The sequence below is a fragment of the Rana temporaria genome, chromosome 7 (genome assembly GCF_905171775.1).
Source record: "Rana temporaria chromosome 7, aRanTem1.1, whole genome shotgun sequence".
Taxonomy (NCBI): Eukaryota; Metazoa; Chordata; class Amphibia; order Anura; family Ranidae; genus Rana; species Rana temporaria.
Genome location: NC_053495.1, coordinates 202,091,674 through 202,380,031, shown reverse-complemented (window position 1 = coordinate 202,380,031; position 288,358 = coordinate 202,091,674). Strand labels below are relative to the sequence as shown.

The 288,358-nt window shown below is 46.5% G+C and overlaps 3 protein-coding genes across 6 annotated transcripts; 1 reads left to right on the top strand and 2 right to left on the bottom strand.

The window, feature by feature from the left end:
- Positions 1-133,047: 133,047 nt before the first annotated feature.
- On the bottom strand, positions 133,048-220,674 carry OMA1 (OMA1 zinc metallopeptidase). 4 transcript variants are annotated; one of them, XM_040360833.1, is made up of 9 exons: positions 220,395-220,672; positions 214,725-215,167; positions 211,878-212,106; positions 194,392-194,565; positions 181,817-181,924; positions 176,655-176,783; positions 174,376-174,450; positions 159,496-159,645; positions 133,048-133,444 (listed from the first exon to the last, which is right to left on the bottom strand). In XM_040360833.1, exons 2-9 carry the CDS (start codon positions 215,147-215,149, stop codon positions 133,253-133,255), a joined length of 1,482 nt encoding a protein of 493 aa, XP_040216767.1. In that variant the 5' UTR covers positions 215,150-215,167; positions 220,395-220,672; the 3' UTR covers positions 133,048-133,252. The 4 variants fall into 4 exon arrangements, with proteins under 4 accessions (XP_040216767.1, XP_040216768.1, XP_040216769.1 ...); XM_040360834.1 differs by having other exon boundaries at positions 214,725-215,163; XM_040360835.1 differs by lacking the exon at positions 220,395-220,672 and adding an exon at positions 220,289-220,366.
- Positions 220,675-221,016: 342 nt separating this feature from the next.
- MYSM1 (Myb like, SWIRM and MPN domains 1) lies at positions 221,017-270,397 on the top strand. Its single transcript, XM_040360832.1, has 20 exons — positions 221,017-221,308; positions 225,878-225,956; positions 230,428-230,498; positions 231,933-232,010; positions 235,965-235,994; positions 237,104-237,182; positions 238,485-238,583; positions 240,194-240,879; positions 242,758-242,888; positions 243,404-243,507; positions 244,574-244,651; positions 244,935-245,017; positions 246,543-246,597; positions 246,766-246,816; positions 246,895-246,969; positions 249,828-250,016; positions 252,304-252,436; positions 257,054-257,159; positions 264,719-264,776; positions 270,163-270,397. Exons 1-20 carry the CDS (start codon positions 221,250-221,252, stop codon positions 270,346-270,348), a joined length of 2,430 nt encoding a protein of 809 aa, XP_040216766.1. The 5' UTR covers positions 221,017-221,249; the 3' UTR covers positions 270,349-270,397.
- Positions 270,398-278,330: 7,933 nt separating this feature from the next.
- Positions 278,331-284,873, bottom strand: LOC120946093. Its single transcript, XM_040360831.1, has 5 exons — positions 284,723-284,873; positions 283,362-283,402; positions 283,205-283,279; positions 281,171-281,369; positions 278,331-278,852 (listed from the first exon to the last, which is right to left on the bottom strand). The coding sequence occupies exons 1-5, from the start codon at positions 284,787-284,789 to the stop codon at positions 278,437-278,439; spliced, it is 798 nt and encodes a 265-aa protein (XP_040216765.1). The 5' UTR covers positions 284,790-284,873; the 3' UTR covers positions 278,331-278,436.
- Between the last annotated feature and the right edge of the window lie 3,485 nt (positions 284,874-288,358).

Sequence of the window (288,358 nt, the reverse complement as noted above, 5' to 3'; positions counted from 1 at the left end):
CTGATTAAATGAGCGCAGCTTCAACCTTTTCATCCTGGGAGATTTTTAACCGAATTGGAAATATATGTAATTATGTGAATTTTATTTTCTAGGTATCTCTCTCTTTTTATTGAGCGTTGTTTCTTGTTAGTGCTCCCCTGATTGCATAAGTCATTAAGGCCTCGGCGCGGCAATCGTACATATTTTTCACAGAAAAGGAGCATAATTGGCCGTACACAGGGAGGCGTGGGGGGGGCCGGGGAGACGAAAAGGGACTGGCTGCAAAAAACAAACCTCTAATTTATCCCAATTCCTTATTTCGCCGCTCTGGAACATGTACACAGTTTGTAATTGTTTCAGCCTATGGGGGATTGAGAGAAATATAGACCTGAATTTGCAAAGTAATCCGCAAGGAGATCCAGAATCACTTAAGCTTCAAACAACACATCTGTTCCTCAGAAATAGATTGGAGAATTTTATAACAAATGTTTCCCTTTTGCAAAAAACAAACAAAAAAAAATGATAATAATAAATATTAAAATTCTTATTTTTATTTTTTTTCAAAATTTTAAATACTTAATTCCCCTTTTAGCAGGGCTTTATAATAACATAATAATCAATATAACTATTATTTTAAACATTAAAAAAAAAAAATGTTAAAAGGTGCCTTAAGATAGCAAACATTTTAATTAGGGTATAATATTACACTATTGTTTTTTTTTTTTCAAAATTGAAATATAAAGGTGCACTTTTTAACCTTTTAAAAATACTTAATTAAGACCCGCCGCATGACTATATACGTCCTCTTTTTGAAGAGGGATATCTCGGTAACGGCAGCAGCTGCTGCCACAACCGAGATATCTATCTTTTCAGGCGGCGGTGCTGTAAACTATAATGGTGGTCTCCGCGGCGGATTCGCCGCAAGATCACTGTTATCGGCGGCGGGAGGGGGTGCCCTCTCTTCCGGCGCTCTCCTGCACCCTCCGCCACTTACCGGAGTGGTCGGTAGCGGCGGAGGCAATCGGGTCCTTCTTCCTCTGTGGTATGGATACGAGTGAGGGCAAGATGGCCCCCCACCCATCTCCATACCATAGCAGGGCGGAAGCGACGTCAAAACGTGACTTCCGCCCATACGTCTTAGGCCCTGTACAGTCCGCTCGGAGATTTCTGTCTGATGGTTGTACACACAACAAACACATCAAACAGAAATCCCCTCGGACAGGATACGCGGTGAAGTGCCGCTCCGTGGCCGCGACAATGACACGGCGACGTGCGCGGCCCTGGAAGGTCAATGCTTCCACGCATGCATCGAATCACTTCGACGCATGCGAGGGCTTTGGGCCGAGCAGACATGTCCGGTGAGTCTGTACAGACGACCGAACATGTCCGACGGACAGGCTTCCAGCGGACATGTTTCTTAGCATGCTAAGAAACATTTGTCCGCTGGAAACTGTCCGATCCGCCGGACCACTTTCAGCAGACATGTTCGGTCGTGTGTACGGGGCCTTAAAGGCACATTTTTTTGTTGTCATTTTTTCAAATGACAATTTATTTTTATTTTTTTATTGCATTTTAGTGTAAATATGAGATGTGATGTCTTTTAGACCCCAGATCTCATATTTAAGAGGACCTATCATGCTTTTTTCTATTACAAGGGATGTTTACATGCCGGGGGCCCCAAGGCCAGTAGGGGGGCCCCATGAGCTGGGACAGTCACACTGTATGAACACTAATGATTTAGAGAATCATCTATGTTTATGGAGAAAGGGACTGTGGAATCTCTGTCCTCAATACCTGTCTCTGTCTCAAAGTGAGACTTCAGGGGGTCAGAGTTGTGAAAAAAAATTGAATAAATAAAAAGAAATCTAAAATATTGTAAAAAAAATCTGACTTAAAGTGGTAGTAAACTCTGTATTACCACTTGTACCTACAGTTAAGCCTATATAACGAAGTCTCCTGCCACTCTGCATGTCGCCAAGCTAGGTGCCCCTCCACGAGGCCCTGCCGCATTAATGTTGCATCAGAAAGATGGCTGCCATGTGGTGGCCATCTTTAAACCTGGGGGCCCCATTAATTCCCTAGTGCCCGGAGGTCCCATGAGTTGTCAGTCCACCCCTGCCTGTTAGATTCTCCATAATATAATCTAAAGGGGAAGTCCCTTGATAAGTAATATTTTAGATATGGGCTGAGTGAGTCCTCAGCTACTTGTCTTGGATATACCAACAGTCTCTGATCTTGCCCTACTGTGAGGTTCAGGTGTTGCTGCTCCTCTTGTTATATTTTCCATCATATAAAATAAATAAAAACCCTACAGGGAGAGTGGAAATCTCTCTTAATGGTCAGGGGAAATTAAGTAAAAGCATCTGGAGGGGCAGCCATTAGAATCCATTTATTTGCCCTACATGGCAAATTGATGACTTGTAAGGGCTTCTAAGTCATTGCCTTTGGGCAATTGCGTACCGAAGTTTGTCACAGTTTGGCGGGTACATGCGATCCTAAGGCTTGACATGTTTGGTATGTAATTACTCAACGCACTCTTATATTTTGTATTCTACCAAAAATTTGGGTATATTGGGCCAGATTCACAGAAAAAGTACGCCGGAGTAATTCTCTTATGTCGTCGCTAGTCGGTTTTTCCCGTCGCAAACTTAAGCCTGCTATTTCATGGCTTAGATTTAGACCAGCCATGTTAAAGTATGGCCATCGTTCCCGCATCGAATTTCAAATTTTTTTTTTGCGTAAGACGTCCGGGAATACGAAAGGACGTAACGCACGTCGTCGTTCAAAACATTACGTCGGGGCGACGTCATTTCGCGCAAAGCACGGCGGAAAATTTCAAAACGGAGCATGCGCAGTACGTTCGGAATTTAAATGGTACACGCCCCATTTGAATTAGGCGGGGTTGCGCCGGACGGCTTTACGCTACGCCGCCGCAAGTTTACAGGCAAGTGCTTTGTGAATCAAGCACTTACGCTGAAAACTTGCGACAGAGTAACGTAAAGGACATACGTTACGCCGCCGCAAATGTATGCGAATCTGGCCCATTGTGTTTTTGTGCGCTAAATTAACTTTACATGGACTGAAAAAAGACACAAGTCCAACTAGTTCAACCAATAGAAAAAAATAAGTAAATAATACATAAATAGAAACCTCCATATACAGCGCCTTGAAAAAGTATTCATACCCCTTGAAATGTTCCACATGTTGTCATGTTACAGCCAAGAACGTAAATGCATTTTATTGGGATTTTATGTGATAGACCAACACAAAGTGGCACATAATTGTGAAGTGTAAGAAAAACGATAAATAATATATTTTTTTTTTTTTACAAATAAATATGTGAAAAGTGTGGGGGGGGGCATTTGTATTCAGCCCCCTTTACTCTGATACCCCTAACTAAAATCTAGTGGGACCAATTGCCTTCAGAAGTCATGAAATCAGTAAATAGAGTCCACCTGTGTGTAATTTAATTTCAGTATAAATACAGCTGTTCTGTGAAGCCCTCAGAGGTTTGTTAGAGAACCTTAGTGAACAAACAGCATCATGAAGGCCAAGGAACGCCCCAGACAGGTCAGGGATAAAGTTGTGGAGAAGTATAAAGCAGGGTTAGGTTATGATAAAATATCCCAAGCTTTGAACGAAGAACTGTTCAATCCATCATTCGAAAATGGAAAGAGTATGGCACAACTGAAAACCTACCAAGACATGGCCGTCCACCTAAACTGACCAGGCCGGGCAAGGAGAGCATTCATCAGAGAAGCAGCCAAGAGGTCCATGGTAACTCTGGAGGAGCTGCAGAGATCCACAGCTCAGGGGGGAGAATCTGTCCACAGGACAACTATTAGTGGTCTCTCCACAAATCTGCCCTTTATGGAAGAGTGACAAGAAGAAAGACATTGGTGAAAGAAAGTCATAAGAAGTCCTGTTTGCAGTTTGTGAGAAGCCATGTGGGGGAGGGGACACAGCAAACATGTGGAAGAAGGGGCTCTGGTCAGATGACACCAAAATTTTAATTTTTGGCCTAAAAGAAAAACCCTATGTGTGGCGGAAAACTAACACTGCACATCACCCTGAACACACCATCCCCACTGTGAAACATGGTGGTGGCAGCATCATGTGGTGGGGATGCTTTTCTTCAGCAGGGACAGGGAAGCTGGTCAGAGTTGATGGGAAGATGGATGGAGACAAATACAGGACAATCTTAGAAGAAAACCTGTTAAGAGTCTGCAAAAGACTTGAGACTGGGGGAGGGGGGGGAGGTTCACCTTCCAGCAGGACAACGGCCTTAACATACAGCCAGAGCTACAATGGAATGGTTTGGATCAAAGCATATTCATGTGTTAGAATGGCCCAGTCACAGTCCAGACCTAAATCACATTGAGAATCTGTGGCAAGACATGAAAATTGCTGATCACAGACGCTCTCCATCCAATCTGACAGAACTTGAGATATTTTACAAAGAAGAAGAATGGGCAGAAATGTTCCTCTCTAGATGGGCAAAGCTGGTAGAGACACCCCCAAAAAGACTTGCAGCTGTAATTGCAGAGAAAGGGGGTTCTACAAAGTATTGACTCCGGGGGGCGCCATACAAATGCCCCTCCCCCCACACTTTTCACATATTTATTTGTAAAAAGTTTTGAAAACCATTTATCATTTTCCTTCCACTTCACAATTATGTGACACTTTGTGTTGGTCCATCACATAAAATCCCAATAAAATACATTTATGTTTTTGGTTGTAACATGACAACATGTGGAAAATTCCATGGGGTATGAATACATTTTCGAGGCACTTTACAGAACCCTATACCCACAGTTGACCCAGAGGAGGGCAAACAAACCCTATTTGGGGTCCATTTTGCTTGGGGCCCCCCCAAATTTCTTCAAACGGCCCTGCCTACAAATATTCTGGGCCAGATTCACAAAGAGTTACGCCGGCGTATCAGTAGATACGCCGACAAAACTCGGAATCTAAGCCCGTCGTATGTTTAAGTGTATTCTCAAACTGAGATACACTTAAACATGCCTTACCTGCGCCGTCGTATCTTAGGGTGCAATATTTACGCTGGCCGCTAGGTGGCGCTTCCATTGCGGTCGGCTTAGAATATGCAAATGAGTCGTTACGCCGATTCACGAACGTACGCTTGCCCGTCGCAGGAAAATTTACGCCGTTTCCGTAACAGATACGCGGTATAAAGATAAACATGCCCCCTATGTGGCGTATCCAATGTTAAGTATGACCGTCGTTCCCGCGTCGCAATTTGAAAATTTTACGTCGTTTGCGTAAGTCGTCTGTGAATGGCGCGTTCACGTCGAAACCAATGACGTCCTTGAAACGTCATTTACCGCAATGCACGTCGGGAAATTTTAGGGACGGCGCGTGCGCAGTACGTTCGGCGGCGGGAACGCTCCTAATTTAAATGATCCACGCCCCCTATCCAGATCATTTGAATAAGGCGGGCTTGCGCCGGAGGATTTACGTTACGCCGCCGCAACTTTACAGGCAAGTGCTTTGTGAACCAAGCACTTGCCCGTAAAACTTGCGGCGGCGTAACGTAAATGCGATACGTTACGCCGCCGCAGATCTACGTGAATCTGCCCCTCTGATAACAGAACCCGTTACATCTGCAAAAGACACAAAAAATACGCACATCTTGTTTGGCACAGCAAGATTTCAAGACTAACAAATGCGCCGTTGTGTTATTTACTGGTGACAACGCTGCATAAATATATAATACGTCTTTTTATGTTTGTTTTTTGTTTTTTTTGCAGGAGCAGTTGGACGGCAGAGCTGGATGGAGTACAGGGTTGTGCATGAATTATCGCAGTGCAGCCGGGGATTAGGAGTTGTGTTCAGAGCCTGCAGCCCAGTCACCAACAGGTTCAATATGTCAGCGCTCCAGACAGCCGGGATTGTACATGTCAGGGCACAGCGCGCAGGGGAAGTCTGTACAGCACTTGTATACCGCTGGGATAACATTGCAGAGGTTCTGTGAGGTCAGCTGTCTAGAAAATAATACTGTAGCAGAGAACGCTACATAGATTTGATGCCAATGTATATATATATAGAGAGAGATTTATATACAGTATATAGATATACAGTAGATATAGAGATATATATATTATATACAGTATCTCACCCCTCACATTTCTGTAAATCTTCTCATGTGACAACACTGAAGAAATGACACTTTGGCCCGGATTCACGTAGAACCGCGTATCTTTGTGCGGGCGTAACGTATCCTATTTACGTTACGCCTCCGCAACTTTGTCAGGCAAGTGCCGTATTCTCAAACCAAAGTTGCGGCGGCGCAGCGTAAATAGGCCGGCGTAAGCCCGCCTAATTCAAATGTGGTAGATGTGGGCGTGTGTTATGTAAATTTAATGTGACCCCACGTAAATGACGCTTTTTACGAACGGCGCATGCGCCGTCCGTGAAAGTATCCCAGTGCGCATGCTCCAAATTAACCCGCAAGAGACCAATGCTTTCTACGTGAACGTAAATGACGCCCAGCCCCATTCGCGAACGACTTATGCAAACGACGTAAAATTTTCTAAATTCGACGCAGGAACGACGTCCATACTTAACATTGGTACGCCGCATCTACGCCTCATATAGCAGGGGTAACTTTACGCCGGGAAAAGCCTAACGTAAACGGCGTATCTGTACTGCGTCGGCCGGGCGTACGTTCGTGAATTCGCGTATCTAGCTGATTTACATATTCTATGCGTAAATCAGCGTACACGCCCCTAGCGGCCAGCGTAAATATGCAGTTAAGATCCGACGGCGTAAGAGACTTACGCCGGTCGGATCTAATACGAATCTATGCGTAACTGATTCTAAGAATCAGGCGCATAAATACGAGGGCTCAGACTCAGAGATACGACGGCGTATCTGGAGATACACCGGCGTAACTCGTACGAGAATCCGGGCCTTTGTATCTACAATGTTGTGTAGTGAGTGTACAGCTTGTATAACGGTGTAAATTTGCCGTCCCCTCAAAATAACTCAACACACAGCCATTAATGTCCAAACCGCTGGCAACAAAAGTGAGTACACCCCTTAACCACTTAACCACTTCATTACTGGGCACTTAAACCCCCTTCCTGCCCAGACCAATTTTCAGCTTTCAGCGCTGACGCATTTTGAATGACAATTGCGCGGTTGTATAACGCTGTACCCAAATTATATTTTTATCCTTTTTTTTCCCACAAATAGAGATTTCTTTTGGTGGTATTTGATCATCTCTGCGATTTATTTATTTTTTTGCGCTATAAACAAAAATAGACAGAAAATGTTGAAAAAAAAACCCCCACAATCAGCCAGATTCAGAAAGAATACCCCACTCTTGCACCCTTCTTCTGTGTAGGACCACCTTCGCATCCTTCTACTGTGATGGGCACTAGGTACTTAACCCAACCCTCACACCCTTCTTCTGCTATTAACACTAGGTACCCCCACAATTGCACCCTTCTTCTGTGATGGACACTAGGTACCCCACCCTCGCACATTTATTCAGTGATGGACACTAGGTACCCCACCTTTGCACTCTTATTTTGTGATGGACACATAGGTGTGCGCAGCATATGGCATTAGGGTGGGCACACCAAAGCTCAAACACACATGCGTGTAATATACCGTATATGGCCGTGGGCAAGTCAGTAGGGCTTTGTCAGCAGGGCAGAGATTGGTGTCAGTGGCCCAGATTCAGGTACGGGCGCGCACTGGTACGGCGGCGCAGCGTATCGTTTTTACGCTACGCCTCCGGAAATTACTGGAGCTACACTTCATTCACGAAGCATTTGCTCCGTAATTTGCGACGGCGTATCGTAAAAGGGGCCGGCGTAATCGCGCGTAATTTAAATGATCCCGTAGGGGGCGTGGATCATTTAAATTAGGCGCGTTCCCGCGCCGAACGTACTGCGCATGCTCCGTCGGGAAAATTTCCCAACGTGCATTGCGGTAAATGACGTCGCAAGGACGTCATTTGCTTCGACGTGAACGTAAATGGCGTCCAGCGCTATTCACGATCCACCTACGCAAAACGGCGCAAATTTCGAAAATCGCGACGTGGGAACGACGTCCATACTTACCATTGGCTGCGCCTCCTAATAGCAGGAGCAGCCTTACGACGGAAGCGACGTACGCAAACGACGTAAAACTCGAACGCCGGGCGCGCATACGTTTGTGAATCGGCGTGAGTATGCAATTTGCATACTCTACGCTGACCACTACGGGAACGCCACCTAGCGGCCAGCGTCAGATTGCACCCTAAGATACGACGGCATAAGAGACTTATGCCAGTCGTATCTTAGGCTACAGTCGGCGTATCTAGCGTTCTGAATACAGAAAATAGATACGCCGGCGTAGCGTTTGAATTATGCGGCGTATCTATGGATACGCCTGCGTAATTCTTTACTGAATCTATCCCAGTGTCTTTATTTGTATTATTATTATAATTTTTTTACAATTTTCTTTTTAAAATATATATATATTTAGTAGCCCTGTTGTGCGCACGCCTATGGATGGACACTAGGTACCCCACCCTTCGTCTGTGATGGACACTAGGTACCCCACCCTCGCACATTTATTCAGTGATGGACACTAAGTACCCCACCTTTGCACTCTTATTTTATGATGGACACTAGGTACCCCACCTTCATCTGTGATGGGCACTAGGTACCCCACCCTCGCTCTCTTATTCTGTGATGGACACTAGGTACCCCACCCTCGCTCTCTTATTCTGTGATGGACACTAGGTACCCCACCCTCGCACATTTATTCAGTGATGGACACTAAGTACCCCACCTTTGCACTCTTATTTTATGATGGACACTAAGTACCCCACCTTTGCACTCTTATTTTATGATGGACACTAGGTACCCCACCTTTGCACTCTTATTTTATGATGGACACTAAGTACCCCACCTTCATCTGTGATGGGCACTAGGTACCCCACCCTCGCTCTCTTATTCTGTGATGGACACTAGGTACCCCACCCTCGCTCTCTTATTCTGTGATGGACACTAGGTACCCCACCCTCGCACATTTATTCAGTGATGGACACTAAGTACCCCACCTTTGCACTCTTATTTTATGATGGACACTAAGTGCCCCACCTTTGCACTCTTATTTTATGATGGACACTAGGTACCCCACCTTTGCACTCTTATTTTATGATGGACACTAGGTACCCCACCTTCATCTGTGATGGGCACTAGGTACCCCACCCTCGCTCTCTTATTCTGTGATGGACACTAGGTGCCCCACCCTCGCACATTTATTCAGTGATGGACACCAGATACCCCACCCTTGCAGCCTTCTTCTGTGATGGACACTAGGTACCCCACCTTCATCTGTGATGGGCACTAGGTACCCCACCCTCGCTCTCTTATTCTGTGATGGACACTAGGTCCCCCACCCTTCTTCTGTGATGGGCACAAGATGCCCCACCCTCGCAATCTTATTCTGTGATGGGTACAAGGTGCCCCACTCCACCACTTTTCTTCTTTGATGGGCATAAGGTACCCCACATTGGGCACTTTGACTACTTTAATTGTAGGAAAAAAGGGGCTTTTTTTTTTTTTTCAATTTAGAAACACATTAAATTTGGGCTGAACAATCTCATCCATGTTAAACACAGAGGTCACACACAAGGCTTCATTTATAGCTCCTATCTATTCTGTGACCAATATTAAACCCAAGCGTGGAAGTCACAAGACTCATTCGATGGGAGGCGCCCCCTCGGGAGCATGGAGGTCGGAGTTCAGCCTTCACACTGATTGATTAAATGAGGCTGCAGTAGAGGTCCGGGGTGGATGAAAAATCCATTATTTGCCTTGATGTGCTGCAATCTGATGTGTGGATAGGAAGCTCAGCCGTGGCAGAACCCTGCTGCTTCTCCCATAGGAAATGCTAAGTTGATAGGACAGACGTCTGTGCTGCCAGGAGCCTGCTGCAAGCCACATTATCCAAAAAGGAAGGAGTGGGGGGAACTACAAGACCCAGCATGTACTCACAGCCGCAGACGGATATACTAATAACAATGGCATTCATTCACAAAGCCATGTTTTTTGTATCAAAATGTTTAACCACTTCCCGCCCGGCCTATAGCAAAATGACGGCCGGGCGGTGGTTGCGTTATCCTGACTGGACGTCATATGACGTCCAGCAGGGTAACAGCCACTGCGCGCCCCCGTAGGGGGGTGCGCATTGCGGTGATCGCTGGTGCGGTGTGTCAGAGAGCCGAGCGGCGGCTCTCATGACAGGGGGGGTCTGCGCTGATTGTTTATCAGCGCAGCCCCTCCACAGATGCCCACACTTGACCGCCAGGACCACCAGGGAAGCCCCTAGCATGTGGATGGCCAGGTACATGTGCTAATACATGCCCAATATGTGCCAATCAGTGCCCACAAAAATGGGCACTGACTAGCACCATTATGAAACAAATTAATTCAGTGATGCCCAGCAATGCCACCCATCAGTGTCATGGCTTAAGCCGGCACATTTACGCTACGCCGCCGTAACTTAGGACGCAAGTGCTTTGTGAATACAGCACTTGCCTCTCTAACTTACGGCAGCGTAGCGTATATGAGATACGCTACGCCTGCCTAACGTTAGGCACCTCTACGTGAATCCAGCTATAAGACTGGGATGCCGTTAAAGTTCATGTGCGTGTAAAGGCAGGCGTCCCAATACTTTTGGCAATATAGTGTATATTTGGCTGATTTTATCTGAAAGTTTCCTTGAGCTTTAATAAAGAAAGCGTCACCGTTGTAATCTCGCCATAAAACTTTAATGCCGTTCTATATTTTATCATAACAAGAAAATAATGAAAAAAAAAAAAAAAGCATTTTAACCACCCAGTGAACGTAAAAAAAGAAATCATTAAGTCGCATTTTGACTTTCATTGCCAAATGCAAAAATCGATAGTCATACCCCGCGCCTAACTCAGAATGCATTTCACCGGCGGTAATATCACGCAAAAAAAAAAAACGCGCGGCTCACAGGAACGCGAGCCTCTGCTGAGCTTCAACCCACCCCCGCCAAAAGGCGAGACGTTTACTAAATATTTATGGGGCGCCCAACGGGAGTACGCAAAAGAACATTTCAGTAATGTGAATTTAGGTTTGGCGTCGCCTGAAATAAAATCTCAATTTGCTTCTTTTGAAGCCTTCGTGCCGGAGAGTAAAACCGCCGACTGCGCGGATCTGAGGCTGGGATCACTAATTTAGAGGGAACTATATAGAATGACACTGTTGGCGCTCTCCTCGGCCGCGCGGTGATGTAGGACTTCGGCGGAGGAAGACATTTTTTTAGGACACTTGTTTTCTGGGTCCTGCGTCGAGATTGAAAAGAAGACACTCGCTTTTACAAAATAACAGACAAGGGGCCAGATTCAGGTAGGAGATACGACGGCGTATCTCCGGATACGCCGTCGTATCTCTGAGTGTGCGGCGTCGTATCTATGCGCCTGATTCATAGAATCAGTTACGCATAGATTTGACTAAGATCCGACCGGCGTAAGTCTCTTACGCCGTCGTATCTTAGTTGTAATTTTACGCTGGGCGCTAGGTGGCGCTTCCGTATATTTACGCGCTGAATATGCAAATTAGGTAGATACGCCGATTCAGAAACGTATGTTTGCCCGGCGCATTTTTTTTTTTACGTCGTTTACGTTAGGCTTTTTCCGGCGTATAGCTACCCCTGCTATAGGAGGCGCAGCCAATGTTAAGTATGGACGTCGGGACCGCGTCAAATTTTTCACGTTTTACGTCATTTGTGTAAGTCGTCCGTGAATGGGGCTGGGCGTAAGTTACGTTCACGTCGAAACCAATGAGTCTTTGCGGCGTCATTTGGAGCATGCGCACTGGGATACTTGCATGGACGGCGCATGCGCATGTTCGGAAAAAAAGCGTAATTTACGTGGGGTCACAATAAATTTACATAAAACACGCCCACATCTTCCACATTTGAATTAGACGGGCTTACGCCGGCCTATTTAACGCTACGCCGCCGCAACTTACGGAGCAAGTGCTTTGTGAATACTGCACTTGCCTGTCAAAGTTGCGGAGGCGTAGCCCGCACACAAATACGCGCTCCCTACCTGAATCTGGCCCAAGACATCCGAGGCGCCGATATCGCCGCGCGCCGATGTTGATGGCTTTTATTTTTCCAATAAATTATTTGTTGCCTTCAGATAACAGTTTCAAAAGTCTTTAAAGTCCGTTATTTCTGGTGTAATGATACGGCCAAATTCTAATGCCACGTACACACGGCCGTTTTTCGGGTTGTAAAAACATGTTTTTTTTTTTTATGTCATTAAAAACGATGGTGTGTGGGCTCCAGAGCATTTTTCACGATGTAAAAAATGGGCATTAAAAATTTCGAACATGCTCTAATTTTTCACGTCGTTTTTTTTTTATCTTAGTTTCTCTTTATTGTTTTCCAAAAAATAAACATAAATACAGATTTATATGTTTACATATCGGTAGTGTAAATTGCCTAATTCGTTTTTAACGTCGTAAAAAAAATGGTCGTGTGTGGGCTTTAGCGACGTAAAAAAAAATTGCTCAGAAGCAAGTTATGAGACGGGAGCGCTCGTTCTGGTAAAACTAGCGTTCGTAATGGAGTAAGCACATTCATCACGCTGTAACAGACAGAAAAGCGCAAATCGTCTTTTACTAACACGGAATCAGCAAAAGCAGCCCAAAGGGTGGCGCCATCCGCATGGAACTTCCCTTTTATAGTGCCGTTGTACATGTTGTACGTCACCGCGCTTTGCTAGAGCATTTTTTTTCACGATCATGTGTAGGCAAGGCCGTTTTAACGATCGGGTTGAAAAAAACATAGTTTTTTCTAGACCCTTAAAAACTTCATTTTTTACAACCCGAAAAACGGTCGTGTGTACGCGGCATCAGACTCTGAAGAGAAATTCCACCCTCCCACCCTGTACTTTAGCTACAGATTTCCCCGATGTGGGTGTTACATCAGCGTGAGCTCGACGCGTGCCTATGATCTATTAACCCTTGCTGTACTACACATGGTACACTCTGCCACTGACAGAACGCGAACATAACGTATTTGCATTTTTTGTCAGGATGCTCTGTGGGGGTTAAACCCCCCTGACCCCCTCCTTATCTACGTCTCTGGATAAAAAAATGAATTTAAAAGTCTCAGTTACTCCCTTCAGTAAAAACAAAAATCTGGAGTCTTTCTGAACCTCTGCAGTCTTGGAGGGGGAGAAATATTTTACCGTGTAGCCGGAGGAGAGAACCTCAGCTGAAGGTTAGATGAAGGCAAATTTATTTCTATTATTTAAGATTTTGACAAATGCCGTAAAAAACAAGTCCTTGTGAATAAACCGCGGGATTCTGAAGTCATAATGAAAAATCCATTTTACGGCAGTAAAATATTTTTCCGTTACTTCTTTAATACCTAATCCGATTTTTAGCAGATATAAGTGCCATGCTTAGAGGTATTATTTCTGTCCCGAAAAAAAAAAAATGTCTTTGTAGAAAATTGATCCCGGCGTTCTATTGGTGAACTCCATTAAGAGACGCGGGGAACAGAACTAGACACAAAACATAATAACTTTTGAACATTTGGCAGACTGCGGTCCTTTCTGCAAAAATAAGCATAACCCTTTTGTTGTGTATGGTGAAATTCCGCGCCTAATCAAAAAATAAAAAATATAAAATTATAAAAATATAGAATTTAAATATATATATATATATATATATATATAGTGTTATAAGCTGCTCCTCGAAAACACAAAATTTGTGTGAACATGAAAAAATATAAATAGAGGGCGCTAGGCCCATACAATATATGTAAAGTGCCGTGAATAAATACCTAGTTAACAATAGAATTGCAACATAAGTAACAAAATAAAGTCCCAACAAATTGCAGTCGGCGCTGCGCTTGGAAAACCACAAAAAGTGAATTCAAAGGTGATCAGATAAAGTAAATAAAACGATGAATAAAGTCCAATTCTTATTTGACAGTAATTCTGTGAAAAGAAATGCCACCACCGCTTCTGAATAATTTTCAATTCCACCCAAGGTGCTTTAGAAAACGCCCCCCTGATGACGTTAACATAACGAAACGTACGTCGGAGGCAGCTTGGTCACGTGACGTACCCCCCGTGCTCTGGAGTGTCGGAGAGGATCGTTTGGATGGTGTGTCAGCGGCGGCTTTCATTCCCCCACCGAATCCCACTATTGAAACCGCTTTGAGCGGTGAAAGGTCCGCAGCCTCAGTGCCGGGTGGGCACCCCTCAATGTAAGGAGCCAATTGGCTGTTTTTTATGTATGTTTTATACTTTTAATTAAACGGTATCACGCTATTGGGCTTCCTGGCTTTTCTTCTCTTGCATACAATCCCGTTTGAAGTTCCTGAATCTGCAAAGCGGTCTGTCCATATCTACATGTGTTGCAGGCACAATCCTGCATAAGCTCAGTTGACCATCTTTTTCATTAAAGGGGTCAACGAGCTCTGGTAAGAGCAATTCGTTTTCTAAAGCACCTTGGGTGGAATTGAAAATTATTCAGAAGCGGTGGTGGCATTTCTTTTCACAGAATTACTGTCAAATAAGAATTGGACTTTATTCATCGTTTTATTTACTTTATCTGATCACCTTTGAATTCACTTTTTGTGGTTTTCCAAGCGCAGCGCCGACTGCAATTTGTTGGGACTTTATTTTGTTACTTATGTTGCAATTCTATTGTTAACTAGGTATTTATTCACGGCACTTTACATATATTGTATGGGCCTAGCGCCCTCTATTTATATTTTTTCATAACCCTTTTGTTAGCAGGTGCAGTTAGCTAGCTTACCACCAGATGGCTCTGTTCCAAATATAATGGGCCAGATTCACAGAGAGCGGGCGCACATTACGCCGCCGTAGCGCAAACAATGTACGCTACGCCAACGCAGCGCAGAGAGGCAAGCATGGAATTCACCAAGCCAGTGCTCCCAATGCTGCGCTGGGTTTCGAAGGCGTACGCCGGCGTAGGTGGAAGTGGGCGTGAGCCATGCAAATGAGGCGTGACCCCATGCAAATGATGGGCCGAGCGCCAGACAGAAACGTATCACGAACTGCACATGCGCCGAGACGTGGACGCATTCCCCTGCGCATGCTCACAACCATGTCGGAACAACTGCCTAAACTACGCCGGATCACTGCGTACGGCGTGAACGTAACCTACGCCCAGCCAGACACCTCCAACGTAAAATACGCCGGCTTGTGTTCCCTGGTGCAGACCTTTGTATGTCTGCTGCTGGGTTACACCTCCTTTATGGGGAATAACTTTACGCCGACGTACAACTTACGCGCACTGCGTCGGGCGCACGTATGTTCGTGAATCGCCGTATTTCACTCATTTGCATATTTGAATGGCTAATCAATGGGAGCGCCACCATGCGTCCAGCCTAAATGTGCGCTCACCCTACGCCGGCGTAGGCAAGTTACGTCGGCGGGATGAAGCCTGTTTTTAGGCGCATCTTAGTTTGTGGGTCCGGCGCACAGATACGACGTCGCACATTTGCACTTACGTCGGCGTATCTTGTTATACGTCGGCGTAAGTGCTTTGTGAATCTGGGCCTATGACTTTTGAACATTTGGGAGACTGCGGTCCTTTCTACAAAAATAAGCATAACCCTTTTGTTAGCAGGTGCAGTTAGCTAGCTTACCACCAGAGGGCTCTGTTCTAAATATAATCTGTTTAGGGAAAGTTGTAACTGGGTGTTAGGTCCCTTTTTAGAGAACTATGGGTGGAGTTAGTGCCCATATATATGGCACGAATGAAACGAAAATGAACAAATTTATCGGCAGTGCACATGTCTAGTATATATCTCAAAATTCACCTAAGCAGCTGAATGAGCAAATTTTGTCAAAATTGATAATTTTGTAAAAAAAAAAATTATTTAATGACTCTGCTCATCCCTAATCACAGTTGCCTAGTTTAAACCTATAATATTAGACAGGAACGTGATAATGACGTATGTCAGGGGGTACTTGCATCCGGACTTTTGTATAAATTTGCATACGCCGTTGTCGGACTTTCCGGACGATGTATGAATATTCAGCAAAGCGCAGGCTCCGGCGCGAAGGGCAGCTCTCTGCATGGACAATCATAAGAAACTGAAATTAAGTTTAATTTACAAAGTGTAGAAAACCTCATTACAGCATGACGGAAGCTGCCTGTATACGAGGCATTAGATGCTTCTGAGCCGAGGAAGGGAGGAAAACCGTCCCGGTGTCAAGTATTGCATTCTAATCAATTGGGAAGATTAAATGTAATACGCATTTTCTTTGGTATATTAAGTGCTATAAGATGGCAACTCGAAACAAGCATGATATCATTTCATCTCCTAATGAAATATATTAAGTGTTAACCCGGTAAATGTCAGTAAAAAAGCGTGGATCATTTTGTGAACTGACATTAAAAAAATGCCGCGTCACGGGAGCGATCGGCAAATGCTCCTTATTGAACGTACCCGTCTTACACTTCAATACACAAGGGAGCACTCTGGCCTCACACAACATTTAAATAAATAAAAACATTATTTAAAAAATGTTTTCTCATACACAGGGGGCCAGATTCTTGTAGAATCCGCGGCGGCGTAGCGTAAGCCATTTACACTACGCCGCCGCAAATTACTGGAGCAAGTGCCGTATTCTCCAAGCACTTGCTCCGTAATTTGCGGCGGCGTAGTGTAAATGGCCCGGCGTAAGGCCGCGTAATTCAAAGGGGGCGGCTTGTATTTAAATTAAGCGCGCCCCCGCGCCGATCGAACTGCGCATGCGCCGGGCGAAAAACTAGCCCAGTGCGCATGCTCCAGCTCACGACGGAAAACGTCAATGACGCCGACGTGAGCGTCATTGACGTAAAGTCATATTTGCGGGCGACTTAGGAAAACGACGTAAACGACGGAAAAAGCCGACGCTGACCCGACGCCATACTTAACATGGCATACGACGGACCTTCGTAAACTTGCCCCTCATATAGCAGGGGCAAGTTTACGCTTACGGAAACGTCGTAAAATCACTGCGTCGTCCGCGCGTACGTTCGGGAATCTCGCGTAACTAGCTAATTTGCATAGGCGACGGGGAAAACGACGATGCGACACCTAGCGGCGGGAAAAAAAATTGCAATTAAGATCTGACAGCGTAACAGCCTTACGCCTGTCAGATCTAATGGGTATCTATGCGTAACTGATTCTAAGAATCAGTCGCATACATACCCGGGCCAGATTAGGACTTACGACGGCGCAAATGGTGTTGCGCCGTCGTAAGCCTTTTAAGAATCTGGCCCAGGGGCTTTAATCCTTTTTCCGCCAGAGCCGTATTTGCATTTTTTGCATACATACATTATATTGCCAAAAGTATTGGGACACCTGTCTTTACATGCATATGAACTTTAATGGCATCCCAGGCTTAGTTGGCCCACCCTTTGCAGCTTCAACTCATCATTTTAGAGGATGTTTTCCCTCGCGGGGCATGCTGGGGGAGGGTATATCTGTGAGAGAGGTCATGTGTCGAAAACTTTCCGCGGGGTCCCCGTTCCAGGTGCGGTACCCACCTTCAGGGTACGCGCATCCATGGACCCCGCCGGCGTGGCCCGCCTGGCCAGAGCTGAACTTTGCAGCAAACCTCTTCCTGATGAGAGAAGGGACCCCAGTGCTCCACTGGGTTCCAAAGGCCTACTGAAAGGATCCTACCATTTGCAAAAGAAGTCTACTGGGAGGATTCTCTGTCCTTATTTACTTAAAGCGGAGGTTCACCCATAGAGAACACTTTTTCCCCTTAGATGGAGGCTCGTTTTCTCTAGGGGAATCGGCTATTTGTTTTAAAATATGATCCGTACTTACCCGTTTACGAGATGCATCTTCTCCGTCGCTTCCAGGTATGGGCTGCGGGACTGGGCGTTCCTTCTTGATTGACAGTCTTCCGAGAGGCTTCCGACGGTCGCATCCATCGCGTCACGATTTTCCGAAAGAAGCCGAACGTCGGTGCGCAGGCGCAGTATAGAGCCGCACCGACGTTCGGCTTCTTTCGGCTACTAGTGACGCGATGGATGCGACGTTCGGAAGCCTCTCGGAAGACTGTCAATCAAGAAGGAACGCCCGCTCCCGAAGACCCATACCCGGAAGCGACGGAGAAGATGCATCTCGTAAACGGGTAAGTACGGCTCATATTTTAAAACAACTAGCCGATTCCCCTAGACAAAACGAGCAGGAATCTAAGGGGAAAAGAGAAAAAAAAAACGAATTGGGTGAACTCCCGCTTTAAGTCCTCTATAGAAATTGGCCCGTGACGGGGGCCCTAGAGACAGGTCTGTGTGAGAGGCCTGTTCCTCCCAGTATTATTTAGAGTGACGCTCCGGCTGCCAGGCCTATCATAGGGGTCTGTCCGGGGGCACTTCACCCACTCCGAGCAGAGTGGCGACGTGTATACATTCGGTTTAATGCAGAGCAGTGTATTGCCCAGTTCTATATCCAGGCCTGATACCGTATGGTTCTATTTCTTCCTTCATCAACCTTGACCTTCCCAATGTATGTTGATGTTGGCCGTGTTTGGCCTGGACAATAAAGCACTGAAAACTCTTTATTGGATGTCTGGACCTCCACTCACTGCTGCTATTCTCACAGTTGCACCCTTAGACACTGCCAGGGTAACTTAGTAGGCCGGTCCCAAATCATTTAGCGGCTCCTCCGGGGGTAGCGCTACAGTACCATGGAGAATTTTGAGAAATCGGTCAGCAGTCCTCGCCAATGCATTTCTCTTACATCAAGGTTTCCTTTAACGTGTTTTAGGCCTCGTACACACGACCGAACATGTTTGCTGAAACTGGTCTGCGGACCAGTTTTCGCGGACATGTTCGGTCGTCTGTACGGCCGACCGGACCGGATTCCCGGCCGAGCGGACAGGTTTCCAGCGGACAAATGTTTCTTAGCATGCTATGAAACATGTCCGCTGAAGCCTGTCCGTCGGACATGTTCGGTCGTCTGTATGACTCACCCGACATGTCCGCTCGGCCGAAAGCCCTCGCATGCGTAGGGTTGCCACCTGTTCGGGATTCACCCGGACAGTTCGGGTTTTGAATCATGTGTTCGGGTTTCAGGCAGACTGAAACCCAGACACATTATTCAGAGCAGGCTGTGGCTCCCCAGGTAAGCAAGATAGTCACACACAAATCTGTTGCTGTCCGGGAGCTGCGGGTGGCTGTCTGGGCGCAGGTTCGGTATCATTGGGGGGGCAGGGCAATGATGTCCGCAATAACAATTTGGAAACACCCAATGTTCGCTGTGGCACGCTATGCAAAACTACTCTCCTTTGGGGACCCAAAGGTGCACCCAAGACCGCTAATGTGTTCGGGTTTGGCTTGAAGAAAAGGTGGCAACTCTACGCATTCGTCGAAGTGATTCGACGCATGCGTGGAAGCATTGACCTTCCAGGGTCGCGCACGTCGCCGTGTCATCGTCGCGGCCACGTCACCGCGTATCCTGTCCGAATTTGGTCTTATGGTGTGTACAGCCATCAGACCAAATGATCCCAGCGGACATGTCCGCGGACCGTCTTCATCGGACAGATCCGGTCGTGTGTACAAGGCCTAAGGCCCCGTACTCACGACCAAACATGTCTGCTGAAACTGGTCTGCAGACTAGTTTCAGCAGACATGTTTGGCCGTGTGTTGGCCCGAACGGACCATTTTCGTGCGGATCGGACAGGTTTCCAGCGGACAACTGTTTCCCGGACTTGCTTTAAAACAGTCCGCTGGAAACCTGTCCGCCCGGACATGTAAGGTCGTCTGTACAGACCTACCGTACATGTCCTGCCGCCAGCCATCCCTCGCATGCGTCGAATGACTTCGACGCATGCGTGGAAGCACTTTAAAGGCGGGGGCCGCCCACGTCGCCGCGTCATTGTCGCGGCGACACCGCGTCATCGACGCGGCGACACTGCGGACACGCCCCGCGTATTGTTTACGCGCGGACCTCTGTTCGATGGTGTGTATAGCCATCGAACAGAAGTCCCCGGGCAGTCCCCGGGCAGACATGTCTGATGGAAACGGTCTGCAGACCGTTTTCATCGGACATGTCTGGCCGTGAGTACAAGGCCTTAGAGTTGCGGTATTGGGGGGGGGGGGAGTTTTCGGAGTTGAAAGTGTATTCAAAGTAATTGTATTCTTTACAGATACCAATAAGGAAAGTGCAGTGTGGGTTCGCTGTGTTTGCAGACATAAAGCACCCCGTATTATGTACCGCGGCGAATGTCTTTAGGGAAAGCCATTGAAATCAGCAGTATTGCCTCATAAGTTTTCAAAGTTTCCCATCCAGTGACGCTTTCACAGCTACCGAAAAGCGACAGGAACTCGCCTCTAAATTAAAAAGCAAATGAGTAAAAAATAAAATGGAAAAAGCAGGACAATAAAAAAGATATTTATTGTGCAAATAACTGTGTTTGCATGGAGCGCGTATGCTCGTTCCAAGAGATTATTGGGCTTCTGACAAATTTCCCCGGCCTCACCGCTCGTATTGGTTATTTAACTTTAAATACTAACAGCTAATGTGTCATGTGTAATCTCACTTTTATGACGTTTAATTCTCCTGATATATATATATATTTTTTATTTTGGTGGCTTGGGGGGGATGTGTGACCTTCTTTCAGGTTTATAGCTACTGTGATATATTTCACTACTTCAGCAGCTCTGGATGTATCTAGATCTAGAATAAGCAAAATAGGAATGTGAAAAAAGCGGGAGCCACATGTTATGTATAGTTTAGATTATTGGTATATATTCCAAAGGCACCCCTATCGATTGCGTGCAGTGTTGTCAACCGTCAGTATTTTTCCTGGCAGCCAGTAAAAAACTATAATTTTTCTCCTGCCAGTAAAAGCCAGTAAGAGAAAAAGGTTGCCAGTAAAAAATATGGCTGTGACGCTTGGCTCGAAAACTGGGCATGCGCAGCTCGTGTCCGGAGCCAGCCAGGACCATCCAAGTGCCTGCTACAGTGTGTTTGAGTGGTACCGGCGGTGGGGCGAGTCTGGCGGAGATGGTGCCTGAGCGTTTCGTGTGATATCATGGGGGCAAGGGAGCCAAGCGGAGCCGCCAGAGTCTGGTGTACGGGTCTGTGGGACGGAAGCAAGTCCCTGAGCCACTTACTTACTAAATTGAAAGCCACACGGGGAGTTCGGTGATTATAACTTCCCCCGCTGCCGCACCGAACATCCCTGAGTGTCCTCTGTATCCTCCTCCGGCCCCCCTATGTGTCCCCCACTGGTCCCCCTCTGTGTGCTCCTCAGGTCCCCCCATCCTCCTCTGGTCCCCCTCTGTGTGCTCCTCTGGTCCCCCCCTCGTCCTCCTCTGGTCCCCCTCTGTGTGCTCCTCCGGTCCCCACATCCTCCTCTGGTCCCCCTCTGTGTGCTCCTCCGGTCCCCCCCTCATCCTCCTCTGGTCCCCCTCTGTGTGCTCCTCCGGTCCCCCCATCCTCCTCTGGTCCCCCTCTGTGTGCTCCTCCGGTCCCCCCTCATCCTCCTCTGGTCCCCCTCTGTGTGCTCCTCCGGTCCCCCCTTCCTCCTCTGGTCCCCCTCTGTGTGCTCCTCCGGTCCCCCCCATCCTCCTGTGGTCCCCCTCTGTGTGCTCCTCCTGTTCTCCCCACATCCTCCTCCGGTCCCCCCATCCTCCTCTGGTCCCCCTCTGTGTGCTCCTCCTGTTCTCCCCACATCCTCCTCTGGTCCCCCTTTGTGTGCTCCTCCTGTTCTCCCCACATCCTCCTCCGGTCCCCCCATCCTCCTCTGGTCCCCCTCTGTGTGCTCCTCTGGTCCCCCCCTCGTCCTCCTCTGGTCCCCCTCTGTGTGCTCCTCCGGTCCCCACATCCTCCTCTGGTCCCCCTCTGTGTGCTCCTCCTGTTCTCCCCACATCCTCCTCCGGTCCCCCCATCCTCCTCTGGTCCCCCTCTGTGTGCTCCTCTGGTCCCCCCCTCGTCCTCCTCAGGTCCCCCTCTGTGTGCTCCTCCGGTCCCCACATCCTCCTCTGGTCCCCCTCTGTGTGCTCCTCCGGTCCCCCCCCTCATCCTCCTCTGGTCCCCCTCTGTGTGCTCCTCCGGTCCCCCCATCCTCCTCTGGTCCCCCTCTGTGTGCTCCTCCGGTCCCCCCCATCCTCCTGTGGTCCCCCTCTGTGTGCTCCTCCTGTTCTCCCCACATCCTCCTCCGGTCCCCCTCTGTGTGCTCCTCCGGTCCCCCCATCCTCCTCTGGTCCCCCTCTGTGTGCTCCTCCTGTTCTCCCCACGTCCTCCTCCGGTCCCCCCCATGTCCTCCTCCAGTCCCGCCCCCCGTCCTCCTCCAGGCCCCCAATGTGTGCTCCTCTGGTCCCCCCTTCCCCGTCTTCCTCCCCCCCCCCCACAGATATTTTAGGATGGAGAGCAGAGGAAGGAGACGGTAAATATGTCATTTACCGGCTCCTTCCTTTTCTGAATGAACAGAGTCAGTGATCACTGACTCTGTCCATTCACATAACTGAGCATCGTAAACTGTGTTTACGATGCTTCAGTTTATGAATAGAGATTGGAGCCGCTGTCTCCTGTCCATTCATGTTCAGTGCAGCTGAGGCTGCTGAGAAAGGGACTGGGGAATCCCTATCCTCAGTTCCTTTCCATGTCTCAAAGGGGAGATGTCAGGGGTCATCCCACCAAAGCCCCCCTAACCCCCAACAGGGTTGAATAAAAATAAAAAATAAGAAAATTGGAAACATTGGGGTAGATTCAGGTACAATTGTGCTTTTTTTGCTGAGGCGCAGGGCAACGTTTTTGCCCTGCGCCCCCGGAAAATTAACTGCGCTGCCCTTGATTCACGGAGCAGTAGCTCCGTAAATTGCGTGGGCGCGCCGGCAAAATGCCCGGCGCAAGCGCGCGCAATTTAAATGATCCCGTAGGGGGCGGGAATCATTTAAATTAGGCGCGTTCCCGCGCCGATCGTAGAGCGCATGCTCCGTCGGGAAACTTTCCTGACGTGCATTGCGGCAAATGACGTCGCAAGGACGTCATTTGCTTCAAAGTGAACGTGAATGGCGTCCAGCGCCATTCACGATTCACTTACGCAAACTACGTAAATTTCAAATTTCGCGACGCGGGAACAACGGGTATACGTAACATTGGCTGCCCCTGCTAATAGCAGGGGCAGCCTTACACAAAAACCGCCATACGGAAACGACGTAAATTGCGTACGCAGGGCTCACGCAATGTTGTGAATCGGTGTTAGTATGCAATTTGCATACTATACGCTGAGCACAACGGGAACGCCACCTAGCGGCCATCGCAAGAATGCAGCCTAAGATATGCGGGCATTAGAGCCTTATGCCGCGCATATCTTAGGCTGCAGTCGGCGTAACGAGGTTCCTGAATCAGGAGCATTCGTTACGGCCGGGGCAAGTAAGCAATTGCGCTGTGTAACCTATGGTTACACAGGCGCAATTGCTTCTTGAATCCAGGCCAGAGTAAACAAGTAAAATTGTAAAAATAATAAAAAATAAAATAAAAAATACACAGACACTGACTGTCTCCCCCAACCCCCCCCCCCCCCCCCAAAAAAAAAGCATTGTAAAAAAATAATTAGTCCACGCCATATCAGTACTGCATATTAGTGCCATTGTCACATGACATTAAAAAAAGCATCAGTAATCGGTATCGGCGAGTACTTGAAAAAAAGTATCTTTTCTTATACTCGGTCCTAAAAAAGTGGTATCTGTGCAACCCTACTAAATAATCAATACAGGTAGGAAGGAAGGAAGGACACTATTAAAGCCAAAAATGGAACTTCCGCTTTTCGGAACCCTCCCCCCTCCGGTGTCACATTTGGCACCTTTCAGGGGGAGGGGGGAGCAGATACCTGTGTAATACAGGTGTTTGCTCCCACCTCCAGGCATAGATATCCGAGCCACCCGCGGGTATCTACGCCACTTCAGGAGAGGAAGAGAAAGAGGGATAGGAAGAGGAGAGGGAGAAGAGACGAAGAGAGGAAGAGAGGGAGAGGGAGAGGAAGAGAGAGAGAGGGAGGGGAAGAGAGAGAAGAAGAGAGAGAGAGGGGGCAAGAGAGGGAGGCGAAAAGAGGAAGAGGAAGAGAGGAGTGGAAGAGTAGAGAGGAAGGGAGGAAGAGATGAGAGGAGAGGGAGAGTAAAATGTGAGAGAGAGGAGATGGAGAGGAAGAGGGAGGGGAAGGGAGAGGAGGAAAGGGAGAGGAGAGGAGGAGCAATAGAGAGGAGGGGAGAGGAGAGGAGGAGATGGAGAGGAAGAGGGAGGGGAAGGGAGAGGAGGAAAGGGAGAGGAGAGGAGGAGCAATAGAGAGGAGGGGAGAGGAGAGGAGGAGATGGAGAGGAAGAGGGAGGGGAAGATAGGGAGAGGAGGGGAGGTGGCGATAGAGAGGAGGGGAGAGGAGAACGAGAGAAGAGGGAGATGAGAGGAGGAGATGGAGAGGAAGAGGGAGGGGAAGGGAGAGGAGGAAAGGGAGAGGAAAGGAGGAGGCGATATAGAGGAGGCGTGGGGAGATCAGGAGGCGATAGAGAGGAGGGAAGGGGAGAGGAAAAGGGAGGAGAGAGAGAGAAGAGGAAGAGGCAATAGAGAGGAGGGGAGAGGCGATTGAGACGGGAGAGGAGGAGATGGAGAGGAAGAGAGAGAGGGGAAGGGAAGTGAGGAGAGGGAGAGGAGAGGAGTAGGCGATAGAGAGAAGGGGAGGGAAAGGAAGAGAGGAGGAGGAGATAGAGGGGAGAAGGAGAAGAGAAGAGAAGAGAGGAGAAGATGGGATGAGAGGCTAGAGGAAAGGGTACTATACTGCATGTGTCAGAAGAAAGAAGGGAATTTTGGTTGATGTGACCATAGATTGTAAAAATGCATAAAACCCACATTGTCATTACAGAACTTTATAGAGGATAATTATGAAAGCCAATGAGGCGGCCCTGGTCCTTTATAACTAAAATTCTCTAATGAAGAGCGATAGACACAATATAACTCCACCCCTCTCCGATTCCTCCATTATCTCCGGCATTTATCTTACCTGTTCCGCATTATGTGTAGATAACAAACCCATAATACTGCTGGATGTGAGTAGATCAGTCTGTTTATTTTCCGCTGAATAAAAAGCGCCGCTTCTCCTTCCTGACAGTATGTTGCTCTGGTAACCAGGTAATTTCATGTATACTGACAGCGATTTCTATGACAGTAACCCTTTTTTTTTTTATAAATAATGCTATTATTGGTGAAACCCTCTCCAGTTTTTGATGTTGTAAATTTCCTTCAGAGAAACTTCATTGTAACATTGTTTCAAAACACAATCACTAAAATCTCATATCAGCTTTCACCTATTAATGTCATTTCAAAAGTTGTTATGATTTGTCTTTTTCAATCTGCGCATTTCATTAAAACAATCCCTGCCGATCGTACGCACGTTGCTCGGGTGTGGTCTGCCATTGTCACTGTAAAGCCTCGTACACACGATCGGATTTCCATCGGACAAATCCGTGGATTTTTGTGTGAAGGGCGTTGGCCAGGAACTTGTTCTGCATACAAACGGCAGAAGTTTTTTAGCCAACATTCACGAAATGATGTGGTTTTTACCCCCACCCTTTGGGCAACTTCTACAATGTTGTCTGACGGTTAGCATTGGTTCGGAGCCAGGGCCGTTTTAAGGAATTTGGGGGCCCCCAAGCACCCCCCCCTGCACGCAAAGCCTACGTTAGCGCTACACTAATTTTTTACACCCATGTTCTTACTCCCCTCTCCCCTCCCTAGTCCCTATGTTTTTCTATTCTCACCTCCCTTTCTTCCCTGTAGGCTGCTGCTGCAGCGTGGCCGAGCTCCTCTTTCTCCTGTCAGTCCGGTGTTCTATCATTATGGGTCCCCAGTCCCCTATCAGATAGTGCCCGGGCTGGGCCGGGTACCACGCGGTACAGGAGATTCAGTTTCCTGTGATTCCTGGTTGGACTGAAAGGAAGTGAGCACTCAGTGTGCACTTCCTGTCAGTCCAGCCATGAACAGGAAACTGAATCTCCTGTACCACGCGCGGTACCTGGCTGGACTGACAGGACTCCAGGAGGAAGGAAGAGGAGCTCGGCCACGCTACAGCCTGGGAAGGGGAAGTTGGGGGCCCCAGACCAGCTCGGGGCCCCAAGCAATTGTTTGTTTTGCCTGTCCTGTAGCGACGGGCCTGTTCGGAGCATGCGTGTTTGTACTTTGGATTTTAGTCCGACGGACTTGTGTACACACAATCGGATAATCCGACGGAACACATTTGTTGTCGGACAATTTGAGAGCATGGCTGTGCGCCACAAGTCTACGGCTCTAATCAGGTGCTTAAAAAAGCACCCCCGCAGCTGTAATTTATGTGCCCGGCACCCTGAAAGGGGCCGGACGCCGGAATAGGGGGTGGCCATGGCGGCCCGTAGATAGATTCATGCTATGCTTGAATCTATCTATTAAACATATAGGGGGTGGTGTTGATAGAGGGGGCGGCACCCTTTATGGATGGGCCACCCCTGGGCAGCAGTGCCTTAGATGATCTCACACTGCAGAGGATGCGTATTGCCATTTTTGGGGCAAACTCAAGACAAAAATGTAGAGTTTCCCTGGTGATACTTGGATACAATGAACATTTCGCAAATGTTCCCTATAAGATACCAAATCTTTGCGGGTTCAAGTCCACTTTAAATCCCAGTAGACTTGGAAAGGGACGTCCAGTTATGCTCTTTTTTTTTTGCCGTGTATTGAATAAAGCTCTCACTGTCTCAGACAGAGTGTCCCATTAGCTGCAACATGATTAATCTGTACAATAATTTATGAGGCGACTGACCTTGTGTCAGCGCAGTTATTAAACAAACATCAGCCTCAAGTCACAAACCTTATTAGAACAAGCAGCTCTCCTCTGTACATAAAACAATGAGGCATCGTGCTGCAAATTCAGGAGCCCAGAGAGATCCGGGACAGAGGGGGGGGGGGGGGGGGGCTGTGAGAGGCCTGAAAATCCAACTACAAGTCTTGTTCACTTAGTAGCGTGAGATTAAAGGAGCATTCCACTTTTTGCAAAAAAAAAAATACTAATAGCTAGATTCAAAGAGAGTTAGGCTGGCGTATCAGTAGATACGCCGACCTAACTCGGAATCTGCGCCGTCCGAAGTTTAAGTGTATTCTCAAACTGAGATACACTTAAACCTAGCTAAGATACGACAGCCTGCGCCGTTGTATCTTATTTAGGCTGGCCGCTAGGTGGCGCTTCCGTTGAGTCCGGCGTAGAATATGTAAATGACTAGATACGCCTATTCACGAACGTACGTGCGCCCGTCGCAGTAAAGATACGCCGTTTACGTAAGGCGTTTTCAGGCGTAAAGTTATTCCATCAAATAGCTGGACTAGTCATTGTTAAATATGGCCGTCGTTCCCGCGTCGAAATTTGAAAATTTTACGTTGTTTGCGTAAGTCGTCCGTGAATAGGGCTGGACGTAATTTACGTTCACGTCGAAACCAATACGTCCTTGTGGCGTACTTTGGCGCAATGCACACTGGGATATGTACACGGACGTTGGTAAAAAACGTCAATCACGTCAGGTCACCCCCCATTAACATAAAACACGCCCCCTCATCCTAATTTGAATTAGGCGCGCTTACGCCGACCCTATTTACGATACGCCGCCGTAAGTTAGGAGGCAAGTACTTTGTGAATACAGTACTTGCCTCTCTGACTTAAGGCGGCATAGTGTAAATACGATACGCTACGCTGCCTTAAAGTTGCGGCGGCGACTCTGAATCTAGCTATAAATAAATAATGCACCTATCTTTATTAATTTTATTTTTTATCTGAGCCTGCAAAGCATTAGAATTGTGATTAGTGGATGGCAGACGCAATGCTCCGGCTCCTGCAGACTATTCCTCCAGTTGCTGGTCCCATGGAGGTACGGACCTTTGACTCTGGAGCTTGAGGAAGTATCAATAGGGCTGTCAATTAGACATGTGCAATTAGTTTTGTTTCAAATTCGTCTTTTAACAAATTTAGACAAATTCGGTAATTCGGTAATTAGAAAATTTAGGAAATTCGGAGATTTGAAAATTCGGAAATGCAAAAATAAGAACGAAAATCCAAAAATTCAAAAGAACGAAAATCAGAAAATAAAAACAAATGGGGGACTGTGTGATTGGCAGGCTTTGTGATGGTGGGACTGTGTGACTGAGGGGGGGGGCTCTGTGATGGGGGACTGTGTGATTGGCAGGTTCTGCGATGGTGGAACTGTGTGATTTGTGGGCTCTGTGACTGTGATGTGGGACTCTGTGATTGGATGGGCTATGTGATGTGGAGACTGTGTGATTTGGGGGCTCTGTGATGGGGAACTGTGTGATTGACGGGCTCTGTGATGGGGGGGCTTTGTGATTTGGGGGGACTTTGTGATTTGGGGGGGACTGTGTGATGGGGACTATGTTATTTTGGGGAGCTCTGTGATGGGGGACCTATGTGACTAGGATACTCTGTGATGGGGACTGTGTGATTGGGGGGTTCTGTGATGGGAGGACTGTGTAACTGGGGGCTCTATGATGAGGGACTGTGTGATTGGTGGGCTCTGTGACCATGGTGTGGGACTCTGTGATTGGAGGGGCTCTGTGATGTGGAGACTGTGTGATTTGGGGCTCTGTGATGATGGGACTGTGTGACTGGGGGGCTCTGTGATGGGGGGCCTATGTGACTAGGATGCTCTGTGATGGGGGACTGTGTGATTGGCGGGCTCTGTGATGGGGGACTGTGTGATTGGGGGGCTCTGTGATGGGGGACTGTGTGATTGGTGGGCTCTGTGACCATGGTGTGGGACTCTGTGATTGGAGGGGCTCTGTGATGTGGAGACTGTGTGATTTGGGGCTCTGTGATGATGGGACTGTGTGACTGGGGGGCTCTGTGATGGGGGGCCTATGTGACTAGGATGCTCTGTGATGGGGGACTGTGTGATTGGCGGGCTCTGTGATGGGGGACTGTGTGATTGGGGGGCTCTGTGATGGGGGACTGTGTGATTGGGGGGCTCTGTGATGGGGACTGTGTGATTTGGGGGGACTCTGTGATGGGGGACCTATGTGACTAGGATACTCTGTGATGGGGAATGTGTGACTGGGGGCTCTGTCATGGGGGATTGTGTGATTGGGGGACTGTGTGTTTGGGGGGCTCTGTGATGGGAGGACTGTGTGATTGGGGGCTCTGTAATGGGAGGACTGTGTGATTGGGGGCTCTGTGGTGATAGGGGGACTCTGTGATGGGGGACAATATCTATGGGGGGCTCAGTGAAGGGGAACTTGTGGTGATGGGGAAGCTCTGATGTGATGTGGAGGTCTCTGTCATGGGGGTACTCTAATAAGATGGGAAGCTCTCATGTATAGGGGGGCTCTAATATATAGGAAGACATCTGATGTGACAGGAGGACTCTGATGTGCAGGGGGTTGTGTCCATTGTCCCAGGCTCAGGTAGTAACATTTATGTAATTTTCAGACTGGGAGGGATGCCTTGAGATTTCACAAAATTAGTCTATTCTAGGGCATGAGAAAGAAAAAGCAGCGCCCCCTACATGTGTTCTTCTCCTAAATTTTGAGGTCAGAGTGGAGAGTCCAGCCATTCTTCTGTGCAGAATCTTCAGCTCTACAGAACATGAGATTCCTTCCTAGAGCCGGGGAGGAAAATACTAGTCGTAATATTTATCACAGAGCTGCCCCTCCCCCCTCCACTCCCGAAACAGAATCTCTTTGCTGTGTTATTTAATCATGATACAATATAAAAAGGAAAATGCATACGTAAGGCACCAAAAGCCCATCAAGCCGTTGTACATGAGAGAAGCAATTTGTAATAATTGATTTATTAAAGCCGCACTTGTGGAATAATGTGGTTTTTGAGAAGCCATGAGCCCCGCCACCGAACTTCCTCAAAAGTGGTCATTTATCAAAGCTAAAGAACGACTCTCATGCTCCGGGATGCTGATTATAGAACACTTCGAGCTTTTATTTATTAAAAGAGAAAAAGCTACTTGTGTACGGCTGAAGAACTTCAATTTGTAGAAGTGATTATTTTTTTCTTTCCTAGTACACCTACGCTGCATTGCTGTACTGGGCTGTGGACATTAGGGGGCTACAACCATTTCACCATAAAGGGAACTATAAAGGCAGTTCCAGTTAAAGTGGAATTATGGGTAAAATTTAAAAAAGACATACACTATATTACCAAAAGTATTGGGACGCCTGCCTTTACACGCACATGAACTTTAATACTATCCCAGTCTTAGTCCGTTGGGTTCAATATTGAGTTGGCCCCACCCTTTGCAGCTATAACAGCTTCAACTCTTCTGGGAAGGCCGTCCACAAGGTTTAGGAGTGTGTCTATGGAAATGTTTGACCATTCTTCCAGCAGGGCATTTGTGAGGTCAGATCATGAGAAGGCCTGGCTCACAAACTCCGCTCTAATTCATCCTAAGGATGTTCTATCGGGTTGAGATCAGCCAAGTTCCACCCCAAACTCACTCATCATGTCTTTATGGACCTTGCTTTGTGCACTGGTCCAAACTATTTGGTGGAGGGGAGATTATGGTGTTGGGTTGTTTTTCAGGGGTTGGGCCCCTTAGTTCCAGTGAAGGCAACGCTTAAGGCGTCAGTATACCAGGACATTTTGGACAATTTCATGCTCCCAACTTTGTGGGAACAGTTTGGGGACGGCCCCTTCCTGTTCCAACATGACTGCGCACCAGTGCACAAAGCAAGGTCCATAAAGACATGGATGAGTGAGTTTGGGGTGGAGGAACTTGACTGGCCTGCACATAGTCCTGACCTCAACCCCAATAAACATCTTTGGGATGAATTAGAGTGGAGACTGCGAGCCAGACCTTCCTGTCCAACATTAGTGCCTGACCTCACAAATGCGCTTCTGGAAGAATGGTCAAACATTCCCATAGACTAGGGTGACCAGACATCCCCGGTTTCAGGGGACAGTGCCCAGATTGAGGACACTGTCCCCGGACCAAGTCTGTCCCTGGTTTTGAACAGGGATTGGGGTAATTTGAAAATCACCCCGGCTCCGCCGCTCATACTAGCTTATTTTTTCCATTATCTGTGCCCCTTTCTGATGATCATGTGTTGGTCGGAGTGGAGGGAATATTTCTTCAGTTTCGGGTGCATGCCTATTCAGCTCTGCTTGCATGTTCTTCTGCTTTGGCTCAAGTCCTGGCCAGCCACCTGCCTATCTCCTTGCCTTCCCTGGCGGAGTGATCTTCCTCCGCTCCCCACCCAGTAGTACCCGGGGCCCGGAGAGTGAGACTTGACAGGCTTCGAGGCGACGGGTAGAGAGTCGCTGATTGCCGCCATTACTAGTAATAAAAAAAATCTGGTCACCTTACCATAGACACACTCCTAAACCTTGTGGACATCCTTCCCAGAAGAGTTGAAGCTTTTATACCTGCAACGGGCGGGGCCAACTCAATATTGAACCCTACGGACTAAGACTGGGATGCCAATAAAGTTCATGTGTATGTACTTTTGGTAATATAGTGTATATATGTATGTGAGTTAGGGAACATAGATTGTAAGTTCCTTGAGGGCAGGGACTGATGTGAATGTGCAATGTGTAAAGCATAGCTCTATATATATATATATATATATTTGTACTAAATTAATAAATAAATGTAAGTGTAACTTGAAATGTGGTAAAAAAAAAATGTGGACTATACCCTTAAAAAATAATTACATTTATTAGTGAGCATGTACATCCGTGATTACAAACTGGACATAGAAAAACATATTTTTTTTATACACTAGCAGACATTATTATGAATGATTACTGATCTCATTCACATAAAGATCTAAAGATATTAAAGATTACTGCAGTTCCTCTTTAAAAACTAAAACAACTATCTATAAATTCATCAATGTAGAATGAAGGTGAAATATTACATGAAAAGCGATCAGCATCGAGAACCCGGGAGGACCATGTCCTGATGCTCGATCGTGCTTTTAGGAAGCCTGAAAGTGTCTGCGGGAATCAATACTATTTAGAAGGAAAGGTTACATCTGCAGATTAGATCTTCAACATCCTAAAAAGTTCTCAGATGATATCAGCAGAGATACAAAGTAACGGGAGGCGGGAGCTCATGGGAAGAATGGGGAGAGGTTGCAGCTCAGTAGTAATCTTCTCTTTTCGCTCGTCATATAGACAGGGAACTCTTAGATGAAGCAGTGGTGGGACAAAGCCACCTGGACTGGAGCCCAGGGCGAACATGCCAAACTGTGCCCCCCCAACCCCAAGATGTAAAATGTGCCAGAAAAAACCCGCCCCCCCCCCCCAAAAGAGAAATTGAACACTAATCTGCATCAATGGTGTCACTAAGGGGGGGCAAGAGGGGGCCCTGACCTCCCCCAATATTGTGCTGTGCCCCACCATGTGCCCCCCCCCCAGTTGAAACACCTTTTTTTTCAATATGTATCGGGTGTCGCGTATCTTGCTGGGGTCGCCACCGAGTTGACACAAGCTCTCCTGAGAGGCAGAGCGTCCTGTCAGCTCCTGCGGTGGATTTCTCCCCCTCCCTCTGTTCGCTGACACTGCAATATGAGAGAGCTGCATGCACCACCACGGCTGCCCGATCTGCTCCCTCCCTCTGCATCCTCATTGGCAGGGAGGAGAGCGACTTCAGGAAGGACAGACTCCACCAGCAGGGAGGGCAATAAGCCTCCCATTTCTGTATCTTCACTCTGAAAGTGAAAAAGCAGACTGACTTTTCCCATCCATAGGACAGGAGAAAAATTCTGCATGCTTACCCCTAAGCTTAAATCCCCCCTCCTAGTACAAATCCACCCCCCTGCCAAATTCCCCCTTCCAGAGCGCATATTTCCCAACCCATCCCCCAAATCCCCCCAACACAAATTCTCTACCCCTAAAATTTCCCCTCCAAGTACACATCCTCTACCCGCCTCCAATTCCCCCCTCAGCACGAAACCTCCCCCCCCATCCCTCCTACTGGCCCAAAAACCACCCAATCATCCCTACTAGCACAAATCCCCCCCCCCTCCCCCCCAAAAAATTCCCCCCTAGACAAATTCTCCTACCCCCTCTACCATATCACCTCTCTTAGCACAAAATCCCCAAAATCCCCTAGCACAAATCCTCTTCTCCCATCCCCCTCCCAATGCAAATTCCCCTAAATCACCACCCCAAGCACCCCCCTCCCGCCCAAATTTCCCTTCCTATAAAAATTCTTAACCATTGCTGTCCCCCAAATTCCCCCCTCCAAACGCAAATCTCCTCCTCTCCAATATCCTCATGACACCCCCACACCTCACATGATACCACAGTGCCCAGGGCAGCCTCCCCTCCTGCCCTGGCCCTGGTCTTCAACTGGCTGTGTTTGATGGGCACAGTGGATGCGCTTGATGGACACAGTGGCTGCGTTTGATGGGCACAGTGGCTGCGTTTGATGGGCACAGAGGCTGCGTTTGATGGGCACAGAGGCTGCGCTTGATGGACACAGTGGCTGCGTTTGATGGGCACAGTGGCTGCGTTTGATGGACACAGTGGCTACATTTGATGGGCACAGTGGCTGCATTTGATGGGCACAGTGGCTGCGTTTGATGGACACAGTGGCTGCGTTTGATGGACACAGTGGCTGCATTTGATGGACACAGTGGCTGCGTTTGATGGGCACAGTGGTTCTGTTTGATGGCACAGTGGCTGCGTTTGATGGTCACAGTGGCTGTGTTTGATGGGCACAGTGGCTGCATTTGATGGGCACAGTGGCTGCGTTTGATGGGCACAGTGGTTCTGTTTGATGGCACAGTGGCTGCGTTTGATGGTCACAGTGGCTGTGTTTGATGGACACAGTGGCTGCATTTGATGGACACAGTGGCTGCGTTTGATGGGCACAGTGGTTCTGTTTGATGGCACAGTGGCTGCGTTTGATGGTCACAGTGGCTGTGTTTGATGGACACAGTGGCTGCATTTGATGGACACAGTGGCTGCGTTTGATGGGCACAGTGGTTCTGTTTGATGGCACAGTGGCTGCGTTTGATGGTCACAGTGGCTGCGTTTGATGGGCACAGTGGCTGCATTTGATGGACACAGTGGCTGCGTTTGATGGGCACAGTGGCTGCGTTTGATGGGCACAGTGGCTGCGTTTGATGGGCACAGTGGCTGCGTTTGATGGGCACAGTGGCTGCATTTGATGGACACAGTGGCTGCGTTTGATGGGCACAGTGGCTGCGTTTGATGGGCACAGTGGCTGCATTTGATGGACACAGTGGCTGCGTTTGATGGGCACAGTGGCTGCGTTTGATGGGCACAGTGGCTGCGTTTGATGGTCACAGTGGCTGTGTTTGATGGACACAGAGGCTGCGTTTGATGGGCACAGTGGCTGCGTTTGATGGGCACAGTGGTTGCATTTGATGGGGTTTTTTTTCAGTTTGTGTGCGCACCCCCCAAAAAATATTTGAGCACCAGCCGCCACTGGGCTACACTAATGTAGAAGAAGTTACCAATCCACTAGACCACAAATATGCCTATATTACAAGATCTAGAAGGCTAATAAGAAACATTAGACTCCTAGGAGACTTCTCATAAACCCGGCATATCTGGTCACATGCGATTCATGTACTGTATACAGAACAGCGATTCCAACATGTTTTGCCAAAAGATGGCTTCAGGAGACTTCTGAATTACTGTTACAGGATATTCACCTGGATGTCAAATCACATAAATCTATGTCAGTGCCGGAGCAGCCGCCTGCCATGATGTGGAAGGAGAAAACCAGACTGGCATGTTGAATGAGATCACTCCAATGATGCTTGTCTGTGCAGGCCCAAGACATTGTGCTGCCTGGGACCAAGAAAGAAATGCTGCCCCCCCCCCCCCCCCAGAAAAAAAATCACGCCAACCAAAAGGCCCCCACATTCATTATTTTATATCATGATAACTAAAGGGGACCCGTCATTGCTCTATACATGTATATAGGACTATAAAGAGTACTTGACATGGCTCTATACATGTATAAAAGAGTATAACGAGGACCTGTCATGGCTCTATACATGTATAAAGAGAACCTGTCATGGCTCTATACATGTATAAAGAAGTATAAAGAGGACCTGTCATGGCTCTATACATGTATAAAGAAGTATAAAGAGGACCTGTCATGGCTCTATACATGTATAAAGAAGTATAAAGAGGACCTGTCATGGCTCTATACATGTATAAAGAAGTATAAAGAGGACCTGTCATGGCTCTATACATGTATAAAGAAGTATAAAGAGGACCTGTCATGGCTCTATACATGTATAAAGAAGTATAAAGAGGACCTGTCATGGCTCTATACATGTATATAGAAGTATATAGAGGACCTGTCGAGACTCTTTACATGTAAAGGAATATAAAGAGGACCTGCCATGGCTCTATAAATGTATATAGGAGTATAAAGAGGACCTGTGAATTGCCGGCGGCCACAATGTCTTTTGCGCAAACCAATCAATGTACGCTAATTGTGTTTTTGTTTTTTTTGGTACCAAAAATATGTAGATGAATACATATTGGCCTAAACTGAAGAAAATAGTTAATTTTTCTAAATTTTGGGGATATTTATTATAGCAAAAAGTTAAAATATATATATATTTATAGCACAAAAAATATGCTGTCCCCCTAAAAGTGCTGCCTGGTACCCATGGTACCACCCGGTCCCATCATAGGGCCGGCCCTGATGCTTGTCTGTGCCAATCTAGGGTGCCAGTGTTTCTTTCCCAGTGAATCGCTCATGCATTGGACTCAGCACTTCAATAAATAAATTCAACCTTGTGAGGAACTTTCCTTGTTACATTTACCCTTCATGCATGGCATTTATAGATCATCTGCTACAGAAAAGGAGGTGTCTTATATATAGGGCTTCCTGGGCTCCCCCTAGTGGGATAAACCACTCCATGCAAGCTTTATATAATTCATCCTATCGTGTTTCCCCGAAAATAAGACCGGGTCTTATATTAATTTTGGCCACAAAAAAAGACCCTAGGGCTTATTTTCGGGGGATGTCTTATTAGTATCAGTATCTTGACATCATTTTAATCCCCCAAAAAACAACTTGGTTAAAGTACTTTAAATATTATGTAGTCTGTTTTCTGAGGATTGTGCTGGTGTAGGGTGCAGTGTGTCTGCCTTTGTGGCTGTTTTATGAGAAATACCTTTTACAGCAGCCCTGGGCAATCATGTAACCTGCCTCAGCTCTTCTTCTCCGCGGTGGCTGTGGATGGGGTATTTTACATGATCGTTGCAGGGGGGGGGGGGGGGGGGGACACTGCACCTTATACCAGCGTGGAAATTTTACAAAGTGGATAATTTTTTTTTAACGTTAACTTTACTAGGGCTTATTTTCAGGGTAGGGCTTATTTTTGGGGAAACAGACGTTTTTTTTTTTCCCACTTAATATAACAGGTTCTTACTGTGGGGTTATAGTCCTCCTATGACACACTGATATCCCAAATGACAGGATTTGTTTGGCTCATATATATACATATTATGCCGCGTACACACCATCACTTTATGTGATGAAAAAAAACGACATTTTTTGTGAAGTAAAAAAACAACGTTTTTGAAACTTCATTTTCAAAAACGACGTTGCCTACACACCATCGTTTTTTCAAAATGCTCTAGCAAAGCGCGGTTACGTTCAGCACTTTTTTCCATTGAAGCTTGCTCCATCCATAACTAGCTTCTGAGCATGTGCGGGTTTAAAAACGTTGTTTTAAACGTCGTTTTAGCTACACACGGTGATTTTTTGTGACACAAAAAACGACGTTTTGAAAAACGACACAAAAAATTGAAGCATGCTTCAATTTTTTTTTGTCGTTTTTCACAAGACATAAAACAACGTTTTCCCCCACACACGGTCATTTTAATTTAATTTTTTTTTTCATCACATAAAGTGATGGTGTGTACGCGTCATTATATATTATATACAGTATATATATATATAATATATAAAATATATATATATATATATAAAATATATATATATATATATATATATATATATATATATATATATGTATATATATATATATATATATATATATATATATATATATATAATATATATATATATAAGATATATATATATATATATATATATATATATATATACACACACCTGAAGAAGCCATCCAGGTGAGTATCCTGTACAGTAATTCAAAAGTCTCCTGAAGAAGCCATCTTTTGGTGAAACATGTTTTTGGGGGGCCCTCCACAGCTTTGCGGGGCCCTTAGCGGCTTGCATAGTGAGCTATAGGGGGGATCGGCCCTGGGTATATACATGTTTTTAGAGTGAACCTCTGCTTTAAGTGTTTAAGGGTATATAACCGCTTTAATGTCCATTATTTTCTTGCTCACCCTGTGCCCCAATAGACACAGGGTGACTTAGGCCTCGTACACACGACCGGATCTATCCGCTGGGATTGATCCGCGGATCAGTTCCAGCAGACAAATCCGGTCGTGTGTACGGCCTAGCGGACATTTTTCGGCGGAGATTTCTCCAGCCGACGGATTTCCAGCGGATAAAAATTTCTTAGCATGCTAAGAAATCTATCCGCTGGTATCCAGTCCAGCGGACTGATCCGGTCGTCTGTACAGACTCACCGGATCAGTCCGTCCGCTCCACTCCATCGCATGCGTCGTAATGATTCGACGCATGCGTGGAAGTACTTACCTTCCAGCGTCGCGGCGACAGCGCGACACGTCACCACGGATGTATTCCGCGCGGATTTTGATCCGATGGTGTGTACAAGCCATCGGATCAAAATCCGGAGGAGGAATCTCCGCTGGAAACGGTCTGGCGGACCGTTTCCAGCGGAGATCCCCTCGTCTGTACGAGGCCTAAGGCCCCGTACACACGAGAGGATCTATCCGCTGGAATTGATCTGCGGATCAGTTCCAGCGGATAGATCCGCTGGTGTGTACAACCCAGCGGATCTGTTTCCGTGGATTTTTTTCGGGCCGACCGATTTCCAGCGGATAAAAATTTCTTAGCATGCTAAGAAATCTACCAGCTGGAATCGGCTTCAGCGGATCGATCCGGTGGTCTGTACAGACTCACCGGATCGATCAGTCCGATTCCCTCCCTCGCATGCGTCGTAATGATTCGACGCATGCGTGGATATCCTTATATGAAAGCGTCGCGCACGTCGCCGCGTCATCATCGCGGCGACGGCGCGACACGTCATCGCGATGGGATTTCGGCGCGGATTTCGATCCGATGGTGAGTACACTCCATCGGATCCAAATCCGCGGAAATCCTCGAGAGGATTTATCCGCGGATACGGTCCGGCGGACCGTATCCGCGGATCAATCCTCTCGTCTGTACCCGGCATTAGACATAAGAGGTGCATAGGGAGCTGAAACAATGGTATCCCATACTTTCCAAGGGATTCTGGGTTCCACGGGCCCCCCGTCACACCGAGTATTTCCGAACGGCTCTGAACCGTTCCGAGTGTCACCGGTGCCCCCGCACCTCTGGCCAAATGCGGTACTGCACACCCCATTAGCTTGAATTCTGCTCGTTAACCGCGTTACTTGTAAACCAAGGTTCCACTGTATCATTTGTGATTTTGCCCAGTTACATATGTTGCAGAATATTGTTATTTATAATTTTACAGCAGAACATAAAAAACTAAAGGGTATTTTATTCCTGCCCGAGCTTTGCGCTCATTGATATTCGTCTGACAGTCATCGCCTGATAAAATCATAAGTTAAACTGTTAAACTGTGTATTATGTCTGACACAACACCTTTAATCACAGAGCCGATCCCTGCCAAAATCCCAATACGGGTTAATAAAATCCTTGTGATTACATTAGTCCCGCAGATAAGAAAATTTAAGAGAGGATAAGAAAACGGAAGACTCCTTCACAGCCCGCCAAGCGTTATGAACGCACATAGTAAATGTCAAAGCATTAATATTTAACGTGACGGCGATACAAACGGCCGAGGGAAAGAGGCTTGAAGAGACTTTAATTCAAAATAAGTGACGGATAAATCAGCAGAATAGGCTGCAGGTGAAAATTCTTTAACATATTAACCAAAGCCGATCGTTATCGCTCCTTATCCGCTGTCAGCGCCCAATAGAGACCTAAGGAAAAACTTTGACATTCCGATCTCCCCTGCCAATTCCAACACGAGAGCGCGGGACCCATCAATGGGAAAGAAGGTATTTGCAGTCCGCAAACTGCTACCTGCCGCTGTCAGCTCTGATCTGTAGATGAAAAGAATAAAGAGGTCATGCTTACTTTTTATATTGCACTTAAAGTGGAACTTCACTCTCTCAATCAACATGGACTGTTTTTAATCCTTAACCACTTAAGACCCGGACCAAAATGCTGCTAAAGGACCCGGCCAGGTTTTGCGATTCGCAACTGCGTCGCTTTAACAGACAATTGCGCGGTCGTGCGACGTGGCTCCCAAACAAAATTGGCGTCCTTTTTTTCCCACAAATAGAGCTTTCTTTTGGTGGTATTTGATCACCTCTGCGGTTTTTAGTTTTTGCGCTATAAACAAAAATAGAGCGACAATTTTGAAAAAAAATGCAATATTTTTAACTTTTTGCTATAATAAATATCCCCCAAAATATATAAAAAAACATATTTTTCCTCAGTTTAGGCCGATACGTATTCGTCTACCTGTTTTTGGTAAAAAAAATCGCAATAAGCGTTTATCGATTGGTTTGCGCAAAATGTATAGCGTTTACAAAATAGGGGATATTTTTATTGCATTTTTATTACTTTTTTTTTTTTACTACTTATGGCAGCGATCAGCGAATTTTTTCGTGACTGCGACATTATGGCGGACACTTCGGACAATTTTGACACATTTTTGGGACCATTGTCATTTTCACAGCAAAGAATCCATTAAAAAAGCATTGTTTACTGTGAAAATGACAATTGCAGTTTGGGAGTTAACCACCTAGGGGGCGCTAAAGGGGTTAAGTGTGACCTCATCTGTGTTTCTAACTGTAGGGGGGCGGGGCTGGACATGTGACGTCATTGATCGTGTTTCCCTATATCAGGGAACACACGATCGATGACGGCGCCACAGTGAAGAACGGGGAAGCTGTGTTTACACACAGCTCTCCCCGTTCTTCAACTCCGGGGACCGATCGCGGGACTCCAGCGGCGATCGGGTCCGCGGGTCCCGCGGTCACGGAGCTTTGGACCGGGTCGCAGGCGCGCGCCCGCGACCCACGGCTGGGCACTTAACGAGGACGTACAGGTACATGCTTGTGCCCAGCCGTGCCATTCTGCCGACGTATATCTGCAGGAGGCGGTCCTTAAGTGGTTAAATAGTGAACACATAATAATAATGCAAATAGAATCCAAGAATTGAGATCCAAAAAGCAGAGGACGTCTTACTGAGCGGGCACAGCCCGGGGGCCCCACGTTCACCTGGGGCCCCATCAGAGCCGGACAAATAGCATTGAGACAGTGGGCGGCTCCGCGGGTGAGAGAGCGGGCGACTCTGCAGGCCAGGTTGTCAGGCGGCTCGGTTGGTGAGAGAGCGGGCGAGCAGCTGGGCGGCTCGTGGGTGAGGGGACAGCTGGCCAATCAGGGAGCCGGCGGGCTGGGGAACAGAGAGATGACATCATCTCTCTGCTGCCTTGCTAGTTATCTGCTGCCTGACTTGCAAGAGACCACCTTAGCAGGAAAGTGACACAGCAAGTGACAATCCACAACCTGTGGCAGGCGACATGGCAAGTAACAATCCGCAACGTGTGGCAAGTGACATAGCAAGTGACAATCCACAACGTGTGGCAAGTGACATAGCAAGTGACAATCCACAACGTGTGGCAAGTGACGTGGCAAATAACAATCCGCAACGTGTGGCAAGTGACAATCCGTAACGTGTGGCAGGTGATGCGGCAAGTGACAATCGGCATTTGGGGACAGGTGACGTGGCAAGTGACAATCCGCAACGTGTGGCAAGTGACAATCCGTAAGGTGTGGCAGGTGACATGGCAAGTGACAATTTGCATCTGGTGACAGGTGACGTGGCAAGTGACAATGCGCAATGTGTGGCAGGTGACAATCTGAAACGGGTGACATGCGACGTGGCAAGTGACGATCCGCATCTGGTTGCAAGTGACAATCCGCAATGTGTGGCAGGTGACGTGGAAAGTGACAATCTGTATCTGGTGACAGGTGACGTGGCAAGTGACAATGCACAATGTGTGGCAGGCCACATGGCAAGTGACAATCTGCAATGTGTGGCAGGTGACAATCTGCATCTGGTGACAGGCGACGTGGCAAGTGACAATCCGCATCTGATGGCAGGCGATGTGGCAAGTGACAATCTGAAACCAGTGACAGGCGACGTGGCAGGTGACAATCCACATCTGGTGGCAGGTGATGTGACAAGTGACAATCTGAAACCGGTGACAGGCGACGTGGCAAGTGACAATCTGCAATGTGTGGCAGGTGACATGGAAAGTGACAATCTGTATCTGGTGACAGGTGATGTGGCAAGTGACAATCCACATCTGGTGGCAGGCAATGTGGCAAGTGACAATCTGAAACCGGTGAGAGGCGAAGTGGCAAGTGACAATCCGCAACGTGTGGCAGGTGATGTGACAGTTGAAAAGCTGCATCTGGTGGCAGGCGACAGTGGCAAGTGACACACTCGGGGGTCCCACTGATTCTGCATTATGGTGAGTTAAACTATTTCATTTTATATAACAATGTAATAATATAAATAATCAATCACTCTGACACAATAAAAACAATGGTACCGGGATGATTGAAGCGCCAACACCAGCCATTTCCCCGATAAATTGCCCCCCAAAAAAATCGTCACCATTACTAGTAAAAAAAGAAATTAATAAAAATGGCATAAAACTATCCCCTATTTTGTAGACGCTATAGCTTTTGCGCAAACCAATCAATAGACACTTATTGCAAATTTTTTTACCAAAAATATTTAGAAAAATACGTATCGGCCTAAACTTTTTTTGGGGGGATATTTATTATAGCAAAACGTAAAAATTAATATCGTTTTTTTTTTCAAAATTTACGCTCTTTTTTTGTTTATAGCGCAAAAAAAAAAAAAAAAAAAAGAGGTGATCAAATACCACCAAAATAAAGCTCTATTTGTGGGGGAAAAAAGGACGTAAATTTTGTTTGGGAGCCACGTCGCATGACCGTGCAAATTGTCAGTTAAAGCGACGCAGTGCCGAATCGCAAAAAGTGGCCCGGGGCCAGACAAATGGTCCGGGGCTGAAGTGGTTACATTTTAAAAGAAAAATAATTTATGTTTCTGACTGTACTGCAAGTGCGCATTGCAATCACAAGAACGTGTCAAAATAGGTGGAGCTCCGCTTTAACAATAAAACAAAACTGTGCGTCACGTGGCGGAAGTGTACCCGGTTTACCGCAATGCATGTTAAATTAATTAAATGGCACTGCAATGCACCTTGCAATGGATATACATTGTGGCACAGCACACTAACATTGGTTTCTGAGCATTGTAAAACAAAAGATGTTTTGTGCGGGGCACTGTCAAAAAAACGGACACGCCATGTTTTGGCAGCGCACCACATCTAAATGCACTATAGTGCATCGCCACGTGTTGCCCTGCAATGCAAATTCATTGGCAAGGTTAGGTGCAGTGGCAGTCTGAATGAAAGGCACTGCATCACACCAATGCATTTAGCGCATGATAACGTAACACGTGCGTCACCACGTCACAATAGCGTCCATTTCCTATTTTGGTCCTCTAGTAAATCTCACGTCCTTTGTCTGATTTTGTTGCCGGCTGCTTTATTTATTTATTTTAGCATTCAGTAAAATACGCAGCCGCGGCGTCCCGCGCTGGCCGCCTTCTTGATATAATGGGCTCTCTGTTAGTTTGTTGCAGTGTGTTCCTCTTTTATCACCGCCGTGTAATTGAAAAGTCAATAAAATACTATTAAAAACACAGCCGGTCTAATCTACCTGCAGATTGTCTGGCCCCGGCGCCTCGCTAGGATTGGACATTTTGGAAATGGCAAAAATATTGTCTGGAGATTAATGGCACTAAAAAGGTAGTAAAAAGCGGCCGGTGAATAACGGCGGGATTGCGGGACGCAATCAATATTTTGCTTTTTCGATTGTTGTTGTCCTGCGCCGGTTTGGACGCTGATTGGTGAGCGATCGATATTCCTTCAATTAATTCTGATGGGCGTTCGTCAAATCGAGCCTCTCCATCACGCTGATAAAGATCTCTCGCTTGGCTTTTGTCTTTCGGAAACTGCGCGTTCGGTTTCTATCTGCTGTGAAATTGATTGATCCGTGAGGGGGGGGGGGGGGGGGTAGTGGAGCCCTTCAAGGTATTTGTTTTTTTGGAGAAAGATATAAATTAGGATGGAGCTGAAGATGTATCCGAACAGAACAGCTGAGTAAAGTAAAACGATCAGAGTATATAAGAGCTGTTTAGAGAGCACAGGGCCAACATTCAGGCTCTGGATTCATTGGGAGCTGCCTATGCATTGGGAGATGTACCTCATGCCAGAGGCGTGTTGTGGACATTTTATGAAGATGTATTTAATATGTATTGTCATAGTGTCTCCCAGTGTTGGTACTCCCGCTCTAAACAGCTGACTGGGGCAGACTGACGCTGGTTCAGTCCCGTCTGGTAGTGGAAAACTTGGATTGGAGAGAGGTGTTTGCAGAGTTGGGATATATCTGCCAGCCAAATGGCCCCTGTGCGATGCACAGACGTTCGTCTAAGGGGATGTGTTCACATTATCGGTTATGGGGGTATGTGTGCTCTTGTCTTTTTGTGTGTCTGATCAGCACAGGGCAAAACCGTAGCGTAACCCCTGCAGATAATCTTCCATCCACAGGAACGGTAGTATAATCCGGGTATGTGTTGTTCTCTGAACAACGCAGAATAAGGATTCATGCCAACGGTTAAAATGGGAGCCTTTGAATTGATATGGTCAGGGAGAGCGTCCATGATTTCATGACCAGCCATGCGGCTTCCTTTGTCTAGTTCAGAGATAAGCAATTAGCGGACCTCCAGATGTTGCCAAACTACAAGTCCCATGAGGCATAGCGAGACTCTGACAGCATCAAGCATGACACCCAGAGGCATGATGGGACTTGTAGTTTGGCAACAGCTGGAGGTCCGCTAATTGCTTATCCCTGGTCTAGTTGAAGATGATGGCTTCCAGGTACAGGGGGCAGGAAATCATACACACTGTCCCTGCCCAGACACGCACATAAGACTCCCCTAGTCATTGTTCATTGGTTGTTGTATAAACTCCTCCTGTTGGAAGGATTTCCTGTGTTGAGGTCATTTCCTGTGTGGTCATATCCTGTAATGTCATTTCCCATGGAGGAAGCGATTGGCTGTTGGGGCCATGACTTCCTGTTTGTCTTTCCTTTGTGGTTGAATAGAAACCAAGGGCTGTGCTCGGTAGAGGCAGAGGAGCGATGGTACTGAGATGAGAACGTAAGCTGTGGTCATGTCTGTTTACTTGGGGATATGCGGGAAAATAGAGTAAGTAGTAAGATCCATTATACCATTAGACTGGATGGGTGATTATTAGCACAGGAGATATGGATCAGTGGTGACGGTGGTGGAGGGATTGGATCAGTCCACTGGTGGTGGTGGGGGGATGGGATCAGTGGCAGCGGTGGTGGTGGAAGGGAGATGGGATCAGTCTGCTGATGGTGGTGGGGGATGATATTAGTGGTGGTGGTGGTGGGGGGGTAGGATCAGTCCACTGAGGGTGTTGGAGGGGAATTAGTAGTAGTGGTGGCGATGGGATCAGTCCACTTGGGGTGGTGGGGGGGAAAAGGGGGTAGTTGGCGGTGTTGATGGTGATAGGAATGACATCAGTGGCAGTGGTGGGGATGACATTGGCAGTGGTAATGGGGGGGGGGGGAAAGGGATTACATCAGTGGTAGTGGTGGTGATAAGAATAGGAATTACATCATTGGTGGTGGTGGTGGGAATAGGGGGTGACATCAGTGGCAGTGGGGATAGGGATGACATCAGTGGTGGTGGGAATAGGGGGTGACATCAGTGGCAGTGGGGATAGGGATGACATCAGTGACAGTGGAGATGGGGCTAGGGGTGACATCAGTGGAGGTGGTGGTGGTGGGGATAGGGATGACATTAGTGGCAGTGGTGATGGGGGGGAAAGGGATTACATCAGTGGTAGTGGTGGTGATAAGAATAGGAATGACATCATTGGTGGTGGTGGTGGGAAAAGGGGGTGACATCAGTGGCAGTGGGGATAGGGATGACATCAGTGGTGGTGGCTATTGTTTAGTGGGTATAGACTTGTGTATATTGGGATTATATGATTGATTTTTATTTTTTATTGGTTGAACTTCTTATTTTTTTTTTCAACATGACTGACTATATCGTTCTGTCATTAGCGCCACATAAAAAGAGCCAGTGGCATGATGCCAATGATTATTTTAGGTGTCAGTAAGGGTGGCATTGTGACCACTATTGTGAGGGGTGCATTCTTCTCACTGACCAAAAATGTATGAGACACTCTTCCCTTTGCCCCTGCCTAGATTATTTTAGGAGGTGTTCCCTTAGCTCTAAAATTTTTTTTTAAAGATTCCTCTGGGGTTAAAAGATGGAGAATGGCCGATCTAGAGGGAGATGTGGGAGGTACATTTGGGGTAATTCCTCGACATACACTTTAATCTTGTATCATAATCACCTGATGGACTCTTTTGTCTTGTGAGCATTGAACGCACTTGGCCTCACGTATTGGAGGGGGTATTGATTATCTGTTAGTGAGAAGGATCATCTGATTGTTTGTTTTAATTCCTGAGGGCGCTTCTGACCTTTTCACCTGTTCAAAGACCATAAATGGAACTCTTGCCATCATCTCCGGCCAGAAGTGCGCAGTTTATCTTAGTGTGGTTGTTGACAGACGTTGGTTGAACTTTCCGAAGAGGCGCTGCCAGTGGCGGATGGTGCTCAAAATTTTTTGGGGGGGGGGGCGCAAACAAACTGAAAAATTCTGAAAAAAAACACCCATCAAATGCAGCCTCACTGTGCCCATCAAACGCAGCCACTGTGCCATCAAACACAGCCCATTTGCCCATTAAATGCAGCTACTGTGCCCCAAATGTTGCCTCTGTGCCCCCCATCTGCCCGGCACTTACCTTGTTTCGGGTGGGCAGAGGGTGACGCAGGCAGCGAGCTAGAAAGAAAAAATAACCGATCAGTAGTGATCAGAGAGCCCCCTTACTGGATCCAAACCACGGGTGCCGGCAATGCAATGGAAATGCAAAAATATGAAAGGAACTTGGACAGCCGCACTCCAAAAATGTTCCTTTTATTAAAATAAATCACGAAATAAACATGCCACAGCAAAAATTGGGACAAAATCTAACGCGTTTCACACTGTAACTTCAGTGTAACTTCGTTTTGCACAGAGTGGCCCCGAAACCGGTCTTCTGGGGCCCCTCGGCGGCTGTCTCTGGTCCTCCCCGCAAGAACTCCACACATTCATGCGAGAGCGCTCGCATTGTGTGTGGTCCTTGCGGGCGCGCTCCCGTGATACAGCGGCGGCCATAGCCACTCACTAAATAACTCGGCCCCGCCCCTCGGCGCGCCACGTCACTGGATGTGATTGGCACCAGCCAATGGCTGCGCTGCTTTCAATCCATCCGCTCTAGCCAATCAGCGGCTAGGCTGAGCGGCGAAGAGGACGTTGGGGCCGAGCAAGGGACTTTTGAGGGGGTCAGGTAAGTATAACGGGGGGGCGGTATACGCTGAAGTTTTTTCACCTTAATGCATAAAGGTGAAAAAACGTTTTCCTTTACAACTCCTTTAACACCACTCGTGTGGAGAAAAGTGAATAAGGTGTATATCGCTTTATAAAGTCCTCTTGTGATGCTAGTGATTCACAACACGACATGAAACGCAGTTAACCCTTTGATCGCCCCCTAGTGTTAATCCCTTCCGTGCCAGTAACATTTATACAGTAATAAGTGGCTATTTTTAGCACTGATCGCTGTATAAACGTCAATGGTCCCAAAAAAGTGTCAGAGTCCGATGTTTTCGCAGCAATGTCACAGTCCCAATAAAAATCGCAGATCGCCGCCATTACTAGTAGAAAAAAAATAATAAAAATGCCATAATTCTATCCCCTATTTTGTAGACGCTATAACATTTGTGCAAACCAATTACTATACGCTTATTGCGATTTTTTTTTTACCAAAAAAATATTGGCCTAAACTGATGAAGAAATTTTTTTGTTTTTTAAATTTGGGATATTTATTATAGCAAAAAGTCAAAAATATCGTTTTTTTTTCTAAAATTTTTGTTTATAGCGCAAAAAATGTAAACCGCAGAGGTGATCAAATACCACCAAAAGAAAGCTCTATTTGTCGGGGAAAAAAGGACGCTGCAAGACCGCGCAATTGTCAGTTAAAGCGACGCAGTGCAGAATCGCAAAAAATGACCTGGGTCATGAACGGAGAATCTTCCGGTCTGTAAGTGGTTAAAGCAAGGTTTTACCCAAAAGTGGAACTTCCCCTTAAACCACTCCTCACCCCCTTACATGCCACATTTGGCATGTCATTTTTTTTTTTTTTTGGGGGGGGGGAGAGTGGGGGGTTCGCTAGGCGTGGGACTTCCTGTCCCACTTCCTCCTTCCGCCCAGGGACCGTTTAGGCGACTCGTCATATCGCCTTAGGCGGCCCCTCCTTGTAGGCGATCGCCTGTCCACTCCTAGAGCTCAGCGCGGCTCTAGGGTGACCACATTTCCAAACTACCGTTCAGGGACACCCTCCCTTCCCAGTAATCAGCTTGTGCTGCAACGAATCACAACACAGTGATTGGACACAAGAGGCGGGATTTATAATTTCTCCAATCACAAGCAGGGGGCGGGGATTGTGCTCCTCCAGGCATTCCCGGCCAGGACAAGTGCTGTCAGTGAGTAAAGCGGTGATGTGGCGGCCTTTTTTGGGGGCATCAGATCGCGGAAAATGGCGATTCTGAATACTCTGTACTTTTTTTAATCCGGCGCCACTGGCAGCCGAGAAACCCGAAAGTGACGTCATGACGTCGCTTCCGTGTTTACATTGCGGAGACTGAATCAAAGTCGTTTACAGCTTAGTTTCAATCTGTGCCTGGACACCGGAGGCGCCGGATCAAGGATTGGGTCTCCCGGTGGGACGGGAGGCCCGGTCAGAGCGGCGAGAGGCGGCGGGAGGGGGGATGTCCCCTCCCGCTCCTCCAGCATAACAACCGAGCGGCTTTTACCTGCATCGGTTGTTATGTCTGGATAGCCAGTAGCTGACTCTAAACAACGGTACCGGGATGATGCCTGCAGCTGCGGGCATCATCCCGGTATAACACCCGAAAGCCGAGGACGCATATATGTGCCCGGGACAGACCTGCAAAATGCGGTCACCCTACGCGGCTCGCGCATGCGCAGTGAGTGCCCGGCCAGGAAGCCGTAAGCTGTCACGGCCGGGTGCCCACAGTCTGAATGGAGGCGCCGGTGGAGAGGGGGGGAGAGGAGCGACGCTCCGGGCGGCCGCGTCGCTGGACAGTGGAGCAGGTAAGTGTCTGTTTATTAAAAGCCAGCAGATACACTTTTTGTAGCTGCTGACTTTTAATAAACATAAATAAGGCTGGACCTCCCCTTTAAGCTGATCGCATTACTGTGTATAAGGGAAGGGCGGTAGGTCGGCACTAAGCCCCTTTGCATGCGCCTTCTTTCCCGCGTCTGGTGCTGCGGCTCGCCATCTCACTTAGTTCAACATGTCACATTGATGATAGCGGTGACGTCTAAGTGATCATGCTAAAGACCGCTGGCACCTCGTATTAATCTGTGACAATGACCTTTTCTGCTTGTCTGAGGTCTAATTAAGTGGATGTGCGAGCGACTTTAACGTGAACTCCGTAGGCGACGAGGCAAATCCATCACACCTCTGCGCGGGCTTTGTGTGCGCCAGGCTCCATCCCAGCCCTGCCGACACCAACCGCCTTGCGTTGGAAGCTTCCATCTAATGTGCGCCCCGGTGTTCTTCCCAACGTGATCTGACACAGGCGCTAATTAAAAAGGTGATGGCGGCATGACAGGTGCCTCCCCTGGAGGGGGCGCCGGGACTGCCAGCCGACTAATTCATGGAATCTTCATTAGAACTTGGCTTCAGCACTAGAAAGGAGAATGTACAAACATCTGACAGGCCGATAGAGGTGACGGGTGAGAGAACATGTCCCCCCCCCCCTTCACAATTTGTTTCATTTTTATCTCCTTGTGTTACAATTAGACACTTAAGGACCAAGCCTCTTTCTGAGATTTGGCGTTTACAAGTTACTAGAAAATTACTTAGAACCCCCAAACATTATATATATTTTTTTCTAACACCCTAGAGAATAAAATGGCGGTCGTTGCAATACTTTTTGTCACACCGCAGCGGTCTTAACCACTTCCATACCAGGCACTTATACACCTTCCCGCCCAGACCAATTTTCAGCTTTCAGCGCTGTTGCACTTTGAATGACAATTGCGCGGTCGTGCTACACTGTACCCAAACTAAATTTTTATCATTGTGTTCCCACAAATAGAGCTTTCTTTTGATGGTATTTGATCACCTCTGCAATTTTTATTTTCTGCTAATAAAAATTAAATACCGAAAATTTTTCTCCATTACTGATGGGCACTGATGGTACTACACTGACAGGCACTGATAAGGCGGCACTGATGGGCACCAATGAGGTGGCACTGATGATGGGCACTGATAGGTGGCACTGATAGGCGGCACGGATGGGCACTGATAGGCGGCACAGATGGGCACAGATAGGTGGCACAGATAGGCGGCATGAATGGGCACAGATAGGCGGCATGGATGGGCACGAATAGGCGGCATGGATGGGCACTGATAGGTGGCACAGATGGGAATGGATGGGCACTGATAGGTGGCACGGTGTGCATGGATGGGCACTGATGTACTGTAATGTGTTGTTCTAATGGATGCCAATCAGTGCCAAACAATAATGCCTGCCAATCAGTGATGCCCATTGTGGGCACTGATTGGTATCCATTGTGGGCACTGATTGGCATCCATTAGGCATCCATTATACATTTCTGATTGGCATCCCTGGTGGTCTAGGGTGGCATACCTGTGGTGGGCATCCCTGGTGGTCTGGTGGCATCCCTGGTGGTCTAGTGGCATCCCTGGTGGTCTAGTGTGGGCATCCTTCGGGGGGCTGCGCTGATAATCGATCAGCACAAACCCCCCCTGTCAGAGGAGCAGCCGATCGTCTCTCCTCTACTCGCGTCTTACAGACACGAGTGAGGAAAGGTCGATTACCGTCTTTTCCTTTTAACATAGTGATCAGCCGTGATTGGACACGGCAGATCACAGGGTAAAGAGTCTCCTTCAGAGACCCTTTACCTAGATCGGTGTTGCGGGGTGTCAGACTGACACCCTACAACAACGATCGCTGCAATGCGCGACCCCGGGGGCGTGCAGCGGCTCAATATCCTGAAGACGTCATATGACGTCCAGTCAGGGTATTGAAACCACTTTGTCGCCGTCATTTCGCTATATGGCGGATGGCAAGTGGTTAAAAGTGCACCAAATACCCAAAGCCAAATACAAGTCCAAAGGAGATCGAAGATTTGCAGTCCAAGGACCTCGGCTGTGGAATGCACTACCAACTACCATCCGGCTGGAGTCGGACCACTTGGCCCTGACGTCGCTTCCGCCCTGCAGTGATATGGAGACGGGTGGGGACCATCTTCCCCTCACTCATCTCCATACACAGCAAGGGGACAGACCTGATTGTCGCCGCTGTCGACGGCTCCGGTAAGCGGCGGGCCCCTTTCTTGCCGCCGATAAAAGTGATCTTGCGACGTATCCCCCGCAAAGACCATTTTTATCTTGTAGAGGACCTCCCGCTAAGGGAAGAGGATACTGGGGTCATGGTAGCTAGCTGCTTCCATAACACTGGTATTCCTCTTTAAACAGCCGACATATAACGACGGCGTGCGGTCCGTAAGTGGTTAGACTATTAAAAAAATGACTTTTTACTACAAGTCTCCATAGATTACTAAAAATGTTACAATATATGGCAACAGTATCATTGTTCAGAATGACCTCCAGTTAGGTGCCTAGGCTGAGATGTCATCAGTTTCCTACAAACACGAGGAAGCATTTCCTCAGTCTCCTCTCCTCCGCAGTGTCAGTAGGGCAGTGGACGGTGTCGGAAGGGCAGTGGATGGTATCAGTAGGGCAGTGGACGGTGTCGGTAGGGCAGTGGATGGTGTCGGTAGGGCAGTGGACGGTGTCAGTAGGGCAGTGGACGGTGTCGGTAGAGCAGTGGACGGTGTCAGTAGGGCAGTGGACGGTGTCTGTAGAGCAGTGGACGGTGTCAGTAGAGCAGTGGATGGTGTCAGTAGAGCAGTGGATGGTGTCAGTAGGGCAGTGTACGGTGTCAGTAGGGCAGTGGACGGTGTCAGTAGGGCAGTGGACGGTGTCGGTAGGGCAGTGGACGGTGTCGGTAGGGCAGTGGACGGTGTCAGTAGGGCAGTGGACGGTGTCGGAAGGGCAGTGGACGGTGTCAGTAGGGCAGTGTACGGTGTCAGTAGAACAGTGGACGGTGTCAGTAGGGCAGTGTACGGTGTCAGTAGAGCAGTGGACGGTGTCAGTAGGGCAGTGGACAGTGTCAGTAGAGCAGTGGATGTGTCAGTAGGGCAGTGGAAGGTGTCAGAAGGGCAGTGGACGATGTCAGTAGAGCAGTGGACGGTGTCAGAAGGGCAGTGGACGGTGTCAGAAGGGCATTGGACGGTGTCAGTAGAGCAGTGGATGGTGTCAGTAGGGCAGTGGATGGTGTCAGTAGAGCAGTGGACGGTGTCAGTAGGGCAGTGGACGGTGTCAGTAGGGCAGTGGACGGTGTCAGTAGGGTAGTGGACGGTGTCAGTAGGGCAGTGGACGGTGTCAGTAGGGCAGTGGACGGTGTCAGTAGGGCAGTGGACGGTGTCAGTAGGGCAGTGGACGGTGTCAGTAGGGCAGTGGACGGTGTCAGAAGGGCAGTGGACGGTGTCAGTAGGGCAGTGGACGGTGTCAGTAGGGCAGTGGACGGTGTCAGTAGGGCAGTGGACGGTGTCAGAAGGGCAGTGGACGGTGTCAGTAGGGCAGTGGACGGTGTCAGTAGGGCAGTGGATGGTGTCAGTAGGGCAGTGGATGGTGTCAGTAGAGCAGTGGACGGTGTCAGTAGGGCAGTGGACGGTGTCAGTAGGGCAGTGGACGGTGTCAGTAGGGTAGTGGACGGTGTCAGTAGGGCAGTGGACGGTGTCAGTAGGGCAGTGGACGGTGTCAGTAGGGCAGTGGACGGTGTCAGTAGGGCAGTGGACGGTGTCAGAAGGGCAGTGGACGGTGTCAGTAGGGCAGTGGACGGTGTCAGTAGGGCAGTGGACGGTGTCAGTAGGGCAGTGGACGGTGTCAGAAGGGCAGTGGACGGTGTCAGTAGGGCAGTGGACGGTGTCAGTAGGGCAGTGGACGGTGTCAGTAGGGCAGTGGATAATCTAACTTGTGTGGTGGACTGCAGCTTTGGATTTATCGGCAAAGCAAGTACAAGAAGGTTCCCCACTGATGACGAATCTGCCCACCTACAGTCATGAAATGAATGAAAACCCGTATTTTGAAAAATATCCATTTTCAGCGCGTCGCTGTGGAGGTCGCCGAGGATGTTTTGTGTGTTTATTCCAGGACAATAAAACGTCCTACCAATTAGTGCTCAGGAATGAAGCCGACCGCTGGGATCAGGCAAGCAATTAGCATTTTGTTTCCTGAACTTCGAAGGTCTTCTGGGTAAGTTAACTAGATAATTGCTAACAATAGGAGAGGAGCGTGCCAAGATGGGGGGGGGGGGGGGGATTATAAACCCGTCGCACATTTCCCGAGGGCCAAGGGGGAGGAAATTGTTCATTGCTAATAAGTGATGTCCTGACCATTCTTTTCAAATCTGTATCCCCCCCCCTCTATGAGAACCAGAAAAGACCAAGAGACGTTCTCAATGTGGACACAAGGGGTTAAAAATTACAGCTAGCTCTTCATGGTCGGCTTTTTCATTAAAATTTAAGTATTGTGTATTATTTTTATATATAAAGAAAAAATAATAACATTGTAACTGGATAAGTAAATATATTTCATACTAATAGCTGGATTCAGCTAGGGGCGCGCATCTTTGCGGCGGCGTAGCGTAAATGTGGCCGGCGTAAGCTTGCGCCGTCCTATCTTAGATTGCAATGTTTTGAATGGCCGCTAGGTGGTGCTTCCATTGCGGCCGGCGTAGATTATGTAAATTAGCTTGTACGCCAATTTACGAACGTACGCGCGGCCGCCGCAGTCGAATTACGTTGTTTCCGTAAGGCCTTAGGCGGCCTAAAGTTAGTCCACCTATGAAGTGGAATAACAATGTTAAGTATGGCCGCCGTTCCAGCCGCGAGGTTCGAATTTTTTACGTCGTTTGCGCAAGTCGTCCGCGAATCGGGGTTTACGTCCACATCGAAATCAATAGGCCCGTACGGCGTATTTAGCCGCAATGCGCACTGGGAAATGTAGGTGCCTGGCGCATGCGCAGTAACAAAAAACGTCAAAAAACGTGAGGTCAAGCCTCATTTCCATACAACACGCCCCCCTCCATCCAATTTGAATTAGGCGCCCTTACGCCCGCTCGTTTGAGGCTACGCCGCCGTAGATTAGCAGGTAAGTAGATTGAAAATCACTACTAGCCTAGCTAATTTACGGCGGTGTAGCCTAAACAGGCTAGGCTACGCCGCCCTAAATTTAATCCAATCTACCTGAATCTACCTATTGGTGTACAGGGGCACACTTGAAGACACAGGGTGTACAGGGGCACACTTGAAGATACAGGGGTGCATCTGGAGACTTGGAGCACACAGAGGTGCACTTGTAAACTTGGGGCACACAGGGGCTCACTTGGACACTCAGGATGCACAGGGGCACACGTGAAGACTTTGGGTGCACAGGAGAGCACTTAGAGACATGGGGCACACAGAGCACACTTGAAAATGTGGGGGTACACATGGGTGTATTTGTGAAGTTAAGGTTCACAGGGGTGATCTTAGAGACATGGGGTACAGTTGAAAACATGGGGTGCACTTGGATATATGGGACTCACAGGGGTGCACTTAGATACACAGGGCATACTTGGAGACATGGGGCGCAGTTAGAGACTCAACATGCGCAAAGACGCACTTGCAGATCCGATGTGCAAAGCAGTGCACTGGGAAAACGGGGCAAACAAGGCTCACTTAAATTAATGGGGTGCACAGGGGCTCACTTGGAGACTCAGGGTGCACAGGGGCACACATGAAGACTTGGGGTGCACAAGAGAGCACTTAGAGACATGGGGCACACAGAGCACACTTAAAAAAATGGAATACACAAGGGTGCACTTGAAGACTCAGGGTTCATAGGGGTGATCTTAGAGACCTAGGGACACTTGGAGGAGTGGGGTGCACTTGGAGACTTGAGGTGCACAAGGCATACTTGGATTTATGGGGTTCACAGGGGTGCAGTTAGAGATCTGGGGCACACAGGGCATACTTGGGGATATGGGGTGCACAGGGGTGCAGTTAGAGACCTGGGGCACACAGGGCATACTTGGGGATATGGGGTTCACAGGGGTGCAGTTAGAGACCTGGGGCACACAGGGCGTACTTGGGGATATGGGGTGCACAGGGGTGCAGTTAGAAACTCAACATGCACAATGACACACTTGCAGACTCGATATGCAAAGTTGTGCACTGGGGAAGATGGGGCAAACAAAGCACAATTGAAAACATGGGGTCACAGGGATGCACTTGGAGACACAGGAAATACAGTACTTGGGGTTCGCACTTAGAGACATGGGGCACACAGGGCATACTTGAAGATACGGGGTGCATGGGGGTGCAGTTAAAGACTCAACATGCTCAGGTGCCCAATGTAGTCCTTCCTTACTACAGTATACATGCTTATCTTTTATCTTGAATGGCTGCACTTTGTTCTAAAAGATTATGACTAATTGTTTGAGGGTGTTTTAAAATGGGTTTCTGAATTTGTGGGTGTGATTGTAAGTGGGCATGGTCAGTAGGGTGTCCCCAGATTTCATTTTGAAAATCTGGTTACCTTAGTGAAGGGAAATACTATAGGGCAGTGATGGAGAACCTTGGCACCTCAGATGTTTTGGAACTACATTTACCATGATGCTTCACTACACTAAAGAGTGCATGAGCATCATGGGAAATGTAGTTCCAAAACATCTGGGGTGCCAAGGTTCTCCATCACTGCTATAGGGCCGGGCCGCTGATAGAAATCATGGGGCCCCGTACAGCCTACCTGACGGGGCCCCCTTCAGCTCCACCCCTGGTCCCGCCTTTAGCTCCACCCCTGGCCCCGCCTTGAAACTGTCTCTGCAGCACGTTACGGGATTGGCGGCATTGGTAGGCACCTGGAGCAGAGAACCGGGGGGGGGGGGGGGGGCTGCCGTCTGAAATTGAAATGGAGAGGGGGGGGGGGGGGGGGGCGCCGCGAATTGAGAAGCGGAGGGGGGCCCTTTACAAATTATTAATAAAAATGAAAAATGAAAAAATAAAAATAAAAAAATATCTAAAATAACTAAATAAACATTTATAAAAAAAAAAAGGGGGGGGGGTTGCCATTCAGGGCCCTTTAATTAAAAAAAAAAAAAAAAAAAAAAACATTTATATATATAAAAAAAAAAAAGGGGGTTTGCCACATGGAGACCTCATGAGCCCTTTAATTTATATATATATATATATATATATATATATATATATATATATATATATATATATATATATATATATATATATATATATATATATACATATATAAGGGGGAAAAAAAAGGAAATAAAATAATATGGAAAAAAAAAGAATTTATAAAAAAAGGGGGATTGCCATCCGGGGCCCAGGGGACCTTTAATAATAATAATAATAATAATTATTTTATATATATATATATATAAAATATATATATATATATATATAATAAAAAAATATATAAAAATGTATTTATTTTTTATAAAAAAAAAGGGGTGTTTTCATCCCGGGCCCTGGGGATCTCCGGGCCCCTGGGGACCCCCGTACCCCTAAGAAAAAAAAATTGTCCCTTTAATAAAAAATAAAAAAATATATATATAAAAAAAATAAATAAAAAAAAGGGGGGTTGCCATCCGGGGCCCTGGGGGCCTTCGGACCCCTGGGGACCCCCGGACCTATAAAAAAAATGGACCTTTAATAAAAATGTAAATAAAAATATATTAAAAAAAAAATATATTTTTTTTATAAAAAATAAATAAAAAAAAGGGGAGTTGTCATCTGGGACTCTGTGGGCCTCCGGGCCCCTGGGAACCTCCGGACCCCTAAAGGGGGTTGCCATCTGGGCCCCTGCTGGCCCGGGGCCCCCTACAACAGGGCCAGTTGTACTGGCTTATCAGCGGCCCTGCTATAGGGTGTAACCTGATTGATGGCTCTGAGTCTGCTGGGGCTGCTGACATCACATCCAAGATGGCGGCACCTATCAGCAATGTCAGTGCATTTTGATGTCTACAGCAGGGGTCTCCAAGCTTTCCAAACAAAGGGCCAGTTTACTGTCTTTTGAGATTTAGGGGGGCCGGATTGGGGCTAGTGGAATTCGAAAATTCCCCAGTGTTATTGGGGGTAAACAATGCCCCACCAATGGTTTTATTGGGAGAAAGGGTGCCCCGTTGTTGGTGTCAGTGGGAGAAATAGTGGCCCATTGTTGGTCAGTGAGAGAAATAGTGCCCTGTAGTTGGTGTCAGTTAAAGAAATAGTGCCCCAAGGGCCAGATAAAGGCAGGCAAAGGGCCACATCTGGCCCCCGGGCTGCAAATTGGAGACCATTGGCATACCTCCCAACTCTCTGAGATCGGAATAAGGGACCAGGGACTATTGGTAAAAGGACCAATGTTTGCATCCTCCTTTTTTTCTTAGTATTTGGGGTGAGGCTTGACATTTGAATGTATATGGTATGGCCTAGATAAAATATCCTTATCGGTAATTACTGTATTCCGTATTTTTTTTCTTTTTTTGCTATGCAATGTGACGGGATCTTGATATTCCACTAGTATATTTCAGGTTCAATGTGTATGATGTGTTGTCGTGTTTTGTTTGTTGTTTAAGAAATTAAATAAAAAGATAAAAAAAAATAGTGGCCCAAGGGCCAGATAAAGGCAGGCAAAGGGCCACATCCGGCCCCTGAGCTTCAAATGGAAGACCACTGGCATACCTCCCAACTCTCTAAGATGGGAATAGGACACGCCCCCCCCTGTCACACCCCCTTAAAGGAGAATTGTGCAAAAAAATGATTGGTTAAACCCACAAGTGCTTTTTTTTTACCACTTATATTCCTTTATATTGGCTTTTGGAATTTAAAGTAGCAGCAATTTAGAAATTGGATTAAAGGTTTAGCATTGGGAAATACTTTTTGAAAGATAAATAGTGCATTTTACATCTATATAGATCAGACCAAAATGAGGGACAAATGAAGGAGACAGGGGGACTTTGTTCCAAATCAGGCACAGTCCCTTGAAATCGGGGACAGTTGGGAGCTGTGCACTAGTCTACACAAAGCAAGAAAATTACATAATGATTTATAATAAAATAAAGATACTGGGCTAGATTCACAGAGAGATACGACGGTGTATCTCCTGATACGCCGTCGTATCTCTGAGTTGCGTCGGTCGTATCTATGCGCCTGATTCATAGAATCAGGTTCCGCATAGATATGACTAAGATCAGACAGGTGTAACTGTGTTACACCGTCGGATCTTAACTGCAATTTAAAAATGGCCGCGGGGGGCGTTCTCACTGATTTACGCTGAGAAATATGTAAATCAGCGAGATACGCCAATTCACGAACGTACGCGGGCCCGACGCAGTGGTTTTACAACGTTTACGTAGCGGTTTTCCCGGCGTATACTTACCCCTGCTTCTATGAGGCGCAGCCAATGTTAAGTATAGCCGTCGTTCCCACGTCAAATTTTTTTTTTTACGTCGTTTGCGTACGCCGATTCTGAAACCCGATCATCGCAAGTTACGCTCACGCCGAAACCACTGACGTCCTGGCGACGTCAGTGGGAGCAATGCACGCCGGGAAATTTCGCGGATGGCGCATGCTCATTTAAATCGGGGCGGGAACGCGCCTGATTTAAATAGTACACTCCCCCTAGCCGCGGAATTTGAATTCCGCCGGGGGATTTACGATCCGCCGCCGCAAGTTTGGAGGTAAGTGTTTTGTGAATTACCCACTTGCCTCTCAAAGTTGCGGCAGCGGATCTTAAATCACATAGATCACGCGGATCTAAAGATCCGCTGATCTACCTGAATCTGGCCCAAAATATGTAAGATGTGGGGAGATTGCTGTTGAAATGAATGACCCGGTGACAGGTTCTCTTTGAACATTGGGTTGTATGTTGTTCTTTTTATCTAGAAACCACAAAAATCAGTAAGATTTTTATCCTTAATGTTAACACTACCCTGAATATGTTTCTTCCTATTCCCTTCTGGAGTCAACTTTTATTATTAATGGAAATGTTTTTCAGCATGAAAAACTCCAATCACCTGTCCACCCATCATAGACTTAGTGGCATTGATTTGTCGGTATTCTCATACTGTGCTTGACTATGGTATAAATACATAAACCCTTATCTGCTAAGACCCACATTTTACTCAACTTTACCTTAATAAATAACTGACACCACTACTGTAATCTTTGGAGTAAAAAAATGGCCGTAGCAGCCTCCATTTATTTTAAATAACCTTTTTTAAATATTAAATAACATTAAATAACATTTCCACACATAAACATATGTAAACCTGAAATACAATATTAACACTGGTGCTGGACGTTGCAGGCACATTAAACCATTTGTAACCATGCTAAACCTTTTTGAGCACTGCGGTACCTAACTCTGGTCTTAGGCCTCAAGCCGACAAACTGACTCAGAGACGACCACCTGACCGCAGTGCCCCCAGTAACCACTTCCCAGCTACACCTTGGTAGACTGGACTACCAGCCCCTTCAGAACCCATACCACCTCTGGGTAATGGCATCCACTTAAGGGTAATTTCTTCTCCTGCAAAGTCCAAAACACCCGCCGCCGCCACGACATCATAAGTTCGCACCTGTGTGGAGAGACAAAAAAACAGGAAAGCACCCCAGACCACAAACGCCATATCAAATACCGTTACTAATAAACCAATTGCCCCCCTCAAAATAACCAACAAAGGGAGGGTGGGTGGGAAACTTCGCCCCTCGTGCGTTAACCCGGGAAGCGTGGGAGGAGGAATTTATAACCTCCCCTCCCACCGCTCTCCTTCACTGCCAACCCCTCCCCCCGACCATGGCAGGGTTTTTCTTTAACCCCGTCATGGCCGGCCCTGCGCTTATGGCATGCTGATTTTGCTCCGGGCCTCTCTTTATAAGAGAAATTAATTCAAACCTCAAACAAAAACAGCGAACACACAGTGTATGGTGAGTAAGGTTTCGTACTTCAGCGACTCCTTCATTATTGCCCCCATCCCCCACCCTCCAATTCACCTGAGGGACCAGATTGCCCGTCTTTTGATCTATTCAATCAGAACAGAGGACATAATGCATGTAATACACATCCCATTATGGCGCTCTGCGAACGTACAAAGAGGAAAATGCGGGAGAGAGATCCACTCAGCTGCAAAATATTTCGCCTCTGAGCTACATAAATACTTCCGTAATTACACAAGAAAATACTCAAAAAAAGCATTCCGCCTAATGCAACCCGCTAAACTGCAAAGGAGAGGATGGCGGCTAGATCTGTTATCTTGCAGCAGGGAAGGGGGGGGCGTCCTATAGCTAACAATAATCACTTGGGAGAATTCAGGGCTTAATATATGAGTGTATAACCCTTATAAGTGATCAGCTGTATTATACAATTCCTGTTAGTTCCATATTTCAGGTTTAGTTTGTTATTACATATGTGGTGGCATGGTGGTGGGTTTAATGCTGTGCGCCCACTTGCATTGTTTTGTGTTGGGAGCAGTAGTGTATTTAGGTTTTGTGCTGCCCTAGGCCTGACTAAACTTGTGCACTCCCTACTTTAAATATGACCCACCCCTTCCTGTCAAGGCCACACCCCTTGCTGTTTAAGGCATGGGCACAGTGAGGCATGGGCACAGTGAGGCATGGGCACAGTGATGCATGGACACAGTGATGCATGGACACAGTGAGGCACTAGATGGCCGGTAAGCCCAGGACGTCATATGAAGTCCACCCAGGATGGGAGATCCCTTCTGTGGACGTCATTTAACAATGGGCAGGTAGAAAAGTGGTTAAAGGAGTTGTAAAGGCAGAATTTTTTTTTTGCATTAACATAAAAAACCTTCTGGGCCAGATTCACGTAGCTCAGCGGCAGTGGCGTCTCCAGCTTTCATATTTAGGGGGGGCACATGGGGGGACAGGGACAAAAGTAGGGGGGCCAACTATAAAATGCAATTATATATATATATATATATATATATATATATATATATATATATATATATATATATATATATATATATATATATCCTGGGGCCCTTTACTACGATCCCACTATGGGCCCTTTCACATGTTCTGCAGTGAGCTCCCTTCCTACTATACTGGGGCCCCCCAGGGTGGCAGAAAACAAGAGGTATATGTCACCAGCACAACAAGAAAACATAAGGGTCCAAAGCAGTGGAAGAACTATCAGGGTTGCAAAGGTTGTCTTGCCACCGGGCCCTGGTGTTCTGCCACAGTGGGGATCCCCAGCTGTCCTGTCCCTGCTATTTACAGCGCTAGTCTGGCGTCTGTCTCCTTGGCAGCGGCGGCAGTCTATTAGGACCTAGTGCTGGTGACATTATGGGTGCATGCAGGGGAAGGCTGGCACTATTGGTTATAGAGAGCCGAGCCCCCAGCTGGTCACCTAGCAGCAGTAATGCTGTATAACCTTCTCTGTTGACATGCTGATCGGGATGTGATCCAGGTGATGCTCCCAGTCAGATCTAATAAACACAATATTTATTAGCATCAAGAGTACAACCACATAAATATAATCAACCGTGTGATCAGCAGCCATGTGGGCTCTATGCCTGTAAAGTGTGGGCTTTGATCAATAAAATCACTGATATTTATGACTAGGATTTGACTAAGAGCATCACCTGGATTGCATCCCGATCAGCATGTCAGAGAAGGGTCCACTGCTGCTAAGCAACCTGCAGGGAGCTCAACTGTCTACAACCAATAGAGATGGGCTCGGGTGTGTTTGAAATCCCACATGCCCGATCACGCCAGGAAGCCGACACTCCACAGTGCTAATCAATGTATGGGCTGCCTAAGAGCTAAGACCAGCCATAGACAGTTTAAATCTCAGCTGGTTCAGCAGAAACTGGCTGAGATTTGAACCATTAATGAGCAGATTCTCTTATGATTATCACTAGTGGTTGCTGTATAGCCACTGGTGATAATCACTGTTTGTTGGGAGAATACAATTGCTGGGCAGGAGGGATATTCCCCTGTCACCACTGTCTGTTGATGGGGGAATCATGCAAGTTTCTTTCCTGCAATCTGTGGATGCAGGAAAGAAATTTGCACCGTATATTATCTGCCTAACTGAAAGTGAAAGTAAATTGTGAATGTTTTGAAAGAACAGGAGAGGGGGAGGGAGACAGATCGGGGGGGGACAGAAGGGATGGAGATAATGTAGTTCAGTGATTACAGTGTACTGCAGTCTGCAGTGCACACACTTAAACACGGTCCAGGCTAGAATATCTGGTTGTGTGAGCGCTCGCATTATGCAGTGTCGGCGAGCACAGGGAGGGGGAGGAATCCCCCGCAGAGCTGACTGGGGGCGCTCTCCCTCTCAGGGAGCAAAATACAAAAATTCCAAAAAAAAAATTTTTTTTTTTTTTTTGGGGGGGGCACATGGTGGGGCACAGCATGATGTTGGGGGGGTCAGGGCCCCCTCTGGCCCCCCCCTAGGGACGCCTCTGCTCAGCGGATCTATAGATCCGCTCGATCTATGTGAATTAAGATCCGCTCCCGCAAGTTTAGGAGGCAAGTGGCTAATTCACAAACCACTTACCTCCAAACTTGCGACGGCGGATCCTAAATCCCCCAGCGGAATTCAAATTCCGCGGCTAGGGGAGTGTCATATTTAAATCAGGCGCGTTCCCGCGCCGATTTAAATACGCATGCGTCGTCTGGGGAATTTCCCGGCGTGCATTGCTCCCACTGACGTCAATAGGACGTCAGTGGTTGCGACGTGAGCGGGACTTGCGACGCGCGTGTTCGTGAATCGGCGTATGCAAACGACGTAGGAAATTTCAAATTCGACGCGGGAACGCCGGCTATACTTAACATTGGCTGCGCCTGATAAAAGAAAGGGTAAGTATACGACGGAAAACCGCTACGGAAACGACGTAAGAAGACTGCGACGGGTCCGCGTACGTTCGTGAATTTGCGTATCTCGCTGATTTACATATTATTTATCGTAAATCAGCGGGAACGCCCCCGGCGCCATTTTTAAATTGAAAAAAAGATCCGACAGTGTAACACATTGTAACACTGTCAGATCTTAGCCCTATCTATGCGTATCTGATTCTATGAATCAGGCGCATAGATAGGACCAGTGTAAGTCAGAGATACGATGGTGTATCTGTAGATACACCGTCGTATCTCTTTGTGAATCTGGCCCTCTGTGTGTAGAAGCCCCCCCCCCCCCCCCAGCAGCCCACTAATAACTTACCTGAGCCCCTTCTCTCCGCAGCGATCTCCACAAGTGTCTTAGCTCAGGGATCACCAAACTACGACCCTCCAGCTGTTGCGAAACTGCACATCCCATGAGGCATTGCAAAACTCTGACATTCACAGACATGACTAGGCATGATGGGAATTGTAGTTCCTGAACAACTGGAGGGCCGTAGTTTGTCCTAGCTGTCCCAGACACTCCTCCTGATTGGCTGAGACACAGCAGCGGCGCCACTGGCTCCTGCAGCTGTCAATCAAAAGCAGTCAGCCAATCAGGGGAGCCAGGTTGGGGCTCCCTGTCTGAATGGATACACAGAGCTCTGACTCAGCTCGGGTGCCCCCTGTAGCAAGCTGCTGGCTGAGGGGGGCACTCATCAGAGGGAGGGGCCAGGAGAGCAGAAGAGGGACCCGAGAAGAGGAGGATCTGGGCTGCTCTATGCAAAACCACTGTTGTTTTTTTTGTTTTTTTAAATGAGCCTTTACAATCACTTCAACCATCTGGGGATGGAGGGCTTACAGAATAAGCCAACCTTGGGCCAGACTCAGGTAGGGGCACGCAAAACTGCGGCAGCGTAACGAATGACATTTACGTTACGCCTCTGCAAGTTTTATGGGCAAGTGCTTGATTCACAAAGCACTTGCCTGTAAAGTTGCGGCGGCGTAAAAGGGGCCGGCGTAAGCGCGCGTAATTCAAATTATCCCGTAGGGGGCGTGGATCATTTAAATTAGGCGCGTTCCCGCGCCGAACGTACTGCGCATGCGCCGTCCCTAAAATTGCCCGACGTGCATTGCGGTAATGGACGTCGCAAGGACATCATTGGTATCGACGTGAACGTAAATAGCGTCCAGCGCCATTCACGGACGACTTGCGCAAACGACGTAAAATTTTCAAATCGCGACGCGGGAACGACGTCCATACTTAACATTGGCTGCGCCTCCTAATAGCAGGAGCAGCCTTACAACGAAAACGTTGTACGCAAACGACGTAAAAAACTACCGCCGGGCGCACGTACGTTCGTGAATCGGCGTAAGTATGTAATTTGCATACTCTACGCTGACATCTATGGGAGCGCCACCTATAGCGGCCAGCGTGAGAATGCACCCTAAGATACGACGGCATAAGAGACTTATGCCAGTCGTATCTTAGGCTAAAGTCGGCGTATCTAGCTTTCTGAATACAGAATGTAGATACGCCGGCGCTACTTAGCAATTACGCTGCGGATCTATGGATACGCCGGCGTAATTGCTCTCTGAATCTACCCCCTTGTGTTGTTATGCAACGTCCACTTTAAATCCTTCCACTCAACATAAGTTATGCACCATGCATTGACTTTTCGGCCTCATCCCTTGCCAAGGTCCGCATCCCGCCAACCAGCTGACGTCTCCGACGAGCGCTCTCATCAGCTGGACTTGCCGAAGACTAATGCCAAAAAAACGTCCAACTTAATTTTCTGCTGACACAAGCGGCTTCCCATGTGACATTTGCTGCTTTAGTTTGATGGCGCAACGGCTGAAAGCTGCGCAAGGAGATGACCTTTCCGTTTTATCTCCGAGGCCCCTGAAAGTTTTCACTTGAAGCTCGCCCTGCTCCATATTGAAGGTAACAGCAGCTCTGTCTTTGTCGTGTGCTGCAGACTTCACTCCCTCTGAATTTCGATGAGACGCCTCTTCAACTGTATGACTAAATCTCTGTCCGATGCGCTCCGCAAAGTGACAGATGTCTGATGGAGGTTCTTTTATTCTTTTTTTTTTTCTAGAGAATGACACGAGTCCTCCAAAGGTCTAACAGTCTTCAAAAACCTTCTGCATCTCTGAATTCTTAGATTTTCTTTCCTTTACACAATGAAGTCCTGTATTTAAAGTTTACTAATTATCGTATATACTCGAGTATAAGCCGAGTTTTTTGTGCTGAAAATGCCCCCCCTGGCTTATACTCGAGTCACCTTTTTGCGCCTGATCTCCCGGATTTTGGGACCCCGTACCGGCAGGCCGTAGGTCTCTTGGACCCCAAACGGGCACACATGTAGCCCCACTCTTCTTCTACAAGTGTGCAAAGTTTGTTGTCCGGGGGACCTACGGCCGGGGAGCACCAATTTTTCAAAGCAGGGCACCCCTTCCATATATACGGTATAACAGGACGGGTTCCCCTCAAAACAGGCCTCGCCAGGATCGAGAAAAGAAGTTGAGGTCACGTGCTCAGCGTCATATCCAGAGGTTGTCTTTGGGAAATAGAGGTATCGGTACTGCCAGCATTGCTGCAGAAGTTGAAGGAGTGAGGGGGTCAGCCTGTCAGTGTTCAGACCATACGCCGCACCCTGCATCAAATTGGTCCCAGAAGGAAGTCTCTTCTAAAGATGATGCACTAGAAAGCCCACAAACAGTTTGCTGAAGACAAGCAGACTACGGACATGGATTACTGGAACCATGTCCTGTGGTCTGATGAGACCAAGATAAACGTATTTGGTGTCAGATGGTGTCAGGCGTGTGTGGCGGCAACCAGGTGAGGAGAACAAAGACAAGTGTGTGTTGTCTACAGTCAGGCATGTTGGTGGGAGTGTCATGGTCTGGGGCTGCATGAGTGCTGCCGGTACTAGGGGGCTACAGATCATTGAGGGAACCATGAATGCCAACATGTACTGTGACATACTGAAGCAGAGCATGATCCCCTCCCTTCAGAGACAGGGCCGCAGGGCAGTATTCCATGTGATGACGACCCCAAACACACCTCCAAGACGACCACTGCCTTGCTAAAGAAGCCGAGGGTAAAGGTGATGGACTGGCCAAGCATGTCTCCAGACCTAAACCCTATTGAGCATCTGTGGGGGATCCTCAAACGGAAGGTGGAGGAGCGCAAGGTCTCCAACATCCACCAGCTCTGTGATGTCATCATGGAGGAGGGGAAGAGGACTCCAGTGGCAACCTGTGAAGCTCTGGTGAACTCCATGCCCAAGAGGGTTAAGGCAGTGCTGGCAAATAATGGTGGCCACAGAAAATATTGAGTCTTTGAGCCCAATTTGGACATTTTCATTAAGTTAGGGGTGTACTAATACTGACAGTGGTTTAGTATAGAATGAATGTATCCTATTAGCAACCAATAGAATACATTTATTCTATGTTAAAGTTAGTAGAAACATTGCATGCGCACAGCTTATGGACAATATTTTATGTAGGATCTTGCTGCTTCCTAGCAACCTAGAACACCCGGTAACAGGGACCGTCTGCATCCTAGCAACCATGAACCCTAGGTGGCAGGAGCTGTCGGTGTCCTAGCAACCAAAAGGATACATTTATTCTATGTAAATGTTAGTAGAAACATTGCATGCGCACAACTAATGGACAAGATTTTATGTAGGATCTTGCTGCTTCCTAACAACCTAGGACACAGGGTAACAGGGGCCGTCTGCATCCTAGCAACTAGGGTTGTCCCGATACCACTTTTTTAGGACTGAGTACGAGTACGATACTTTTTTTTAAGTACTCTTGCCGATACCGAATACCGATACTTTTTTTTAAATGTGTCCCCAAATGCAGCCATGTCCCCCCACATATGCAGCCATGTCCCCCCACATATGCAGCAATGCCCCCCCACATATGCAGCAATGTCCCCCCACATATGCAGCAATGTCCCCCCATATATCCAGCCATGTCCCCCCACATATGCAGCCATGTCCCCCATATATCCAGCCATGTCCCTCATATATCCAGCCATGTCCCCCATATATCCAGCCATGTCCCCCATATATCCAGCCATGTCCCCCCTATATTCAGCCATGTCACCCATAAATCCAGTCATGTCCCCCATATATCCAGCCATGTCCCCCCTCATATGCAGCAATGTCCCCCATATATCCAGCCATGTCCCCCATATATCCAGCCATGTCCCCCATATATCACAGCTTTCATTTGAATAGCTGTAGTGTTCCCTGCTGTGCTGCTTATAGACACTCCCCCTTGCTCGGGATTGGACAGATCCGTCCAATCCCGAGCAAGGGGGAGTGTCTATACGCAGCGCGGCGGGAAACACTACAGCTATTCAAATGAAAGCTGTGATATTCCCCGCACGCTGTTTAACCATGTGGCGGCGACGGCAGGCGGGGGGGGCGAGTATCGGATGAGGCATCGGGGGCATTTGCGGGAGTACAAGTACTCCCGCAAATACTTGGTATCGGTCCCGATACCGATACCGGTATCGGGACAACCCTACTAGCAACCATGAACCCTAGGTGGCAGGAGCTGCCAGTGTCCTAGCAACCAATAGGATACATTTATTCTATGTAAATGTTAGCAGAAACATTGCATTCACACAGCTTATGGACAAGATTTTATGTAGGATCTTGCTACTTCCTAACAACCTAGAACACCCGGTAACAGGGGCCGTCTGCATCCTAGCAACCAGGAACCCTAGGTGGCAGGAGACGCCTGCATGCTCTGAAAAGTGATCCGCGCGCCTCCAGAGCGCTCCCCCCTTCCTGCGCTGCAAAAAAACTCCAAAAACTAAACCGCGCTCAGATTCCAGAGTCAGAGCAAAGTGTGATGGACAGCTGGGAATTCTGGGTATCCATCCCGCGTAGAAGGTAATCTGTAGGATCACAGCGGCTCCCTCCCCATCCATGGATTAGCCTTTTCATGCTGCCTGCTGGAATTCCGATGAAAGTTTCTCTGATATTTTCAAAATACTAAACTAATTGCCTTTCCGTGAACCTCGCCGCCTCCTGAGCGATCACAGAGTGATCCCGGACCTCCGACCCTCCTGTCTGCGCGCTACACATCACCCGCTTATTTATCTGTGCCCCCGTCTGCTAGGAGAGGGCCCCCCCTCACACCGGGCGGCTGTATAATTGTGGCCCCGACTGTGCCGGGAAGTCGAATTCCAAGGCTCAGATGTTTTTTTTTTTTAAGGTATCTCGAGAGACACGATTGGCTTGTCTTCGCGGGGAAAAAAAAATATTTGCGTCCAACGTTTCTGGGATAACGACTCCAATTTCAGGATCTGCTGTTGTATCAAATATAATTCGTTTGGTTTTTCGTTGCTCAAGTGGAAAATAACATACCGTATTTATCGCGGTATAACGCGCTCCCGCGTATACCGCGCACCCCTAAAGATGCCCCGAATCCTGTGGAAAAAAAGTTTGTTTTGTACTTACAGTTTTGGTGTCTTGCGCGGCGTCCATCGGCGGCCTCGTCGGGTCCGGCGTCCTTCTGCGGCTTTGTTTGTCCTTCTGCGGCTTTGGGTGTCCCTCTTGCGGCGGTTCCGGTGTCCTCTTCGGCGGGTCCCGGCGTCCTTATGTGGCATCCTCCCCGCTCGTTTCCCGCGCCGAGTTTGAATACTGCGCCAACATATACAGAGCACAGTACACTCGTGTATTGTCGGCAATGCTCGGCTACCTGCGCTGACGTCCTGTACGTCCAGGACGTGAGCGCGGAAGGAGCCGAGACTGCCCGACTATACCCGAGTGTACTGCGCTCAGTATATGTCGGCGCAGTATTCAAAACTCAGCGCGGGAAAGCGGGTATCGGCGTATACCGCGCACCCACGATTTTGCCCTGATTTTCAGGGCAAAAAAGTGCGCGGTATACGCCGATAAATACGGTAAATAGATGTGATGCAAGGTGCATGCGAGGTAATGTGTCGGTGTAACACTTCCAGGTATTTATTACCTCTCACAGAGATCACAGGACTCCCCCCTGACAATGCAGAAAGATGGCGCCATCTTTGTTCAGGCATCGTCCGAGGTCACCATCTACCTTCTAGACTGAGGAGAAGGGTGACCACATTTCCAAACTGCCATTCAGGGACACACCCCCTCTCTCACCTTCCCCCAGAAAAGATGAGGGGGGGGGCGGGGGAAATGTAGTCTCGGGGGTTGATGGGGAATTTGGCGGCGGGTTATTTGTCAGGTGAATGCGCCACTTGCCACCAAATGCAGTGCTGCTGTCACTCCCTCTGCATGAGCCACAGTGAAGTTACGACGTTTACGTTAGATTTGTGCGGCGTAAAGTTGCCCCTGCTATATGAGGGGCAACCAATGTTAAGTATGGCCGTCGTTCCCGCGTCGAAATTTAAAAATGTACGTTGTTTGCGTAAGTCGTCCGTGAATGGGGCTGGATGCCATTTACGTTCACGTCGAAACCAATGACGTCCTTGCGACATCATTTAGCGCAATGGACGTCGGGAAATTTTAGGGACGGCGCATGCGCATTACGTTCGGCGCGGGAACGCGCCTAATTTAAATGATCCACGCCCCCTACCCGGATCATTTGAATTAGGCGGGCTTGCGCCGGGGGATTTACGCTACGCCGCCACAACTTTACAGGCAAGTTCTTTGTGAATAAAGCACTTGCCTGTAAAACTTGCGGCGGCGTAACATAAATGACATACGTTACGCCGCCGCAGTTTTACGCCCAGATACGAGAATCTGGGCCAAATAGACTAGAATAACATAGAAAGAATATAAGCATCTTCTGAAATTCAAATTTCAAATAGAATACATTTTGAATTGAATACATAAAAAAAAAAAAAAAATAGAATAGAAAGAATATAACCATTTCTCAAAATTCAAATAGAATCAATTCAAATTTTAATAGAATCGAAAATAATAGATTAGCATAGAAAAAAAAATGAATAGAATAGAAAGAATATAACCATCTTCCGAAATTTTGAATTTCAAATAGAATCATTTTGAATAGAAAATAATAGAATAAAAAAGAATAGAATAAACAAATAAAAAACAATGGCCCAGATTCAGGTAGAATTTGCCCCTTTCTTACGGAGGCACAGGGCAACGTTTTTGCCCTGCGCCCCCGCAAATTTACTGCGCTACCCGCGATTCACGGAGCAGTAGCTCCGTAAATTGCGGGGGCGCTCTGTAAACTTGCCCTGCGTAAGGGCGCCTAATGTAAATGATCCCGTAGGGGGCGGGAATCATTTAAATTAGGCGCGCTCCCGCGCCGAGCGTAGATCGCATGCTCCGTCGGGAAACTTTTCCGACGTGCATTGCGGCAAATGACGTCGCAAGGACGTCATTTGCTTCAAAGTGAACGTGAATGGCGTCCAGCGCCATTCACGAATCACTTACGCAAATCACGTAAATTTCGAACGTCGCAACGCGGGAACGACGGGTATCCTATAGCATTGGCTGCGCCTGCTATTAGGATGTGCAACCTTACGCGAAACCCGACGTACGCAAACTACGTAATTTGCGTACGCAGGGCTCGCGCAACGTTGTGAATCGGTGTTAGTTTGCAATTTGCATACTATACGCTGACCACAATGGGAGCGCCCCCTAGCGGTCATCGCTAGAATGCAGCCTAAGATATGCGGGCATAAGAGCCTTATGCCACGCAGATTTTAGGCTGCAGTCGGCGTAACGAGATCTCTGAACTAACTATGGTTACGCAGGCGCAATTGCTCTCTGAATCTGGGCCAATATAATTAAAACAAAATTATAATAAAAATGCCATAAAGCTATCCCCTATTCTGTATACCAGGGGTCTCAAACTCAAATTACCTGAGGGCCACAAGACAAGTTTTCATATGTCATGGGGGGCCGCATGCAAACTTTCAAACTTCAAAAACAACAGTACTGGTGTCAGCGAACACATTATTACCACCAGCACTGGTGTAAGTCAGGGTTTGACAAATTTGCTTGGAATCTAGGAGCCAGCTAAAAAAGTTAGGAGCCAGAAAACGCGCCCCGTCCCGACGAGCTTGCGCGCAGAAGCGAACACATACGTGAGCAGCGCCCGCATATGTAAACGGTGTTCAAACCACACATGTGAGGTATCGCCGCGATCGTTAGAGCGAGAGCAATAATTCTAGCCCTAGACCTCCTCTGTAACTAAAACATGCAACCTGTAGAATTTTTTAAACGTCGCCTATGAAGATTTTAAAGGGTAAAAAAGTTTGTCGGCATTCCACAAGCGGACGCAATTTTGAAGCGTGACATGTTGGGTATGAATTTACTCGGCGTAACATTATCTTTCATAATATAAAAAAAATGGGGATAACTTTACTGTTGTCTTATTTTTTAATAAAAAAAAGTGTAATTTTTTCCCAAAAAAGTGTGCTTGTAAGACCGCTGCGCAAATACGGCGTAACAGAAAGTATTGCAATGATCGCCATTTTATTCTCTAGGGTGTTAGGATAAAAAATATATATGTGAAAAGGGGAAAGTGCGCTTACCAATGAAATTAAATACAATAGTGAACCAGCTGCTAACTCAAAAATGTTATACTAACATAAAATCTTATACAAAAAATGTGGAGTAGCGCTTAAGAAATAATAATTGAAGGCCTCCAATTGACAAAGGCTGTTGTGAAATGTCAATCAAAATACTAAAGTACATGTGATCAAAGTCAAATAATCAAATAATCAATAGTCCAAGTGAAAGGAAAAAAAAGGAGCGTAACGCCCCAGGCGGTGAATAAGATCTGGCTCCAATATGGATAAATGCAACTTGCTGACCCTTACCACAAACGAAGGTCCCAACGGACCTAGTCAAGCTGGAATCGCTGAGTGTATTGAAGAAAGGACTAGTCAGTGTAGAAGGTCCCTCCCGAGGTCATAAATCCATAAAGAAAGCAACCAGAAAAAAAAGAAAACTCATATAGTGTAAATCTGTGTTAAAAATATACACCTAAGTGTATCACCCTGTGACTGGAAACAGACAGTGTGAACGTAAAAACCACCACCTGTGCACACACTGACCCTTACCAGAGCATAGGATCCATCCGGATCAGTCAGAGCATAGGGAACATACACAATGAGCAGCAATGGAGTGTCTCAGCCGATGTTGCAGCAGGAGATGCAGTAAATCCAAAGTATAAGGGGAGGAAAGAGAACTCACATGGCGTGATATCGTACAGATATTTATTAAAAGAAATAGTATCACTTACAGTTGGATACAGAATTGTCAGCAGAGAGAAAAAGCCGGCCGGCGTAACAAAACAAATCCTCAATTCGCGGTGACGTCAGCACGTCGCCTCCCTACGTTTCGTCTGCTCTTAGACGTGGTCACGGGAATGAGGAGACGTTCTGCGTCACCGCATAAATACGAAAAAAGGGCGGGGAATCAGTCAGACAACAGTCTCTAAAGATCACCCGTCCGCCATCTTACTTGAGGGCTACAGTCAGGGAAACAAATATTATTGCATATAAGAGAACCTAAGCTGTTATAGGAACGTATCCTAACACCGGAACCCCGGATATTATCTCTTCAAGGGACCGTGGAAGGAATACTAAATATGCAACACTCAAAATAAATAAACAAAAAGGGGAGGATGGTTTAAAAACGGTAATGTACATCCTCAGAGACTGATGTCCGTCCGGCCAGCGCCATGGCAACATTATTATAAAAAGCAAACAGAAGATATATAGTCACAGAGGACATGATAACAGTCCAAACACCGCCAGAGAAAACTGACACATGTCCTCTGACTCTGGTGCTTCATTCAGTAACCTAAATGGCACCATCATTAATAACTATTAATGATATTGTAAATGATATAAATACATGATATAATTACAGTAAGACAAATGTAGACAGTCCATTGCTTGCCAACAGTGACCCAATTAAAAAACTGCAAAAAATTGAGCAGCAGGAAAATGAAAAATTGCACTATTTCGTAAAAAACATATATAAAACGTGTGAAACATATTATATTATTAAAAAGAATATGAAAAGGTTAAAAAAGGACTAAAAATATTCAGATATGCAAAACCAATGAGGTGGGTGTCCTGCGCCTAAGCGTTATCGATGAAACAATTAACATCCACCTCAATGTTCATACCATAAGGTTCATAACATTTTAATTGGTGAATCCACTTCATCTCAGATCTTGAGATACTCCTCACCAAATCACTCCCTCTCCAGTGTGCCTGAAATTTCTCAATTCCTAGGAAGATAGTCCCCACAGGATCCTTATTGTGAGCCAACAAATAATGTTTGGACACAGAATGATTAGGGAAGCCATTACAGATGTTCGTGAGGTGTTCATTCAAACGTATGTGGAGGGGACGTTTCGTCCTTCCCACATATTGGAGTCCGCAAGGGCATTGAAGTAGGTATACCACTCCCACCGTAGAACAGGTGATGAATGTTTCTATTGGGAACCTCTTATTTGAATGTCTGGAGCCAAAGCTGGTTGTTTTCTTAGAGATTTGACGATTGACCACACAAACATTACATTTGCCACATTTGAAAAAACCCACAAGGCCAGATAAAAACATGGAAGGGATCCTGGGTGGATCCAGGACATTAGGGGCCAGCTTATCCTTCAACGATGCTGAACCCCTAAAGATAACACGGGGTTTGTCTGGTAATATTGCACCCAAAATCTTGTCACTCTTGAGCACATGCCAATGTTTACTGATGATATGTTTAACATTAGCATGTTGACAGCAATAATCTGTCACAAAAGGAGTTTTGTAACTACCACTTTGATCATCTCGGGGTTTAATACAAAGTAAATCCTCACGATTAGTTTTGGTCACCAAATCCAAAGTGTCAATCAAGGAACCACGGTCATAACCCTTTTCAACAAAGCGTTCAGTGAGGACCTTAGCCTGATCAAGGAAAACGTTGTGTTTACTGCAATTCCTTTTCAGGCGGAGGAATTGCCCCTTGGGCACAGCTCTAAGCCAAGTGACATGATGACAGCTGTCACTTGGAATAAAGGCATTTCTGTCAGTACTCTTAAAGTAGGTGGCAGTGGTGAAAGCATCAGTGTCTGCAGAAATGGTAAGATCCAAAAAATTAATCTTTTGCTTACTGGCCTCATATTTAAGAATAATCCCCCTGTTGTTAGTATTGAGGAATGTCATGAAGGTGGACAACTCATTCTCAGACCCTGTCCAAAGGAGGAGGATGTCGTCTATGTACCGCACCCATAACCGAATATGGGGCCTAGTACCAACACAGACGACATCCTCCTCCCATTTGGCCATAAATAGATTGGCCAGACTCGGGGCATATTTGGCCCCCATCGCCACTCCCTTATCCTGCCTGTAATACTGACCATCATGCCAAAAAAAGTTGTGAGATGCGGCATATTGCAGTAACTCCATGATGAAGGAGATTTGAGCAGTCGGAAGACCTGAATCTCTTTCAAGAAAAAATGAGACAGCTTCCAATCCTAGATCGTGTGGGATCACCGTGTATAAGGAAGTGACATCTGCAGTCACCAGCCATAAGTCAGGTGTAGGTTGAATACCAGACAACAGATTAATGACCTGTCTGGTATCCTTTAGATAGGAAGGCATATTTCTCACCAGAGGCTGGAGAAAGAAGTCAATGTATTTGCCCACCCGGGACGTCACGGAATCAATTCCGCTTACTATAGGGCGTCCCGGGGGGCAAACAGGGTCTTTATGTATCTTAGGAAGGTAATACATTATAGGCACCCGAGGAGCCTTAGGAACCAGAAATGCTTTTTCCTTCTTATTCAAAATGTTAAGACGAAAGCCTTTAGTTACAATCTTCACCAAAGCTTTCTTATATCTGTCTCCCGGATTGAGGGGGAGACGGGTATAAGTATCACCATCATCAAGGATACGTCTCATTTCCAACAAGTAGTCATCTTTATTTAGGACCACAATACCACCCCCTTTGTCCGCAGGGCGAATGACAAGATTCTTGTTGGCACACAAGGACTTAATACCCTCCTCCAAACTTAATTTGCATCTTACTTTCTTGGTATTCAGACTGTCTAAATCTTTGAGTGTGAGGTCTCTAAAGACTTTTAGAGACGCCGGAAGTTGACCCGGTGGGTTATAAGTGGACGCATTGGCCAAACCTGAATGGACATAGTTAGAAGTCATAGTAGTTGATGGATTAAAAGGGTTTGAGGAAACATAACGCTGAATGTTTAGTTTCCGAATAAATTTATGAACATCCATATAAGCTCTAAATTTATTGATGTTTTTTGGAGGGGCATATTTCAAACCCTTATCAAGGACGTATAGTTCTGAACTAGACAAAACATGGGAACTGAGGTTAAAAATGCCGGCCCCTGTTACGTTTTCGGCCTTTTTGGGCTTAGTGTGTTTGCCCCCTCGGCTCCCTCTTTTAGTTCGGCCATTCTTTTTGTTCCCTGGCCAGCCTTGTGAAAACCCCAATTAGATTGAGTCAAATTGGAATAGCTGGGATACCCCAGTTCAAAAGGGGCTGGGGATACAGTTTGGCTGGTAGAGGGCTCGTTAGAAAAATTATGACTCTCAATGTTCTCTAAATTTCCCAATGGAAGAAAACTGTTATGGGTAAGCACATTGTAATCTGGCTCAAAGGTTCCAGTATAGTGCACTACCTCATTGTCAGTGTATCTCTGTGTCACATTTGGGTGAAGGCCTAAATTGTATGTGTTAGAATGTCCCAAATTGTGAGAGATTGGTTGTCCACCAACAAGGTTTGGTGGATAACCTGGGGGCGGAACATTAAAGGTACCCCGACCCCGTGGGTCAACAGTGGTTGGTCTCCCCAAAGTGCCTTGTCCCCATGGCTGACCATAGTGCGAAGGTGGTGGGCCAAATGGTCCACGCTGGTTACCCCTCCCTCTCCCCAAATTGGGGGCATAAGGTGCTGTCTGTTTTTTGGTTCTCTGATGTCCTTTAGGGGTGTTGTTAGGATTAGTGCGACCTATACCTCCTCGCCCCTGAGGCACATTGGTGCAGGTCCTCACTGAACGCTTTGTTGAAAAGGGTTATGACCGTGGTTCCTTGATTGACACTTTGGATTTGGTGACCAAAACTAATCGTGAGGATTTACTTTGTATTAAACCCCGAGATGATCAAAGTGGTAGTTACAAAACTCCTTTTGTGACAGATTATTGCTGTCAACATGCTAATGTTAAACATATCATCAGTAAACATTGGCATGTGCTCAAGAGTGACAAGATTTTGGGTGCAATATTACCAGACAAACCCCGTGTTATCTTTAGGGGTTCAGCATCGTTGAAGGATAAGCTGGCCCCTAATGTCCTGGATCCACCCAGGATCCCTTCCATGTTTTTATCTGGCCTTGTGGGTTTTTTCAAATGTGGCAAATGTAATGTTTGTGTGGTCAATCGTCAAATCTCTAAGAAAACAACCAGCTTTGGCTCCAGACATTCAAATAAGAGGTTCCCAATAGAAACATTCATCACCTGTTCTACGGTGGGAGTGGTATACCTACTTCAATGCCCTTGCGGACTCCAATATGTGGGAAGGACGAAACGTCCCCTCCACATACGTTTGAATGAACACCTCACGAACATCTGTAATGGCTTCCCTAATCATTCTGTGTCCAAACATTATTTGTTGGCTCACAATAAGGATCCTGTGGGGACTATCTTCCTAGGAATTGAGAAATTTCAGGCACACTGGAGAGGGAGTGATTTGGTGAGGAGTATCTCAAGATCTGAGATGAAGTGGATTCACCAATTAAAATGTTATGAACCTTATGGTATGAACATTGAGGTGGATGTTAATTGTTTCATCGATAACGCTTAGGCGCAGGACACCCACCTCATTGGTTTTGCATATCTGAATATTTTTAGTCCTTTTTTAACCTTTTCATATTCTTTTTAATAATATAATATGTTTCACACGTTTTATATATGTTTTTTACGAAATAGTGCAATTTTTCATTTTCCTGCTGCTCAATTTTTTGCAGTTTTTTAATTGGGTCACTGTTGGCAAGCAATGGACTGTCTACATTTGTCTTACTGTAATTATATCATGTATTTATATCATTTACAATATCATTAATAGTTATTAATGATGGTGCCATTTAGGTTACTGAATGAAGCACCAGAGTCAGAGGACATGTGTCAGTTTTCTCTGGCGGTGTTTGGACTGTTATCATGTCCTCTGTGACTATATATCTTCTGTTTGCTTTTTATAATAATGTTGCCATGGCGCTGGCCGGACGGACATCAGTCTCTGAGGATGTACATTACCGTTTTTAAACCATCCTCCCCTTTTTGTTTATTTATTTTGAGTGTTGCATATTTAGTATTCCTTCCACGGTCCCTTGAAGAGATAATATCCGGGGTTCCGGTGTTAGGATACGTTCCTATAACAGCTTAGGTTCTCTTATATGCAATAATATTTGTTTCCCTGACTGTAGCCCTCAAGTAAGATGGCGGACGGGTGATCTTTAGAGACTGTTGTCTGACTGATTCCCCGCCCTTTTTTCGTATTTATGCGGTGACGCAGAACGTCTCCTCATTCCCGTGACCACGTCTAAGAGCAGACGAAACGTAGGGAGGCGACGTGCTGACGTCACCGCGAATTGAGGATTTGTTTTGTTACGCCGGCCGGCTTTTTCTCTCTGCTGACAATTCTGTATCCAACTGTAAGTGATACTATTTCTTTTAATAAATATCTGTACGATATCACGCCATGTGAGTTCTCTTTCCTCCCCTTATACTTTGGATTTACTGCATCTCCTGCTGCAACATCGGCTGAGACACTCCATTGCTGCTCATTGTGTATGTTCCCTATGCTCTGACTGATCCGGATGGATCCTATGCTCTGGTAAGGGTCAGTGTGTGCACAGGTGGTGGTTTTTACGTTCACACTGTCTGTTTCCAGTCACAGGGTGATACACTTAGGTGTATATTTTTAACACAGATTTACACTATATGAGTTTTCTTTTTTTCTGGTTGCTTTCTTTATGGATTTATGACCTCGGGAGGGACCTTCTACACTGACTAGTCCTTTCTTCAATACACTCAGCGATTCCAGCTTGACTAGGTCCGTTGGGACCTTCGTTTGTGGTAAGGGTCAGCAAGTTGCATTTATCCATATTGGAGCCAGATCTTATTCACCGCCTGGGGCGTTACGCTCCTTTTTTTTCCTTTCACTTGGACTATTGATTATTTGATTATTTGACTTTGATCACATGTACTTTAGTATTTTGATTGACATTTCACAACAGCCTTTGTCAATTGGAGGCCTTCAATTATTATTTCTTAAGCGCTACTCCACATTTTTTGTAAAAAATATATATAATGTTTGGGGGTTCTAATTAGAGGGAAGAATATGGCAGTGAAAATAGTGAAAAATGACATTAGAATTGCTGTTTAACTTGTAATGCTTAACTTGTAATACCAACGGCTGCCACCAGATGGCGCCAGCTCAAAAAAAACAAAAATGTTTTTTCCTCTTTGCTCCCCCCACTTCCGCCCCGCCATTTATAACTGGTCCGCTGGCCGCAAATGGATCGCGGGCCGGTACTTTGAGACCACTGCTGTAGACGCTATACCTTTTGCGCAAACCAATCAATAAACGCTTATTTTACCAAAAATATGTAGAAGAATACGTATCAGCCTAAACTGAGGAGAAAAAAACGTTTTTTTATATATATTTTTTGGGGATATTTATTATATCAAAAAGTAAAAATATGTCATTTTTTTGTTTATAGCGCAAAAAATAAAAAACGCAGAGGTGATCAAATACCACCAAAAAAAAAAATCTATTTGTGGGAAAAAAAGGACGTCAATTTTGTTTGGGAGCCACGTCGCGCGCAATTGACAGTTAAAGCGGCGCAGTGCCGAATCGCAAAAACTGGCCGGGTCCTTTAGCTGCCTAAAGGTCCGGGTCTTAAGTGGTTAAAGCGGCGCAGTGCCGAATCGCTAAAAATGGCCCGGTCATCGGGCAGCCAAATCCTCCGGGGCTGAAGTGGTTAATCTGGCCCTGTCGTGTCCCCTCCCCCAGTGGCCTCTAGCGCGGCCCAAGTCAAGCATGCAGGATGAGAGTTTAGATTTATTTTTTTCCCTGGCTGCATGCTTGCTCCTGGTAGTGATGTCAGGATCCGGATAACACACAACAGCAGCCACAATATTTCTGCCCTTACAGGTTCTCTTTTTAATTCATCAACTACCCAGGAAGGCGGCGAAGCTCGGGAATGACACCAAATTGGATTTCGTCTTCACACATTCCTCGCCGTACGGGAGAAGGTAAAACATTTAACGCCGGCCTCTTCCACCTGCCATCTGCTTTCCTGCGCTTTATCGCCGCGGAATAATGTGCGCGCACAGCTGGACTCCCTTGCACGAGGGGGAGGCACTCCTATCGGCGGAGCCCATCTACCGTGTACCGAGCTGTAATTAAGCAGAAAAGGTATTTGAGGGGAAGCTGCACTCCAAAGTAAGGGGCGAGCGACATCGCGGGAAGAATTGGAAATGAGAGCAAGGAAACGCACTCCGCATTAATTGTATCTAATGAACGCCATTGTTCGAGAACAACTACAACTTTATGTGCCCCCCAATAGACAGAGCAGACTGAGCAAACTATTGTAACCACTTATGTTTTTTAAGTTTCTGTTATAAAATTTTGCAAATAAGTAATTTATCTCCTTCACTGATGGGCGCTGATGAGGCTGCACTGATGGCCACTGAAGAGCACTGATGGGGGCAGCATTGATAAGGCGGCACTGATGAGGCTGCACTGATATGGGCACTGATGAGGCAGCACTGATGGGGTGGCACTGATGGACACTGATGAGGAGGCACTGATGAGACAGCACTAATGGGGTGGCACTGAGGAGGCACTGATAGGACTGCACTGCGGCACTGGTGCACTAATGGGCACTGAAGAGCACTGATGGGGCAGAATTGATGAGGCGGCACTGATGATGCTGCACTGATATGGACACTAATAGGCGGCACTGATGAGGCAGCACTGATGGGGTGGCACTGCAGAGCACTGATGGGGTGGCACTGATGAGGAGGCATTAACCACTTGGTAACCGCCCCATAGACAATATACGTCTACAGGGCGGGTGGTTAACTCTAGGAGGGCGTCAATGTACGTCCTCCCAGAGTCCGTCTCCCGCGCGTCCCCTGGGGCGCGCACACGGGAACATTCGTGACCGCCGGGTCCAGAGGACCCGGCCGATCACGAATCGCGGTAAACGGCCGCTGATAGCGGCCGTTTACCACGTGATCGCTCCGTCCAATGACGGAGCGATCACATGTAAACAAACCGGCGTCTTTTGATGACGCCGGTTCCTCCCTCCTCTCTCTGTACCGAGCGGTACAGTGTGAGAGGGGGAGCGCGGGTGTCAGCAGCGCTGTGGATGGATCTGTGACTATTGCAGTCACAGATCCATCCATCCCTGCTCAGCCATCCCTGAAACCCCCTGCAATACTGTGCAATACCCCCCCTACAATACTCTGCATACCCCCTACAATACTCTGCAATACCCCCCCTGCGCAATACTCTGCATACCCCCGGCAATACTCTGCATACCCCCCTGCGCAATACTCTGCATACCCCCCTGCGCAATACTCTGCATACCCCCTGCGCAATACTCTGCATACCCCCCTGCGCAATACTCTGCATACCCCCTGCGCAATACTCTGCATACCCCCTGCGCAATACTCTGCATACCCCCCTGCGCAATACTCTGCATACACCCCTGCGCAATACTCTGCATACACCCCTGCGCAATACTCTGCATATCCCCCTGCGCAATACTCTGCATATCCCCCTGCGCAATACTCTGCATACCCCCCTGCGCAATACTCTGCATACCCCCCTGCGCAATACTCTGCATACCCCCCTGCGCAATACTCTGCATACCCCCTGCGCAATACTCTGCATACCCCCCTGCGCAATACTCTGCATATCCCCCTGCGCAATACTCTGCATACCCCCTGCGCAATACTCTGCATACCCCCCCCTGCGAAATACTCTGCATACTCCCCCCTGCGAAATACTCTGCATACCCCCCCCTGCGAAATACTCTGCATACCCCCCCCTGCGAAATACTCTGCATACCCCCCCTGCGCAATACTCTGCAAACCCCCCTGCGCAATACTCTGCATACCCCCCTGCGCAATACTCTGCATACCCCCCTTCGCAATACTCTGCATACCCCCCTGCGCAATACTCTGCATACCCCCCTGCGCAATACTCTGCATACCCCCCTGCGCAATACTCTGCATACCACCCCCTGCGCAATACTCTGCATACCCCCCCCTGCTCAATACTCTGCATACCCCCCCTGCGCAATACTCTGCATACCCCCCTGCGCAATACTCTGCATTACTCCCCTGCGCAATACTCTGCATTACTCCCCGGCAATACTCTGCATTACTCCCCGGCAATACTCTGCATTACCCCTGCACAATTACTCTGCAATACCCCCCGCACCAATACTCTGCAATACCCCCCACACAATACTCTGCAATACCCCCGCACCATACTCTGCAATACCCCCGCACCAATACTCTGCAATACCCCCGCACCAATACTCTGCAATACCCCCGCACCAATACTCTGCAATACCCCCGCACCAATACTCTGCAATACCCCCGCACCAATACTCTGCAATACCCCCACACCAATACTCTGCAATACCCCCGCACCAATACTCTGCAATACCCCCACACCAATACTCTGCAATACCCCCGCACCAATACTCTGCAATACCCCGGCTAATACTCTGCAATACCCCGGCTAATACTCTGCAATACCCCGGCTAATACTCTGCAATACCCAGAAAATACTCTGGGGAAAAAATGCGTTTTAACCACTTCCCGCCCGCCGGCCGTCATGACGTCCTTGACTTTGTGCGGGGATATCTGAATGATGCCTGCAGCTACAGGCATCATTCAGATATCATTTTTTTCAGCCGGCGATTCACAACACCATAAGAATGATCATGGCCGCTGTTCCACCTCTTGATTGTTCTTACGGGAGGCGAAAGGGGACGTCTCCCCTCCCTTCTCCCTCCGGTGCCTCTTCTGACTCACAGCTACGATCAAAACCAGGATCGTTTTATTTTTTTTTATTTTTTTTCAGGCTTCCCAGCCTAGAGGTGAGATGTGAGGTCTTATTGACCCCACATCTCACTGTAAAGAGGACCTGTCATGCTATATTCCTATTACAAGGGATGTTTACATTCCTTGTAATAGGAATAAAAGTGATCAAAACATTTATTTTTGGGGAAAAACGTATCAAACTAAAATAAATAAAGTGAAATGAACAATAAAAATATATATTTTTTTTTAAAGCGCCCCTGTTCCTGCGTGCTCGTATACAGAAGCGACCGCACACGCAAGTCCCGCCCACATATGAAAACGGTGTTCAAACCACACATGTGAGGTATCGCTGCGAACGTTGGAGCAAGAGCAATACTTTTGGCCCTAGAGCTCTTCTCCAACTAAAAAGATGTAACCAGTAAAAATATTTAAAGCGTCGCCTATGGGGATTTTTAAGTAGCGAAGTTTGCCGCCATTCCACAAGCGTGTGCAATTTTGAAGGGTGACATGTTGGGTATCTATTGACTCGGCGTAACTTCATCTTTCATATTATGCAAAAACATTGGGCTAACTTTAATGTTTTTTTTTTTTTAAAAGCACAAAACCGTTTTATTTTCAAAAAAACACATTCGAACAATTGCTGCGAAAATAACGTGCGCGATAAAAAGTTGCAACGACCGCCATTGTATTCTCTAGGGTTTTTGCTAAAAAAGCATATATAATGTTTTGGTGTTCTATGTAATTTTCTAGCAAATAAATGATGATTTTTACATGTAGGAGAGAAATGTCAGAATTGGTCTCGGTGCTCCAGAACGCCTGATGGCGCTCCCTGCATGTTGGGCCTCTGTATGTGGCCACGCTGTGTAAAAGTCTCACACATGTGGTATCGCCATACTCGGGAGGAATAGCAGAATGTGTTTTGGGGTGTAATTAGTGTTATGCATATGCTGTGTGTGAGAAATAACCGGCGAATATGAACATTTTGTTAAAAAAAAAAAAAAAAAAAAAATCTTGATTTTGCAAAGAATTGTGGGAAAAAATTACAACTTCTAAAAACTCACCATGCCTCTTTCTAAATACCTTGGAATGTCTTCTTTCCAAAAAGGGGTCATTTGGGGGGTATTTGTACTTTTCTGGCTTGTTAGGGTCTCAAGAAATGAGAGAGGCTGTCAGTACATCAGATGTGATCAAATTGATCAATTTTCAGTAATTGGTACCATAGCTTGTAGACCCTATAACTTTCACCCAGACTAAATAATAACCCAATTTTTTTTTTTTTTTTACCAAAGATATGTAGCAGTATACATTTTAGGCCAAATTTATGAAAAAAAATACTTTTTTGCAAAATGTTATAATAGAAATGAAGAAAAATTCATTTTTTTTACAAAATTTTCTTTCTTTTTTCATTTATAGCGGAAAAAATAAAAACCGCAGAGGTGATCAAATACCACCAAAAGAAAGCTCTATTTGTGGGAAAAAAAGGACAAAAATTTCATTTGGTTACAGTGTTGTATACCTGAGTTATTGTCATTCAAAATGTGAGAGCACCGAAAGCTGAAAATTGGTCTGGTTATTAAGGGTGTTTAAGTGCCCAGTTGTCAAGTGGTTAATATGCGGCACTAATGGGGTGGCACTGATGAGGAGGCACTGATGAGGCAGCACTAATGGGGTGGCAATGAGGAGACACTGATGAGACTGCTATGCGGCACTGATGGGCACTAATAGGCGGCACCGATGGGCACTGAATGGCACTGACGAGGCTGCACGAATGGGCACTGATGAGGCAGTACTAATGGGGCATCACTAATGGGCACTGAAGAGGGGGCACTGATGGGACTGCGCTGATATGCAGCACTGATGAGCACTCATAGGCAGTACTGATGGGCACTCATAGGCAGTACTGATGGGCACTCATGGGGCTGCACTGATAACCAGGGCACTGATTATCTGTGCACTTGTCCTCAGTCACACTTGCCAGTTACCGTCTCTGCCCAGGCCACTTACAAACTATGGCAGTGGTCTGTGGACTTAAGAGAAGATGACAACAACTTTTTCCTTTTTAAGCACTGTAGATGTACACAATTGCGCGGCTTTTTATATTGTTTTATTTTCTTGTCATCACACGCTAGCCGCTGCCTGAATTAATGGTGTTGTGATAGCGCGGTTTTTTGGTGTACAGATGTACACAATTGCAAGTGCCACACAGAGGCGGCTCACTAATTAGGCGGTCGCCTAAGGCCTTGCATTCACAGGGGGCCTCGCGGCGGCCTAATTTGCCTGTGATCAACACTAATGTCTGCGCCATCGGATCTCTCTATCACCCCTCTCTCTCTTTCTCACCTCCCCCCTCTCTCCCCCTCTTGCATTGGCTGAATATGTCGTGAGTGGGGCCTCATGTCTAAGTTTTGCCTAAGGCAGGCATGTCCAAAGTCCGGCCCGGGGGCCAATTGTGGCCCCCGTTCCAGTTTAAAGTGGCCCCACTGGTAATTTGGATATATACTGTATTTATCGGTGCTGCCTCGGAGGGGACAGGGAGAGAGGGAATGAGTGCTGTCAAATTACATACAGGAGAATCTCCTGTTTACTCTGCGGTATCTGTAATAGGAAGTCCCATCTCCTGGGCTGCCATTGGACAACGTTCTGTCTATCATAGGAGGCAGGACATTGTATTAAAGAGGCTGCTGTGTAAACAGGAGATTCTCCTGTATGTAATCTGTTGGTGCTCATCCCGCCTCCCCTCCCCTTCCCTCCGAGGCTGCAGATGGGCATCGATCAGGCTGCATTCATGGCAATGGAGATGCTGCATTCATGGCAATGGCGAGGCTGCATTCATGGCAATGGCAGGGCTGCATTCATGGCAATGGCAGGGCTGCATTCATGGCAATGGCAGGGCTGCATTCATGGCAATGGCAGGGCTGCATTCATGGCAATGGCAGGGCTGCATTCATGGCAATGGCAGGGCTGCATTCATGGCAATGGCAAGTCTGCATTCATGGCAATGGCAGGGCTGCATTCATGGCAATGGCAGGGCTGCATTCATGGCAATGGCAGGGCTGCATTCATGGCAATGGCAGGGCTGCATTCATGGCAATGGCAGGGCTGCATTCATGGCAATGGCAAGGCTGCATTCATGGCAATGGCAAGTCTGCATTCATGGCAATGGCAAGGCTGCATTGATGGGCAATGACCTTTATTTTGCTTCACAGTTCTTTATTAACATTTTTTTTCCGAAACTTCCCTCCTAAAGTGAAGGTGCGTGTTATACGCCGATAAATACGGTATATCCAAATAATACGCCTGAGCTCATCTCTTCACCACACACAGCTACAAAGGCAAGAGAATTCTTGTTGGGCCGTGTATTAGTTGCTCGGAGGAACACAGACCAAATTTTAATGGTCCAAAGAATGTCAGGCAAAATGTCCGGCCCTTATGCATGTTCACTTCATCAAATCTGGCCTTCTTTGAAAAAAGTTTGGCCACCCCTAAGGCCTCACAAAGCCTAGAGCCCCTGATCTGACGATATGGTTCCTGTAAGGACTGCGCAGGCGCAATCCTTGCCGACGGAAATCACTGAACCTCGGCCGGCATCCAGGGCGACGTGGAATTTGAGGAAAGTGGCCAGTCGGCCTCACATCCTCGCTCCGCTCGCTCGGCCTCCTGCCTCTTTTTTTAACATCCTCCAATCCACGGGGATGTTAAGGAATGAGCCTGGATGCCGGCAGAGGTTCGGAGATTTCCGTCGGCAAGGATTGCGCCTGCGCAGTCCTTACAGGAACCATCTCGATAGGGGAACCATACCGACAAGTCACCGCCTCTGGTGCCACTTTTGCAGATGATGAAGTCCCAGCTCACAGTCCCTGCTGCCGGCGGAGTGATATCGGCTTGCTCACTGCCTGCCTCCTTCAACAAGCGGATGATCCCCCCCCCCCCCCCCCAATCAAGGCATTTTGATATTTGAATAACTCCTCCCAAAAGCCCGCCCACTGCTTGCATTGGGGTGAAGGTTCCTGAGAGGAGTCCTGGGGCCCCAGGGTGCTGTCCCAATGCTGAAATGGTATATAAAGCCAGTTTCAGCACAACGGAGAGCTCCTAATGCTGGCAAATTGGCTTCTGCAGCTTACTGTACCTCTGATATTCAAAGACATTCATTGGCTGCTGGATTCTCTGCTTGTAAATAGGGTGACTGTGCAAACGCCATTGACACTTTCTTGGGTTCCCAGTGAATCCTTCATAGATAAACCCATGAAGTTAACGCGGAACAATACTCCCCTAGGACCCAACGATGCGGCATACCCAAGATTCCCTTCCCCCGGCCGCTGACCTCTTCCGGGGCCGGTTTTCAGGTCTCCATTGCCAGAACAGCGGCAGACAGGCAGGTAAGCAACTTTAACCACTTCAGCCCCAGAGGAATTGGCTGCCAAATGATTGTGCCACTTTTTTTGCGATTTGGCACCAAAGACCAAAGCACTTTTTGCGATTCGGCACTGCGTCGCTTTAACTGACAATTGCGCGGTCGTGCGACGTGGCTCCCAAACAAAATTGGCGTCTCTTTTTTCCCACAAATAGAGCTTTCTTTTGGTGGTATTTGATCACCTCTGCGGTTTTATTTTTTTGCGTTATAAATAAAAAAAATTCAATATTTTTAACTTTTTGCTATAATAAATATCCCCAAAAAATACATATAAAAATAATTTTTTTCCCTCAGTTTAGGCCGATACGTATTCTTCTACCTATTTTTGGTAAAAAAAAAATCGCAATAAGCGTTTACTGATTGGTTTGCACAAAAGTTATAGCGTTTACAAAATAGGGGATAGTTTTATGGCATTTTTATTCATTTTTTTTTATTATTAGTAATGGCGGAGATCATCGATTTTTTATCATCACTGCGACATTATGGCGGACACTATTTTGGGACCATTCACAATTATACAGCGATCCGTGCTATAAAAATGCACTGATTACTGTATAAATGTGTCTGGCAGGGAAGGGGTTAACCACTAGGGGGCAAGGAAGGGGTTAAGTGTGTCCTAGGGAGTGTTTCTAACGGTGTGGGGGCGGAGCTTACTGTGACAGGACACTGATCACTGCTCCCGATGAGAGGGAGCAGACGATCAGTGTCCTGTCACTAGGCAAAACAGGGAAATGCCTTGTTTACACTGGCCTCTCCCCGTTCTGCAGCTCTGTGACACGATCGCGGGACACCGGCGGACACTGACCCACAGGTCCTGTGGGCACGGTCGCGCCAGTGGCGAGCACGCGCCCGCACGGTGCGAAATTCAAAGTAACGTAAATATATGTTACTTTGCACAGCCGTGCCATTCTGCCGACGTAAATGTGAAGGCGGTCGGCAAGCGGTTAATGCAGAAGAGACAAAGCATGTCTTTTCTGCATTAAAATTTCGGCCTGTATACCCATTTTAAAACTTAGGAATAAAGTTCCACTTTAACCAAAAAAAGTTCCCTCCAAACCACATCCACCCGGAACATCAGGAATAGGGCCACAGATCGAGAGCACCCAAGCCCTACCCCATCCCCCAACCCAGTAGTGTATTTAGGTTTTGTGCTGCCCTAGGCCTGACTAAACTTGTGCACCCCCTAATTTAAATATGTCCCGTCAAGGCCACACCCCTTGCTGTTTAAGACCCGCCCTGAAATTGTGAATTAAAAATTTAAAAAGTGGGGACACTAGTTCTGAGGGCCTGGGGCAGGGGGGCTATGGATTCCCTTAATTTGCAAAGATTTCCTATCACTTCCTGTTTGGCGGTTTGGTGGTAATTGATTAACCCTGCGGTTATTTTTTCTGCTATACGCAAAAATAGAGCGATAATTTAAAAAAAAAACTCTATATTTTTTGCTATAATAAATACCCCCAAAAAATATATCATTTTTTTCCCTCAGTTTAGTCCGATACGTATTCTTCTACCTATTTTTGGTGAAAAAAATCGCAATAAGCGTTTATTGATTGGTTTGCGCAAAAGTTATAGCGTCTACAAAATAGGAGATAGTTTTATAACCTTTTTCATTAATATTTTTTTTTTTTTTTACTAGTAATGGCGGCGATCAGCAATTTTTTATTTTTTTTTATCGTGACTGCGACATTATGGCGGACACATCGGACACTTTTGACACATTTTTGGGACCATTGTCATTATTACAGCGATCGGTGATATAAAAATGCACTGACTACTGTGAAAATGACACTGGCAGTGAAAGGGTTAACCGCTAGGTGGCGCTGTAGGGGTTAAGTGTTCCCTAAGGAGTGATTCTTACTGTTAGGGGGCGTGGCTTGCTGTGACATGTCACTGATCGAACAGGGAGATGTTGTGTTTACACTGACATCTCCCCATTCTATCTCTCCGTGAGACGATCGTGGGTATGCCCGCGGCGATCGAGTCTGTGTGATACGTTAACCTTTCTGTGTACCGACTTTGGCTCGTCCCTGACTACTCTTGTTTGCCTGTGACCCTGACCTTTTGGCCTGTCCCATGGTTACCCTAGTCTGCCTGTTGCCCCGACCTCGGCTTACCCATCACTATCCCTTGTGTTCTCAGTGGCTGCTTCCCCTCTCTCCCAATGGAGCGTGACCTAGGGGACGCCAGGGGTCGCGACCTGGATCCAGCTGCAGCGAAGGCCATCCTCACCACCGGAGGCTCTGGTGAACACCAAGCTGGGTCTTAGACTCCGCGCCCTGGGGAATCTTGGGCTCACGCTTTCTCTCTGTTCGCAGCAGTCGGCTATAAGGTTCACTACCCTGTGGTGCATCGCTGACCCTAATGGGGTGCACTTGTCACCTGGCCACAGGTGACCTGACAGGCGGCGACGGGCAGAGAGTCGCTGATTGCCGCCATTACTAGTATAAAAAAAAATATGTCCCCGGATTTCATTTTAAAAATCTGGTCACCTTAATTTAAAGAGGCCTGCCCCCTGCCAATCCAGATTGGGGATTGGTCAGGGCTCCTTAGAACACACCAGGCAGCTCCACCTCTCTTCCCCTCCTCTCTTCTAGAACCCTATAGAAGCAACCGAGGTAACCGCGAAGTGATGCTATCTGTGAGTCACCAGCCTACTCTTGCCACTCCCAGCCCACTCAGATCAAAACAAACAGTCCTATCTTCCAGCTAGGCCTGCTTAAATTTACCTGCACTCACAAAAATCCCAACTCTAGCACCTACCTAAGTAGGGGGTGCTACAATTGTTTTTATGTTTGTATGCTAGCCCCCGAAGAAGAGGGAGGCTTATCCAGAGGCGGCTCTAAGCTTTGTGAGGCCTTAGGCAAAAACTTGACATGGGGCCCCCCACTCACGCCCATGATGGGAAAAATCATTCAAGGACACGAGCCTCTTCCCCACAACCCTGGCCGGTGGTTGTGGGGGTCTGCAGGCAGGGGGCTTCCCAGATCCTGCTCTTTAAAAACTAAGGGAGGCCAGCCGGTGATGTCACTTGGTGAACCCACCCCCTTTGTGACGTCACTGACTGAGGGCATGCTGAGTCATTGACGTCACAAGGGGTGGTGTCACCGATATTTACTGGTTGTTAGGGATCCTGGCGGCCCCCGCTCCTTAGTCAGGGCTCTTAACGTTGCCTGAGCACATCAGCGTTAAGGTTCCCTGTCCCTCAAAACTGGGGTAATACATTGTGTAAGTTAGGTGGCCACGAGGCCCCTGTGTGTGTGAGGCCTTAGGTGGCCGCCTAATTTGCCTAATTAAAGAGCCGCCTCTGGGCTTATCCCCCGAAACGCATCAGCTTTAGCTGTACAGTCATAAAACTGTTCTTTTAGATAAAAGATTGTAATCCTTCCATCAAGTGTGGAATCGCTCTGGACCCCGGGAGCTCCCTATTCAAATGCATTACCTAGAATGCATGCAATTAAAGTGTTGATAGGTCCACTTGATTGGGGGCGGAGCTTTCAATTACCTTAAAATCTTTTTAAACACTTCCCGACCACCGCATGTATATGTACGTCCACAGAATGGCACGTACAGGCAAATGGGCGTACATGTACGTCCTTGCCTTCTAGCGGGTGGGGGGTCCGATCAGGACCCCCCCCCCCTGCTACATGCGGCGGTCGGGTTCCCTCGGGTCGCGATCCGGGACGACGGCGCGGCTATTTGTTTATAGCCGCTCCATCGCGATCGCTCCCCAGAGCTGAAGAACGGAGAGAGCCTTGTGTAAACACAGCTTCCCCGTGCTTCACTGTGGCGCCGTCATCGATCGTGTGTTCCCTTATATAAGGGAGACTCGATCGATGACGTCAGTCCTACAGCCACACCCCCCTACAGTTGTAAACACACACTAGGTGAACCCTAACTCCTACAGCGCCCCCTGTGGTTAACTCCCAAACTGCAACTGTCATTTTCACAATAAACAATGCAATTTAAATGCATTTTTTGCTGTGAAAATGACAATGGTCCCAAAAATGTGTCAAAATTGTCCTAAGGCCCCATACACACGAGAGGATTTATCCGCGGATACGGTCCAGCGGACCATATCCGCGGATAAATCCTCTCGAGGATTTCAGCAGATTTCTATGCGATGGCGTGTACACACCATCGCATTGAAATCCGCGCCGAAATCCTCTGGCGATGACGTGTCGTGCCGTCGCCGCGATTATGACGCGGCGACGGGCGCGACGCTGTCATATAAGGAATTCTACGCATGCGTCAAATCATTACGACGCGTGCGGGGAATCCCTTTGGACGGATGGATCCGGTGAGTCTGTACAGACGAGCGGATCCATCCGTGGGATCCGATTCCAGCAGATAGATATGCTGTGCATGTCGACAAATATTTATCTGCTGGAATTCGGAAATATCCGCGGATAAATATCCGCCGGAGTGTACACACCATAGAATCTATCCGCTGAAACCCATTCGATGGGATTTATCTGCGGATAGATTCTATCGTGTGTACGGGGCCTAAGTGTCCGCCATAATGTCGCAGTCACGGAAAAAATCGCTGATCGCCGCCATTAGTAGTAAAAAAAAAAGAATTAATAAAAATGCAATAAAACTATCCCCTATTTTGTAAACGCTATAAATTTTGCGCAAACCAATCAATAAACGCTTATTGCGATTTTTTTTTACTAAAAATAGGTCGAAGAATACGTATCGGCCTAAACTGAGGAAAAAACATTTTTTTATATATGTTTTTGGGCGATATTTATTATAACAAAAAGTAAAAAATATTGCATTTTTTTCAAAATTGTCTCTCTATTTTTGTTTATAGCGCAAAAAATAAAAACCGCAGAGGTGATCAAATACCACCAAAAGAAAGCTCTATTTGTGCGAAAAAAGGACGCCAATTTTGTTTGGGAGCCACGTCGCACGACCGCGCAATTGTCTGTTAAAGCGACGCAGTGCCGAATCGCAAAACCTGGCCTGGGCATTTAGCTGCCTAAAGGTCCGGGGCTTAAGTGGTTAATATGATAAAAAAAAAAAAAAATTCTGCACTACCTGTAAACCGGTAAGAATTCTATTTCTCTGTATCTGTCCGGTATGGACAGTTATAAGACAGTTATGAACGAGCGCTGGGGCCCCTGACAGCGCCGGGACTGTGTAAGGAATGAGCCTCGTCTCCCAGGACTGACGATCGTCTGATCGGTAAACGGTGATGGGGGGGAGGGTGACGGATTCCTCATAGAAAACAGATCGGTGTGTTTGGACTTCCTTACAATAACAGGAAATGATGGATCTCTCCCGCTCAGTGCCGCCGCCTTTCCAGAACATCCTTTAGGGATAAGTAATATTCAGGAGTAATGGCCGCCTGTGCCGCGGTATGAATGCGCCCTGCGGTGTCACCGCGCAGCCATCTTTCTTACTCTTCTTCTGTCTGATAAAATATTTTAGGATAAGTTTGTTTTTCATTTGCTTTGCTGCCTTTCTGTAGCCTCGTTTTATCCCCTTTCTGCCTCCCCCCCCCCCGTCCTCATTTTACACTGAAGGGGCAGTAGAAAAGAAGAGGTGATTGGACTGCAGTTTTGTTGCCCCCAATTGCCCACCTTAACCGTTTAAATACCGGGAACTTTCATCCTCTTCCAGCTCAGGCCAATTTTCAGCTTTCAGCGCTGTCACACTTTGAATGACAATTACGCGGTCATGCAACGCTGTACCCCTATGACATTTTTATATTTTTCTGAGACAGGTAGAGCTTTCTTTTGGTGGTATTTGATTACCACGGGTTTTTTTGTTTTTTTTAAATAAATGAAAAAAGACTGAAAATGTTGAAAAAAATATGTTTTGATGGGCACTAATGAGGCTGCACTGATGGGCACTGATGAGACTGCACTATTGAGGCAGCACTGATGGGCACGGATAAGGCTGCATTAAGAGGCCTGCACTGATGGGCACTGAGGATCCTGCACTGATAATGCTGCACTGATGAGGCTGCACTGATGGGCACTGAGGAGCCTGCACTAAGAGGCCACAACTGATGGGCACTGAGGAGGCTGCACTTAGGCTCCATTCACACCTAGGCGTTTTGTCGCCTGTAGCGCGACGCTATTGCAGCCTGCAATACGCTGGAGGGGTGATTTAACATTGTCGGCTATGGAGATGTTTCACATCTCCACGCCGAACGCCGAAACGCCGTACGCCTGAAGCTCAAAACATGTCCCGGACCTTTTTTTCAGGCGGCTTTCGGCGTTCGGCACAGCCGACAATGTTGATCACCCCTCCGGCATATGTTAGGCTTAAAAAACGTCGCGTTTTGTCACGGCAAATCGTGGGACAAAACGCTGCAAAAAATACGGTAAAATACGCCGCGTTCAGGTGTGAATGCAGCCGTTTGGGTGCTGAGGGGCCGGCATTGATGAGGCTGCACTGATGGGCACAGATGAGCCTGCACTGATGAGGCTGCACTGATGGGCACTGAGGAGGCTGCACTAAGAGGCCTGCACTGATGGGCACTGAGGAGGCTGCACTAATGAGGAAGCACTGATGGGCACTGGGGAGCCTGCACTAATGAGGCGGCACTGATGGGCCTGCACAGATAACCAAGGCACTGATTATCCTTGTATACAATGTCCTCGTGTCTTTATGGACCTTGCTTTGTGCACTGGTCCAATCTTGAATAGAATAGACATGTGCGGTTCGTTTCGTTCTGAATTAAAATTTGGACGAATTTTCATTATTTAGAAATTCGGATGTATCCGAATTACAATAGTACTGAATTTGAATTTGAATAGTTGTTTTCAAATTCAAATTAGAAAACTTTTTGAATTCAAATAGTTTTTAAATCTGAAAATTTTTCAAATTCGAATAGTTTTCCAATTTCCAAAGAGAATAGAATAAAAAAAAGTTAAGGAATAGAATAGAAAAAAATATATATCATTTTTTTTCTATTTTATTTGACTCTTTTTGGAAATTGGAAAATGACTTGAATTATTAACTTTAATGGCATGCCAGTCTAAGACCCCATTCACATCTAGGCGTTTTTACGCCTGTAGCGCTACGCCTCTGCCGCCAGAGGGCTGGAAATACATGTCCCTCTATGGAGATGGTTCACATCTCCACGCCGAACGCCGGACGCCTGTCGCCTGCGGCGTGAAAAAAGGTCCCGGACCTTTTTTTCAGGCGTCTTCGAGCGTTCGGCTAGGAGATGGCAATCATCTCCATAGAGGGGGTCATCTTGGGACACATCTAGGCGGACAATACCCGCGTTTTGTCGCCGCAAATCGCGGTACAAAACGCCGCTATTTTTACCGCGATTTGCGGCGACAAAACGCCGCGATTTCGTCCGTCTAGATGTGAATGCAGCCTTAGTCCATAGAAGTCAATGGGTTACATATTAGACATGTGCAGAACGAAAAAAATTGGTTTCGTTTTGTTTTTGATTCATTATTTACATAAATTTGTTTAGTTAAATTCATTTCATTTGTTTAATTTATTTGTTTTTCGAATCGATTTGAATAGTTTTCAAATTCGAAAAGTTTTCCAATTTCCAAAGAGAATAAAATAGAATAGAAATAAATATATATTTTTTTTCTACTCTATTCCTCTATTTTCTATTCTATTTTATTCTCTTTGGAAATTGGAAAACTACTTGAATTATGAACTTTAATGGCATCCCAGTCTTAGTCCATAGAAGTCAATGGGTTACATATTAGACATAATAAAAAAAAAAGTGTTTTAGTTTTGATTCACTATTTACATAAATGTGTTTAATTTGTTTTCGGGATTCGTTTCGTTTATTTGTTTTCGAATCGATGTGAAACGTTTTCGAATCAATTTCGAATAGTTTTCGAATCAATTTCGAATAGTTTTCAAATTCGAAAAGTTTTCCAATTTCCAAAGAGAATAAAATAGAATAGAAATAAATATATATATTTTTCTACTCTATTCCTTTATTTTCTATTCTATTTTATTCTCTTTTGGAAATTGGAAAACTATTCAAATTCCAAAAATTTGGAATTTGGAAAATTATTTGAATTAAGTTTTCTAATTCAAATAGTTTTAAAAATTTGAAAACTTTTTGAATTCTAATAGTTTTCCAATTTCCAAAGAGAATACAATAGAATAGAAAATAAAGAAATAGAGTAGAAAAATAATATATATATATTTTTTTCTATTCTATTTTATTCTTTTTGGAAATTGGAAAATTATATGAATTCAAAAAGTTTTCCAATTTGAATTTGAAAACTATTCATATTCAAAAACTATTTGAATTCCAATTTCGTTATTTCGTATTCGTTTATATATTTTTTCTACTCTATTCCTTTATTTTCTATTCTAATTTATTCACTTTGTAAATTGAAAAAACTGTTTGAATTCAAAACGTTTTTGAATTTGAAAAGTTTTCGAATTCAAATAATTTTCCAAATTCCAAACCTTTTCAAATTTGAATAGTTTTCCAATTTCCAAAGAAAATACAATAGAATAGAAAATAAAGGAATAGAATAGAAAAAAATATATAATTTTTTTTTCTATTTTATTTTATTCCTTTTTGGAAATTGGAAAAGTATTTGAATTTTAAAAAGTTGTCTAATTTGAATTTGAAAACTATTTATATTTGAAAAGTATTCAAAAACTATTTGAATTCCAACTTCGTTATTTCGGATTCGTTTAAATTCAGTACTATTCTAATTCAGAAACTTGGATATATTTTGAATTCAAATAATTTTCCAATTTCAAAAAAGAATAAAATAGAATAGGAAAAAATATATATACTGTATGTATTTTTTTTCTATTCTATTTTATTCTTTTTGGAAATTGGAAAATTATTTGAATTCACAAAGTTTTCCAATTGGAATTTGAAAACTATTCATATTCTAAATTGATTCGAAAACTATTTGAATTCCAATTTTGTTATTTCGGATTCGTTTAAATTCGGTACTATTCTAATTCGGAAATTTGGATATATTTCGAATTCAAACAATTTTCCAATTTCAAAAAATAATAAAATAGAAAAAAAAAAAAAAATATATATATATATATATATATATATATATATATATATATATATATATATATATATATTTTCTACTCTATTCCTTTATTTTCTATTCTAATTTATTCACTTTGTAAATTGAAAAACAGTTTGAATTTAAAAAGTTTTTGAATTTGAAAAGCTTTCGAATTCAAATAATTTTCCAAATTCCAAACCTTTTCAAATTTGAATAGTTTTCCAATTTCCAAAGAAAATACAATAGAAAATAAAGGAATAGAATAGAAAAAAATATATAATTTTTTTCTATTTTATTTTATTCCTTTTTGGAAATTGGGAAAGTATTTGAATTTTAAAAAGTTGTCTAATTTGAATTTGAAAACTATTTATATTTGAAAAGTATTCAAAAACTATTTGAATTCCAACTTCGTTATTTCGGATTCGTTTAAATTCATAAACTTGGATATATTTTGAATTCAAATAATTTTCAAATTTCAAAAAAGAATAAAATAGAATAGGAAAAAAAATATATATATATACTGTATATATTTTTTTTTCTATTCTATTTTATTCTTTTTGGAAATTGGAAAATTATTTGAATTCACAAAGTTTTCCAATTTGAATTTGAAAACTATTCATATTCATATTCGAAATTGATTCGAAAACTATTTGAATTCCAATTTCGTTATTTCAGATTCGTTTAAATTCGGTACTATTCTAATTCGGAAACTTGGATATATTTCGAATTCAAACAATTTTCCAATTAATAAAATAGAATAGAAAAAAAAATATATATATATATATTTTTTCTACTCTATTCCTTTATTTTCTATTCTAATTTATTCACTTTGTAAATTGAAAAACAGTTTGGGGCAGATCCACAAAAGAATTACGCCTGTGTATCTATTGATACGCCGTCGTAATTTCAAATTTTGCGCGTCGTATCTTTGTTTTGTATCCACAAAACAAGATACAACGGCATCTGGGGTCGATCCGACAGGCGTACGTCTTAGTACGCCGTCGGATCTTAGATGTAATTTTTCGGCGGCCGCTAGGTGGCGTTTCCGTTGAATTCCGCGTCGAGTATGCAAATTAGCTAGTTACAGCGATCCACGAACATACGTCTGGCCGGCGCATTTTTTTACGTCGTTTGCGTTCGGCTTTTTCCGGCGTATAGTTAAAGCTGCTACATGGTGGCGTACTCAATGTTAAGTATGACCGTCGTTCCCGCCTCGCATTTTGAACTTTTTACGTCTTTTGCGTAAGTCGTTCGCGAATAAGGATTTGCGTAGAATGACGCATTGGCTTGTTCCGGGTTAATTTCGAGCATGCGCACTGGGATACCCCCACAGACGACGCATGCGCAGTTAAAAATAAAACAACGTTTAAGTCGGGTCACAACGTATTTACATAAAACACGCCCCCATCACAGAGATTTGAATGCCGCGCCATTACGCCGCCAAAGATACACTACGTTGCCGTAACTTACGGCGCGAATTCTTTGAGGATTCGAAAAAAAAAAGTTACGGCGGCGTAGTGTATCTTAGATACCCTACGCCCGACGGAGAGATGCGCCGCTGTACGTGGATCTGGGCCTTTGGATTCAAAAAGGTTTCGAAATCAAATCATTTTCCAGATTCAAAAACTTTTCAAATTTGAATAGTTTTCCAATTTCCAAAGAAAATAAAATAGAACAGAAAATAAAGGAATAGAGTAGAAAAAAAATATATATGTATAAATGTTTTTCTATTTTATTTTATTCCTTTTTTGGAAATTGGAAAAGTATTTGAATTAAAAAACTTTTCGAATTTGAAAACTATTGGAAATTGATTCGAAAACTTTTCAAAGCAGAACGAATCCTGAAAACGAATTAAACTCATTTATGTAAATAGTGAATCGAAACAAAACAATTTTTTTTCATTCTGCACGTGTCTAATATTGAACCCTCCGGGCTCAAGCCTCGTACACACGCTCGGTTTTCTCAGCAAGAACCAGCAAGAAAACTTCTAGCCGAGTACACCGAGCGTGTGTACGAGGCTTTCAGAATTCTCGTCAAGAAAACTGCCCAGAATCTCGACGAGAAAAATAGAGAACCTGCTCTCTATTTTTCTCATCGTGAGATTCTCGTCAGTCTTCCTGCCGAGAAACCCGAGAGTCTGTATACTTACCTGTCGCTGTGGAAACCTGCGCATGCTCGAAATGACTTTGACGCATGCTCGGTAGCTTCCTAGGCATAGGCACGTCGTACGCGATGACGTCACTGCGTTCTTGCCAATGTAAAAAAACAGCGGTTCTTTTGAATGGAGTGTCTGTACACTCGGGCGGCAAGAGATTCTTGCCAAGAATCTCGTCGGGAAAAACAACCTTTTTTTTCCTGGCGAGATTCTGGCCCGTGTGTACAGGGCTTAAGACTAGGACGCCATTAAAGTTCATGGGCCAGATTCAGAGAAGAAGTACGCCGGAGTATCTGCTAATACTCCGGCGTACTTTCAAATTTGCCGCGTTGTATCTTTATTTTGAATTCACAAACAAAGATACGACGGCATTTGGCTAAGATCCGACAGGCATACGCCTTCGGATCTTAGGATGCAATACTTCGGCGCCCGCTGGGTGGAGTTTGCGTCGTTTTCCGCGTCAGCTATGCAAATTAGCTGTTTACAGCGATCCACGAAGGTACGCGCGTTCGTCGCATTCTCTTACGTTGCCGCTAGTCGGCTTTTCCTGTCGCAAAGTTACGGCTGCTATTTAGGTGGTGTAAAAATAGACAGCCCATGTTAAAGTATGGCCGTCGTTCCCGCGTCCAATTTCAAATTTTTTTTTTTTGGCGTAAGTCGTCCGGGAATACGAAAGTACGTAACGCACGTCGCCGTTCAAAACATTACGTCGGGGCGACGTCATTTTGCGCAAAGCACGGCGGGAAATTTCAAAACTGAGCATGCGCAGTACGTTCGGCGCGGGAACGCGCCTAATTTAAATGATACACGCCCCGTTTGAATTAGGCGGGCTTGCGCCGGACGGCTTTACCCCACGCCGCCGCAAGTTTACAGGCAAGTGCTTTGTGAATCAAGCACTTACGCTGAAAACTTGCGGCGGTGTAACGTAAATGGGATACGTTACGCCGCCGGATTTCTACATGAATCTGGCCCCATGTGCATGTAAAGGCAGGCGTCCCAACACTTTTGACAACGATGGCCCAGATTCACAGAGAGCACGGCGCACATTACACCACCGTAGAGTAACCACTGTACGCTACGCCAACGCAGCGCAGAGAGGTAAGCATGGAATTCAGCAAGCCAGTGCTCCCAACGCTGCGCCAGCGTGACCCCATGCAAATGATGGGCCGAGCGCCAGACAGATACGTATTACGAACTGCGCATGCACCGTGACGTGGACGCATCCCCCTGCGCCTGCTCACAACCACGTCGGAACCACTGCCTAAACTACGCCGGATCACTGCGTACGGCGTGAACGTAACCTACGCCCAGCCAGACACACGTCCAAAGTAAAATACGATGGCTTGTGTTCCCTGGTGCAGACCTTTGTCTGCTGCTGGGTTGCACCTCCTTTATGGGGAATAACTTTACGCCGGACGTACAACTTACGCGCACCTCGCGTAGCCTGCGTTGGGCGCACGCACGTTCGTGAATCGCCGTATTTCCCTCATTTGCATGTTTGAATAGCTAATCAATGGGAGCGGCAACCATGCACCAAGCCTAAATGTGCGCCCACCCTACGCCGGCGTAAGCAAGCTACGTCGGCGGGGTGTAGCCTGGTTTAAGGGGCATATCTGTTTGTGGGTCCGGCGCACAGATACGACGGCGCACATTTGCACTTACGTTGGCTTAACTTGTTATACGTCGGCGTAAGTGCTTTGTGAATCTGGGCCATGGTGTATATTGTATCCAAGCTGATCGACCACTCCGTTTTTGGAAAATGCCAAAACGTTGGGGAAAGTGAAGGAGTGCACAATCATCGTGCGGCAAGTCATAACGGACGCCGCCCCGCCGCGTCTATTTTTAAGACCTGCTCTTTGGAAGGGGCTGGAGGGGGTGGAATTAAAGGTTATTTGGCTTGGAATAAAATTCTACCTAGAGGTGATATTTTAGGACAACAAATGTAACCTTTCAGGTCGGAACCGCAGAGACAGCCGGCAACGTCCGCGGCGGCACCGGACAATAATGGCCGGGAAATGGCAGACAATACACCCTTCAGGAAGGGAGGGGGAGGGGAGGGCCGATGGTGTCGACCCGCTGACAGCTGTCTCTAAATGTTGTTTGCCTTTTAAATCTTAATATCACAAACAGCTTGTTGCAGCGCGGCGGCTTGTTTTGTATTTCGCTGAATTATTTATTAAATACACAGAATTCATCAAGCTTTTGAAAGGAACTTTTTTCTTTTTTCATAAAAAAAAAAAAAACTTTGATTCCTCGGAGTCTTCGTATCCAGTTAAGATCAATGTAGCCGTAAGGAAAAAAAAAAACGTAATTACTTTTAATCCGGCTCAGATGTAAAGGCATCAAAAAAGAACGCGTCCGGCGAGGTCAAAGGTTTTAAAAAAAAAAAAAAAACGATGTAATTCTGAGCGCTGGAACGCGAGGTCGCGGGAAATAATAACATTTCCTTAGAAGGACTAATGGATCGGCGCGAGCTCACAAAAATACGCTACACGGTATCGAGCCGCCCGAGAGCCACGTTGCACCTTGCGTTCTGCGATGACCTTGAGAAGGTCGCCATTTGCGTTTCTGAAAACCTTTCGCTGACACGCCAGGGTTCCCCGCTGACTACTTGTTAGCGAGGTGATGATCGCAAAGTGTTTTCACACCTTTGGCTCGATCGGAAAAAAGAAAACGGTAACCCCGGTGGGAGCCAGCGCCGTGCAAGCCCTTGCGAAAAAGGAGTGTGAAACGGCTCAGTAGGTTTTACCGGTATTTACCGACGGCCTTGAGCAAAATGTAAACCAAAGCTGAGAATTCTGGAATTTGGCCGCACCGAAAGGACTTTAACCGCTTCAGCCCCGGAAGAGTTTACCCCCTTCCTGACCAGAGCACTTTTTGCGATACAGCGCTTTAACTGACAATTGCGCGGTCGTGCGACTTTGTACCCAAACAAAATTGGCATCCTTCCACAAATAAAAACAAAAAGAGCGACAATTTTGAAAAAAATTCAATATTTTTGACTTTTTAAGTCAATAAATATCCCCAAAAAACATATTAAAAAAAAAAATTCCTCAGTTTAGGCCGATACGTATTCTTCTACATATTATTGGTAAAACAATTGCAATAAGCGTTTATTGATTGATTTGTGCAAAGTTATAGGCCCAGATTCACAGAAGAAATACGCCGGAGTATCTACTGATACTCCGGCGTATTTTCAAATTTGCCGCGTCGTATCTTTATTTGTAATTCACAAACAAGATACGACGGCATTTGGCTAAGATCCAACAGGCGAACGGCTTCGGATCTTAGAATGCAATACTTTGGCCGCCGCTGGGTGGAGTTCGTGTCGTTTTCCAGCGTCGGGTATGCAAATTAGCTTTTACGGCGATCCACGAACGTACGCGCGGCTGTCGCATTTTCTAACGTCGTCTGTAGTCGGCTTTTTCCGGCGTATAGTTAAAGCTGCTATTTTGCGGCGTATAGTTAGACTTGCCATGTTAAGTATGGCCGTCGTTCCCGCGTCGGAATTATTTATTTATTTTTTTGCCTAAGTCGTCCGTGAATAGGGATGGAGGTAACTCACGTCTAAGTTCAAAAAATTACGTTGTTGCGACGTCATTTCGAGCAAAGCACTACAGGAAATTTCTGGACGACGCATGCGCAGTTCATTTGGCGCGGGGAGGCGCTTCATTTAAATGAAACCCGCCCCCTGATCGCCGATTTGAATTCCGCCGCCAGAAATACACTACGCCGCCGTAACTTATGGCGCGAAATCGTTGAGGATTCAAAATTCCGCCAGGTAAGATACGGTGGCGTAGCGTATCTCTGATACGCTGCGCGGATCCAATTCTCTTTGGATCTGGCCCTTTTTTCCTCAGTTTAGGCCGATACGTATTCTTCTACATATTATTGGTAAAAAAAATCACAATAAGCGTATATTGATCGGTTTGCGCAAAAGTTATAGCGTCTACAAAATAGGGGATAGATTTATGGCATTTTTATTAGTAATTTTTTTCTTACTAGTAATGGCGGCCATCTGCGATCTTTTTATCGTGACTGCGACATTACGGCGGACACATCGGACACTTTTGACACATTTTTGGGACCATTGTCACCTATATAGCGATCAGCGCTATAAAAAAGCACTGATTACTGTGTAAATGACACTGGCAGGGAAGGGGTTAAACACTAGGGGGCGATCAAGGGGTTAAGTGTGTCCTAGGGAGTGATTCTAACTGTGGGTGGGGTGGGTTACCACTGACATGACAGTGCTCACTGTTCCCGATGACAGGGAGCAGTAGATCAGTGTCCTGTCATGAGGCAGAACAGGGAAATGCTTTGTTTACATAGGCAACACCCCGTTCTGCCTCTCTGTAACATGATCGCAGGCTGCCGGCAGACATCGAGTCCGCGGGGCCCGTGGGCACAGTCATGAAAATTGCCTTCTCAAAGGGGACATTTTTATAGAGATCAGTTCTATAAAAATGCATTGATTACTATAAAAAATGCCACGGGCAGGGAAGGGGTTAACACTAGGGGGCGGGGAAGGGGTGAAAGGGGTTGTAAAGGTTTGTTTTTTTATTTCCTAAATAGGTTACTTTAAGCTAGTGCATTGTTGGTTCACTTACCTTTTCCTTCCATTTCCCTTCTAAATGTTTTTTTTTCTTTGTTTTCTTTGTTTGAATTTCTCACTTCCTGTTCCTCCTCAGTAAGCTGTTCTAAATGACTTTCCTCCGCTCAGATGATGATGGTGGAAAGCTTACTGAGGAGAAACAGGAAGTGAGAAATTCAAACAAAGAAAACAAAAATTTAGAAGGGAAATCAAAGGAAAGGGTAAGTGAACCAACAATGCACTAGCTTAAAGGAACCGATTTTGAAAATAAAAGACGAACCTTTACAACCCCTTTAAGTGTGTTCCCTGGGTGTGTTCTAACTGTAGGGGGGGTGGGACTGACATGGGGAAATGACTGATCGCTGGTCATACATTGTATGAACAGAAGATCAGCATTTCTCCCCCTGACAGGACCGGGAGCTGTGTGTTTATACACACAGCTCCCGGTCCTCGCTCTGTAACGAGCGATCGCGGGTGCCCGGCGGCGATCGCGCCCACCGGGAGCGGGCACGGGTGCGCTCCCCTATTGGCTGCTTGGCGAGATGACGTATAGCTACGTCATCTCGCCCAGCAGAGCCGACCTGCCGGCGGCTTTTAATGTGTGAAATATGAAAAGAATGCTCGCAAGTAGTTGTGGCGTCGTCCATTGCTCCGCCTCCTTCTGGGAAGGCCCGGCTGTCATCCTGTAACACTTCAGAATCTCTGACCCTGAATAAATGGAAAGGAATGTTGACTTTTCTCCAACCTTTACTTGCTGTATAAATGTATGGGGTCCCTGAAGTACAGCGTTGGTACCGGGCACAGCCAGGCAATTGGCATTTCTCATGGAAGGCCAGCAACGGCAGCACTGACAGGTACACTTGAAAGTGAAAAGTTGCCTGTCAGAATAGTTCCTAACCCCCCAATTCCTTGTGGTGGACGGTCTGTTCCCCCTGGTTGGGAATCTGAAGCATGTAATTCCAAGGTTAATGAATTAGCAAGACTGTATGACAATTCAGGTGACGGGCGTGATGGGCATTTGTGGTTTGCCAGGAAGACGGCATTTTATAATTACATGTGACAGGTGTCTAGACCCCCTAGAGTGACACCAATCAGGAATATAATTATATGTGGCATGAAAACAGCTGATTGGGTGTTTGTATTATCCTCCGATAGACAATCTGCCTCTTAGAGCCTTCTGTTACCTAATTGGATAAATGTTAGAATCTCTTCCAGCGATACTTTGTTACCGAAATATCGTACAAAAACGTTATATTATATAAAGGAGCACGCCACCCTGAACATCAATTCATTCATTTAAATAATATGTATAAAAAAGGAAAAAATGTTTGTGTGTATTCAGTTTAGAGCTGCACAATTCTGGGCAAAATGAGAATCGCCATTTTTTTTGCTTAGAATAAAGATCACGATTCTCGCGGCGTAAAATCTTTTACATTTCTAGAAAAAAAATTGGGTTAACTTTACTGGTTAGTTTTAAAGTAATTTTTTCCCCAAAAATTGCATTTGAAAGACCGCTGCGCAAATACAGTGCGACATAAAATATTGCAACAACCACCATTTTATTCTCTAGGGTCTATACTAAAAAAATCGCTGTATAGAAGACAATGGTCCCAAAAATGTGTCCAAAGTGTCCACCATAATGTCGCAGTACCGGAAAAAAAAAATCGCTGTACTAGTAAAAAAATACATTAACAAAAATGCCATAAAACTACCCCCTATTTTAAACGCTATAACTTTTGCGTAAACCAATAAATAACGTTTATTGCGAATTTTTTTTTTTTTTTTTACGAAAAATATGTAGAATTATATGTATCGGCCTAAACTGAGGAAAAAATAATTTTTTTATGTGAGCCACGTCCCACGACCGCGCAATTGTCAGTTAGAGCGACGCAGTGCCGAATCGCAAAAAGTGCTCTGGTCTTTGACCAGCAATATGGTCCGGGGCTGAAGTGGTTAAAGTGCTTGATAAGGTTCCTGTTTTAAAAAAAAATTAAATAACAAACATGTCATACTTGCCTCCACTGTACAGTTCGTTTTGCACAGAGTGGCCCCGAACGTTCTGTTCTGGGGTCCCACGGCGGCTGTCTCGGCTCCTCCCCGCAATAGATAACCCCCTCTGGGAAGAGCTCTCCCAAGGGGGGTTACCTTGCGGGTGCGCTCCTGTGTCATACACTCGGAGTCCATAGCCACCAAGTGTATGACTCAGCCCTGCCCCCGGCGCCCGCGTCCATGGATTTGATTGACAGCAGCGGGAGCTATCCAATGAAGAGCCGTGGAGAGAGCGACGCGGGAAATTCGGGGCTCAGGTAAGTAAAACGGGGGGGCAGAGATACTATGAAGGGGACACTGATGTATGGAGGGACTCTGATGGGGACACTGATGTATGGAGGGACTCTGATGGGGACACTGATGTAAGGGGGACTCTGATGGGGACACTGATGTAAGGGGGACTCTGATGGGGACACTGATGTATGGAAGGACTCTGATGGGGACACTGATGTAAGGGGGACTCTGATGGGGACACTTATGTATGGAGGGACTCTGATGGGGACACTGATGTAAGGGGGACTCTGATGGGGACACTGATGTAAGGAGATACTATAAAGGGGACACTGATGTATGGAGGAACTCTGATGGGGACACTGATGTATGGAAGGACTCTGATGGGGACACTGATGTAAGGGGGACTCTGATGGGGACACTTATGTATGGAGGGACTCTGATGGGGACACTGATGTAAGGGGGACTCTGATGGGGACACTGATGTAAGGAGATACTATAAAGGGGACACTGATGTATGGAGGAACTCTGATGGGGACACTGGTGTAAGGGGTGATTCTGGTGAGGACAGTGATGTAAGGGGGAATTGCAGTGGGCACTCTGATTTTAGAAGGGACACTGAAGAAAGGGGGACTCTGATGGGGACCCTGATGAAAGGGGGGACTCTGAGGACACTGATGTAAGGAGGGACTCTGTTGGGGACACTGATGTATGGAGGGACTCTGATGGGGACACTGGTGTTAGGAGGGACTCTGATGGGGACACTGATGTAAGGAGATACTATAAAGGGGACACTGATGTATGGAGGAACTCTGATGGGGACCCTGATGAAAGGGGGGACTCTGAGGACACTGGTGTAAAGAGGGACTCTGTTGGGGACACTGATGTAAGGAGGGACTCTGATGGGGACACCAATGTAAGGAGGGACTCTGTTGGGCACACTGATTCAAGGGGGTAGTCTGATGGGGACACTGATAAAAGGTGAGGCACTGATGTAAGGAGGGACTCTTTTGAGGACACTAATGTAACGATGGACTCTGTTGGGAACACTGATGTAAGGAGGGACTCTGGAGGGGACACTGGTGTAAGGAGGGGACACTGGTGTGAGGGAAAATTCCAGTGGGGACCCTGATGAAAGGGGGTACTCTGGTGAGGATACTGATGTAAGGATCCCTCTGTTGGGGACACTGGTGTAAGGGGGATTCCAGTGAGGATTCTGATATAAGGAAGGACACTGAAAAAAGGAGGGACTCTGATGGGGACCCTGATGAAAGGAGGAATGCTGGTGAGGACACTAATATAAGGGGGATTCTGATGGGGACACTGAAGAAAAGGGGGACTCTGGTGAGGACAATGATGTAAGGGGGATTCCAGTGGGGATACTGATAAAAGGAGGGAGTCTGATGGGGACCCTGATGAAGGGAGGAATGCTGGTGAGGACACTGATGTAAGGGGGGACTCTGGTGAGGACACTGATGTAAGGAGGGACTCTGATGTTGCTTTGCCAAACATGGTGGTTTGATGTTCGGATGGAAGTCCATTAACTTCAATGGGCTGTCTGAACACAACTCACAATAACGCAGGTTAATGAACCCCAATAACAGAAACGTCCCCCCAGGGGCGGACTGACAACTCATGGGGCCCCCCGGGCAATAGAAGATTATGGGGCCCCTCTGGCTTACAGATGGCCACCACGCCAGGAGGCAGTGCAGAGGGGGGGCAGCTAAAATCTCGGGATATTCACATTAAAAGCATGTCGGTTTTGGACATATCAGGGACAGATGTAAAAAAAACACAGATTTCTACATACTGTCCCTGGTTTTACTGAGCCTGGCAACCCGGATGGGGCCCCCTAGTGGCATGGGGCCTCAATGGTCAGTCCGCCCCTGCCCCCGATATTTGCGCACCTCGGGTGTCACAAAGATGAAACATTTGTTACATTTGTATACAGAACGCGGTGTAATTGTTTTTTCCTGGTTGGTGGGTTACACGACGTCCTTGGACAGACCTTGTAAAATTGATCACCGCGGTTCTTCTCACCGCCATTTTTCTTCCACGGCCCGTTATTTTAGGACCACCATCCGGAGCCGCCGCGGCCAAACCGCTATAATGATATAATTACATAATAAAGAGCGCCGCGACATTCCCGCCAGACTACAATACACACACATTATCCTGTTAGGTACTTTAACGGCTCTTGAAACACTGCGCTTTTTTTTTTTTTTTCCTCTCTACCCAAGCGGTCGTAATTGTATGTTTCCGCCGCTTCCAATTGAATGATACGTTTTCCTGTAATTGATCTTCATTTTTAATTTTTTTTTTCCCTTCGCAAAATTCTTGCGATTTTTTATTATTTCTACCGATCGCCCACCACACATCAGCTGGATGTAAAGGGCTCATTTACAGGAACAATATGAAGTGGAGACGTTACTGTACCGTACCGCACGCCGCAGCCGCTTCGCCCGCCTAGGCGCGGAACGCCATCCGCTGTGCGTATTATTCCTCCCATAATTAAATATGTATTTGGAGAGAGTCTGAGGTTTGCCTGCAGAAAAGTCATATTTATGTTGAGTTTGCACAAGAAGATTTTACGCCGCGGCTTTGTAAAAATCAGAATAAAACAAATAGCGACGCTTTCCGAAGCACTTCTAAAAGGTTCTGCGTCTGAAAATCGCAACCTCAGCTCCGAGGAGATCTGATTGGGGAATTTTTTTTGACCAGAGCAGGTTCAGTTTGCGTCCAGTGCAAAAAAAAATGTAATTGATTTAGGTTAACCGCTTGCCTACCGGGCACTTTGACCCCCTTCCTGCCCGGGACAGTTTTCAGCTTTCAGCGCTGTTTGCGCAGTCATGCAACGCTGTACTAAAACAAAGGGCCAGATTCACGAACAATTACAGCGGCGTAACGTATCCCCTTTACGTTACTCCGCCGCAAGTTTTCGTCGTAAGTGCTTGATTCACAAAGCACTTGCGTGTAAACTTGCGGCGGCGTATCGTAAAGCCGTCCGGCGCAAGCCCGCCTAATTCAAATGGGGCGTGTACCATTTAAATTAGGCGCGTTCCCGCGCCAAACGTTCTGCGCATGCTCCGTTAGGAAATTTCCCGCCGTGCTTTGCGCGAAATTACGGCGCCCCCCACGGGTTTTTTGAACGGCGACGTGCGTTACGTCCTTTCGTATTCCCAGACGTCTTACGCAAAAAAAAAATTTGAAATTCGACGCGGGAACGATGGCCATACTTTAACATGGCTGGTCTAAACCTAAGCCATGAAATATCAGGCTTAAGTTTGCGACGGGAAAAACCGACTAGCGACGACGTAAGAGAATGCGACGAAAGCGCGTACCTTCGTGGATTGCCGTAAACAGCTAATTTGCATACCCGACGCGGAAAACGACGCAAACTTCACCCAGCGGTCGCCGAAGTATTGCATCCTAAGATCCGAAGGCGTACGAAGCCGTACGCCTGTCGGATCTTAGCCAAAAGCCGTCGTATCTTTGTTTGTGAATTACAAATAAAGATACGACGCGGCAAATTTGAAAGTACGCCGGAGTATCAGCAGATACTCCGGTGTACTTTTTCTGTAAATCTGGCCCAAAATGTTTAGCATTTTTTTTAACCACTTCAGGCTCAGAAGGATTTACCCCCTTAACCACTTAAACCACTTAGAATTTTTTTTATAATGTTTGGGGGTTCCAAGTAATTTTCTAGCAAAAAAAAATAGTTTTTAACTTGTAAACAACAAATCTCAGAAAGAGGCTCGGTCCGAGCCTCTTTCTGAGATTTGTTGTTTACAAGTTAAAAACAATTTTTTTTTTTGCTAGAAAATTACTTGGAACCCCCAAACATTATACATTTTTTTCTAACACCCTAGAAAATAAAATGGCGGTCGTTGCAATACTTTCTGTCACACCGTATTTGCGCAGCGGTCTTGCAAGCGCACTTTTTTTAATTAAAGAAATTACACAACAGTAAAGTTAGCCCATATTTTTTTTTAGATTGTGAAAGATAATGTTACGCCGAGTAAATTGATACCCAACATGTCATGCTTCAAAATTGCGCCCCCATCCTGGAATGGCAAAAAAATGTTACGCTTAAAAATCCCCCATAGGCGACGTTTAAACAAATTCTACAGGTTGCATGTTTTGAGTTACAGAGTTGTTTTGAGTTACAGAGGAGGTCTACACCGTTTTCATATGCGGGCGCTACTCACGTATGCGTTCACTTCTGCGCGTGAGCTCGTCTGGACGGGGCACTTTAAAAATGTTTTTTTTTTTATTATTTATTTGACCTTTTTATATTTATTTTTTACATTTTATAATTGTGTCACTTTTGAGGACCCCTGTAGTAGCAATGCCAAGCTGCTGCTAACAAAGCCAACAGAATATTGTCATTAAAAAGGGGATTAACTCCAGAGAAAAAACGATAATTCTCCCACTCTACAAGACTCTGGTTCGGCCGCACCTGGAGTATGCCGTCCAGTTCTGGGAACCAGTCCTCAGGAAGGATGTACTGGAAATGGAGAGAGTACAAAGAAGGGCAGCAAAGCTAATAAAGGGACTGGGGGACATTAGTTATGAGGAAAGGTTGTGAGCACTGAACTTATTCTCTCTGGAGAAGAGACGCTTGAGAGGGGATATGATTTCAATTTACAAATACAGTACTGGTGACCTCACAATAGGGATAAAACTTTTCCGTAAAAGGGAATTAAAAAAAAAAAAAACACAGCCATTCACTAAAATTAGAAGAAAAGAGGTTTAACCTTAAACGATGTAGAGGGTTCTTTACTGTAAGAGCGGCGAGGATGTGAAATTCCCTTCCACAGGCGGTGGTCTCAGCGGGGGGCTTCGATAATTTCAAAAAACTATTAGATAAGCACCTAAAGGACCACAACATACAGGGATATATTTGCCAGCACACCATGGAACAACGTAAATAGCGTCCAAACTGATAATTTATTGCATGATCACAACACAAGGAGAGTGCGATGTTTCGGAATCATGCAGGACCCCTCTATTATTTGGTGTCAGTGGGATAATGGCCACCAGGGAAGAATAGCTCCCCAAACCATTGGTGTCCGTGGAATGGTGGAACCCCAGGGGAGAATAGCCCCTCCATTCATTGGTGCCAGTTGGAGAGTCCCATTAATTTACTGGCATCTGTAAGATAATGGAAACCTCAATAGAGAATAGCATCCCCTCAGTCATGCCCTAAAGAAATGCAGTATTGTCCTTTAGAAGGTTTTTATCAACATTGTAAACACCAACGCGTTTCGGGGGGCAAAACGCGTAGGCTGTTGCAAAATGAATAAAAAACTATAGGACTATAAAAGCTGGTGTGGTGCTCCCATCCTTTCCGAACTCTAGCAAGATCCCACAGTTAGTAGTGAGAAGCCCTTAGGACCATAAACTGTCCATTGTGTTATTGTCAGGAACCATAAACCAGACAGAGACAGAAAATGCAGTTAAAGTCACACCTTTAATGAAATGGCAAAAATAACACAGTTCAGGAATGTAGTAGCTGCAGCTCATAATGTAGGACCATACATTAAACTAAATACAAAAACAAATACAAAAAAGAAAAAGTAGAGCTGCGCAACACAAACAATTATAAAGTAAATTACCATGAGTGCCAAAGCTGACAAATCAATAACCAATGTGATGTGAAACATAAAGAAAAAAAACAATATATATATATATATATATATATATATCTCAAAGTGCATATATAGTCCATATGTGAACCAACAAAAAAAGAAAAAGGAATATCCAATCACTGATGAATCGATATGATAGTCCTATAGTAAGATACACAGTGCAGCAACCAGTGAGCAAATAGAAATCCTGTGCGAGGAAACAGCAGAACCACAATGTGTCACCAATCACACCTGTGCACCACCACCTATAATGTTGCATGCTTACCAGAGGTAAGCTGTAATGGGCCAAAAGTATTTGACTTGTTCCCAGTAGATAGCGTTCTCCAATGGCAGGGAAAACGAGCGATCAGATGGAACAAACTCAATGGGCACAAAGGCCGCGAAGCTCAGTGTGGATACCCAAAATGAAGAGAGACTCACATAGTGTGTATCGTATTGGGGAATCAGATTTAACCAAAATGGCAACTTACAGTTTAAAAGAGTAACAAACATCCGTATAGGACAATGGAGAGCTGGCCGGCATGCGATCTCCCGTTCAGAGCGATGACGTCAGCACATCTACCTCCCACATGTCAGCATAGTCAGGAGCAAAAATCATGAACAAGAAACGAAGGGAAGTCAGCCAGAGAACATAGACCACGCAAGGGCAAGGAGGAAATGAGCAAAGCTGTTTAAATAGCAAAAAGGGGCTGGCTGTAGGCTGGAATAATGAGGCAGGGTAATGGTAACGAGGTGAGTCACTGTGATAACAATGAGTGGCTGGTAGGGTGACCACGTGTCCCGGATTGCCCGGGACAGTCCCGCATTTTGCAGGTCTGTCCCGGGCACATTCATTCTAGGACAATACAGTGTCCCGGAATGAAACTGACACAGACATCCCCCGGGCCAATCTGATGCCCCCAAAAAAGGCCGCCACATCACCGCTTTACTCACTGACAGCACTTGTCTTGGCTGGGAATGCCTGGAAGAGCACAATCCTGCCCCCTGCTTGTGATTGGAGAGATCATAAATCCCGCCTCTTGTGTCCAATCACTGTGCTGCGATTCGTTACAGCACAAGCTGATTTTTGGGAAGGGAGGGTGTCCCTGAATGGTAGTTTGGAAATGTGGTCACCCTAGTGGCTGGTAATTAACCGACAGCTGAGCAGCTTCTGAGCACTGAAAGAAAAGAGTTGCTCGTTAAGTAGCAGGAGCCCAGTTATAACGCATCTCCATAAGGTTCAGCACTCCTACATCACAAGACTAATACATATAGGGAAATACATAATACATGAGAGTCGGTGGGATTGGGGTCCCCAGGGAGGAATTGCCCCTTAATTCATTGGTGTTGTGGCATCCAGGAGAGAACGGCTCCTCAATTAATTGCTGTCAGTGGGGTAGTGGCCACCAGGGAAGGATAAATCCCCAAATCATGCCTGTCAATGGGATAGTGACCCCTGGGAGAGAGGAGCCCCAGAAATCATTGATGTCGACCGAAAAGTGGCCACCTGACAAGTATATCCTCCCAAACAATTATTGTTAGTGGGAAAGCAGCCACCAGGGAAGAACAGCTCGCCAAATCATCGGTGTCAGTAGGATAGTGGCCACCAGGAAAAAATACTGTAGATAACCAAATAATTGGTGCCAGTGGGATTGTGATCCCCTAGAAAAATCAGTCCATGAAATTAATGGTGTCAGTGGAATAGTGGTCCTCAAGGGAGAATGCCCCCCCCCCCCAATTGGTGTCAGTGATGGTAATTGCCTTAGGACAGGAGCAAGCCCTGCATATGGGTAAGGATCAACAATCCTTTACGCTGCCCGACAGTGTCTTCTTTAATTACATCTTTCTGTGCATAGGTGCAGCAGTTTAGCATGTATGTTAGCTGTGGCCGGATGGTTGACTACCACCAATGTAATGAACATCTTGAGATGCCTATGCTGCCCCCATTTGCCAAAGTTGGTACTGCGTATTTCACATTAATGTTAGCTGTGGCCAGATGGGTGAATACCACCCATGTAATGAAGATCTTAAGATGTCTATGCGGCCCCCATTGGTCAAAGGTGTTACTGCAGATTTTATATTTATGTTAGCTGTGGCCAGATGGTTAACAACCACCGATGTATGAACATCTTGAGATGTCTATGCTGCCCCCATTGGCCAAAGATGTTACTGCATCTTTTACATTTATGTTAGCTGTGGCCGCATGGTTGACTACCACCGATGTAATAAACTTCTTGAGATGTCTATGCTGCCCCCATTTGGCCAAAGGTGCTACTGCATCTTTTACATTTATGTTAGCCGTGGCCAGTTAGTTGACTACCACCAATGTAATGAACATCTTGAGATGCCAATGCTGCCCCCATTGGCCAAAGATGGTACTGCTTCTTTTACATTTATGTTAGCTGTGGCCTGATGGTTGACTACCACCGATATAATGAACATCTTGAGATGTCTATGCTGTCCCCATTGGCCAAAGGTGTTAGCACGTCTTTTACATTTATGTTAGCTGTGGCCAGATGGTTGACTACCACCAATGTAATGAACATCTTGAGATGTATATGCTGCCCCCATTGGCCAAAGGCGTTACTGCATCTTTTACATTTATGTTGGCTGTGGCCAGATGGTTGACTACCACCAATGTAATAAACATCTTGAGATGTATATGCTGCCACTGTTGGCCAAAGTTGGTACTGCGTCTTTTACATTTATCTTAGCTGTGGCCGGATGGTTGACTACCACCAATGTAGAGAACATCTTGAGATGTCTATACTGCCCCCACTTCCACAGTGGCCAAAGGTGTTACTGCATCTTTTATATTTATGTTGGCTGTTCTTGCTTTCACATCCCTAGGTTTTGGATTCTGGACTCACTATCTTGCAAATGTGTAAATAAAGCCTTTGGAAAGGGACACAACTGACTTGGGGCACAGTCAGATAATTAGCAAAAACAGCAAAAGCAAATATAGACAGAAAGTGATTGAGTATTCTGGGCTGAGCCGTGACAAGGGCAGATAATGACTGTGGATGTGACAGACAATGTTTATCTTCCTATCTCCCAGCCATCGCGCCGGCCCAAGCCCTACTGCGAGATGTAGACCGAAACTGCGCTTAATATGGAAAATGTATTATTCCTTTAAGTAGGCTGATGACTTTATTACTTGTTGGAGCTGGGAAGCCATTCTATATGTTTGCTTTTTTACATGCAGATAGGAGAAAATAGGTCAGACGGATTTCCCAACGCCCATTAAAAATCAGTGAATTGCTAAGCCGTCATAATGAGCTCTGTAATAGAATTGCTGTGTCTGATCAACTCTACAGAGACTTCCGCGGACTTTTCATACAAAAGCCATTCTCTTCAGACATTCCCACAAATGATGTGATAGATATATCTTTGTACATCCGGGAAAAAAAGAAATGACTGAAATGTACTGCTTTTACCCCCCCGGTATATTTAGGTTCCGATCACTAAAATCTCATATCAGCTTTAACGTGTTCATATCATTTCTAAAATCCATTTTCAATATTCTTAACCACTTAAGACCCGGACCTTTAGGCAGCTAAAGGACCCGGCCAGTTTTTGCGATTCGGCACGGCGTCGCTTTAACTGACAATTGCGCGGTCGTGCGACGTGACTCCCAAACAAAATTGGCGTCCTTTTTTTCCCCATAAATAGAGCTTTCTTTTGGTGGTATTTGATCACCTCTGCGGTTTTTATTTTTTGCGCTATAAACAAAAGCGACAATTTTGAAAAAAATGCAATATTTTTACCTTTTTTCTATAATAAATATCCCCAAAAAATATATAAAACATTTATTTTCCTCAGTTTAGGCCGATACGTATTCTTCTACCAATTTTTGGTAAAAAAAAAATCGCAATAAGCATTTATCGATTGGTTTGCGCAAAATTTATAGCGTTTACAAAAAGGGGATCGTTTTATTGCATTTTTATAATTTGTTTTTTTTTTTACTACTAATGCTGGCTAGCAGCGATTTTGCCCGCAGGACTGCGGGCAGGGGTCTTATCGGAATCTGGAAGTCCCCTTTAACAAGGTGGCCCCAGATCCTGCTCTTTAATAGCTAAGGGGTGGGGCCACCCGGTGATGTCACCAGGTGAACCCGCCCCCTTGTGACATCATTGACTGGGGCGCTACAAAGGCATGTGCTGTAGTGGAAAGTTGGTCAGGGCTGCTGGCATTGGTTGAACCAGGTATGAGAAGAAACAAAGCAGTTAATTTGTACGTATATCACACAGGTAGATTTCATTCTAGACAGTGTATACTGCACCTTTAAGCCCGCTCCTCCAGCAATCGCCTTGGTTGTTGTGGTCCGTAGCCAGTCCCTCGTCACGTTACTCGGAGAATGCTCGCGCCGCGGCTCTGTTTGTTTTGCATTGGTAAACGTCTCACATGGTAACACTCCCAGGACTTCATCCATCATCTTAAAACGTTGCTTCATCTACGGCTCCGAAGGAGAGAGAAAAAAAATCTCCCAAAACATTTTCATTTAAGTGTTAGACCTGTGTAAACTCTGCACGCTTGTCAAATTTTGCAACACTCCAGTAACAGTAAACTATGATAGATCTGCTTGCTGGCGGTGGCATGCATTGAATCTTTTTATAATTAGCTGCGGTGCACAAAATGTGTCAGGAGCTGGGAGCCAGCGGCTGCAGCCGCCCATTCATCTCCCTCGATGTCAGACTTCTTCCACTGCGCCTTAATGGCTGTCCAGTTCCCAGATAATCTGGAGAAGGGAGGGGGTGCTGGGTACAGGCGGGTAGAGGCAAAACTTAACATGGGGCCCCACTCACACCCTTGATGGGAAAAATAATTCAAATACAAGAGCCTCTTCCCCACAAACCTGGCCGGTGGTTATGGGGGTCTGCGGGCAGGGGTCTTATCGGAATCTGGAAGTCCCCTTTAACCAGTTAAGGACCGCCTCCTGCACATATACGTTGGCAGAATGGCACGGCTGGGCACAAGCACGTATATATACGTCCTGTACTTGTACCCAGCCGCGGGTCACGGGCGCGGGCCCGCGACCCGGTCCGAAGCTCCGGGACCGCGGGTCCGATCGCCGCGCGAGTGTGGCGATCGGTCCCCGGAGCTGAAGAACGGGGAGAGCCGCGTGTAAACACGGCTTCCCCGTGCTTCACTGTGGCGGCGTATCGATCGCGTCATCCCCTTTATAGGGGAGACACGATCGATGACGTCACACCTACAGCCACACCCCCCTACAGTTGAAAACACTCACACAGTGAACCCTAACTCCTACAGCGCCCCCTGTGGTTAACTCCCAAACTGCAACTGTCATTTTCACAATAAAGAATGCAATTTAAATGCATTTTTTGCTGTGAAAATGACAATGGTCCCAAAAATGTGTCAAAATTGTCCGAAGTGTCCGCCATAATGTCGCAGTCACGAAAAAAATCGCTGATCGCCGCCATTAGTAGTAAAAAAAATAAAAATGCAATAAAACTATCCCCTATTTTGTAAACGCTATAAATTTTGCGCAAACCAACCGATAAACGATTATTGCGATTTCTTTTACCAAAAATAGGTAGAAGAATACGTATCGGCCTAAACTGAGGAAAAAAAAATGTTATATATGTTTTTGGGGGATATTTATTATAGCAAAAAGTAAAAAATATTGCATTTTTTTCAAAATTGTCGCTCTATTTTTGTTTATAGTGCAAAAACTAAAAACCGCAGATGTGATCAAATACCACCAAAAGAAAGCTCTATTTGTGGGGAAAAAAGGACGCCAATTTTGTTTGGGAGCCACGTCGCACGACCGCGCAATTGTCTGTTAAAGCGACGCAGTCCCGAACTGTAAAAACACCTTGGGTCTTTAGCCAGCATATTGGTCCGGGGCTTAAGTGGTTAACAAGGTGGCCCCAGATCCTGCTCTTTAATAGCTAAGGGGCGGGGCCACCCGGTGATGTCACCTGGTGAACCCGCCCCCTTGTGACATCATTGACTGAGGCGCCCCTCACCTCTGGCCACATGCGGTATTGCATGCCATTGAAGTCAATGTGGAACTAATTATTTTCATTTCCATTGACTTCTATAATGAAACTCTCTTTGATATGCGAGTGCTTCGGATTACTAGAATTCTCCTGGAACGGATTATACTCGTAATCCAAGGTTCCACTGTATTCTGTGTCTACATTTCCCGTGCACCAACCCCAGCTTTGTCTACTGTTTTTGCTTGCCTGCCTGCCACCTGCCCAGACCTTGGGCCAGATTCTCAAACAAGTTACGCCGGTGTATCTACAGATACACCAGCGTAAATCGAATTTCCCGCCGGCGTGTCTTGTTTTGTATTCACAAAACAAGATACGCCGGATTTAGGCTAGGATCCGACTAGTGTAAGTCACTTACACTGTCGGATCTTAAATGTAATTCGCCGCAGGCCGCTAGGTGGCGTTTACGTTCAGGTCTCATTTGTTTATGCAAATTTGCCTGATACGCCGATTCCCGAACGAAATCGCGTTGCGTAACCGTCGCTTACATCGTTTGCGTAAGCGTAAGGTTACTCCTGCTATATGAGGGGTAACCTTACGCCAGTCCCACGTATGCCATGTTAAGTATGGCGTCGGGTCCGCAACGTCTTTTCCCGTCGGGTATGTCGTTTTACTAAGTCGTTCTTGAATACGACTTTACGTCAATGACGCACACGACGGCGTCATTGACGTTTTCCGTCGAGAACTGGAGCATGCGCACTGGGCTATTTTAAGCCCGGCGCATGCGCAGTTCGAACGGCACGGGGGCGCGCTTAATTTAAATACAAGCCGCCCCCTTGGAATTACGCGGGGATACGCCGGGCCAATTACACTACGCCGCCCCAAACTACGGAGCAAGTGCTTGAGGAATACGGCACTTGCTCCTGTAAGTTGGGGCGGCGTAGTGTAAATGGCTTACGCTACGCCCGCCTCAAATCTACGAGAATCTGGCCCCTTGACTTGTTTCTCGGATCCTCTTCTGTCTCCTGCCATCTGTACTCCGTACATGCGATTGATGTCTGCATCTTCAGCTGGGTGTACACCGTGACCGTGACCTGGTCCCGCGGGCATGGTCACGGAGCTCGCGGCAGGGGTGCGCACATTCTGCCGACGTATATCTGCAGGAGGCGGTCGGCAATCGGTTATACGCAATTTTCCATATCTTCTCTTTTAGCATAAAAAAATTCCAATGTCTAGCTACCCTTCAGTGTTGCCAACCGTCAGTTCGTAAAAACGGGCACTTTTTTCCCCTGTTTGTAAATGTCTGTGGTTGCGGGAATGTGCCAGTAAAATTTGCCGAGATCGGTTCGGCCTGGAATTGCGCATGGAGATTGAAGGCAGGGGGTGATTGGAGGCAGGGGTTGATGGTGGCACCGCAGAGGGGGATGGAGGCAGGGGGCAATGGAGGCAGGGGGAGATTGGAGGCAGGGGGTGTTAGTGGCAGGGGGTGATTGGAGGCAGGGGGTGTTGGTGGCTGCGGTGGCACTGCAGAGGGGGATGGAGGCAGGGGGAGATTGGAGGCGGGGGGTGTTAGTGGCAGGGGGTGATTGGAGGCAGGGGGTGTTGGTGGCTGCGGTGGCACTGCAGAGGGGGATGGAGGCAGGGGGAGATTGGAGGCGGGGGGTGTTAGTGGCAGGGGGTAATTGGAGGCAGGGGGTGTTGGTGGCACCGCAGAGGGGGATGGTGGCACCGCAGAGGGTGGGGGATAGAGACAGGGGTTGTTGGTGGCACCACAGAGGGGGATGGAGGCAGGGGACGATGGAGGCAGGGGGTGATTGGAGGCGATAGGGAGATTGTGGCACCGCAGAGGGGGGTGAAGGCAGGGGGTGTTGGTGGCAGAGGGGGGATGGAGGCAGGAGGGGATGTGACTAAATAATTTGCCCTTATTATATCGAAAATAGCAAAAATATGTTTTTTTACCTTAATATCTACCTTAAATCGCATTGCTATTTGCCTAGCGTACTTGTTTGTAGACTACATACTGAAATTTGCACCTAAAAATGTAATTTAGTAACTTTTGTGAAATGCCAGTAAAAACGTGGCTGCGCCAGTAAATTTCAGATGTCGTGCCAGTAAATTTCAATCTGGTAGGTTGGCAACACTGCTACCCTTACACTGTATGTTTTTCATTTTAGAATCGGATACTGTAAATTACCCTGAAGAAGAATGTTACACATTCGAAACGCGTCAGATTATCTGTCTTACATGCCAACAGCCTACTGATGACGGGCATGTTTTGACGGACAGTATCATTTTGATTATTTTTTTATAATGATCTCTTGTTTACTATTGACAGTGTTTTTCTACTATATGTTCTGTAATAAATTTATACCTTTTTATGATTTTTTTGCGTTCAATATTTTTTGCGTTCAATAGCAGGGGCAGCCTTACGCAAAAACCGCCGTACGGAAACAACGTAAATTGCGTACGCAGGGCTCGCGCAACGTTGTGAATCGGCGTTAGTATGCAATTTGCATACTATACGCTGAGCACAACGGGAACGCCACCTAGCGGCCATCGCAAGAATGCAGCCTAAGATATGCGGGCATAAGAGCCTTATGCCACGCATATCTTAGGCTGCAGTCGGCGTAACGAGGTTCCTGAATCGGGAGCATTTGTTACGCCGGGGCAAGTAAGCAATTGCTTCTTGAATCCAGGCCAGTGTTTTTCTACTATATGTTCTGTAATAAATTTATACTTTTTTATGATTTTTTTGCGTTTAATATTTGTTGCCTTGAAAATCCCACTTTCTTTGAGGTTTTTTCAGTTTATGATTGACTAAGGGATGATGGCAACCACATGCTACTCCACATGAGTTAATCTCTTCTACCCTTACAGTGAAGAATCCGCTTTCTATGGTGACAACATGGGCCCAGATTCAGTAAGAATCTGCGCCTTTCTTACGCAGGCACAGGGCAGCGTTTTTGCCCTGCGCCCGCGCAAATTTTCTGCGCTGCCCGCGATTCACAGAGTAGAATCTCCGTAAATTGCGGGGGCGCTGTGTTAACTTGCCCGGCGTAAGGGCGCCTAAAGTAAATGATCCCGCCGGGGGGCGGGAATCATTTAAATTAGGCGCACTCCCGCGCCGAGCGTAGAGCGCATGCTCCGTCGGGAAACTTTCCCGACGTGCATTGCGGCAAATGACGTCGCAAGGACGTCATTTGCTTCAAAGTGAACGTGAATGGCGTCCAGCGCCATTCACGAATCACTTACGCAAACGACGTGAAATTCAAATTTGGCGACGCGGGAACGACGGGTATCCTTTAGCATTGGCTGCCCCTACTATTAGAAGGGGCAGCCTTACGCTAAACACGCCGTACGGAAACGACGTAACTTGCGTACGCAGGGCCCGCGCAACATTGTGAATCGGTGTTAGTATGCAATTTGCATACTATACACAGATCACAATGGGAGCGCCCCCTAGCGGCCATCGCAAGAATGCAGCCTAAAATATGCGTGGCATAAGAGCCTTATGCCACGCAGATTTTAGGCTGCAGTCGGCGTAGCGATGTTCCTGAATCAGGAGCATTCGCTACGCCAGAGCAAGTAGCAATTGCGCCGTGTAACCTATGGTTACACGGGCGCAATTGCTTCTTGAATCTGGCCCCTGGTTTCTATTTAAATCTAAACAAGCAGCGATCCATGCATCAATGCTCTTGATGTGTCATTTCTGAGGATTACGCCAAAAGCACTCATCATTGAACACGGATACTTTACTACTCACTAAAAATGCCTGTGCAAAAAACTTCAATCATTCTCTATGATATGGAGAAAAGAAAACAACTGCAAGACTGCATATGTTCCACTATTGCCAGAAGAACAACGCTCAGATTTCCCATCTACGCTTTTGAGGATGGGGCAGATGTCTTGAGTGAGTGAGTGAGTGAAAAACGTATATAGCGCAACACATGCGAACTGAAACGCCTCTGCCATTCTTAGTGTGGCCTTTCTCTGCCTATGGTCTGACTAAATTCCTTTGGACTGAAAAGCTCATTGGACAGTTCCTTCCAATTGCCTCTAAAATATTTAACCACTTAAGACCCGGACCAAAATGCAGCTAAAAGGACCTTGCCCCTTTTTGCGATTCGGCACTGCGTCGATTTAACTGACAATTGCGCGGTCGTGCGACGTGGCTACCAAACAAAATTGGCATCCTTTTTTCCCCACAAATAGATCTTTCTTTTGGTGGTATTTGATCACCTCTGCGGTTTTTATTTTTTGCGCTATAAACAAAAATAGAGCGACAATTTTGAAAAACATGCAATATTTTTAACTTTTTGCTGTAATAAATATCCCCCAAAAATATATAAAAAACATTTTGTTCCCTCAGTTTAGACCGATACGTATTCTTCTACCTATTTTTGGTAAAAAAAATTGCAATAAGCGTTTATTGGTTGGTTTGCGCAAAATTTATAGCGTTTACAAAAAAGGGGATAGTTTTATTGCATTTTTATTATTTTTTTTTACTAATAATGGCGGCGATCAGCGTTTTTTTTTTGTGACTGCGACATTATGGCGGACACTTCGGACAATTTTGACACATTTTTGGGACCATTGTCATTTTCACAGCAAAAAATGCATTGTTTATTGTAAAAATGACAATTGCAGTTTCGGAGTTAACCACAGGGGGCGCTGTTGGGGTTATGTGTGACCTGAAGTGTGTTTACAACTGTAGGGGGGGTGTGGCTGTAGGTGTGACGTCATCGATGACGCCGCCACAGTGAAGAACGGGGAAGCTGTGCTTACACACAGCTGTCCCCCTTCTTCAGCTTCGGGGACCGATCGCGGGACTCCAGCGGCGATCAGGTCCGCGGTTCCGGAGCTTTGGATCGTGTTGCGGGCGGGCGCGCGACTGGACAATAGCACAGCACATACCTGTACGTGCTTGTGCCCAGCCGTGCCATTCTGCCGACGTATATGTGCAGGAGGCGGTCCTTGGAGGTGAATTACCTGGCCTTCAGAAAAAAAAATCAAAACCCATCTTTTCTGAGGGCAAAAGTTCAGGAATGGATACTAAGCGCTCAGAGGCGATTCAGTTCGCATGTGTTGTGCTATATAAGTTTCTCACTCACTCACTCCCTGGCGCTCCCCGCCTCTGTCCGCATTGCATGCCATTGATAACAAATTATTTTTGTTTCCATTGACTTCTATGGGAAAACTTGCTTTGATATGCGACTATTTAGGATCCAAGGTTCCACTGATATATATATATATATATATATATATATATATATGGCCAGATTCACAGCCGAGATACGACGGAGTATCTCAGATACTCCGTCGTATCTATGCGACTGATTTATAGAATCAGTTACGCATAGATAGCCCTAAGATCCGACAGGTGTAATTGTTTTACACTGTCGGATCTTAGGATGCAATACCGCGGCCGCCGCTGGGTGGAGTTCGCGTCGTATTCCAGCGTCGGGTATGCAAATTAGCAGTAACGGCGGATCCACAACGGATTTTCGCGTTCGCTACGTCGTCCGTAGTCAAGTTTCCTGTCGCAATTTTAGTCGTTATTTGACCTGCCCTAACTTTACACAGCAATCGTATTGCTGTATAAAGTATGGCCGTTCGAAATTTAAAAATTAACGTCGTTTGCGTAAGCCGTCCGGGAATACGGAATTACGCTACGCGCGTCGCCGTTCGAAAAAATGACATCACTGCGCGCAAAGCACGACGGGAATTACGAAACGGAGCATGCGCAGTAGGTCCGGCCGCGGGAGCGCGCCGAATTTAAATGGCACACGCCCATTTGAATTGGCCCGCCTTGCGCCGGACGTATTTACGATACACCGCCGCAAGTTTCCAGGTAAGTGCTTTGTGGATCGGGCATTAAAACTGGAAACTTGCGGCGGTGTAATGTAAACGGGTTACGTTACACGGCCGCAAATGTATGTGAATCTGGCCCTAAGCGCCCAGAGGCGTTGTGCTATATAAGTTTCTCACTCACTCTCCGGTATTGCATGCCATTGATAACAAATTATTTTTGTTTTTATTGACTTCTATGGGAAAACTTGCTTTGATATGCGAGTATTTAGGATCCAAGGTTCCACTGATATATATATATATATATATATATATATATATATATATATATATATATAATTTCTTTCTACCCTATTCCTTTGTTTTCTATTCTATTTTATTCTCTTTGGAAATTGGAAAACTATTAGAATTCGAAAAGTTTTCTAAATCGAATTTGAAAACTATTATACTTTTCAAATTCTTTGAATTTCGCTATTTCGGATTTGTTTAAATTCGGTACTATTCTAATTCGGAGATTCGGATGTAACGAAAATTTGTCCAAATTTTAATTTGGAACGAAACAAACCACACATGTCTAATTATGTCAAGGCCGCACCTTGGCAGCTTGATGCCTACTATAAAGTCAACCATGTTTGGTCATCAGTGTAGATCAGGGGTGGCAAACTCAAATTCATCGGGGGCCGCATTAGAAGTATGGTTACCCTCAAAGGGCCGGTTGTATCTGTAAGACTACGTGTCCACTATTTATTATCATAAATAATTGTCACTGCATTTGTTTACTACTGGTTTTATGGAGCGCAGGGTTCAGGAGTTTGCTGCGTAAGAAAATGTAGGATACAGGAGTATGCTATGGACCGTGTGCAATATCTGACCTCTGCACCGTCCACTCTCCTTCCATCCACCCTGGGATGGGGTGGGGTAGGATGAGATGGGATGGGGGTGGATGGGGTGCCATAGGATAGGATGGGAACGGGATGGGTTGGTATAGGATGGGAACGGGATGGGTTGGTATAGGATGGCATGGGGTAGGATGGGATGAGATGGGGTGGGGTAGGATGGGATGGGGACGGGATGGGGTAGGATGGGATTGCCCCCACCTCACTGTAACATCCACCATTGCCCCCACCTCACTGTAACATCCAGTCATCCACCATTGCCCCCACTCATCACTATAATGTCCACCATGGCCCCCCACTCGTCATCACTGTTCCGGTCCAACATTGCCCCCACTAGTAATCACTGTAATAGCCAGTCCAACATTGCCCCCACTAGTAATCACTGTAATAATAGCCAGTCCAACATTGCCCCCACTAGTAATCACTGTAATAATAGCCAGTCCAACATTGCCCCCACTAGTAATCACTGTAATAATAGCCAGTCCAACATTGCCCCCACTAGTAATCACTGTAATAATAGCCAGTCCAACATTGCCCCCACTAGTAATCACTGTAATAATAGCCAGTCCAACATTGCCCCCACTAGTAATAGCAAAACTCACTGTACTTGCACTACGCGCTCTTGCAGAATAGCCAGCTAGAAGATCCACAGGCAGAGGGGTGATGATGTCAGCGCGCACCTAGGCAGCCGCCGCCGCCGGGTGTACCAAGATGGCCGACCGCTCCGGAACTAGGCCGAAGCCGCGGCCTTTCCCAAGGCCGAGGCAGCGGTGCGCTCCGCGGATCACGGATCGGTCACGATCCGTTGCACCACTAGTGGCAACGGACGGCCCATTGCGTGGGCCACATGGCAAGGTCTGGCGGGCCGGATTCGGCCCGCGGGCCTTGTGTTTGCCACGCCTGGTGTAGATGGTCAAATCTATTGCAGACCACCACAGACCACCAGCAGATGAAGTTTTTTTTTCCTCGGGTAGCCTGATCTAGCCATGCTTGGACAGCTTAAATTTGGTTGAGCGGGTAGCTTGGAAAATCAGATTACATACAAAGCGTATTACTGCCGCTAGAACCCCTGATTACACCGAGAGACCGTGGGAAGCTTGAGCAGCCAAGAACTTGCTTACATAACTCACTTGACGATCACAGTAATTAGTCTGCAAGTTGGATACTTTTCCTCTCCGACACGTAACCTTGTGTGAAGTATCTGTACTCTAATGAAGGTCCAGGGCTGGACGGGAGCAGAATTTATGATTACACATCCCTGTGAATATTCATGCCGCGTCCTCTTCATGAATATTAAAGTGGCATTTTCTTGATCAAATAAACTGTCTTTTGTAACGAGGGTTTTAAAAACGCAGGAACTGGGCAAAATAATTATTAATGGGCCTCACGGAGCTGGCGATATGCATCAGGGTCTTGTGACGATCCATCATGTTGTCGTATCAGATGTTGGGCTTTAACGAGTCGCTCTGGGATTACATGGAGGGTCTGATTATGTTCAACGTTGGCTGCAACGCTTCCTGTTTTCCTTTGAACCTTAGATGTTGAATTTGCGATTTTTTTTTTTCAGAGCAAAAAATGAATACACAGTAGCTGTAAACTCAATAAAAAAAATAAAATTGTTCTTAATGGACCAACTATGCGTAAAAACAAAAAGAGTTAGGCTCCATTCACACCTAGGCGTTTTTACGCCTGAAGCGCTACGCTCACAAACGCCAGAGGGATGAAATAACATTATTTGCTATGGTGACTGTTCACACCTGAACGCCGAACGCCTGTCGCGCGAAGCTCAAACAAGTCCCGGACCTTTTTTTGTTGCGCGTATCGTGCGCTTTGGGCGTATTTGAGCGTTTCCATTTCCATAGAAAGTAATGGAAACGCTCGATTCAAGCGACTTGCGCGACAACGGGCGTTTGCTATGGGCGTTTCGTCGCTTTAATCAATAGAACTTGTCGCCCATGCAGAAGATTAAAAAAATCTACCAACATAGCAACAAGTGATGAAAAGATGATAATTTTTCCTATTGGCTAAAATAAAAAACGTCGAAGTACAAAAACGTCGGACAACGCTGTATGCAAACGCGCAAATAAGCATGAATACGCGCGACAAAACGCCAGAAAAAAACACCAAAAAAAACGACCGAACGACCGACGCTCAGGTGTGAATGCAGCCTTATAGGTAGATTCAGGTACAATGGCTGAAAGTTACGGCGGCGTAGCGTAGCCTGTTTAGGCTACACCGCCGTAAATTAGCTAGGCTAGTAATGATTCTCAATATACTTACCTGCTAATTTACGGAGGCGTAGCCTAAAACGAGCGGGCGTAAGGGTGCCTAATTCAAATGGGTTGGGGGGGGCGTGTTTCATGGTAATGAGGCTTGACCTCACGTTTTTGAAGTTTTTTGTCACTGCGCATGCGCCGGGCAACTACTTTACCCAGTGTGCATTGCGGCTAAGTACGCCGTACGGGCCTATTGATTTCGACGTGGACGTAAACGACGTAAATCCCGATTCGCGGACAACTTACGCAAACGACGTAAAAATTTCAAATTTCGTGGCTGGAATGGTGGCCATACTTAACATTACTATTCCACTAGAGCCTAGCTCTAACTTTACGCGGCCTATCTCTTACGTAAACGGCGTAAAAGTACTGCGTCGGCCTGGCGTATGTTCGTGAATCGGCGTATTCCCTCATTTACATAATCTACGCCGGCTGCAATCTAGGGGCCATCAGAAAAATTGCAATCTAAGATAGGACGGCACAAGCCGTCCTATCTTAGATATGTTTAAGCATATCTCTGTTAGAGAATACACTTAGAGCCCATTCACACCTAGGCGTTTTGTTGCCTGTAGCGCGACGCTCACAAACGCCAGAGGGACCAAAATACATTAAAGTCTTTGGGGATGGTTCACATCTGAACGCTGATGCGCCTGACGCCCATCGCCTGTAGCCAAAAAAAGTTCTGGACCCTTTTTTGTCGCGCGTATCGGGCGGTTTGGGCGTTTCCATTTCCCATAGAAAGTAATGGAAACGCTCGATTCAAGCGACTTGCGTGACAACGGGCGTTTGCTACGGGCATTTCGTCGCTTTAATAAATAGAACTTGTCGCCCAGGCAGAAGATTAAAAAAATCGACCAACATAGCAACAAGTGATGAAAAGATGATAGTTTTTCCTATTGGCTAAAATAAAAAACGTGAAAGTACAAAAACGTCGGACAACGCTGTATGCAAACGCGCAAATAAGCATGAATACGACAAAACGCCGGAAAAAAAACGACCGACGCTCAGGTGTGAATGCAGCCTTAAACATAAGTCGGTGCAGATTCTGAGTTAGGTCGGCTTATCTGTAGATAAGCCGGCCTAACTCTTTCTGAATCTACCTATTTGAATTCAATTTAGCCAAACCAAAGATAGATGGTAGAAGCTTATGGAACCTGTTAATGCCCGACAGTGCTGAATGAAGGTTTAGTTTGATAAAATAATTGTGTTTTGAATTATATATTCTATATTACAAAAAGTATTGGGACACACATGAACTCTTCTGGGAAGGCCGTCCACAAGGTTTAGGAGTGTGTCTATGGGAATGTTTGACCATTCTTCCAGAAGCGCATTTGTGAAGTCAGGCACTGATGTTGGACAAGAAGGCCTGGCTCACAGTCTGCGTTCTAAATCATCCCAAAGGTGTTCTATCGGCTTGCGGTTTCCTCCACCCCAAACTCGCTCATCCATGTCTTTATGGACCTTGTTTTGTACTCTGTTTTCCGAATCATTTGGTGGAGGGGGGTTATGGTGTGGGGTTGTTATTCAGGGGTTAGGCCTGGTCCCTTGGTTCCAGTGAAGAGAATTCTTAGGGCGTCAGCATACCACGATTCTGTGGGTATCAGCAGCCTTGAGGCTTGAGAACCGTGCGCCAATCGTGGGGTGGGCGCTGGGGGAACGAAAGGAGCGACTTTTACCTTCCATCTTGGCTTTACTTTGCATACATGGTTGGAGAAGCTTGGTGCCGGCATACGGGCACATCTAAATGTGAGTGCAATACCTGTTTGTTTTTAAATAGTCAATATTTTTTTTTTATATACTACACCATGAGGGGCACTCCTCTTTTTTATGAGCCATTATAGGAGAGACAGAGACCCCATTGGCATTTTCAAGGCATCTGGCAATTGGTGAACAGACGTGTAAGAGGATTGGTTATCCTGGGAATGAACCAAAGGCATTTGATTGACTGAGATGGCCATTTCTAGCGGTGACGGGAATATCACAGAAGTGGTGTCATTATCGCTGTGTTATAAACCCACGGGCGAAGCACTTGTATGAATATTTGACCAGCACACTGGGACTTTAATCAATAGAGGACCCAGGGCCGATCCTAGTGTCACAGGCGCCTGGGTGCAGAAATATTTTGGGCGGAGTACTTTATTGGGACCTGAAGGGGGGGCCTCTCTGATGGACACAAAGAGGGCTTATGTTAGAGAGTCTGTAAAAATCCCCCAGACATACTACAGACATGATACAGAAGATGGTCAGAGACTGCAGACATGATACAGGAGATGGTCAGAGACCACAGACATAGTACAGGAGACGGTGAGAGACCGCAGACGTAGTACAGGAGACGGTGAGAGACTGCAGACGTAGTACAGGAGATGGTCAGAGACTGCAGACGTAGTACAGGAGATGATCAGAGACTGCAGATGTAGTACAGGAGACGGTCAGAGACTGCAGACATAATACAGGAGATGATCAGAGACTGCAGACGTAGTACAGGAGAAGGTCAGAGACTGCAAACATAATACAGGAGATGATCAGAGACTGCAGACGTAGTACAGGAGAAGGTCAGAGACTGCAAACATAATACAGGAGATGATCAGAGACTGCAGACACAGTACAGGAGAAGGTCAGAGACTGCAAACATAATACAGGAGATGATCAGAGACTGCAGACGTAGTACAGGAGAAGGTCAGAGACTGCAGACATGATACAGGAGATGGTCAGAGACTGCAGGCATGATACAAGAGATGGTTAGAGACTGCAGACATAATACAGGAGATGATCAGAGACTCCAGATGCAGTACAGGAGATGATCAGAGACTGCATAGTAAAGGAGATGGTCAGATACTACAGACATACAGAGACACATCAGTTCTGGACGGACACACACCTATGCTCAGAACATTAGTTCTGGACAGACACAAACAAGGAGAGAAGGAGGAAGGGGAGAACTCTGCCCCTTCGGCGCCCCCACCTCTGCAGGCGCCTGTGTGCGAAGCACCCTGCCTAGGATCGGCCCTGAGAGGACCTATTTTTCAATCCTCTACCTAATTATATATCTTTGTTTCATTATCTTTTACATTATATTCTTTTCATTTTTTATCACTTGTTTGCCTTGGATGGGCAGTCACCCTTTATATATTGGATAAGGGCACTAAAGTAATATGCAAACACTATGTTATAACTGTATGGTCAGATTTATGTGAGTTTTATTTGCTTCTATGTTTTTGAGAAAAATATTGGCACATTTATTTTAAACAGAGGTGATACGCAATAATGACTAATAATCTAATTAATACCTAGAAATAGGTGGTGAGAGAAAAAAGGGGAGCGCAATCCACTTACTACACATATTTCTTAAAGGACCAGGCACCACTCTTGAGCCATCTTTTTTGATTGCAGCACACCCATTATTATATTTAAATATATTTTTCATTTGCGCCAGCAATATCTCCACAGTTTGCATGGATGTAGCCCAGAGTACCTGAATGAAAAATTCATCAAGTATGCGCCTGCCTGAGCCTTGAGATCGGTGAATGTGGCAAAAATTGAAGATTCCAAAATCCAAATAGAAAAAATGAGGAGGGAGAACAAGTGAAGTACAAGGAGCTGAATTTTGGAACTCCTTGCCTCTGAAACTGAGACTTGAGAATGACCTTTTGAAATTCCGAAAGGAATTGAAAACCGTACTTTTTGTGCAAGCTTTTGGAGTCGCCTAATTTTAATGGGGTGTGACGGACAGACCCCCAGGTTTTTACTGTGTTGTCATTCTGGTATGTTGGTTTTTCTAATTTTTTTTTTAATGTCAATGGGCCAGATTCACATAGATGAGCGGCGGCGTAACGTATCGTAGATACGTTACACCGCCGCAATTTTTTCATCGCAAGTGCCTGATTCACCAAGCACTTGCGATGAAAACCTACGCCGGCGCAAGGCGAGCCAATTCAAATGGGCGTGTGCCATTTAAATTAGGCGCGCTCCCGCGCCAAACCTACCGCGCATGCTCCGTTTCCGAACTCCCGCCGTGCTTTGCGCGAAGTGACGTCATTTTTTCGAACGGCGACTTGCGTAGCGTTATTCCGTATTCCCGGACGGCTTAAGCAAACGATGTTATTTTTAAAATTTCGACGCGGGAACGACGGCCATACTTTATTCAGCAATACGTTTGCTGTGTAAAGTTAAGGCACCAAAAAAAAACTAAAAAACTAACTTTGCGACGGGAAACTAGACTAGCAGCGACGTAGCGAACGTGAAAAACCGTCGTGGATCGCCGTAACTCATAATTTGCATACCCGACGCTGGTTTACGACACAAACTCCCCCCAGCGGCGGCCGCGGTATTGCATCTTAAGATCCGACAGTGTAAAACAATTACACCTGTCGGATCTTATGGCTATCTATGCGTAACTGATTCTATGAATCAGCCGCATAGATAGAACAACAGATACGACGGAGTATCAGGAGATACGCCGTCGTATCTGCTCTGTGAATCTGGCCCTATGTCTTTTCTTTTGCACATCAAGGCCTTCAGGTAAGACTGCGTAGGTTAAGCATTTTAATAAATAAAGATGTTCAAACCTTCACAAATGCCCAACCACTCTGAAACGTGGGGGTCACCTGCAAGCCGAGGAAGACTTATCGAAGGATTTGGTAGACTTTGAATGCCAGACCTTGCTGGTTGACTGGGGCAAAGCTTGAGGGGGAATCTTGATGAGGAAATCAAGGAAAGTTTCTTATGAGAGAGGAAGAAAACCTTGCAGTCTGTTCCCAAGTCTTCCTCCACTGAGGAAGATGGGTGCTCTTACCACCAGTACCCCCCTAATAATATTAGAAAGAGACAGTCTGAATAAAAGTCTGAAGAGACGTTGCTCCTCAAAGGCCATGTCGGTCAGATATTTTTTTACACAAGGGTTCTACAGTTCAAAATATTAGCCACAGTGCCTAAAATGTACATTAGACACATGCAGGACATGAGAAAAGGGGCTTCCAGCAAGCCATCACAGCTGGAGTTTAAAGTTACAGCCATCTGCGCCAAATGTTTAATAAGCAAGGGATCAACCAAAATGGTGGTTAGATCTCTTTTAAGGAATTTCATCAATGAGACATGGTTTGACAAAAGTCAAGCAAAGTTAAACCAGAATCGGATGAAGGACAGGGCCTTCCAGTGGGAACAGAGCCTTATGCCGCGTACAGACGACCGGATTTTGCATCGGAAAAACTGTGGGGGGAAGGGAATGACTGGAGGAGAGAGATCGCTGTTCCTGATCACTAGGAACAGCAGATCGCTCTCTTCTACTTCCCTGACAGAACGGGGATCTATCTGTTAACATTGACAGATCCCCGTTCTGGCACTCTTAGGAGCGATCATGCCGGCCACATGCATCGACGCTATGGCCGTGCCAACCTTTTATTGTTAATTTTACTTAAAATATAATAATTTGACACTTTAATCACTATTTGATCACCTCTGCGTTTTTTTTTGCGCTATAAAAAAAAATATGACAATTTTGAAAAAAAATCTATATTTTTTACTTTTTGCTATATTAAATATCCCCCAAAAATATATATATAAAAAAAAAATGTTTTCCTCAGTTTAGGCCGATACGTATTCTTCGACCTATTTTTGGTAAAAAAAAAAAATCGCAATAAGCGTTTATCGGTTGGTTTGCGCACAATTTATAGCGTTTACAAAATAGGGGATAGTTTTATTGCATTTTTATTAATTGTTTTTTTTTTTACTACTAATGACTGCGAACAGCGATTTTTTTCGTGACTGCGACATTATGGCGGACACTTTGGACAATTTTGACACATTTTTGGGACCATTGTCATTTTCACAGCAAAAAAATTATTTAAAATGCATTGTTTATTGTGAAAATGACAATTGCAGTTTGGGAGTTAACCACAGGGGGCGCTGATGGGGTTATGTGTGACCTGAAGTGTGTTTACAACTGTAGGGGGGTGTGGCTGTAGGTGTTACATCATCGATTGTGTCCCCCTATAAAAGGGATGACACGATCGATGCTGCCGCCACAGTGAAGAACTCTTCAGTTCTTCAGCTCCGGGGACCGATCGCGGGACTCCAGCGGTGATCGGGTCCCGATCACGGAGCTTCGGACCGGGTCGCGGGAGCGTGCCCGCGACCCACGGCTGGGTACTAGTACAGGACGTACCTGTACGTACATGTGCCCAGCCGTGCCATTCTGCCGACGTATATGTGCAGGAGGCAGTCCTTAAGTGGTAAAAAAAAAAAAGGTATGTAAACATCCCCTATAATAGGAATATGGCATGACAGGTCCACTTTACAGTGAGATGCGGGGTCAATAAGACTCCATATCTCACCTCTAGGCTGGGAAGCCTAAAATAAATAATAAATAAATAAAAAATTATCACGGCTTCCCAACCGAGGCGGCGCCGCTTTTCTTAATGCAAAGGCTGGGCGTGACGTCATAACACCGCGCCCAGCCTCCAACAATCAGAGACTCCAGAAATCTCTATGGTGGACATCTGGGGCCGGCAGATCCCTTCTCCGACTCACCGATTGCAGCGGTGAGTCGGTAAGAGCACCGGAGGGCGGCGGGACGTCCTCTCTCGCCCCCCGTAAGAATGATCAAGCGGCTGACCAGCCACTATGATCATTCCTATGGTGTAGGGGATCGCCGGCTGAAAACGGCAATATCTGAATGATGCCTGCAGCTGCACCCATTATTCAGATATCCCCGCACAAAGCCCAGGACGTCTTTAGGCAAGTGGTTAATCTGCCCAACAATAAATTAGCCAAAAAAAAAGAATAAAAGCATCAAAAATGCATTTCCAAAAAGGCGGAAAGCACAGCAAAAAAAGCACTGTAAAAATGCTCAAAGGCAACATGCATGTGAATGGAGCCTTAGGTAATCTGGATTTTGGAACAAAATGGGCCAGATTCACAGTCAGCTTACGCCAACGTATCTGTTGATACGCCGCGTAAGTTCTGTGATGCGCTGTCGTATCTATGCGCCGTATTCAGGGAACAAGATACGCCTGAATTTTGCCAAGATACGACCGACGTAAGTCTCCTACGCCGTCGTATCTTGGGTGCATATTTACGCTGGCCGCTAGGGGCGCTTCTTGATTTACGCGTTGAATATGTAAATAAGCTAGATAAGCCGATTCGCGAATGTACTTGCGCCTGTCACTGTAATCTACGCCGTTTACGTAAGGCGTTTTTCCGGCGTAAAGATAAATCACCAAAAAGCTGGTCTAAGTCGTGTAGGGTATCCACGTCGGAACTGCCGTCGGATTTGACGTCGTTTACATAAGTCGTACGTGAATGGGGCTGGGCGTAAGTGACGTTCACGTCGTACGCATTGAGCCGTCGGATCTTAGGGAGTATTTGCGACGTGATTCTGCGCATGCGCTGTTCGTACGGCCATGCATTTACATGGGGTCACGATTCATTTGAAAACAACACGCCCACTACCTGCCTACTTTGAATTAGGCGGGCTTACGCCGACCATATTACGCTACGCCGACGTAACTTATGGAGCAAGTGCTTTGTGAATACTGGGGTGGATTCAGTAAGCAATTGCGTCTGTGTAACCATAGTTACGCAGCGCCGGCGTAACGACTTTTCTGTATTCAGAAAGCTTGTTACGCCGACTGCAGCCTAAGATATGACTGGCATAAGGCTCTTATGCCGTCGTAACGTAGGCTGCATTCTTACGATGGCCGCTAGGTGGCGTTCCCGTAGTGGTCATCGTAGATTATGCAAATTGCATACTAACGCCGATTCACAACCGTACGCACGCCCTGCGTACGCAGTTTACGTCGTTTGCGTACATCGGTTTTTGCGTAAGGCTGCCCCTGCTATTAGCAGGGGCAGCCAATGCTACGTATACCCGTCGTTCCCGCGACGCGTTTTTGAAAAATTACGTCGTTTGCGGAAGTGAATGGTGAATGGCGCTGGACGCCATTTACGTTCACGTTAAAGCAAATGACGTCCTTGCGACGTCATTTGCCGCAATGCACGTCTGGAAAGTGCATGCGCACTACGTTCGGCGCGGGAACGCGCCTAATTTAAATGATCCACGCCCCCTACGGGATCATTTAAATTACGCGCGCTTACGCCGGCCATTTTTATTGAGCGCCCACGCAAATTACGGAGCTACTGCTTCGTGAATGAAGCGTAGCGCAGGTAATTTACGGATGCGCAGCGTTAAAACGGTACGCTGCGCCTCCGTAAGAGGGCGCAAGTCGTACCTGAATCCACCCCACTGGCCTTGCCTCTCTATTTTACGTTGGCGTAGCGCATATGAGCTGCGCTACGCCCGCTTATATATACGCCGGTCTACCTGAATCCGGCTAAATATTTCCAAAATCCAGAATTACTTACCTGCATCCACTGTCAGGTGGAAAGGCAATTTTTATTTTTTTACAGCTGTCCAGAATTGAATTTTTAGAATCTCACATAAAGGCAAAGAGTTGCAGCACCTTCATATCTCAAGAAAAAAAGACAAGATAATATATGTTGTATTAAAAGCTGTTATATATTAACCTCAATCATTGTACATAAATATATTTCTAGAAATCTTACTACAAAAAAAATCTCCTCTATAGACACACACAGAGGGACGCAGGAAAAGGCCCGGGAAAACCTATTGATAAAACATTCCCGAGGCGATGTCAGTTTTCACAATCAATGTGGACGGCGGTGAAATGTTGAATAATCGGCTATGCCGCTTTGACTGCAGCAGCGATCGGAGCTTCGTCATTTGTGCAGACAGGATGGAGGTCGCCTTTTATCGCTCTGTCATCCGGTTCTCTGGAGGGCTGGAGAAGAAGCTTCACGCTCTGCTCGAAAATTAATCTGGGGTCAACAGAATTGAGGGGAGGGCAGTCACAAGACTCTCTCAATTTAAGGGCCTGTGGGAAGACAGAGGAAAAAAAAAAAAGGACAAGGTCAGCGTTTTGGAAAGCAAACATAATGTGCCGCTGGACTGATGAAGCAAAGCTCTGCAATACAGCGCCAGCCAATGGAATACATATGTTCTTGGTGCTATGACTGATAAAACAAATGGCATCTGCAGACATTTACAGTAAAACCTTGGTTTGAGAGCGTTTTGCAAGACAAGCTAATTTGTTCTAATGAATTGTGACTTGATATACAAGCGATGTCTTGATATACAAGTAGCATCATGTCACAACTGAGTATAAGAGAGAAGAGAGGCGCCTCCAAGTGTAGCAATATGGTTACATTTAACCACTTAAGACCCGGACCAAAATGCAGCTAAAGGCCCAGGCCAGGTTTTGCGATTCGGCACTGCGTCGCTTTAACAGACAATTGCGCGGTCGTGCGACGTGGCTCCCAAACAAAATTGACGTCCTTTTTTTCCCACAAATAGAGCTTTCTTTTGGTGGTATTTGATCACCTCTGCGGTTTTTATTTTTTGCGCTATAAACAAAAATAGAGCGAGAATTTTGAAAAAAAAACAATATTTTTTACTTTTTGCTATAAGAAATATCCCCCAAAAACATATATATATATATAAATATATATCAGTTTAGGCCGATACGTATTCTTCTACCTTTTTTTGGTAAAAAAAAAAATCTCAATAAGCGTTTATCGATTGGTTTGCGCACAATTTATAGCGTTTACAAAATAGGAGATAGTTTTATTGCATTTTTATTCATTTTTTTTTTTTTACTACTAATTGCGGCGATCAGCGATTTTTTTCGTGACTGCGACATTATGGCGGACACATCGGACAATTTTGACACATTTTTGGGACCATTGTCATTTTCATAGCAAAAAATGCATTTAAATTGCATTGTTTACTGTAAAAATGACAGTCGTAGTTTGGGAGTTAACCACAGGGGGCGCTGAAGGAGTTATGGTTTTTACCTAGTGTGTGTTTACAACTGTAGGGGGGTGTGGCTGTAGGTCTGATGTCATCGATTGTGTCTCCCTATAAAAGGGATCACTCGATCGATGCAGCCGCCACAGTGAAGCACGGGGAAGCCGTGTTTACATACGGTTCTCCCCGTTCTTCAGCTCTGGGGAGCGATCGCGAGGGGGTGGCTAAAAACGAATAGCCGTGCCCTCGTCCCGGATCGCTCCCACGGAAGAACCGACCGGCGCATGTACCGGGGGGGGGGGGAGGGGGGGCCCAATCGGACCCCCGACCTGCGAAAAGGCAGGGACGTACATGTACGCCCATCTGCCTGTACGTGCCATTCTGTGGACGTACATATACATGTGGTCGGTCGTTAAGTGGTTAATGAAGGTACAACATTTAGCAACATGTTGCTACACTTAGAGACGCCTCTCTTCTCTTTTATACTCTGGAGCTCCTGCTGGATTTGACTTCTAATCCCCTTGTGGAGGCTTCCATTTGTGGACGGACATTTTATGGTCACACAACCAATCACATCGCTATAATCTTTTTATATGGACTATAAACTGAAGGATTTATGAATAAATGGTTGTGGAACGAATCATCTGAGTTTCCATTATTTCTTATGGGGAAATTCACTTTGATATACAAGTGCTTTGGATTACAAGCATGTTTCGGGAACGAATTATGTTCGCAATCCAAGGTTTTACTGTACTACAATTCTATATAACCCCCCTTGAAGACCGGGTCTTTTCTGGCACTTTTTGTTTACATATAAAAAAATAATTTATTCTTTTGATTTGCTAGAAAATTACTTGGAACCCCCGAACATTATAGATTTTTAAAAGCAGGGGCCCTAGATAATAAATTGTTGGGTTTTGCAATTTTTTTTACGTCAGCAGTTTTTCAAACAATAAAAAAAATACTGTTTTTAATTTTAATGCAAAAAAACACAATGCATAACCCAGTTTTTGTAAAAGATGATGTTACACCAAGTAAATAGATACCAAACATGTCACAATTTAAAATTGCACATGCAATGGCGACAAACAACGTAAATTTTAGGTGAATTTGGTTGGTTGCTGATTGGTCGGTAAGTTTGAGCCTGGATATTTCATGTTTTTGTAAGAATATGCGCCCTTTCCAGCGCGCCTTATTGTATAGACCAGTCATAGGTAGGGGCAGTGACTTTTTCTTGTTGTATTTATGTCATTGTGGTCAGGCAGCACACTGGCACCTTTGCTTCCATGTGCTGAGTGTGAAGTGTGCTCCTGCCCCTTTAATGAGGGCTGGGCTACCTCCAGTCACCTGCCCCTTATCCATCCATTAGAAGTCATGTGCTCCTACTGAGGAGACTTAAAATGCAATGTTATAGTTAGGACTGCAGTATACAGAGCACCTTGACGGGGCCTGCAGCTTACACATGCATTTGCAAATGCGTGCAACTAAACCTCTGTTTTTAACGCACACTGTTAGACAGGTGAATTTGGTTGGTTGCCGATTGGTCGGTAAGTTTGAGCCTGGATATTTCATGTTTTTGTATGTATATGCGCCCTTTCCAGCGCTCCTTATTGTATAGACCAGTCATAGGTAGGGGCAGTGACTTTTGTTTGTTGTATTCTTGTCGGCCTGTTTCCCGTTGAGAAACCCGAGAGTGTGTATACTTACCTGTCGCCGTGGAAACCCACACATGCTCAAAATGACTTTGACCATGCGCGGTAGCTTCCACGGCATAGGTAGGGTGAAGCAAGATGGCGGCGACGGATGTGACGAGCGCATGCTCGTCGTACTCGTTGCCGTCACAGCGTTCTTGCCTTTCAAGAGAACTGCGGTTCTTTTGAAAGGTCTGTGTGTACACTCGGGCGGCAAGAGATTCTTGCCAAGAATCTCGTCGGGAAAAACAACGTGTAACGGTCACCACCGTTTACGACCTTCCATCCCATCCAAGACAGCTTATCGACACTCCACAATCAGGCAAACGAACACGACCCATAAGAATTCCCCCCAGACACGAGACACACAGCTCTGTGTTTCTGGTTTCAAATGTAATGACAACTTTAATGGTTTCTTTCAGTCTTATATACAGTACAAGGCATTAAAGGAACAATCAACTCCCCACCCACACATCACACAATGATCTCCTTCCAATCCACATCCCCAGACAGACGTTCTGTCTCCGACAAGTACCGTATTTTCCGGCGTATAAGACGACCCCCTAATTTTCCAGGAAAAATTTTGGGTTTGGGATATACTCACTGTATAAGACTACCCCCTTTTTTCCAAGCCCCACTGTGCCATTACATGCCCCCACTGTGCCATTACATGCCCCCACTGTGCCATTACATGCCCCCACTGTGCCATTACTTGCCCCCACAGTGCCATCACATTACATGCCCCCACAGTGCCATCACATTACATGCCCCCACAGTGCCATCACATTAAATGCCATCACATTAAATGCCATCACATTAAATGCCACACAAGTGCCATCACATTACTTTCCCCCACAGTGCCATCACATTACTTTCCCCCACAGTGCCATCACATTGCATGCCCCCACAGTGCCATCACATTACATGCCCCCACTTTCCCCCGCACTGTGCCATCACTCACGTTTTGCAGGCCGGTGACAGTCTCCATCTGCTGCGAGCGTCCATGATTTCAAAGCCGCGCGCCGTCTTCTCAGCGTGTCCTGTGATTGGCAGAACACAAATTTTCCCAGTAGCGCCTCTGTTCTATGTTCCGCCAATCACGGATGCCTTCTCATCTCGTCCGAGGATGAGAAGGCATCCGTGATAGGCGGAAAACAGAACAGAGGCGCTGCTGGGAAGATTTCTGTTCCGCCTATCACAGGACAGCGAGGACGCGCTGAGAAGACAGCGCGCAGCTTTGAAATTATAACGATCGCAGCTGCACGGAGACCGTACCCGGCGTATAAGACGACCCCCGACTTTGGATGCATTTTTTTGCATCCAAAAAGTCGTCTTATACGCCGGAAAATATGGTACATTCCACACATAAACAGTATTTAGCATACATAATTAGAGGTCTGGGAGCAGACCTGGATTAACACCTTTACACAAGGACAATGAAATGTCTTCCAGGCCCTGACTCAATTAGCATGTCACTAGTCAGGGCTAATCATAGAAAAGAGTCAGTATTGACTGGTTGGGTCACAATATCCTTTACAGACATTTAAAGAATATATGGTAGATTACTGTCCATGTTAAAACAATTCAATATATGTCTCTTTATTTCCTGGCTCAACCTGTGCCCAAAAGTGACTCCTGTTACACAACGTGTTTCTCCTGATGAGATTCTAGCCCGTGTGTAAGCGGCCTTAGTGTGGTGCCCTGATTTTTACACTCAAATACCATTTCTGCCAATCCAAGGCCACCGTTCCGGTTCCTTATTTTACAACAGCAGCAGCCCACCCATCGCCTAGACCAGTGTTTTTCGACTCCAGTCCTCAAGGCACACCAACAGGTCATGTTTTCAGGCTTTCCATTATTTTGCACAGGTGATTTGATCAGTTTCACTGCCTTAGTAATCACCACAGCCGTTTCATCTAAAGGAAATCCTGAAAACATGACCTGTTGGTGTGCCTTGAGGACTGGAGTTGAAAAACACTGGCCTAGACATCCCGTTGGGATATTATCAATGCATTTTTTCCGAATACATCAAGCACCTTGTAGGGGACAGTATAACGCACAATTCGTTAATACGAGTCCTTCAAAGGACAATAGGGAAAGAATGTTTTTTGTTGCGGAGTTTCAGAATTCCATTAACATCCTGAAACAGCAGTTTTCGGGTCTTTGTTTTAGGCAGTCGAATGTAACATTTCAGGCCCTCTGCCAGATTCTCAATACATAATGAACTGTAAACCCGCCGATTGCACAAACACAATTGTCCTTCAATGTTTCAGTGGCTTTGTACCGCCATGGACTGGGATAATTCATCCTCGCTGCCACGTCGGTTAGAGGTGGCGATAAAGCACATTAATAGCGTTTAATAAACACTGAGAGCGTTAATCAGGAAAACATATATTGTGAGCAATAAAATATGACCGGCGTCCTTTGAATGAGCCACAAATGTAATATCCCCAATTCGCTGGTCCCCGGGGAGCTCCGTGTCATCTTAAACGTACAATTTACAGCAAAATGCCCTCTAGGCAGAGGGGGGGGAGGGGGGGAGAGTTGGTTTGTCCCTGTAATTTTGTTATCGAATAGGACATGCCACATTAAACTGTACAAACTAGCTCTATCGAGTGTGTTATCTTCATCTCAATCGCTACAGTGAACAGATTGGGCCTCCGCGTCAAAGTGTCTGAAGGAAGAGTTCGCTGCCAATCAGATCATCCATTTCATGTTTTCAGTGTAGTAGGAGAGAATGAAATAGATAATCTGAATGCTTTCAACTTCGATCGGTCGTATATTACAGGCTTTAGAATGTTTGTTACAGACCTTTCATTTGAGGAAGTGTCAAATTGATACGAAACGCAACATTGGTGCGATCAATCAATATATGTTCGTCACAACCAAACTGGTCGGGATATTCCTTTCTTTAGAAATATTGCATGTTTTCAGTGTAGTAGGAGAGATTGAAATAGATAATCTGAATGCTTTCAACTTCGATCGGTCATATATTACAGGCTTTAGGGGCAGATCCACAAAAGCATTACGCCGGCGTATCTCTTTATACGTCGGCGTAATTTAAAATTTCCCGCGTCGTATCTTTGTTTGGTATCCACAAAACAAGATACGACGGCATCTGGGATCGATCCGACAGGCGTACGTCTTAGTACGCCGTCAGATCTTAGATGCAATTTTTCGGCGGCCGCTAGGTGGCGTTTCCGTCGAAATCCGCGTCGAGTATGCAAATTGGCTATTTACGGCGATCCACGAACGTACGTCCGGCCGGCGCATTTTTTTACGTCGTTTGCGTTTGGCTTTTTACGGCGTATAGTTAAAGCTGCTGTTATGAGGCGTACTGAATTTTAAAGCGGATGTGCCACTAAAACAATATATTAAAAGCCAGCAGGTACAAATACTGCAGCTGCTGACTTTTAATATAAGGACACTTACCTGTCCTGGAGTCCAGCGCCGATCGCAGCAGATGACGAGCCGATCGCTCGTCACCCTGCTGCTCCCCCCTCCATCCACGGTGAGGGAACCAGGAAGTGAAGCGCTCCGGCTTCACTGCCCGGTTCCCTACGGCGCATGCGCGAGTCGCGCTGCGCCCGCCGATTGGCTCCCGCTGTGTGCTGGGAGCCGAGTGTTCCCAGCATACAACGGGGGACGGATGGGAAGCAAGGAAAAAACCCGTCTTTTGCCCGTATCGTAGGGCCGGAAGTGGGTGCAGATACCTGTCTGTAGACAGGTATCTGCACCCCCCTCCCCCCTGAAAGGTGTCAAATGTGACACCGGAGGGGGGGAGGGTGCCGATCAGCGCGACTTCACTTTAGAGTGGAGATCCGCTTTAAGTATGGCTGTCGTTCCCGCGTACAATTTTGAATTTTTTTACGTAAGTCGTTCGCGAATAGGAATTTGCGTAGAATGACGTCACTGTCGTAAGCATTGGCTTGTTCCGGTTAAATTTCGACCATGCGCACTGGTATACCCCCAGGGACGGCGCATGCGCAGTTAAAAATTAACGTTGTTTACGTCGGGTCACGACGTATTTACATAAAACACGCCCCCATTACATCCATTTGAATTCTGCGCCCTTACGCCGCCGGAGATGCACTACGCCGCTTTAACTTACGGCGCGAATTCTTTGTGGATTCAAAATAAAATAAATAAGTTACGGCGGCGTAGTGTATCTTGGATACGCTGCGCCCGGCGGAAGATTACGCGCAGGTACGTGAATCTGCCCCTTTAGAATGTTTGTTACAGACCTTTCATTTGAGGAAGTGTCAAACTGATACGAAACGCGTCATTGGTGCTATCAATAAATATTTGTCACAACCAAACTGGTCGGGATATTCCTTTCTTTGCAGTTAGAAATATTGCAATACGCAGCTTTTCCGCAGGTGCCTCTGCAACACCAGGCACATTGGGGCCTACTCCACCACATTCTACCACAACATCCTGATACCCCTCTGTCAGGAACATCATATCAGCCATCAGGGAGATTGTGCCAGCAGTAAGGTCTATGCCAGTGGTTCTCAACCTTTCTAGTGGCGTGACCAATTGACAACATTTCCCAAGTTGCGGGGACCCTTAACTACTTGAGATCCGCGCTATAGACAAATGACGTCCACAGCGCGGCTCTCAAGTGCGGAGTGGACGTCTTTTTGTGTGCATTACCCGCGCGCCGCTAGGGGGCGCGCAGCGGGTAAACACTGTGCCGGCGCATCGCTGGGAAGCCGATGCGTGTACCTAGCGGCGGTGATGTCCGCCGGGTACACGCGATCGGCGGTGACAGCAGGGACGTGGAGCTCTGTGTGTAATGATGGGGTGTAAACACAGAGCTCCACATCCTGTCAGGGAGAGAGGAGACCGATCTGTGTCCCTTGTACATAGGGACACAGCATCGGTCACCTCCCCCAGTCAGTCCCCCTCCCCCCACACAGTTAGAACACACCCAGGGAATACATTTAACCCCTTCCTCACCCCCTAGTGTTAACCCCTTTCCTGCCAGTCACATTTATACAGTAATTAGTGCATTTTTATAACACTGATCGCTGTATAAATGTGAATGGTTCCAAATTTGTGTCAAAAGTGTCCGATATGTGACAAAAAAAAAAAACGCAGATCGCCGCCATTACTAATAAAAAATAAATCATAAATCTATCCCCTATTTTGTAGACGCTATAACTTTTGCGCAAACCGATCAAATACGCTTATTGCGATTTTTTTTTTTTTAAACAAAAATATGTAGAAGAATATGTATCGGCCTAAACCAAGGAAAAATATATATTTTTAAAAAAAAAATTGGGACAAAAAGTAAAAAATATTGTGTTTTTTTTCCAAATTTTCTGTCTTTTTTTGTTTCTAGCGCAAAAAATAAAAATCGCAGAGATGATCAAGTACCACCAAAAGAAAGCTCTATTTGTGGGAAAAAAAATGATAAAAAAAATAATTTGGGTACAGTGTTGTATGACCACACAATTGTCATTCAAAATGCATCAGCGCTGAAAGCTGAAAATTGGTCTGGGCACGAAGGGGGTTTAAGTGCCCAGTAATGAAGTGGTTAACAGTAAAAATATTTTCGTAGTGTGGGTTGTCAGCATCAGTGGCTGGTGCTCACATTTATAGGGGGGGCGCAAACAAACTGAAAAATAAAAAAACACATTAATTGCCGCCAATGTGCCCATTAAAAGCAGCCACTGTGCCCATCAAACGCCACCAGTTTGCCCCCTCAAATACAGCCAGTTTGTCCCCAGCGCCGCCCTCCTCCACGCTCCCTCATCTCTTCTTCCGTCCTTGATGTCTTCTCCCGCCCTCGATGTCGCTTCAGCTAACCGGGTTACCGGTAACCAGACCCGGTGAACCCGATTGGCTGAGACGCCTGTCAGTGTTAACCAGGGAATGCACAGCCCGTGCGTCCCCTGGTTAACTATTTGGAAGCCGACAGGCTGTAATTGGGAAGCCTATGAGAGACACTTCCAAAAACCAATCAGCCGCTGTTATTCATGCAATGCATGTATGTATGTAGTATTGTTGACTTGAGTGACAGTCGCAGGAGAGAGGGGGCGGCGCTGCTGTGCTCACTATGGACGCACCGTCACTGGTCAGCACCCAAGGCAAGACAAGTAATTTGCGCCCCTAACCCACAGACATTAAAGGGGTTGTAAAGGAAAACATATTTTTTTCATAATAAGCATCCTTTACCTGCAGACATTCCTCTTTTCACTTCCTCATTCTTCGTTTTTGCTCAGAAGTTGCTCTATTTCTTCTCTGTTCTGTTCACTTCCTGCTTGTCTGATTGTTACTCACCACCGTGAAGGGAGGCTTTACTGCGGTGGTCAGTAACGTGCTCACCCCCTCCTGGGAACTACATCTGTGCGGCAGGACGCTCTCTACATGTTAGAGACTTCAAGGAGGTGTGAATTACTGGGCGTGCCGCAATTCATACTGGGAAATGTAGTTCTTACATGAACGAGCGCCGCAAACCAGGAAGTGAATGAGAGAACAGAAACCAGAACGCCGGAGGTGATATAGATGAAGGAATTAATAGGTATTTACTCGTTTTTTAACAGAATCATTACAGTATTCTGTCTGTCTACCTTGCAGACATTAATTTTAGGCAAAACATTTTTTTTTTTTAAGAATGTACCACTCTTTCTCTTTGTTGTCCTTTTTCCCTTTTATCTCTCTCAATGCTAATTTCTTCTTTTTTTTCCCCCCATCCCCCTCTCTAGTCATCTTTCTTGTTCTTTCTCCCCCTTTTTCTTTGTTCCTCTCCCTTCCATGTATTTTCAAATTATTTTCCTTGTGTATATATACACACATTGCTTTGATTCTGCCACCTAGCGGGCGTGCGCCTGCCGTGTTCTTCGTGCCCACGGGACCCGCAGACTCGATGTCCGCCGGTGTCCCGCGATCGGGTCACCGAGCGGCAGAACAGGGGAGATGTCTATGTAAACAAGACATCTCCCTGTTCTGCCTAGTGACAGAACACTGATCGTCTGCTCCCTCTCATCGGGAGAAGCGATCAGTGATGTGTCACAGCAAGCCACACCCTTACAGTTAGAATCACTCCCTAGGACACACTTAACCCCTTCCCCGCCAGTCACATTTATAAAGTAATCAGAGCATATTTATAGAGCTGATCACTGTATAAATGTGAATGTTCCCAAAATAGCATCAAAAGTGTCCGATGTGTCCGCCATAATGTCGCAGTCACGATAAAAATCGCAGATCGCCGCCATAACTAGTAAAAAATAATAATAATAATAAAGATGCCATAAAACGACCCCCTATTTTGTAGACGCTATAACTTTTGCGCAAACCAATCAATATACGCTTATTACGATTTTTTGTTTACCAATAATATGTAGAAAAATACGTATCGGCCTAAACTGAGGAAAAAGTTAGGGCAAGATTCAGGTAGAATTGCGGTGGCGTAACGTATCGTAGATACGTTACACCATCACAAGTTTTCATCGCAAGTGCCTGATTCACAAAGCACTTGCAATGAAAACCTACGCTGGCGGCCTCCGGCGTAAGCACGCGTAATTTAAATGGGCGTGTGCTATTTAAATTAGGCGCGTTCCCGCACCGGACCTACTGCGCATGCTCCGTTTCGAAATTCCCGCCGTGCTTTGCGCGAAGTGACGTCATTTTTCCGAACGGCGACGTGCGTAGCGTACTTCCGTATTCCCGGACGTCTTACGCAAACTACGTGAATTTTTAAATTTCGACGCGGGAACGACGGCCATACTTTAAACAGCACATACGTGTGCTGTCTAAAGTTAGGGCACCTAAAACGACGACTAACTTTGCGACGGGAAACTAGACTAGCAGCGACGTAGCGAACGCGAAAATCCGTTGTGGATCGCCGTAACTGCTAATTTGCATACCCGACGCTGGTTTACGACGCAAACTCCCCCCAGCGGCGGCCGCGGTATTGCATCCTAAGATCCGACAGTGTAAAACAATTACACCTGTCGGATCTTCTGGATATCTATGCGTAACTGATTCTATGAAGATAGAGATACTCCGTCGTATCTCGACTGTGAATCTGGCCCTTAGTTTTTATATATATATGTTTATTTTTTTGGGGGGGGATATTTATTATATCAAAAAATTTAAAATATTGAATTGTTTTAAATTGTCGCTCTTTTTTTTTGTTTTTAGTGCAAAAAATAAAAACCGCATTATCAAATACCACCAAAAGAAAGCTCTATTTGTGGGAAAAAAAGAAGGACTTTGGGAGCCACGTCGCACGGCTGCACAATTACCAGTTAATGCAGCGCAGTGCCAAATTGTAAAAAGTGGTCAAGTCTTTGGGCAGCCAAATGGTCCGGGGCTGAAGTGGTTAAAAGCAGATAAAAATACTATAAAAACGTGCAATGTTCCCAAATTAAGAGACGGAAGCGACCCCAGAAAACATCGTCTCTCCGACAACTATTTTGGGAACTTTCGGGTTGCCAAGAGACGGGTCTATGTTTAACGAATACCAAGACAACCGAGCTGGCAGGCCTGCCTAGCATTTTCGAGACATGAAAGATGCAGAGCTCTGTCTCCAAAAAGACGGGATTAAAAGGTTTTCTGCGTAGCGCATCAAGACTCTGAGAGAGGAATACAGGAAAACGCCATGAATGTTTCTTTCAGGGAGCCGCTGTGAGATGTGATTGATGTGACACAAGTATGATGGAAAATGAGAAGGGAGGGTACCAGACATAAAGGTTAGATGAAGTAGAAGACAAAAAGAGATTTCATTTGGCATCCAACCAAGTCTTGGCAGACGCGCTCGGCTCGTTTACACAAAACTAGTGGGAAAGGCAACAGAGGCATTGCGGGGAGCAACAGATGTCCGCTTTCTTGCCTCTACTACAAATAAAATTTGATTGGTTAATAAAGAGGCGTGTGTTATTTGGACCATTCTGAGAAAAGTGACAGGTTCTCTTGTCCTCCTGCGCTCTGTTAGTAAATACGCAATAGACATGCAATAATGTACGGTATAGTATGCGTTCCGTTAAGGCATTCTCATTTATTATGAATGGGCTGCCAATGCACCGCAACGGATGAAAGAAAAATGTGCACGACCCTTTTTTTGCACTGCGGTGATTTGGGCTGCACGGTAACATACGACAGGGTGACATTGCCAAATGGCCCCCGCAAAAAACATACAGAAGCAGTGTTCATTTTGGCAGCAAATTTTGATTTAGTTTTAGTCTTATAGTCAGATTCACGTAGAGATACGATGGTGTATAAGTAGATACGCCGTCGTAACTCCGAATCTACGCCGTCGTATATTTAAGCGTATTCTCAAATTGAGATACGCTTAAATGTAGCTAAGATACGACCGCCGGCGTATCTTAGCTGTCTGTTTACGCTGGCCGCTAGGGGCGTGTACGCTGATTTACACATAGAATGCGTAAATCAGCGAGATACGCCTATTCACGAACGTACGCTTGCCCGTCGCAGTAAAGATACGCCATTTACGTAAGGCGTTTTCAGCCGTTACGATAATCCACCAAAAAGATGGCGCAGCCAATGATAAAGTGGAGCTTCACCCAAAAACTCAATTTTTAACATTAGATTGATGCTCATTTTGTGAAGGGGAATCGGGTGTTTTTTTTTTAAATCAAAGCCGTACTTACCATTTTAGAGAGAGATGTTCTCCGCCGCTTCCGGGTATGGGTACTGGGCGTTCCTATTTGATTGACAGGCTTCCGACGGTCGCATACAGCGCGTCACGATTTTCCACAGGCGGTGGTCTCAGCGGGGGGCATCAATGGCGCCGCCATCTTCGGCCTTGTGGCTTTACTTCCCGATTCCCTAGTGCGCATGCACGAGTCGCGCTGTGCAATGCCACTGATCCCTGCTGTCTTCTGGGACAGCACGGGGGGGGGGGGGGGCGGACGTAGCGTAGACTCCCACAGATAATGCGGGGGTCTATGCCCGAAAGTGGGTGCAAGTACCCGTCTTAGACAGGTATCTGCTCCCCCCTGCTGAAAGCTGCCAAATGCGACACCGGAGGGGGGGAGGAATCCAGACAGCGGAGGTTCCATTTTTGTGTGGACCTCCGCTTTAACTTTAGGACCACTTTAGCGATAATGTTATTTAGTCTGTTTAAATCCAAAATTAGCTAACTGGAGCTCTTGCAATTTGAAATTCAGAACAATAAAGAGAGTGGCCCAGATTCACAAAGCACTTACGCCGACGTATAACAAGATACAGCCGACGTAAGTGCAAATGTGCGCCGTCGTATCTGTGCGCCGGACCCACAAACTAAGATGCGCCTAAAAACAAGCTTCATCCCGCCGACGTAACTTGCCTACGCCGGCGTAGGGTGGGCGCACATTTAGGCTTTACGCATGGTGGCGCTTCCATTGATTAGCCATTCAAATATGCAAATGAGTGAAATACGGCGATTCACGAACATACGTGCGCCCGACGCAGTGCGCGCAAGTTGTACGTCCGGCGTAAACTTATTCCCCATAAAGGAGGTGTAACCCAGCAGCAGACATGCAAAGGTCTGCACCAGGGAACACAAGCCGGCGTATTTTTACGTTGAACGTGTCTGGCTGGGCGTAGCTGGTCAATTGGGACAAGAGTGAAGTTTTTTGGATGAGGAAGGAGGGGGATCAGTTCCCCCCTTCTGGACGTGCTCCCCACGTCCGTACCAGAAATTCGAGACCTTGGCATTCATTTCGGCCCGGGTGACTATCCCAAGCTAAACTGGCTGGGCGTAGGATACTTTCAGCAACTCGTGAGTTTTCATAAGCTGCTTTATATCGGATTTTATTTCTATATCATGGACAGTACTCAATTTTCTCTAGAGAGATTATTCCTGCTCTTATAGAAAAGATTTGGATTTGGGTTGGACAAGGCTTCAAGGTGAACCCAGTTCTGTACGCAGTGATCCGGCGTAGTTTAGGCAGTTGTTCCGACGTGGTTGTGAGCATGCGCATGGGGATGCGTCCACGTCTCGGCGCATGCGCAGTTCGTGATACGTATCTGTCTGGCGCTCGGCCTATCATTTGCATGGGGTCACGCCTCATTTGCATGGCTCACGCCCACTTCCACCTACGCCGGCGTACGCCTTCGAAACCCATCGCAGCCTTGGGAGCACTGGCTTGGTGAATTCCATGCTTGCCTCTCTGCGCTGCGTTGGCGTAGCGTACATTGTTTGCGCTACGGAGGCGTAATGTGCGCCCGCTCTCTGTGAATCTGGGCCAGTATGTATAAAAAGACATGGAAGCACGTTGCAGCTATCACAATTATTTAAACCCGGCAGTAGTTTTAAGAAATAATTTCGCTCAGTTATAAAGAAAGATTGCAGTAAATAACACTGACTGCATTAAAAAATTGCTTTCACAATTGTGAAAGGACTTCTACATGAACTGAAGGGAGCTTTCCCATACTAGCCCGAGGTTGTCCTTTAAGATTCCTAATAGCCGGTATTGAAAATTCATCTCGAAATCGTATAATGTAACAGCGGAGCGTGAATATTTGCACACATTTAAGCTCAGCGAGCAGAAGGAGTGTGACGGTCTGCGACCATCGAGATTAGCGGCATCTGCAAGCAATATATTTACATGCGGGCGCACATTGCAAGAGTACGGACTGAGTCAGATCAGTCGAAGCAGATCCACATGGACATCCAATTATATCTGTATTCACAGGCATTACTCGCTTCAGCCACAAGGAAAACCACTCAAAGGAACGAGATTGTTTGTGCGTCGTTATTAGACCGTTTGCCTAGCTGGCCAAATAAGATGTTTGAGAAGCAAAAGATGAGTTTTTGAATTGGTCCTGCATTGTACGTGACGATGAGGTGGTGACATGACCTGTTGAAGACCGGCGAGGAGGAAAGCTTTGCCAGCATTACATTTTTCATGTGCTGCAGGAACCACCTTCACATTTTTTCTTCTGCTGGCTTGGATATGCAAAAAGTAGCCAATCTTCAAATTTCAGCAACAGTTTTAAGCTGCTTTATATCGGAATTTATTATTTCTATATCACGGACAGTACTCAATTTTCTCTAGAGATTATTCCTGCTCTTATAGAAAAGATTTGGATTCGGGTTGGACAAGGCTTCAAGGTGAACCCAGTCTGTTTATGGATTGCAGACTCGCCAAACGAGATAGAGATTATTCCTGCTCTTATGGATAGGATTTGGATTCGGGTTGGACGAGGGTTTAAGGCGAACCCAGTATATATATATTCAGTATATTCAGTATATTCATGGGACCTGCCATGCGTGCTTCCTGGCTGTGAATAAGGAACATATGCTTCTTACCTTCCTGCTTACATGTATGGGAATCACGCCATGGCAGTTTGGCCAATCAAGATGGCTGAAGATGATAAAACCCACTAGAAGACCAGGTAAAGATGTTGGCCAGATTATTTCTGGTTTAATCCTTTCCAGTTTTTCTTTATTTATGGCCATTCCACAACTTTATTGGTGACCTCGTGGATCCTCACTTCCGGGATCGCTCTATCCCCCATGTTGGAGTGTATTTTCTCTGCCTTGTTTGATCCTCACTGGGATCTAATGTTCCGGTAAGGGTCAGTGTGTGTGGTGGTGGTGGTCCAGATTTTTTCACATTGTCCGTCAGTTAACCACTGGGTGTAGTCCTATGTGTGTTTTGATTTATGGTTTTACACTATGAGTTTTTTTCTTTGGATGCTCTGTGACGTAATCGGTGGTTACTGAGGAACCCGTCAGGTGGCGTGCTACATCCATTTCCACATTGCGATCATTCCTGCATGACTTGATCCATTGGGATCATTGTTTCCGGTAAGGGGCAGCATTGTCGTTTTGGGTGACCTGCTTATTATTTCATCTAATGCAGGAGTAGTCTCCGATATTATACGGATTGAGCACCGTTTATACTTTGCAAGAAAAGTTTGGTTCTTCAAACTATTTTTTGTACTGCATTTTTGCATTTATTATCACAGACTGTTTTTTCAAAATATTTTTTCACTAGGATATTTCAATTTGTTTAGCGCGACTCCTTCTTCTTTCTTTGTACTATTTATGTTGTATAACATTTTGAGTCGCAGCTTTATTTGGTTCACATTTTTTTGAGGTATGCGCACTGTTCTTTCTATTTTATATTCATGGATTGCAGACCCGCTAAACGAGATAGCGATTATTCCTGCTCTTCTGGATAAGATTTGGATTCAGGTTGGACGTGGGTTCGAAGTGAACCCAGTAGGTTCATGGATTGCAGACCTGCCAAACGAGATAGAGATTATTCCTGCTCTAATGGATAAGATTTGGATTGGACATGGGTTTAAGGGGATCCCAGTCTGTTTGTGGATTGCAGACCCGCCAAACGAGATAGAGATTATTCCTGCTTTTATGGATAGAATTTGGATTCAGGTTGGACGAGGATTCAAGGCAAACCCAGTCTATTTGTGGATTTCAGACCCGTCAAACTAATGCAGGCCGTTCCCTCACACAAGATTTGGGTTGGACGTGGGTTCAAGGTGAACCCAGTCTGTTCATGGTTTGAAGACCTGCAAAACGAGATAGAGATTATTCCTGCTCTTATGGATAAGATTTGGATTCAGGTTGGATGAGGGTTCAAGGCGAACCCAGTCTGTTCATGGATTGCAGACCGTTCCCTCACACAAATTTGAGAACGAGATGTTTGTGCGTTGTTATTAGACCGTTTGCCTAGCTGGTCAAATAAGATGTTTGAGAGGCAAAAGATTGGTTTTTGAATTGGTCCTGCATTGTACGTGACGATGAGGTGGCGACATGACCTGTTGGAGACCGGCGAGGAGGAAAGCTTTGCCAGCATTACATTTTTCATGTGCTGCAGGAACCATGTTCACATTGTTTCTTCTGCTGGCTTGGATATGCAAAAAGTAGCCAATCTTCAAATTTCAGCAACACGTGAGTTTTCATAAGCTGCTTTATATCGGAATTTATTATTTCTATATCACGGACAGTACTCAATTTTCTCTAGAGATTATTCCTGCTCTTATGGATAAGATTTGGGTTGGACGAGGGTTCAAGGTGAACCCAGTAGGTTCATAGATTGCAGACCCACCAAACGAGATCGAGATTATTCCTGCTCTTATGGCCAAGATTTGGATTTGGGTTGGACGTGGTTTCAAGGTGAACTCAGTCTGTTCATGGATTGCAGACCCGCCAAACGAATGTGGCCATTCCCTCACACAAATTCCTGTGTAATAGAAACAGACAGGGAGGGATCCAGGGTGACATTGTTGACCAAATTTGGAAATTGACTAAATCTGTTCAAGGACTGCCATTAAAGACCAGTGTCGTTGGACAACGTGATGGACAATGGAGTTACGTCAATGAACAAAGTGATTGGTACTGGATTAGTTTAGGGGAAATAAATAGCATTTAAAAAATAGTTTTCATAATGTAATTAAAGGACTTTTTCTAAGGTGTTTCATATATCAAAAGGGGAAGAAAAGCATAACGATAACTTGAGAGATTCCAACCAACCAGCAGGATATATACACGAGCAGATCACCCTGGCGGATGACGTAGGCTCACCCGAGGTGTGGGGTCTAAGTGCAAACTGGTGTTCACCAGAGCTCCTGATGGTGGAGATGGGCTTGCTGCTCGTTAGTACCAGGTCGTGGTCCTCAGGATCACCTCACCAGGAGATGAGCAAGCGGGGATCCAGTGCCAGATATACTGTAGCAGGTAGGAATAAGCAGAAGTGTAGTCAGTAAACAAGCCAAAGGTTAGTAACAAGTGGTTACAGGTTGGGATCAAGCAGAAATGTAGTCAAGGAACAAGCCAAAGGTCAGTAATGTGTGGTAGCAAAGATACGGACAGCAGCAAGAGTGACCAGAGCGAGATATTGGCTGGAGAGAGCACAATGATCTGACAAACAGTAAGTGCAAAGGCATGGCTTAAGTAGGAAGTTCATGAGAGGAGCAAAAAGTTCAAAGTTCACAAGAAATAAGTTACAAATAAAGATTATCCGAGGGAATGTCCATCATCCCAGGTGGCTCAGTAAGAAGAGACATCGCCAGATACACATCACAGGTTTAGATCCGGGTCCTGACACATGTATAAAAAAGAGATATATGCAATTACCTTTTTTAACCCGCTCCAGTCTGTTCATATGATTCCACAGCTCCGGCTCCCCTGTGTGAGTTAAAGGCTACTGCAGGGGAGAGGAGGCAGCGTTGGCAACGGCTTGTCCAAATTAAGCTATAGGTGATGTCACAGCTCCCAAAAATACACAGCCGTTGGTGAGTGCTCCCTGGGCCAGAGATGCTGCATCACATGACCAGAGTGTAGTGGACGGAAAAACAGTAACTAGACAGATTTTTTATTACACTTTAAGCATTTGGTGGAATGGGTAAGGGGATCTAATGTACCCCTATACCAGGGGCGGACTGACAACTCATGGGGCCCCCGGGCAATAGGAGATTATGGGGCCCCCAGACAATAAGTGATTATGGGGCCCTCGGGCAATAGGAGATTATGGGGCTCCCGGGCAATAGGAGATTATGGGGCTCCCGGGCAATTGGAGATTATGGGGCCACACAGTATACACACACACACAGTATATACACACAGACACACAATATACACACACACACAGTATACATACACACAGAATACACATACACACACCATCCGACTGGAGTCGGACCACTTGGCCTTCAGGAGAAAGATCAAAACCCATCTCTTCTGAGGTCAAGGGGTTCCTTACCCATGAAATGGATACAGCGCCCAGAGGCGATTCAGTTCGCGTGTGTTGCGCTTTACAAGTTTCTCACTCCCTCACTCACTGAGAAGGTACTGGAGAGGAGGGCAGCTATAATCTTGGCATTTTTAGACCAAAAGGATGTTGGTAAGGGACATTTCAGGGACAGATGTAAAAAAACAAAAATAAAAATAAAAAAGGTTTTTACATACTCTCCCTGGTTTTACTGAGGCTGGGAACCCTGATGGCCACCCCCCCCCCCCCAAGTGGCATGGGACCCTCGTACCCGAATGGTCAGTCCGCCACTGCCCTATACTCATTCCCCTTAAATGGGTTGGATATCTAGGGGGGGGGGGGCTTTACTCAAAGGGGTTTCCAGATTCTACCATAATTCCCCCCTCCCTATATTACTCCCACCTCGTCTTGGAGCAACGAAGGTGAGGAAGCGATCCATGTCCCATAATATTGTTACAAGGGTGCCTTGCAAGGCACCCCTCCTAATGTTGAAGGGCATGTGGCCTGGTCTGGTACGGGAAGAAGAAGGGGAGGATGGGAACGCATGCTTGCTGTCCTCCAATTTCTGGCCACCCAAACTGCATGCCTGAAAAACTATCAATGTGGAGTTTTTAGGAAAATCCCAATTTTTTTTTATCAGTTTTTTTAATCCTAAACTGTTAACCACTTAAGGACCGCCTAACGATGATATACGTCGGCAGAATAGCACCGCTGGGCACAATCACGTACCTGTATGTGATTGTATAAAGCCCAGCGGTGGGTCGCGGCCGCGTGCCCGCGGCTCGCTCCCGCGACCCGGTCTGAAGCTCCGTGACCTCGGCCGCGGGACCTGATCGCCGCTACAGTCCCGCGATCGGTCCCCGGAGCTGAAGAACAGGGAGAGCCGCGTGTAAACACACCTTCCCCGTTCTTCACTGTGGCGCTGTCATTGATTGTGTGTTCCCTAATATAGGAACGCACAATCAATGACGTCAGACCTACAGCCACACACCCCTACAGTTGTAAACACACTTCAGGGAACACATAACCCCTTCAGCGCCCCCTTGTGGTTAACTCCCAAACTGCAACTGTCATTTTCACAATAAACAATGCATCTTAAATGCATTTTTTGCTGTGAAAATGACAATGGTCCCAAAAATGTGTCAAAAACGTCCGAAGTGTCCGCCATAATGTCAGTCACGAAAAAAATCGCTGATAGCGGCCATTAGTAGTAAAAAGATAATAAATAATAAAAATGCAATAAAACTGTCCCCTATTTTGTAAACGCTATAAATTTTGTGCAAACCAATCGATGAACGCTTATTGCGATTTTTTTTTACCAAAATATGTAGAAGAATACGTATCGGCCTAAACTGAGGAAAACATTTTTTTTATATATGTTTTTGGGGGATATTTATTATAGCAAAAAGTAAAAAATATTGCATTTTTTTAAAAATTGTCGCTCTATTTTTGTTTATAGCGCAAAAAATAAAAACCGCAGAGGTGATCAAATACCACCAAAAGAAAGCTCTATTTGTTGGAAAAAAAGGATGCCAATTTTGTTTGGGAGCCACGTCGCACGACCGCGCAATTGTCAGTTAAAGCAACGCAGTGCCGAATCGCAAAAAGGGGCCTGGTGTTTTACCTGCATTTTGGTCCGGGTCTGAAGTGGTTAAGTAACACCATGTGCAGATTTAAAGCATTCCCATGTCGTACGTTTGTGTATTTTCAATGTTGCCCTTTAAGCGGCATGAAAAGACCATCTCCGTGCTAAATTAAATATATATTTTTTTATGTTTTTTGCCCATGGCAGTGCACAGCTACCCATGCCTTTTAACAATACTTTGCTGGTTGGCCTTGAAAATGGCCAGAAAATAATAGCAAGGTGGTTTTTGAGGCTAGTGAGAATTCTGCGCTCGGAGTCCACAGACTTCTTGCTGGGTTCACCACATGATGAAGGTTATTAACAATTTTTTAATTACGTAAAAATAAAAGTCACTAAACAAATCTCAAAGTGGTTTAAAAAAAAAAATCAATTGTGCACAAAAGGAGAAAAAGAGAGGAAAAGCGGCTCGTTAATATCTGTGAAGGCTGCCCTCCGACGCATTAGCCAAGACGGCGTAGAATGATTGGCTGGCCGGTACAGATAGAGAGCTGCCTTGTGAAGCCAATGAGAGCCAACCTCACCGCAGACACTTGGGCACAATGTATACGAGGCAGGTAGGGGTCCCATGTCTGGGATAGGGAAAGGCCTGTGCTGGCAGTCTGACTATTGGAACCCTACAGGAGGATCTGTGCAGCATGGCAGAAGATGGCTGAAAGTGTGGTGCCTGTTATGGGAAATGCCAACAAAATGTGATCTTTCTACTGACAAAGAAAAGCACCAACTAGAGTGAAAGTAAAATATAAATGAAAACAATTTAATAATTGAGCATTATTCAAAATGACCATTCAATTGCAATATCAAGCAATGCTAGTACTCCGTACAGGACCTCTCAGATATCCCATAACTCTGCTCACATGGTCGCCACACAACTTGAAGTCTAGTTACAAAGGGCCAGATCCACAGCCAGGCGGCGCAACTTAACTTTTCCCATTTAAGTTACACCGCCGCAAATTTCCCAAGTTAGTGCCCGATCCACAAAGCACTTACCTGGAAATTTGCAGCGGTGTAACTTAAATTTGTCCAGCGCAAGGCGTGCCCAATCTAATGGGGCGAGTCCCATTTAAATTAGGCGCGCTCCCGCGCCGGAGGTACTGCGCATGCTCCCGACGTTATTTTCCCGATGTGCTTTGCGCGGATTTACGTTGCGCCGGGTTTTGAGAATCGCGACGGGCGTAAAAAAAAAAAGTTGCGGCGGGAAAAAATTTTTTTTTAAAAAAAATGACAGCGACGCGGGATAGAAGGGTGTACTTTTACAAGGTGTAAACAGTTTACACTTTGTAAAAGCAGCCCTAATTTTGCGACGGCAAACTAATACTTACGGAGAAAAAACGAAGCGAAAAAGCTTTGTGGATCTCCGTAAGTTTTAATTTGCATACCCGACGCTGGATTTCGACGAGAAATGCCCCCAGCGGCGGCGGCGGTACTGCATCCTAAGATCCGACAGTGTAAGTCCCTTACACATGTCGGATCTTCTGCCTATCTATGTGAAACTGATTCTGTGGATCAGTTCCATAGATAGAAACAGGGATACGACGGCGTATCAATAGATACGCCGGCGTATCCCTTTTGTGGATCAGGCCCAAAGAGCCTGAAAGGGGATGTAAAGGTTCATTTTTTATTTTCCTTTAAGCCAGGGTTCGTTGAAGTCCAGGCGCCAGGTCGCAATTGCGACTAGAATTAGAGACCTGGCACCTGGGGAACGAAGCATAGGATACCCCATCGTGTGTCTGCGTGCGCCCCCATCTCCCCGCCGTGCAATCGCGTCGGGCCGCGCCGGCCGGCAATTGAGGCTGCGGCTTTGCGGCCTTCTGCAGGCCTATGCTTCCTTCTGTAATCTGGCACCATCTTGTGGTGACCGATGGTATGACAAGACAACCAGCAATGCTAATGGAGCTTCCCCTGTGTTTTCACTGCCATCTCCTTCCCTCTAATTAGAACCCCAAAACGTTATATATATTTTTCATTCTAACACCCTGTAGAATAAAATGGCGGTCGTTGCAATACCTTCCGTGACCCTGTATTTGCGCAGAAGTCTTACAAGCGCACTTTTTTGGGATTTTTTTTTTTTTTATAAAAAAATAAGACACCAGTGAAGTTAGCCTAATTTTGTTTTATATCGTGAAAGATAATGTTACATCGAGTAAATTGATACCAAACATGTCACGCTTCAAAATTGCGCCCGCTCATGGAATGGCGACAAACTTTTACCCTTCAAAATCTCCATAGGCAATGTTTAAAAAAATTCTACAGGTTGTATGTTTCGAGTTACAAAGGAGGTCTAGGACTAGAATTATTTCTTGCGCTCTACCAATCGCGGTGATACCTCACATGTGTGGTTTGAACACCGCTTTCATATGTGGGCGCTACTCACTTATGCGTTCGCTTCTGTGTGCGAGCTCGGCGGGACGGGGCGCGTTTCTGGCTTTTAACTTTTTTAGCTGCCTCCTAGATTCCAAGCAAAATTTGTCAAACTCTGCTTTAAGCTAGTGCATTGTTGGTTCACTTATCTTTTCCTTCAACTTCCCTTCTAAATTTTTTTCTCCTTTGTCTGAATTTCTCACTTCCTGTTCCTCCTCAGTAAGCTTGCCCCCATCATGTGAGCCGCTCTGGGGGTTAGTCAGCGTGCTCGCCCCCTTCCTTGGGACTACATCCCTGCGTGGAGATGCTGTAAACACAGTTAAAGCGGAGGTTCACCCGCACATTACACTTTTTCCCCTTAGCTTCCTGCTCGTTTTCTCTAGGGGAATCGGCTATTTGTTTTAAAATATGATCCGTACTTACACGTTTAAGAGATGCATCTCCTCCGCCGCTTCCGGGTATGGGCTGCGGGACTGGGCGTTCCTTCTTGATTGACAGTCTTCCGAGAGGCTTCCGACGGTCGCATCCATCGCGTCACGATTTTCCGAAAGAAGCCGAACGTCGGTGCGCAGGCGCAGTATAGAGCCGCACCGACGTTCGGCTTCTTTCGGCTACTCGTGACGCGATGGATGCGACCGTCGGAAGCCTCTCGGAATACTGTCAATCAAGAAGGAACGCCCAGTCCCGCAGCCCATACCCGGAAGCGGCGGAGGAGATGCATCTCTTAAACGTGTAAGTACGGATCATATTTTAAAACAAATAGCCGATTCCCCTAGACAAAACGAGCAGGAAGCTAAGGGGAAAATAGAAAAAAAAAACGAATTGGGTGAACTCCCGCTTTAAGCCCCCTTCACACTGGGGTAAGGCGCCATTATTTTTAGCAGGGATAGTTGGGAGCTATGGGAAGGGGCTACCAGGAACCATTAGGAACTGGACAAAATCTGTACAGTGTATGGTCAGCTTCAGACAGTACATAACAAGACAAGACAAAACAAGACAAAACACTACACACTACTACTTACAAGAAACATAAAAAATAAATAAAAAAAGCGAGACTTCTTTTTCAAGGTTAACTCCACATTCCCATCGCACAAGTTCCTGTATAAAGCTTCAAAAGGATTTGGGTGCTGCAGCAACGGAAACAGGTTTAAAGTACCAATGCAGATATTTGCCAGCACACCATTTGCCAGCACACCATGGATGAACAAGATGGTGTCCAAATGGTTTTATTGCCTTCATCACATGGCTGACAAAGGGGGGCCTTTGTGGCCAGTGGGAGTAGAAAATGTCACAGCGTCTGGGGAAGTAAACAATTTCTCAGGCTTGATAATCAGAGGGAATAGAAAAATTACATAGCACCTGTGGCCATAGAAAGAGGTATAGTGTCCGATCATTGGTATTAGTAGAAGGAATAATGCCCCATCATTGGTAATAGAACGAGACATGGCCCATCATTCGTGTTAATAGAAGGAATAGTGGCCCATCATTGGTATTAGCAGGAGGAATAGTGTTCCATCATTGGTATTAGTAGAAAGAATAGTGGCCAATTATTGGTATTAGGAGGAGGAATAGTGCTCTATCATTGGTATTAGTAGAAAGAATAGTGGTCCCTCATTGGTATTAGTAGGAGGAATAGTGGTCTATCATTGGTATTAGTAGGAGGAATAGTGCTCTATCATTGGTATTAGGAGGAGGAATAGCGCCCTATCATTGGTATTAGGAGGAGGAATAGCGCCCTATGATTGGTATTAGGAGGAGGAATAGTGGTCCCTCATTGGTATTAGTAGGAGGAATAGTGCTCTATCATTGGTATTAGCAGGAGGAATAGCGCCCTATCATTGGTATTAGGAGGAGGAATAGCGCCCTATCATTGGTATTAGGAGGAGGAATAGCGTCCTATCATTGGTATTAGGAGGAAGAATAGTGGTCCCTCATTGGTATTAGGAGGAGGAATAGTGGTCCCTCATTGGTATTAGGAGGAGGAATAGTGGTCCCTCATTGGTATTAGGAGGAGGAATAGTGGTCCCTCATTGGTATTAGGAGGAGGAATAGTGGTCCCTCATTGGTATTAGGAGGAGGAATAGTGGTCCCTCATTGGTATTAGGAGGAGGAATAGTGGTCCCTCATTGGTATTAGGAGGAGGAATAGTGGTCCCTCATTGGTATTAAGAGGAGGAATAGTGCTCTATCATTGGTATTAGTAGGAGGAATAGTGCTCTATCATTGGTATTAGTAGGAGGAATAGTGCTCTATCATTGGTATTAGTAGGAGGAATAGCGCCCTATCATTGGTATTAGGAGGAGGAATAGTGGTCCCTCATTGGTATTAGGAGGAGGAATAGTGGTCCCTCATTGGTATTAGGAGGAGGAATAGTGGTCCCTCATTGGTATTAGGAGGAGGAATAGCGCCCTATCATTGGTATTAGTAGGAGGAATATCGCGCCCTATCATTGGTATTAGGAGGAGGAATAGTGCTCTATTGTTGGTAGTAGTTAAAGGAATTGTGACCCATCATTATTATTAATCTTAGGAATAGTGGCCCATTATTGGTATTAGTAAGAGGAATAGTGCCGCATTGTTGGTATCAATAGGGGGATTAAGTTCCCCATTGTTGGTGTTAATGGGGAAAATGGTGCCAAATAGTTGAAGCCAGTGGGTGGAATAGTCTCCCATTGTTTGTGTCAATAGCAGGAATTACTGTTGGTGTCCAGTGGTATTAATGAATTTTAGCAGTGGGGGGGGGGGGGAAATAGTGCCCCAAGGGCTGGATAAGAATAAGCAAGTGCCGCATCTGGCCCACAGGCTGCAGTTTGGAGACCACTGGTGTAGGGTGTTAGTTTACCGTATCACTTTTTCTGAAAAGGTGATGTCCAAAAGCTTTGTGGACACCTGTCTGTCACAAATATATGAGCGTTTTAGGCAACCCACTCCAAAATCCTGGGCATCGATATAAAGTTGTCCTCCTTTGCAACTATAACAGTCTCAACTGTCCAATTAGGCCTCATACAGACGACCCAACATGTACGATGAAAACGGTCCGCGGACCGTTTTCATCGGACATGTCCGCTGGGATCATTCGGTCTGATGGCTGTACACACCATCAGACCAAATTCCGCGCGGACAGAATACGCAGAGATGACGCGGCGACGTGACGGCGACATGCGCGAACCCAGAAGTTCAATGCTTCCACGCATGCGTCTAATCACTTTGACGCGATGCACGGTTTCTCGGGCCAGCGGACATGTCCGATGAGTCGTACTGACCATCGGACATGCCCGGCGGACAGGCTTCCAGCGAACATGTTTCTTAGCATGCTAAGAAACATTTGTCCGCTGGAAACCTGTCCGGTGGGCCGGAAAATTGTCCGGTCGGCCCTACACACGACCGAACATGTCTGCTGAAACTGGTCCGACTGACCAGTTTCAGCGGACATGTTCGGTCGTGTGTACGAGGCCTAAGGCTTTCCCCAAGATTTTGGAGTTTGTTTGTGGGAATTTGTGCCCATTTGTGAGTTCAGGTACTAATTTTCAATGAGAAGACGTGGCTCACAATCAGTGTTCCAGTTCATCCCAGAGGTGATCAGTAGGGTTGAGATCAGGGTCCCCCAAGTTCCTCCACACAAAACTGGTCAAATCATGTCACTACGGAGTTGGCTTTATGTGCCTAAACTCAATCATTTAGAAAGGGGTCCGCATACATTTGGCCATTTATTTTGTATTTAGACATTCTTCTCACCTTTGGTATGAGCCTGTCCAGATATTCTGCTCGCTTCTCATGTGATGGGTGGGTGGAAAGCAATTCCGGGACATGAGGCTCTTCTCCATAAGTCTCCAACACCATCATCTGTTTCCAGAACACCGAGCTAGCCCTCACGTCAACGCAGGCCTGGAGGACAAACCAACACGTTAACCTTTAGGACATCTCTGAATCATAAAAAAAGAAAGAATACCATGCTGCTAATTTAAATGAGAAGAATTGGAAGAACGGGACAGAGCATTATTGTGACCGTATAGAAGAATGTGTCTGAACTTCTGAAATTACCTTCAATCACATTCAAGTGAATGTAAACCTCAGACATGAAATATAAACAAAACATATCCCTCTATAGTGTGTACGAGTCTCATTCCAGAGCACAAAGTATCATTTCTGTTTGCTGCTTCATTCCTCTGCTATCTGCATAAGTAATTTCTGCCAAATTTTCCTGACACCAAGAGAGAAAAATGGTGACGGGGGAGGGACCTCAACTCTCCTCACTGAGCTATGCAGAGTATGACTTTAGTTCTCCGCTCCTTTTTTTCTGACAGCTCAGACAAGCTTTAAATATACAGGATAATGGGAAAGTGTTGTATGACCTCAACATGACATATTTACACTTGTGAATACAAATGTTCTTCAGAGCACATGCGCTGATGACATCATCGGCGCAGTATACTGTAAATATCGTCTAAACAGCGCACGTTTAGGAGATATTTAGGTAAGCCTTATTCTAGGCGTACCCTCTAAATACAAAGTGTAAAGGGAGGTTAACAACCTCTTTGAAGTGGAGGTTCACCCTAAAAAAAAATTCTAACATTACATCCAGCATACTAACGACATGTAAAGTATGCTGGTATTTTATTTTTTTCCGTATATACCGTGTAATTGTTATTTTCTGATTCTGATTCCCGCGGGACTAGGCGTTCCTATTGAAAGCTTAGCTGATTGACGTCTGGTGAAAATCTTCCCATGTCGCATAAAGCGCGTCACCAGTTTTCCGTAAATAGCCGGCATGCGAGTCGGCGCTATACGGCGCCTGCGCCCACCGTGTAGCGCTGACTGCGCAGGCGCCATTAAAGTGCCGACTTCAATATGAATTTTTTTGGTCTTTTTTTGTTTGTTTAGCAGAAAACTAAAACCCAGCGGTGATTAAATACCACCAAAGAAAGCTCTATTTGTGTGAAAAAAAAAAATAACAATTTAATATGGGTACAGTGTTGCATGATCGTGCAATTGTCATTCAACGTGTGACAGTGCTGAAAACCGAAAATTGGCCTGGGCAGGAAGTGCCCAGTAAGAAAGTGGTTAAAGCGGAGGTTCGCCGGTAAAATGCTGTTTTTACCCTTAGATTGATGCTCATTTAGTCTAGGGGAATCGGCTAGTTGTTTTAAAATCCGAGCATTACTTACCGTCGTAGAGGGCGATCTTCTCCGCCACTTCCGGGTATGGGCTGCGGGACTGGGCGTTCCTTCTTGATTGACAGTCTTCCGACAGGCTTCCGACGGTCGCATCCATCGCGTCACGATTTTCCGAAAGTAGCCGAACGTCGGTGCGCAGGCGCAGTATAGAGCCGCACCGACGTTCGGCTTCTTTCGGCTACTCGTGACACGATGGATGCGACCGTCGGAAGCCTCTCGGAAGACTGTCACTCAAGAAGGAACGCCCAGTCCCGAAGACCCATACCCGGAAGTGGCGGAGAAAATCGCTCTCTACAACGGTAAGTAATGCTCGGATTTTAAAACAACTAGCCGATTCCCCTAGACAAAATGAGCATCAATCTAAGGGTAAAAACAGCATTTATGGGTGAACTCCCGCTTTAAGTAAGCTTTATGCCTAAAATGTGTATTTTAACAAGTGTGAAAATAAAAAATAAAATAATGACCTGGCAGCAAAGGGGTTAATATACATTTACATTGCGGATATTTTTGTATTACCGAAAGGCTTGGACTTTTATTCGGCCATCTTTGGAATAATGACACCTCCACCTTTCCCCGGAGTAATACCACCAACCACCACTAGTGCAGCTTTCTGCCTGCTCAGCAGACCATTAATCGGCATCAGCAGACTGCCAATCAGATGTGTACATTGGGTAAGGCATACAGTATTTGTGCATTGCACATGTAGTAGAGGGTTTTCTAGAGCTGGCAGGTAAAACGATGATTTAAAAAAAAAATCCTTTTTATATATTGGCGTAAAAGCAGGACTGGCGGGTGTCACAACATGACCTTTCAATTCCCAATTAAAGCGTGACGGACGGCAGGAAAAGTGGCGGTGGTTTTCGCAATGGCAGCACAGATGGCAGCTGTGATTTAATACGACAGACAGGCACATAATAGTGATACATCGCGGTGTAATATTGCGCGTGCGGTGCGATATTCCTCCCCAGATCCTCGTCCCGAGTCCTGATGAAGAGAGTGACAAAATGGCCATCACATCATAATCCGGAGTGATGAATCGTCTTTGGCTCCTTCGCAACGCTTACTCGAGATTACTATATCAGCCTGATCACCCTCCATCTTCAGTCTATTGTCATTATAATTCCCCGACTTACTGGAAATCCTCGCCTCTGCTTCGTGAAGAACTTTCAAATTTAAAATGGACTAATCAATAAAAAGAATTGGCATTTGAACCCAGTTGGGTGCCTCTGATACCCTGGAAAATAGGTACCTATTGTTATATCCGCCACTTTCTCAATGACCCTCAATTAGTGGGGGTCTCCGTCCATTAGGGGCACCAGGGCGCCGCCCCCTCTATCCACGCCACCCCCTATATTAATAATGGATAGATTCAGGCATAGGTGACCAAGCTTATAGTCAAGAGACAGGAGGTCTTCACCCAGTGGTCAGAGGGGCCCCAGCTAGAATTCAGGAGACAGGAGGTCTCACCCAGGGTTCAGAGGTGACTCAGCCAGAAGTCAGGAAACAGGAGGTCTCACCCAGTGGTCAGAGGCGCTCCAGCCAGAAGTCAGGAGGTCTCACCTAGGGATCAGAGGTGACCCAGCCAGGAATCAAGAGGCAGAATATTGCAACCAGGGGTCAGAGATAGTCTCACCCAGGGGTCAGATGTGACCCAGCTAGGAGTCAAGAGACAGGAGGTCTCACCTAATGATCAGAGGTGACCCAGCCAGGAATCAAAAGGCAGGAGATTGCAACCACGGATCAGAGATGGTCTCACCCAGGGGTCAGATGTGACCCAGCTAGGAGTCAAGAGACAGAAGGTCTCACCTAGTGATCAGAGGTGACCCAGCCAGAAATCAAGAGACAGAACATTGCAACCAGGGATCAGAGATGGTCTCACCCAGGGGTCAGATGTAACCCAGCTAGGAGTCAAGAGACTGGAGGTCTCACCTAGTGATCAGAGGTGACCCAGCCAGGAATCAAGAGACAGAAGATTGCAACCAGGGATCAGAAGTAGTCTCACCCAGGGGTCAAAGGTGACCCAGCCAGGAGTCAAGAGACAGGAGGTCTCACATAGGGGTCAGTGGGGCCCCAGCCAGAAGTCAGGTAACAGCTAGAAAGAGGGCAGTATGTTGTCCACACTGTAATAATATAGCCAGATAGGGGCAAGCCACCCTTTGGGCAACACAGACCCAAGGTGCCTTAGGTGCAAGAATCGGAGTCTTGTAGCCAACGACCCTATATCTTGTCGTATTTGGTTGGGCATTCCCTGTTAATATATATAACCTTTTTATACGGTAGATTATTATTGACCTCCACCTTCCACTCCACCAACTTAGGGGGTACGGGTCGCATCCACTGCCAGGCAATAACCTTCCGCACCGAGAACAAGGTCTCATGCAGGAACGTCTTTATGTATTTGTCTATAGTATCCAGAAGCACCCCGAGTAGGCACTGTTTTGGGTCCAACGTGACCGGAGAGCCCATGTGGTCGTGCAGAAAGGTTACAACTTGCGCCCACAGGCCCTGTATTTTGGGACATGACCATAGTAAGTGAGGCATTTTGATATTTTCATTAATCTTCCCAACAGCCATCCCACTCACTGCTTGCATCAGGACGGAGGGCTCTTGTTTTCAGGAAGCTATGTCGGCTATGTCACCAGCCATGACCTGCCAGCATTGCCTAGAGCAGCGATGGTGAACCTTGGCACCCCAGATGTTTTGGAACTACATTTCCCATGATTCTCAACTACACTGTAGAGTGCCTGAGCATCATGGGAAATGTAGTTCCAAAACATCTGGGGTGCCAAGGTTCGCCATCACTGGCATAAAGCATGGGCGCAGAGGTGGCTCTAGGCTTTGTGAGGCATTTGGCAAAACTTAGACACGAGGCCCCACTCATGTGCCCCATGTACCAGTCTGCAGTCCCTGTCTGTGGGAAGGTGTGTATGTGATGCTCAGTACAGTACCTTGCATGCCAGTGCCAGCCGGGCAGGTGTGGAGCGACTAAGTGAGCGGTGGGGGCTGAAGGAGCAGTCCCAGCTGCCTTAGGGCCCCACATGGACATGCTGCCTGCACGTCTTGTGGGGATGGCACCTGGAGCTGTCATCCTGACACTGCCGCCACCTAGAGGCCTTTGCTGTCCCGTACCTACTTGCCACCGGACCGGATGCTCCATGAGGAGTCAGCTATTAGCCAGTACCCGATTGGTTGTCAGTCAGCCCCTGGGCCACAGAGTCCCAGCAGGGGTAGGGTGAGCCACCGGCGCTGTAATCGGTGTTTTTCATCACAGGCAAATTAGGCGGCTGTGAGTGCGAGGCCTTAGGCGACCACCTAATTTGCCTAATTAGAGAGCCGCCTTTGCATGGGCACTCAACCTGTGGCCCTCCAGCTGTTGCAAAACTACAAGTCCCATCATGCCTCTGCCCCAAGTTTGTAACTGTCAGTCTTTGCAATGCATCATGGGACTTGTAGTTTCACAACAGCTGGCGGGCCACAGGTTGATCAACCATGGCATAGAGAAACACTGAGAGCCACCGATGATGTCACTGGGTCTTGAAAATAGGTATGTAATGAAAACAGCGAGGTCTTATTTTTTTTTTTTTTTAAGTGTATTTTTTGTGCGTGTACTCGAGAGAGGAGCCGGACTGCAGGAGTTGGGAGTAGGCAGGCCTCCCCCAGAGGCAATCTGCCACCTTTCTCCATGCCCTGGGTGGCAATGGAGGGTGCGAGAGGGGGTCCTCCCACACAGCCCGCCCTACCTGCTCCGCTTTGAAGCCCAACGGGGCAGAGGGACTCCCTACAAGGGAGTGAGAGGATTTGCCCGCTCAACCAGCCCCGTTAGTCCTTCGCCTCTCTTTTTTAGAGACCGCGTGGTCAAAGTGCGTGCATGTTAACCCAATTTCGAGTGCGTTAAAGTGTGGTGTTTTTTTGTGGGAGGGGGGTGGGCGTACTAAGCGCAGGCTTACCTCGCATAGCACACCCACCGGGAGCCGGGCTGAGACCACCAAACTCAATTCACATGTAGCCGGGACCGGGATCCGAACCTCTAGCTGCAGAGGTGAATGGCTTGTCAGCGCAGTGCCAATCGCGTTGAGCCACCGCAGCTCCCTGCAGCGAGGTCTTATTTAAAGAAATAAAATAAATAGCATATTGATGAGGGTGGAAATAAGGAACCAGGGAAAGCAACATCTAAGCAGATTAAACTTCAGCTTTAAATAGAAAAAAAAAAAAAAGAGAAGGAATGTTCTCCAATATTCACCCTGAAAAGGGAATAAGCCGTAATGATATTTCCGTTTGACTGGCATAAGATCTGCCTGTGAAAGTAGGCTATTACGTGACTTTTAAAATTGATTTCTGGAGTGATTGAGTAAAGTAGGTCATTTAAAGACGACTCCGCCGTCAGAGCAATCAGTGGCTGAGACGACGCAGGTGGATGTGAGAGAGCTAAGAAGCTTGGACTGGGAATTGTCGGCTGCAAAAAAGAAAGAAGAAGAAAAAAGAAAAGCCTTGTGTGCGAAGTCTGTGATGACGGTGGGTTTTAGGAGGACACAAAGCGCACGCAATGGAAGGACAAGCGTCTGCCTCTCCCTGGAGGTCTCTAACAGCGGCGGATTCTGTTCTGGTAAATGCTACATCTGCCTTTTGTTTTGTAGAGCAAGTCTGTGTTAACCATTCCCTGGCTGGACAACACTGTGCCTCAACCCAAACTTTTAGCGACCAGAGGACAGCGCTAAGAAAAAAAACATACAACTAGTGTGCACCGCTATGGCCGCCTACATTAACCACTTCCATACCAGGCACTTACGCAGCTTCCCGCCCAAGCCAATTTTCAGCTTTCAGCGCTGTCGCACTTTGAATGGCAATTGCGCGGTCATGCTACACTGTACCCAAACAAAATTGGCGTCCTTTTTTCCCCACAAATAGAGCTTTCTTTTGGTGGTATTTGATCACCTCTGCGATTTTTTTTTTTTGCGCAACAACTAAAAAAAGGCTGAAAATTTGGAAAAAAAAATTATGTTTTTATTTTTTTCTGTTAATTTTTTTGTAAATAAGTTTTCTCTTTCAATTACGGGCACTGATATGGCGGCACTAATGGGCACCGATGAGATGGCACTGATGGACATCGATGAGGTAGTACTGACGGGCACAGATGAGGTGGCACTGATTGGCGACGCTGGTATGCGACACTGATGGGCACTCATAGGCGGCACTGATGGGCACTCATAGGTGGCACTGATGGGCACACATAGACGGCACTGATGGGCACACATAGACGGCACTGATGGGCACACATAGGCGGCACTGATGGGCACACATAGGCGGCACTTATGGGTGGCACTGATGGATACTTATGGGTGGCACAGATGGGCACTGATAGGTGGGCACTGGGCATGGATGGGCACTGTGGGGTGGCACTGATGGACACTGTGGGGTGGCACTGATGGACACTGGGGTGGCACTGATGGACACTGTGGGGCAGCACTGATTTTTCCAGGTTGCCAGTCAGTGCCCATTTGTAGGCACTGATTGGCATCTTTTTTCTTTTTTTTTTAATGCTTTTTTTTTTTTTTTTAGACTTTTTTTTTTTTTTTTTGCAGGCTTTTTTTTTTTTTTTGCCCACCCTGGTGGTCCAGGGTGGGCATCCCTGGTGGTCCAGTGTGGCGATCCGAGGGGGGGCTGCGCTGATAAACAATCAGCGCGAACCCCCCTGTCAGGAGAGCCGCCGATCGGCTCTCCTCTACTCGCGTCTATCAGACGCGAGTGAGGAAGAGCCATCAACGGCTCTTCCTGTTTACATCGTGATCAGCCGTGATTGGACACGGCTGATCGCGTGGTAAAGAGCCCCGGCCGGAGGCTCTTTACCGAGATCGGAGATGCAGGGTGTCACACTGACACCCCGCATCACCGATCGCCGCGATGCGCGCGGCATGAAATCCTGCAGGACGTTCTAGAACGTCCTGTCAGGATTTCATAACCACTTCCCGGACGTAAATCAGCTATAGGCCGGGCGGGAAGTGGTTAAATGTTCTTAGTTACACATGGAGTCTGGTGGATGAAGCACCTGCTGTCATATCTTGAGGACTTCTGTCATCATGCCATACAAAAATGGCAACCAACCCACTTGCGGACATTTTAATGTTCTACTTGCAGACTTGCTTTATTTTTCTAGATACAATAAAAGAGCCAAGGTGTGTGACCACAACTTCCATCCATGATTATACCTAAACAAAGACTTCTTGGTGTTCATAAAATGTCATAGGCCTCCGATTCACAGACTCATCAGCTTGAGATCCAAGCAACTCCTTGCCAGACATTCTGTTACGCCTCATTGTGGTGCCCAAAGCAATTACATGAAAATGTCGCCATAAAATGTGAATCCTGTATAGTAACCTGTCGAATTGACATTTCGGAGGCTGACTTCCAAGTGCGGTGCATGCGAGATGATAACACGGTGATGGAAACTCATGGGAATGAAATCTGAAATTCAAAGCAGGGCCAATATTTGCATGTGTACAAGCTCCCTGACAAAGGAAGTTCCTTTGCTGCAGTTTGTTCATCATCATGCCAAACAGACAAGATGTAAAGAGAACATTCCATCACAACGTTCCGTCCCATCATTCTGGACAGGAGTGGATTTCATAGACGGCGCGAGTTGCGGCTCCTGTCCCTGCACATCCCGCTACCGATAATCCTTTACAGCAGGAATATGCAATTAGCGGACCTCCAGCTGTTGCAGAACTACAATTCCCATAAGGCATAGCAACACTCTGACAGCCACAAGCATGACACCCAGAGGCAGAGGCACGAAGGGTACTTGTAGTTTTGCAACAGCTGGAGGTCCGCTAATTGCATATCCCTGCTTTACAGCCACGACTAGTATAGACCCAAATCTACCCACAAGATGGGGACCAGTTACAAAAATTGATGAAAAGGTCAAATGCATTAACCACTTAATCACCGCCTCATGGACAAAATACGTCTACAAGGTGGTTCCTTAACTCTGGGAGGACGTCCTCCAAGAATCCCGTGTGCGCGCCCCCTGCCGGGTCCAGAGGAGCGGGCGCATTATGGATCACGGTAAATCGCCGCTGATAGCGGCGGTTTACCACTTGATCGCTCCGTCCACTGACGGAGCGATCACTTGTAAAAAAAACGGCGTCATGTGATGACGCCGGTTCCTCCCTCCCCTCTCTGTACCGAACGGTACAGTGTGAGAGGAGAGGGGAGGGAGCGGATGTCAGTGGCAGTGCTGTGGGCTGGATCTGTGACAAATGCAGTCACAGATCTAGCCATCCATCCATCCCTGCTCAGCCATCCCTGCCCCATACTGTGCAATCCCTACAATACTCTGCAATGCCCCACAATGCCCCGCAATACTCTGCAATACCCCGCAATATCCTGCAATACCCTGCAATACCTCGCAATACCCTGCAATACCCTGCAATACTCTGCAATACTCTGCAATACCTCGCAATACCCTGCAATACTCTGCAATACCCTGCAATACCCCGCAATACCCCGCAATGCCCCACAATACTCTGCAATACCCCGCAATACCCTGCAATACCTCGCAATACCCTGTAATACTCTGCAATACCCCGCAATACCCTGCAATACTCTGCAATACCCCGCAATACTCTGCAATACCCCGCAATACTCTGCAATACCCCGCAATACTCTGCAATACCCCGCAATACTCTGCAATACCCCGCAATACTCTGCAATACCCCGCAATACTCTGCAATACCCCGCAATACTCTGCAATACCCCGCAATACTCTGCAATACCCCGCAATACTCTGCAATACCCTGCAATACCCCGCAATACTCTGCAATACCCCGCAATACTCTGCAATACCCCGCAATACTCTGCAATACCCCGCAATACTCTGCAATACCCCGCAATACTCTGCAATACCCCGCAATACTCTGCAATACCCCGCAATACCCCGCAATACTCTGCAATACCCTGCAATACTCTGCAATACCCTGCAATACTCTGCAATACCCTGCAATACTCTGCAATACCCTGCAATACCCTGCAATACCCTGCAATACTCTGCAATACTCTGCAATACCTCGCAATACTCTGCAATACCCGTTTTTATTCAGTATTTTTGCGGAAAAACGTGTCAAACTAAAATAAAAGTAAAGTAAAGAGAACACTAAAATATATATAATTTTTAACGCGCCCCTGTCCCCGTATGCAGAAGCGAACACACGCGTAAGTCCCGCCCATATATGAAAACGGTGTTCAAGCCACACATGTGAGGTATCGCTGCGAACGTTAGAGCGAGAGCAATAATTTTGGCCCTAGACCTCCTCTGTAACTAAAAACATATAACCAGTAAAAATATTTAAAACGTCGCCTATGGGGATTTTTAAGTAGCGAAGTTTGGCGCCAGTCCACGAGCGTGTGCAATTTTGAAGGGTGACACGTTGGGTATCTATTTACTCGGCGTAACTTCATCTTTCACATTATGCAAAAGAATGAAGAAAAAATACTAAATTTGCTAAATTTTATAACAGAAACAAAAGAAAAAATGTTTTTTTTTTACAGAATTTTCAGTCTTTTCTCTTATAGCGCAAAAAATAAAAAACCCAACGGTGATTAAATACCACCAAAAGAAAGCTCTATTTGTGTGAAAAAAAGGACGAAAATTTCATTTGGGTACAGTGTTGTATGACTGAGTAATTGTCATTCAAATTGTGAGAGCACAGAAAGCTGAAAATTGGTCTGGTTATTAAGGGGGTTTAAGTGCCCAGTGGTCAAGTGGTTAAATAGCGATGTTTCAAAGCTGTGAAAAAGTATTTGCCCCCTTCCTTATCTGTTTTTTTTTGCATATTTGTCACAATTAACCACTTCAGTCCCAGAACAATTTACCCCCTTCCTGACCAGAGCATTTATTTTTGCGATTCGGCACTGCGTCGCTTTAGCTGACATATGCGTGGTTGTGTGACGTTGTACCCAAACCAAATTTACATCCTTTTTTTACCACAAATAGAGCTTTCTTTTGGTGGCATTTGATCACCTCTGCGGCTTTTATTTTTTGCGCTATTAAAAAAAAAAAGCGTAAATTTTGAAAAAAAAGCTATGGGCCAGATTCACGTACCGCGGCGTATCTATAGTCGGGCGTAGCCCATCTCATATGCGCTACGCCGACGTAACTTACTGAGGCAAGTACTGTATTCACAAAGCACTTGCTCCCTAAGTTACGGCGGCGTAGCGTATATGGGCCGGCGTAAGCCCGCCTAATTCAAAGTAGGCTGGTAGGGGGCGTGTTGTATGGAAATGAATCGTGACCCCATGTAAATGAAGCGCCTAACGAACGGCGCATGCGCGCCCATGCTCAGTATCACGTCGAATTTTCTCCCTAAGTTACGCCGGCTCAATGCCTGTGACGTGAACGTAACGTACGCACAGCCCCATTCACGTGCAACTTACGTAAAAAGATACGCTTGTGCCGACGTCCATACTTTGCATTACCTGCACCTCATATAGCAGGGGTAACGTTACGCCGGATGTAAGCCTTACGTAAACGGCGTAGCGGGCACAAGCACGTTCGTGAATCGGCGTATCTAGCTCATTTACATATTCGACGTGTAAATCTACGGAATCGCCCCTTGCGGCCAGTGTAAATATGCACCCAAGATACGACGGTGTACGGCAACTTACATCGGTCGGCTGAAGCCATATTTCAGGCGTATCTAGGTTTTAGAATACCGCGCATAGATACGACGGCGCATCTTTTAACTTACGCGGCGTATCATTAGATACGCAGGCGTAAAAGCTTTCTGAATCTGGCCCAATATTTTTGACTTTTTGCTACAATAAATATCCCCCAAAAAAATATATAAAAAAAAAGTTTTTTTCCCCTCAGTTTAGGCCGATATGTCCTGAAGCTGCAAAGCACCCCCCAGACCATCACATTACCACCACCATGTCTGTCTGCTGGTACGATTTTCTTTTTATGAAATGCGGTGTTCGTTTTACGCCAGATGTAAGAGGTGCCCTTCTCATCAGTCCACAGAATATTTGACCAAAAGTCTTGGGGATAATCAAGATGTTTTTTGGGAAAATGTGAGAAGAGCCTTTGTGTTCTTTTCGGTCAGCAGTGGCTTTGGCCTTGGAACTCTCCCTTGGACGCCATTTTTTCCCTGTCTCTTTCTTATGCCGCATACACACCATCACTTTATGTGATGAAAAAAAACGACACTTTCTGTGAAGTAAAAAATGACGTTTTTGAAACTTCAATTTTCAAAGACGAAGTTGCCTACACACCATCGTTTTTCTCACAATGTTCTAGCAAAGTGAGGTTACGTTCTCACCACTTTTTCCATTGAAGCTCGCTTCATAAGTAGCTTCTGGGCATGCGTGGATGAAAAAACGTCTTAGAAAACAACGTTTTTTGCTACACACGGTCAATTTCTGTGAAGTAAAAAGTGCACTTTTGAAAAACGACACATAAAATTGAAGCATGCTTCAATTTTTTTTGGTCGTTTTTTACAAGACATAAAACGACGTTTTCCCCACACACAGTCAATTAAAGTGACGTTTTTAAAAACGTCATTTTTTTTCATCACATAAAGTGATGGTGTGTACGCGGCATTATAGTTGAATCATGAACACTGATCTTACCTGAAGCAAGTGAGGCCTGCAGTTCTTTAGATGTAGTTCTGGGTTATTTTATGACCTCCTGGATCAGTTGTCGTTGTGCTCTTGGAGTAATCTTGTAAGGCCGGCCATTCCTGGGAAGGTTCATCACTTTTCCAAATGTTCTCCATTTGTGGATAATGGCTCTCACCGTGGTTTGCTGGAGTCCCAAAGCCTTATGCCGCGTACATACGATCGGACATTCCGACATTAAAACCGTGGATTTTTTTTTCAGACGGATTGTTCGCTCAAACTTGTCTTGCATACACACGGTCACACAAATGTTGTCGGAAATTCCGAACGTCAAGAACGCGGTGACATACAACACGTGACGAGCCGAGAAAAGTTCAACGCTTTCCAAGCATGCGTCGACTTGATTCCGAGCATGCGTGTTTTTTTTTTTGCGCGTTGAAATTGCATACAGACGATCGGAATTTCCGACAAGAACTTGGACGACGTCAGATGTGACGAATCGTGTGGGGAGGAGTGACGTGCTGGGGTGTTGTGTGTGTCACCGCGGGCGATTCACTTATTGGCCAAGCACTCATATCATAATGACTATTCAATGTCGACCTTTTGTTGCTAACTAACATTTATATTTTTATGGACTATATCTCATGTAAATCGGAAGCAGTTAACCCTATAATACCGTATTTATCGGGGGGAAAAGGGCGCGCTCCCGCGTATAGCGCGCACCCCTAAAGTTGCCCGAAATTCCTGTGGAAAAAAGATTTTTTGTACTTACAGTTTTGGTGTCTTGCGCGGCGGCCTCGTCGGGTCCGGCGTCCGTCTGTGGCTTCGGGTGTCCTCTTTGTCGGGTTCGGCGTCCTTCTGCGGCATCCTCCCCCCTCGTTTCCCACCCTGAGTTTGAATACTGCGCCGGCTTATACCGAGCGCAGTACACTCAGGCAGGATCGGCTACTCTCGCGCCGACGTCCTGTACGTCCAGGACGTCAGCGCGAGAAAAGCCGAGACTGCCCGACTATACACGAGTGTACTGCGCTCGGTATATGTCGGCGCAGTATTCAAACTCGGTGCTTGAAAGCTGGTATCGGCATATATCGCGCACCCACGATTTTGCCCTGATTTTCAGGGCAAAAAAGTGCGCAGTATAAGCCGATAAATACGGTACTTCATCTTTCAATGTTACTCACTCTATGTAATACACTTAAATTTAGCGCAGCTTAATTTTATAAATTACGTATTTACTCGAGTATAAGCCGACCCCCGAATATAAGCCGAGGCACCTAATTTTACCACAAAAAAATGGGAAAACTTATTGACTCGAGTAAAAGCCTAGGGTGTCCATCTGCATGCCTCACTGTGTCCATGTGCATGCCTCACTGTGTCCATGCCTCACTGTGCCCATGCCTCACTGACAAGACTTACGTTTAACATGGAAGTCTATGGAAGGGGTGCTCGAATTTGAAAAACCGGTGCTTCCCGGCCGTAGGTCCCATGGACAAAAAAATTTGCGCACTTGTAGAGAAAAAGTGGGACTATATGTATGCCAAGTCTGGGGTCCAGGGGACCTACGGCCTGGCTGGTACCCAGTCCCCAAAATTACCGGAGAAATTACCATTTAAACATGGGAATCTATGGAAGGGGTGCCCGAATTAAAAAAAAAAAAAAAAAAAAAAAAATCGGTGCTTCCCGGCCGTAGGTCCCATGGACAAAAAACTTTGCACACTTGTAGAGGAAAAGTGGGGCTATATGTATGCCAAGTCTGGCATACAGGGGACCTACGGCCTGGCCGATACCCGGTCCCCAAAGTTACCGGAGAAATTACCGTTTAACATGGGAGTCTATGGAAGGGGTGCCCGAATTTGGAAAAAAAAAAAAAATCAGTGCTTCCCGGCCGTAGGTCCCCCGGACAAAACACTTTGTGCACTTGTAGGAGGAAAAGTGGGGCTATATGTGTGCCAAGTCTGGGGTCCAGGGGACCTACGGCCTGGCTGGTACCCAGTCCCCAAAATTACCGGAGAAATTACCATTTAACATGGGAATCTATGGAAGGGGTGCCCGAGTTAAAAAAAATAAATAAATAAATAAAATCGGTGCTTCCCGGCCGTAGGTCCCCTGGACAAAAAAACTTTGCACACCGGTACCGGGTCCCAAAATTCCGGGAGATCAGGTGCAAAAAGGTGACTCGAGTATAAGCCTAGGGGGGCATTTTCAGCACAAAATAATGTGCTGAAAAACTCGGCTTATACTCGAGTACCGTATTTATCGGCGTATATCGCGCACTTTTTTCCCCCTTAAAATAGGGGGAAAATCGTGGGTGCGCGATATACGCCGATAGCCGCTTCCCGCGCTCAGTTTGAATTCCTGCGCCGACATATACTGAGTGCAGTACACTCGAGTACATTCGGCTTCGCTCGTGCTCACGCATAAACGTCACAGAGCGTGAGCGCGAGCAAAGCCGAGCCTTGCCGAATGTACCCGAGTGTACTGCACTCGGTATATGTCGGCGGAGGCGTTCGAACTGAGCGCGGGGACTTGACTTGAGGCGCGCGCTGGAGAAGCCGGGAGGACACCACCGAGGCCGCAGACGGACGCCGGACCGGACGATGGACGCTGGGAAGACACCAAAACTGTAAGTAATAAAATCATATAACATTTTTTTTTTTACAGGAATTTCGGGGGCAACTTTAGGGGTGCGCGGTATATACGCGGGAGCGCACTATACCGCGATAAATACGGTATATACGGTACATTTAACGCACAAAACTTAAAAAAAAAAATAGTCACTTTCCCTGCACATGTAATACATTTTTTTAGCTGCACACGTCTAACACTCTCTTACCTTGGCAGCAAGTTGAAGGCCGACTTTATCAGCTTCAGTCTCCAAAGTCCGGCTATATGGTCTCTCGAACACATACTGCAAGAGAGAGGATGGACGCTTTTTAGACTCTGGCGGGTTCAAGACCTCGTTAAAACACACTGTCTTCAGAAAAAGAGTAAAAAAATTCTCTGATGAATCCTGAAGAGGGATATTATTACCGTCGCCATCCGGCGGGGTACGCCAGGTCCCGACCGCCTGGAGGCCTGGACTGTGAGCTGAAAGGAAATGAATGCATCTAATAAGAGGCATAGATCAGCTGCTGGCTTTGCTGCAGTCAGAGAGGGCAAGAAAGTCAATAATCAATTCTGCCGCACAAGTGCTGATTAAATCAGGCTACCGGCAGTGCGATAACCTGCGTGCAAAGTGCAGGAACGCCGCAGACAGCGGACTTTGTAGACGCTGTACGATTAGAAAACACTGCAAATTCCTGCGGCAATAAACTCTGGGGTAGATTCAGTAAGATATGCGCATTTTTTACGTAGGCGCAGGGCACCGTTTTTGCCCTGCGCCCCCGCAAATTTTCTGCGCTACCCTCGATTCACGGAGCAGTAGCTACGTAAATTGCGAGTGCGCTCCGGAAAAATGCCCGGCGTAAGCGCGCGCAATTTAAATGATCCCGTAGGGGGCGGGAAGCATTTAAATTAGGCGCGTTCCCGCGCCGATCGTAGAGCACATGCTCCGTCGGGAAACTTTCCCGACGTGCATTGCGGCAAATGACGTCGCAAGGACGTCATTTGCTTCAAAGTGAACGTGAATGGCGTCCAGCGCCATTCACAAAATCACTTACGCAAACGACGTAAATTTCAAATTTTGCAACGCGGGAACGACGGGTATACTTTAGCATTGGCTGCCCCTGCTATAGAAGGGGCAGCCTTACGCAAAAAACCGACAAGCCCCGGACCATTTTGGTGGTCAAACACCAAGCCACTTTTTGCGATTCGGCACTGCGTCGCTTTAACCGACAACTGTGCGGTCGTGCGACGTGGTTCCCAAACAAAATTGACGTCCTTTTTTCCCCACAAATAGAGCTTTCTTTTGGTGGTATTTGATCACCTCTGTGGTTTTAATTTTTTGCGCTATAAACAAAAATAGAGCGATCATTTTTTTTTAAAAAATTCAATATTTTTTACTTTTTGCTATATTAACCGCTTAAGGACCGCCTCTTGCAGATATACGTCGGCAGAATGGCACAGCTGGGCACAAGCGCGTACAGGTACGTCCTCTACCGAAACTCCGTGACCGCAGGACCCGATCGCCGCTGGAGTCCCGCGATCGGTCCCCGGAGCTGAAGAACGGGGAGAGCTGTATGTAAACACAGCTTCCCCGTTCCTTACTGTGGCGGCGGCATCGATCGTGTGATCCCTTTTACAGGGAAACACAATCAATGACGTCACACCTACAGCCACACCCCCTACAGTTAGAAACACAAATGAGGTCACACTTAACTCCTTCAGCACCCCCTTGTGGTTAACTCCCAAAGTGCAATTGTCATTTTCACAGTAAATTTTTATAGCATTTTTTGCTGTGAAAATGACAATGGTCCCAAAAATGTGTCAAAATTGTGCGATGTGTCCGCCATAATGTCGCAGTCATGGAAAAAAAATCGCTGATCGCCGCCATTAGTAATAAAAAAAAAAAAAATGCAATAAAACTATCCCCTATTTTGTAAACGCTATACATTTTGCGCAAACCAATCGATAAACGCTTATTGCGATTTTTTTTTTTACCAAAAATAGGTAGAAGAATACGTATCGGCCTAAACTGAGGAAAAATATGTTTTTTTTATATATTTTTGTGGGATATTTATTATAGCAAAAAGGAAAAAATATTGTTTTTTTTCAAAATTGTCGCTCTATTTTTGTTTATAGCGCAAAAAATAAAAACCGCAGAGGTGATCAAATACCACCAAAAGAAAGCTCTATTTGTGGGGGGAAAAAGGACGCCAATTTTGTTTGGGAGCCACGTCGCACGACCGCGCAATTGTCAGTTAAAGCGACGCAGTGCCGAATCGCAAAACCTGGCCGGGTCCTTTACCTGCATTTTGGTCCGGGTCTTAAGTGGTTAAAGCTCTCGCGAGCGGGGAACCCCTTAACCCTCTGTTACCTTGAGCGGTACGGTCTCCCTTTATTCTGTAAAATGTTGTGCAAACTTTTTGCACTATAAAAATCTTGTACTATAATAATAATAATAAATAATAATAGGCTTGCTGGATTTCGACTGTGTAATCCTCATTCCGTTACCTCTTGTAGTTTAGACTGGATCCACTGGCCGACCACAGCGAGAGTGTCCATGGGGCAGATGGCCCAGATCATGACCAAAGAGATCAGGAAGAGGACGTCCAATAAATGGCTCACACTGAGCTTCTCTGCCTGCAAGGAAAATAGAACAGCTTTGTTTTTAAAGTCTATAGTGAGCAAGACAATTCCACAAATATCTCCTTCACTATAGAGAAAATTGAGTACTGTCCGTGATACTTTTTTTATTTGCACTAACATACAATTTTTCAGGACAAGCTTTCGGGGTGTTACCCCTTCTTCAAGGTCCAAGCAGTGACTGCTTGGACCTTGAAGAAGGGGTAACACCCCGAAAGCTTGTCCTGAAAAATTGTATGTTAGTGCAAATAAAAAAAGTATCACGGACAGTACTCAATTTTCTCTATCACAATTGCACTAATACGGCTACAATCACGTCAAGTCCTTCACTATATAAAGAGAAAAAAAATTGGAGCTCATTCTCAAAAAAATATTTCTTAGGGAAAAGGAATATTTCTGCCATTAACCACTTCAGCCGCGGACCATATTGCTGGTCAAAGACCAGAGCACTTGTTTTGCGATTCGGCACTTCGTCGCTTTAACTGACAATTGCGCGGTCGTGCGACGTGGCTCCCAAACAAAATTGACGTCCTTTTTTCCCCACAAATAGAGATTTATTTTGGTGGTATTTGATCACCTCTGCGGTTTTTAGTTTTTGCGCTATAAACAAAAATAGAGGGCCAGATTCACATAGAAATGCCCACGCGCAGCGTTTCAGAGATACGCTACGCCGCCGTGTCTTACCTGGCTCTAAGTCGAATCCAGGAAGATTTTGCGCCGTAAGTTACGGCGGCGTAGTGTATCTCTCGGCACGTAATTCAAATCGGCGGGTAGGGGGCGTGATTCATTTAAATGAAGCGCGTCCCAGCGCCGATTGAACTGCGCATGCTCCGTTTTGAAAATTCCCGCCGTGCTTTGCGCTTAGGCCCCGTACACACGAGAGGATCGATCCGCTGAAATTGATCCACGGACCGGTTTCAGCGGATAGATCCCCTGGTGTGTACAATCCAGCGGATATTTCTCCGCGGATTTTTTCCCCCGGGGATGGATTTCCAGCGGATCAAAATCTCTTAACATGCTAAGAAATCGATCCGCTGGAATCCATTCCAACGGATTGATCCGCTGGTCTGTACAGACTCACCGGATCAATCCGTCCGAATCCATCCCCTGCATGCATCGTAATGATTTGACGCATGCGTGGAAGTCCTTATATGACAGCGTCGCCGTGTCATCATCGCGGCGACGGCGCGATGAGTCACCGCGGACGGAATTCCATTAGTACAACCATGAGATCAAAATCCGCCAGAGGATTTATCCGCGGAAACGGTCCGGAGGACCGTTTCCACGGATAAATCCTCTCGTGTGTACTAGGCCTAAGTCACGTCTAAGTTAATTTTTTGAACTTAGACGTGACTTACGTCCATCCCTATTCACGGACGACTTACGCAAAAAAATTAAAAAATTTGACGCGGGAACGACAGCCATACTTTAACATGGCAAGTCTATCTATACGCCGCAAAATAGCAGCTTTAACTATACGCCGGGAAAAGCCGACTAGCGACGACGTAAGAGAATGCGACGGCCGCGCGTACCTTTGTGGATCGACGGGAAAAGCTAATTAGCCTACCCGACGCGGAAAACGACGCGAACTTCACCCAGCGGGCGCCGAAGTATTGCACCTACGATCCGAAAGGCGTACGAAGCCGTACGCCTGTCGGATCGAAGCCAGAAGCCGTCGTATCTTGGTAATGTGGAAACCTCTAGGGTTGGGATTATGTGGGCAACGCATAATCCCAACCCTAGAGGTTTCCACATTACCAAGTTTAAAGGGATGATGGCAACTACATGGTCAATTGTATAGGCTGGTTTATTTACAAAGCCGTCGTATCTTGGTTTGAGGATTCAAACTAAGGATACGGCGCGGCAAATTTGAAAGTAAGCTACGCCGGCGTACTCGCTCTGTGAATCTGGCCCAGAGCGACTATTTTTTACTTTTTGCTATAATAAATATCCCCCAAAAATATATAAAAAAATATTTTTTTTCCTCAGTTTAGGCCGATACGTATTCTTCTACATATTTTTCGTTAAAAAAAAAAAATAAACGTTTGATTGGTTTGCGCAAAAGTTATAGCGTTTACAAAATAGGGGATGGTTTTATGGCATTTTTATTAATATTTTTTTTTTACTAGTAATGTCGGCGATCAGCGATTTTTTTTCGGTACTGCGACATTATGGCGGACACTTCGGACACTTTTGACACATTTTTGGGACCATTGGCATTTTTATAGCGATCAGTGCTATGAAAATGCATTGGATTACTATAAAAATGCCACTGGCAGGGAAGGGGTTAACACTAGGGGGGCGGGGGAGGGGTTTAGTATGTTCCCTGGGTGTGTTCTAACTGTAGGGGGGGTGGCCTCACTAGGGGAAATGACTGATCGCTGTTCATACATTGTATGAACAGAAGATCAGCATTTCCCCCCCTGACAGGACCGGGAGCTGTGTGTTTTAAACGCCTGTGCGAACGCAGCCGTATGTCTGCGCTGTAATGCGTTTTTACCAACTTTTCTTTCTGCCTCTTCCTTACTGACTTTACTATACCCTGCCATCATTAAGGCTGCATTCACACCTGAGCGTCGGTCGTTCGGTGTTTTTTTTGGGCGTTTTTTTCTGGCGTTTTGTCGCGCGTATTTGCGCGTTTGCATACAGCGTCGTGCGACGTTTTTGTACTTCGGCGTTTTTTATTTTAGCCAATAGGAAAAATGATCATCTTTTCATCACTTGTTGCTATGTTGGTAGATTTTTTTAATTTTCTGCATGGGCGACAAGTTCTATTTATTAAAGCGACGAAACGCCCGTAGCAAACGCCCGTTGTCGCTCAATTCGCGCGTTTCCCATTACTTTCTATGGGGAAAAAAAACGCTCAAATACGCCCAAACCGCACGATACGCGCAACAAAAAAAGGTCCGGGACTTGTTTGAGCTTCGCGCGACAGGCGTTTGGGCGTTCAGGTGTGAACAGTCACCATAGGGAATAATGTTAATTCTCCCCTCTGGCGTTTGTGAGCAGTGCGCTTCAGGCGTAAAAACGCCTAGGTGTGAATGGGGCCTAAGAGGTTTTCCACCAGCTCGTTCCACCTACTCAAAGTGGCGTAAATCCCATCAGACGCCCCCAGTGCAGCACAACCCCCGCCCCCCCCCCCCTCAATGACCATTACCGAGGAAGCCCAGACCGCCTGTTAAATCCCATCCCCCCCACTGCCGCGCCAAGTGCCGGGAAGACTCCAGGCCCGGCTAGGCCTTTTAGTTTTGCAGGGGAGCAAAGATTGAGTATTGATCCGCAGAAGGTCCATAATTCAGTACTTGTCTCTGCCAGACGGCCTAAAAATATATCATTACTATGAAATGATCCAATTAAGTTTTTATAGCCAGCGCCGGAGAGAGAGGACGCACGGCCTGGAACACAAGACCCCAGCCAATACCCTCCCCCCACAGCTTGACATGCACAGCCCAGACTTGCATGGGGGGGCTGCAGCTGAGGCTCATCGCTCGCCGGTGATGGAAGCATTCCTTGTGGTTTTTATGCGATCCAAGAGATCATTCAAGGCTCACACACATTAACCACGTCAGCCCCGGAAAAATTGGCTGCCCAATGAGCGGGCCATTTTTTTTTCGATTCGGCACTGCGTCGCTTTGACTGACAATTGCGCGGTCGTGCGACGTGGCTCCCAAACAAAATTGACGTAATTTTTTTCCCACAAATAGAGCTTTATTTTGGTGGTATTTGATCAAAAGAATAGTGCCAATTTTGAAAAAAAAAAAAAAAAAAACACACACAATGGGCTAGATTCAGCAATGAATTACGCCGGCGTATCTATAGCTACGCCGGCGTATCTTTTTTCTGTATTCAGAAAGCAAGATACGCCGACATTAGCCTAAGATCTGACTGGCGTAAGTCTCTTACGCCGTCGTATCTTAGGGTGCATATTTACGCTGGCCGCTAGGTGACGCTTCCGTCGTTTTCGGCGTAGAATATGCAAATGACCTAGATACGCCGATTCACAAATTTACGTACGCCCGGCGCTATTTTTTTACGTCGTTTACGTTAGTCTTTTTCGGCGTAAGGTTACTCCTGCTATTAGGAGGCGCACGCAATGTTAAGTATGGCCGTCGTTCCCGCGTCGAAATTTAAATTTTTTACGTCGTTTGCGCAAGTCGTTCGCGAATAGGGCTGGACGTAATTTACGTTCACGTCGAAACCAATGACGTCCTTGCGGCGTACTTTGGAGCAATGCACACTGGGAAATTCCACGAACGGCGCATGCGCCGTTCGGGAAAAACGTCAATCACGTTGGGTCACCAAAAATTAACATAAAACACGCCCCCTCATCCGCATTTGAATTACGCGCGCTTACGCCGGCCCCATTTACGCTACGCCGCCGTAACTTAGAAGGCAAGTGCTTTGTGAATACAGCACTCGCCTCTCTGACTTACGGCGGCCTAGCGTAAATACGATACGCTGCGCCGCCGTAACAATGCGCGCCCCTACCTGAATCTAGCCCAATATTTTGTACTTTTTGCTATAATAAATATCCCCAATTTTTTTAAAAACAATTTTTTCATCAGTTTAGTCCAATACGTATTCTTCTACATATTATTGTTAAAAAAAAAAAAAAATGCAATAAGTGTCTATTGATTGGTTTGCGCAAAAGTAATAGCGCCTACAAAATAGGGGATAGACTTATAGCATTTTCATTATAATTTTTTTTTTTTTACTAGTAATGTCGGCGATCTGCGATTTTTATTGGGACTGCGACATTATGGCGGACACATCGGACACTTTTGACACATTTTTTGGACCATTCGCATTTATACAGCGAAAAAAATAGTGCTATAAAAATGCACTGATTACTGTGTAAATGGCACTGTCAGGGAAGGGGTTAACCACTAGGGGGCGATCAAGGGGTTAATTGTGTTCCCTAATGTGTGTTCTAACTGAAGGTTACAACAGATGCAGATCGCTGTATATATCATCAGGTGTACCTGCAGCAGATTTGGGAGGGGGGACTGAAGTATACTCTGCGTACTCACCGTGTGATCTAGAATAGTGTGCGCCATTTCATGACTCAGAATGAAGGCAAGCTGGTTACTGTCCGCCACCGCGTCCAACATACCGGTGAACACAAATATTTGACCGTTCTGCAAAAAAAAAACACGCCATCTTTATAAATATAACATTCCCATCACACCCAAATTTTACATCAACACTACAGGCAGTACTTATTTTACCAATTGAACTGCAACTCAATTTATACAAGTGCTTTGGATTACAAGCATGTTCCCGGACCGAATTCTGCTCGCAATCCAAGGTTTTACAGTACAGTGGAACCTCTGATTGCGAGTAACACGGTTAACAAGCGTTTTGCAATACGAGCGCTGTTTTTTTGAAAATCCTGACTCGGTTTGCGAGTGTTGTGTCACAAAACGAGCAGGATTCAAGCCACAGCGGTGTGCAGTACCGCGTTTGGCCTCAGTTGCGGGGGCGTTGAGCCGAGCGGAGCCGATCGGAAATACTCCCAAGCCTTTTCAAGGTTTTCCAAGTTCAGCCGAGCTGGGCTTTTCGAGTGTTTGCAAAGCTCTCCGGCGCCCCCCCCCACCTGTGGCCACATGCGATATTGCATGCCATAGAAGTTAAAGCGGGAGTTCACCCATTTTTTTTTTTTCTCCCCTTAGATTCCTGCTCGTTCGGTCTAGGGGAATCGGCTATTTGTATTAAAATATGATCCGTACTTACCCGTTTTCGAGATGCATCTTCTTCCGTCGCTTCCGGGTATGGGTCTTCGGGAGCGGGCGTTCCTTCTTGATTGACAGTCTTCCGAGAGGCTTCCGACGGTCGCATCCATCGCGTCACTCGTAGCCGAAAGAAGCCGAACGTCGGTGCGGCTCTATACTGCGCCTGCGCACCGACGTTCGGCTTCTTTCGGAAAATCGTGACGCGATGGATGCGACCGTCGGAAGCCTCTCGGAAGACTGTCAATCAAGAAGGAACGCCCATTCCCGCAGCCCATACCCGGAAGCGACGGAGAGGATGCATCTCGTAAACGGGTAAGTACGGATCATATTTTAAAACAAATAGCCGATTCCCCTAGAGAAAACGAGCAGGAATCTAAGGGGGAAAAGTGCCCTCTAAGGGTGAACCACCGCTTTAATGTGGAACAAATTATGTTCGTTTCCAATGACTTCTATGGGGAAACTCGCTTTGATATGCAAGTGCTTTGGATTACAAGCATTCTCCTGGAACGGATTATACTCGTTATCCAGGTTCTACTGTAAATTGTTGCCCACAATATATATGTTGTCCGTTTGCCATTTCAGCCTAAGCGCAGCAATTTTGTATTTTTCAAGCAATAAAAACCTGACAGGGGTTTAAACCTTTCCCAGCTTCATCCAAAATAAAAAAAATAAAAAATAATAATAATAATTTAGGTTTTGGATTCACTTACTTACTGGGGTCCAATCATAAATGTTTTCACCCAAGATTGACACAACTGTCACCCGGTATTCGCACAAGGGAAACCAATTATACAAATGTGTGCATCTAGGGTGAAAATATTTATAAATGGATCCTTTCTTGTATGTTGTGGAAACTACCAAAGAAATATTGGATAGTTTTAGGTATGGGGGTGGGGGGAGGGGGTAGATATGACACCTCGGATACTTCTCTAGAAAAAAGAGATTTTTAATACAGCTTACCTGTAAAATCTTTTTCTTGGAGTACATCACGGGACACAGAGCGGCATTCATTACTATATGGGTTATATGGAGTACCTTCAGGTGATGACACTGGCAATCTCAAACAGGAAATGCCCCTCCCTATATAACCCCCTCCCATAGGAGGAGTACCTCAGTTTTGTAGCAAGCAGTATGCCTCCCAAAATGGTCCCCAAAAGAGGGGTGGGAGCTCTGTGTCCCGTGATGTACTCCAAGAAAAAGATTTTACAGGTAAGCTGTATTAAAAATCTCTTTTTCTTTATCGTACATCACGGGACACAGAGCGGCATTCATTACTATATGGGATGTCCCAAAGCAATGCTTACAATGAGGGGAGGGAGAACATCTCCAAGACAACAGGATTTAATTTAGAGATATACTCAAATCATAATAAATCCAACTTAGTTGAGAAAAATAATTTTAAATTTTAAATTTAACTCAAAAAAGGGGAGCCCCCGGAATCCGAGGGTCTCAAGCTGCAGCCTGCAGCACTGCCTGCCCAAAGGCTGTATCCGTATTCCTTCTTATGTCCAACTGGTAGAATTTTGTAAACGTGTGGACAGAAGACCAGGTTGCCGCCTTGCAAACTTGAGCCATAGAGATCTGGTGGTGTGCTGCCCAGGATGCGCCCATGGCTCTAGTAGAATGAGCCTGTAATGATACTGGAGGAGGCAACCCTTTCAAGCCGTAGGCCTGAGTGATTAATTGCTTAATCCACCTCGAGATGGTGGATTTTGCAGCTGCCTGCCCCTTCTTGGGCCCATCCGGTAAAATGAACAACACATCTGTTTTCCGGATCTTCTCTGTAGCTTTAAGATAGGCCTTCATGGCCCTGACAATATCCAAGGTATGCAGCAACCCTTCCTTTTTGGAAGTAGGTTTAGGAAAGAAGGATGGTAATACCAAATCCTGGTTTAGATGAAAACTGGATATAACCTTCGGTAGGAAGGAAGGATGAGGGCGGAGAACGACCTTGTCCTTATGAAAAATAAGATATGGTTCCTTACAGGATAAGGCCGCCAGTTCCGATACTCTTCTTGCGGAAACTATGGCGACCAAAAATACTAACTTCCTTGTCAGTAAAACCAAAGGAATTTCAGCCAACGGCTCAAAAGGTTGTTTCTGGAGGATTTAACTGGAGGATTAATACGTAAGACCCCTTGAAGGAAGGTCTTAACTAGCGAGTGGGTGGCCAGCGGCCGCTGAAACCACACTGAAAAAGCTGAAATCTGTCCTTTGATTGTGCTTAATGCCAGTCCTTTATCCACTCCTAGCTGGAGAAAACTTAATACTCTATCGATGGTAAACTTGCGAGAAAGCCATAGCTTGGACTCACACCAGCCTACATAGGCCTTCCAGACCCTGTAATAAATCACCCTAGAGACCGGTTTACTGGCTCTGATTAGGGTAGAGATTACTTTCTGAGACAGACCTCTACCCCTGAGAATCAGGGATTCAGCTTCCAGGCCGTCAAATTTAGATGCCGTAAGGCAGGGTGGAGGATCGGACCTTGCGATAGCAGGTCTGGCCGTAGAGGAAGAGTCCAAGGGTCTCCCACTACCATCTTTAGGATTAGTGAGTACCATGCCCTTCTGGGCCATGCTGGAGCTACCAGGATGACTGGTATGTGCTCCACCCTGATCCTGCGCAGCAGGCGGGGTAGTAACTGGAGCGGGGGAAAAGCATAAAGAAGTTTGAACTGAGGCCAAGGGCAAACCAGCGCATCCGTTCCGCAGGCCATCGGATCCCTTGAGCGGGATATGAACCTGTCTAGCTTCTTGTTGAGTCTCGATGCCATGACATCCACGTCCGGCACTCCCCATCTTTGGCAGAGTGCTTGAAAGATTTGTGGATGTAGAGACCATTCCCCCGGCAACAGAGTCTGGCGGCTTAAGAAGTCCGCCTGAAAGTTGTCCACTCCTGGAATGAATATTGCCGATATGCAGGGCACATGAGCCTCTGCCCATAGGAGAATCAAGCTCACCTCTCTCTGGGCGGCTTGACTCCTGGTCCCCCCTTGGTGATTTATGTATGCCACGGCCGTGGCATTGTCTGATTGAATTCTCACCGGGAACCCCTGCAATTTGGACGTCCAAGCCCTGAGGGCTAGTCGAGCAGCTCTGAGCTCCAAGATGTTGATGGGCAACTGCCTCTCTGGCTTTGCCCAAGTACCTTGGCGAGTGCAACCATCCAAAATTGCTCCCCAGCCCGTCAGGCTGGCGTCTGTGGTCACTATCTTCCAAGCCACTGGGCTGAAAGACTTCCCCTTCAGTAGATTCTGAGGGTCTAACCACCAACACAGACTTTGTCGGACTCTTGATGAGAGCGGCAACGGGATATCCAAGGCCTGTGGCCTCCTGCTCCATGCTGACAGGATGGCTGCCTGCAGGATGCGAGTGTGGCTCTGGGCGTACGGTACTGCCTCGAATGTGGCCACCATCTTGCCTAGTAACCTCATACATAGGCGAATAGTCGGTTCTTTCTTGCTTAGAACCAGTAGGATTAATTCCTTGATGGCTTTGACCTTCATCAGAGGTAGAAACACCCTTTGTTGTTCTGTGTCTAACCTCATGCCGAGATATTCCAACTGCCTTGTGGGCTGGAATGCTGACTTTTCTCGATTTAGGACCCAGTCGAACCTCTCGAGGTATTGGACCGTGAGGGCCACTGCTCGTTCCAAGCCAGGAGACGAGTGATCTATAACTAGGAGGTCGTCCAGGTATGCTAGGATCGTGACCCCTTGGATCCTTAGCTTGGCTAGGATTGGAGCTAGGACCTTCGTGAACACCCGGGGGGCCGTAGCCAACCCGAAGGGAAGCGCCACGAATTGGAAATGACGCGAAGCCACCATAAAGCGTAGATATCTTTGATGTGGCTGATAAATTGAAACATGAAGGTAGGCATCCTTTATGTCTATGGACGCCATGAAGTCGTCCTTTTGGAGTGTGGCAGCTGCTGACCGCACGGATTCCATCCGAAATGAGCGGACTTTTAGGTATGCATTTACCATCTTTAGGTCCAAAATTGGCCTGACATCTCCATTGGACTTTGGGATGATGAATAGGTTGGAGTAGAAACCCAGCCCCTGTTCCAGGACTGGTACCTCTACTATTACTTCCTGGGAGAGTAGATGATTTAATGCCGACATTAATGCGGCTCCCTTCTCCGGATCGTTTGGAATCCTTGACTCCTGGAAATGAGGAGGAGGAAACCTTAGGAAGTCTAATTTGTAGCCCGTGGCCACGGAAGACCGTACCCACTTGTCGGGAATGCTGGCTTCCCAAACCTCTGAAAAGAGACGCAGCCTTCCCCCCACCTTCGTGGGTGGGGGCGCCCCTTCATAGGGTCGGCTTGGGGGCTGGTTTTGCTGGTTTGCGAAACCACTGCTTCCTGCCTCTAGCAGCCTGTCCCTGCGATTTGCTGTTGAAGCTGAAGTTTGCTTTCGCAGGAGGCCGTCGATACTGTTTGGCATTAGAGGGCCCCTGCCCAGGGGAGTACTGTCGTTTAAACGCAGGCCCCTGAAACTTCTTCTTAGTTGGCAAAAGAGTGCTTTTGCCGCTTGAAATGGTCTGAATGTATTTATCCAGGTCTTCTCCGAAGAGTCGTCCTCCATGGAAGGGGAACCCTACCAGGAGCTTCTTGCATGGGGGCTCGGCCTCCCAGCTCTTTAACCATAAGAGTCTTCTCATATGGATAAGGGATAACGATAAACGTGACGCTTGCTGGATAGAATCCTTAATCGCGTCTACCGTAAAGCGTATGGCCCTAGGGACATCCGAAAATTCTTCTGCCTGCTGGGCAGGAATAAGCTTAAGCATCTGCTTAGTTTGATCCGATAATGCTTGAGCAACCCCAATCGCAGCCACAGCTGGCTGCACTACTGCCCCTGCAGTAGTGAAGGAGTTTTTAAGTAGTGCTTCCAAGCGTTTATCAACCGGATCCTTGAACACCTGTATGTTTTCTACAGGGCATGTTAAAGATTTGTTAACACATGAGATGGCTGCGTCCACCGCAGGGGTAGCCCATCTCTTGGAAAATTTATCTTCCATAGGATATAGGGCAGAGAATCTTTTAGGTGGTAAAAAGATCTTATCTGGCTTGCTCCAATCTTGGAACAAAACTCCCTCTAGCAGAGGATGGATCGGAAAAACTGCGTTGTTTTGAGGCGCCCTTAGTGAGCCCAAAGCTGAAACCGTCGATACTTGGAGATCTGGTACTGGCAAGTTGAATGCACTATGGACCAAGTCCGTTAAGGCTTGAACCCACCAGCTCTCCCCTTGGGAGATTGCTCCAGACTCCCCTGTATCCGGATCCTCGATCCCCGAACCTACTTGGTCCTTGTCCAAGAGGTCGTCCAATTCCCCTGAGGAAAGGACCTCCTCTTCTGAGGGTCCACGCTCGGGCGACGGAGATCTATTCCGTTTTCTGCCCCGCATAGCCGTGGCTATCATTTTTTCCATTCTTTTTTCCATCTCCTTTAAAGAGGTGAGTAATACCTCGTCCGTGACCATCTTAGGGTTGGACTGACCCGAGCCAGCTCCAGCCCCAGATCCCGATGGCCCCAAGGCTCCCTCTCGGGAAAGCAGCGGCATAACTTTGTCCGAGACCTCAGACTCTCTGGGGGAATCCCCACCTCTTGTACCCTCTGACCCGGATGCCATGGTACAATACCGAGGTACGCCTGCTAACTTATCGGTATTTGGAACTATAATAGTTAATTGCCCAAACACCTGTTTGGGGGATAAAAAATGCCTTCTCTCCCCTTGATGGATCTTTTTCTTTTTTTTTTTTTTTTTTTTAAATCCAAGAAAGAAAAAACATTCTGTCCCCCTTAGTAGTATTGCCAAGAAAAAACTACTGAGATAGAAAAGAACAGCCTATTTCTAGGCTTGAAGACAGTCTTATGAAGACTGTAATATCTTTTCTGGCCACTGTGTGTCCTCGGCGCCCCGTGCTGCCGCTCTGGTCTTTTCCTCCTCAGTTCCAGCATAGACTGAGCTGATGGAACGAAAAAGGAAGGGCCGCCCCTTCCTTAAGCAACTGACCCGCCCTTCCCCCCTCAGCTAACGGCGCGAAATTGCGCCTATAACACGGGGACGCGCGCGCGCCGACGGGGGGGGGGGTCGGGGGAAGGGAGTCCTCTCCACGAGGAGGCCAGCGTTTGCCTGTCATCTTTTCAGGCTTTGAGGAGGAAGAACCGATGCAGCATCGCCTGGAGGCTTGCAGGTAAGCACAGCTCTCTGAACACACACACACACACAGCCCCACTCAATGCTTTTCAATACTACCAGGGAGGTCACTTCTTATGGGGAATAACACATAGAGCCATCCTATCATTAAGATATGTGACTTGCTTTGCCAGATGCAGCGCATAACTTTAGGCATGTCCCCTGTGACCCCCCAGAAAAAACCTGCTAAGAACCAAGTTCCGCAAGTTTCCCCTCACTTACCTGCTCCATGCCGCAGGACTTTGCCAAGCAAGAGGCCCAATCTTCCCCCATCTCCGTGGGGCTGTCTAGACCTTCAGGCCCTGGGTTCCTATGAAGGATCCACTGTCCTGGGCCCATATAGCACTCTGGCAACAGAAACATTAGGCCCCCAAAGGTTTCTAAGTTCTGGGCCCAGGGTCCAGCTCTCTAAAAAGAAAAGCATTATGGGCTATACCCCAAGTGTTTGTGGTCCGGTTACTGACCACTTTAGCGCTGAGGCCTTTGGACAGAACCGGTTAGCTCACCTAATCCCAAGGATGCGGAGGCAAGCTAAACCATGACCAACACCTAAGACACTGGCGTAAAAACTGAGGTACTCCTCCTATGGGAGGGGGTTATATAGGGAGGGGCATTTCCTGTTTGAGATTGCCAGTGTCTACACCTGAAGGTACTCCATATAACCCATATAGTAATGAATGCCGCTCTGTGTCCCGTGATGTACGATAAAGAAAACAACAACAAATCCTTTGGAATCGCAGACAAAAAGAAGTCGTCCTACAAGAAGACAAAGGCCCAGATTCTCAAACGAGATACGCCGTCGTATCTCTGAGTCTGAGCCGTCGTATCTATGCGCCTGATTCTTAGAATCAGTTACGCATAGATTTGTATTAGATCCGACCGGCGTAAGTCTCTTACGCCGTCGGATCTTAACTGCATATTTACGCTGGCTGCTAGGGGCGTGTACGCTGATTTACGCCTAGAATATGTAAATCAGCTAGATACGTAAATTCACGAACGTACGCCCGGCCGACGCAGTACAGATACGCCGTTTACGTTAGGCTTTTCCCGGCGTAAAGTTACCCCTGGTATATGAGGCGTACATGCGGCGTACCAATGTTAAGTAATTTTACGTTGTTTGCGTAAGTCGTCCGTGAATGGGGCTGGATGTAATTTACGTTCACGTCGAGACCAATGCGGCGTACTTTGGAGCAATGCACACTGGGATATTCCACGGACGGCGCATGCGCCGTTCGTAAAAAGCGTCATTTACGTGGGGTCACATAACATTTACATAACACACGCTCACATCTTCCAAATTTGAATTAGGCGGGCTTAGGTCGGCCTATTTACGCTACGCCGCCGCAACTTACGGAGCAAGTGCTTTGAGAATACTGCACTTGCCCGTCTAAGTTGCGGAGGCGTAACGTAAATCGAATACGTTACGCCCGCTCAAAGATACGCCGCTGTACGTGAATCCGGGCCAAAGTGCGGAGACTCCTCTCTGGATGAGCGCAGAGTCAGCCTGGATGTGCAGGGAGAATAATTACACAATCTCGCCAGTCCAGGACTTCAGGCATTTTAAAGCATTAAGATGGTATCAGGATTTCCTTCCAAATGCAGCAGCTGTGTCCTGTGATCTTCCCTGCCAGCTACTCCCATGATCCAACACTCCCAAATCCTCACATACGGGAGATAAAACATATGTGCTTATATGTATGTGTGGGATAAATATATATATATATATATGTGTATTTATTAGGGTTGCACCAATACCGTTACCAGTGCTGATACCGAGTATTTGCACGACTATTCGTCAAAGTGCTCCGATACCTGAACCCGGTACCTTTGAAGTGCGATTTGAGCTCATAAAAAATGAAGGAACTCAAATCGCAAGGCAAAGAATCACATGCAATATTGTCGCCCGTACTATTCAATATTTATCTCCGCCCTCTCTTCTCGAAATCATCAGTAACCAGAATTTAGTCTACCATTCCTACGCGGATGACACCCAACTCTACTTTCGTATCAGCAACAAAAAGGATCATTATCTCGCAATAGAGAAATGCCTTACTCTGATGGAGAACTGGATGACGGAGAGTTACCTTAAAGCGGGAGTTCACCCAATTATATATTTTTTTATCTTTTCCCCTTAGATTGATGCTCGTTTTGTCTAGGGGAATCGGCTATTTGTATTAAAATATGATCCGTACTTACCCGTTTTCGAGATGCATCTTCTCCGCCGTTTCCGGGTATGGGTCTTCGGGAGCGGGCGTTCCTTCTTGATTGACAGGCTTCCGAGAGGCTTCCGACGGTCGCATCCATCGCGTCACTAGTAGCCGAAAGAAGCCGAACGTCGGTGCGGCTCTATACTGCGACTGCGCACCGACGTTCGGCTTCTTTCGGAAAATCGTGATGCGATGGATGCGACCGTCGGAAGCCTCTCGGAAGACTGTCAATCAAAATAGGAACGCCCAGTCCCGCAGCCCATACCCGGGAGCGACGGAGAAGATGCATCTCGTAAACGGGTAAGTACGGATCATATTTTAAAACAACTAGCCGATTCCCCTAGACAAAACGAGCAGGAAGCTAAGGGGAAAAAGGGTCATGTGCGGGTGAACCTCCGCTTTAAACTCAATAAATCAAAAACAGAACTTCTTCTGTTCCACGCCAACCGAAAGAGACTTGCCATGACAACATGAACACCCCCGCCCATTTTGGGACAAACCATCACCCCCAGCACCAAAGTCAAAAGTCTCGGAGTCACCATTGACTCGGACATGACAATGGATGCACAAATAGGACCAGTAGTCAGCGAAACCCACCGCCTGCTACGTAGACTCATTGGCCCGGATTCACAGACAGCGGCACACATTTATGCCGCCGTAGCGTATCTCCTTTACACTACGCCGACGCAGCGCAGAGAGGCAAGCATGGAATTCACAAAGCACTTCCTCCCAAAACTGCGCTGGGTTTCCTAGGCGTAAGCCGGCGCAGGTGGAAGTGGGCATGAGCCATGCAAATGAGGCGTGACCCCATGCAAATGATGGGCCGAGCTCCAGACAGATATACGTATAACGAACGGCACATGCGCCGTCCCGTGGACGTATATCAGTGCGCATGCTCACAAACACGTCGGAACAACTGCCTAAGATACGCCGGATCACTGCCTACGGCGTGAACGTAACCTACGCCTAATCATATTCACGTCCAACGTAAACTATGCAGGCTTGTGTTCTCTGGTGCAGACCTTTGCATGGACGCTGCCGAGTTACACCTGCTTTCTGGGGCTTAACTTTACGCCGGACGTACAACTTACGCGCACCAGTCGTAGCCTGCGTCGGGGCGCATGTACGATCGTGAATCGGCTTATCTCCCTCATTTGCATATTTGAATAGAAAATCCATGGGAGCGCCACATGTGTCCAGCGTAAATATGCGCCCACTCTACGCCGGCGTAGGCAAGTTACGTCGGTGGAATGAAGCCTGTTTTTAGGTGTATCTTAGTTTTGTGGGCCCGGCGCACAGATACGACGGCGCATATTTGCACTTACGCGGCGTATCTCGAGATACGTCGGCGTAAGTGCTTTTTGAATCCGGGCCTTCCCCTTTATCCCAAAAGAAGACATAGCAGTCGTGGTGGGAACGATAATCAACTCCAGACTCGACTATGCAAACGCCCTTTACCTCGGACTCCCAAAATACCAAATTGCTTGTCTGCAAGTCGTCCAGAATACCGCGGCAGGACTTGTAACAGGAAAAAAACCATGGGAATCAATCTCTCCCTCCCTTAGGGCCCTCCACTGGTTGCCCGTAAAAGATCGAATTACGTTTAAGGCGCTCTGCCTGACGCACAACTGTGTACAAGGAAGTGCGCCCCAATATCTATGTGAAAAATTAAAATGCCACAACCCCAATCGCGTCCTCCAATCTACCAACCAAAATCTACTTAAAATACCCAAGGCCTGCTACAAGTCCAAAGGAGTCCAAGGACCTCGACTGTGGAAAGCATTACGGACCAGCATCCGAACGGAAAAGAATCACCTGGCCTTCAGAAAAAAACTCAAAACCCATCTATTCTGAAGGCAATGGACACCAAGCGCCCAGAGGCGATTCAGTTCGCATGTGTAGCGCTATATAAGTTTTTCACTCACTCACTCACTCAATATTAACAGGAATGTGGTGCAATTTCAGTCCGAATCACATGCCGTTTCACACACCACTCCTGTGTGAACCCAGGCTTGTCAAAGTGATTTCAGCCTGGGCTTAAACAGGAGTGGTGCAGGAAACCACATGCGATTCAGACAGGTATTGCATGCGATTCTTTGCAGTATGATTTGAGCCAATTCATTTTATATAGGCTCAAATGGCACGGCAAAGGTATCAGTGATACTTGACACAACGTATCGGTATTCATTTCGTACTCACCGGTAAAATATTGAGATATATATCACACATATACATATATATACACACACACACACACACATATATATATATATATATATATATATGCATACATACATATACATACACACACTTGAAAAAGTATTCATACCCCTTGAAATTTTCCACATGTTGTCATGTTACAACCAAAAAACGTAAATGTATTTGATTGGGATTTTATGTGATAGATCAACACAAAGTGTCACATAATTGTGAAGTGGAAGGAAAATTATAAATGGTTTTCAATTTTTTATTTTTATTTTTACAAATAAATATGTGAAAAGTGTGACATGCATTTGTATGGCGTAATTTTACTGTCCCCCCTCTTCATTGTAAAGTGCTGTGCAAACTGTTGGCGCCATATAAATCCTGTATAATAATAAAAATTATATTCTAAGTTGCTGCCTCACTCCTATCTGGTGGTACAGTTTATGGGTTTTCTTCTTGTTTTTATTTTACTAATTGTATTTTTACTTGTTGTTTTGTACTGATTGAGCCGGGGAATGTGTTTTGTATACCTTAATTTATTGAAAATTGAATAAAAAAACAAACAAAAAACAATCTTCTCAGAAGGTGGATGGGGGGGCTCAACTCCAGTAAACTGATTTTAAGTCTAGCTGATATTTATTGTATGTCTCAGAGCAGGTGGAGAGAAAAAATTGCATGGGGGGAGGGGCCCCAAGATTTTTTTTTCCCTGGGTCCAATCAACATTAAAGACGGCCCTGGGTGTGCTAGGTGTGCCTGGCCACACCCTAATCCTAATGTTGGCAACCTGTCAATGGTGGGCAGGTGACGGGTAAACCACAATCCTTCCTTGCCGACCCTCAGAACCTGGACAGGAGAGGCGGCGGTGGGTGGAATTTATTGGAACTGATCTGTATTTTCCTCCTGCAGCAGCTGAAAGTAGGCTTCTCCTCCTCTCACTTTGGTCAACATTCAACTGCCACAGGAGGAAAATATAGGGGATTGGTACTAATATATGGCACCCCTCCTGTTCCATTTCCTTCTGTTGCCCGGGTCCCTCATGTGCTCCCCCCTATTGTTTCAGAATGGAGAGCGGGGAAGAGGCCAGTAAATATGTCAAAAGCATATGTGTTGAAGGTTTGGGGTGCGCACCCTAATGCAATTGGCTGCGCACACCTGTGTTTGTAGCCCAAAACCTATATTTCTCCACAGCGCCACATCAAACATCGAGCCCCCAAACCCCTCGGAGATTATAAATGGCAATTCGGTGTATCTCACCGGCAGCACAAAAGCGTTAATGGCCGGCTTGTCCACCACATGTAGCGTCCACTCAATCTTGGCCACCTCAGGCACGTCGCTGTTGCAGGCGATAAGATGTCGGACAATCGTCTTAACCTGCTGATAACGCTCGTCCTTCTCGGCAACCATCTCATCCTTAAACTCTTCAATCGTCTGCAAAAAAAAAAAAAAAGGTAACACGAGAGAGAGAGAGATAGGTGCAATCTGGAAACACACAGCTCAGCAAATTCCGGCCTTTAATCTCACTTTCATTTGAAAATTTCATATCTGGTCTCGGTTGGGAGCGGGGGCCGAGTCGCCGGCTCCTCTGAACTGGGGAGGACCCCTGAAAGGATATACGCCACGCGGCGCCCGTCAAAATCAGTTTATCATCGGAGAGAGAGAGAGGGGAAATTAAAATGGAGGACGGAGGGATTTGCTGCCTTTGGGAAAAAGTGCTGAGAAAGGGGATGGATTTTTTTTCTTCCCATACAGACAAGAGAGAATGTAAAGAAATAAGGGAGAGCGCGAGAGATATTCAGCTCTTCAGGTTTTCTGTGGACGAGCGGGATTAAAAAGAACATCAGGCAAGTGCGGAAACATTTACCTTTATATCGGGGGATAGACGGGGATTTCTTCTAGGAAAACAGCTTCGCGTTAAATTTCATCAACATGCGCTACTCGATGGTCAACAAGGCACCTCGAAAGTACATCTCCGCTATGAAAAAAAAAACGCACCCACTGGCTACATTATAAGATACACCCAACCTAGTACGGCCTTACATGTTTTCTGCACTTTTTGTGATTTGGCATTTAACCACTTAAAGCGGGAGTTCACCCGTACATAACACTTTTTCCCCTTAGATTCCTGCTCGTTTTGTCTAGGGGAATCGGCTATTTGTTTTAAAATATGATCCGTACTTACCCGTTTACGAGATGCATCCTCTCCGCCGCTTCCGGGTATGGGCTGCGGGAATGGGCGTTCCTATTTTGATTGACAGTCTTCCGAGAGGCTTCCGACGGTCGCATCCATTGCGTCACGATTTTCCGAAAAGAAGCCGAACGTCGGTGCGCAGGCGCAGTATAGAGCCGCACCGACGTTCGGCTTCTTTCGGCTACTAGTGACGCGATGGATGCGACCGTCGGAAGCCTCTCGGAAGACTGTCAATCAAGAAGGAACGCCCGCTCCCGAAGACCCATACCCGGAAGCGGCGGAGAAGATGCATCTCGAAAACGGGTAAGTACGGATCATATTTTAAAACAAATAGCCGATTCCCCTAGACCAAATGAGCATCCATCTAAGGGGAAATTTTTTTTATGGGTGAACGCCCGCTTTAAGGACCGGACCAATATGCTGCTAAATGACCCAAGGGGTTTTTACAATTCGGCACTGCGTCGCTTTAACTGACAATTGCGCGGTCGTGCGACGTGGCTCCCAAACAAAATTGGCGTCCTTTTTTCCCCACAAATAGAGCTTTCTTTTGGTGGTATTTGATCACCTCTGCGGTTTTTATTTTTTGCGCTATAAACAAAAATAGAGCGACAATTTTGAAAAAAATGCAATATTTTTTACTTTTTGCTGTAATAAATATCCCCCAAAACAAATATAATTTTTTTTTTTTGTTCCCTCAGTTTAGGCCGATACGTATTCTTCTACCTATTTTTGGTAAAAAAAAAAAAAAAAATCGCAATAAGCGTTTATCAATTGGTTTGCGCAAAATTTATAGCGTTTACAAAATAGGGGATAGTTTTATTTATTTATTTATTTTTTACTACTAATGGCGGCGATCAGCGATTTTTTTCGTGACTGCGACATTATGGCGGACACTTCGGACAATTTTAAGACCATTGTCAGTTTCACAGCAAAAAATGCATTTAAATAGCATTGTTTACTGTGAAAATGACAGTTGCAGTTTGGGAGTTAACCACAGGGGGCGCTGTAGGATTTAGGGTTCACCTAGTGTGTGTTTACAACTGTAGGGGGGTGTGGCTGTAGGACTGACGTCATCGATCGAGTCTCCCTATAAAAGGGATCACTCGATCGATGCAGCCGCCACAGTGAAGCATGGGGAAGCCGTGTTTACATACGACTCTCCCCGTTCTTCAGCTCCGGGGAGCGATCGCGAGGGGGCGGCTAGAAACGAATAGCCGCGCCCTCGTCCCGGATCACTCCTGAAGCCACGGGAACCGCCGCATGTACGGGGGGGGGGGGTCCCGATCGGACCTCCGACCCACGTCTAGGCAGGGACGTACAGGTACGCCAATGTGCCTGTCCATGCCATTCTGCCGACGTAAATGTTAATGCCACGGTCCGGAAGTGGTTAACTGACAATTGCGCGGTCGTGTGACGTGACTCCCAAACAAAATTGACGTCCCTTTTTCCCCACAAATAGAGCTTTCTTTTGGTGGTATTTGATCACCTCTGCGGTTTTTATTTTTTCCGCTATAAACAAATAAATGTGTCAATTTTGAAAAAGGCAATATTTTTTTACTTTTTTTTTTTTTTAGGTACTTATATAGCGCTGTCAATTTACGCAGCACTTTACATATACCGTATTTATCGGCGTATACCGCGCACTTTTTTCCACATAAAATTAGGGGAAAATCGGGGGTGCGCGATATACACCAATAGCATACCTCGGAGGGGGACGAGCGCCCGCCGGAAATCACTGAGCTGTCATCTCCTCTCGGCTCTCACGTCACACATGCACAGTCCTGCCTCCGCCACCAGCATTGGACCAGTGTTCTGTCTGTCACAGGAGATGGTCCAATGCCGATGGCAGAGGCGGGACTGTCCATGTGTGACGTGAAAGCCGAATGAGAGGAGATGATGGCTCAGAGATTTTTCTGGCGGGCGCTCGTCCCACTCTGAGGTATGTGAGGTATGTGTGACAGCCGCTTGACCTCTTCGAATATAACTCAAATTATTCCCCCTTATCTAAGAAACTTGAGGTTGATCTCCAAATGTGGTCAGTATATGATCGGTCCTCAATTGACAGGGTTATTTCTATTAAATTAATGTTGCTACCTAGAGTGTTGTATTATTTTCGCTCATTACCTATCGATTTGAATGGGGCAGACTTACAAGCTAAACTTTTTATTTTTTTCCAGAAAATTCCCTCTTAAAATTGGGGTACGCGTTATACGCCGGCGCGCGTTATATGCCGATAAATACGGTACATTGTACATTCACACCCTCAAGGAGCTTACACGCTAAGGTCCCTAACTCACATTCATATACTAGGGCCAATTTTAGACAGAAGCCAATTAACCTATCAGCATGCCTATGGAGTGTGGGGGGAAACCGGAGTCCCCGGAGGAAACTCACGCAAGGCACAGGGAGAACATGCAAACTCCAGGCAGGTAGTGTCGTGGTTGGGATTCGAACCAGCGACCCTCTTTACGGCTAGGCGAGAGTGCTACCCACTACACCACTGTGCCGCCCACCACTTTTTGCTATAATAAATATATATCCCCCAAAAAAAATATATAAAAATTTAATTTTTTCCTCAGTTTAGGCCGATACGTATTCTTCTACATATTTTTGGGGGAAAAAAATAAAAATCGCAATAAGCGTATATTGATTGGTTTGCGCAAAAGTTATAGCTCCTACAAAATAGGGGATGGATTTATGGCATTTTTATTATTATTATTATTTTTTTATTATTAGTAATGGCGGTGATCAGCGATTTTTATCGTGACTGCGACATTATAACGGACACATCGGACACTTTTGACACCATTGTCATTTATACAGCGATCAGTGCTATAAAAATGCACCGATTACTGTGTACTTTGGCAGGGAAGGGGTTAACCACTAGCAGGCAATGAAGGGGTTAAAGTTCAAAGGTCAGCTAGGGTTAGGGCCTAAGGTTTCTCATTAAAGAATATGGCTAGGACTCAGGAATTTGAACAGGGACCTCCCCCAGAGGTCAAAGGTCATAAGGCGGGTTCACAGAGGTCAAATGTCACAGGGTGTGGCTGACCCACCCCCACCAAAGTGTACCGCCTACCCCAACTAAGTCGGGGAATGAACAAGTCGGGGAATGAACAAGTCGGGGTAAGCGTCTTAACCCTAACCCTGTCCTAGGGAGTGATTCTAACTGTGTGTGGACTGGGCTACAAGTGACACAACAGTGATCACTGCTCCCGATGACAGGGAGTAGTAGATCAGTGTCCTGTCACTAAGCAGAATGGGGAAATGCCTTGTTTACATAGGCATCTGCCTGTTCTGTATCTCCGTGACACGATCGTGGGACACCGGCGGACATCGAGTCCGCAGGTCCTGCGGGCACGGTCACGGAGCACGCGGCGGGCACGCACGCGCCAAATTTAAAGCAACGTACAGGTACGTTGCTTTGTGCAGCCGTGCTATTCTGCCGACGTATATCGCCGCTAGGCGGTCTGCAAGCGGTTAAGGTGTATTCTTGCACAATTTCCTCTCAGAGGGTCGGGCTGGAATCTAGGAACACGCTGGCTGTATGTTTACCAGCCTGTGCTGGTGATTAAAAGCAATGATCTATAAGGACAGATGAATCACCCTTCCACTTTTTCTTCCATCACAGAAAACATAAACCCAGGACGGTGAACTTTAACGCGTTTCATGCTGTGCTGCACTTAAGCAGAGTACACTCTTGTATGGTTTTAATGAAAAAAAAAAAAAAAAAGGAAGAAGCTCTTTCTACGCCAACAGGTATAAAACAACCCAGAAATGTTATTTGCACACTGTCCACAAATGAGGTCTCCATTCGCCTCCCACCTGATGGGCTCTGAGTGGCCCCCTCTGGTGACCGGTGAAAGGCACAGCAGGTATCTGCGCTTCCAAACAGAAGCTGGCACAAGAGAAAATTGTTCCATCCAGGCAATTTGCGGGGAGAGGAATAAAACCGTACAAGACGGAGGCGGTGAAAGCAGAATTCACAGAGACAATAACAAAGTAATTAAAGAAGAACGCCATTCAGAATCGGGGAATATTTTGCTTCAACTTACAGTGGTTGTAAAGCAGGGGTGCCCAAACTTTTGAAGAGCGAGGGCCACTTAAGCAACTTGGTAACCGGTCACAGGGCACAATAAGGGGAGCAGGCAGATGGCAGGTCCATGTCCACTCTGCATATGCAGAGCAGACTGGGACACAGCCCACTCTACTCTATTGGCCCACCGATTTGCCCAGATCTTTGGCTCAATAGGAGGTGAACGGAGGGTCCGATTGGGTCGGACTAACCATGTCAAAGGGGCCTAAAGCTTTCTATAGAGCATTTGGTATCACTCTGCCTGTGACAGGAGTTGGCGCTATACACGAAGCATCGGCTTATGCCAACCTGCCCATCCCAGAGCAGAAGATCGCGGGCCACATCAGAGGGCTCCGCGGGCCACATGGCCATTGGTTGGGCACCTGTCAGGGACCTGCCAATAGGCTCCGGCGTGCACGCATGCGCACACATACTAATGGCCAGAATCAGCATCAGTCACCTATTCATGTGCGCAGGCGCTTTCCTTATGCACACAGTTATGCGCCAAATGCGCGCATCTGTGCGCCAAATGTGCGCGCGCATGCGCCTACTACACGGGCGCACGACGGCGTGAACGCGCGCGTGCTCGTTAATGTGCGATTGGCGCCACTCGGCCTTTAAAAAGCGAGCAGCTGCAGTGACACTTTGCTGTCTGATCTGCAGCTTTGTATCAGTGAAACCTGTAACCTGTTACCCTTAACCGACTCCGTCTGACCTTCCGACCCTCTCCACTCCAACCCCTGGCTTGCCTCTGACTCCGCTCTGCTCTCCTGCCCATCGTTACCAGACCCTGTGCCTGAATCTGACCACGTTTCCTTTAACCACCTGATTATCTGCTAACCCGGCTTGCTTCACCAGCTCCCGCTATCCAGTGCCTGTACCAGCTCCAGAGACGCTGTCTCCTGCACCCACCGTCCCGAAGGACCACCAACCGTGCCGGACTGCTGTCATCACCAGGCACTCCTACCTCGCCGCGCTCCCGAGCTTGCTGTCCCCACTCCAGCAGCTCCAGAGCCGGGGCTGTAAGAGAGGCCTCTTCCTGCACACTAGGCTCTGGCTACAAGGTACGTTCCAGTACATAACAGCACCCCTGTTGTAAAGGTTTGCTTTATTTTTTTAAATAACAAACAAGTCATACTTACCTCCGCTGTGCAAGTGGCTTTGCACAGAGTGGCCCTGATCCTCCTCTTCTCGAGTAGCCCGGAGAAGCACTCTCCTTCGTGGACACCCGTTCGGGCGCACTCCCGTGTCCCGCTGCTGCGTCCATAGACAGCAGTACTCGGCTCCGCCCCCACGTCATTGGATTTGATCGACAGCAGCAGGAGCCAATGGCGGCACTGCTATCAATCTATCCAATCAGGACACGGGACACCGCCTGGAGCTGGTGTGCTTGTTCCTGTCGTGGGAATTACGGGGCTCAAGTAAATATAAGTCCTTAGATACATTAGTCCTTGGTCACTATGTGGATTGTGTGGGCAGATCTATAGGACTTTTCGAACCGCAATGGGAAAATGTGATTGCATAGGGCCGGCATGTCCAAAGTCCGGCCCGCGGGCTAATCACTGCACGGTTTTTAACGGCCCGCCGGGTTATTTAGACATATATATCTTTTGTGGCCCCCGACGATCTGCCACAAAAGATGTCTATGCCTTGGAACTGGACAAGGAGGAGGCAGGACGAGCGGCGCCGCCGTACACACACAGGAGAATTTCCTGTTTACGGACGGCCTCTGTAATAGGAAGTCCCGCGCTGCCATTGGACGACTGTTCTGTCCATCAAAGGAGGTGGGACTTTCTATTAAAGAGGCCGCTGTGTAAACAGGAGATTCGCTTGTAATACATTTTTGGCGCTCGCGAGTGCATTCCTGGCAAATATGGTGCTGCATTCCTGGCAAATATGGTGCTGCATTCCTGGTAAAGGTGGTGCATTTCTGGCAAATCGTGCTGCATTCCTGGCAATAGCGAGTGCATTCCTGGCAATACTGCTGCATTCCTGGCAATGGTGAGTGCATTCCTGGCAATGGCGAGTGCATTCCTGGCAATAGCGAGTGCATTCCTGGCAATGGCGGGAACCGGCTCCCTTATCAGCTCCGAGCATCCTCCTCCTTGATGGCCTTCCGTAAGGGCTTGAAAACACTGCTTTTTTCACAAGCCTACGGATAGACACTTGGCCATCCAACTCTTAGCAGGACGCTGCCTTAATCCCAGGCTGTGGTCCATGGTCAGGGAGTAGGGATAGGCTTTTTGTGTCCTCTTTTTGTTTTCTTATTTATTATTCTTGATTTTATAATTTTTTACACTGAAATAATAATAATAAAAAAATTATCACTTTTATTCCTATTACAAGGAATGTAAACATCCCTTGTTATAGAAAAAAGCATGACAGGTCCTCTTAAATATGAGATCTGGGGTCAAAAAGACCTCAGATCTCATATTTAGACTTAAATGCAAGAAAAAAAAAAAAAAAAAGGAAAATTTGTCATTTAAAAAAATGACAACAAAAAAATTGTCTCTTTATGACGCTGGGCGGGACTGACGTTTTGACGTCACTTCCGCCCAGCAAAGCTATGAGGACGGGTGGGGGCCATCTTGCCCTCACTCGAGTCCTCACTGAAGAGCCAGCAGCATCCGATCTCCTCCGCCGCTACCGACGGCTCCGGTAAGCGGCGGAGGGCGCGGAAGAGCGGCGGGAGGGGGGGGCCCCCTCTCCCGCCACCGATTACGACGATCTTGCGGCGATTCCGCCGTGGAGACCGCCGTTATCATTTACGCGCCCGCCCACAGAAGAGATGGATACCTCGGTTGTGGCAGCAGCTGCTGCCGTTACAGAGATATCCATCTTTAAAAAGAGGACGTATATATACAGTGGGCGGGCGTTAAGTGGTTAATGTCTGCAAAGAATATTCTATGACTCATCTCTCTGTGTAGACTGTTAACATGTTAAATAAGGCTGGCTCTTGAAAGGCCTTTCATTGTGTGATAACACTGTTTAAAGCCTATTGATGCTCAGAGGTGTGAATACCTTACTGTCAGAGACGGAACATCTGTCTAAAGATGTGGATTGAGGGGGATATATTGTGTGATGGTGTTTTGTTTGAATTCTTTTAATGAAGGAATGTGACTTCTCAGGTGCAGTGATAATTATAGCCCGGCGCCGAGATGTCTGGAATGTTTAGCAATTAGCCATCTGAAGGTGTATTGAAGCCCCCCCCCAGGGTGTGAGGTGTGGGTGGAGAGTTTGATTGTTCCTTTCATGCTTAAACTGTATATAACCTTGAGAGCTAACCATTAAAGTTGTCTTGCATTTTAAACCAGAACACAGAGCAAGTCTCGTTATTCTGGGAAATGGGATGTCTGATGTCTGTTGGAGGGTTGGAGTGTCAGATGAGCTGTCGTGGGTTGATGGAAGGTCGTAAACGGTGGTGACCGTTACAATGAGTAAGTGCTAACTGTAGTGAAAAATGCAATAGCTTTTACTTTATCCTGTTATAAGAAGATATAATAAGTGTTTGAAGAAGTGCAGCAAAATCTGGACTCCTTTTTTTGCCTGTGCATCTGCAGACAAGCTGTGGTGTTTTTTTGGAAGATACAAGTGTTACTCTTTAGGGTGCAAAATGAAAAAGGAAGCACTCACATTGCCACATCCGTAAATTTGAGAAGAAACAAGAAAAAGGGGTACTCAGAGAGTAACCATAGGCCGGACTTTAGAGGCGTAGGAAACAATGAAGAAGTAGAAAAAATAACAGTATTTATTGAAGAAAATATAATATAATATAGTGAGAGCGTTCAAAAATTGTTAAAAGTCATTTAAAATTATACAATTTGTACAGTGAGCCCGTGTGCGTCAACGCGTTTCGCCGTTAGGCTTCTTCAGGATAAAAGATGGATGAAGGATGGATGGCCGCACTCCAGAAACCATACAGGTTGTCTTTTATTAAATGAACAGCAAATACATCACCAGACCAAAACAACAGGAACAGGGGAACAGCCGACGTTTCGCACAAACTCAGTGCTTATTCATGGCTTCTTCAGGACACGATCAAGGTTCAGAGAGGTAGCAAAAAGTGAGCGAGTCTCACTGTCTTATAGTGGAATGGGCCTTGTGTACAAATATCCAATAGCAGTGAAGTTTTCACCAACAGTATCCAACACATAATTCCAAGAGATGGCATAAAGGTGACCAACAAGCACCTAATTTGGCACTGTAACGGAATGGCCCGTGACACCCAGAGACTTTTGAAGGATGCGGGGTACTCCTGTGCCAGCTTCACAAATGACTCTTGGGTCTAGGGTCATCCTATGAACTTTAGGGGCATAGGATGACCGAGAACTGATATCTCGGATTACATGAGATGGGACATTAATGATAATTCATGTATTGCAGGAGATCTTGAGATATTACAGGTGGTTTATTCTGACCTCAACAGGTCAATAGGACAGTGATTCATTCAATGTGTAACATAGACTGTTGAGATGTTAATTAAGTCCACCTAGCTGTGGTGATGGAGCTTTCTGTGATTGCATTCTGTGGTCCATTGTGCGAATTAGGTCTGCTCCTAAGATATTTCATTGTGTATGCTAATGACACTGTTTTGTGTGAAAATACTATTGATAATAGATTTGGAATGTGACTTGTCAGCTGTAGTAATTAACTCCTCTAGATTCGGTGCCAGAATGTCTGTCTGGGATGTGGATTGAGGAGGAACTCGTTAAGCACCCATTGTGTGATATTTTGGGTGGAGAGTTTCATTGTCCCTGTGATTACTGTAGCATGCTTGTAACTGTATATCACAAGCTGAGTTACCATTAAAGCATTCATTTGTTTGACTCAGAGAACAGAGCTGTATGTCTCGTTTATTCTGGGGAATGGAATGGGTCCTGTCTGCTGGATTGTCGGATAAGCGGTCGTGGGTTGGTGGAATGGAATATCCTAAACGGTGTTAACCCCTGATCGTTACAGGCACCATACTTAGAGTGTTTCTAAACAGGGGCAGGTAGACGTCTCACAAAGATAGCATCAAGCAGATGACTATACTAGGAAATGCTGTAGAGCCGGAGTCCAATAAGGGAATACCATCTGCAAAAATAACCAAAAAGGGGAGATTTAGGCACTGGAACGATCTAGCGATGCCCCTGGGAGACAGTCTATCACTGTACACCTTGATCGTGTCCTGAAGAAGCCCAACGGTGAAACGCGTTGACGCACAAGGGCTCACTGTACAAATTGTAAAAAAAATTATGACTTTTAACAATATTTGAACGCTCTGACTATATTATGTATTTTCTTCATATAGAGAAGTGCTAGAGATAATTTTTTACAAGCGGTACCTTCGTCCCATCAAAGTTTAAAGCATATGTTTTGTTCCTCCCAAAACATATGTATTTACTTCAATAAATATTGTTACGTTTTCTACTTCTTCATTGTTTTCTGCGAGTACCCTTTTTTTTGTTTACTCTTTAGTGTGCCTTGTGTTGGTCAGATTTACACATACCATTTAGGTTACAGCAGGGCTAGACAAAATCCGGGCGCCCGGTCGCAATTGCGACAAGAAATTGTGACCTGGCGCCCGCCGGTAATTGAGGCTGCGGCTTTGCAGTCTACAAGGCCGCGGGGCCCACTGCGACCGCGCGGTGGGGGCACACAGAGGCACAGGATCCTGTGTCTCCATGCGCCCCCCACCTCCCCCGCCGCGGGCCCACGACGGCCAGTAATTGAGGCCGTGGCTTTGCAGCCTTGTGAAGGTCCAAGCTTCCTTCTGTGACCTGGTGCCATCTGGTGGTGGCCGTTGGCATTACAAGTAAAACAGCAGTTCTTAAAGTGTTTTTTCACTGCCATCTCCTTCCCTCTAATTAGAACCCCCCAAACATTATAAATATTTTTTTATTCCAACACCCTAGAGAATAAAATGGCGATTGTTGCAATACTTTCTGTCACACCGTATTTGCGCAACGGTTTTACACGCGCACTTTTTTTGGGGAAAAAATACACTTTTTTTTAATAAAAAAAATTAAACAACAGTAAAGTTATCCCAATTTTTTTTTATATTGTGAAAGATAATGTTACGCTGAGTAAATTGATACCCAACATGTCACACTTCAAAATTGCGTCCGCTCGTGGAATGGCAACAAACTTTTACTCTTTAAATTCTCCATAGGCGACGTTTAAAAAATTCTACAGGTTGCATGTTTTGAGTTACAGAGGAGGTCTAGGGCTAGAATTATTGCTCTTGCTCTTAACGATCGCGGCGATACCTCACATGTGTGGTTTGAATACCGTTTACATATGCGGGCGCTGCTCAGGTATGTGTTCGCTTCTGCGTGCAAGCTTGGCGGGATGGGGCGCGTTTTCTGGCTCCTAACTTTTTTAGCTGGCTCCTAGATTCCAAGCAAATTTGTAAAAAACCCTGGGTTACAGTATATGTGCTGGGGGTCCCATAGCAAAACCATAAAGTGGCCCCTGCTTCTTTCATCTCCTTTTTAAAAGAAATTTCCTCGAAGTTTCAAGACCTGTCTTGGATGAAGTCTTCTGTTGGGGTGGTTATTTGGAAGATATAAAAGAGTTATACTTTAGGCTGCCTCCTGTGATGGTCAGATGTCCACAAAGGGGTGGGCAGTGGGCGACAGCGAGCGGTGTCCTCCATTTCTTCCCCGATCTCATGTTTTCTCCCGCCCGCTCCTCCCCTGCTATGACTGGACGCCTGATAGGTGTCCAATTACAGCGCTTGTCATTTCAGCCAATCAGGTGACAGGTAACACAGACACGGTGCACCCGATTGGCTGAAAGGGTGTTTAACCACCTAACCCCCGGACCATATTGTTGGTCAAAGACCAGAGCACTTTTTGCGATTCGGCACTGCGTCGCTTTAACTGACAATTGCGCGGTTGTGCGACGTGGCTCCCAAACAAAATTGGCGTCCTTTTTTCCCCACAAATAGAGCTTTCTTTTGGTGGTATTTGATCACATCTGCGGTTTTTAGTTTTTGCGCTATAAACAAAAATAGAGCGACAATTTTGAAAAAAAAAAAGAATATTTAAAACTTTTTGCTATAATAAATATCCCCCCAAAAATATAAAAAATATATATTTTTTCCTCAGTTTAGGCCGATACGTATTCTTCTACCTATTTTTCGTAAAAAAAAAAAAAAAAAAAAAAAAATTGCAATAAGCGTTTATTGATTGGTTTCAGCAAAAGTTATAGCGTTTACAAAATAGGGGGTATTTTTATTAATATTTTTTTTTTACTAGTAATGGCGGCGATCAGCGATTTTTTTTTTCGGTACTGCGACATTATGGCGGACACTTCGGACACTTTTGACACATTTTTGGGACCATTGGCATTTTTATAGCGATCAGTGCTATACAAATGCATTGGATTACTATAAAAATGCCACTGGCAGTGAAGGGGTTAACACTAGGGGGTGGGAAAGGGGTTAAGTATGTTCCCTGGGTGTGTTCTAACTGTAGGGGGGGGGTGGACTGACTTGGGGAAATGACTGATCTTCTGTTCATACATTGTATGAACAGAAGATCAGCATTTCTTCCCCTGACAGGACCGGGAGCTGTGTGTTTACACACACAGCTCCCGGTCCCCGCCCTGTAACGAGCGATCGCGTGCGCCCCGCAGCGATCGCACCCGTCGGGCACGCGCACGGGAGCGAGCGGGGGCGCGCGCCCCCCTATTGGCTGCTGGGCGAGGTGACGTATAGCTACATGCTCTCGCCCAGCAGATCCGACCTGCCGCCGTATAACGGCGGCGGCTGGTCGGCAAGCAGTTAATGTTAGCAAAGCGAATTCCTTTGTTTTGCCCACATACAGCTGAGTGAGAAGCGAACGCGCAGCGTTGCGCCCGCTTCTCACATTTTTGGACGCCTATTAGAGCCAATAACTCTAATCGGGTGCTTCCAAAAAACACCCCCACCGCTGAAATTCAGATGCCCGGTTGACCGGAAAAAGGCCAGACACCTGAATAGGGAGTGTCAGCAGCGTCCATAGATAGATTCATGCAATGCATGAATCTATCTATGGGGATTAGAGTGGTGCAGGAGGGGCGGTGCTCCTGCGCCCTTTATGGACGCAACTGTAGGGGTGCAACGGATCAAAAAACTAACGGATCGGATCGATCCTCGGATCAGGAGTCACGGATCGGATCATTTTCGGATCAGCAAAAAAAAAAAAAAAGACAAATCTTGTTACACCCACCAGAGTTTTAGATTTCACAGTTCTTCTCAACACAAAACTGAGCTTATGTGCTTAAATACACTGTTTATTGCTAATATGACAGAACACCTCTGATTTTCACATTTAAACAGTCCGTCAGATTTACAAATACTGTATTTAAGCGTATAAGCTCTGTTTTGTGTTGAAATAACTGCATCTCGCAATACTTATATGTGCAGCCAAGTGGAAGTCGCAGCCCCATGTACGAAAGTGGTGTCACTAGTTCCCTACTGTGACCTGAACTATCCCAATCATCAGATCCCTTTAGTGTCATTGATCGGCGGGCTGAGTGTCTAGTGAAAATCCCCCCTACGTGCTCAGTCCATACAGATCCCCCCGATCGCCTCCTCTCTCTTCTCTGGCAAGCAGCAGGACGCCCGGTGCGGCGGCGGCAGCGGCTCCCCGTGTGGATTCCTCAAGGTGCAGCATGGAGCTCATCGCTGGGCTGTTAGGAGTCAATGACATATTGAGCTCAAGTGCCCACAAACTTCCGAGGAGCAGCCTGCATCCCCCGCGCCGGGTGGACCTCGATGGCCGCCGATTCGATAGCTAGGCCGAAGCCGGGGCCTTTCCTATGGACCGGGAGGCCCGTGGATCGCCGTGTGTCCCGACCCGAAGGTGCTGATCCATACGGATCAGTTGCACCCCTAGTGACAATACTTGATGTGTTCCCACTGTCATATGGCATTCTTGTGCCACAGTGCCTACACATTGTCACGGTTTTATCCACTAACCTCTTTCCTTCATCATTATATTTGACATGGAAGACAAAATGCTCCCATACAGGGGATTTAAATGACGCGGGGCATTCAAGCTCCTCCATTCGCCATGACCACGCTGTGTGTGGACTGAACATGCGCAAATTATTATTATTTTTTTATTTTTTAGAAAACAATCCTCGGATCACGTGTGTGCGGTTCGGATCATTCTTTATCGGTTCGGATCACGGATCAATGACGATCCGTTGCACCCCTACACCTCATATAAGCTTTATTCGTTGGGGTTACTGTCTGTCATTTTAATGCAATGCCTCCAACATTTTCCTTTAGACACTGACCTCGAATAAGCATGTAGTCACAGTTCCAAATCAGGATACCGTATTTGCCGGCGTATAAGACGACCCCCTAATTTTCCAGCCAAAATGTTGGTTTTGGGATATACTCACCGTATAAGACTACCCCCTTCCTACTAGTCATGCCTCGCCTCACGGTGCCACCATTACATGCCAGACTGTGCCCCATTACATGCCAGACTGTGCCCCATTACATGCCAGACTGTGCCCCATTACATGCCAGACTGTGCCCCATTACATTACCCCTCCATTGTTATGTTCTCCCCGTCCGCGCTCCGCTCCGTGTCCCCCCTCGCTGTGCCCTTACCTTATCCTAAGGTAGACATGCAGAATCGTGGCCGTACTGTAGTTTTTCCAAAAGCCGCGCCTCCTACATCTTCTGTTCCGTGATAGGCGGAACAGTCAGCTTCCCAGGAGGCACTGTGTTCAGTGTTCGCCTATCACGGAGGCCCTCTCGTCCGAGGACACTAAACACAGGACGAGAGGTCCTCCGTGATAGGCGGACACTGAACACAGTGCCTCCTGGGAAGCTGAGTGTTCCGCCTATCATGGAACAGAAGACATAGGAGGCGCGGCTTTTGAAAAAACATACGGCCGCGATTCTGCATGTCTTTAGGATAAGGTAAGTTAGGTTACCGGCGTATAAGACGACCCCCGACTTTCAAGAAGATTTTAAAGGGTTAGAAAGTCGTCTTATACGCCGGAAAATACGGTACTTGTTCCAGGTTAATGACTCGGGACCGGCGTGACTGGCGGACAACCAGCATTCAGAAGACGATGTCAGCAACTACAGCCTATGGAGTCCTCACAGCACCGGTTTCCTTTAATCCCAAAATCTTCAAACCCCCCCACGACCTAAAATGTCCTATGATCAGACACGGCCACTAATTCCGAACCCGTAGCTTAATCAGGCGTCATGGGCGCCCGCTGGGTAATACCTTTCGGCAGAGAAAGTTCACGCCGGACCCAATCACAGATCAAAGTCTTGTGGCAGCTCTTCACAATAACACAGTCTTCAGGTTTTTCGGTTCAATGTCTCGGTTTCCTTTGTGTCTGCCTTTCATGTCCCTGAAAGGGGGTCATCGCTTCTATTATGGGAATATGAATTGGGCTTTGTGCTCTACAGAATGGCCAAGAATATCTGAAATAAAGTAGATGACTCGACTGCGCTATCAGACGAGGCGCAGCGGAGAGAAACTCTGGATTGCCTTCGCTGGGGCATTAATGTCCCGCTGCCTTTTACTAGTTGAGCCTTGAAAAATGTTAGTTTTTTTTTTAGAAAGAGTAGTTCTTTCAAAATTCATTAGCTTTTCATCAAGGGAAATTGTTCACAGCTGGTACTTAACAACACAAATACCAGATCCATTCTCCATTTCTTAAGTACACAGCGGCAGAATTTTCTCATTGCCTCAAACCAGAGAAGATCGTATTAACAGAAGAAACAATGGATTTTTTGGTGATCGGGAGTCAAATGTGAAATTTATATAGATATGACCTTAAAAGTTTACACGGTCGGCGGTCACTGCCGCACCACAGATCGCTCTTCAGGAGGCATTTCACAGTCCTGCCTGCCGAACACATCGGGGGGGGGGGGGGGGTGCTTTGCGGCTGCGGCACAAGCATGCCCCCGTCCAGCTGCCTTTGCGACTTAAAGCTAAACTACAAAAATGAAGCCACTTTCTAAAATCTGCTGGCTTACTAAGGGTTAAGTCCAACGAGGTGCATGGACTCATCTCTTTAATTTACATCTGACAGTTTTACTGAGCGCTGGGAGTACAGCTATAGCTATACTCCAGGTGCTGTAAAAGAAGGGTTACTGCCTTCTCATAGCAGCAGCTCTGCCCATCCCTCATCTCGGCTGCCCAGTCACAGAAGGCTTTGTACTCCAGGAATTCAGCTACTTTCTAAACACAGCGCAGCACTACCCCTTTATTCTTCATTTGTTCCTGGTTTGATACACTATTTAGTGCAGCAGCTGTACCCCTTCCTTTTCCCTTCCCCCCCACTCTTGTGGTAAGTGCGGTAATACCCACCCCATCACTTTCTAAAATCTGATGTCTTACGAAGCTTTAAAGGGGTTGTAAATGTAAATGTTTTTTCATGCATTAAGGTGAAAAAACATCCGATGGTAAAGCCCCCCCCCCCCCCCCCCCACGAACCCCCGTTTTACTTACCTGACCCCTCGAAAGTCTCGTGCGCGTCCATGTTATGGTCTTCGGTTCCCAACCTGGCCGTTGATTGGCTAGGCTGGACGAATTGATAGCAGCGCAGCCATTGGCTTATTGACTTATCTGCTTTTCCTTTGCAGGGAAACAAAGAGGAAGTAAAACCCATCAGGGTTTACTTCCTCTTTAAGTCCAACATGGTGCGTGCCACCTTTTTGGACTTATCTCTTTAATTTACAGTACATCTGACTACTTTACTGGCTTGCTATGGGTTAAATCCAACAAGGTAAATGGACTCATCTCTTGAATTTATATCTCACAGTTTTACTGAGCGCCAGGAGTACAGCTATAGCTATACCCCTGGCGCTCTGACAGGGCAGACACTGCCTTCTTATACAGCATCAGCTCATAATGTGCCCCGTGTCCTGATGTGCCCTGTGCCCCATGTCCTGATGTGCCATGTGCCCCATGTCCTAATGTGCCCTGTGCCCCATGTCCTAATGTGCCCTGTGCCCTGATGTGCTGAGCTCTGCATCGTGCCCTGATGTGCACAGTACCCTGATGTGTTGTGCCCTGGGCCGGTCTGGATGAAGTCCAGGGCCACATTTTTGCCCCAGTCCAGCCCTGTACATTTCCCACTCTCATCATTACTTTCATAACTCCATCTCTAATCCTATAATTCCCCCTATGGTTTTACCCTAATGCTGCACCCAGTGTGGCGCCGCTTTCTCTCTCTCCAATTACTATCTGTGCTGGACCAGCTCCTCTGCCCCACCGTACATAAACTTATGTAGCTGCTGTTGGAGGACCAGAGCAGAATACTATATAGTGGAACTTGAGAAAAAGCACTCAGCTGGGGCTGCTGACCAAGATGGCGGCACCCAGCAGCAGTCTCAGGGCTTTTGGATGTCTGTACAAGGGTGACTTTTACAGGTAAGTACCATACTTGAAATATGATGAATGCACATATAATCTCATGGGAAGATTCTTGTCAATATCTATAGCCTGGCGACAGCCTACTCACGCTTTCATATGCAAGCTTATTAAGCATGTCACACTGCTCCTTCCTAAACATCAGAAGCCGCATACGTCCGGTGATAGGCGTTTCCTCCAGGGAAGTGAAATAGAAGAGACCGACGAGGAAGCCAAACCCCACCACACTAAGAGACAGCTTCCACCGATTACGCCTGAAGGACTCTTTGAACAGCTGGCGTTTGTTCGCTGGGAGGGCTCTCCACCACTTCCGTACACTCCTGAAAAAAAAATAAAAAAAAATAATAATAATTGGATGGGTCTTCCAGCATGACAATGACCCAAAACATACTGACAAGACAACAAAGGAGTGGCTCAAGAAGAAGCACATTAAGGTCATGAAGTGGCCTAGCCAGTCTCCAGACCTTAATCCTATAGAAGATTTATGGAGGGAGCTGAAGATTCGAGTTGCCAAACGACAGCCAAGAAACATTAAGGATTTAGAGAAGTTTAGGGTCCGCCGGCTGGCACCGGGTCCCCAATGTTACCGGAGAAATTACCGTTTAACATGGGAGTCTATGGAAGGGGTGCCAGACTTTGAAAAATCGGTGCTCCCCGGCAGGGCGGTCACAGGCTAGCTGGTAAGCCTCCCCTTACATTCACTGGTGGTGGGTCTTCACATATTTTGGAATAACATTGGAGTAACACAGAATTACATCTTTCTCGCGGGAATATTTCCCATATGAACTTCATTCACCTTTCATTTTGGCAAAATACATTTGTTTTTTGGTTGTAACATGACAAAATGTGGAAAATTTCAAGGGGTATGAATACTTTTTCAAGGCATTGTATGTTGCCGCCTGCATGCGTTTTAGAAATAATCCCAATTATGCATTATACCAGAAAACAAAAATGGAGTCAGAAGTTCATAAATCACCTGAATTTACTGACCACACAGAAAAATGTGTCCAAGTTTCCTCAAAAAAAATAAAAAATAAAAAAAAAACAACACATTATACCAATGAAAACGAACCTATGTATCCCTCCATTTATCCTTCACCATAATGCAAATAAATGAGAGCCAGTGCAACAGCTCCATCTAGTGTTCAAGCAATAAAAACCGAAATGTCTAGTGGCGTCTTTTTTTACTTTGATTACTTTTACCCCCAGTCACCCCCCCCCCCCCTTTACCCCCATACAGACCCCCCATTTACCCCCATACAGACCCATTTCTCTTACTTTGTTAACTTCTCTCCTCTGCAATCTGACCAATCTTGGACTTTCCCACCCATATCCATCTTGTTTCGTTTTATGAGATACTTGGGCGTTTGAATACGTTTTGAGTTACATTTCAGAGACCACCATTATGAACTTTTGTAGTGTGATAATTGGTATGATATATTCAATATGATTTTTTTTTCTTTATTTATATTTTCCCCACATTTACATGCAGACTAAGGCAGAGTTCCTCCCAAAAGTGGAACTTCCGCTCATCTTATTCCTCCCCCCCTACTCCGGTGCCACAATACAAGATATTTGTCTTTGACAGGTATCCTTTCCCACTTCCGGGAGTTCCTGCCGCAGAGCCGTGACATCACCGCGGGGCTCCCTCCTCCTCTGGCCGCCAGGCCAATAGGAGAGAGAGGAGAGGGGCCTTGTGCATGCGCAGTAGGGTTCCTGACATGAAGCCGAAAGGCTGCACTGCCAGGTTCCCGTACCCGCATTGCTGGACTCCAGGACAGGTAAGTGTCCATTTCTCAAAAGTCAGCAGCTGCAGTATGCGTAGCTGCTGCCCTTTAATGTTTTTTTTTTCTTTTGGCGGAACACCGCTTAAGTTGCAAAAGTGACAGTACTGGGGCTGGGACAAAGTAAATAGCACTGCCGGTGCAGGAAAGTGAATAGAATTCTGGGATGCATCACTAGAGGGGGCACCAGCAGGAGGAAGGAGGTCCCGATCCCTCTATATAGATCTTTATATCACTAGAGGGGTCACCAGCAGGAGGAAGGAGGTCCCGATCCCTCTATATAGATCTTTATATCACTAGAGGGATCACCAGCAGGAGAAAGGAGGTCCTGATTCCTCTATATAGATCTTTATATCACTAGAGGGGTCACCAGCAGGAGGAAGGAGGTCCCAATTCCTCTATATAGATCTTTATATCACTAGAGGGGTCACCAGCAGGAGGAAGGAGGTCCCGATTCCTCTATATAGATCTTTATATCACTAGAGGGGTCACCAGCAGGGGGAAGGAGGTCCTGATTACTCTATATAGATCTTTATATCACTAGAGGGGTCACCAGCAGGAGGAAGGAGGTCCTGATCCCTCTATATAGATCCTTATCACAAGAGGGGTCACCAGCAGGAGGAAGGAGATCCCGATTCCTCTATATCAGGGATCTCAAACTGGTGGACCTCTAGCTGTTGCAGAACTACAGTTGCCATGAGGCATTGCAAGGCTGACAGTTACAAGCATGACTCCCATAGGCAGAGGCATGATGGGAATTGTAGTTCTGCAACAGCTGGAGGTTAAGAGCTGGAGGACGCAAGGTTGAGACCCCTGCACTATATAGATCTTTATATCAATAGAAGGGTCACCAGCAGGAGGAAGGAGGTCCTGATTCCTCTATATAGATCTTTATATCACTAGAGGGATCACCAGCAGGAGGAAGGAGGTCCTGATTCCTCTATATATATCTTTATATCACTAGAGGGGTCACCAGCAGGAGGGAGGAGGTCCTGATTCCTCTATATATATATCTTTATATCACTAGAGGGATCACCACTTAGTATAGGAGAGGAACCTGTACGGCTGTGTAAAACTGAGGGGGGAGAAGACTTGACGTCAGATTTAAAAATCCTAAACCACAACATTAACAAGACAGAATTCAAATATCTAACCTGCCCAGGATGATGGCAAACAATTTCTGGAGGGGTTTGATAAGGATCAACACATGTGGTGGTACCAGGATATTCAAGCGGGCAGAGGTATGGATGGTGTTGGCACACAGGACGAGGTTCTGGGGTGCCAGAATAGTCTGTGGCAATCTGGAGATGATCGCGGAGCACCGAACGTTGTCAGCCAGTAATGAGCCGTGACGTCCATCGCGTTTTCTGCAGCCGGTGTGAAATCTGGAGGACGGGGGTGACGTCTGAGGTCTGCGGTTGATAAAAGTCTGATGAAGTTCCGCCGGTGAGCTCTTCCCGTGTGTGGAGAGAAGGCCTGTGCTCAAGGGGCATCTATGGGGAAATATTCTAGAGGGGGTCAGTCTGTGCACCAATAAAATCTTCTGCTGGGACATGCGGAGGCGACGGGCGAACTCCATCACAAGGTTTTATTCTTCCTAGGAAAAAAAGTAAACAAAGATGAAGGTAGTGATGGGAAAGATTCCGACGTGTTCTCATACACTGGGCGGGACTGATCCGAATCGCTCCGCAGTCTCCGCAAAGAGCTAAAAAGCTTCACTACAGTTGCAAGAAAAAGTATGTGAACCCTTTTGGAAGGATATGGATTTCTGCACAAATTGGTCATAAAATGTGATCTGATCTTCATCTAAGCCACAACAATAGACAATCACAGTCTGCTTAACCACTTAAGCCCCGGACCAAAATGCAGCTCACGGCCCAGGACAGGTTTTGCGATTCGGCACTGCGGCGCTTTAACAGACAATTGCGCGGTCGTGCGTCGTGGCTCCCAAACAAAACTGACGTCCTTTTTTTCCCACAAATAGAGCTTTCTTTTGGTGGTATTTGATCACCTCTGCGGTTTTTATTTTTTGCGCTATAAACAAAAATAGAGCGACAGTTTTGAAAAAAAATCACTATTTTTTACTTTTTTCAATAATAAATATCCCCCAAAAATATATAAAAAAAAAAAAAATTTCCTCAGTTTAGGGCGATAGGTATTCCTCTACATATTTTTGGTAAAAAAAAAAAAAATTGCAATAAGCGTTTATCGGTTGGTTTGCGCAAAATTTATAGCGTTTACAAAATAGGGGATAGTTTTATTGCATTTTTATAAAAAAAAAAATTTTCACTACTAATGGCGGCGATCAGCAATTTTTTTCGTGACTGCGACATTATGGCGGACACTTTTGACACATTTTTGGGACTATTGTCATTTTCACAGCAAAAAAATGCATTTAAATTGCATTGTTTATTGTGAAAATGACAGTTGCAGTTTGGGAGTTAACCACAAGGGGGCGCTGAAGGAGTTAGGTTTCACCTAGTGTGTGTTTACAACTGTAGGGGGGTGTGGCTGTAGGTCTGACGTTATCGATTGTGTCTCCCTAAAAAAAAGGTATCACACATTCGATGCACCCACCACAGTGAAGCTAGGGGAAGCGTGTTTACATACGGCTCTCCCCGTTCTTCATCTCCGGGGAGCGATTGCGAGGGGGGGTGGCTAAAAACGAATAGCCGCCCCCTCATCCCGGATCGCTCCCAGACGATTCCCGACTGCCGCATGTACCGGGGGGGGGGGGGGGTCCCGATCGGACCCCCGACCCACGTCTAGGCAGGGACGTATGGGTTCGCCCATCTGCCAGTATGTGCCATTCTGTGGACGTATATGTACATGCGGCGGTCATTAAGTGGTTAAACTAATAACACACAAAGAATTAAATGCTACCATGTTTTTATTGAACACACCATGTAAACATTCACAGTGCAGGTGGAAAAAGTATGTGAACCCCTAGACTAATGACATCTCCAAGAGCGAATTGGAGTGAGGTGTCAGCCAACTGGAGTCCAATCAATGAGATGAGATTGGAGGTGTTGGTTACAGCTGCCCTGCCCTATAAAAAAAATACACACCAGTTCTGGGTTTGCTTTTCACAGAAAGCATTGCCTGATGTGAATGATGCCTCGCACAAAAGAGCTCTCAGAAGACCTACGATTAAGAATTGTTGATTTGCATAAAGCTGGAAAGGGTTATAAAAGTATCTCCAAAAGCCTTGCTGTTCATCAGTCCCACGGTAAGACAAATTGTCTATAAATGGAGAAAGTTCAGCACTGCTGTTACTCCTCCCTAGGAGTGGCCGTCCTGTAAAGATTGACTGCAAGAGCACAGCGCAGACGGCTCAATGAGGTGAAGAAGAATCCTAGAGTGTCAGCTAAAGACTTACAAAAGTCTCTGGCATATGCTAACATCCCGGTTAGCGAATCTAGGATACGTAAAACACTAAACAAGAATGGATTTCATGGGAGAATACAAAAAAGGAAACCACTGCTGTCCAAAATCCATGATGAAGATCAGATCAAATTTTATGACCAATTTGTGCAGAAATCCATATCATTCCAAAAGGGTTCACATCAGTGGCGGTTCGTCCATAGAGGGCGCTGCCCCCTCTGGCTCTCACCGCCACGGAGTCTAATAACATAGATTCATGCATTGCACGAATCTATGTTATTGTCGCCGCTGTTCTATTCAGATGGCCGGACATGGGCGCCGACCATCTGAATAACGGCAGCTGGTTGGCTGTACGGAAGTGCCTATCAGAGCCAGCGGCTCTGATAGGCTTTCCGAGTACAGCCCTCGGGTCCCCGGAAGCTTATCCTCGGAACGCACGGGGGTGCGTTCCTTGGATAAGACTGACAGGCGTCTCAGCCAATCAGGTTGGCCGGTTCTGGCTACCGGTAACCTGATTGGTCTAAGCGTCATCGAGGGTGGGAGAAGACATCGAGGGTCGAGGACATGGATGGCTGACTCCAGTAAAAGGTAAGTGCCGGGGGGAGGGGCATTTTACAGGGCACAGCGGCGACGAAAGGCACAGTGGCGACAATCGGCACAGCGGCATGAATGGGCACAGTGGCGACAATTAAAGGGCACATTGACATCAAAGGCACAGTGGGGACAATGGGCACAGTGGGGACAATGGCGACAATTGATGGCACAGTGGAGACATTTGATGGCACAGTGGCTGTGTTTAATGGCAGGGCACAGTGGCTGCATTTGATGGCATGGCACAGTGGTGACAATTGATGGCACAGTGGCTGCGTTTGATGGCATGGCACAGTGGTGCGAATTGATGGCACAGTGGCTGCGTTTGATGGCATGGCACAGTGGTGCGAATTGATGGCACAGTGGCTGCGTTTGATGGCATGGCATAGTGACTGCATTTAATGGCATAGAACAGTGGTGACAATTCATGGCACAGTGACTGCGTTTGATGGCATAGTGGTGCGAATTGATAGCACAGTGGCTGCGTTTGATGGCATGGCACAGTGGTGACAATTGATGGCACAGTGGCTGCATTTGATGGGCACTTAGAGGCTGCATTTTTTTTTCCCGTTTGCGCCCCCCCAAAAAAATTTGAGCACCAGCCGCCACTGGTTCACATACTTTTTCTTGCAACTGTATATTAATAACTAATTCTGTTTATGATGAGCAGTCATGGGACATTAGAGTGTAAGCTCTTCTGGTACAGAGACTGATGTGACTGGCTCAGTGATCTCTGTACAGCACTGCAGTATATGTCAGAGCTCAACTCAAAGTATTCATACCCCTTGAAATTTTCCACATTCTGTCATGTTACAACCAAAAATTTAAATGTATTTTATTGGGATTTTATGCAATAAACCAACACAAAGTGTCACATAATTGTGAAGTGGAAGGAAAATGATAAATGGTTACAATTACAGCTGCAAGTCTTTTTGGGGGTGTCTCTACCAGCTTTGCACATCTAGAGGGACATTTCTGCCCATTCTTCTTCTTTGTAAAATATCTCAAGTTCTGTCAGATTGGATGGAGAGCGTCTGTGATCAGCAATTTTCATGTCTTGCCACAGATTCTCAATGCGATTTAGGTCTGGACTGTGACTGGGCCATTCTAACTCATGAATATGCTTTGATCTAAACCATTCCATTGGAGCTCTGGCTGTACTTTAGGGTCGTTGTCCTGCTGGAAGGTGAACCTCCATCCCGGTCTCAAGTCTTTGGCAGACTCTAGGTTTTCTTCTAAGATTGTCCTGTATTTGTCTCCATCCATCTTCCCATCAACTCTGACCAGCTTCCCTGTCCCTGCTGAAGAAAAGCATCCCCACCACATGATGCTGCCACCACTATGTTTCACAGTGGGGATGGTGCGATCAGGGTGATGTGCAGTGTTAGTTTTCCCCACACATAGCGTTTTTATTTTTAGGTCAAAAAGTACAATTTTGGTGTCATGTGACCAGAGCACCTTCTTCCACATGTTTGCTGTGTCCCCTCCCCCACATGGCTTCTCACAAACTGCAAACAGGACTTCTTATGTATTTCTTTCTCCAATGTCTTTCTTCTTGTCACTCTTCCATAAAGGGCAGATTTGTGGAGAGACCACTAATAGTTGTCCTGTGGACAGATTCTCCCCCCTGAGCTGTGGATCTCTGCAGCTCCTCCAGAGTTACCATGGACCTCTTGGCTGCTTCTCTGATGAATGCTCTCCTTGCCCGGCCCGGTCAGTTTAGGTGGACGGTCAAGTCTTGGTAGGTCAAAAAAGAGGAAGAACTGGGACAGGGCGTTTTTTTTTTAACCAAAAATATGTGGAAGAATACGTATCGGCCAAAACTGACGGGAAAAAAAATGGGATATTTATTATAGCAAAAAATATTGTGTTTTTTTTTCAAACTTGTCCCTCTTCTTTCGTTTATAGCGCAATAAATAAAAACTGCAGGAGGTGATCAAATACCACCAAAAAGCTCTATTTGTCGGGAAAAAATTATAAAAATGTCATCTGTGTACAGCGTTGCATGACCGCGCAATTGTCATTCAAAGTATGACAGCGCTGAAAAATGGCCTGGGCAGGAAGGGGGTGAAAGTGCCCCTAAGCGGTATTCTCATGGCACCCTCCATGCATCACCAAACACAGTGCAAGATACCCTTTGAAAACGTTTTTTTGAACCTTTTTAAAAGGCGATGCACGGACGGCGCCATGAAGGATACGCTTTGAGGGCCGGATCAGGGTGATGTGCGTGCGCCATAGTGTGCACCTAGGCTTACACTTCTGCTGTAATCTAAAGACATCTATACGGGGAGGGGGGGGGGGGGTGGTTACACGAGCCACAGCATAAATGAACCCCCCCCCCCTTTGTTGCATTTGGGGTGCAGCTCCGCCGCCCAACGCAACCTATTCAAACAAATGAGGGCGAACCTCAACCATCCCGGAGCCGCATGGTGGTGCAGCATTTACAGGGTTAAAGCAGGCAGCGAGGAGGTGACATATGACCTGTCAACCACCCTATGAAGAGCAACTTATCGCAGAGCCCCTTTCAGAGGAGCTGCAAGCCATTTATAGTGAATGGCATAGTGCAGCCCAATGCATCGAACGTGGACCCCTGACTTACCTCACAAACCGCTGCCCGGCTCCTGAGTGCGCATAACAGCGTATCAGAGTCACGTGACCTCTACTGCTCCCTGACACCCTCTGGAGAAGTCAAAGCTAAAACTTGAATGAATAGAACTCTTCATCTGCCCACCTGAACACTTACCTGTGACTGGGGTCAGCAAATACCTGACTGCAACTTGTAGTAGCAGCCCCCCCTCCCCCATTGCACAGTTGTGACACAATATTCCTGATTGGTCTCCAGTACTCACCACAAGCATTGGGGGCAATTGGCGGGTCACGTGCTTCTCTGTAACTGCCCCGACCCACCGCGTCCGCACCAGGAAATACAGCTGCCCCTGGAGAAACGGTCTGACACAACACAGCGCCGCCATCTTGGTACACCCACCTCTTCAGCCTCTCTTATAAGTTTTAATATCAGTTACACGCTGTAGATTTTAATATACTCTATCTAAGTAGATAATCTCGCTCGATTGCTGAAAGTGGTTCGCAAATTCAAAACGGGGTTTGGTGTAGCAAGATGTCCGCTGCGCGCCCTCTTCCTGTGACGAGCGCCAGTGAAAGGTGTACCAAGATGGACGCCGCCGACTTCCGACCACAGGCTCGCTCGCTGTTGTCAACATTTTAGTATCAATATTGCCTTACAGATTTCAACATATTGTATGTAAGGATATACGCTCACGTTACTGTTAAAATTAGTTTGAACTCCAAGATTTGGGTGGGTGGCTCAAGATATGCGCTGACGGTGACCAGTCAGATATTGAAACGGAAGTGACGTTCCGTCGCCGCCATCTTGCTACACCCTGAACGCGTCCACAGTAAAGATACAGTGCGAAGACACATCTTGTTACACCCACCGGAGTCATGCATTTCACACAGGCTCCTGACTGCATGTTTTTCAATGTGCAGGGTGTATCAAGATGGCCGCTGCTAGCGAACTGTGGGTGTACTAAGATGGCTAAACGAGAGTTCTGATTGGCTGGGGGGGTTGCTGTGATGAATTTCGGTGGCGTGTGAGGCCCGGGGTACCGCATTCCGGTGCTTATCTGCCCCCCCCCATTCCCCGGGGTCCCCACAGGTGATCAAGGAACCCCATTCCAGGCAAGATGGCTGAGGAGGCAGATGTGGACATTGAGGGGGATGGGGCAGCAGACTGCAGCCAGGGGTGAGTCTCATTATTATCATCATCATTGTATTATATTATGTCCTGTAATGGTGAGCTACAAAGAGGACCTGTCACCAGGAGGTGTCCCCATAAAATGACAATATGACGGTGGTCACCGCTGGCCCCTCCTCCGGTCATAGTGCCGCGTCACGGAGTGCCAGCATCTTGGCTAAGGCTCCATTCACATCTCTGCGTTCCAGAAACACACGTTTCCACACACGTGTCTTTCCAGAATGCACGAAAAACGTTAATGCCCCCCAAAACGCGGGAAACGAATGCGCTTTTCACCACATGCAAAACCAAAGCGCGTCAAAAAGCCCAGTGAGCTACCTTTGCAGTGCATAGGGGCAGCCCATTGATTTCAATGCTTGTCACACAGAAAATGTGCAACAACGCACATAACCAGCGCATTTCAAATCACTGGGTGTGACTGGGGCCTCAGACTTCCCCCCGCGTTTTACGCCTGGTGCGGCTGCGCCTCCCTCTGTGATGTCACATGACGCCATGGCTTCTGTTCCCGTCAGGAGTTTGAAGACTATTGGCTGACAATGACATGCTACACAAACGCCCCGGGGCCACCGGACAGCGCAGCTGGGGGGCCTTCCAAATCCTCCATATTGGCGGGCAGAGGAGGCGTCAACCTTGAGCGCTTCAGCAGGCGCGGGATCACAAAGGTCAGGAGTAAAGATGAAGTCCAATCTGCTGGGGGGCCGAGCCATTCGTCACAGCACATGTGTGCGATGCCCGGTGACATCAGTGCCCTTATATAGAAAGATGCCCATATTTAGTCAGTCATTGGTACGTAAACAAAGGGGTGGGATGCCCGGTAACATCAGTGCCCTTATATAGAAAGATGCCCTTATTTATTCAATATCATTGGTACGTAAACAAAGGGGTGGGATGCCCAGCGACATCAGTGCCCTTATATAGAAAGATGCCCTTATTTATTCAATATCATTGGTACGTAAACAAAGGGGTGGGATGCCTGGTGACATCAGTGCCCTTATTTAGAAAGATGCCCATATTTAGTCAATATCATTGGCATTTAAACAAAGGGATGGAATGTTAGTGACATCAGTGTCCTTATGTTTACATAGGCCCATATTTAGTCATGTCATTGGCATGTAAACAAAGGGGTGGGATGCTTGGTGACATCAGTGCCCTTATATAGAAAGATGCCCATATTTAGTCATGTCATTGGCATGTAAACAAAGGGGTGGGATGCCCGGTGACATCAGTGCTTTTATATAGAAAGATGCCCATATTTAGTCATGTCATTGGCATGTAAACAAAGGGGTGGGATGCCCGGTGACATCAGTGCCCTTATATAGAAAGATGCCCATATTTAGTCATGTCATTGGCATGTAAACAAAGGGGTGGGAAGCTGGTGGCGTCAGTGCCCTTATATGGATACATGCACATATTTATTCAGTGTTACTGACACGTAAACTAAGGGGCGGGCTGTTAGTGAAATCAGTGCCCTTTTACAGAATCATGCCCAAATTTACACATTGGTCAATGGTACATTAACAAAGGAGTGGGATGCCGGTGTCCTTTTATGATAACATATATATATATATATATCACTATATTATTCAGTGACATTGACATGTAAATAAAGGTGAGCAATGCTGGTGACATCAATGTCCTTATGTAGACATATGCCTATATTTAGTCGATGAGATTGGTATATAAACAAAGGGGTGGGATGCTGGTGACGTCAGTGCCCTTATATGGACACATGCCCTATTTTAATCAATGTCACTGACTCATAAACTGAGGGGTGGAATGTTAGCCACCTGGGTGCCCTTATATGGACATATGCCCGTATTTAGTCAATGAGCGCGGCATGTAAACAAAGGGGTGGGATGTTGGTGACGTTGGTGTCCTTATATGGACACATGCTCGAAATTAGTCAATTACATTGACACGTAAACAAAGGGGCAGGCTGACGGGGACCTCTGTGCCCTTATACAGAAACCTGCCCTTACTTAAATCAATGTCATTGGCACGTAAACAAAGAGGTGAGATGCCAGTGACATCAGTGTAGAAACATGCCCATGTTTTGTAAATATGGGTACGTGTCCATATAGGGCCACTGACGTCACCTGCACCCCACCTCTTTGTTTACGCATGCTGCGGGAAGATGAATAATAGGGCCACTGACGTCACCAGCACCCCACCTCTTTGTTTACGCATGCTGCGGGAAGATGAATAATAGGGCCACTGACGTCACCAGCACCCCACCTCTTTGTTTACGCATGCTGCGGGGAGATGAATAATGGGGCCACTGACGTCACCAGCACCCCACCTCTTTGTTTACGCATGCTGCAGGGAGATGAATAATAGGGCCACTGATGTCACCAGCAATCCACCTCTTTGTTTACGCATTCTGCGGGAGATGAATAATGGGGCCACTGACGTCGCCTGCACCCCACCTCTTTGTTTACGCATGCTGCGGGGAGATGAAAAATAGGGCCACTGACGTCACCAGCAATCCACCTCTTTGTTTACGCATGCTGCGGGGAGATGAATAATAGGGCCACTGACGTCACCTGCACCCCACCTCTTTGTTTACACATGCTGCAGGGAGATGAATAATAGGGCCACTGACGTCACCAGCAATCCACCTCTTTGTTTACGCATGCTGCGGGGAGATGAATAATAGGGCCACTGACGTCACCAGCACCCCACCTCTTTGTTTACGCATGCTGCGGGGAGATGAATAATAGGGCCACTGATGTCACCAGCACCCCACCTCTTTGTTTTACGCATGTTGCGGGGAGATGAATAATAGGGCCACTGACGTCACCAGCACCCCACCTCTTTGTTTACGCATGCTGCGGGGAGATGAAAAATAGGGCCACTGATGTCACCAGCGATCCACCTCTTGGTTTGCGCATGCTGCGGGGAGATGAATAATAGGGCCACTGACGTCACCAGCACCCCACCTCTTTGTTTACGCATGCTGCGGAGATATGAATAATAGGGCCACTGATGTCACCAGCGATCCACCTCTTGGTTTGCGCATGCTGCGGGGAGATGAATAATAGGGCCACTGACGTCACCAGCACCCCACCTCTTTGTTTTACGCATGTTGCGGGGAGATGAATAATAGGGCCACTGACGTCACCAGCACCCCACCTCTTTGTTTACGCATGCTGCGGGGAGATGAATAATAGGGCCACTGATGTCACCAGCACCCCACCTCTTTGTTTTACGCATGTTGCGGGGAGATGAATAATAGGGCCACTGACGTCACCAGCACCCCACCTCTTTGTTTACGCATGCTGCGGGGAGATGAAAAATAGGGCCACTGACGTCACCAGCGATCCACCTCTTGGTTTGCGCATGCTGCGGGGAGATGAATAATAGGGCCACTGACGTCACCTGCACCCCACCTCTTTGTTTTACGCATGTTGCGGGGAGATGAATAATAGGGCCACTGACGTCACCAGCACCCCACCTCTTTGTTTACGCATGCTGCGGAGATATGAATAATAGGGCCACTGATGTCACCAGCGATCCACCTCTTGGTTTGCGCATGCTGCGGGGAGATGAATAATAGGGCCACTGACGTCACCAGCACCCCACCTCTTTGTTTTACGCATGTTGCGGGGAGATGAATAATAGGGCCACTGACGTCACCAGCACCCCACCTCTTTGTTTTACGCATGTTGCGGGGAGATGAATAATAGGGCCACTGACGTCACCAGCACCCCACCTCTTTGTTTACGCATGCTGCGGGGAGATGAAAAATAGGGCCACTGATGTCACCAGCGATCCACCTCTTGGTTTGCGCATGCTGCGGGGAGATGAATAATAGGGCCACTGACGTCACCTGCACCCCACCTCTTTGTTTACGCATGCTGCGGAGATATGAATAATAGGGCCACTGATGTCACCAGCGATCCACCTCTTGGTTTGCGCATGCTGCGGAGATATGAATAATAGGGCCACTGATGTCACCAGCGATCCACCTCTTGGTTTGCGCATGCTGCGGAGATATGAATAATAGGGCCACTGACGTCACCAGCACCCCACCTCTTTGTTTACGCATGCTGCGGGGAGATGAATAATAGGGCCACTGACGTCACCAGCACCCCACCTCTTTGTTTACGCATGTTGCGGGGAGATTAATTATAGGGCCACTGACGTCACCAGCAACCCACCTCTTTGTTTACGCATGTTGCGGGGAGATTAATTATAGGGCCACTGACGTCACCTGCACCCCACCTCTTTGTTTACGCATGCTGCAGGGAGATGAATAATAGGGCCACTGACGTCACCTGCACCCCACCTCTTTGTTTTACGCATGCTGCGGGAGATGAATAAAGCGTCCCACAGCTGATTGGACTAGAAAATAGCGCAAATTTTTGTTTAGCCAATGCCTGAGCTCCCCTCTAGTCAGGACCTGCATCCTGTACTGCTGAGGTAGTACACAGCTCATGGCGGGGGGGTGGGGCTTTGGTCTTTTTGCCTTGGATGATAATGGACATTGTCCCAACATGGATGTTTGTAAAACAACAAAAAAAAGATCTAATATGTTTATTTTATTTTTCCTTCCAGGAAGTGCGAGGAGCTGAGCTCTGGGTTTGTTCCCGGTCACTATCTGGATTCTGTGTGGAAGAGCAATGAAGACCTCACTGTGAGTCCATCAGGGCTGATTTACTAAGGGAGTAGGGACTGTTCACTTGTTGGTAAATATGGGCAGCATGGTGGACTAGGGGTTAGCACTCCTTCCTTATAGAGATGAGCTCAGGGGTCCTCTAAACCAGGGCTCGAAAAAAATCCCGGGCGCCAGGTCGCCATGGCGACTAGAAATAGTGTCCTGGCGACTTGGCTTGGAAGGGGGGCAAAAAAAAAAAAAAAATTTTTTTTTTTTTGTTTTTTGTGAGCTGGGGCCATCTGGTGGTGAGCCGTTGGTATTACAAGTTATTACCACCAGATGTGAGCTGGCGCCATCTGGTGGTGGCCGTTGGAAGTTAAGCATTACAAGTTAAACAGCAATTCTAATGTTGTTTTTCACTATTTTCACTGCCATCTTCTTCCCTCTAATTAGAACCCCCAAACATTATATATATTTTTTATCCTAACACCCTAGAGAATAAAATGGCGATCGTTGCAATACTTTCTGTCACGCCGTATTTGCGCAGCGGTCTTACAAGCGCACTTTTTTGGTGAAAAAATTACACTTTTTTTAATTAAAAAATAAGACAACAGTAAAGTTATCCCCATTTTTTTTTTTTTTTTTATATTATGAAAGATAATGTTACGCCGAGTAAATTCATACCCAACAAGTCACGCTTCAAAATTGCGTCCGCTCGTGGAATGCCGACAAACTTTTACCCTTTAAAATCTTCATAGGCGACGTTTAAAAAAAATCTACAGGTTGCATGTTTTGAGTTACAGAGGAGGTCTAGGGCTAGAATTATTGCTCTCGCTCTACCAATCGCGGCGATACCTCACATGTGTGGTTTGAACACCGTTTACATATGCGGGCGCTGCTCACGTATGTGTTCGCTTCTGCGCGCAAGCTCGACCGGCCGCGTTTTCTGGCTCCTAACTTTTTTACCTGGCTCCTAGATTCCAAATCAACTCTGCTCTAAACTCATCTCTCTCCAAACATGAAAGTCACAATATTTTCTAGTCCAGTCATCTGTGAGCCGGGTCATTCGCCTCCTAGCAGCACATGTAAACAAAGGGGTGGGGTGCTGGTGACGTCAGTGCCCTTATATGGTCATATGCCCATATTTAGTCAATGACAACGAGATGTAAACAAAGGGGTGGGATGCTAGCGATGTCAATTGCATTATATGGACCCATGCTGATATTTAGTTAACCACTTAAGCCCCGCGGACCAATATGCTGCTAAATGCCCAAAGGCGTTTTTACAATTCGGCACTGCGTCGCTTTAACAGACAATTGCGCACTCGTGCGACGTGGCTCCCAAACAAAATTGGCGTCCTTTTTTCCCCACAAATAGAGATTTCTTTTGGTGGTATTTGATCACCTCTGCGGTTTTTATTTTTTGCGCTATAAACAAAAATAGAGCGACAATTTGGAAAAAAATGCAATATTTTTTACTTTTTTCTATAATAAATATCCCCCAAAAATATATATAACATTTTTTTTCCCTCAGTTTAGGCCGATACGTATTCTTCTACATATTTTTGGTAAAAAAAATCGCAATAAGCGTTTATCGATTGGTTTGCGCAAAATTTATAGCGTTTACAAAATAGGGGATATTTTTATTGCATTTTTATCAAAAAAAAATTTTTTACTACTATTGGCGGCGATCAGCGATTTTTTTCGTGACTGCGACATTATGGCGGACACTTCGGACAATTTTGACACATTTTTGGGACCATTGTCATTTTCACAGCAAAAAAATGCATTTAAATTGCATTCTTTATTGTGAAAATGACAGTTGCAGTTTGGGAGTTAACCACAGGGGGCGCTGAACGTGTTAGGCTTCACCTAGTGTGTGTTTACAACTGTAGGGGGGTGTGGCTGTAGGTCTGATGTCATCGATTGTGTCTCCCCTATAAAGGGGATGACACGATCGATATGCCGCCACAGTGAAGCACGGGGGAAGCCGTGTTTACATACGGCTCTCCCCGTTCTTCAGCTCCGGGGAGCGATCGCGACGGAGTGGCTATAAACGAATAGCCGCGCCGTCGTCCCGGATCGCTCCCCGAGGGAATCCGCACGCAGCGGGGGGGGGTCCCGATCGGAACCCCGACCTGCGGAAAGGCGGGGACGTATATATACGCCCATCTGCCTGTCCGTGCCATTTTGCGGTTGTAAATAGTCGTGCGACGGGCGTTAAGTGGTTAATGACATTGAAACCTAAACAAAGGGGTGAGATGTTGGTGACTTCATTGACTAAATATGGGTATGTGTCCATATAAGGGCACTGACATCACCAGCATCCCGCCCCTTTGTTTACATGTGGTGGGGAATGACCCCGACCCACAGCTGATTGGATTAGAAAATAGCACAGCTTTTGGGTTTGGATAGAGATGAGTTTGTGGAACCTCCCAAGATCATCTCTTCTACCTTACAGCGCTGGGATCCTCGGTTCAAATTCCACCCAGGATTCTACCTGCATGGAGTGTGCATGTGCTTCCTGTGCTTGAGTGGGTTCTCTCCCACACCCCAGAGACTTAATGGGAGGTTAATTGGCCCCCATCCTTAGATTGCTGTAAGCTCCTTGAGGGCAGGGACTGATGTAAGTGTACAGCAGGGCTCAAAATTTCAAGTCCTGAGCTACTAGCCAGGCCTTAAGAGTTACTCGCCACCAGTTGCCCCACCCAACCCCTACCCTGCCCCTATACACGCCCCCATAAAGTATCATATTTTATATGCCGCCCCCCAGCTCTCTCACAAATACTCCCCAGTTCTCTCGCCAATGCCGCCCCCCAGCTCTTTTCTCTCGCCAATGCCACCTTCCCAGCTCTCTCACTAATGCCGCCCCCCCAGCTCTCTCACTAATGCCGCCCCCCAGCTCTCTCACTAATGCCGCCCCCCCCAGCTCTCTCACTAATGCCGCCCCCCCAGCTCTCTCACAAATACTCCCCAACTCTCTCACTAATTCCGCCCCCCCCAACTCTCACTAATGCAACCCCCCGCTCTCTCACTAATACTCCCCAACTCTCTCACTAATGCCGCCCCCCAACTCTCTTACCAATGCCACCCACCCCAGCTCTCTCACAAATAGTCCCAAACTCTCTCACTAATGCCGCCCCCCCCAGCTCTCTCACCAATGCCGTCCCCCCCCTCAGCTCTCTCACCAATGCCGCCCCTCAGCTCTCTCACCAATACCGCCCCCAGCTCTCTCACAAATACCACCCCCCCAGCTCTCTTACCAAGACCGCCCCCCCAGCTCTCTCACCAATGCCGCCCCCCAGCTTTCTCACCAATGCCGCCCCTTAGCTCTCTCACCAAGACCGCCCCCCCAGCTCTCTCACCAATGCTGCCCCCCAGCTCTCTCACCAATGCTGTACCCCCAACTCTCTCACTACTGCCCCAGCTCTCTTACCAATGCTGCCCCCCAGCTCCCTTACCAATGCTGCCCCCCAGCTCTCACCAATGCCGCGCCCCCAACTCTCTCACTTCTGCCCCAGCTCTCTTACCAATTCTGCCCCCCAGCTCTCTCACCAATGCTGCCCCCCCCAACTCTCACTTATGGGGCCCCCCCTGCTCTCTCCCCAATGCCGTGCTCCCAACTCTCTAACTACTGCCCCCCTAGCTCTCTTACCAATTCTGCCCCCCAGCTTTCTCACCAATGCCGCGGCCCCAACTCTCACCAATGCCGCGCCCCCATCTCTCACTTTTGGGCTCCCCCCAGCTCTCACCAATGCTGCCCCCAAGATCTCTCACCAATGTCTGCATTGAGATGGGGGAGCAGAGATTGTCAGCAAGCCGGGACGGTTGGGGGTATTGCCTCCTCTCCTCCCCTGTGAGCGGGCGAGTGGACATTTTGAGGGCTGCTGTACAGTATGTAAAGTGCTGTGTATATTGTTGTTGAGGCTCTATAAAAAAAAACCTGTAATCAATAGAGAACACATCTTTATTTTCTAACATTCATCATGCAGAATGGACCGTCTCTGCTCCTCTATTACTGCTGCGGCATGGTTGTGTTTTATTTTGATATGTGTTTATTTTTTTATTATTTATATAGCTCTGGCCATTTACATATTGTACAGTCACACCAGTCCCTGTCATCCATCAGTCTAAGCTCTCTATATTATTTAGATACATTAGGGACAACTTAGACAGGAGCCAATTACCCTACCAGTATGACTTTCCGAGTGTGGGAGGAAACCAGAGTACCCGGAGGAAACCCACACAAGCACATCGAGGACATACAAATTCCATGCAGATAGTGTCCTGGCCTGAATTCAAACCCAGAACCCCAATGCTGCAAGGCAGAAGTGCTAACCACTAAGTCATATTTTCTGTATCAGTTCTGACTTTTACCAAGGTGTGGCAGAAGAGGTCATAAGTAAAGTACTACAAGTCCCAGCATGCCTTCTCCCAGTAGTGTGAGTCTCTTTTCTAGTTTCACTGGTCTTTTCTGTTACATTTATCTTTTGCTTTTATATCCCTTCCAGCCCTGGACCCTGGACAGCAGCATCAGCGATGAGAACCGGGCTGTCATTGAGAGGATGCTTCTTGAAGAAGAGTATCCTTCAACTTAAAAAAAAAATAAAAAAAAATGTGTTTTTATTTTTAACCACTTAAGCCCCGGACCAATATGCAGCCTAAAGACCCAAGGTGTTTTTACAGTTCGGGACTGCGTCGCTTTAACAGACAATTGCGCGGTCATGCGACGTGGCTCCCAAACAAATTTAGCGTCCTTTTTTCCCCACAAATAGAGCTTTCTTTTGGTGGTATTTGATCACCTCTGCGTTTTTTATTTTTTGCGCTATAAACAAAAATAGAGCGACAATTTTGAAAAAAATTCAATATTTTTTACTTTTTGCTATAATAAATATCCCCCAAAAATATATATAAAAATGTATTTTTTCCTCAGTTTAGGCCGCAATAAGCGTTTATCGATTGGTTTGCGCAAAATTTATAGCGTTTACAAAATAGGGGATAGTTTTATTGTATTTTTATTATTTTTTTTACTACTAATGGCGGCGATCAGCGATTTTTTTCGTGACTGCGACATTACGGCGGACACTTCGGACAATTTTGACACATTTTTGGGACCATTGTCATTTTCACAGCAAAAAATGCATTTGTGGGGGGGCCCCTCTCCCGCCACCGATAACGGCGATCTCGCGGCGAATCCGCCGCGGAGACCGCCGTTATCGTGTACACCACCGCCCCCTGAAAAGATGAATATCTCGGTTGTGGCAGCAGCTGCTGCCGTTATCGAGATATTCAACTTTAAAAAGAGGACGTCTTTTTGACATGGGGCGGTGGTCAAGAGGTTAAAGAGGTCAAAAACGGGTACGACCGCGCAATTGTCGGTTAAAGCGACGCAGTGCGGAATCGCAAAAAGTGGCCCGGTCTTTAAGCTGCATAATAGTCCGGGGCTTAAGTGGTTAAAGCCGCCATGAAGTCACGCAGGGATGTCAGACTAAGGCTCCATTCACATCTAGGCGGACGAAATCGCGGTACAAATAGCGGCGTATTGTCCGCCTAGATGTGCCCCAGATTGACCCCCTCTATGGAGATGCTTCCCATCTCCTAGCCGAACGCCGAAAGACGCCTGAAAAAAAGGTCCGGGACCTTTTTTCAGGCGGCAGGCGTTCGGCGTGGAGATGTGAACCACCTCCATAGAGGGAAATGTGTTTCCAGCCCTCTGGCGGCAGCGGCGTAGCGCTACAGGCGTAAAAATGGGGCTTAAAGTCGTGTGAACCCAGGCCTAACTCCAGCCTAAAGTTTTTCTGTCAGATTTGGATACAGAGGAAAATGATTAAAATATCAGACTTTTGATTTCTCCCTGTGACACCCATACAAGAAATAGAGGTGAAGTTGTCACCGGGAGAGGAAGGCTCGGCCACGAATATGAAGATTGGCAGAAGTTTTGACCCATTACCTGTAAAGTAAAAACTTTTATGCTTTTGAGTTTTTTTTCCATTTTTTTTCCTTAGCAGTTCTGCAGATATTATTTATCCAACAAGCCGATTCCAGCAAAGTTTTTCTCCGACTCGAACATTGCAGAAAAGGCCGCCATCAAGAGGTCAGTGTTCTGACTCCATGCAATATGGAGGACAGCGATGGTATAGGGCTTACAGGGGAATTAGATATCATTGGGAGGCATCGTGGTGACTGTGTGGTTAGTGTAGTATGTGCGCCTTTCCTTGTAGTTCACAAACATAAACTATATTGTCAAAAGTATTGGGACGCCTGCCTTTACACGCATGTGAACTTTAATGGCATCCCAGTCTTAGTCCGTTGGGTTCAATACTGAGTTGGCCCCGCCCTTTGCAGCCATAACAGCTTCAACTCTTCTGGGAAGGCCGTCCACAAGGTATAGGAGTGTGTCTATGGGAATGTTTGACCATTCTTCCAGAACACATTTTGTGAGGTCAAGGACTGATGTTGGAGGAGAAGGCCTGGCTCAGTCTCCCCTCTAATTCATCCTAAAGGTGTTCTATCGGGTTGAGGTCAGGACTCTGTGCAGGCCAATCAAGTTCTTCCACCCCAAACTCGCTCATCCATGTCTTTATGGACCTTACTTTGTGCACTGGTTAAAATTATTTGGTGGAGGGGGGATTATGGTGTGGGGGAGGGGGATTATGGTGTGGGAGGTGGTTTTTCAGGGGTTGGGTTTGGCCCCTTAGTTCCAGTGAAGGGAACTCTTAAGATGTGTGCATGCGCTGGTGACATCACTGGCTGCTACAAATGTGAATATATTGCTAAATGTTGCACGTATTTTATTTTAATGTATTTATTTTAGGTTTACCTGTAGGTAGAAGTCGGTCAGGAATCCCGACGGGAAAAAAGAGAGCTGGTTCTTTTTTTTTTTTGCCGACAGGTTTGGCATTTTTCCCGTTGGGAAAACTGCGAGGGAGCATACACACAGGGCCGATCCTATATCCTGTATCATGTCTGCAGTCTCTGACCGTCTCCTGTATCATGTCTGCAGTCTCTGACCGTCTCCTATATCATGTCTGCAGTCTCTGACCGTCTCCTGTATCATGTCTGCAGTCTCTGACCGTCTCCTGTATCATGTCTGCAGTCTCTGACCGTCTCCTATATCATGTCTGCAGTCTCTGACCATCTCCTGTATCATGTCTGCAGTCTCTGACCGTCTCCTATATCATGTCTGCAGTCTCTGACCGTCTCCTGTATCATGTCTGCAGTCTCTGACCGTCTCCTGTATCATGTCTGCAGTCTCTGACCGTCTCCTGTATCATGTCTGCAGTCTCTGACCGTCTCCTATATCATGTCTGCAGTCTCTGACCATCTCCTGTATCATGTCTGCAGTCTCTGATCGTCTCCTGTATTATGTCTGCAGTCTCTGACCGTCTCCTGTATCATGTCTGTAGTATGTCTGGGGGTCTTTCTAACAGACTCTCTAACAGAAGCCCTCTGTGTCCATCAGAGAGCCCCCCCTCCCTCCAGGTCCCAATAAAGTACTCTGCTTCTCTTCCTGTATTTTGTTTATTGTTAAGAGATCATGTAAGGATCCCAGGATAATGAAGACTTTGTGGGGGGAGCATCTCTGTGGTTGAGTCATTGCCATAGAAACATTTGTAAAGAGGAGGAGTTAGTAAAATGACCACGCCCATGTGGGGGGCGCCAGAAATATTTCTGCACCCAGGCGCCTGTGACCCTAGGATCGGCCCTGCGTACACACACGGCCGGGATTCAAAAGCTCTCATCGCAGTTTTCCCGTCGGAAAACCCGGTCGGGTGTACGAGGAATCAGGGTGGACTTACACTTTTTCAATAATGAAATTAAAAATGAAAACCGGATCCCTTTTTAGAGATTTTCCTGATTTTTATAAAATTAAAAATGAATATACATAAGACACGCAGAAAACAAAGAAATAAAAAAGCAACAAAAAAAAAGTTTATTAGGGATATGCGGGATTATCAGAATAAAGAAGTCTTCAGATGGTGAAGTATGAATAGAGATACTGATAAGAATAACAAAGAGATTCATCATCAGAAGTCCTCAGCCGTTAACAATGAGGTGATATTAAATATGGTGGGAGGATGAATGATGACCGTAATGAAAAAGTGGGCTGAATAAAGCTCAGTCTAAAAAAAAAACATGTTTAAAAAAAAAGGCCCCCGGAGAGAACTTATAAGGATAGTTATCGTTGGGAAACTTCCACACTTCTCTATGTATTTAAAGATCAGTCTGCTCACATCATTTGTAATAAAACATCTTTGCCCTTCTGAAGCTTCCCTTCAACCACTTTGCATATTATTTTATATATACTGTGATTCTGTACTTGCCAAATATGCGGCAGAAATCTCCCTCCACTGAGTATGGTGGGTGGGGGTGGGCATCTGTGCTAAAAAGGGAATTTATTTTCTTGGAGGGGGGGGGGGGGGTGGTGTGCTATAGAAGGTAATATGTTGAGAGGGGTGGGGGCGAATTTGTGCTAGGAAGAATTTTTTCTTCTTCTTGTGTGGGGGGGATTTGTGCTAGCAGGAATGATTGGGGGGATTTGTGGTAGGAGGGGAATTTTTTTGGGGGGGGGATTTGTGCTAGAATGGGGGATTTGGAGAATTTATGATGGGAGGGGAATTTGGAGGGGAGAGGATTTGTGCTCACGGGATGGGTGGATTTGTGCTGCACTCTGTATGTGGCGCACTCCTCCTCAACTTTATACCTAGCGCACTCTTGAGCTCTGCACCCTGTTCGTAGCGCACTCTTGAGCTCTGCACCCTGTACGTAGCGCACTCTTGAGCTCTGCACCCTGTACGTAGCGCACTCTTGAGCTCTGCACCCTGTACGTAGCGCACTCTTGAGCTCTGCACCCAGTACGTAGCGCACTCTTGAGCTCTGCACTCTGTACGTAGCGCACTCTTGAGCTCTGCACCCTGTACGTACGTAGCGTACGCTTGAGCTCTGCACCCTGTACATAGCGCACTCTTGAGCTCTGCACCCTGTACGTAGCGCACTCTTGAGCTCTGCACCCTGTACGTAGCGCACTCTTGAGCTCTGCACCCTGTACGTAGCGCACTCTTGAGCTCTGCACCCTGTACGTACGTAGCGCACGCTTGAGCTCTGCACCCTGTACGTACGTAGCGCACGCTTGAGCTCTGCACCCTGTACGTACGTAGCGCACTCTTGAGCTCTGCACCCTGTACGTAGCGCACGCTTGAGCTCTGCACCCTGTACGCACGTAGCGCACGCTTGAGCTCTGCACCCTGTACGTACGTAGCGCACGCTTGAGCTCTGCACCCTGTACGTACGTAGCGCACGCTTGAGCTCTGCACCCTGTACGTAGCGCACTCTTGAGCTCTGCACCCTGTACGTAGCGCACTCTTGAGCTCTGCACCCTGTACGTAGCGCACTCTTGAGCTCTGCGCCCCGTACGTAGCGCACTCTTGAGCTCTACACCCTGTACGTAGCGCACTCTTGAGCTCTGCACCCTGATACAACTGGCCCTTTGAGGGTAAACATGCAGCTGATGCAGCCAGCAATGAAATTGGATTTAACTACCCTGTGTTGGTGAATGCTATATGTGTCCAGTGCCCAACCTGTGTCTCGAGGTACCCAGCAGTCTGGTACTTGTTGTGCGGCCCTCTGACCTTAGCAGTCTGGAGCAGGAGCATTGATTTATAAAGGAATAACAGAAGTGATCTCTACTAGCCTCATGAATCAGGTCCCCAGGCTATTCGTGTCTTATGCATGTCACCTTCAGTCTCCATTTAACTATGTAGCCTATCCTCAGACTCTCCATATCATTCCCTTCCTCTAGTACAGTGATAGCGAACCTTGGCACCCCAGATGTTTTGGAACTACATTTGCTATGATGCTCATGCACTCTGCAGTGTAGTTCGCCATCACTGGTCTAGTATGTCTCCATTCTTTGGGAGTCCTTTCCAGCATTACATATACTGAACATTATGTGCTGCCCTAGTGGGGTCAAGGGCCGGAGTTGAGGATCCCTATACCTCATAATGTTAAATTACTGCTGTATACAATAACATTGCTTTCTTACTTTCAGGAGCCCCCAGAAGAAAACTGCTCGTGTCCCGTAAGTACTTAGTCTGTGAGTGCTTCGTGTGTCCGGGGTTCAGTCTGATTTGGTTGATACCGCGCACATTATATTGCTGTAATCTTGGTGAAGAATGGATGTCCCATGTACAGATAGAAATTAAATATAATGGGCCAGATTCAGGAAGCTATTGTGGTTGCGCGGCGCAATAGCTGTTTTTCTCCCGCGTAGCGAATGCCCCTGATTCAAGAACATCGCTACGCGGACTGCAGCCTAGGATATGACAGACATAAGCCTCCTTATGCCTTCATATCTCAGGCTGTATTCTTGCGTTGGCCGCTAGGGGGAGCGGCCATTGTGATCGGCGTATAGTATGCAAATTGCATACTACCACCGATTCACAAAAGTTGCGCGGGCCCTGCGCACGCAAGGTACGGAGTTTCCGTACGGCGACTTTAGCGCAAGGTTGCTCCTGCTGTAGCAGGGACAGCCAATGCTAAAGTATAGCCGCCCTTCCCGCTCGTGAAATTTAAATTTCACGTCGTTTACGTAAGTGAATCGTGAATGGCGCTGGACGCCATTCACGTTCACTTAGAAGCAAATGACGTCGGGAACGTTTCCAGACGGAGCATGCGCTGTTAGCTCGGCGCGGGAGCGCGCCTAATTTAAATGATTCCCGCCCCCGGCGGGATCATTTACATTAGGCGCCCTTACGCCGGGCTATTTAGCATATCGCCCGCGCAATTTACGGAGCTACTGCTCCGTGAATCGCGGTCATTTCAAAATATTTGCGTGGGCGCAGAGCAAAAATCGTTGCCCTTTGCCCACGCAAATATTGCGTGGATCTACCTGAATCTGGCCCAATGTGTATATATATTAAATATAATGTGTGTGTGTGTGTATATATATGTGTATATATATGTGTATATATATATATATAATATATATTAAATATAATGTGTGTGTGTGTGTGTGTGTATATATACATATATATATGGCTCCTAACTTTTTTAGCTGGCTCCTAGATTCCAAGCAAATTTGTCAAACCCTGATTTACACACACATATATGAGTTTGAGGTAGACCTTAGACGTTGTTCTCACTCCACATTTTGCTTTATCGTAAAACTTCTTTTGTCATTGTGTTCAGGATCCGATCTCCCTCTAAGCCCAGTAGCGGAGCTGTGAAGTGGACGGTGGAGGAGAGAGATCTATTTGAGCAGGGGCTGGTAAGCAGATTTATGTCACACTTCTGTCACAGTTCTTCTGTGGCTTTAAAATGTTTAACCCATGAAAAATAAAATTTAGATTCTGGTCCCTTAAAGCAGATTACACGGCACAGCGCTTCTGCTATGTAATCTGATTATCAGTGCAAGCTAATAAATGCCCATCGCTGCTGCCTATCAGTGCCAGCTATCAGTGCCAGCTATCAGTGCCACCTCATTAGTGCCCATCAGTGAAGGAGAAAAATTACCCGTTTCCAAACTTTTTATAACAAACTATGAAACAATTTTTTTTTTATTTTTCTTAAATATATACCGTATATTCTCGAGTATAAGCCGAGTTTTTCAGCACATTTTTTTTTTTGTGCTGTAAATCCCCCCTCGGCTTATACTCGAGTCACCTTTTTGTGCCTGATCTCCCGGATTTTGGGGGTCCCCGGCTGGCTGGCTGTAGGACCCCAAACTTGGCACACATGTAGCCCCACTCTTCCTCTACAAGTTTGTTGTCCGGGGGACCTACGGCCGGGGAGCACCGATTTTTCAAAACCGGGCACCCCTTCCATAGACTCCCATGTTAAATGGTAATTTTTCTGGTTACTTTGGGGACCCGGTACCGGCTGGTCGTAGGTCCCCTGGACCTGGAACTTTGCACACATGTAGCCCCACAAGTGTGCAAAGTTTGTTGTCCGGGGGACCTACAGCTGGGGAGCACCAATTTTTCAAAGCCGGGCACCCCTTCCATAGACTCCCATGTTAAACGTCAGTCTAGTCATGGGCACAGTGAGGCATGGGCACAGTGAGGCACAGTGAGGCATGGACACAGTGAGGCATGCACATGGACACAGTAAGGCACAGTGAGGCATGCAGATGGACACCCTAGGCGTATACTCGAGTCAGTAAGTTTTTTGTGGTAAAATTAGGTGCCTCGGCTTATTTTCTGGTCGGCTTATACTCGAGTATATACGGTATATTTTTTTAAATGCCACTAAAAGAAAAAAATGATAAAAATGCCAAATGGGTACAGTGCTGCATGACCGCGCAATTGTCATTCAAAGTGTGGCAAAGCTGAAAATTGGCCTGTGCATGAAGGGGGTAAAAGTGCCCAGTAGGCAAGTGGTTAAAAGTATGACTAAAGCAGTTTTGGCCATATTTCTCTTTTGGGTCATAGAGGTGCACTTACATGTGACCCAGAATCAGTCGGCAGCGGTCTAAATCCGTCTCGTTACACGCTGGACGGAGTCCCTATGCTCAGACAACCTGAAGATGTTGGCGCTTCTTGAAAGCTTTTTCTACCTCTTCTCTCCTTAGGCAAAGTTTGGCAGAAGATGGACGAACATTGCCAGGCTGATAGGGAGCCGCACGGTGCTACAGGTCAAGAGCTACGCCAGGCAGTATTTTAAGAATAAGGTAATCGCGTTCCCCAAAAATCTTATAAAGTGTGATGTTCACGTAATTATACATTCCTTTGTTCCTCAACATGCAGTTGAAATGTTTTAACCGAACAGCCGCCGTCATTATACTGCAGCAGGTTGGCACAGCTGTGCAAATCGCCGTAGACAGGTACCTGTCAAAAAAGAAGGTACCCGCTCCACCCCAAAAGGTGCCAAATGTGAAAGAAGCAAACAAGCGAAGCTTCCCCTTTGGGGTGGAGCTCCACTTTAGGATTGAGTTTGGTGAGAGGGGTTGACAGGCTCCACATCTCCAACATCCCCTTAGAAGCTGCTTCTGCAGAATGTAGGTGTGCGATCTGGTGATCATTTGCTTGAGTCATTTGGGGTGGCGTCCCATAGACTTCAATGCAAAGGGGCATCCCATAGACTTCAATGCAAAGGGGCATCCCATTGACTTCAATGCAAAAGGGCGTCGCCTTGCCTTCAATGCAAAGGGGCGTCGCCTTGCCTTCAGTGCAAAGGGGCGTCGCCTTGCCTTCAGTGCAAAGGGGCGTCGCCTTGCCTTCAGTGCAAAGGGGCGTCGCCTTGCCTTCAGTGCAAAGGGGCGTCGCCTTGCCTTCAGTGCAAAGGGGCGTCGCCTTGCCTTCAGTGCAAAGGGGCGTCGCCTTGCCTTCAGTGCAAAGGGGCGTCGCCTTGCCTTCAGTGCAAAGGGGCGTCGCCTTGCCTTCAGTGCAAAGGGGCGTCGCCTTGCCTTCAATGCAAAGGGGGCGTCGCCTTGCCTTCAATGCAAAGGGGGCGTCCCGTTGGCTTCAATGCAAAGGGGGCGTCCCGTTGGCTTCAATGCAAAGGGGGCGTCCCGTTGGCTTCAATGCAAAGGGAGCGTCCCGTTGGCTTCAATGCAAAGGGGGCGTCCCGTTGGCTTCAATGCAAAGGGGGCGTCCCGTTGGCTTCAATGCAAAGGGGGCGTCCCGTTGGCTTCAATGCAAAGGGGGCGTCCCGTTGGCTTCAATGCAAAGGGGGCGTCCCGTTGGCTTCAATGCAAAGGGGGCGTCCCGTTGCCTTCAATGCAAAGGGGGTGTCCCGTTGCCTTCAATGCAAAGGGGGCGTCCCGTTGCCTTCAATGCAAAGGGGGCGTCCCGTTGCCTTCAATGCAAAGGGGGCGTCCCTTTGCCTTCAATGCAAAGGGGGCGTCCCATTGCCTTCAATGCAAAGGGGGCGTCCCATTGCCTTCAATGCAAAGGGGGCGTCCCATTGCCTTCAATGCAAAGGGGGCGTCCCATTGCCTTCACTGCAAAGGGGCGTCCCCTTGCCTGTAATGTAAAAACACCAGCCACAATAATTACATTTTTTTTTTTATAAAACTGTTCATTTCGGTTTTCGGCCAAGTACATCCTGAATTTTTCCTTTAGGCACCAGAATTTTTATTTCATTGCTTGATTAATATCAATGTTTTCTGTAGCTTTATCATGAGATTTTTCTGTATCATTTTCTTTCCTTTATAAAATGTAATTTCCCACCAGTGTCAGGCAGTCACATGATCTGTAATGTAAACTCTCTTCTTTATCCAAATGATACTTTAAAATTACAGAAAGTATAAAAAAAAAAAAATCATATTTCTTCCTACAGTGTAAGGAGGAGAACAGCGAAAAAGAGGGCAAAGCGCTGGCGGCGGAGCTTCCCGTTTTCCACGCTGAGAATTCCGAGGAAGAAGCGAATCTCTCTGCATTCCGAGGTCGAGCGGACCCCAACCTCAACGCGGTAAAGATTGAGACCTTATCAGATGATGAGGAGGTGGACATAACGGATGAGGTGGGTGAGGCATTTGTCAACAGCGAGGACCTTCCTGACACGGCGATAAATCCAGAAGATACGATCTGCCAGGTGAAGGAAGAGGCCATCCATCCCACCGCGGGACAAAGTCACCTCACCCCGGAACGGCCGCACACCGATGTTCCAGAGACAGAGGCGCTTTGTCAGAAGGACCCCGGTGACAGGGACGCTTTTTATTGCTTCTCATGCGTGTCACACAGCGACACTTTGACATCCACACAAGACGAAGAGGTCAGCCGAGACTCCACTTGTCTGGGCGCAGAGGATAAAGATGTTGACACTGCGATGGTTCAGGCGTCTCCACCCTATGAGGACGAAGACGCCCCAGAAGAAGATATAAAACCACCCGACCAGGAGGTGGTGCTAGAACCAGACTTCATCCAGGAAGAAGAGAAACAAGCCATCCCAGAATTCTTTGAGGGGCGCCCAGCAAAGACTCCGGAGCGCTATCTCAGGATACGCAATTACATCTTGGATCAATGGTACGTTTGTGGTTTGTAAATAAGAAAAATTATAATTTTATTTTAACCCCTTAAATTGCCACCAGTAGGGTTGTCCCGATACCGATACTAGTATCGGTATCGGGACCGATTCCGAGTATTTACTCGTACTCCCGCAAATACCCCCGATACCTAAATAGAATACTCCCGCCGCCGACGCATCCCGCCGCATCCCCACTTGGTTAATACGGGCGGGGAACATTACAGCTTTCATTTGAATAGCTGTAGTGTTTCCCGCCGCGCCGCGTATAGACCCCCTTGCTCGGGTGAACTGTCCAATCCCGAGCAAGGGGGAGTGTCTATACGCAGCGCGGCGCGAAAGACTACAGCTATTCAAATGAAAGCTGTAATGTTCCCCGCCGTATTAACCAAGCGGCGGCACGGCGCGGCAGCATGTACGGTAAGGGGGACATGGCTGCATATATGGGGGGGACATGGCTGCATATATGGGGGGGACATGGCTGGATATGGGGGGGACATGGCTGCATATGGGGGGATATGGCTGCATATGGGGGGGATATGGCTGCATATGGGGGGGACATGGCTGCATATGGGGGGGACATGGCTGCATATGGGGGGGACATGGCTGCATATGGGGGGGACATGGCTGCATATGGGGGGACATGGCTGGATATGGGGGGGGACATGGCTGCATATATGGGGGGGACATGGCTGCATCTGTGGGGGGACATGGCTGCATCTGTGGGGGGACATGGCTGCATATATGGGGGGGACATGGCTGCATATATGGGGGGACATGGCTGCATATATGGGGGGGACATGGCTGCATTTGTGGGGGGACATGGCTGCATTTGTGGGGGGACATGGCTGCATTTGGGGACACATTTAAAAAAAAGTATCGGTATTCGGTATCGGCGAGTACTTAGAAAAAAAGTATCGGTACTTGTACTCAGTCCTAAAAAAGTGGTATCGGGACAACCCTATCCACCAGTGTGCCCCACCGATGTCTTCTCCCGTCCTCTTCCCGTCATCTCTGCTATGATTGGACGCCTGATAGTTGCTTCAGCCAATCAGGGGACAGGGTAACCAGACCCGAGGACCTGATTGGCTGAGAGGCGGGTCATGCCTCGTACATGCGATCGGATTTTCCACCAGGATAAACTCAGACGGATTTTCCGATATGAATTTTTTTCATCGGGAAAAAAAGAGAACATGTTCTCTTTCTAAGTCCGTCAGAATTTCCGATGAAAAAACTCCGATGGGGCACACACACGGTCGGAATATCCGATGAAAATATTCCGTCTGACTTTTTCCTTTGGAAATTCCGATCGTGTGTACAAGGCATCAGTGTTAGGGAAGCGATTTATTTGCTTCTCTAACACAACACTGTGTAGACAACGAACGCACAGCATTGCGCCCGCTGTTTAACAATTTCGAAGCCTATTAGAGCCCACCGCTCTGATCTGGACGCTTATTAGAGCCGACGGCTCTAATCGGGTGCTACCAAAAACACCCCCACCGCTGGGCACCTGAATAGGGGGCGGCAGCGTCGACATGAATCTATCTATTGGTGATAGAGCGGTGGCAGGAGTGAGGGAGCGGCGCTCCTGCGCCCTTTATGGACACACTGCCACTGATAAAAATTGTAAAGAATACAACAGCTGTGCATCTCCTAAATCCTTCTTTTCTTTTTTTAGTAGATATTATTGGTTCATTGATGCTGAAACCTCATGCCAGCCACCTTCCCCCTCCCTGTCACCCCCATATACAACCCACAAGATTGTCTGATGACAAACTATTTTAGTAGCGCTGGTCATCAAAGTGTGCTTCCTCCTCCAAGGACAGGTTCTCTTTGAAGTTTCCTCTGTTCTGAAAGTTCGTGTGGCTTTATTATTGTAGGAAGAATTCTAAGCCAAATTACTTGAACAAAACTTCAGTCCGCCCGGGACTAAAGAACTGCGGAGACGTGAACTGCATCGGGCGTGTCCACACCTACCTGGAATTAATTGGCGCCATTAACTTTGGCTGTGGTAAGCGTCAGTGTAAACTTCTTCCTCTTCCTCTTCCTCTTCCTCCTCTTCTTCCTCTTCTTCCTCTTCCTCTTCCTCTTCTTCTTCCTCTTCTTCCTCTTCCTCTTCTTCCTCTTCTTCCTCTTCCTCTTCTTCCTCTTCCTCTTCTTCCTCTTCCTCCTCTTCCTCTTCCTCTTCTTCCTCTTCTTCCTCCTCTTCTTCCTCTTCTTCCTCCTCTTCTTCCTCTTCTTCTTCTTCTTCTTCTTCTTCTTCTTCTTCTTCTTCTTCCTCTTCTTCCTCTTCTTCCTCTTCCTCTTCTTCCTCTTCCTCTTCTTCCTCTTCTTCTTCTTCCTCTTCTTCTTCTTCTTCTTCTTCTTCTTCCTCTTCTTATTCTTCCTCTTCTTCCTCTTCCTCTTCTTCCTCTTCTTCTTCTTCCTCTTCTTCTTCCTCTTCTTCCTCTTCCTCTTCTTCCTCTTCCTCTTCTTCCTCTTCCTCTTCCTCCACCACCACTTACTTTGATATTCTGCTAATTTCAGAACAAGCATTTTACAATCGGCCCCGTCCATTGGATAAAACAAAGACCAAACTGGTAAAAGATACATTGGAGGCGTACGAGTTCGCCCACCGCCTGCAGACTATGGTAAGGAAACAGGGGGCTTTACTGCAACCAATCAGATCTGTCCCTACTCGTTTTCCATATAACACTAAGGCCCTTTCACACTTGTAAGACTTTGACGTGACTTTAGGAAACGTGACTTTGACGCAATGCCTGTGTAATCTTGAGCTCTATGGACCTCAAGTCGCATCAACGTTGAATCAAAGTAGTGCCTTGAAGTCGCACAGATATGAACGGTACTCATTGGAGATCTTGGGGTATGACTTGTCATGCGACTTTACAGTCCCAAGTCGCACAAGTGCGAAGGGGTCCTAAAAGATGAGCCTGGTTAGCTGTAAGAAAACATGACTACCAGGGTGGATTTGATTTAAATCGCTAGTAAAAAGGCTTGATTTAAATAATCTCGATTTAAATTATAATTTTTAACCACTTCCGGACCGCCCGCCGTCATTTTACATCGCTTCTTCGAAGAGGAATATTGTTGTTATGGCAGCAGCTAACTACCATAACCCCGGTATCCTCTCTTTTTCAGTGGGCGGTCCCCTTTCCGATAAAAGTGGTCTCTGCGGTGGATTCGCAGCAAGATCATTTTTATCGGTGGCAGGAGAGGGCCTCCCGCCGCGCTCTGGTGCCCTCCTCCTCTGTAACTCAAAACATGTCACCTGTAGAATTTTTCGTCTATGGAGATTTTTAAGGGTAAATGTTTGTCGCCATTCCACAAGAGGGCGCAATTTTGAAGCGTGACATGTTGGGTATCCATTTACTCAGTGTAACATTATCTTTCACAATAAAAAAAAAAAAAAATGGGCTAATTTTTTTTATAAAAAAGTGTATTTTTTCAACAAAAAAAGTGATTGTAAGACCGCTACGCAAATTAGGTGTGACAAAAAAGTATTGCAACGACCGCCATTTTATTCTCTAGGGTGTTAGAAAAAAATATATCTAATGTTTGGGGGTTCTAAGTAATTTTCGAGGGGAAAAAAAAAATGTTTTTAACTGTGTAAACACAAAATCTCAGAAAGAGACTCGGTCCTTAAGTGGTTAAATAAAATCTCAGGTGTTGCCAAAGCTCTCTTGTTTCTCATTGCAGCGCACCAGACGAAGGCGTGTCCGGGACCCGTGGGGGAATTGGTGTGATTCCAGAGACCTCGAGGGACAGACGTTTGAGGTTAGACATTAGCTGAGTGTCCTTTTTACCTGTAATTGATGGGCGGCTCTCTACAACAATAACATCTTTGTACAGTGTACTATTGAACTGCCCTTCTTCAAACTTCTACATAATAATAATATGGAGATCTGCAGTTGTTTATTAGATTTTTTGTTCTATTATGGGCATGGCTGAGTATTTCCTCAAAGTTTAGGTGACGGGTACTTTGCCCGCATTCTCCAGCGAAAAAAAAAAGTTTAGGTGATGTGCTCCTCAGTGAACATAATATTTCTCTTTTTCTCAGCATCTCTCTGCAGAGGAGTTATCTCGGAGACGGGAGAGAATGAAGGCCCTGCGATGCTCCAAGGGATCCAGACCACCCAAGAGGTACGGAGATCAGAATATAGTCCGATATTGTGACATTCTTCCTTTACATTTGTTTGGCCTCTGCTTTAAATTGTGTGGTTCATACGTCTTATTTCTGAAGATGCCAACAGTGTTTTGTAGCTTGTACATGGTGACAAATTTAAAATGAAACTTAAAGGGATTGTAAAGGTACAATTTTTTTTCCCTAAATAGCTTCCTTTACCTTAGTGCAGTCCTCCTTCACTTACCTCATCCTTCCATTCGTTTTTCAGCTGTAAAATCGCTCTAACGCTGATAAACGCTCAAAAACGTCACTCACGGTTTTTAACGTTTTTGATCCATTGAAAAAAAAAAATATGCTAACGCAGAAAAACGCGAATAAACACTAAAAAATGCTATTGAAAAACTCACTGCAAAGCTACTGGCGTTTTTTATAACGTTATTTTAACGTCCATTGTGCATGAGGTTTAAAAGTCAACCGCTTCCAGCTGCTGACTTTTAACCACTTAAGACCCGGACCTTTAGGCAGCTAAAGGACCCGGCCAGTTTTTTTGCGATTCGGCACTGCGTCGCTTTAACTGACAACTGCGCGGTCGTGCGACGTGGCTCCCAAACAAAATTGGCGTCCTTTTTTCCCCACAAATGGAGCTCTCTTTTGGTGGTATTTGATCGCCCCTGCGGTTTTTATTTTTTGCGCTATAAACAAAAATAGAGCGTCAATTTTGAAAAAAAAATAATATTTTTTACTTTTTGCTATAATAAATATCCCCCAAAAATATATAAAAAAAATTGTTTTTTTCCTCAGTTTAGGCCGATACGTATTCTTGTACATATTTTTCATTAAAAAAAAATTGCAGTAAGCGTTTATTGATTGGTTTCGCAAAAGTTATAGCGTTTACAAAATAGGGGGTATTTTTATGGCATTTTTATTCATTTTTTTTTTTTTTACTAGTAATGGCGGCGATCAGCGATTAATTTTTTTCGGTACTGCGACATTATGGCGGACACTTTTGACACATTTTTGGGACCATTGGCATTTTTATAGCGATCAGTGCTATAAAAATGCATTGGATTACTATAAAAATTCCACTGGCAGTGAAGGGGTTAACACTAGGGGGCGGGGAAGGGGTTAAGTATGTTCCCTGAGTGGGTTCTAACTGTAGGGGGGTGGCCTCAATAGGGGAAATTACTGATCGCTGTTCATACATTGTATGAACAGACGGTCAGGCATTTCTCCCCTGACAGGACCGGGAGCTGTGTGATTACACACACAGCTCCCGGTCCCCGCTCTGTAACGAGCAATCGCGTGTGCCCGGCGGCGATCGCGGGGCGAGCGCGAGTCAGGGGCGAGCACGAGAGCCGACGTATAGCTACGTGCTGTCGCTCAGGGGAGCCGACCTGCCGGCGGCTGGTCGGCAACCAGTTAACGTCCAGTGTGCATGAGGTTTAAAAGTCAACAGCTGCAGTATTTGTAGCTGCTGACTTTTAAAAGTAAAAATTTGTCCGGAACTCCACTTTAACGCATTTATTTACTTATTTTTTTCAGCACATTTGACCCGTTCCAGCTCATCCCCTGCCTTGACTTTACTGAAGAGAGGCAGGTAAAAAACATTTCATAATATTAATTATTGTTTTCACCTGTATTCATTTTTTAATAGGACAAGTTTGTCTTTTTCATCAGTTGGAAATTTGTCTTTATTTGGCAATGTTGTGTTGTCTCTAATTTTCTTTTTTTGTGCTTCCATTTCTAAACGTTTCTTTCATCTCAGGCTCCCTTCCAAGTGAAGATCTCAGCGGAGGCCATGCTAATATTAGATTTGGTAAGTATAAAATATGATTTATATGTGAATTATCCAATCCTATGAAGGAGGTCACTCATTTGTCGTTCTCTGTTAAAGCACTCGCACGTCTCCATGGCGGAAGTCATAGGATTATTAGGAGGAAGATATTCGGAAGAAGAACGTATTGTAGAAGTAAGCTGGTTTCTATCTTTTTTTTAAAACGCATTAAAAATATTAGTTTTAAGTACAGTTGTACTCATAAGTTTGCATACCCTGGCAGAATTTATGATTTCTTGGCCATTTTGCAGAGAAAATAAATGATGACACAAAAACTTTTCTCTCGCTCATGGTTGGTGTTTGGCTGAAGCCATTTATTATCAATCAACTGTGTTTACTCTTTTTATATCATAATGGCAACAGAAACTACCAAAATGACCCTGATCAAAAGTTTACATACCCTGATGATTTTGGCCTGATAACATGCACACAACTACACGCCGCAGTAACAAGTGGGTGGAGCCTTCGGCAACGCCAGGCGGCGTGACGTAAGGCAGGTGGTTCCAAACTTTTCTTGGCAACCGAAAGCGAAGCCCCTAGCAACAGGACAGCGCAAAAACCCAGGGCAAGCTGCAAGCCATTGGGGCTATTGTCTATTCTATGCTTGGTGGAATCCATTCTTGCTGAAGTCTCATTGGTCGACTCATTGTCTCTCAAGACGCCTTTGGAAGTCACATCAGTCCCTAAGCTTGTTTGACTCATATGAGATATATGTTTCATTAAGTCCATGTGTTCCGGTAAGCCTGCATTCTTATCGGTGGAGGGTTTTCTCACTGCACATAAGAAGTCACCTTGATTTTTGCATCACTTTAATGTTCAAGTTTCTGATCACTTTATGACACGTGGTGGATCTACGGATCGGTCATATAAGGACTTACTATTATTTGGTTCACAAATTTATGGGTTTTCCATGGACTAATTTTTATTACTGTTTTTGCTTTGTATAAGCATTATTCATGTTAATTTTAGATACATTTATTTCATTATTCCTGGTATCATTTTAAGCGCTACACATATACTTTACCATTTTTTCATGTGCTTTTTTTCAATTAGCTGTGTTAGCTCCACTTATTAGGCTCCTTTCATATTGAGGCGTTTTTCATGCGGTACGGCGCTAAAAATAGCGCTGTTATACCGCATGAAAAAATCATGCCCTGCAGGCTTCAATGTGAAAGCCCGAAGGCTTTCACACTGAATCGGTGCGGTAACAGGACCGCTCCAAAAGTCCTGCTAGCCGCATCTTTTGAGCGGTATAGGAGCGGTGTGTTCACCGCTCCTATACTGCGCCTTCCCATTGAAATCAATGGGAAACTGCGGTAATACCGCCGGCAATGCGCCTCTGCAGAGGCGCATTGCGGGCGGTATTAACCCTTTTTCGGCTGTAGCGGCGGTTAATACCGCACCGCTAGCGCCCGAATATCGCAGTAAATACGACGGCATAGCGGCGCTACAAATAGCGCGGCTATACCGTCACCGCGGCTCCACTGCCCAATGTGAAAGCAGCCTTACTGGTAGCGTAGAGTTATCCACAACACATATTTTTTGATAACATGCACACAAGTTGACATAAAAGGGGTTTGAATGGCTATTACAGGTAACCATCCTCACCTGTGATCTGTTTGCTTGTAATTGTTCAGGACAAAAAGTATTGCAACGACCACCATTTTATTCTCTGGGGCAGGGGTGTCAAACTCAATTTGCTTGTGGGCCACATCAGCATTATTTTTGCCTTCAAAGGGCCTGTTGTATCAGCACCCCATCCCCCTTACATCAGGTGTCAAGAGCCCCCACCATCAGAAGTCGAGCATCCCCCCCACTATCCTTTACATCAGTGCACCCCCTTGCCTTATGCTGCTGCCAGGAGGGCTGGACAGAGAAGGATCTGGTGGAGGAGTCCTGTCCTCTCTGCTGCTGACTGCTGAGGCCAGGTGGGGGCAGAGATGAAGGGGGGTGTGAGGGCTACATGAAATGACCTGGTGGGCCGGATTCGGCCCCCGGGGCCTTGGGTTTGACACCTGTGCTCTAGGGTGTTAGAAAAAAAATATATATATATAATGTTTGGGGGTTCTACGTAAATTTTCTAGCAAAAAAAACAACTGATTTGAACTTGTAAACACAAAGGGCTGGATTCACAAAGAGTTACGCCGGCGTATCACTAGATACGCCGACGTAACTCGGAATCTAAGCCCGTCGTAAGTTTAAGTGTATGCTCAAACTGAGATACACTTAAACCTAGCTAAGATACGACAGTCTGCGCCGTCGTATGTTAGGGTGTAATTTTTTAGCTGGCCGCTAGGTGGTGCTTCCGTTGATTTCGGCGTAGAATATGTAAATGACTAGATAGGCCGATTCACGAACGTACGCTTGCCTGTCGCAGTAAAGATACGCTGTTTCCGTAAGAGATACGCCGCGTAAAGATAAACATGCCCCCTAGGTGGCGTAGCCAATGTTAAGTATGGCCGTCGTTCCTGTATCAAAATTTGAAAATTTTACGTCGTTTACGTAAGTCGTCCGTGAATGGGGCTGGACGTAATTTACGTTCACGTCGAAACCAATGACGTCCTTGCGGCGTAATTTGGAGCAATGCACACTGGGAATATGTACACGGACGGCGCATGCGCCGTTCGTAAAAAAACGTCAATCACGTCGGGTCACCAAACATTTACATAAAACACGCCCCCCTCATCCTCATTTGAATTAGGCGCGCTTACGCCGGCCCCATTTACGCTACGCTGCCGTAACTTAGGAGGCAAGTGCTTTGTGAATACAGCACTTGCCTCTCTGACTTACGGCGGCGTAGCGTAAATACCATACGCTACGCCGCCGTAAAAATGCACGGAGCTGCGTGAATCCGGGCCAAAGTCTTAAAGAACCAAGCCTAAGTGGTTAAAAACGTCTTTTCACTGATGTGAACATGCAATTGTATAGCAAAAACAACAGTAAAGATACATTAGGAGAGAGATGCTCACATTCTTCACGTTTTTCCTTTGTAGATTTGGACTGCGGAGCCGTGTAACAGTCTCAGCACGGGGCTGCAGTGTGAAATGGACCCGGTTTCTCAGACTCAGGCATCAGAAGCCCTGTCGCTGCACGGATACAATGTCATCGGATGGTACCACTCTCATCCTGCCTTTGACCCCAATCCGTCCATCCGGGATATCGACACCCAGGCCAAGTACCAGGTCTGACATCTGTGTGTTTAACATAATCATTAAACAATCTCAGCATCCAATGAAATCATTACATGGGCTGCAGAGCCAATGCAAGTCTGATGAGGTCACTGAGATCCGCCTTTCTCTTCTCTCAGTTCTCTCTTCTCCATTGGTCCTGATGAAAAAGCGAATTTTGGTCAGGAATTTTCAGGCAGTTGACAAATACCAATATAATAAAATATAGGGTTGTTCCGATACCACTTTTTTAAGACCGAGTACAAGTACTGATACTTTTTTTCATGTACTCGCCGATTACCGATACTTTTTTTTTTTTATGTCATGTGTCAGTATTTTTTTTTATTTTACAATTTAAATATTTTACTATTTTTTTTTGTTGTTTTTTTTTTTTACAATGCTTTCTTGGGGGGGGGGGGGTGGATGTGTCAGTGTGTTTTTTATTTTAATATGTATTATTTTTTACAATTAATTATTTTTATTATTTATTGCCATTTTTTTTTCTTAGCCCTGTTGGGGGGCTTTAGTGAGATATCAGGGGTCATAACAGACCCCTGATATCTCACTTTTGAGACAGAGAAAGGGACTAAGGACACAGATTCCCCAGTCCCTTTCTCAGCTGCACTGGAAATTAATGGACAGGAGACAGCGGCTCCTCCATTCATAAACTGAAGCATCGTAAACACAGTTTACAATGCTCAGTCATATGAATGGACAGAGTCTGTGATCACTGACTCTGTTCATTCAGAAAAGGTAGGAGCCGGGTTTAGCGGCTCCTACCGCCGCTCTCCATCCTGACAGAGGGGGGGACACAGATCACAGAGGGGGGAAGCAGCGGCACGGAGGGGGAGAGCAGAACAGATGACGGCAGCGGCACGGAGGGGGAGAATAGAGGACGGCAGCGGCACGGAGGGGAAGAGCAGAACGGCAGCGGCTCGGAGGGGGAGAGCAGAACAGATGACGGCAGCGGCACGGAGGGGGAGAATAGAGGACGGCAGCGGCACGGAGGGGAAGAGCAGAACGGCAGCGGCTCGGAGGGGGAGAGCAGAACAGATGACGGCAGCGGCACGGAGGGGGAGAACAGAGGACGGCAGCGGCACGGAGGGGGAGAATAGAGGACGGCAGCGGCACAGAGGGGAAGAGCAGAACGGCAGCGGCTCGGAGGGGGAGAGCAGAACAGATGACGGCAGCGGCACGGAGGGGGAGAATAGAGGACGGCAGCGGCACGGAGGGGGAGAATAGAGGACGGCACCGGCACGGAGGGGGAGAATAGAGGACGGCAGCGTCTCGATACCGATACTAGTATCGGTATCGGGACAACCCTATTAAAATACAAATATACTTAAATGAAAACATAAAAAAAAAGGTCAGCAGTGCAAAAAATAAAAAAAACATATGCCGCTTGCAGATGGTAAATATACAATACACACCCCACACTAAGAGAGATTTATTTTAAAGCAGTTGTAAACCGCATAAACTTTTTTTTTTTTTCCCCAAACCTGCAATGCAAAAGGCATAATAGGCTAGTATGCACCGCATACTAGCCTATTATGAAATACTTACCTCGGAACGAGGTGTTTACCACTTACCTGGTCCACGCCGAGCAGGATGTCATCTTGCTCCGGCGTGTCTTCCGGGTATCGCCGCTCCAGCGCTGTGATTGGCTGGAGCGGCGATGACGTCACTCCAGCGCGTGCGCGCGGGAGATTTAAAATCGGCAGGGTCCGGCGGATGCCGGTCCTTCAGCCGTGGATTCCCCCCTGCGCATGCGCCGCCCGCATTGCGGGGGTAATATCTCCTAAACCGTGCAGGTTTAGGAGATATTCTCCTTACCTACAGGTAAGCCTTGTTGTAGGCTTACCTGTAGGTAAAAGTCCAAATAGTGGGTTTACAACCACTTTAACCCAAGATCAGTGGGAAGACGTGTAGCACAATACATTTTGGCTTAAATTTATGACAAAATTAGTTTTTGTTGGATTTCTTTTAAATTAGAAAGTAGAACATTTTTTTTTTTTATTTACGCTCAATTTTTCGCTTATATCGCAAAAATTCAAAAATGGAGTCGTGAATAAATACCACCAATGGAAAGCTCTATTATTGTGAACAAAATGATAAAAATGTCATTTGGGCACAGCGTTGCATGACCGCGCAATTCTCATTGAAAGTGCGAGAGCGCTGAAAGCTGAAAATTTGCTCTGAACATCTAGGCTTCACTTGTCATGAAGAGGTTATCAGCAGTAGACTGAATAGTATTCTAGTCGTCTCTCTCATTGTATTCATTCACTTCTTCCTTTTCATTCAGAGTTATTTTTCCCGCGGAGGAGCAAAGTTTTTGGGGATGATTATCAGTCCGTATAACCGCAGTAACCCCCTGCCGCAGTCGCAGCTTTCCTGCCTGGTGATCGGTGACGATCTGAGTGAGGACGGCTCGTACAGTAAGTAAATCACTTGAAGCTGTTTCCCAGTGACACTGCTAAATACACAGATGAGATATTGTATATTTACCTCCAGTTCTAAGATTTGCACAGCTCTGCCACGCAGCACAGCCTGGTCTTTGCAGAGCCAGGGCAACCTGTTTTCTCTCTGTTGCACTTTCACATACAGATCCCCCCCACCCTGTGACTGGACAGTGAAAGGAGAAGCAGCGGACTGATCTCACTGTCGCTCTGCTATCTCCTCTCATTTGCATGCTGCTTACACTGAATCCTATTTGTTTGGCACCTTGTGCTACTTCTCCCTCCCCCTCTCTGAGCTCTGCTGTTCAGGGGGCTGATACCAAGTCAAACTCGGGTACTTACACTCAGGGCTTTTTTTCAGGGGGAACTTGGAGGAACTCGGTTCCACCACCTCTGGCTCAGACCCTTTGGTGCCTGCTCACCACAATCACTTGTAAACACAGAAGTCTGGTTTCTGTGTTTACAAGCAACAGCTCTGCACTCTGTGTGTAACCCCCCTGAACTCTGCACTCTGTATGTAATGCAGTCCTGGTATTTAATGCCCCTATAAGATCCTTCTACTGTTTGTGAAATCTGAACGGGTCGTGGTTGAGTTCCTGCACCTATTTTTTTGAAAAAAAAAAGCTCTGCTTACACTACTTATATTAAAGCAGTTGTAAAGGTAAAAAAAAAAATAATCCCTAAATATCTTCCTTTCCCTTAGTGCAGTCCTCCTTCACTTACCTCATCCTTACATTTTGCTTTTAAATGTCCTTATTTCTTCTGAGAAATCCTCACTTCCTGTTCTTCTGTCTGTAACTCCACACCGTAATGCAAGGCTTTCTCCCTGGTGTGGAGAAAGCCTCTTGAGGGGGGAGGGGGTGAGCAGGCAAGTCAGGACACTCTCTTCTTTGCAGAGAAAGGAGCTGTGTGTTAGTGGGCGTCCTGACACTCCTGCTCGCCCACTCCCCCCTCAAGAGGCTTTCTCCACACCAGGGAGAAAGCCTCGCATTACTGTGTGGAGTTACAGACAGAAGAACAGGAAGTGAGGATTTCTCAGAAGAAATAAGGACATTTAAAAGCAAAATGGAAGGATGAGGTAAGTGAAGGAGGACGGCACTAGGGTAAAGGAAGATATTTAGGGGGGAAAAAATTGTACCGTTACAACCCCTTTAACCACTTAAGCCCCGGACCATTTTGCTGGTCAAAGACCGGGCCACTTTTTGCGATTCGGCATTGCGTCGCTTTAACTGACAATTGCACGGTCGTAGGACGTGGCTCCCAAACAAAATTTACGTCCTTTTTTTTTCCCACAAATAGAGTTTTCTTTTGATGGTATTTGGTATTTGCGGTTTTTATTTTTTTGTGCTATAAACAAAAAAAGAGCGACAATTTTGAAAAAAAATCTATATTTTTTACTTTTTTGCTGTAATAAATATTCCCCAAAAGTATTATTTATTTTTTTCCTCAGTTTAGACCGATATGCATTTTTCTACACATTTTTGGTAAAAATAAAATCGCAATAAGCGTTTGGTTTGCGCAAAAGTTATAGGCCCAGATTCACGTAGGAGAGCGCATCTTTGTGCGGGCGTAACGTATCATATTTAGGTTACGCCTCCACAACTTTGACAGGCAGGTGCAGTATTCTCAAAGCAAAGTTGCGGCGGCGTAGCGTAAATAGGCCGGCGTAAGCCCGCCTAATTCAAATGTGGAACATGTGGGCGTGTATTATGTTAATTTCTTGTGACCCCACGTAAATGATGCTTTTTACGAACGGCGCATGCGCCGTCCGTGAAAGTATCCCCAGTGCGCATGCTCCAAATTAACCCACAAAAAGCCAATGCTTTCGACGTGAACGTAAAATGACGCACAGCCCTATTCGCGAACAACTTACGCAAACGACATAAAACGTGAAAAATTCTACGCTGTTCCGACGTCCATACTTAACATTGGTACGCCTCATCTACGCCTCATAGAGCAGGAATAACTTTACGCCGGAAAAAGCCTTACGTAAATGGCGTATCTGTTTTTCTTTTTACTAGTAATGGCGGCGAACTGCTTTTTTTTTTTTTTTTTTTTTTTATTGTGACTGTGACATTATGGCGGACACTTTTGACACATTTTTGGGACCATTATCATTTTTACAGCGATCAGTGCTATAAAAATGCAATGATTGCTGTGAAAATGACACTGGCAGGGAAGGGGGTTAACCACTAGGTGGTGCTGTAGGGGTTAAGTGTGCCCTAGTGAGTGATTCTTACTGTAGGGGGGATGGGCTGTGTGTGACAAGACAGTGATCACCGCTTCCGATTACAGGAAGCGGTGATCACTGTCATTGTCACTAGGCAGAGCGGGGAGATGCTTGTTTACATCTGCATCTCCCCGTTTTTCCTCACCGTGAGGCGGTCGGAGCCGGTTCACACAGGGGCGACCTGGGATCAGACTTGAAGTTGCCCCAAGTCGTCCCAAGTCGTGTGGTTGAGAAAATCAATGTAAGTGAATGGAGTCGTCTTAATGCACACTACTGAAGTCGCTCCGACTTCAGAAAAGGTTCCTGTACTACTTCAATCCGACTTCTAGGCGACTTGTACCCATTGATTTCAATGGAAGTCGCCTCAGAAGTCAGATCCCTGGCTTAACTGAAGCAACAATACAGGAAGATAACATACCGTATTTATCGGGGTATTGCGCGCTCCGGCGTATAGCGCGCACCCCTAAAGTGGACCCGACATTCCTGTAAAAAAAACATTTTAGTACTTACAGTTTTGGTGTCTTGCGCGGCGTCCATTGGCGGCCTCGTCGGGTCCGTTTGCGGCTTCGGGTGTCCTCTTCGTCGGGTCCGGCGTCCTTCTGCGGCGTCCTCCCCGCTCGATCCCCGCTTTCCCGCGCCGAGTTTGAATACTGCGCCGGCATATACCGAGCGCAGTACACTCGTGTATAGTCAGGGCAGGCTTGGCTACTCTCGCGCTCACGTCCTGTACGTCCAGGACGTGAGCGCAAGAGGAGCCGAGCCTGCCCGACTATACACGAGTGTACTGTGCTCGGTATATGTCGGCGCAGTATTCAAACTCGGCGCGGGAAAGCGGGTATCGGCGTATACCGCGCACCCACGATTTTGCCCTGATTTTCAGGGCAAAAAAGTGCGCGGTATACGCCGATAAATACGGTACATTTCTCAGGCAAACCCCTCCCCCCTCCCTTCCACAGAGCTGATTGTTGTTTGATTGGCCACTGGAAAGCCTCCTGTCCTGGAGGCGACTTGAAGTTGCCTTGTAAGTTGCCTGATGATTCACACTCAAGTCGTGTCCAAGTTGCCTCCCAAAGTCATGCTAGAAGTCGTGTTGCCCCTATGTGATCCGGCTCTTACGGGGATCGAGTCCGCGGGACCGCGGTCGGTGTCACGGAGCTCGCTCGCGTCCACAATGCCGCGATCTTAACCACTTAAGCCCTGGACCTTTAGGCAGCTAAATGCCCAGGCCAGGTTTTGTGATTCGGCACTGCGTTGCTTTAACAGACAATTGCGCGGTCGTGCGACGTGGCTCCCAAACAAAATTGGTGTCCTTTTTTCCCCACAAATAGAGCTTTCTTTTGGTGGTATTTGATCACCTCTGCGGTTTTTATTTTTTGCGCTATAAACAAAAATAGAGCGACAATTTTGAAAAAAATGCAATATTTTTTACTTTTTGCTATAATAAATATCCCCAAAAACATATATAAAAAAAAAAATTCCTCAGTTTAGGCCGATACGTATTCTTCTACCTATTTTTGGTAAAAAAAATCGCAATAAGCGTTTATCGATTGGTTTGCGCAAAATTTATAGCGTTTACAAAATAGGGAATAGTTTTATTGCATTTTTATTATTTTTTTTTTTTTTTACTACTATTGGCGGCGATCAGCGATTTTTTTTTCGTGACTGCGACATTATGGCGGACACATCGGACAATTTTGACACATTTTTGGGACCATTGTCATTTTCACAGCAAAAAATGCATTTAAATTGCATTGTTTATTGTGAAAATGACAGTTGCAGTTTGGGAGTTAACCACAGGGGGAGCTGTAGGGGTTAGGGTTCACCTAGTGTGTGTTTACAACTGTAGGGGGGTGTGGCTGTAGGACTGACGTCATCGATTGTGTCTCCCTATAAAACGGATCACTCGATCGATGCGCCGCCACAGTGAAGCACGGGGAAGCCGTGTTTACATACGGCTCTCCCCGTTCTTCAGCTCCGGGGAGCGATCGCGACGGAGCGGCTATAAATGAATAGCCGCGCCGTCGTCCCGGATCGCTCCCCGAGGGAATCCGCACGCAGCGGGGGGGGGGGGGGTCTCGATCGGACCCCCCACCCGCTAGAAGGCAAGGACGTATATATACGCCCTTCTGCCTGTCCGTGCCATTTTGCGGACGTATATAGTCGTGCGGCGGGCGTTAGGGGGTTAAAGGGGATGTATATATACGTCCTTCTGCCTGTCTGTGCCATGCTGTCGATGTATATAGTCGTGCGTTGGTCGGCAAGCGGTTAAAAAAAAATAAACTGCTACAGATAAAGATTTAAAAACATCGTTCATTTCTTTTACATATTCCTAAAAAAGTGATGAAATAATTTTTCTCCTCCTATAGGAATACCATACAGGTTTGATGTGGAGCACATGACCGGTCAGCCGAGCTGGGAGGCCATTTTTGAGAAGACCAGGTGGATTGTGGAGAAGTATCGCCTATCTCACAGGTGGGTGACTCTTAAAGAGGAACTGCAGTCTGCTCACATAATTTGTACTAAAAATATCTTTGCCATTATGAAGCTTCCCTCCAACCACTTTGCATATTATTTTATATATACAGGCCCAGATTCAGGTAGCCTTGCACTTTTTTTACGTAGGCGCAGGGCACCGTTTTTGCCCTGCGCCCCCGCAAATTTTCTGCGCTACCCGCGATTCACGGAGCAGTAGCTCCGTAAATTGCGTGTGCGCTCCGGCAAAATGCCCGGCGTAAGCGCGCACAATTTAAATGATCCCGTAGGGGGCGGGAATCATTTAAATTAGGCGCGTTCCCGCGCCGAGCGTAGGGCGCATGCTCCGTCGGGAAACTTTCCCGACGTGCATTGCGGTAAATGACGTCGCAAGGACGTCATTTGCTTCAAAGTGAACGTGAATGGCGTCCAGCGCTATTCACGATTCACTTACGCAAACAACGTAAATTTCAAATTTCGCGACGCGGGAACGACGGGTATACTTTAGCATTGACTGCCCCTGCTTTTAGCATGGGCAGCCTTACGCAAAAACCGCCGTACGACGTAAACTGCGTACGCAGGGCTCGCGTAACGTTGTGAATCGGCGTTAGTATGCAATTTGCATACTATACGCTGACCACAACGGGAACGCCACCTAGCGGCCATCGTAAGAATGCAGCCTAAGATATGAGGGCATAAGAGCCTTATGCCACGCATATCTTAGGCTGCAGTCGGCGTAACGAGCTCTCTGAATCAGGAGAAGTCGTTACGCCGGGGCAAGTAAGCAATTGCGCTGCGTAACTATGGTTACGCAGGCGCAATTGCTCTTTGAATCTGGGCCATTGTGATTCTGTACTTGCTAAATATGCTGCAGAATTCTCCCTCCACTGAGTCTGGCTGCAGCCATTTTAACTGTGGGCAGCTGAAGCTGCTGCCTGTTCACTTCCTGGATTTATACAGACACACAGAGGCACACCTCCAGCTCTGCAACTCTCATTGGCCTTCTTATGACTCGCACCCCTCCCTTCCTGGCAAGAGAGAGAGAGTGCATAGAATGCATTTACCACTTTACCCCCGGAAGAATTTACTCTCTTCCTTACCAGAGCACTTTTTGCGATTCTGCACTGCATCGCTTTAACTGACAACTGCGCGGTCGTGCGGCGTGGCTCCCAAACAAAATTGACGTCCTTTTTTTTCCCATAAATAGAGCTTTCTTTTGGTGGTATTTGATCACTTCTGCGGTTTTTATTTTTTGCGCTCTAATCAAAAAAAGAGCGACAATTCTGAAATAAATTTAATATTTTTTACTTTTTGCTATAATAAATATCCCTCAAAAATTCTATAAAAAAGAAAAAAAAAAATTCCTCAGTTTAGGCCGATACGTATTCTTCTATATATTTTTAGTTAAAAAATTGCAATAAATAATATTACTAAAAATAAAATAATTAATAAAAATGCTATAAATCTATCCCCTATTTTGTAGATGCTATAACTTTTGCGCAAACCAATCAATAAACGCTTATTGCGTTTTTTGTTTTTTGTTTTTTTTTACCAAACATATGTAGAAGAATACGTATCGGCCTAAACCAGTGTTTCTCAATTCCAGTCCTCAGGCCCCCCCAACAGGTCAGGTTTTCAGGATTTCCATTATTTTGCGCAGGTGATTTGATCAGTTTCACTGCCTTAGTAATCACCACAGCCTTTTCATCTGAGGGAAATCTTGAAAACCTGACCTGTTGGGGGGGCCTGAGGACTGGAATTGAGAAACACTGGCCTAAACTGAGGAAAAAAAAGTTTTTTTTAAATATATTTTTGGGGATATTTATTATAGCAAAAAGTAATAAATATAGCATTTGTTTAAAAAAAAGCAGTTCACTGCCATTACTATTAAAAAAAATATTAATAAAAATGCCATAAAATTATCCCCTGTTTTGTAGACGCTATAACATTTGCGCAAACCAAACGCTTATTGCGATTTATTTATTTTTTCTACCAAAAATATGTAGAAAAATGCATCTCAGCCTAAACTGAGGAAAAAAATTATATAAATTTTTTTGGGGGATATTTATTATAGCAAAAAGTAAAAAACATAGATTTTTTTTCAAAATTGTCGCTCTATTTTTGTTTATAGCGCAAAAACTAAAAAACGCAGAGGTGATCAAATACCACCAAAAGAAAGCTCTATTTGTGGGGAAATAAGGACGCCAATTTTGTTTGGGAGCCACGTCGCACTACCGCGCAATTGTCAGTTAAAGCGACGCAGTGCCGAATCGCAAAAAGTGGCCCGGTCATTTAGCAACAAAATGGTCCGGGGCTTAAGTGGTTAAAGGGGTTGTAAAGATAAAAAAAATTTCCTAAATATCTTCCTTTCCCTTAGTGCAGTCCTCCTTCACTTACCTCATCCTTACATTTTGCTTTTAAATGTCCTTATTTCTCCTGAGAAATCCTCACTTCCTGTTCTTCTGTCTGTAACTCCACACAGTAATGCCAGGCTTTCTCCCTGGTGTGGAGTGTCGTGCTCGCCCCCTCCCTACAGGAGAGTCAGGGCGCTCTCTACGTTGCAGATAGAGAAAAGAACTGTGTGTTAGTGGGAGTACTGACTCTCCTGTAGTCCAGGGGAGGGGGGCGAGCACGACACTCCACACCAGGGAGAAAGCCAGATTTACAGTTATTTGTAAAAAATATTTAAAATGAATTTGCATTTTAGTAAGGTAAGAACAAAGGAACGATGTCCAGGCAGCAGAACTCGAAGGAATACTAATAGCTAGATTAAGGTCGCCGGGCGCATCTTTGAGGTGTCGTAACGTATCGTATTTACGCTACGCTACACCGCCGTAAGTCAGAGAGGCAAGTGCTGTATTCACAAAGCACTTGCCTCCTAAGTTACGGCGGCATAGCGTAAATGGGGCTGGTGTAAGCGCGCCTAATTCAAATGAGGATGAGGGGGGCGTGTTTTATGTAAATGATTGGTGACCCGACGTGATTGACGTTTTTTACGAACGGCGCATGCGCCGTCCGTGTACATATCCCAGTGTGCATTTCTCCAAAGTACGCCGCAAGGACGTATTGGTTTTTGACGTGAACGTAAATTACGTCCAGCCCCATTCACGACTTGCGCAAACTACGTAAAAAATTTCAAATTTCGACACGGGAACGACGGCCATACTTAACATTGGCTAGGCCAGCTATTTGTTCGACTAACTTTACGCCGGAAAAAGGCGTAGGTAAACGACGTAAAAAAAATGCGCCGGGCGCACGTACGTTTCTGAATCGGCGTATCTAGTCATTTGCATATTCTACGCCGAACTCAACGGAAGCGCCACCTAGCGGCCAGCATAAATATTGCACCCTAAGATACAACAGGGTAGGAGACTTACGCCGCTCGTACCTTAGCCTAATTTAAGCGTATCTGGTTTCCAGAATACGCTTAAATTTCGGACAGCGTAGATTCAGAGTTACGTCGGCGTATCTACTGATACGCCGGCGTAAAGCTATCTGAATCCAGCTAGGAGTCTCCAATGTAAGATGTTAATTCTTGAGGTCGGATTCGGCTTTGAATAGAAGATCAGAGATACGCTACGCCGGACGCAACAATGCGCCACGCTACGTGGATCTGTCCCAGAGGCTCTAATGTAAGATGTTAATTCTTGGGGTCGGATTCCGCTTTGAATAGAAGATCAGAGATACGCTACGCCAGACGCAACAATGCGCCACGCTACGTGGATCTGGCCCGGAGTCTCCAATGTAAGATGTTAATTCTTGAGGTCGGATTCGGCTTTGAATAGAAGATCAGAGATAATGTAATTAATTCCCATTATTTCTGAGCTGTTTATAAATACTGAATCAATCCGGGGTCTAATTATATTTCCCCTTCACTCTTCGACTTATTAACTGAAACGGCTTAATTGTCCGCCTGCTGCAGATCGATGTGAGAGCGTCGGGATGTAATGGGATATTGGATTGGAGGGGCAGACTTTGATGCGGACTTGTTCTGATCGGGTTCATCTCAGCACAGCGGACTATTGATTAGGAGATTTCCTGAACACACACCTCATCCTTCTTCTTCTCTTTGTGCTAAAGAAGATTCTCCACTAACTACCCTTTGGGGTCTGTTTATAAAGGAAACCGCAATTTCCCCCGACCGTTAACACCTTTTTCTTTTTTCTGCCCCAGGCGATCTCCGCACTCGTTCACCATATTAGACAAAGTGAATCCCGACAAAATCCAGCTATTGGATAGACTTTGCCATACGATAAAGACTTCCTGGATTATTTATGTACCGTATTTTCCGGCGTATAAGACGACTTTTTGGATGCAAAAAAATGCATCCAAAGTCGGGGGTCGTCTTATACGCCGGTGACAGTCTCCGAGCTGCGAGCGTCCATGATTTGAAAGCCGCGCCTTCTTCTCAGCGTGTCCTGTGATAGGCGGAACACACATTTTCCCAGCAGCGCCTCTGTTCTGTGTTCCTCCTATCACAGATGCCTTCTGATCTTCGGACAAGAGGACGTCTGTGATAGGCGGAACACAGAACAGAGGCGCTGCTGGGAAAATGTGTGTTCCGCCTATCACAGGACACGCTGAGAAGAAGGCGCGGCTTTCAAATTTCAAATCATGGACGCTCGCAGCATGGAGACTGTCACCGGCCTGGAAACAAATCAGCAAAACGTGAGTGATGGCACAGTGGGGGAAAGTGATGGCACAGTGGGGGGGAAAGTGATGGCACAGTGGGGGGGAAAGTGATGGCACAGTGGGGGGAAAGTGATGGCACAGTGGGGGGAAAGTGATGGCACAGTGGGGGGAAAGTGATGGCGCAGTGGGGGGAAAGTGATGGCACAGTGGGGGGAAAGTGGGGGCAAAGTGATGGCACAGTGGGGGCAAGTGATGGCACAGTGGGGGGAAAGTGATGGCACAGTGGGGGGAAAGTGTTGGCACAGTGGGGGGAAAGTGGGGGCAAAGTGATGGCACAGTGGGGGCAAGTGATGGCACAGTGGGGGCACAGTGGGGGGAAAGTGATGGCACAGTGGGGGGAAAGTGATGGCACAGTGGGGGCAAAGTGATGGCACAGTGGGGGCAAAGTGATGGCACAGTGAGGCATGTAATGTAATGGCACAGTGAGATTTGAAAAAAGACTATTTCTGTCAGCGGTTCCGGCTACCCCTCAGCTTCCAGAAAGACTAGTAGTAAGGGGGTAGTCTTATATGGCGAGGATATCCCAAAACCAACATTCTTCCTGGAAAATTAGGGGGTCGTCTTATACGCCGGCAAATACGGTATTTATTAGAAATGTTGTTGCTAAAATAAAATTTCAAATAAAAGCTGTAAATGGAAACCACTGCCCGCGATTCCAAAAATGTCACTACCCCCTTCCTGACCGGGCCATTTTATTTGGGCGATATTTATTATAGCAGAAAGTAAAAAAAAATTAAAAATTAAAAACTGTCGCTCTTTATTTTTTTTGTTTTATAGCGCAAAAAATAGAAACCGCAGAGTTGATAAAATACCACCAAAAAAAGGACACCAATTTTATTTGGTTGCAACATCGCACGACCGCGCAATTGTCAGTTAAAGCGACGCAGTGCCGAATCGCAAAAAAAATGGCCCGGTCAGGAAGGGGGTAAAACCTTTCCGGGCTGAAGTGGTTAATCAGAACAACATTTTTGGAAGCGCGGGTAGCAGTTACCATTTACAGCTTTAATTGGTGGGAATGCTCAATAGCATTCCCAGTATTGTTATTCGTTTTTTATTATTAGTGGGAATGCTATTGAGCATTCCCACTAATAATAAAAAACGAAACTTCCCACTAATAATAAAAAACGAAAATGCTCAATAGCATTCCCAGTATTGTTATTCGTTTTTTATTATTCTTATTAATTAAAATTTTATTATTCCGTAAGTTTTTTGGCTCTGCGTAACTTCTGCATACATTCAGCTATTAAGTCCATTCAACTTTTAAAATATTCAGCTCTTTCAGCTAATGATGGGACTTCTTCAACTTTTTTTCTACTATTTCTACTTTTTAACCACTTCCCGACCTCCTCATGTACATTTACGTCGGCAGAATGGCACGGACAGGCACATCAACGTACCTGTACGTGCCTGCCTAGACGTGGGTGGGGGGTCCGATCGGGACCCCCCCCCCCGGTACATGCGGAGGTCGGGTCCGCTCGGGGAGCGATCCGGGACGACGGCGCGGCTATTTCTTTATAGCCGCTCCGTCGCGATCGCTCCCCGGAGCTGAAGAACGGGGAGAGCCGTGTGTAAACACAGCTTCCCCGTGCTTCACTGTGGCGGCTGCATCGATCGAGTGATCCTTTTTATAGGGGAGACACGATCGATGACGTCATTCCTACAGCCACACCCCCCTACACTAGTAAACACACACACAGTGATCCCTAAATGTTACAGCGCCCCCCTGTGGTTAACTCCCAAACTGCAACTGTCATTTTCACAATAAACAATGCAATTTAAATGCATTTTTTGCTGTGAAAATGACAATGGTCCCAAAAATGTGTCAAAATTGTCCGAAGTGTCCGCCATAATGTCGCAGTCACGAAAAAAAAAACGCTGATCGCCGCCATTACTAGTAAAAAAAATAAAAATGCAAAAAAACTATCCCCTATTTTGTAAACGCTATAAATTTTGCGCAAACCAACCGATAAACGATTATTGCGATTTTTTTTTTACCAAAAATAGGTAGAAGAATACGTATCGGCCTAAACTGAGGAAAATTTTTTTTTTTATATATATATGTTTTTGGGGGATATTTATTATAGCAAAAAGTAAAAAATATTGCATTTTTTTCAAAATTGTCGCTCTATTTTTGTTTATAGCGCAAAAAATAAAAACCGCAGAGGTGATCAAATACCACCAAAAGAAAGCTCTATTTGTGGGGAAAAAAGGATGCCAATTTTGTTTGGGAGCCACGTCGCACGACCGCGCAATTGTCTGTTAAAGCGACGCAGTCCCGAACTGTAAAAACCCCTTGGGTCTTTAGCAGCATATTGGTCCGGGGCTTAAGTGGTTAAAATATTAAGCTTTTAGACACTTTTTTTTAACATTGAAGTCAATGAGGGCATGCTTTAAATCCTTAAAACATTAAGGAGGAGGAGGGGGGCAGAGGGTGGGGGGTGGAGGATGGAGGGGGGGGGGGCAGAGGTTGGGGGGTGGAGGGGGGGGCAGAGGGTGGAGGAGGGGGGTGGAGGAGGGGTTCAGAGGGCGGAGGTAGGGTTGCCACCTCATCCCTTTAAAAAGGAACACATCTGAAATACACAGGTTATGTGGCTGATTAAGGTGGTAATTAAACTCACTTGGTGCCTTATCTGCATTAAATTAGCGTCAGAATCTGTGTAATTCAGATGTGTTCCTTTTTAAAGGGATGAGGTGGCAACCCTAGGCGGAGGGGAACGTTTCTGAGCGTTTCTTTGCTTGTTTTTGCTTTTCCGTTGTTTTTCTTCTTGTACATCTCAACTTTCTGTGTAAAAAGCAATAATGTCCTTCTCTGTATGGATGAGCCCCAGTGTGATACTTTACTTTTTTTAATTTTTTTTCCTGAGCAGCAGCGTTCCGATGAACAAAAGGTTCCGCCAGGACAGCGATCTGACGTGTCTGCAGAAGGTGCGTTCTGTTACCTGTGCGGGAAATGTGTCGCCCTTTGTGCTCCCGCTTTTCTTCATGTCACACGTCTTTAACTTTTTTTTTTCCTCAATACAAGTCAATAGGGAAAGCAAAAAGTAACTTGAAGCAGGTTGAGAAGGAACTCAGATGGGCCTTTCATGAAACTCAGTGCGATTTTGACGTGATTTCAGGGGATTTCATGTAACTCGCATCAAAGTCGGACCAAAGTAGTGCAGGGACTACTTTGAAGTCGCACAGATATGAATGGTATTCATTGGAAATCATGGGGTAAGACTTGTCATGCGACTTTGCAGTTCCAAGTCGCACAAGTGTGAAAGGGGCCTAATGCAAGCTGAATGTCCCGGCCATCTACACAAGACCTAAGGCTCTTTCACACTTGTGGTGAAGAGTGATCTGTGTTCGGATCGCTTTACAGAGGAGCTTTGACAGGTGGTAAGGAGGCATTTTTCAGTTTAACCATTTGACCTCAGGAAGATTTACCCCACCGCCCCCCCCTTCACGACCATTCTATTTTTTGCCATGCAGCACTGCGTTACTTTAACTGATAATTGCACGGTCGTGCGACGCTGTGCAAAAATTACATGTACGTCCTTTTTATCCCACAAATAGAGCTTTCTTTTGGTGGTATTTGATCATCTCTGCAGTTTTTATATTTTGCGATATAAAAAAAAAAAGACAGTTTAAAAAAAAAAATATTATTTACTTTCTACTATAAAACGTATCTAATAAATATATATATTTTTTTAAATCTACTTTCTTAACAAATTTAGGCCAATATGTATTCTGCTACATGGTTTTGGTAAAAAAAATCCCAATAAGCGTGTATTGATTGGTTTGCACCAGGTGGCTCATGGGCGCCACCCTCCCTATCAATGCACCCAGCCCCTTTTAGGACGCCTGGCACTTGAATTCCTACGGCGGCAGGGTTTTTTTTTTTTTAACCACCTGATTAGAGCCAGAGGCTCTAATAGGCTTCAAAATAGGGTTGGCTCGGGGGTTCAGAGCATTGAGTCTGCAGAGCGCCCAGCTTTGTTGCAACAGCGAATGAAAATTCGCTGTTGCAACACTGATCCTCCACCTGGCCATTCCGGAAGCGGGTCTGATACCCGTCACCCAATTGGCTGAAAGGACAGGCTATCCTACTGGACACCTAGGAGGAGGGGAGGAGACGCGAGGAGGAGGAGGAGACACAGACGCCGTCGTAAATTTTAGCGTATTCTGGAAACCAGATACACTTAAATTAGGCTAAGATGCGACCGACGTAAGTCTCCTACGCCGTCGTATCTTAGGGTGCAAATTTACGCTGGCCACTAGGTGGCGCTTCTGTTGATTTCGGCGTAGAATATGCAAATGAGCTAGATACTCCGATTCAGAAACGTACGTGCTCCCGGCGGATTTACGCAAGGCTTTTTTGTGGCGTAAGGTTACTCCAGCTATATGAGGAGTATCCAATGTTAAGTATGGACGTCGGGACAGCGTCGAATTTTGCGTTGTTTACATCGTTTGCGTAAGTTGTTCGCGAATAGGGCTTTGCGTAAATTACGTTCACATCGAAAGCATTGACTATTTGCGACGTGATTAGGAGCATGCGCACTGGGATACGTTCACGGACGTCATTTACGTGGGGTCATGTTTTATTTACATAAAACACGCCCACCTCTTCAGAATTAGAATTTGGCGCGCTTACGCTGGCAGATTTACGCTACGCCGCCGAAACTTAGGGCGCAGGTTCTTTGTGAATCCAGCCCCAGGCTCACTAAGTTATGGCGGCGTAGCGTATCTGAGATACGCTACACCTGCACAAACTTACGGCGGGCTTTCTGAATCTAGCCCATAATGTTTGGGGGTTTTAAGTCTTGTAAACGCCGAATCTAAAAAAACAGCCAAGGTCCTTAAGTGGTTAAAGAGAGGCAGGTACGATTTATCACCATGTCTGAATGGGGTCTGTCTGTATTGACAACCGTCACATTCAGACTTGGACTAAAAGATGACAGTTGGATAATGAAATCATAAATCTGCTTTCTTTGGGGAAGGACACTGAGGACCTCTGATGTACCGCCCCCGAGGAGATCGCTGTATAAACAGGCTGCTCCTTTCCAGCACTAAATCCTATTTATTTATTACAGGCGATTTGTATAGCGGCATCAATTTACACGGCTCTTTACATTCTATCCATTCAGATTGGTCCTTGCCGTCAAGTAGCTTACAGTCCAAGGTCCGTGTCTCACATATTAGGGTTAGTTTAGACAGGAGCCAAATAAAAGGTGCCAGTGACATTTATACAGTAATCGGTGCATTTTTATAGCACTGCTCGCTGTATCACTGGTCCCAAAAAAAGTGTCCGATCTGTTCCGCCACAATGTCGCAGTCCCGCTAAAAATCTCTGATCACTGCCATTACTAGTAAAAAATACAAATTTATAATAAAAAAAGGCCATAAATGATCGCTGTATAAATGTCAATCAAAAATGTGTCAAAAAGTGTCCGATCTGTCCTCCACAATGTCGCAGTCCCGCTAAAAATCGTAGATTGCCGCCATTACTAGTAGAAAAAAAAAATACCATAAATCTATGCCCTATTTTGTAGACGCTATGGCCCGGATTCAGATAGAATAGTCTAAGTTGTAGGCGGGCGTAGGCGTAGCGTATCTGAGATCCACTACGCCGCCGTAACTTAGGGCCCTTTCACACTGGTGCGTTTTTGCCGCGTTTTCGTGGTAAAAATAGCGCTATTAAAACGCTCATAAAACGCTCCGCATGCCCCCTTCATTGAAATGAATTAAAAAACGCTGTAAAAACGCGATAAAAACGGAGCGTTAAAATCGTGGTAAAACACCGGGATTTTACCACGTTTTTACCGCGATTTTACCGCGTTTTTAATTCATTTCAACGGAGAGGGGCATGGGGAGCGTTTTAATAGCGCTATTTTTACCGCGAAAACGCGGCAAAAACGCACCAGTGTGAAAGGGCCCTTAGGGCGCAAGTTCCGTATTCAGAAAGAACTTGCGCCCTACGTTACCGCGGCGTAGTGTAAATGTGTCGGCGTAAGCCCGCCTAATTCAAATTTGGCTGGTAGTGGGCGTGTTGTATGTTAATCTATCATGACCCCGCGTAATTGACGCTCTTTACGAGCGGCGCATGCGCCGTTCGTGGACGTATCCCAGTGCGCATGCTCCAAATCACGTCGCAAATAGTCAATGCTTTCGATGTGAACGTAACTTACGCAAAGCCCTATTCGCAAACGTTTTACGCAAACGACGGAAAATTTGACGCTGTCCCGACGTCCATACTTAACATTGGCTACGCCTCATAGAGCAGGGGTAACTTTACGCCGGTCCGACGCCTTACGTAAACGACGCATATAGATACACCGGGCGCAACTACATTTGTGAATCGGCGTATCTACCTAATTTGCATATTTGATGCGTAAATCTCCGGAAGCGGTACCTAGCGGCCAGTGTAAATATGTAACTAAGATACGGCGGCGTAAGAGACTTGCGTCAGTCGTATCTTGGCCAAATTTCGGCGTATCTTGCTTTCTGAATACAGAAAGAAGATACGCCGGCGCAGGCTAGAATTTACGCTGCGTATCAATAGATACACCGACGTAAATTGTTTCTGAATCCGGGCCTATAACTTTTGCGCAAAGCAATCAGTATATCCTTATTGCGTTTTTTTTTTTAATTATTGTTAATAAAAATATGTAAGAATACGTATCGGTCTAAAGTGATGAAGAAATTATTTATTTTTATTTTTGGGGGAAATTTATTATTGGCAAAAAGTAAAAAATATCTTCTTTTTTTTTTCTTTCAAAATTGTCAGTCTTTTTTTTTTTTGTTTATAGCGCAAAAAATAAAAACCACAGAGATGATTAAATACCACCAAAATAAAGCTCTATTTGTGGGGAAAAAAATGACATAAATTTTGTTTGGGTGCCACGTCGCACGACCGCGCAATTGTCCGTTAAAGCAACGCAGTGCCGAATTGCAAAAAATGGCCTGGTCATTAAGGAGGAAAATCTTCCGGTCCTTAAGTGGTTAAAGTAAAGCCTTTACAAGTGGTTGTAAAGACAGGTTTTTTTTTTTTTATCTTCATACATTCTATGCATGAAGATAAAAAAAAAAAAAAATCTGTGTGCATCAGCCCCTCTAATACTTACCTGAGCCCCATCTAGATCCAGCGATTTGGCATGAGAGACTCAGCTGTCGGAGACTCTCCCTCTCATTGGTTGAGACACACAGTGGGCACCATTGGCTCCTGCTGCTGTCAATCAAAGTCAGTGAGCCAATAGGGAGAGACAGTGCACAGTGGCTGCATTTGACGGGCACAGTGGCTGCATTTGACGGGCACAGTGGCTTCATTTGACGGGCACAGTGGCTGCATTTGACGGGCACAGTGGCTGCATTTGACGGGCACAGTGGCTGCATTTGACGGGCACAGTGGCTTCATTTGACGGGCACAGTGGCTTCATTTGACGGGCACAGTGGCTTCATTTGACGGGCACAGTGGCTGCTTATTGATGGGCATAGTGGCTGCTTATTGATGGGCACAGCGGCTTAATTTTATGGGTCTTTTTTCAGAATTTAGTTTGCTCCCCCCCAAAAAAAATTGGAGCACCAGCCGCCACTGCTTACCAGCATGTCTTTGGAGTATCAGAAAAACCCATGCACGCACAGAAAGAACATACCAATTTGACGCAGGTGGTATCCTGGTTGGCGTTTGAACCAAGGAGCCCAGTGCTGCAAAGTAGGGATGAGCTCAGGCGTGTTAAGATCCCAGTCCGAACCCACCGGGAAGCTGTCACTGTACTGGGACAGTCATAAGTGGCAGAGGCATTCCCCATACATGCAGCTGCGGGGGCGGGGAAAGCCTTGGCTGCTCAGGATTGGCCCAGTACAGATGACCCCCTTCCTGGAGAGCTCGCTCAGGTGTGTTCAGATCCCAGTCCGAACCCACCGGGAAGCTGTCACTGTACTGGGACAGTCATAAGTGGCCAAGCTGCGGGGGGCAGGGAAAGCCTTGGCTTCTCAGGATTGGCCCCCCTCCTGGAGAGCTCGCTCAGGTGTGTTCAGATCCCAGTCCAAACCCACCAGGAAGCTGTCGCTGTACTGGGACAGTCATAAGTGGCGGAGGCATTCCCCATACATGCAGCTGCGGAGGCGGGGAAAGCCTTGGCCACTCATGATTGGCCCAGTACAGATGACCCCCCCTCCTGGCTCGCTCAGGTGGGTTCAGACTAGGATCCCAAATGCTCATCACTACTACAAAAGTAGAAGTCCCAACCACTGAGCCCCCCCCCTCGATCTTGTACTTGAACCTTTTTTGGTCATATCAATGTGGTCTTCATACATCTTCTCTTTGTTGCAGCTCCTGACGTGCCTGCGGAGGACGCTGGTGAGCGCAGCCTGCTCGGAGTTTGCCGATGAGTTTCTTAGCCAAATAGAAGATTATTTCCTCACCAGCTATACGAGCGTCAAAGATGATATGGGAGGGGCTCTGGCCGCAGTCGCCGAAACGGAAACCTCCACATCGGACGCAGCGGCTGATGACTGAAGACTTCCCGGGACACACGCTCAGATCTCTATGACCTCTGTGTGTGTGTGTGTAAAAACGACCAATCACGGGCCAGAACTGTGTGAAAACGACCAATCACGGGCCAGAACTGTGTGAAAACGACCAATCACGGGCCAGAACTGTGTGAAAACGACCAATCACGGGCCAGAACTGTGTGCAACGACCAATCACGGGCCAGAACTGTGTGAAAACGACCAATCACGGGCCAGAGCTGAAGTGTGACGATGTAAAACCTGTAAATATGAACTTTTTATTTCCATTGAACACTATTGTCACCCTCTACCAGGAAGCCACACCTCTTCTTCAAAACTTTTAACATTCTGCAGACTTTTTATTAGCTCAACTCATAAGTATATTTGACCCGTTTTTATGCTTCCCGAAAAACCAGAACGCTGACAGACTGACTGCACCACCGTCGCCAAAACATGGCTTCCCAGCCGCCATCTTGGAAAGACCGACGTGGAGCTCCACAGCTGGCCTGGATTGACTTCTGAAAATGTATAAAATGTTTTTATGTTCCTCAGATGTAATAATACAATGTTCAGTCAACATCACAAAAATGTTTTTTTCTGTTGTTTTTTTTTTTTTTTCTAGAAGATCTCTGGGCCAGATTCAGGTACAAATACGTTACGCTGCGGCGGCATAACGTATCCCATTTACGTTACACCGCAGCAGGTTTACAGCGTAAGTGCCCGATTCACAAAGCTCTTACCTGTAAGCTTGCGGCGATGTAACGTAAATCCGCTCGGCGCAAGCCCGCCTAATTCAAATGGGGCGGGGACCATTTAAATTAGGCGCGTTCCTGCGCATGCTTCGTCCGTCAAATTACCAGACGTGCATTGCGCTAAATGACGTCGCAAGGACGTCATTGGTTTCGACGTTAACGTAAATGGCGTCCATCGCCATTCACGGACGACTTACGCAAACGACGTGAATTTTAAAATTGACGCGGGAAAGACGGGCATACTTAACATGGGTTACACCACCTAGAGGGCAGCCTTAGTTTTACGCGGCGTATCTCGACGGAAACGACGTAAATTTAGAGCGACGGGTAAAGCGTACGTTTGTGAATCGCCGTAACTAGTCATTTGCATATTCTACGCCGACCGCAATGGAATCGCCACCTAGCGGCCGGCCTAGAATTGCATCCTAAGATCCGACGGTGTAAGTCAATTACACCTGTCGGATCTTAGGGCTATCTATGCGTAACTGATTCTATGAATCAGGCGCATAGATACGACGGGCGGATCACAGAGATACGACAGCGTATCAGGAGATACGCCGTCGTATCTCTTTTGTGAATCTGGCCCTCTATATCCAAATCTATAGTTTAACCACTTAAGACCCGGACCTTTATGCAGGTTAAGGACCTTGCCCCTTTTTGCGATTCGGCACTGCGTCGCTTTAACTGACAATTGCGCGGTCGTGCGACGTGGCTCCCAAACAAAATAGGCGTCCTTTTTTCCCCACAAATAGAGCTTTCTTTTGGTGGTATTTGATCACATCTGCGGTTTTTATTTTTTGAGCTATAAACAAGAATAAAGCGACAGTTTTGAAAAAAATGCTATTAGCCAGATTCAGAGAGAGTTACGCCGGCGTATCAGTAGATACGCCGTCGTAACTCTGAATCTGCGCAGTCGTAAATTTAAGTGTATTGTCAAATTGAGATACACTTAAATCTAGCTAAGATACGACCGCGGGTGCCGTCGTATCTTAGCTGTCTATTTAGGCCGGCCGCTAGGGGCGTGTACGCTGATTTACGCCTAGAATGCGTAAATCAGCGAGATACGCCTATTCGCGAACGTACGCCCGGCCGTCGCAGTAAAGATACGCTGTTTACGTAAGCCGTTTTCAGGCCTAAAGATATTCCACCAAAAAGATGGCGCAGCCAATGTTAAGTATGGATGTCGGAACTGCGTCGAATTTTTAAATGTTTACGTCGTTTGCGTAAGTCGTCTGTGAATGGGGCTGGGTGTAATTTACGTTCACGTCGAAACCAATAAGTCTTTGCGGCGTAATTTGGAGCATGCGCACTGGGATATGTCCACGGACGGCGCATGCGCTGTTCATTAAACGTCAATCACGTCGGGTCACGATTCATTAGCATAAAACACGCCCACCTCTTCACAATTTGAATTAGGCCGGCACATTTACGCTACGCCGCCGTAACTTAGGACGCACGTGCTTTGTGAATACAGCACTTGACTCTCTAACTTACAGCAGCGTAGCGTATATGAGATACGATACGCCTGCCTAACGTTAAGCCCATCTATGTGAATCCAGCTATATATTTTTTACTTTTTGCTATAATAAATATCCCCCAAAAATATATAAAAAAACTTTTTTTTCCCCCTCAGTTTAGGCCGATACGTATTCTTTTACCTATTTTTGGTATAAAAAAAAAAAATCTCGCTAATCGTTTATTGATTGGGTTGTGCAAAATTCATAGCGTTTACAAAATAGGGGATAATTTTATTGCATTTTTATTAATAATTTTTTTTTACTACTAATGGTGGCGATCAGCCATTTTTCTCGTGACCGCGACATTATGGCGGTCCCAAAAAAAGTGTCCGATCTGTCCGCCACAATCCCGCTAAAAATCTCTGATCACTGCCATTACTAGTAAAAAAATACAAATACCATTATACCACAGGAGAGTCAGGACGCTCTCTACGTTGCAGATAGAGAAATGAGCTGTGTGTTAGTGGGCGTCCTGACTCTCCTGTAGTCCAAGGGAGGGGGCGAGCACCACACTCCACACCAGGGAGAAAGCCTCGCATTACTGTGTGGAGTTACAGACAGAAGAACAGGAAGTGAGGATTTCTCAGAAGAAATAAGGACATTTAAAAGCAAAATGGAAGGATGAGGTAAGTGAAGGAGGACTGCACTAAGGTAAAGGCTGCATTCACACCTCGGCGTACAAAATCGCGGCGTTTTGTCCCGCGAATTGCGGCGACAAATAGCGGCATTTTGTACTGCGATTTGCAGCGTCAAAACGCCGCGATTGTGAATGCAGCCTTCACCCCCTCTATGGAGATGGTTCACATCTCCTATGCCGAACGCCGCCTGAAAAAAAGGTCCGGGACTTTTTTTCAGGCGTACGGCGTGAACCATCTCCATAGAGGTGCATGTTAAATCATCCCTCTGGCGTCTCGGGGCTTCAGCGGCGTCGCACTACAGGCGTATATACGCCTAGGTGTGAACGGGGGCTAAAGGAAGATATTTAAGGAAAAAAATAAAAAATTTACCTTTACAACCCCCTTTAAGCATTACGCATGCGCACATCACAGAGGGTATCTCTCAATGGCACAATTTAAACCTGTACAAACAGGTGGGGATGGTATCTCCAATCCAGAGATACCTCCTACGATATGCGGTTGCGCCATGGTCACGTCACTGCAGCTAATCGGCAAATCAGCAGGAGTGCGGCTCCGTCCTGCGCATGCACGGGCACTGATGGGGGGCACTTTCTCGACAGAACACCGGCTCAGACTTGTAGTTCCCTATCGGCCGGAGGGTCTGTGCTCGGATTTCTCTTTACCCTTCATCTGGTGTAGAGCAGGTGAAACTAATTAGAGAGAACATCATTTTTTTAATTAGTGGAGGAAATGCAATCTCCCAGGCACGGTCCCTCCCCCGCCCCGCACTCATACAGCGTTATTGATTTAAAAATAACGGGCTGTAATTTAACCGCTACCAGCTGCTCAGCCACCTTCTGTGAAATACAAACATCGGTCAATACTCATTGTAGAAATAATTTGAGACAAGAAAGGCTTATTCAACGCTGTCCTGTGTAATACCAGATCCTGGAAGGTACGAGCCGGCTGGTGTCCGCATTGTGTCTGTGACGGTTCTCACTGAGGGGGGAGGGGGGTGCAGTATACATACGGTATATCACTTTAACCAAACGGCCCCATACAGGTGCACAAAACGCTTCTCACCTGTGGTCACAATTGGGATTGTCTCTAATTTCACCTCGAAGATGTGCTCTGATGATATGGATGAGCCATCTTCCTAATACTAAGGCCCGGTTCACACTGAAGCGAGTTCATAACGAATGTGATGGGTCAAAAACATTCTAAATTCGCATGTCATCCATAAAGTCATTGTTTACAATGACGATCGTTCACATACATGCGTTGCGATTCCTCTACCGATACGATAAAAAAAGGTCTTGTGCGAGTGTAGCGCCCCCTTTACTTTCAAAGGGGCACTACGCTAAAGTTAGTGGGAGAATGAGAGAGATAAGTTGCTCTCATTCTTAACCACTTCCAGACCGCTGTACGTCTTTATACGGCCTAACTTTAAAGATAGATATCTCGGTAACGGCAGCAGCTGCTGCCACAACTGAGGTATCTATCTTTAGTGTCAGCGGTCCGGTACATGATAGCGGCGGATTCGCCGTCATCGGCGGCGGGAGAGGGCCCCTCCCGCCGCTTACCGGAGCCGTCGGTAGCGGCGGAGGAGATCGCGACCGTTCGGCAGCTGTGCGGGGTTGCGAGTGAAGGAAAAATCTCCTTCACCCGTCCCCATAGCTCTGCTGGGCGGAAGTGACGTCAAAACGTCAGTCCCGCCCAGCCTCTTAAAGAAACATTTTTTTTTTTTTGTCATTTGAAAAAATTACATTTTCAAATTTTTTTTTTTTTCATTTAAGCCTAAATATGAGATCTGAGGTCTTTTTGACCGCAGATCTCATATTTAAGAGGACCTGTCATGCCTTTTTCTATTACAAGGGATGTTTACATTCCTTGTAATAGGAATAAAAGTGATAATTTTATTTTTTATTTTTTTTCCAGTGTAAAAAATATTAAAATAAATAAGAAAAAAAAAAAATGTTTTAAAGCGCCCCGTCCCGACGAGCTCGTGCGCAGAAGCGAACGCATACGCGAGTAGCGCCCGCATATGAAAACGGTGTTCAAACGACACAAGTGAGGTATCGCCGCGATCGTTAGAGTGAGAGCAATAATTATAGCCCTAGACCTACTCTGTAACTCAAAAAATGCAACCTATAGAATTTTTTAAACGTCGCCTATCGAGATTTTTAAGGATAAAAGTTTGACGCCATGCCACGAGCGGGCGCAATTTGTAAGCGTGACATGTTGGGTACCATTTTACTCCGCGTAACATTATCTTTCACAATATATAAAAAAATTGGGCCAAATTTATTGTTGTCTTATTTTTTAATTCAAAAAAGTGTTTTTTTTCCAAAAAAAAGTGCGCTTGTAGGACCGCTGCGCAAATATGGTGTGACAAAAAGTATTGCAATGATCGCCATTTTATTCTCTAGGGTATTAGAAAAAAAAATATATAATGTTTGTGGGTTTTAAGTAATTTTCTAGCCAAAAAAAATGTTTTAGTCTTGTAAACACCAAATCTGAAAAACACCCAAAGTAGAGAAGTGGTTAATTGTGTTAAATGTGGCTGTCGCCAAATCTGGATTGTTCTGTGGGTCAGTCTGCGTTCCAGGGATGCAGTTCCATCTCTGGGCGGCAGGTGGCGCCAGAGAGGTCCAGGCGGAGCCGCATCTTTTCAGCAGCCAATTGGAAGAGTTTTCCCTCGCGGGGCATGCTGGGGAGTATTTCTGTGGCGGAGGCCGTTGTTCTGGGTTCTTCGCGGGTTCCAGGTGTGACACCCACCTTTAGGGTGTGCGCACACCGCGGGCCCCACCACTATGGCCTACCTGGCCTGGGGTCGCACGCTACGTGGAGTTCCTGACTCTGGGCCCTCCTGGCCTGGAGCAACTGATGCTACCAAGGGGCCCCAGTGACTTACTGGGTCCCCACTTCTACTGAGGAGATCCCAAGCTGTATGCTGTTCGATGGGGGATCGGCTTGAGGAGAACCCGGAGGCAGGTTATCCAAAAGGGCTTGAACGAACCATCGGGGATCTGGTGACCGGGACACTGACAGGTACATTTGCACTGTCAACCGGTGACCCTAGCACAATTTACTGGGAGGATTCGCTTTGCTGTTCAACTTGAAACTTGCACTAGGCCTGTGGCAGAGGCCCCAACATTTAACTAGAGCTAAGTCTGTGGCAGAGGCTTGTTCCTCCCAGTAACCTTAAGTGGCACTCCGGCTGCCAGGCCTGTGGCAGAGACCCTTCACCCACTCTGGTTGGAGTGGCGACGCATTGCTATAACCACAGAATAGCAGGATTGCTTTTCTCTATCCAAAGCCTGATACTGCGAAATTCCTTTATTTCATCAGCCTTTCCTGTCTACCTCCAGTTGATGTTGGTCGTATTTGGGCAAAGGAAATAAAGCATTCAGAAAACCTTATCTACGGATTGGACATTCGATTACTGCTCTACTCACTACCTTCACCCCTAGACATCACATGGAGGTAACTTAATACGCCGATCCCAAATCAACCAGGGGGTAGCGCTACACAAGTTTACAGCGTTGCGTTTTGCGAATTTAGTCTCCATAGACATCAATGTAAATCGTTCTGGAATCGCATTGATGGTTCACATATATACGAATTCCACCACACTACTCTCCACTAAAACCAGGAACTTAAAAGCAGAGTCCACCCAAAAAATATATATATTTTTTTTTAAAGCCAGCAGCTACAAATACGGCAGCTGCTGACTTTTAATAAATGGACACTTACCTGTCCAGCGCGCCCGCGATGTCAGCAGCCGAGGCCAAGCAATCGCTCGTCTCTTGGCTGCCCCCGCCGCCATCCTCTGTGAGGGTATCAGGAAGTGAGTCTATGCCCGGAAGTGGGTGCAAATACCTGTATCTGCACCCCCCTGAAAAGGTGCCAAACGTGACACCGGAGGTGGGGGGGGTTCCAAAAAGCGGAAGTTCCATTTTTGGAAAAACGGAACAAATTCACAGCGCAGCAGTGTGAACCGAGCCTAAAAGGTGAATCACCCAATGTTTATGCCAGTGACAATTCTGACATTTCTCTCCTACATGTAAAAATCATTGTTTTCTTTCTAGAAAATTACTCAGAACCCCCAAACATTATATATATATATATATATATATATATATATATATTTTTTGTGGAAATGGTGGTCTTTGCAGCTTTTTATCTCGCACGGTACGTTAGCAGAATTTTTTTTACATGATGTGAAAGATGTTACGCTGTTTACATATGCGTGCGTGACCTACATATACATTTGCTTCTGCGGGCACGCGTGCGCTTAAAGCGGTTGTATACTCGCTGAACTTTTTTTTTTAATCATGTAAGGCAAAAGGCATAATGAGCTAATAAGCTAATACTTACCTTAGAACGAGGCGTCCTTAACTCACCCGGTCCACGCCGAGGTAGCTGACATTTTGCCTCGGAGTGTCTTCCGGGTATCGCGGCTCCAGCGGTGTGAGTGGCTGGAGCCGCAATGTCGTCACTCGTGCACGTGAGAGACTTCTTTCCGGCAAGGTCCGGCGTCTGCCGGGCCTTCGGCCGTGACTCCCCTGTGCGCATGCGCCAATGCAGTCAGCGGCTCATTGCAAGGGGAATATCTCCTAAACCGTAAAGGTTTAGATTTTTATACCTACAGGTAGGCCTTATTATAGGTTTACCTGTAGGTAAAAGTTACAAAAATCAATATACAACCACTTGACATCCTTGATGAAAACCTGCTCCAGAGCGCTCTGGACCTCGGACTGAGGAGAAGGTTCATCTTCCAACAGGAGAACGACCCTAAGCACACCGCCAAGATAACAAAGGAGTGGCTACGGGACAACGCTGTGAATGTCCTTGAGTGGCCCCAACCAGAGACCGGACTTGAGATCTGATAATGGCTGTACACCGACCCTCCCCATCCAACCTGATGGAGCATGAGAGGTCCTGCAAAGAAGAATGGGAGAAACTGCCCATAAATAGGTGTGCCAAGCTTGTAGCATCATACTCAGAATGATGATGATGATGATTTTAGGACAGAACACGGCTGGAAATTCAAAGATAGGAGGCACAATGCTTAAAAAAAAAAAAAAAAAACACAGTAAAAAATATAAATAAATACATTTTATTTTTACCACTGTTGAAAACAGTATTGGATAATAAAGGTTGTAGGATATTGAAAAATATAAATAAGTGAGCCCCTAGCCAAGTGTCAGCTTTCCTCATCAGAGGATGAATAACAGTCTAACCCTAAAATCCCCTTGCTTCTCCCACTGGTATGCGGGTCTCCTCCCGCCAACTCCTCCACGTTGTTTGCAGAGTTAATGGCGCTTTGCTGCGGTGAGCCCGACAGGAAAATATCTTTGAGCTTCTTCGCCGTCTCCCCTCCGCCAGTGTTATAAGTCGATCTCCCCCAGATGTCTCTCGGCTGAGATTTGGCGTTGTTGAAGACAAGAGGTGCATCCTGGACTTCCGGATCGATACAGGCCGGAGCAGGAGGAGGAGGCGGCAGCGGAAATTTATGGAGCCTTTCCTGTGGTTCTTCCTCCTCCGAGTCACTTCTGTGTTCCTCCTTCACTTTCTTTGAGAGAACAGGCGTGTGCAGCAAATTTCCTCTATTGGTTTCATCTTAAAAATATAATAAATATTTGAGTCAGCCATTATTTATTTTGTGAGATGATCCAACAATGCCACCAAACCTATACTGTCCCTCCTCCCTTAATACCTCCTATACTGCCTCTACTACCATCTATACACCCCGATACCACCCCCCCCCCCTGCTCATTATACCCCAATGTAAACCCCCCCCGCGCTCATTATACCCCTGTACTGTCCGCTCATTATAACCCAGTACCACCTCCTCCACTCATTATAACCCCATACCTTCCCCTCCACTCATTATACCCCCTTCCCGTCCACTCATTATACCCCCGTCCCGTCCACTCATTATACCCCCGTCCCGTCCACTCATTATACCCCCGTCCCGTCCCCTCCACTCATTATACCCCCGGTCCGTCCCCTCTCCTCCACTCATTACACCCCCGTCCAGTCCCCTCTACTCATTATACCCCCGTTCCCTCCACTCCACTCATTAATCCCCCCGTCCCCTCCCCTCATTATACCCCCGTCCCGTCCCCTCCCCTCATTATAATCCCGTCCCGTCCCCTCCCCTCATTATACCCCCATCCCGTCCCCTCCCCTCATTATACCCCCGTCCCGTCCCCTCCCCTCATTTTACCCCATCCTGTCCCCTCATTATACCCCCGTCCCCTCCACTCCACTCAGTATACCCCCGTCCCCTCCACTCCACTCATTATACCCCCTTCCCCTCCACTCATTATGCCCCCGTCCCCTCCACTCATTATGCCCCCGTCCCCTCCACTCCACTCATTATACCCCCGTCCCCTCCACTCCACTCATTATACCCCCGTCCCCTCCACTCCACTCATTATACCCCCGTCCCCTCCACTCATTATACCCCCGTCCCCTCCACTCCACTCCACTCCACTCATTATACCCCCGTCCCCTCCACTCCACTCATTATACCCCCGTCCCCTCCACTCCACTCCACTCATTATACCCCTGTCCCCTCCACTCCACTCATTATACCCCCGTCCCCTCCACTCCACATACCCCCGTCCCCTCCACTCATTATACCCCCGTCCCCTCCACTCATTATACCCCCGTCCAGTCCCCTCCACTCATTATACCCCGTCCCCTCCACTCCACTCATTATACCCCCGTCCAGTCCTCTCCACATATTATACCCCCGTCCCCTCCACTCATTATACCCCCGTCCCCTCATTATACCCCCGTCCAGTCCCCTCCACTCATTATACCCCGTCCCCTCCACTCCACTCATTATACCCCCGTCCAGTCCTCTCCACTCATTATACCCCCGTCCCATCCCCTCCACTCATTATACCCCTGTCCCGTACACTCCACTCATACCCCTGTTCTGTCCCCTCTCAGTTATATGATGATGCTGTACTGCACTGGAGACAGTATGTTAGAAAATATATATATATTTTTTTTATTTCTTAATTTTGCAAAAAATGTAAACTATCCATGCCTCTTACTAAATACCTTGGACTTTCTACCTTTCCATAAAGGGAAAACAGAGAACCCCAAGGGATAGTGCGGGCAGCAAGCCAAAACAGGATACCGTGAAAGAGTACGGCTTCCTGCCCGCACTATCCCTTGGGGTTCTCTCTGTTTTCTCAAATTAGTTTCGGACGTGGCAGCAAGTCTCAGGACCAACCGAAGCTCAATCTAGTTTCTCTTCCATAATTTTCTTATACCTTTCCAAAAAGGGGTCATTTGGGGGGATATTTGTACTGTCCTGACAAAAAAAAATTAGATAGGCCGTCAGCACATCAGGATTGATCAATTTTTCAGATATATAAAACATACAGCCGTGGCCAAAAGTTTTGAGAATGACACAAAGTAGGGTTGCGCCGATACTAGGCATTTTCATGAGTATCGGTACTCGCGAAAACACTCCAATAGCATAAAATAAAGAACCCCAGTGATAATTAAATATCACCAAAAGAAAGCTCTACTTCTGTGAACAAAATTATAAAAATTTCATATGGGTACAGTGACCGCACAATTGTCAAAGTGCAACAGCGCGGAGAGCAGAAGATTGGCCTGGGCAGGAAGGGGGTGAAAGTGCCCGGTATTGAAGCGGTTAATTAGCTCCACTTTTACACTTGGCGCATTCCATGCGACGCAATGTAAAGTGGTGCATTTAAATGCGACACAATGTAAACGTTACACATTTTAGAACTACCTGAATTCAGTGTACAAGTCGCTGTCATAACCGAATGAATTGGCGTAATACATTAATAAAAAGGGACGCATGCCAGAAAAGTGGCGCAGCAGCTTTACTGAATCCCCCCCATTGTGTCCACATGCACCCCCCCCCCCCCCCATTACCTACATACCTGTGTCTACCCATGACGGCACTTTGCCATCCGCAGTCCTTTTCCTGGTGTACCCTCGAGGTTTCCACGGGTGTTCCTTGCAGGTCGGGTCTAATTTGCGCAATTTCCACAGGTAACTCTGATATTCTTTCTTTAGGGCCTCAATCTTTACCTCAAATTCTCCAATCTTCCTTTCCGAATAGTGACTCAGCTGAGATTGCTGTAAATGGATGGGAGAGTTGGTAAAAAAATGGCCTAAGCAGTGAAATGAAAACACATTTATTATCATTATCATGATCATTACAGGTAAAAAACAGAATTACCCCTTTCCACTTTAAAAAAATAAAGTTAGGTACCTGGTAACTCCTTTTCTAGGAAGTCTTCCAGGGCAGCATCTGAGAAGTAGAAGGAGCCTAACAAACATGGTATCCATCCAGTGACTGGTCACATGACCAATGTTGAGAGGAAATGACACCAACGGCGCACTAGACCACCCACTGACACGGACGACGTGGCACCACTACTCCCACTGACACCGCCAACGGGGCACTACTCCTCCCACTGACAACGCTGACGGGGCACCACTCCTCCCACTGACACCGCCAACGGGGCACTACTCCTCCCACTGACAACGGTCACTACTCCTCCCACCGGCAACGGGTCACTACTCACCCCACCAGCAACGGGTCACTACTCACCCCACCGGCAACGGGTCACTAGACCACCCACCGGCACTGGCAACGGGGCACTGACACCAACAACGGGGCACTAGTCCCCCCATCGACACCAGCGGCGGGGCACTAGTCCATCCAATGACTGACCACGTGACCAATTTTGTGAGCAAATGACACCAACGGGGCACTAGTCCTCCCACTGACACAGACGGGACAGCGACACCAACGACGGGGCACTAGTCCTCCCACTGACGGGGCACTAGTCCTCCCACTGACGGGGCACTAGTCCTCCCACTGACACAGACGGGACAGCGACACCAACGACGGGGCACTAGTCCTCCCACTAACGGGGCACTAGTCCTCCCACTGACGGGGCACTAGTCCTCCCACCGACACCAACGACGGGGCACTAGTCCTCCCACCGACACCAACGACGGGGCACTAGTCCTCCCACCGACGGGGCACTAGTCCTCCCACCGACGGGGCACTAGTCCTCCCACCGACGGGGCACTAGTCCTCCCACCGACGGGGCACTAGTCCTCCCACCGACGGGGCACTAGTCCTCCCACCGACAGGGCACTAGTCCTCCCACCGACAGGGCACTAGTCCTCCCACCGACACCAATGATGAGTTACTGTTTCTCCTCATCCTAACCACAGGCACTACGCAAATGAACACCAGATAATGCATTGTGTACTCTCACTGATGCCTGGCCCGAGACATTTTTTGTAGCTTCTGACTTTTAAGAAAAAAAAAAAAAAAAACACAACATTGACTGGAGCTTCTCTTTAATATAACAATACATAACATTTTTCAAAGATAATAAATACAATGGACTTTTAACCCATTCGCCACAAAGTGGGCAATTTAGCAATAGATTGGTTTTGTCAGGATTGGTTAATTGATGCAATTCCTTGTCTTACCAGTAGGTGTCAGCACTACTCAGAATTTTATAAGAGGATGGAAAGTTATTCTTGGGGGGACAGTGAAGAAGAAATATTATAAATGTGAATGAAGAGCGCAGGAATAATTGTCACACCCGTGTAATATCTACTGCACAACATTCACTCTTCATTGCCCGTGTAACACGCCCTTCTATCTATGGCCAGCTTTATGCCACCGGTAGGCAAAACTTTTATTCTTTCCATTTTGGATAGAGTAAGGGAGAGTTAGAACCCCCTCTCAGCTCCCCTCCCCCCCATCTGTGTCCCACTGGGGAGATCTCCCTTCACTTCCTGTCCCATAGCCAAAACAGGAAGTGAGAGGAAATCCCTCCAAAGTGAGGTTGTTACCAGAACTACGGTGTCCCCATTGGAAGATTCCTCCTCTATTCCTATTGTGGTGACAACCCAAAAAATCGAATTTTCCAGCCCCGTCTCACCTCTAAATAATATTCCATCTCATTTTTGATGCTGGGGATCCATTTCTTCACACCTGTGGCTGTGTGCAGCGCCCCCTGCAGGAAACAAGGAGGGGAGACTAGTAAGAGAGGACGGAGGCAAAAGTCATTTATAGGACAGCTCTGGTCCGGGGCTCACCAGCTTGGGGCGATTACTGTCGATGTCCCTCACACGTCCCTCTAAGGGAGAAAACAAAAAGTGGAGGTTAGCCAATCAAAATCTGACATTTCAGGTGTGGGAGGAGCCTGCCGATCTCTACTGAACCCCAACACTGACATCCCACCAATGGGATTCTCTGTACCGTCCCCTCTTCTCATTATACCCCCCCCCCTCCTCTCATTATACCCCCCTGTACTCCCCCCCTCCTCCTCATTATACCCCCCCTGTACTCCCCCCCTCCTCTCATTATACCCCCCCATGTACTCCCCCCTCCTCTCATTATACCCCCCCTGTACTCCCCCCCTCCTCTCATTATACCCCCTCCTCCTCATTATACCCCCCCTGTACTCCCCCCCTCCTCCTCATTATACCCCCCCTGTACTCCCCCCCTCCTCTCATTATACCCCCCCATGTACTCCCCCCTCCTCTCATTATACCCCCCATGTACTCCCCCCTCCTCTCATTATACCCCCCCATGTACTCCCCCCTCCTCTCATTATACCCCCCCTGTACTCCCCCCTCCTCTCATTATACTCCCCCCCTCCTCTCATTATACTCCCCCCCCCTGAACTCCCTCCGTCCTCTCATTATAACCCCCCTGTACTCCCCCCTCCTCTCATTAAACCCCCCCTGTACTCTGTCCCTCCTCTCATTATACCCCCCCCTGTACTCTGTCCCTCCTCTCATTATACCCCCCCTGTACTCTGTCCCTCCTCTCATTAAACCCCCCCTGTACTCTGTCCCTCCTCTCATTATACCCCCCTGTACTCTGTCCCTCCTCTCATTATACCCCCCCTGTACTCTGTCCCTCCTCTCATTATACCCCCCCTGTACTCTGTCCCTCCTCTCATTATACCCCCCTGTACTCTGTCCCTCCTCTCATTATACCCCCCCTGTACTCTGTCCCTCCTCTCATTATACCCCCCCTGTACTCCCTCCTCTCATTATACCCCCCCTGTACTCCCTCCTCTCATTATACCCCCCTGTACTCCCTCCCTCCTCTCATTATACCCCCCCTGTACTCCCTCCCTCCTCTCATTATACCCCCCCTGTACTCCCTCCCTCCTCATTATACCCCCCTGTACTCCCTCCCTCCTCATTATACCCCCCCTGTACTCCCCCCTCCTCTCATTATACCCCCTGTACTCCCTCCCTCCTCTCATTATACCCCCCCTGTACTCCCTCCCTCCTCTCATTATACCCCCCCTGTACTCCCTCCCTCCTCATTATACCCCCCTGTACTCCCTCCCTCCTCATTATACCCCCCCTGTACTCCCTCCCTCCTCTCATTATACCCCCCTCCTCTCATTATACCCCCTCTCCCTGTACTCTCCTCTCACCTTCCCTCTCTCTCTGTAGCCACACTCGGTTGAGTCTCCCCAGCTGCTTCTCCTCATTCCTGGCCATGTTTACTTCCTGGTCCCGGGAGATGACGTCACTACCACGTGCCCCCGGTAGGCGGAACTCGCCAACCTGGAACCCCTCCACCAATCAGAACGCCGCCTCGGGGGGCGGAGCTGTATATATTCAGCGTTCGGCTCCCACCTATCACATGATCGGATCGGCCCGTCAGGCTCTGTGCCGCTCTGAGCGGGACCTGCTTTGCCTGATGGAGGAACTACAAGTCCCAGCATGCCCCCCCATTCGCCAAAATATGTAACCTTCTCCGAGTAATGGGGTTTTTGAGCTTGCCCCCAGGGGCTGGGGGATAATAGCCCCCATATGATGGGGTTCCTGTCTGACAATTGGCCCCCGGGGGGTGGGATCAGTAACCCCCACCCCCCCCCCCCCATGTGATGGGTTCTGGCCCCGTTATTGGCCCCCATGCTGAAGGCTAGGGTCAATAACCCCCCCCCCCCCCTTCCCCCAGTGTGATGGGGCTCCTGATTGGCCCCCGGGGTCAACGACCTTCTCACCTTGTGTGACAGGGTTCCGGCCCATTGATTGGACCAGGATAATAACCCTCGCCCCCATGTGACAAGGTTCTGGCTGGTTGATTGCCCCCAGGGGCCAGGGTAAAAAATCCTCCCCTCCTTCCCCCCTATGTAATAAGGTTCTGGCCCAAAAATTGCCCCCCCCCCCCCAGGGTTTGGGTTCAATAACCTTCTCCAATGTGATGGGATACCGTCCTGGCAATTGACCCCCAGTGGTTGGGGTTAATATCCATCCCCCCCTCCCCCATTTAATTGGGTTCCTGACCCCAGGGCCAATAACGTCTCCCCCCTTTCCCAAAAAAGATGTACATCACGGGGGTCCCCTTAGTCTGCCTGTAAAGTGGTGCATCTGTAGCATGCTGCAGCAAAACTTATGTTTTTTTAAGGAAAAATAAAAACGAGTCAAATCGCATTCATGACTCGCGGTTGCAATTGTTAGCATACCGTCGGGTCTAATGCGGATTTTAAGGGGAACCCCACGCCAATTTTTTATTTTTTTAACCGCTTAACGACCGCCGCATGTACATATACGTCAGCAAAATGGCACGGGCAGGCAGAACGACGTGCCCGCACGTCGCTGCCTTGCCTCGGGTCGGGGGTCCGATCGGGACCCCCCCCCCCCCCCGGTACATGCGGCGGTCGGTAAGCCTCAGGAAGCGATCCGGGACGAGGGCGCGGCTATTCGTTTCTAGCCGCCCCCTCGCGATCGCTCCCCGGAGCTGGAGAACGGGGAGAGCTGTATGTAAACACGGCTTCCCCGTGCTTCACTGTGGCGGCGTATCGATCGAGTGATCCTTTTTATAGGGAGACTCGATCGATGACGTCAGACCTACAGCCACACCCCCCTACAGTTGTAAACACACACTAGGTGAACCCTAACTCCTACAGCGCTGATCGCCGCCATTAGTAGTAAAAAAATAAAATAAAAATGCAATAAAACTATCCCCTATTTTGTAAACGCTATAAATTTTGCGCAAACCAACCGATAAACGCTTATTGTGATTTTTTTTACCAAAAATAGGTAGAAGAATACGTATCGGCCTAAACTGAGGAAAAAAAGTTTTTTTATATGTTTTTGGGGGATATTTATTATAGCAAAAAGTAAAAAATATTGTTTTTTTTCAAAATTGTCGCTCTATTTTTGTTTATAGCGCAAAAAATAAAAACCGCAGAGGTGATCAAATACCACCAAAAGAAAGCTCTATTTGTGGGGAAAAAAGGACGCCAATTTTGTTTGGGAACCACGTCGCACGACCGCGCAATTGTCTGTTAAAGCGACGCAGTGCCGAATCGCAAAACCTGGCCTGGGCATTTAGCTGCTTAAAGGTCCGGGGCTTAAGTGGTTAAACGGCGTGGGGTCCGTGAAAGACCCTTGTCCAAGCATGCAGCCTGTCAGGTCAGAAAAAGGGGGGGGCGAGCAAGTTCCCACCCCCCTGAACCATATCAGGCCACGTGCCCGCAACATGGGGGGGGGTGCTTTGGGGCGGGGGGAGCGCTACCCTACACCCAAAGCACCTTGTTCCCATGTTATTGGGGACAAGGGTCTCTTCCCCACAACCCTGGGTGGTGGTCGTGCGGGTATACGGGCAGGGGGCTTATCAGAATCTGTAAGCGCCCTTTAAAATGTGGGTCCCCCATAAAGAGGACCTGTCACACCGTTTCCTATCACAAGGGATGTTTACATTCCTTGTAATAGGAACAAAAGTGATTAACATTTTTTATTTTAAATGGGAAAGTGTAAAAAAATGTAATATTTTAATAAAAAAAGCGCCACCGTCCCAGCGCACTCAGAGGCAGAAGCGCATAGGTAGATCGCACCCGCATATGTAAACAACGTTCAAATCACACATGTGAGGTATCGCCGCGAACGTTAACGCGAGAGCAATAATTCTAGCCCTAGACCTCCTCTGTAACTCTAAACATGTAACCTGTAAAAGATTTTAAAGCATCTCCTATGGAGATTTTTAAGTACTGAAGTTTGGCGCCATTCCACAAGTATTGGTATGATTGGGAAGAATTGTGCCCCATCGTTGGTATCCTTGGGAGGAATTGTGCCCCATCATTGGGAGGAATTGTGCCCCATCGTTGGTATCCTTGGGAGGAATTGTGCCCCATCATTGGGAGGAATTGTGCCCCATCTTGGTGTCAGTTTCCAGAATCGTATCTCTCATTAGTGGGAGGAATATTGCCCCAAGGGCCGGATAAAGGGCAGCAAAGGGCCGCAGTTTGGAGACCTCTGGGATAGACTATCAGTCCTACTGATACGTTTTGGGGAACAACTCCTGGAATCCGGTGTCTCTTGCCCCTAGTGAACTGTCACTGTCTGGATTAGCAGTGTGCCATGGGCCTTATGCCGCGTACACACGGCCGTTTTTCGGGTTGTAAAAAATTACGTATTTTTTTTTTTTAATGTCATTAAAAACTATGGTGTGTGTGCGTCAGAGCATTTTTTACCATGTAAAAAATGGCAAATAAAAAATGCGTTTTTAAGGTTGTAAAAAACGGTCGTGTGTGGGCTTTAACGACGTGAAAAACCCGCGCATGCTCAGAAGCAAGTTACGAGACGGGAGCGCTCGTTCTGGTAAAACTAGCGTTCGTAATGGAGTAAGCACATTCATCACGCTGTAACAGACAGAAAAGCGCGAATCGTCTTTTACTAACGCAAAATCAGCAAAAGCAGCCCCAAGGGCGGCGCCATCCGAATGGAACTTCCCCTTTATAGCGCCGTCACACGTGTTGTACGTCACCGCGCTTTCCTAGAGCGTTTTTTTTTTCACGATCGTGTGTAGGCAAGGCCATTTTATTGATCGGGTTGAAAAAATTGTCGTTTTTTTCTAGACCATTAAAAACTTAATTTTTTACAACCCGAAAAACGGTCGTGTGTACGCGGGCGGCATGAGTGTTGTGCATTTCCGAGAGCTTTGCCAAAAAGATCCATGAAGAAGAGTCATAAACTCACAATTTGAACTCCTCACTGTATTCCGATCACTGCGCACATCCGATGGTTTTATAGAGCCCCGTATACACAAAGGAGCCCAGCCA

Coding starts and splice junctions, on each gene's coding strand:
- MYSM1 (XM_040360832.1), top strand. CDS start 221,250: ATGGCTGAGGAGGCAGATGTGGACATTGAGGGGGATGGGGCAGCAGAC. Junction 246,598..246,765: donor ACTTTACTGAAGAGAGGCAG/GTAAAAAACATT, acceptor CTTTCATCTCAG/GCTCCCTTCCAAGTGAAGAT. Junction 250,017..252,303: donor ACACCCAGGCCAAGTACCAG/GTCTGACATCTG, acceptor CTTTTCATTCAG/AGTTATTTTTCCCGCGGAGG.
- OMA1 (XM_040360833.1), bottom strand. CDS start 215,149: ATGGAGTTCGCCCGTCGCCTCCGCATGTCCCAGCAGAAGATTTTATTG. Junction 176,784..181,816: donor ACACTATTCTAGATCACACG/GTGAGTACGCAG, acceptor TTTTCCTTGCAG/GCAGAGAAGCTCAGTGTGAG. Junction 174,451..176,654: donor TCCAGTCTAAACTACAAGAG/GTAACGGAATGA, acceptor TCTCTCTTGCAG/TATGTGTTCGAGAGACCATA.
- LOC120946093 (XM_040360831.1), bottom strand. CDS start 284,789: ATGGCCAGGAATGAGGAGAAGCAGCTGGGGAGACTCAACCGAGTGTGG. Junction 283,280..283,361: donor ACAGTAATCGCCCCAAGCTG/GTGAGCCCCGGA, acceptor TGTTTCCTGCAG/GGGGCGCTGCACACAGCCAC. Junction 281,370..283,204: donor AGATGGAATATTATTTAGAG/GTGAGACGGGGC, acceptor ATCCATTTACAG/CAATCTCAGCTGAGTCACTA.